We start from the raw sequence: 288,358 nt of genomic DNA on the forward strand, positions 1-288,358 counted from the left end.
TTTTTTTTTTAATTTTTGCACCAAAAGGACTGAAGTATTATTTAAAAAAAATTGACGATAGTATTGAATTTGACATATTCTGAAAAAAAAAAAGTAAACAATAATCGTCAGTTCAGCAAAATCGAGGAAGTGTTGACTCGATGGAGTCAACGTTGAGCAAAATCGAGGATATTTCACGTAACAAATCAGTGTTACCTAAAAGTACGCAGTCTTCAGAAGCATAGGGACGCATCCAAATCTAGTTGGGTCGTTTCTAAAAAGGCTAATTGAATTTACACGGCTCTACTAGATGCTAATGATTTTATTTTCAATTATTTTTTTGTTTAAATAAAGGCAAAATATGTTCAAATTTTAAACGATGATATTGGAATCCCTATGGCAGCCTCATCAATCATTGCTTGCCAGTTCAGGTATCTTTCATCCTCATCGAAAGGAATAAAGTTTAGGGATGGCCCAAAGCATAAGGCGTTTGTAGGACTCTGTTTTTCAGTCTTTATAGAGGGGATAGATCTTTCGTCAGCAGGTATATTACAAACGATCTCTTCCTTTATTAATTTTGCTCAAAAAATGTTTACCCAAGCTTAGGATATAACCCAGAGAAATAAGGACTTTGAAGATAAAAAGTAGGGCTGGTCTACAAACTGTGAAGGAGGACAAGACTCTAAAATAAGTGAAAATACAGAATTCAACTTTGAGGGTCGGACCTTAGGATTAGAGCCACTCAACAAGCGTTCTCTTGGGGATGACTTTTAATATGCTGCGATTGGGTTAAACTCCATGGGATGAGCGTCACCTGTCCCCGAAAAAACTGAAAACTTTGCACCTGAGCTTTTTTTTAACCACAGCAATGATGCCGAATTCTAGAAGTTGAAAGAATTCCTAAACTAGGAATTTTGAAATCCAGAAATGTCGAGAGTAGGGAAGTAATATAAATCCGAAAAATAAAACAACCTACTTGATTTATTAAAAGCATCGTAAATTGTAGATCTACGACATGGACTGGACTTTTCATCTTGACTTTCCACATCGCTTCCAAAAGAAAACGATGGGATCCTGATCCGAAACGTTATTTCTCTGCTTTTTCTCAAACTCATATTAGAAAATAATGGGTGCTTATTAACTGAACATAAAAGGTTTCAACTGAAGCTCCATAAGGAAATTGCTAGTGCGCAGGATTATTTATTTCAAAAGACAATTAACGAAGCATGACAAGTGTAAGGAGCATCAAGAGTATTAAAAATATTAAAGTTTAATTCCCAAGTTTTAAACAATAGACGCGGATTTTGTTCCTCAAATAGAAGTGGTGTATATTTCAACTTCTTAAGAGAAGCAGACGACAAATAAGGCGGTGTAGGAGTGTGATCCATGGACTACGGAATCTAGAAGAGAATATAAAAGAAGGCGCTGGACAGTCAACCGAAAATGACTACAAAGAGCTTAATTTTTGTTACTTATCTAAACACAACCACGCTATAATTTACCACCACACTCACTCTCAACACTACGCGGGAGTGGAGGGGCATCTTTCTTCTCATACATTTACCAATATATTGATTTAGACTAGTGAAAATAACAAGACAGTGGGTAAAATCGATTACCCTCTTCATAAGAGAAAAATCTATGGTGCTTCTTGCCTGCTCGCTGAATCCGCCCGGAAATTTCAATTTAGCACTCGAAGAAATATAAAAACGCTTTTTATATTTTAATAATTAAATTTGCAAGAAAATATCTGATTTTCCTGCTGATTCTGGACATATTATTAGCTTGAGTTTTACCAAATTCAAATCAATCCGTATTAGAAAACATCTTTGGAATAGAAGGACCTTCGAAAAATCTTTATTATGTATAAACTACATTTTATCCCAAAAATAACAGGTCTTAGAGTAGATTTCGAAAATATACCCTTACAAAACATAGTAATTACAAAGAATATTATATACTATTCGACTTGTCTACAAAGGTGATCTTATGGTCTGGTTTTTAGCATTCAACATTTTTCTACGAATGTACAATATTACATGTAAGCCACTGAGCATGCTAGTAAGTCACACTTGATCAATTCTGTGTATTTTTTTTTAAAGAAATACTTAGAAATGACAAAATTTTACGAATAATATCTGAATACGGATATTTTGTGTATGGGTTCAGAAGAGTAACGCGTCATTGCAAAGTCCTCGCAAGCAGGAGTGGAGCTCTAGCATTTTTGCTGGGGGGGGGCAAGAGGGGTCCACATCCAGGGGGTCAATGGGCATGGGCTGTATAATAAGTTTTTATCGAAGTTATTGGGGGGGGGTAACTGATTCCCCCTCCAAACGATGCCACTAATTGCAAAGTAAATTCTGAACATAAGATTAATCGATATTAGGCACGCAAAAAATAATTTATTTAGGGGAGACACAAACAAGAGGACAGGGAAGAATTTTGGCAAAACTTCAACCTGGACTTTGTTTTATATTTTTAGATTAAAATACAATTTGAAAACTAAAACAAAATCAATTTAAACACGAAATCTTCTCTTTTTATTAAGGAAAATTGGATTTTGCGGAGGTTCATATTACCATAAAAGAGAAGCGACCAAATTCCAAAAACCTCTAACTGTTCTTCCTGGAAAAAACACCTTTTCTGCATTTCAGCGCTACAGAAATGTATAGTTTCCATTAAGAACAAAAACCAACAAACATGAATTGGCTTTTGTTTGACTTGCTCTCATTCATAACATTCCCAATTGACCTTGGAATAATTTACTACCATTAAAAAATTACAACCAAAGAAAAAATTCAATTTTAATATCCTGAGTTCGGAAGCCTATATCACAAGTTACCTTTTCTGGATTTAGTTTCCTTTAATATGAAATAATTTCAATACCAAATGAATACTTTCCTGTTATGATTTGAATCTAATAAATGTAACAAAGCAGTGCACAATTGTTAGCAAATTAAAGACAACTTTTTTGAATTTCTACAATTTCTAGAATGGTACAAAATTTGTTTATATCTATTTTTGTTACGTTTTTACGAGTCAAACAAACATTTCGGGGGGAAGGGGGTCAACCCCCCCTAACCCCTCCCCCCTCTGGGTACGGCCTTGGCTACGATGCAATTTTTGATGCATTTTTGTTTTCGACTTCTATGTTGCAATTAGACCCCGGCGCCGCGCCGGCGGATCGACCGAACGCCGCCGACGAGAGGCCCAATCGAACGCCGCCAAAGTGTCGTGACGCCGCCGGCGCGCCAAAGGCGCGCCGCCGCCGACAGAGATGACGGCGTTCGGTCGACTTTCAGTTAATTTTGCGGTAATTCTTTATTGCGTCAACCGCAAAGTCGGAGCTTTTCCTTCTCGTGTAGTTTGATATTTTGATTCTTCTGATTTAAAATCAAGTAGGGCTTGCAATGTCCCCAAATTTTTGGGTACTTTCCCGAGAACCTACGCTTCAAACCGAAAAAAAATTTGGTTCCCCGAATCCCCGAAGATCACGCAATCACGGTGCCACCCCTTGCGATTTATCACCAGTGAATTTCCCTGCCAAATATTACTTTGCATGCCATAATTCTTCACTACTCTCTTGTTCTTTAATTTTCGTCTCTCTTTTTACTTTGCATAAAAACCAGACAGATACAATATGCAATTGCAAATATTGCAATATACACAGATCTTCATACATTGACAAAAAACACTATCCTCTTTATGAAATATGTTCAAATCATTTTGAATGTAGTTTCCCAATCGCTATTTCTAACATCGTTCGTAGTCAAGAATTTTATTTTCAAGTTGAACAGAATTATAGAACGAATTCACTACTATACAGCTTCAGCTGGATTCTGAAATAGACAGCCGACAGATTGTTTCTACACCTGAATTGTAAGTTTGCAGATTTTTTTTCTTTTTTTTTTGCTGTTTTTAGACAAGATTTTCTTAATGTTTAATACTCAATTGTTGAACGCCTGAATGTTTAATATTTAATTGTTCGGAAGCTACCCCAAAAATATGACTCATAAATAAATTGTAAAGTATTGCCTTTAGGGGGGGGATAGGGGGTTATCCTTTTAAACTGATAATACCTTATTTTTTTTACTGAAAGCAGGGTTACCAAAAGGATAAATATTTTGTTCATTTAAAGTGGAGACAGAACAAAATAATATCAAAGTCCCTGGGAAACCATTGAAATATTTTGATAGACCGAGGGCCCCCCATTAAGACTTCTTCATTGTCTTGGATATTTTGTGATTTCTCATTGGCTACTGGCCTAATTTGGATTTTGTGTGCGCTCCCTTTTAGTTAGATTCTTTGGATCCTATTGAATGCCACGGCGAATCTATGACTCAGTTTTCCCATAACTTGAGCTATATCTGAATAAGTTCAAGATATTTGTTGTTTTATTTGTACCCCTTTACTCGTACCCTCAATTTTGTCAAGGACCACTAAGCTGTAAAAAGTTATTTTGCGTGTTTGTTTGAGCCATATAGTAACCTAGTTAATTATTAAGTAACTTCTTTTTCTAATAAAAGCTAAGACGGTATCCTATCAATGTGGTATCCAGAGGGGGGGGGGTAGGGGGTATTACATTTAAAGTATAATATCTCGAATTTTTTTTATTGAAAGCAGGGATCCCAAAAAGTTTTTTTTTTTTTAATTTAAAGCAGAGACGGCATTTTATAAAGGTGGTATCCAGAGGGGGGGGATGAGCTATCATATTTAAATGATACTAACTCGAATTTTTTTTGAAAGCTGGGGTGCCAATAAGTTAATTATTATTTTTTTTATTTAAAGCAGAGACGGTGTCCTATCAAGATAGTATCCATAGGGGGGGGGGGGGGCATAGGGAGTTATTATATTTAAGTTATAGTACCTTGATTTTTTTTTATTGAAAACAGGGATGCCAAAAAATTGACAAAAATTAACAGGATTTTCGTGATTTGTCCTTGATACAGCACTTGCATGGTTTTATCGTCCAAACGGAAAGGGACATATGTATCTAACCTGTTTTTTTTCTTATTGATGAAGCGGATTTAATTTAAAAACATTCATTCATAAAGACCTGGTAAATTCAAACTAAAATAAACTGGTATTAAGAAAGTGGTATCGGCATGCCCACCTAACATTGCGCTCGAGTGACAATGGCGCCCTTGGTCCAGTGCCCAAGTCACATTAAAAGGCCTGGTCATAATAAAAGCTTTCAATTTGGGAGGTTCAAGGAGGAGTCTTTGACAGTCTTATGACCTCAGGGTACTAGATGTTGCAACGTTCTTACGTATCTAGAGTGGTTTGAAAAATTCGATCACCCCACAAATGATTGCCAAAAATATACACAAATATAACATTTGGAATATAATAACACTTTTTTCAAAGCTTTGAAGAAAAGCAAAAAAGGCTAAATACCCCTAACTACGCTTGAAAGCTATTTTAAAAAGAATCTGTTTGGAGATTTCCATGGAAATGACCATAGCACAAGCTTTGAGCCTGGGTGGGAATCTAAGAGGAGTCTTTGAGTATTTTGACCACAGGTGACTTATTGTTGCGACTTTCTTAAATTTGTTAATTTTTGTGAGCATTTGGAAATCAAAGCTTGCACTCAATAACTGATACTAAGTGTCCTAACATTTTGCTTGGATTAAAAGTGACGAACTAGGATGAAAATCTAAACATCTTCCTGGAGCTACTTCAGTCTGCATATTATTTCATTAATGACATTTAGAACGGATGAGCTTTTCATTTTTTACCAGAAAATAGCTGGCATTTAATTTTTCTTCATACCGAATAAACCATTAAGTGTTTTTTGTTTCATTGTAATTGAAGTGTTCTCATGTGAAGTGTTCATCATGTATTTTTCAATCTGATAAATTTACTCCTTTTAGATGCAGTTTATAATTTGACTGATATTAGGTATTTAATTAATTTATAATTTGAAATTAATCCCAAAAGGAAAAAAAAACGAATGATATCCAAAAGAGTAGCCAAAAGCAAAAGAAAAGCGGCAGTTCAGCCTTAGCCTACATGACATATATTCTATAAAGAAGCCAAAAAACTTTAAAGTGAATTTTTTTTAAATTGTAATTAAAAACTAGTTTTTAATACAAGAAGTCTTTTTAAGAATCCAAAAGAGCAAAAAAAAAAAAAAAACAATCAATTTCAAAGTCGCCCATTTCAACTGTTTTAAATGGGACAAAACAGATATAGTAAAAGGGCATTATGAAAAAACTTAAGCTTCCAAGTTCAAAATTACATTCAAACTTTTTACCCAGGTAAATGACGAATTTTTTAATACAGTATTTGGAGTTGTATATGCAGTAATACTCGGTGGAGAAAATTACTAATTTGGAAAATTACTGATGCTAAGAATACATAAATAATAGATAATTCAACTACTCGTATTATGCAAGGGTTCTGAAACGCCACAGTCATTTCGTTTCTACCACATTTCTACTTCTCTTGATGAATAACGAAGAAGACCAGTTTCCAGCCAGCGACTTGTGAATTTTTGAACTCATGAAAAGGCTCGAATCTGTTCTAAATTTAAGCTGTTATTTGAGAAAGATTTATGAAAATATTAATGTTTGCGGTCAACATTGATCACGCCGGCGGCGCGCCGCCGACATCTTACGGCGGCGCGGCGCGCTGTTTTTGGCCCCGCCATCACCGGTCTTCCCTCATCGGCACGGCGCCGGGGTCTAGTTGCAATAGTAGTATCAGGTTTATATCAACAACCTCAAAGACCCTGAAATGCAAACTTTGTTTGAAATAAAACGCGTTTTGTGAAGTATTTTATTGGCGCAAATTAGGCAGAAAATATGCCCCTGAACTATGGGGCCATCAACAGCATAGCCAAGCTCAAAGTACCGCCGATCCATTTTATCATTCAAGCTGTTTTTTTTTGGCAGCAGACAACTTGATTCCACATATTACAAACCTGTCAATTTGAGAACATATTTGTTTATCTTTAGGAAAGGAAAAATTAATGAAAAATGTCAGCATTCAGTTTGGTCTCGCTTTAAGATCTATTTAACAGACAAGCTAAGGAGTAGTGTACTGATTCAAAAAGAGGGTGGTAAAGGGAAAAAAGGAAAGAGCCCTAAGAATAGAATGAAAGTAATGAAGTGAGCTAGGTCGTATCCGGATTTTTTGTTCAGGGGGGGGGGGGTTTACAAAAAAATAATTTATAAATCGCTACAAAAATGGTCAAAATGCAAATTAGGACCTTCCGTTACACCTTTGTAGCATGAAACGTACTACAGTTTTTCTTTCCATCCAAAACGTGCACTTTTGCGAGAGGTTATAACTTACATTGAAAGGAAAGGCTACTTATACCAATGGATTCGTTAGTCTCAGATCTATCCGTTCATCGAACCACAATTATGATATTACTTAGACCTTATCTAAACTACCTTAGAAATAGGAAAAGCTTGCCATGTTTCCGACGCATTCTTAAATCTAAAAAAAAAAAGCAAATTCCAAAAACTTAATTTGGTAGACAGATGAAGCAGAATATCAGCTATCGAATGATAGCAAAATTGACGACTTTACTTTGAAGGATTAAAGTCGCAAACTAAAAACTTGCAGATGGAATAGAAATCTCAAAAATCATCTTTAAATATGTACAACAATCATTGTGGCCCGCGGTGGGATTTTCCACAGGGGTGAATTTTCTAAAAAAGGGGGAAGGGGAAATTCCTGGCTCAATTTGTGAAACGATCAGGAATTTGATTAAAAAAACAAGTTTTTTCGACTGGAAGTAAGGAGCAACATCAAAACTTAAAATAAACAGCAATTATTCTGTATATGAGGGTGGCTGCCCCTTCCTTAATCTAAAAAACGGCACTCTCAGTGGCACTGCACATTTACACCAGGTACAGATAGCTCTGCCCAGCTCTGTGGTGTAATGCAGGTTCAAGTTCACTAGAATGAAGATGGGAAATGTGCAATTAGTCTGTGCAAAGGAAATCTTGTCGTTACCGTAAATAGGATGGCATTGGATGGGAATTTACTCTTTTTTTCTTACCTCCGGCACCGAAGAAAGAAAATTATAATTGGGAATTAGGGAATGATCAAACGAAAGTCTTATTTACACTAAAACTTCTCTTTTACTCTTTACACTAAAGTCTTAAAGTTCTTTATAAAAACTTCTCATTCAGCCCTTGTGTTTGAGTAGTCTTTCTTAAACAATCGTGACAAAACGTCAAACTTAAGCGTAAAGAGCGAGGGTCAAGGAAGGGGCATCCCCCTCATATACAAAATAATTTCTGTTACATGCTACATGTTTTGATGTTACTCCTTAATTTCAATTGAAAAAACATGTTTTTTAAAGTTTAATCAAAAATGTGTAGTTCGGTAGGTGGATAAAGCTGAATCTCAGCTATCAAATGATAGCAAAATTGACGTCTTAACTTTGATGGATTAAAATCGTAGGACTGCAGAAGAATAATATACTAAAAACTTGCAGAGGGAACATGAATCATAAATAACCTTCTTCAATCATGTACAATAATCATTCTGCTCAAAGAATGCCATTCTGGCATAGTATTAATTTAGATTTTTTTAGGTCAATATGGTTGACTTTTTGCCAAGCCAAATTTAAATTTATAAAAAAAGCGTCTAAATATTCGATCAAGTTTATCTGTGATTGCCTAATTTGAAAAAAATTTTTGATTACTTAAAGACTTTTAGAATATATTATGTTACCAAATAGTCATTTTTACCTCCTTATGTTCTAACTTAGAATATTTAAGTTTCTCACTAAAATTTGGTCCTCGGTATCCGAGTCGGTGCTCTTTGGGATCTAAAATAAGCGGCTGGGAGGTTTATTCGTCCCAAAACATTGTCACACAACAAATTCGTCACACAACAACTTGTCAACGGAAAAAAAAATCCGAATCTGAGCTAGGACTAGTTATTGATTGCATTTATTTATCTTAAAGCATTCTTTTTCAAGTAAAAAAAGCACAAATATTTAAAAAAGAAGAAGAACGAGACATTTTGTTAACAACAAATCAAAAATACTTTTTATCAAGTCCACTTTATAGTCCCCTCTCTAGTCTAATCAGAGGTATTTTTCAAGCGAGCAAGAAGAGGTCCTGATTTGTGAAAATGAGCTATACAAAAACTTGCCATTAGTATCAGTTGAACCCAACCCCCTGTTGAATGGGCAGGCAGCTTTGACACAAAACGGCCATTGAATGCATCATATGACATGATCATTACAGTTTTCAACATAGCATTACTGTACTCCGGATTTCGATATCCCTATTTAGAAGTAAATTAATCTTCTTCTTCCAATATAAACCGCGAATCTATTATTTATAAACATTGTAATCACCATAGAGGACTACCGGTCCTCTCTAACTAAAACTTGAATGTGCACCTCAGATAAAATTAAGGACATACAAAATAAAAAGCAACAACACATTTCCTTGAAATGAAACCACAGGCAATAACAGTTCACATAAATTTCTTGCTTATTGACTCTTCAATTCCTTGCCAATGCTATAAGAAACGATTTTTCCCCAGTCAATTTTGGTCCTAGTGACAGGCAATTGGCGCCTCAACGCTTTAAAGGTTGTATCGGACATTGTCTGGTAATTTTCACAGATTGCAAGTTGATATTCTTTTTCAGCGTCTTGAACAGCCTGGACGAATTCTTTGGCAGTTTGTATCTCACTCTGAAACAAATCAAAAAGCATTGTGTAACCATATCTGTACAGACAGAGGGTAAGTGGAAGAGAGAAAGAAAGAAAGAAAGAAAGAAAAAGAGAGAGAGAGGAATTTCCAAAACACGTAGGCTTTGTTGCTTGACATCCTGATCTAAATTCTTTAACTCAGAGAACTCACAGAAAAGAGATTTATTAAATATCATACAGATGCAGTTATATCGGTAGATCCCATCGAAAATTGAGGAAACGTCCATAATAGGACAAGAAGAGGTTGGTGCCTTCCTTTATTTCCACTGAGTCTATAATTAACTCGAATTTGATCTCCCTTTGTTTCTTACTAATAATTTAACTGTCAGAGCCTAGCTAAAGTGGTAATCAATCATCTTTTTTTATTTTCAACACTTGTTTTAGGTTAAAATGTAGTCTGCACAGAGGCCTATTTTAGCTTGAGCAAATCTTGGTAGATTTGGTAGGCTAGTTGACATAAAGCTAGCAGGCTTACTGACGACAACATTTTGTTTTCTTTCTCCCCCCCCCACTTACATTTAAATTTACCCTAAGAGACAATCGTGCAGCAGGTTAGGCGGGCTAAAAAAAAATACCGAAATTCACGAACGCCTGATGACAAACGTGATTTTCCTTTTTGACACTAGTACCTACTACTTCTACTTTTATAGATTGCTATAGATATTTTATAATCTTTTGTATATCTTATAGATTGCCAGTCTATAGATATATTACAGATTGCCAGCTTCTACTTTTATAGATTCCCTATACCAAAACGAAAATCGAGACCACTGTCCCTATAATTCCGTTATAAGAATCTTTTGGGATTCTATAATGCTTTCGGGTTTGATCATTCTCTAATCCTAAATAATAATTTTCTTTCTTCGACGACGGAAGTAATAAAAAAAAAAAAAAACTAAATTCAAATAGAATACCAGCTATGATCTTACTTACGGTAACGACAAGGTTTCCTAAATACGGTAACGACAAATAATCCTAAATAATAATTTTCTTTCTTCGACGACGGAGGTAAAAAAAAAAAAAAAACTAAATTCCCATAGAATACCAGCTCTGATCTTACTTACGGTAACGACAAGGTTTCCTTTGGCCTCCTTCGCACAGACTAATTGCACATTTCCATCTTCATAGTAGTGAACTTGAACCTTCATGACACCACAGAGCTCGGTAGAGCCACCTATACCTGGTGTAAATGTGCAATGCCACTGAGAGCGCCATCGCCCATTCCTGCGAAGAAAAATAATAACCTTTATATTCAAGGAGGAGAAGACGGCAGAAGTATGTAGGACCTGGTTAAAAGGTAAATTTACCAAACCAACAATTATTCTCCATTTGGCAGTTAAACTGTGTATTTACAAAGAAACAAAAAACGAAAAAAAAAACAACAAAAAAACAAAAACGAACCCTTTTATTTAGAATAAGCACAACTGAGTGTGTAGGTTTATGAAATTCAAGGATTTTGCACCATTTACAATTTCAGGATCTTCAGATATTGAAAATGCACAATTTTGACCCCAAGTGGATTGCCAAGTAATTCCAAAGTTCCAGAAATCTGAACGCTAAACTGCATTCAATTTACCACTAAATATTGTCTGGACAACTGATCTGACGATCGGGCAGTGTTGACCCATGAAACATAAAATAAGTTTAGAAAAGCCAGTTACATTAAAGACAGAGAATACTTTATGGTGAGTTGAAAATTCACTACAGACGTTCAAATATTTTCAGATAGATCACAGCTATTTTAATCTGAAAAGTCTATTCCAGTTTCCGGAAACAGCGTGTTTACACTGGTAGATTTTTGGAAAAAAAGTTGCTAGTTGTGACTCTTCTAAGTAATGAAAGATGTTCTTGCGTTTGGCAGATCAGTGTAACCTCATCCTCTAAGATCCATGAACGATAAATATTGACTGCAACATGTTCTTTATAACTTCATTTTGGATAGAAAACGTTTTTGAAAAGAAAACTTGTTTAAAATTGTTATTCAACCAAAGGTGCAGAAATGATTTTTATGCAACTACTGGATATGATATGATGTTTATTAACACTAAAAGCCTTTATAGGGCAAGGTTAATAGAAGATGATGGATAAATAAAGTACCACTGCGTTTCAGCAGAAAACTATGACACATGTTATAAAGTGGATACGAGATCGTGTATAAAGAGTCAAAAGGGTGCAAAACTGAAGTAGGTTGGGAGTACCCTTCGAGGGTCGTAAATCATTATAGACTTAGTAAGCTGAACTTTAAATTCTCGAATCCAAAAGGTTTAGCCCTATTACTACTACTACTAACAACTCACCACAGCACCGAGCCGCCAAAGGCCAAAACAATTTACGCACGGTCCTTCTCCACCCCAGTCTATTCAAAGCCTCCCTCTTTACACTCTCCCAGGAAGACCCCATTTCCCTTAAATATTTCCTTACGCCCTCACGCCCCAACCGAGGACCACCTACTTTTCGTTTAACCCTAGACGGTTGGCCAAAAAGGACAGCCTTTGGCTATCTGTCTTCCTTCTCCACAAAACATGCCCTAGCCATCTCAAGCTTTCTTTCATTACAGCCCTAGAGACCGGGATTGAACCACACCTTTCGTAGAGCCTACTGTTTGAAATATGGTCAGTCAGTCGGGTACCTAAAACAATCCGTAGGCGATTTTTTCGGAAAACCTCTAGCAAATCTTCCTCCGTTTTTCGGAGCGCCCATGGTTCAGAACCATAGTTGACCACTGTCATCACCGTAGCTTCTAATATTCTAATCTTGGTTCGCAGACTTATCTTCCTGTTCTTCCAAAGTTTTTTTTTTCCACTGTGGAAAAACACCCTGGGTATTGGCTATTCTACTTTTAACATCTTCACTGCACCCACCGTCTTTACTACTAATTATACTACCTAGGTAAGTGAAGCTATTTACTTGATCAATCTTTTCGTTACCCAACGACAACGTTTTATCTTCACTTATTCATAGCCTAACCAACTTAGTCTTCTTAATATTAATTTTCCAACCTATTTTAGCACTCTGGACTCCCAAAACTTCATTCACTTTGCGCACACTTTCATCTAGGATGCTGAAATCTTCAGCACAATCTAAGTACAGGAAAGTTTTACTTCCCTGTTTGATTCTATGTTCTCCCATTGGCTTTGCTGTGCTCCTTCAAAGGCTGTTCATTGTGGAAAAAGAAACTGCATTTTTGCAAATCTTTAGATTCCAAAATCTTATATCATCCACATCTAATTTGCCGCTAGTCTTTTACATCGCTCCTTCACGAGGTTTTAGCTGTTGAAACTCCTTTTGAAGGGAAAATAGCAACGAAGACCACACTGCCTTTCGATCACAAACAACAAAAACACAAAGAACAATAGAGAAATCTTTTTGTAAAACAGTGAAGATAATTTGAATCAATATTTCGGCCCTATATCCAAGAGTCATCCTCACCAAGACAAAAATGAATAAAAGAAGAAAGACTCACGACAACATGCGACCAATCAAACCAAAAAGCAAAATTTTTGAAAGTAGTCCCATCATCCTTACTTCAGCGAAGTTTTTTATATCTTTTTGTCTTGCTGAGGACGGCCCTTGGATACATGGCCGAAATATTCATTCAAGTTATCTTCACTTTCTTACAAAAAGAATTCCCTATTGTTCTTCCTATTTTTGTTGTTTGTCCTTTTGAAGGGGTCGACAGAGAAACTTTAAGGGATAATGACCCCAGGAAGATCGTTCCAAATCGAAGTGCAACGTCAAATTAAGCTGCTCTTAAAGTGTTCTGTTCTCAACGCATCAACCTTAAGATAGCTTGACCCACCTATACGCCTTCATATCTTTCTTGTCGGCCGGAAAGTGGGGAGGATGGGTCTGCAATATGGGAAAGCTCTAGAGAAGGACGTGGATTTATGTACTTGTAATAAAACAGCCATCAACACTACATAAAACCTTTGACTAACACACTGGAAAGAGTCATGGGGAACAACGGAACCTGCCCTATTACCTTATTCTCGTTCTTTCGAAGAGCTGCTAACAACGTTTTCGGAGCACCAGCATATAGCGGGTATCCACACTCGGCGATGGGTCATGATGCAAGACTTGAAAAGTGGGATGAGCCAGCTGGGCGGTAGAAGGTTTTTGCAGCTAAGAATCATCCCAAGCTTCCAGAGGAGATTCTTATCCGATCCAGGTAGGTTTTCCAAGTGGATTCCAATTTACTAGTTTAAGCATCTTCAAAGATGCTCTCTGTTGACTGTTTTGTTTTCTTTAGGTTCGTTTGCCCATTCTTTGGAATATTTTATATTTTGTTTCTGTATTTGTGTTTGCTGCAAGGTTTTTTTCTTCTACTCCATTAGACGTATTTTTATATTTATGATGGGTATTAAAGTTATACATACATAGCTGCTAAGACCCAAGCTATGTTCATTGGAAGTGAAGACTATTTTTTTTTATAGATTTTGCAATCATGCAGCTAACACCGACTAGGAAAAAATTGTTTCTCTGTTAAATTGGATTCGTCAACGATTTCCTAAAGTCGATTGCGTGTTTTCCTTTTATTATTGATCACTAAGCGTAATAAAGAGCATTCATTCAGTAAATATAAGCTAACCAATCTTAACTTTTGTAGCTTTAAAGGCGACCAAGAATTCATAATTCTCCATGAAGAATATCAAAAAATAATTTCACATATTAACCCCTCCCTCGCCTCTCCTAGAACATAAAAAATGTATCCATAAAATCTTATAATTTTCTAAATACATTAAATTTTTTGAAAATATTTAACCTTCACACAATCTTCGACAAATTTCTGTGAGATCTTTTGTATTTTACTTTTACACGCGCTGAGAGTCAAATGCTAAGAGAGTTGAACATTTTCACTCGTTAACTGGCTTAGTAAATATACGAGACCATACCATTTTCGTTTGTGTGTTAATAACTAACTTAAGATTTTGCATGTATCAATGTGTGATGTTATTTACTTAGCATTTAATAATTGATTCAAAATTTTAATTAATTAGATTAGGAAAAGAAAAGCAACCTTTCAATTTTAAAGTCAAAAATTGAATTTTTATTCAAGTACATACTTAATTAAAAGGTCGTGATTTTTTTTATTTATTCCTTATTATTTTGACATATAGGCTATAAAACAAGAAATGTTTGGCTTCTTACAAAAACTAGATGATTTATTCAAGTCAGGATTACATTTTCCTTATTTGTGAACCGAAAAAAAAGAAGGTCATTTTGGAACCCAAAGGAGTGGACAATTTTGCAGAATGCGAGTCAAATTTCACTTCAACAGCCACATTTCACGTCACGTAATAAGCAAATTTCTTTGTGTGAGCAAATATTCGACACGTTTTTGTTCCGAAAAATTTAGGCTGAGGAGCCAAACCCATCAAAACGGGACGCAAAGAAGGGCCGCAATATGTTCTTTCTGTCCACTTCAAACTAAAGTCGTCCAGTGCTTGTGCCAAGAGAAGCCAAATGCACAATTAGAAGAATAATAATAATGGCTTGCCCGAAAATGGGCGATTTTTTTTTTTTACAAAAGTCAAGAAATTTGCATCCTTAAGTACCTGAGCCAAGGAAACCTAACGTTAAAAAGTGTTTGTTCAGTTACAAAAATTGTCCTTCAGGCCGAACAAAATTTGCTTAATAATACAAAACTTCCTATTTATGAATAGCTAAAAGTATAAAACCAATTTTCTTATAGGAAACAAGAAGGTCAAAACTACCGAAAACCTCATTCTTACACACAAAAAAAGTTCGTTGTATAAAAATGGTTTGCTTTAGGGAGATCTGGCTTCACAAGAGTTGTCCCAAAAAAGCTTCTCTTACAGCATTTAAGACTTAGCAAAAGCATGCCCAGTTCCCCCGATGATATCCACATCACTTGAAGCGGTCATTTACTCACATATTTAATAAACGTTAAATTTTCAGAAAATATATCAATAACACCATCAATCTATATTTTTTTCCGCACTATCAAATCGAACGTCAACATCGTTGATCCTTGTCAAAATAGATATACGCACATTTTTTAAGCATTCACAACCATTCTTATCGGAAACAAATACGAAATTTTGATATTTTTTTTTCATAGGGACATAAAAATGTTTCTCAATTAAATTTAAAATTGACGATACATTTTTCATCAAGATCCTACCAGTTTCGGGGATTGTCCTGGAAGGACAGTCTAATTAATCACAAGAAAAATATGCACAAGGAACAATGCCAAACCCCTATAATCAAACGACTTAACCTTGGGTTATATCGAGCTATATCGTGTGGGTTATCGAGCTATATCGAAGGGGTAGGACTCTACGGTAAATTTGCAACTGTAGCGAGGAGCACATTTGGAAAGAGGTCAAGGAATGGTATATTCATCTTCTGGAATGATGGCATATTGATATATTAATTATGGTATGGCTAATTGAGTTAGTGAATTAATATTCAAACCCTAAAACATGCAATCCTAACATGGTTGCTGGTTACCCAAATAGATATTCATCCTTTTTTTTTTCATAAACTTACCAATAGTTCTTTGGTTGAAATTGATGGTCTTCAATACAAGCGACCATGGTAACTGTGTCATCACGAACATGAGCAAACACGCTTGAAGTACCGTGTTTATAATGATTGAAAGTATATTCAGTGAACTCCTTTTCTAGAGCAGCACGCCATGGCTCACCACTGTTGCCGATCTCATGCGGCTAGAAAAAAAATTTGTTAAATACACTAATTTTGAGATGTAGAAAATAATTAAAAAGAAAATATGTACCATCACTACCATGAAAAATACAACTGGTACTTAAGCAGAACCTCATTAACTTGCTGATTTCTATGCGTATCTGATTTACTTTTATAATTATTAAATACCAAAAAGAAGAAAAGCAATTAATTTTGGTGTATAAATCGAAAATATACCCCTTTCTGCAAAATATTTTTATTATATTCTTCTGATTAACAATTTAATTTCCCTTCTTTTTTTTTTACAGAAATAAATCTTTATTTTGAAAGGGAAACAAAATAAAACAAAAACCAATAAGCCTAAAGGCGTGCTCAGTACGTTACAATAAATCTTTTTAGTGCGTTATAATAAATCATAAACTATTGAATGGAAAATATTAAATCCTTGATTGAAACTAAATTTACTGATTTTCCCTTGAGAGATTTTGCATCCTTAAAAACAAACCCTAAATATTCAGTCAATCACCATGTTTTTTGGTAGTGAATCCCGAAAATTGATTCCCAAATTATAACCGAATACTGAACTAATGATTTAACTTTAATAGAAAAAACACAACCTTAATGATTATGATTCTTAGAATGATTAAGTTTTAATGATTCTTAAAATAACAAAAATAACGCTTTATTTTTGATTTCAATGGAATTGCATTTTAAGTCTAATTACAATTCCATTAAGCAATCCTGATTCAACTACAATGTACATTTTATAAATGCTTCCTGTAAACAGAATACCTTCGAGAGCAAGCTTCAAGAGGTTGTATCTCTTCTTCAAAACAAGAATCTATCAAAAAATTAAAAATACTCTTCGATTCGCTAATAATCTTTGTTACCACGTACGCCTGCAAAACATGGACGCTAAACGTCGAGGAAAAATGCAGAAAATGCGCCTTCGAGACGTATTTGTTTTTGCCTTATAACTGGAATAAAGAATAAAGACAGAGTCTCACAAAAGACCTTAAAAGTAACTAAAGCAACAGAGAGAAAGAGAGAGAGAGAGAGAGAGAGAGAGAGAGAGAGAGAGAGAGAGAGAGAAAGAGAGAGATTGTAAAAAGGTTTTGCATTTTTTGTTTAAGAAGCAACTTATTACTGCATAACTTGCACTTAGACGTACCTACAACAACAAATGATGGAATCACATCTCCCCCTCCTCGCTTATCTTAATCTAAAGCATTTTTAGTGCATTATGTTTCGTAGACTGGAACATTTTATTTTTCTTTCCTTTGAATTTGAAGTGATGAACTGCAGGTCTTGGTTAATTTTTTCTTTAACATTATGCATTTACTTGCATTTCTTTTCTTCTTTTTTTTATCAGCTTTTACAGGCTCTATCTCTTCTTCGCTGCAACGCACAAAATAAAAACTGAAGTTTACCTGGAATTCTGATGGTTCCCGTCTATAGTGGTCATATTTGAAAGATTGCTTGGTTCTGGGATCAAAGAATCGCCCTGGTCCAAGACTGTTATGCTCAGTGACTAGTGCTTGATATTCTGAATTTGGAACCCGAACCGATGTAAACTGATCCTTGTTATACTGCTCAACAGCAGCGCTAACACCATCTTTCAATAAACTATCATTATCAAGCAGGACTCTTACATCTAAAAAGTTTAAGCAGATCATTAGGGATGTTAATAACAGTGGGAGTTTATTAGTTTTAGGTTGGAGATAGTGAGGTCAATTCACGAAAATTTAGGTGAGGAGGGGGGGCTAAAGGTCACCAATTGACGCCACTGGTTGGAGAAGCAAGGAAACCTATTGCTGTTTTGGTTACTTTAATTAATCATTTACTTGGCTTTTATTTACAACTACTTTTTATTTCAAAGGACAAACCGATGTTTTCAGCCACTTTTCAGTGACATGATTCTATTTGTTTTCAGCTTTACCAACAGTCAGTTAAAATGAAATTCCAAATTCGCAAATACAAAAAATGCTTTCCTCATCAACAGCTGATGCACCAATGGGTATCTCACTGCTTAAATGAATAGTCGGGATTTCATAAATGATCTTCAAAATGGAGATTAAATTCAGCCAAATGGACACACAAAAATTTCTAAGGTAGAATAAGATACAGCGAGGAATAGCGAAGATAGACAGTATCAGAACATTGATGTTGTGCTTTAAACCAAACTTCAAAAGTAAAGTTGGCATAACTTACTAGTTCAATAAGACAGGCTTCCAAAGGCGTAATTCCACTTCAAAACACTTACTACACTAAGAAAATACTTTCTTAATCATATACCAGATAATTTATTCTTGAACAATATACATCAAACATTAAATTAACCATAAGACTAGGCTAAAATGGTATAATTCAGCCTTTACCAAGTATCAACTAGCAACAAACCCTTTCCGAGGAGCGGCAAAAAATCTATAAGGAAAACGAAGTGTTTACTCTTTTGTGAGGATTGAAGAAAATTTGTTACCCTACCATAGCACAATCTGAAGTAGCCCCCCCCCAAAAAAAAAACTGTCCTTGACAGTTTCAATTTGAACTCTCAGTCATAAGACAAAACAGGGTAGATTTACCAAACTAAAGCCTTGAAAATGATAACTTACACCCCCCCCCCCTATTGAATTCTTTATCCATCTGCATGCATAAAACAGTTTAATATCAGCCTTTTCTCTACAAGTGCAACATTAACCCAAATATGAATTTATTCTAAAGAAAAAGGGCCACTTTTAATTAACCTTTGCTGGATTGATGCACACAAATAATGTTTTATCTTACCAACAGTCAATTTTACGCAGAAGATACATCAATACAAGCATATGCAAACAGCTAATAATGACTAACGAAAAATAGTTCATCAAATAGTTCGTGGTAATGAACTGTAAGTAAGGAGCGACCTGGCTCAATAGTAGGCGAACCGAAACTCTAAAAAACGCAATTATGATATTAATAGATACATTCAAAAATCAGATTTTTATTTTTATTTCAAATATGTAAGTTTTATCAAGTCTTAGCCATCAAAGTTACGCGCCTGAAAAAATTTGCCTTATTTTCGAAAAAAGGGGGAAACACCCAGTAAACGTCACAGAACCTTAATGCAAATCACACCATCAGATTCAACGTATCAGAGAAACCTACTGTAGAGGTTCCAAGCTCCTATCTGCAAAAATGTGGAATTTTGTATGTTTTGCCAGAAGAAACATCACGGATGTGTGTTTATTTGTTGTTTTTTTCCCAGGGGTGATCGTATCGACCCAGTGGTCCTTGAATATCGCGGGAGGGCTCATTCGAACGGAAAGTAAAAGTTCTAGTGTCCCTTTTAAGTGACCAAAAAATGAAGGGCAACTAGGCCCCCTCCCACGCTCATTTTTTCACAGTCACCCGATCAAAACTTTGAGGTCGCCATTTTGTTCAGCATGGTCGACAAATATGATAACTATGTCCATGAGGATGACTTAATTCTCCACAGTCCCCGGGGGATGGTCTGCAAGTTATGAACTTTGCCTAATGTTTACATATGGTTTTGGTTATTTGGAAATATACAGTAGTTTTCAGGGGGAATTTGTTTCTGGTAGTGGGGTGTGGGGGTGGGTCGGAGTTAGGTGGGAGGATCTTTCCATGGAGGAAGTTTTCATGGGGGAAGGGACAATGCTTTGAATGGGGCGCAGGATTTCCCAGTATTAAAAAAAAACGATCAGAATTCAATCAAAAAACAAGTTTTTCAACTGAAAGTAAGGAATAACATCAAACTTAAAACGAACAGAAATTTTTATGTAAATGATTGGGCTCGCCCCCTAGTCAATACCTCGCTCTTTACGCTGACGTTTTTTTAGTACTTTCATAAGAGTTATCTATTCTAATTAACGGCCTTTGTCATTGAGGGGTCATTCTTAAATAATCGGAACAAAATTCGAACTTTAGCGTAAAGGCGAGGCATTGACTAGGGAACAAACCCCCTAATATACGTAATAAAAATATACGAATATAGAAGTTCGCTACGTAAGTTAATTCGTAAGTTACGTATATTTATTACCAATTAAAACAATCGTAAACAAAATTAAAAGTTCTAGTGGCCTTTTTAACCCTTTGATGCCAGAATATTGGAAGAAGAGAGGAAAAAATTCCGCGGCTGTTTCTGTGCTTTATTTAAGGTAATTCCGCGACAAAATGTCAAGAAAGAAAAATATAGATGAAAGTGAAGAAAATACAGAATGGTTCCCACAGGCAACATCTGGCAGTAACAGCATATAGTCACACATTGCCTAGCTAGTGTGATAAGACAGGAAACAGTTCCTGTTTGGCGTGAAACATAAAGCCACTTCTCTCTTCATGCACTGCACCTTGGAGAGTGGAGTGTACTGGTCTACCTCTCATAGGTGGTTGCTGAGGATGCGCCAGACAGCAAGGTGCGTGCAACGTCCATTTTGAACTGCAGTAAGCTCATGGGTTTTATTCCAGTAGGAAGACACTTGCGATACAGGATCCACCCATTTACAATGGGAATTTGCATGTACCACTTGTTTCGAGACTTGAAGTCAATTCTGTACAGCTCTGTCAGCCCATCGGCAAGATCAACGCCGCCCGTAAAGCAATTGTATTCCTTCACACAGTGTGGTCTCTTCACTTCTATATTCTCTTTTTGCTTGCCATCCCACCTTTCATAGGTATCTTCAGGATCCACACCTGCATATGTTGATATCAAGTGAACCGGCTTAATATCATACCACTCTACCGCTACAACATTCAACTGCGTTTCCACCCACCAGTCAATACGAGTCTCTTCTTTGGGGTTTCATTTCACAGTCTAGTTCTAAAGTACAGCCTTTTAACCTGTTTATCCTAACTGTAGCCAGTGTAAATATACACTTGTCATTTAGGGTCTGGACCAAGTCTAGTGACGAAAACCAGTTGTCATAAAAGAGCTTGTAGTTCTTGTGGTTTGGGATAACCCTCGCAAGTTAGAGGACAAAATCAGCACCAACCCCCAAATCGCTTGCATCAACCGATCCCTTATCAGTATACATTTCTAAATCATACACAAATCCACTTATTCCTGCTCTATAGATGAACTTGTGTCCCCATTTATGTGGTTCATTCGGATTGTACTGCTTCATTGATATTCGTTGCTTTGTCAGAACTATTTGCTCATCAATGACCGGGTGTTCTTCCGGTGCATCTTCATGAAGTTGGCTCGAACCATTCTCTATCAAGGGATGAACCATATAAATCTTGTCGTAATCAGGTTCTCTGGGAGGCTTCTGTGATATATTGTCACTGAAATGCAAATACCTCTTTATCGGTTCAAATCTGTCTCGTGATATAGCATCGGCTATCACGGAGTATCAAGTTTTGTTTGACCAGTAGCTGCAATAGCAGGGCATTTTCACTATTTATGTAAACGAAAGGACTCCCAGGAAACGCTTAATGTCGGCCAAAGAAACGCCTAACTGCTCGCCATCTTTCTGAAGTGTATATATGAAGGGATTGCCATCTTTTTGAAGGGATATCTTAGCATATTACACTATATACGCTCAGTAGACTGCAAAGTTCCCATTTCTGGGGGATGGTTCCTCTAGGAACCATGATTTTTAGGGCCCCTCCCTTCCCTTGTTTTTCACTCTGTCGATGCAAATGACACTTCTTTAGAAGTTTCAGACCTTCTTCTCTGCCAGGCCAGGAAAACAAAAACTCTAGAACAAGTCATTACGTTGTCAGTTACAAAAACACATGCCCACCTATCAGTAAAATGCAAGGAGCCAAAATGTACTTACTTTTACTGTGATTATATCACCCAAGGGTGGACGATCGTAAATCGAAAAAAAATACCAGAAATAGAGCTTGTTGATTTTTACACAACGATACAAACCCCGAGGGGTTAGCTTGTGTAGTTTTGATAATAAAAATTTCTGAATTTTATGGTTCCTGAGTAAGCATGGGCACTGTTTCTGTTCTGTTTTTAAAGTACCTGTTTCTGTTCTGTTAATTCAAAAAAACAGAAATAGATGACGTTTTTTATTTACCTGTTCTATTCTGTTTTTATAATAGCTATTTCGTCCTGTTTCTGTTTTTTTTCTACCTGTTTTTCTTCTGTTTCTGATTTTATTTTAGTGATACGAGAATGAAATATTCGTGACTTTCGAACTTACAAAACAGTGTTTTAAATCATAATTTCAAAATGTGAAAAATCGTGGTTTCGTCTCATACAATTTTAAACTTGGAATGTAAGTAAAATGATGGAACTCGGTGTGTCTAATCTACCCAATAGTGCTAATATGTTGTTTCAGCTAGGCAGAATTAGGGCTTAGGTGTTAGGTGAGAGTAGGTACGTGTGTAAATAGGAGGACATTAAATGGGTACTTGAGTTCCAATAAAACAACTTGTTTCTTACTGTACATTATTCAGTAAATTGAGCAGCAAAGTTGCACAGATACTGTCCAGGAGACAAGCGACCATTCTTTATTTCCGATCGATCAAAACAAGCTGCTCTACCGAAACTCTGCTGCAAAGCCCTGTTTAAGGACAAATTGCAACTTTCTGTTCTTGATAAGCCAGATATGACACAGCTTATTTAAAAAAACAACAGGGGACTTGAAAGCACCATCCTGGGAAGCCATCTATCATCAAATAAATGTTGCTGCCAGAAAAAAATTTAAACAGAAGGCTACTTTACGGTCTGCCACTAAAGCTAGGTTGACTTGTCACTGCTGAGCTGCAAAAGAATCTGGTTTTATAAGTATCACTGCCCATTACCCAAGGAAGATAAAAAATGAGCAGAGGTTGCACCAGAGTGTTTCACATTTCAAGAGGCTTAATCATTCTCATACAACTACTAACATACTTCCAACAATTTAAGTTGCAATCAGGAAGTTTTCACTGACAGGTAAGATGTTCTGCATTATGATTCTAGGCTATGAGCACTTTCCTGAACTTCATGTTTTGAACATTGCCTTCATTCATCTTTTACGCACGCACTTGGATTTTGGTCCACTCGAAACTCAGCCAATGACATCACTGGCAGCGCAATAGCGCTGCCTAAGTAAAGAACGATGTTGGCACAATATGTTATTTTTTTTGGTTCTTGGTCTTGGACCAGGGCACTTCGTAAGGAAGGAGTTGTCGTAAAAACTTCGAAAAGGGCTCATTCGATTGGAAATTAGAGTGGCTTGTGCCCTTTTTAATAGTTGAAAGTGATTGGACGGCAACTAACACACCTTCCACACCCACCATTTCCCCAAACACATCCAATCAAAATTTTGAGATAGCCATTTTGTTCAGCGTAATTGATTTCCAGGTAGAAATTATATTTTTGAGGAGGACACTCCCGCAAAGCCCTCAGGGCAAGGGTTTTAAGTTATGCCCTGGGGGCATATAAGGCTTTTATAGAGTGTTGTCGTAGAAACTTCAAAAAGGGCTCATTCGATTGGAAATAGTCGAAAGTGATTGGAGGACAACTAACCCCCCTCTCACGCCCACCTTTTCCCCAAACATATCCAATCTAAATTTTAAGATAGCCATTTTGTACAACGTAGTTGAATGTTCTGGAAATTATATCTTTGAGGATAACAACTCCCCCTCCCCCACAGCCCTCAGGGCAAGGGTTGTAAGTTATGCCCTGGGGGCATACAAGATTTTTTATAGAAAGCATTGTCGTAGAAACTTCAAAAAAGGCTCATTTGATTGGAAATTGAAATGGCTAGTGCCCTTTTAAATAGTCAAAAGTGATTTTAGGGCAACTAACCCCCCGTCTCATGCCCACCTTTTCCCCAAACACATCCAATCAAAATTTTTAGATAGCCATTTTGTTCAACGTAGTTAAAAGTTTTAGAAATTGGGTCTTTGAGGATGATAACCCCCCCAGAGCCCTCGGGGCAAGGGTTGTAAGTTATGTCCTGGGGGCATAGAAGGTTTTTATAGACAATGATGTTGTAGAAAACTTCAAAAAGGGCTCATTCGATTGGAAATTAGAAGGGCTTGTGCCCTTTTTGAAAGTCAAAAGTGATTGGAGAATAACTAACACCCACCATTTCCCCAAACACATCGAATCAAAATTTTGAGATAGCCATTTTGTTCGACGCAGTTAAAAAGTCTGGAAATTATGTTTTTGAGGATGACAATCCCCCCACAGCCCTCAGGAAAAGGGTTGTAAGTTATGCCCTTGGGGTATATAAGGTTTTTTTTATTATAGAAAGCGTTATCGTAGAAACTTCAAAAAGGAATCATTCGACTGGAAATTAAAACGGCTAGTGCCCTTTTTAAGCCTCCTCTCACGCCCACCATTTCCCCAAAAGTTTCTTCAACGTAGTTGAAAGCTCTGGAAATTAGATCTTTGAGGATGACAACCCTCCCCTGGCTACCCCTCTGGTCAAGGGCTGTAAGTTATGTCCTGGGGGTATATAAGGCTTTTATTGAAAGCGTTGTCGTAGAAACTTCAAAAGGGCTCATTCAATTAGAAATTAAAAGGGCTAGTGCCTTTTTTAATAGTTGAAAGTGATTGGAGAGCAATTAACTCGCCTCCCACGCCCACCATTTCCCCGAACACATTCAATCAAGATTTTGAGATAGCCATTTTGTTTAGCGTAGTTGGAAGTTCTGGAATTTAGGTCTTTGAGGATGACCACCCCCTCACAGCCCGCAGGGCAAGGGTTGTAATTTATGCCCTTGGGATATATAAGGTGTTTATAGAAAGGGTTGTCGTAGAAACTCAAAAAGGGCTCATTCGATTGGAAATTGAAAGGCATAGTGCCCTTTTTAATAGTCGAAAGTTATTGGAAGGCTTGACTTTTTTTATAGTAAACATCGATGTGGGTACAATGTATTATTTTTTCTTTTTTTTTTGGTTAGAGCAGGGCACTTCGTACTGAAAGAGTTGTCTTAGGAACTTCGAAAAGGGCTCATTCGATTGAAAATAGAAAGGGCTAAAAAAGGGCTAATAGTCGAAATTGATTGAAGGGAAACTAATCCCCCTACCACGCCATCCCTCCCATTTGCCTATTATGTTTGAAAACTAAATGTTGCCTTAAGATTAAATCATAGTGCACAGTTTTAATGCTAATTCCCAATAAGGCATCTCAGCACTATCCCAAGAACGACTGAGGGTATCATGTTCAAACTCTCGGGGCTACTTCTGCTCTTAAAATTTAACAAAATCAAAATAGCGTAAGTGTATCCAAGCTATCAAAAAAAGTAAACAGATTTTTTTTTGCGAATGGTATCCTGAAAATTTTTCTCCAGCATACAAATAGCAGGCCAAACTAGTCTGAAAAAAAAAGATTTAAAGAATTATTTTATTTTTCCCTGAAAAGACTATATAAATATAAAAAAAACAGAAATTAATTAAAAAAAACTTATTCCACAAAATAGGTCTTTCAAAGAGAAGTAAAGAATCCCATTAACCAATAAATAAGCGAAAATATAATAAAACAATCTACCAAGCGTGAAACTACCACAAATTAGCATCAATAAATAAATGAAACCCAGAACAAACAGAAATTACAATAAATAACCAAGTCAAACACAAAACAAGCAGAACTTAACGTGAGTAGGGATCAAAACCCCTATGCCACCCCAAGGTTGGAACATAATTTGCACTTTACTAACAACATTCTGGAAAGAGGGATTCTTCAAATCAATTATGGTGTGAAGAAACGAAGACGGAAAAACACAGTACTGAGAAAAATTCAAACCACATTCGTTTTGAACAAGACAGTCAAGTTTTTCACATATTTTACAACACCCTGTCGTTCTATATTCAATATAAAACAGCGCAGTAGAAGTCCCCTCTCGCCTCTACAGTGTGTGCAGGTGTAGTATTGAGGCTAATTATCTAAAATAAAGGTGTCATGTGTGCAGTGTATATTCACCATACAACACCAAACTCATAGTTTTAAGGTAAAATTTTAAAGAAACAAAATGAAATACTGAGAAAACGTAACATACCACACCATTTCAAACAACACAGCAATTTTTTTTTCATATTTTGCAACCACCTTGTCAAAATTAAATGAAAAAAACAATTTTTTTTTACTGAAAGTAAGGAGCGACATTAAAACTTAAAACGAACAGAAATTATTCTGCATATGAAAGGGCCTGTCCCCTCCTCACCTCCTCGCTCTTTACGCTAAAGGTCTTTTTTATTGTTTTAAAAATTAGAGTTTGTGAGAAAGAGTCAAACTTTAGCGTAAAGAGCGAAGCGTTGAGGAGGGGACAGCCCCTTTCATATACGGAATAATTTATGTTGGTTTTAAGTTTTAATGTTGCCCCTTACTTTCAGTTAAAAAAAACTTGTTTTTTTCATTTAATTTCTGAACGTTTTTGAATTAATGCAGGTCTTGATTTTGGCTCTCCGTACATGAATAATTAAAATGAAATTTGCATATTAAGTTTACCTTTTTTTGGCTAAGTGGCTTTCTCGAAAATTGTTTAATTTTATTGACGAACGTTTTTATTAGTAATAAATATACGTAACTTACGAATTAACTTACGTAACGAGCTTCTATATTCGTCTATTTTTATAACGTACATTAGGGCGTTCGCCCCCAAGTCAATACCTCGCCCTTTACGCTAAAGTTCAAATTTTTTGCGAATTATTTAAGAATGACCCCTTAATCACAAAGGCCCTTAATTAGAATAAATGGCTCCTATGAAAGTACTAAAAAAAAACTGTAGCGTAAAGAGCGAGAACTAGGGAACGAACCCAATCATACACGTAATATTTTCTGTTCGTTTTAAGTTTTGATGTTAAAAAGTTTTCAGTTGAAAACTTGTTTTTTTTTATTTAATTTCGGATTTTTTTTTTAAATAATGCTGGGAAATCCGGCGTCCCCTTCATAACAATGTCCCTTCCCCCATGAAAACTTTCTCCGTGGAAAGATCCTCCCACGTAACCCCTGACCCCCCCCCCCCCAAGTAGCAGAAAAAATCCCCCTGAAAACGGCTGTATACTTCCCAATAACCAATACTATATATAAACATTGGGCAAAGTTCGTAACTTGCAGCCCTTCCCCCAGGTACTGTGGGGTGTTAATCATCCTCAAAGACATAGTTATTATATTTTTCGACCATACTGAACAAAATGGCTATCTCAAAATTTTCATTGGTGACTTTGGGAAAAAATGAGCATGGGAGGGGGTCTAGTTGCCCTCATTTTTTTGGTCACTAAAAGAGGGCACTATAACTTTTAATTTCAATTCCAATGATCCCTCCCGCGATTTTCTAGGACCACTGGGTCGATACGATCACCTCTGAAAAAAAAAATAAACATAAAAAAAAATAAACACGCATCTGTGATCTTTCTTCTTGCAAAAAATACAGAATTCCAAATTTTTGAAGATAGGAGCTTGAAACCCATACAGTAGGGTTCTCTGATACGCTGAACCTGATGGTGTGATTTTCACTAAGGTTCTTTGACTTTTAGAGGGTGTTTCCCCCTTTTTTTCAAAAATAAGGCAAATTTTCTCAGGCGTGTAACTTTTGATGGGTAAGACTAGACTTCATGAAACTTACATATTTAAAATCAGCATAAAAATCTGATTCTTTTGAGGTATGTATTGGTATCAAAATTCAGATTTTTAGAGTTAAGGTTACTATTGAGCCAGGTCACTCCTTACTTACAGTTTGTTACCACAAACTGTTTGAAAAAAAACCATCAACAATTTTTTTTTAATTTGACACTGGTCACCGTCAAATATAACCCACAATCATCAGACAAGCAGTAGTAACTGGTTGGCTTGTTATAATGTGGTGTTACAGCTTATACAATTACTTTAATCAAGATTACTTAATTTAACTTGATATTGCCACTAAAGTAAAAATAGTGGCGTCAATTCGGACTTGGGGGTTAGGTCTGGAGGTATGGGTCTTTGCCCCCCCTCCAAAAATGAAAATGTTTTTTTTTTATTTTCATTGAAAATACCACTTTCTGGAATTTTAATTAAAAAAAACCTGCCCCTCTCCCTAGATTTGTAAAATATATTTATGCTCACAATCCTAATTTTCATGAACACCACTAGGAGAAATGCAGCTCACATGTAATACCAAACTAATTCGTTTATTTTATAAGCAAAGACAAAAGGTAATAAAAGTTTAGATCTGACAGCAGTATTCAACTAGCGACAGAAAATCACCCTAGGATGAACTAAAACCCAAATGAGTGTAATTTTTTTTTTTTTTTTTAATTGGTGTATCTTCAGTGTTCTATTTTCAAATTTCAACACGTTTGGTTATCAGAAACACCATCAGCCTATATAAAGCCCTTCCCCCTCCCCTAAAAAGAAGAAGATATTACCTGAAAATACTTCATTAAATTCTCCAGGTGGTGCATGTTGTAAAAAATCTGACACAATTTTAATCTGGAAATATAAATATTTTTATCAAACACTTTGTAATTTGGAGCCAGCGGAATTACAAGCATACCATCAATCTAACAACTGAAGCTTTCATTAATATACCAAATTCTTATGAAAAAAGACAGACCCCCTTGCCCCTCTTTCCCTTGCCAACACTCCAACAACTGAAGCTTTGAATTAAAATATAAAATTCTGAAAAAAAAAAATACAGACTCCCTCCCCCTCTTTCCCTTGCCAAGACTCCAGCAATTGAAGATTTCAATTAAAATACCAATTTCTTATGGAAAGACACCCCCCCCCTCTTTCCCTTGCCAACACCTGAAAGTTTCAACTAAAATACCAAATTTGTATTTAAAAAACAGTATGTTTAATATAAATGAAAGATCTAAGGCCAAATTGGCATACCAAAATAAGACAGAGAGAGAAATCTTGAAAATAAACAATGGATCTGCTCCTAGTAAGACAAAAAGAAGAGAGTCACAATGAATATTTTGCCTGTACAAAACTAGGCGTCTTCAGTGTTAATACAGAAATAATCTAAAACATAACAATTTAGAAAAGAAAATGGATAACATCTAAATTAAAAAAGAATAGAAATAACAAAATCAAACCAATATACATACAGTTGCTACTTCATGATATAAAAAAGCAGAAGGAAATATACAACTAGCAATATGCCTCTATGAAAACACAAAAGCAACTGACACAAGTTGCTTTTTTGTTCAATCAAAAAAAATAAAAAAAAAAAAAAAAAAAAAAAAAAAAAAAAAAAGAAGAAGAAGAAGCAAGGACCAGCATTAAAACATAAAAGAACAGAAATTATTCCACATATGAGGGGGAATGCCTCTTTCTCAAGCCTCACTCTTCATGCTAAAGTCTTAAAAGTTCTTTACAGATACTCTTCATCAAAATTCAATTAGCCTTGGGTCTGAGCAGTCTTTGTTAAAGAATTGTAACAAAAAGTAAACTTTAGCATAAAGAGGGGGGGAGGGGGAAGGGAATTTGATTTCTAAAGTTAACAGTGATTTCACCTCTAAGCAGGAGGAAGGAGGGTAACCCTAATTTCTTGTCAGCAAGTTATCTTTCAGAAGGTACTGCTGGATCTCTGTCCAATTCAGAGGCAAAGAACAGCAAATTTCATAATTGGGCCTTTTGGGAGTCAGGGCCCATTCAACAGCTATGGGGACAGGTTAAGGAGGAGGGGTCTCTAAATTCTTATCATCAGCATGTCAATAAGAAAGGGACGTAATAATTAGTGTCTTAATTGGATTTTTTGCATCTGGACCAGGGTATGCTATTTTTTTTAATATAACAAATAATAATTTATGGTAGTTGTTTTGCAAATAAAATTTCAAAAATAGACCTACAGCTCAAATTATACCCCAGGGAGACATTTCCAAGTTCCTACCTCTACTTCTTCTCTACTCATAAACTTCAAAGATTTCAAGTTGAGTGGGCTTAGTCTACTTTACCTGGACTGTTCCCAGGATATTAGCTGGGATTCCAAATTGAATTTGAGTCCTTATTCACAGCAGGACTCATTTTCATAGTTTTTTTTTTTTTTTTTTTACCCATAACATACATTTAAACTGTAGGTTATGTTTTGGAAATCCCTTCTCATCTCCTAATTTGGATTGTAGATTAATGGGATACTCACCAGATTGCCAATCTTTAAATACATCTTCTATGCACAAATAACATTCCATTAGCCAATCATTAGATAGTGAAATTTTTAAAAATAGGTGGCAAACATGTTTGACTGTAATTCCAATTTTCTTTCAACAAACAAGTTCATGAAACAAAGATGTTCCATATATACACATATTCGAATTAGCTAGCTAGTCACCTGTCAAAAGCTGTCCTATATACACTGTAAACTTAGCTAACTAGTTGGCTATAAACATCTCATTTATATTTAGCCTATACAGGAGCTTAAATTAGACAACTGGTTGGGTAAAATCAACACACTTCCTATGACAAAATCAGTGGTAGGCTACTTATTCACAAAAATGTATGGGGGGGGGGCAAATGTATTTTTAGATTTTAGGGGTGGGTCTTGTTTTTTTTTTCAACGGGACTACCAAAAAAAGAGTATTTTGGATTGAAAAATACAAAAAAGGTATTTTTTGGAATCTAGGGAGAATGGGGTGGTGGGAAAAATCTAGAAGGGAAATACCCCACTCCTCCCAATTCAAACCACTGGTAGACATTATCATTTCAGCATTTTAAATGATATATCTATCCAGTGGCACCATTTCATAAAACCTCAGGAGGGGGGGGGGGGCAAAGATCAATTTTGGGCAATGTAATGTAACAAAATTGAATAATGTAAGCAATGTAATTTATTTAGATATTGCTTTTGCAACCTTGTTAGGGACCAAAAAATCATTACAAGATGGAACATTTACCACACAAATTAAAACTGAAAGTTACATGCAGTTACTTAAGCAATGGATATCTCCTTGGCTTCATTTTTGCAAAGTTGCAAACAAGCTTTTCAAAATCAAGCGCCTTCACTGCAGCCTTTTCAGTGAACATAAGGAGCAAATGTGAAAGTTGCTTATTGTCCATTGTTGTCTGAAGGTAATCCTTCACAAATGTCAACACAGACAAAAATCGTTCATTTGAGCATGTTGCAAGCAGGAATATGAGGACTACCCTCACAACCTCAAGAGCCTCAGAATAAACTTCTTTCAATCCTCCTAGGCTTTGAAGCGATTTAAAGTGTTTGCCAGTTTCTGTGGAATCTGCAACATATATGCACAAGCTATCAAGCTTGACTCTTCAGCTCTATAACATTGATGCCAGCCTTATCAAAGTATGTTGCAATCTCGAGAAGTGTTCATGAAGTCTTTGGATTTGGGGTTAAACCATTGTGTGAAAAACGCTCTTCAAACTTATTTGCCACTCTGTCCAAAACCTCATAGAACTCTCTTTGCATTTTCTCCTCTGTTCTTGTGCCCTCAGATTCAGTGCTGTGCTTTCCAAGTGTTGATGTCATCCAATAGTCCGTGAGTCTCCTGGATATCTTCTGAACTCGTTTTGATTTTGCTGGTAAAGTTGAAGCAAGAGCGCTCATTTCCAACAGATCAGCTCCAACATTAATATCCATCTCCTTAGACTTACCATATAGGACTTAAGAAATACTCAACATCATGCATTGTCTTCAGTTATTTTTGTTGTTGTGGTGATTAAAGTGCAGGTGTCTGAAATAATCAGATCTGGGACCTGCAGTTGTTCAGAAAGAGGGTTGATCATTGCAAGAACTTCATGAATGACATGCAAACTGAATATGAATGGAAATAACTCTAGTTTATTCTCAGGACCTGTAGCTTCTGCTGCTTCCTCCCTGTCAGAAGATTCTTGAACAACAGACTGAACTACAAGTATGCAGTCATATCTTACCAAAATTTTAGCCACTGATCTATACCAGTAAGACCAACGTGTCACAACTGTCCTTTCAAGCATTAGCATGGACATGTTGGCAGTTTTCTGGGCATTGGCAAACAACTGGTATTGAGTGTTGCTGTTAGAGACAAAACCATAAACTGTTTGCAAAACTGAAAATACTGACAAAATTCCTTGTTTTTTCTGCATACAATTGCCAATCACAAGCTTAAATATATGGGAATGACAGTGAGTGAACACCACTTGCACTGCTTTTTCCCGGAGAGCCTGTACTTCTGAAAAACATCCACTCAATACACTTTCCCCATTGTAGCACTGTCCAACGCATTTTGACCAGTCAAGGCCAAAACCCTTTATTTTGTTGTAAATAAAGTCAGCCAAACTCTCAGCATCAACCTTGCGCATGTGGTAGCAACCTTTGGCTCTTTTTTTGATTTTCATATCCTGAACACATCACACTATGATTGCAAGTTGTTCCTTATTCGAGAGGTCTTTTGTTTTGTCAGCAAGAATGGCAAAATATTTTGCTTTTCTGACTTCTTTTGCAATAGAGCTATTAATTTTATTTCCTATGAGCTCAATGTATTTGTTTTGGTAATCATGTGACAAGTAATGACCATAGGCATTGCAAGACTTGTCCATCAGGTCTGGGTGGATTTCTGTTATAAGACCTACCATCTCAAAGAAATTCCCTTGATTAGCACTGGACTCTCCTTCATCATGACCACAAAACACAAGACCTTGTGTTTTGGCTGTCTCCATCTGAATAGCTTTAAATTTGGTCCAGGAAATGGTACATACTTTGTGCAGGTCACTGCTTTCATGCTGCTTTACCAGCTCTGAAATGTCTTTCCACTTTCTCAATCCTATATTGATGAATGCTCTTGTGCCATATGTTTTGCCTGATCTTAGTGATGATCCACTGAATTGTCAGCAATAGAAGCAGAATACAAAATCCTGTTCTTTTAATTATTCAAGCCATGGATGTGCCAAGAAATAGGAGCTGTTGAATTTTCTTGTGTAATTCCTGATGGTAGTGACAGGGTAGTCAGTCAGAACTGGTTGACAGGGGTTATCATATGGGTTCATGGAAGCCATTGCCTTTGTTTGTGGTTGGCACAGATATGTCTCCCCTATGTCTCTAAAAAGAAGGCACTACAGTATACAGTGTACTACATACAAAATGAGAAACAACACTCCAAGACCCTAGTCTGGATACCCCCTTTTCCCAGATGTTGCACAAGACTTTACAGGCTGACCAAGTACATAAATTATTGGAGACAGTATAATGTGACAGGCCAAATCCACAAAACCATGCCAAAGGAGATATTCTTCAAATGGGTGACTTTTTGCTGTTTTCTAATGATCTGGTTTTTGGTTTTTCAGTAATAAATCAAAAGCAAAAAAAATTGGAAAAGAAAGAATACACCAAGAGCTTCAGAGTTGAAAATTGGGCCCCTGATTTCAGAGTTGAAATCAGGGGGGCCATTCCCCACCCCCCAAATGGTGCCATTGTATCTATCCAATCTGTTTCAGCAGAAGCAATAATTCAAGCAATGAAACAGGCTAAAGTATGTCCTGGGAAGGTATTTTGAAGTACCTGCCTCTACTCCTTCCCCTTCAGAGGGTCCTGAAATTTGCCTATATGACAGGTCTATACCTGTTTGAATTTTGATAAAACAACATTTTACCTCAATTTTCATGATATCAGTTTCTTTTCCTTTGGCTTTAGTTCTGAAAATGTAACTCTAGTTATTTGAGTCAAATTTTAAGCCACATCAATGTTTTCTTTTTTTTTTTAATTTAGGAAACATATTTGCATATCTTTAAAACCTTATAAATTGGGATTGGGCAAAGTTGTGAAGCTGAAAACAATTTTGTTGTACTTCATTTAAGCAGAATGTCTATTTTGTAAGATTTTGTTTTTATAACACAATATGTTTAAAGGTCATCAAAGGTCAGGACCCAGTAAATTTCTACCAAATCATATTATTGACTTACACATAAGGTGAATATACCAATCGGTGCATTTTTTATGCTGATTGCAAATATAGTAATCATTTCTATTGGAAATGAATTTCAGCCCCCCCCCTATATATGCAAATTCAGGGTATGTATTTCTACAACCTAACCTAACCCTGAATTGGCATATATAGGTGGGGCTGAAATTCATTTCTGATAGAAATGATTATTATATTTGTAATCAGCATAAAAAAAGGCATTGAATAGTATATTCACTTTATACATAAGTAAATAATATGACTTGGTAGAAGTTCACCCAGGACCCACTAGAGGGAGAAGAAGTGGAGGTAGGTACTTCAAAATACCTTCCTGGGACATACTTTAGCCTGTAGACCCATCCCTGAAAGTTTCATTTTCCTAACACAACCCCTTAATAAGATAGCCAAAAGTAGCTAATGTAGAATTTTACCATACTTCGCCTGTGGACCCATCCCTGAAAGTTTTATTTTCCTAACCTAAACCTATTCCAAGATAGCCAAAAGTAGCTAAAGTAGAATTTTACCATTTTTTTTAGTTTCCTTTGAAAAGTCCTAATATCAATAGGCTATGGTATTTAGAAAAAGCTTCAAAAGGTGAACCAAGGAAACCACAAATTACTGAATTTAATTTAAATTTTCCTTTTTTATAACTTGAAATTCTTTGTTATAGGCTACTCACAAGATAGCCTACTAACTAGCCTAGCCTAATTGACCATGCTCTCTTGATTTGAGGGGCATGTTTGAGAAGCAAGCATAAGTCAGCACCAGGAACAGATAGAAGCAGCCTAGATAGACATTAAGTCAATAATATGATTTGGTAGAAATTTACCACAGCCTATCCTATTGCAAACACCTGTATTTTAAGTTAATTTGCAGTGACTTCACCTAACCTAAACAGTTTATATAGGCACGACTTGAGAAAAGGAAGAGTGCAAGTAATAAAGTAAAAGAGAAGCCAGAAATAAGTACCTTTTCTGAATCAGAAATCACATCCTCACTTATACTAGCCATGGCAAATAGGCAGAATGTTTTAAAGGGAGGATTAAGGTGCGTCTACATGAGACATGTTTTCAAAAGGACTTTCTGCAGTTAATTTCGGACGATAGCTTTTTTCGGCACTGGTCGTTCGAAAGAGATGGTAGACTATGCGCAAATTTAAAACTTGGGTGAAGCTAGGTATTAAAGGGCATTCTCGATAAGGACATTTTCATCTTTTTAAGTAAGTTTTAAACACTGATGTGTCATTATTTTAGTCATGCCCAGCCACATCTTATTCATACATATTGACAAAAAAGCTAAGGTCTATGCATTATGCCTTGGGTACATTGTAGTTATGCTTGTGGATAAAATAAAAATCACACGCGGCTACAAATCCAACCCCTCCATTATTTATTGATTTGAACCATGTTTGGTTTTCCCTGTTTAAGTATTTATCACTGACTAATCAAAGTGATGATCTAATTCTTTTTTTTAGATTAAACAAGATGGAAGCTTAGAACATTGGTTTTCTTATCAGTATGATGAAATCATAAACGATGTGACAGGTGGTTTCTTCTGACACTCGGAGGAGGTGGCTGTACAATTTCAGTGTACACTGTGCAACCTGCAAGGAAAAAGGAATCTGCATCGCACGGGGCAGGAAGTTGGAGTTGCTCATTAAAATCATACCAGCAAAGTCCCTTTATCTTTCTGATTCTTTTGCTTCGAATTGCATCCAACTTCCTCAAAGTAATGGTGGTTTCTGGCTAAGCTTCTGTGCCATAAAGTAGGACTAAGTCTATGGATGCATTAAGTATCCACGGCTTTGCAAGACGGCTCACCAGAAAGGTGGCACCAAAGGTTATTGAGTCTCCTTAGGATAAAAGCTGCCTTGGCAATTCGTGCTTTGATTTCGCTCTCGACTGATTAATGGAGCCAAGGTATGTGAAATCATTCACGACTGCAACTGGATGTCGGTTCACTTTGACAGTAGGAAGGGTCAATGAGATGATTGTGGATCAATGAAGATGATTTAGTTTTGCTCCAGCTGATATTGAGACCAACGTTGCTATCTTTTTTCTCATAACTGTCAGGAAGACAACGAGGTCTTTAAAGGTGTTCGACATGAGTGCCAAGTCGTCGGTGAAGTCAGCATCACTAAAAAGTCTATCACTGAAGTTCAGACAAAAGTCAATTGGGTAGTGGTCCTCCTCACCACTTAGTCAATGACGCAATTAAATAGTTCAGGAGCCACGGCACATCCCTGCCAAACTTATGTGCAAATACAGAATGGCTGACTACGTTTCCCGTTGAATTGCACACAGCTTGAAGTTTGTTCATACAGTCTCTCAAAGGGGGATCAGCACTTTTGGGGCAGATCTATTGTTCTTAGTATGAGCCACAGCGACTTCCCATCTACAGAGTCGAAAGTGGTTTTAAAGTTGACGAAGCCTATATACACCTTCTTTCGAAACTCCCGTGTCTTTACTGTCAATTGCCGCAGAGTGGATATGTGTTTGTATGTGGAATGGTCAAGCATGAATCCTATTTATTTGATTCTTTAGTGTCTTCAAAGTGTACTGGAGCATATTTTACGGAGGGTCATTACAAACAGTTTAGCATGAACAATACTCTGTGGTTAGAGTATTGGCTCCTGGATCATTTTCATTTCCCTACTAGCAGAATTCTTCGATTCTGCCAATCCTTTGGAATCTTCGTGGGCCGCACTATGCAGAACAGTGTTTAGAGCCAAAGTGGTAAGGCAGGGCCCCCATACTTCAAAAGCTCAGCAGCTAATCCACAGCAACCAAGCGTGTGGCTATTTTTCAGCTTCTTCATGGATTTATTGATTTTTTCGAGGGAAAATGACTCTTTATTATTACTGCCAAGTGGAAGCGTAGGCACAAGCATTGGAGCTCCAAATTTAGAATCCCCTGAGGATTCTAATTTTTTTTTCAGTTATGATTTTCAGGATGTTGAATATCGGCATGGTGGATCGGAAAATTCTGGGATTTTTCATTTGAATTGTCAGGGCCTAAATACGACATTTGATTTTTTAGCGAATCTAGGTAAACTTAATCTTTTCCATGTGTTTGCTTTGACGGAGACCTGGTTGAAGGACCACAATTCTGCTGTTTTAGATATACCTGGATATAATTTGTTTAGTCGGAACCGGGAGTTACGTCAACACGGGGGTCTTGCGGCTGTTCGTAAAGATCTCCATGCTAGAGTCCGAGACGATCTAAGTGAATATAAGGAAATGGTGTTTGAAACACTAGTAATGCAAGCTAAATTGAATAATGTTGATACACATTTAGTAATTGTATATAGGCCACCTTCTGGTTCTATTAAAGAATTTTTTGAGAATCTTCATGAACAGCTGGCAAAAGTACAAATTAGTAATAACCCTTGTTTTTTTCTAGGTGACTTTGATATTAACATGCTGGATATGGAGTCTTTAGTGACTTCTCAGTTATTAAATTTGTGTATGTCTTATGGGCTGTTCCCAACGATTAACATTCCAACTAGAGTTTCTAGGACGCCTGCAGAACTTTTGGATAATATTTTTTCCAATTCACCTTTTAGATCACCAAGAGTTTTTGTAAATGTGGAATCTGACCACTTTGGTGTTTTTGCAGATTTTGAGGTATCTATCCCTAAGCGGGAAACTCCTGAACAGAGTAAACGAGTTGTAGTTTTCGATCGTAGTGCCCTGTTGATACTAAAAAATAATATGGTTCATATTGATTGAGTATCTCTGTTTGGAAATGAGAGTGATGTAAATACTAAATTTTCACTCTTTTATAGTAAGCTTTTCGAAATGGTTAAGGAAGTGGGAGCAGTGAAGAATTCGAAAGGTCGAAAACATAATGGAAGGAAGCCATGGATAACCCATGAACTTCTTCGAAAAATAAATGTAAGAGATAGACTGTTTAAGTCACAAGCTTTAAGACCGACGGATGAGAATAAAGAGCGATACTGTGCTCTTAAAGATAAGATATTCATTTCAAAAAAATCGCTATCACAAGCCCACAAAGGGCCGAATTCGGACTTTGCAGTCGACAATATAAATGGTTACACTAAAAATGCAAAGAACAACAACAAAATAGAGATCACCATAATGAACAATCATTTAAAAGTCAATAATTAAAACTGTAAAAAGTCAATTAAAAAATTAAAAAGATAAAAACTGGTCAAACTAAACTTAGAACGAGACATAAAAACATTAAAAACTAGTCAAACTAAACTTAGAGCGAGAAATAAATGCCTTTAAATTAAAAGTTATAATAAGAATATTAAAATAATTCAACTAAATTAAATAAATAAGAGTTCAAAACAATAAAACTGTTCAAAAAAAGGGGAGGAGGGCAAGAATATGATTGAAAGAACCTGGGCAGTATCATCAGCTAATAAAAAAAAGAGGGGGGGGAAGAAACTATTGAGACATTTTATATATTTTTTCTGTAATGAAGGGGATAAAAGTTCTTTTGTATCTGGAAGTAACACAGCGAATGGGGGACAAAGCAGGGATGGGCTCAGAAACAGCTCGAGGCGGCCGTAATCTGGATGGGGAGTGACGTTTGGGGAAAATACTTGCCGTCTGAGGGTTTGTTATGGCATTTTTTGCAAAACGGAGGCACAACGGAATCCTCCTTTGCTCCAGGGTTTTCAGACTAGCTTTTCTTAGGAGCAGAGAGTATGGCACCTTGCCTTCTTTGAAAATTATTTGCAAGGCCCTTTTTTGGATTGATTCGATTTTTTCCAATTCTTCGCGAGAGATACCAGGGTGCCAAACTGGACAAGCATATTCTAGATGCGGGAGGACAAAAGACATGTAAATTCGTAAGGAGTGGGAAGGGGGGACGCTGAATTTATTTAGGAGCTTAAGGAGGGCGATAGACACATTAGCTCTATGGATGATGTCTTTAACGTGGATATCTCACTTTAAATTTGAAGAAATTGTGACGCCAAGTAGTTTAAATGAGGGACGCCAAGTAGTTTAAATGAGGACACAGAAATTTCAGGAGGGATAGGATTAAGAAAATAGGGCGAGGATTTGAGGAAACAAATGGGCATTATCATGGACTTAGAGACGTTTACTGTCATGTCTAAGTCTAAGGCCTCGTCTCCAATGTCATTGAGGATACTCATAGGGTCACTTATTAAATTTCTGAAGTAAGTTTCAACAACCGTTAGGTCATCAACAAATTTCCATCGGTCAGGAAATTCCTTCGCGAGGCTGTTGATCATTACTGAAAAAAGGAGTGGACCTAGAAGAGTACCTTGGGGTATGCCGTCGTGGACAGGGAGAGGATTTGAATAATGGTTTTGGTATTTGACAACTTGCGATCTATTTGTTAAGAAGGAGGCAACTAATTTCACCTGTAAGGGATCAATATTGAACTCGTTGACAAGTTTCTCAATTAAAATATTGTGGTTAATAAGGTCGAATGCTTTCTGAAGGTCAATGGAAATTAAATTTAGCCAGGAATTAGGCTTTTCAAGGGTTTTCCCGATGTGATCAATAAGAGAAACGAGGTAATGGGAAGTAGAGGTGGATTTTAGGTTCCCAAATCGTTTCAAGTCAGTAAGAGGTAGGATTTTTTCCTTTAGCCAATCTGCAAGTAATCCTTCATAAAGTTTCTGAGAAAATAGGAGTAAGAGTTATAGGCCGAACGCCTTCAAAACCAGGCTTTCCATTTTTCTTTTTCAAAGGGGTTATGAAACCCTGCTTCAAAATTGTAGGAATTTGCCCAGACTCGGTAATTGTGTTAAAAAGGAAAGACAAGGGCTTAGACAAGAAATCACCGAAGGCACTAATAAGAGGAAAGGGGATATTCAAAGGACAAATACTTGTCTTTCATAGTTTTTGAATTCTTCTTTCTATCTCAGACGGGGAAACAGTGGGTAAGGAAGGGGAAAGGGCTCCTGATGGTAATTGGTCGGACAGTGGTGGAAGGCTCTGGACAATGGAAGCGAGGAATTTATTGAGATTATTGGCAGTAATATCAGGGGACTCGGGTAGATTGAAATTAAGCTGTTCAAAACTTCTGCCACATAGCTTTTTAACCTCAGAATACCAATTTTTTGGTTTATTAGTGAACAATACTTCGACCTTATTTTTGTAGTACGATCGTGCCAATTTGCGAATTTCTCTTTTAATTGATTTTCTTAGCTTATTGGCTTAATCTTGTTTACTATTTTTGAAAAGCTTCAATTTGGCTCTAATTAGTGTTTTTATAGTTTGGTTAATAAAGGATTTATCACTGGAGCACTTTTTAAATTTTTTTTCAGGGAAACAAATTTGATGTTTGTCGATTAGCTTTTTGTGGAACAAAGTCATTGTCTCATCAAGATTTTTTAAATTATAAACATCGGACCAATCTTTAGTATTCAGCCACATACGAAAATAAGGAAGACAAGAATTTTGAAGAGGGCAATAACTGTCATGAGTTATTGAGAAAGAACGCTTAAAATTTGAGGTGGGGGATAAAAGAATTAAAAGATGATAACTCCCACCTAATGGAGGCAAAGCCGTGGAAGGGTTGTAAAAATTATACATATTAGTTAAAATAACATCAAGAGAGGTGTTTCCCCAAGTTGTGGGGATTTTAAAAAATTGGTTAAATTTAAGTGAGGAACAAAAACAATACAATTTAATGTCATTTGCATCGCCAACTAAAAATAGACCAACATTGGTGTATTTAGAAATAACAAAATCAGCACTTGTCTGCAATTGCAGAATGAATTTATGTTTTGACTCGACATTTTGATTTGAGGAGTAACACAAAACAGCTATTGCACTAATATTAAATAGATGAGAAAGAACTTTTGGTCTAATACTTAGCCAGAGGATTCCATCCTACTCGGATAAACTAGAGACTCGAATAAGCTTTGGGTAAAGGTTACTTTTAGTAAAGAACAAAACACCGCCACCTTTTTTTGCAAGTGGGTGGTCTAAAGGACGGAGTTTAATAAACTCCGTATAATTTGTCAGGCGCAGAGACCCTGGGTCATGGGACTGTACTTCCGTAATAGCTATAATATCGATTAGATTTGATTCTGAAACCACCTCGAGTTCGGTAAGCTTTTCAAAATTAAGACTTTCAGCATTAGTAAATAAAAGTTTAGGAAAAACAAACCGATTGGGGAATCTCGACAGAAATTCTTGGTGTGTTTGAGAATTTCCTGGGTGGGGTTTCAATTTAATATTATGATGCTGCAGAGAAGTAGGGTAAGAGAAGGATTTACCTTGGGGATTTGGGGGTGGAAGGAAGGGCGAGGATACAGACGAAGCATATTGAGGAAGGTGTGACTTGTTTTCAGTTGTCGGGAAGTGCGAACAATTAGGATTTAATACAAGACAATTATTAAATGCAAAAGGACTCAGACCTGAGTCACACTGATAGGGGGTGCACGCGGGGTATAACGAATGGGTCGGAGGTGGGGTTTCGTGGATATAGGGTAAGAAGTAGTTGAATCGGGAGGATTTTTGGTAGGGAAGAAAGGGGGAGATGGGAAGGTAAGAAGCTGCGGGGAAATGGAAGTGGGGGGGGAACTGACTGGGAGGAGGGAGGATAGATTTACTTTGGCAATTGATAGATGGAGGCCAGAACCAATCAACAACATCTAGGGCACATGGAGCGGGTAGGGCATGCAAGGGGACTTGTGACTGGGAGGGATATGATTAAGAGGGGATTGTTGGAGTGTTTTAGTGCAGTACCGTCTGTGATGATGATTTGACTGGTCGTGAGTAAAATTTCGGGTTGGAGGGGCCTTTCGGGTGGAGGATGCCTGGGGCATGTTGCTTTGTAAAGGATTGGGAGGTAGGTAATGAGGGGTAATTAATGAGGGAGGAAGGGGGTCCGTAGTGCTGCCTAAACAAAAAGGGGCTTTCCAGTGTTGAATCCTTGACTGGTAACAACTGGGACTGCCCAAGTAAGTGCACTTGTTTTTTATTTGCAACTCGATTTATTTCGTAAACAGGAAGGGGGGACATAAATATGCAGGCTATCACACCCGAAACAAAGCCCTCTGGATGCTAACTTACATAAAGGAACGTGGTCAAAATTACACTTTGTTTTAGTACACTTGCCAGTGAGGTAAAAACGACAAAAGTGCAATAACGAACACATCCTTTGGTCGCTCTTCCTATATAAAAATTGAGAACAAACGCTTGGACTAGCTTCATTGTGTTTTTTGAAGTTAGAAGTAATAGATCCATGATTATTGGTGCACTTTGGACCTAATTTACAATTTTCTTGCTTAAAAAACTTTCAATTTTTTATAGCACTATTATCAGGAATACTTTTTTCCTTCAGCTTGCTTAGAGCACGATCATGTCCAAAATGACATTTATGACCTAATTTGCAAATACCTGCCAAAATTATATTAGCACATTTGCGATTATTTGCAGAGAAGTCTTTTTTATTAGTCAGAATCACTTCAGTACTTTCAATACAAATTTGGTAATCTCTGATTTGAGTTCTCAAGGTCAGGATTAAATTAGATTGAATGGAGGTGATATTGGGCTCAGGTACAGTTTCTGAACTTGGGTTTATACCGCTGGTAGTGGCTAAAATTAATGAACTTAATCCTCTGCTTCCTTTATTAATATTCATTGAGCTTGGAGACAATGCACTGTTTTGATGATGAGAATCTAAGGTGTTATTTACCTCGTTTGTGATGGAATAATTTGTAAGTTGACTGCTTGAATCATTTTCATAAATTGACAAAAAATCTCTAATTAGCATTAACACATCCGTTAGCTTTTCTTTTAAAGTCAAATTTTTTTTAAAAATCTGCTTGTGATGAGGGGGATGTCGTGATGCTGTCCGTTTGAACATATTTACCCATGCTGCATTCAGTGGTTTCGCATGATACATGCATTGGGCCTTCGGGAAGAACTTCAAGAACTTGGCACTGGGGTGGGGCAAGGACAATTGTAGGATCAACTGAACTAGCCTCCTGGGGCTTGTTTGATTTTTCTGTTGAAACAGAAAGCTGGCTGTATGGATGGTCATGATAAGGAGTAGGACTGCTTAGGTCATTTAGGATGCTAAGAATTCTTTTTCTTTCAACTGGGGTACGGGGTGTTCGGGGGAAGCCAGAACTGGGTACAGAAAGACCCGGAGAAGAAGTAAGGTTTACCTTTGATTTAGTGGAGCAGTCAAGGCACATCCAGGAGTTACTCCAATTAGTAATGTCTATCCTGGCACACTTTTCGACCCCTACATGGAACCAAGAGTCACAATTGGCATATTTGATTGAGTTAGAAGTAACTCGTAGTCTGCATTCTGGACAGTATTGTTTTTAAGTATTGCTCTTCGTAATTGTTTGAATAATCTCCTCTGGGAGGCTAAACAAAAATATTTTAGTATGAAGTTTAAGGATGTTAAAGGTAACCCGTTGAAAACTTGGCAAATAATCCGTAATGTTATAGGTCAGCGGTCTAATATTCTACCAACTGAAATGACTGTTAATGAGGTTATTATTGCAGATGGTACTGGGATATGTAGTGAGTTTCTAAATTATTTTTGTTCAGTAGGCCTACAAATAGCCGAGATGATTTCCTCGTCTCCAGATGACCCACCCTTTGGATCTACTCTACCATCTCCTGCAAATATATCACTACATCTAAAGATGATTGCATTAGATGAGTTAAGGGATATTATCTATAGTATGAAAAATAGTTCGTCCGGTAGTGACCTAGTGAACCTAATGTATCACTACATCTAAAGATGATTACATTAGATGAGTTAAGGGATATTATCTATAGTATGAAAAATAGTTCGTCCGGTAGTGACCTAGTGAACCTAAAAATTCTAAAATGCATTTTCCCTTGTATATCTGGTGCTTTGACATCACTGATTAATGATTGCTTCCGTCAAGGAAGGTTTCCAGATTGTTTAAAAAAAAGCAAGAGTGACACCGATTTATAAAGATGGTGATAGCAATGATTTGGGTAATAATCGCCCAATATCAGTCTTGCCAGTTATTTCTCGTCTTATTGAAAAATGTTTTAGCAATCGGTTGACCTACACTGTATAAATGATTTTTAGTGGATGTAATCCCGGAGTACCATATTTCTACTCCTATTGAAACGGGGAATGGAGATTTAATAGGAACGTTGAATAGGAAAGTGGGCTTTAAAAACTCAAGTTGTATTCGGTTCATGTTTAATCCTGTACATTGCATTTTCCAGTTCGTCAAATACAGTCAAGTTCATTTAATTGTTTCTTAAGTCTGAAACTAAATTGGTGGCTCGATTCAAGAAAGAAATATCAATTTTCTGGAAAGTGGAACTGTAGAACATTCCAGTTTTTTGTGCCATTCTGATCTCTGTCATGCCTCCTGATATCCCAGACCATTAAGCACATAACAATTTCCTTCTTAGTTCTTTCCTGAGTAAGCTCTACCGAAATATCAAATTCCTGTCTTAAATGGATTTCATCTTAAGCTTGATAAGTGATCAAGTACAGAAAGAGGAGATATCTTTGGCACGAGATCCAAATGCCCGAAACTGGACTTCTCAACGTCGTCTTTAGATTGCAGCAGTTGGACTCCAATAATAATGGACATCCCGAAAACCTAATGAAAAGAAACTACCAACCTGATATGATAAATATCAAGTTCTCTTCTCAACTCGATCAGGAAGACATCTGGGTGGTCACATCGATGAAAGAAGATTGGCAGCTCTCCTTATAGGTTCCAAGTGACGCTTGGAATCACTTAAGTTCCCCAAGTTTAAGTTAAGGTTAAATCCTTGTAAGGCATCCCTCATCCCAGCTGTATTTCCTCAGTATATAGAGTAGACTCAGAAATTTAATCTTATATTTTACAATTATCAAAAAGCCACTCAGATTAAAACCCTGTCACCACTTACATAAATAGTTCAAACTGTTGTTCTCCCATATTTAGACATTTTATACAGACCAAGGTGACAGATGTAACATTTTACAGCCGCATTGCTTGTATCTAGCCCCTTTTCATATGCCTTGTGCTTTTCTATGTCCTTTTGTAAGGGAATTTCAAGGTTTTTAGTTGAATGGTTTGCCCAATGAAACGGTCTTCAGGGGTCACTTTGTAAACTAGTACTACATTGTTTTCAATTATAATTTTGGCTGCACTAGAGTCAGTGGGAAAACTAGAAAGCAAACCTATTCTGCCGTCAAGCAATAATGCATCTCCGGTCGAACCTCCACTACAGCAGAATCTGCTCAGTCTATTCTTTAGCCATATTATTGATAAAAAGACAAATTCTATGAAATTCACAGATTTTCCTTGATTGTGACGTCGAATAGGTATTACAGAAGCTAAAAGTTCAAATGAATTAAAATTGGCTTGAAAAATTTGCGTCAACGTCATTTTCCCCGAGTTATATAAAACTCTGTCTTGGTATCTTTTGTCTGATTGAAGCCAGAGAAAAAATAAATTGTTTTCCAAACCTTCAATCCTCTTGTTTAAAAAATCATGCCTTAAAGTTTACATCTGATTGGTCAATCCTTAATTTTATGCTTACAACTGAATCATTGTTCAAATGAAGGAATTAAGAGCGTTTTCTTGAGTAAGCTCTACCAAAATATTAAATTCGTGTCTTAAAGGGATTTTAACTTAAGCTTGATAAGTTATCAAGTACAGGAATAGGGTACACATCTTGGGCACATGATCCAAATGCCTGAAACTGGACTTCCCAACGTCGTTCTTGGATTGTAGCCGTTGAACTCCAATAATAATGAACACCCAAACAGCCTATTGGAAACAAACTACCACCCTGATCTAATAATTATCAAATTCTCATTTCGATTGGATCAGGATAACATCTGAGTGGTCACATCGATGAAAGAAGGCTGGCAACTCTCCTTATAGGCTCCAAGTGCGTTTGTAGTCACTTAAGTGCCAAAATTGTAAGGTAAGGTTAAATCCTTGTAAAGCATCCCTCATCCTAACTTTATTTCCTCATTATATATTTTAAAACAATCAAAAAGCCACTTAGATTAAAATCGTCTCACTACTTACATCCGTCGTCCAAACTGTGGTTCTTTCATATATAGACATTTGATACAGACCAAGGCAGACAAATGCAACATTTTGCAACCGCATTGCTTGTATCTAGCCCCTTTTCATATGCCTTGTGCTTTTCTATGTACTTTTGTAAGGAATTGCAAGGTCTTTAGTTGAATGGATTGCTCAATAAAACGGTCTTCAGGGGGTAACTTTGTAAACTAGTAATAAATTGTTATCCATTATAGCTTTGGGTGCACTAGAGTTAGTGGGAAAACCAGGAGGCAAATCTATTCTGCCTTCAAGCAATAATGCATCTTTAGTCGAACCTCCACTGCAGCAGAACCTGCTCAGTTTATTCTTTAGAAGTATTATTAATAAAAGTACAACTCTATGAAATTCACGGATTTTATTTGATTTTGACGTCAAATAGGTATTACAGAAGCTAAAAATTCAAATGAAATGAAATTGGCTTGAAAAATTTGTGTCAACGTGATTTTTCCCGAGTTATATAAAACTTTGTCTTTGTATCATTTGCCTGATTCAAGCCAGATATAAAAATAAACTGTTTTTCAAACCTTCTATCTTCTTGTTTTAAAAATCATGCCTTAAATCAGGGGCGGATCCAGGATTTTCTTAGGGGGAGGGGGGGCGCAAAATAGGCTGATCCGATAAACTGTTGTTAGGAGCAAGTTTAATTAACGAAATCTTGCGTTAATTAAGTAAATTACACTACTTTAGACTACGTTAGGAGGGGGGGCACCCCTCGCCCCATGGATCCGCCACAGCCTTAAATTTTACATCTGATTGGTCAACCATTAATTTTATTCTTGCAACTGAATCATTGTTCAAATGAAGGAATTACGAGCGTGGTATTTTTTTGACGATATAGTTGTCTATAATACAGATATTACTGACAAGGGTGACTGTGGTCCGGTCTGGACATTAATCTTAAACCAAGTGTCTTCTCTTTGTCCATTAAAGCCTTCTTCACGTATCTTAAATTACTAAAGAGTTACCGTATATTTTAAGGTAAATTTAATTTAAGGTATTCTTAATTTTGGTCAATTCAGGCAAAAACAGGCGTGGTTTCGACTTATGACAGTTTTGGAGTAATTCACGACTTAGCACATTGTAAACTGCGTTAAAAAAATATGCAGGTCGTCCTTGGCCCGTTTTTCCTCGTTTCGGTCAACTTTTCTCTTTTTTCCAATAAATTTTGCCCTTTTTTCTACCAGTCTTCAGTTTTTTCTCTCTTAAAATTTATATTAAATTTGTAGATAGTTCCGTTTAAACAAAAAACAACACGCCCATTTTTCTGTCTTAAATTGAATTTATGCTGCCCTTTGTGCTTATTGTTGCTCTCCAATGAATGCTTGAAAATGACTTGACTTACTTGACTTATGTCCCATCCGTCCTTGAAGGTCGTTTTGGGGCCTCTTCTTTAACCAGTTCATTGATGTGCCTCCTGTAGGTACTTCTGTTGTCGGCCAGGCGGCAGAGTTGTGGCAGGTTGTAAGGTGAAAAGTTTTCTTTTCATCTCTTCGGAGGGTGATCTCTGGGTCGAGAACCCTGTACTCGTCCATCAAAGGTTATCTTTGGGAGAGGAGTGCTGGCCAGGCGTCGTGTATGTCCAAGCCATTTGAGTTGCTGTAGTTTTATTTTGACCAGTATTGCAAATTTGACTTTCAGATTATGGAGAAGGTTGAAGTTGGAGCTTCTGTCATGAAAGTTGATACCAGCGATGCATTGTAGGGATTTAGTTTCAAAGGCAGCTAAGCGGCGTTGATCGTCTGTTTTAAGCGTCCAAGATTCACAGGCATAGACGGCGATCGGAATAATGAGGGAGTAGAAGAGTCTCGTTTTGAGAGTTGTTGTTAAGTTCTTATTCCTCCAAATGGGCATCAGAGCTTTAAAACTGGAGTTTGCAAGTGTCAGGCGTCTCTTGATGTCTTTGAGTTGGTTGTTATCATAAGTAAGTAAGCTCCCAAGGTAGGCGAAGCCTTCCATCCACTCAATGGTACCTTCACCAAGCTGAAGGCTGAGATTTACATGTGATTCGAATTTGCGTGAACAGCGCATGACTTTCGTTTTTGAGGTGTTGATTGCCATCCCGAAGAGGTTAGTGGACGAGTGAACGCTGTTAGCCTGAGATTGTAGATCTTGAAGAGACTCGGCTATTAGGACTATGTCATCAGCATATGCCAGTTTTTCTATCACCACTCCTCCGACAAGGGCGCCGGGTGGGTTGTCTGTGAGTGAAAGGGCTGCAGTTAGGAAGAGATTAAACAGCTCCGATGATATTAGGCAACCTTGTAGTACTCCGGTAGAAGTTTTGAAGCTCTCGGTAAGTCCCTCTCCAGTCATGGGGTGGCTATTGAACTTCTTATACATGTGTTTGATCAGCGAGATCAGGTTGGATGGGATACCAAAGTGAAGAAGGATGTGTCATAGACCTTCTCTCCATATCCGATCAAAAGCTTGTTTAAAGTCTATGAAAAGGTGGTAGATGCTGCGGCCAAGTTCGCTATACTTTTCTATGATCTTCCAGACAGTGAATATCTGATCAATTTTTGATTTATTAGGTCGGAAGCCGGCTTGGTATTCCGGAATGACCAGTGAGGAAATGGCTCGTATACACCTGAGCACGACTCTGTTGAGAATTTTTGCTGCGTGGCTGGTAAGACGTACTGGGTAATAGGTGTCTCAGATAGCTTTTGAGACATCTTGTTTCAAAAAGTTTATCTCGGTCTTATACCAGGTTGAAGGGAAGTGAAAAATATTACATACAGATGTTGTACTTCCGTGGTAACGGAGGCGTACGCAGTTTACTTTCAGTATTTTGGATTTGATATAATTAGGGCCGGAAGATGTGTATGTTCTTAAGTATCTGATAGCTGAAAATGCTATCATATGATAGCTTGAAAATGTGGATCGATCGAATAACAAACAAGTAACAAAACCTGTTCTTAAAATGGCACGATCTTATTTGCACACCATTGAAAGATCTTAAGCCGAACTGGCCAGCCATGACAAAAAACCAACAAAGAGAAAAAACTCAATAAAAAAACAACAACAAACGAGACTGCGGCCAGTGGAGAGAAAAGACAAGAATGTAAAACAACGTGGATATTTCGTCTGTATCAAAACAAGGCGTCTTTAGCACGAGAGAAACACGAGAAGAGAGAAAAGACGAAAAATGTAAAACAGCGCAGATATTTCACCTGTATCAAAATAAGGCATTTTCAGCACGAGAGAAGCACAAGAAGAACAAGATAAAAAAACAGACTAAAAACAAATAAAACCAACACCAAAAAAATATACAATTGGCGCAACTAATCCACGAAGGGAAAAGAAGCTATTAGAGTTACTTCAGTGAGAACACCAGAGCAGTTGCTCTGGCATTTTCACTTGTTATTCTTGTGTTTCTGTCGTGCTGAAGACGCCTTGTTTTGATACAGGCGAAATATCCGCGTTGTTTTACATTTTTCGTCTTTTCTCTCCACTGGCCGCAGTCTCGTTTTTTTTTTTTGAGATTTTTTTCTCTATTGTTTTTTTGCACACGATTTGAAGAATATGAAAAAATTAATTTATTTTGATTGAAAATCCGTCTATTAAACTACTAGAAAGAGATAGCAAAGTTTGAAAATACAGAAAAAAAAACACTTAAAGAAACGCCCGCAAGGAATTGACAAAAGTGATAAATTGTAACTTCAAATCGAAAGTAAATCAATTCAGAACTAGAGACATGGCTGACGTACAATAATTTTCGTGTGATTCACATTCAGTGTTGTCAGGTATAGCATACTTATGCTAAACGTAGCATAATTAGGAAACAAAACCATCCAAGCATAATCTTTCTTAATATAGCATAATCGTAGCATAGTCTAGAAAAACGTAGAACAACTTAAAAAATCACATCTAAAAATATAAGAAACTTGATTCTTTTGAAATATATCTGCCGTTCGGTCCGTCTATGTGCTGCTGCTACAGCTGAGAAACCAAAGATTGTCGAAGAATTTGCAAGGATGGTTGCGAGGACGGTGATCCTTTTTGAAGTCTCTTTAGTTTTGTAAATGCTAAGATGGCTCTGGAACCAAGAGAAAAAGGAAGGTATTCCATCACTAAGTGTATCAGTGAACAGATATCCAAGTCTCATGTAAAAACTAAACAGATTCTAACTCCCGATGGTGAAATCTGCCATATATTTTAGTGACTCTAGAAAGGAGGACTCGAGCAAAATGACTACACATTTGATGTAGATAAAAATACATGAAACGAGAAACTTCACCGACAAAAAGGCTTTTTCAGATATCGTAGAATTAGCCAAGAGGGTTCTGTCCCTACTGCAGTTTAACGCAGACTCAGAAAGAATTTTGTCATGGATGAGTAATGTTAAGACTGAAAAGCAAAATAGATTGAAGAAAGTAAGGACTGAAGCCGTCCTTGTCATGAAATCCCAACTAAGAACGAAATATACAGTTTGCTGCAGATAAGTCCTTACACACAATCAGATAAGGTTTCAGGATTCTGAAAACCATTATGCAGCCCCTCCGAAAGCAATCTTTGCTCCGAAAGCAACGATTGCATTTTTTCCCCTTCTTTTGCGTATATGAAGTAAAATTTTGATGATAATGTAAGACACTATATCGTATTTTTCCAAAGTCGACCACTTCTGGAAGAAAGAAAACTCAAGACAAAAACATTTTTATCCTGTATTTAGTTATTTTGTTCGTAGTCTTGCTTTCAGTGGTTTATACCGTGCTTTTGCTTCCTCAAAGCAGTGTGGCCAAATGGTGCGCATTTCCGCAATTTGGGTGCTTTTTTGAGGTGGTTGCGCATTGAATTTTTCAAATTGGCGCACTGTGCCGATATAGTGTGTGTCAAAATAATTCGGTGCAAATTAGGCGCATACTGCTTTTACAATAAGAACGACAAAACTCTATAATCTGTAAATTTTAGTCTTTATTGACAACCTCCATTGCCAGATTCAGGAACATGTTAATGAAGACAGATGGAATTTTCAAAACTTGATAGCAAGGGCGGATCCAGGATTCCTTTTCGGGGGGGGGGGGGTTACTAATTTTTGACCTTTTCGGGGGGGGGGGTTACTAATTTTTGACTCACTTTTCGACTAATTTTACTGATTTTTACCTAGGTTTTACTAATTTTCGACTTATTTTCGACTCGGTCAAAAATTTCGGGGGGGGGGGGGTTCAAACCGGGTAACATCCCCCCTCCTTGGATACGGCCTTGCTTGATAGGGATTTCCCTATCGTGTTCCAGGTTCCACGGTGAATATGAAGATACTAATTTTAAATTATCGAAGCTTCTATTATCGTTAATGGGAAAAACCAGATACGGGAAAGTGGGCAAATTTTGATAACAATACAGAAAAGAGTGGGAAAAGCTGAATGAACTAAAATACTGGCTGAAACCTATTAATTGTGACACCAATTCAGCATACTGCACAATATGTAAATCCACTTTAAGGGCTCACTTGGCTGATGTTAAGTACCGAAGGAATGAAGCACAAAACAGAGATGAGAAGAATATTGCCACCAGATAGAACACCAACACTAGAGGGTAATGGAATGTATATTTATAGGGTTAAAACATGTCTATATATCATTTTTTTAAGAAACTCCGGTTGAATACAATTGACTTAGAACAGGCTTAGGATTACTGCCCACGTATTTTATTCTTTACAAGGAGTTATTTACATTTGCCATTTATATTATTATTTTTGTTTATCTATATTTGTTATTTATGTTAATTATCAGTCATTAAAGCTGAAAATGGATCAACACTGCTTTTTGGGGACTCATTGAAGTTTTGAGTGCTACTGCAGTAGCTTTGATTAGTGTACTTTGTGATTTCTTTGAGGAAATAGGGATCCAAGCAAAGAAATGCGTTGGGTTAAGCCAGGATGGAGCGAACGATATGGTTGGCATCCACAATTCCTTATATCCACGACTCCGTTAAAAAACGAGAAACCCAGATATTGTGCTACTTAAATGTATTTGCAATTATCTTCATCTTTGCACATCAAAAGCTGGATTAGAGCTATCGTCATCAATTGACGACATGCTTCTGCAAACTGATTCCTTGTATTTCGATGAGGCCAATGCCTGAGCCCACTGCTTACCAGCAATTTTACGCCCTACTAAATGAGGGAGCTAAAGATTGGAACATGGTACAGCTTTCGTCCACTCAGTGGCTTTCACGATATAGAGCAGTAGAAAACGTGCTTGGCTCTTATTTTGAACTATCCTCACATTTTGAGCGAGCAATCATCACTTAGCGATTTTACGCGGCTAGAGTCCTCAACTACATATACAAAGATGAAGCAAATAAACCATAATTGCTATTTTTGCCCTGATTTAATATACCTGCCTATTGCTGAAAATGATTTTGGATTTGAATTCCAAATTGCCTTTAACAATTTATAAAAGTCGAGTTTGGGAAAAGACGAAATTCTAAGATGGCGAATTCTACGACATTCTACGAACTTTTCGAAAGTAGTTGCTTCTGAGACACTAAAAAAGCTGCCCCATAACCTCACGCTTTTAAAAAAGATCAAAGTCTTCTTTCCTCAAATTTTTCTGAACGCTGCTGTGAGGCCACGCTTCCAAAAGCTGCCATTTTCTCTTCTTACAGGACGTGACCTGGATGAACTGGAAAATCAGTGTCGAAACTTGCTTCAGGTTGACTGGGTGGATGTATTTCAAGACGAGGTCCCAGTGAACACAGAATCATTCTTGTTTGGCGTTAGCAATTACAAAGACATGCTGAATCTCAGGCCTTTTTTCGACATTGCTGAAGCAGCTCTTTAAGTCTTAAGCTTACCAATCAACAATGTCATCGTCGAGATAATGTTTTCTGTTATTAATTAAAAAAACTTTTTCCACAAAATATTTTTTTCAAAGAAAATTAAAGAACTCCATTAAGCAAAAAATGAGCAAAACTAAAACCAAATAATCTACCAAGCGTGAAACTACCACAAATCAGCATCGATAAATAAATGAAACCTAAAACGAACAGAAATTACAGTAAATAACCGAGTCAAACACAGAACTAGCAGAAATTAAGATAAGTTGAGCACCAAACCTCTATGCCTTCCTAAGGCCTGAAAAAAATTTGCACTTTACTGAAAAAAATATAAATGTTTTTACTTTTATAACTTTAATCAAATAATATTAAGATTTTGATTACTAAATATCAGTATATGTATATTAAACTGACAATGCACATTCATTTGTAATTTTTTTCATTAAAGTGCAAATTATGTTCTGGCTTTGGGAAGGAATAGGGGTTTTGAGCCCAACTTATGTTAATTTCTGCTCGTTTTGAGTTTGACTCGGTTATTTATGGTAGTTTCTGTTCGTTTTGGGTTTGACTCAGTTATTTATTGTAGTTTCTGTTCGTTTTGGGTTTCATTTATTTATCGATGCTGATTTGTGGTAGTTTCACGCTTGGTAGATTATTTGATTTTATTTTTGCTAATTTTTTGTTTAATGGAGTTCTTTACTTTTACTTGAAAAACTTATTTTGTGGAAAAAGTTTTTTTAGTGTCTCAGAAGCAACTACTTTCGAAAAGTTCGTAGAATGTCGTAGAATTCACCATCGTAGAATTTCGTCAAGACTTACAATCACTTTTGACTATTAAAAAGGGCACTAGGCCTTTCAATTTCTAATCAAATGAGCCCTTTTCGAAACGACAACACTTTCTATAAACACCTTATATGCCCCCAGGGCATAAATTACAACCCTTAACCTAAGGGCTGCTAGGGTGGCTGTGATCCTCTAAAACCTAATTTCCAGAACTTTCAACTAGCCTACGTTAAACAAAATGGCTATCTCAAAATTTTGACTGGACGTGTTTGGGGAAATGGTGGGCGTGAGAGGGGCGGTAGTCGCTCTCCAATAACTTTCAACTATTATAAAGGCACTAGCCCTTTCAATTTCCAATCAAATGAGCCCTTTCTATAGCACATTCAATAAAAATCTTATATGCCCCCAGGGCATAACTTACAACCCTTGCCCTGAGGGCTGAGGGGGTGTCATTCACAAAGACATAATTTCTAGAACTTTCTACTACGTTGAACAAAATGGCTATCTGAAAATTTTGAGGGGATATGTTTGGGGGAATGGTGGATTTGAGACGGGGGTTAGTTACCTACCAATCACTTTCGACTATTAAAAAGGGCACTAGCCCTCTCAATTTCCAATTGAATGAGCCCTATTTAAGTTTTATGACAACTCTATCTATAAAAACCTTACATGCCCCCAGGGCATAACTTACAACCTTTGCCCTGGGGGCTCTGGGGAGTTTGTTATTTTTAAATACATAATTTCCAGAACTTGCAACTACGTTGAACAAAATGGCTATCTCTAAACTTTGATTGAATGTTTTTGGGGAAATGGTGGGCGTGAGAGGGGGGTTAATTACTGTCCACTCACTTTCGACTATTAAAAAGGGTAATTTCAATTTCCAATCAAATGAGCCCTTTTTGAAATTTTTACAACAACTTTCTATATAAACCATATATGCCCCCAGGGCTTAACTTACAACCCTTGAACTAAGGGCTCTGAGGGGGCTATCATCCTAAAATACCAGATTTCTAGAACTTTCAACGTCGTTGAACAAAATGGATATATCAAAATTTTGATTGGATGTGTTTGGGAAAATGGTGGGCGTGAGAGGGGCGTTAGTCGCAATCAAATCACTTTCAACTATTAAAAAAGGCAATAGCCCTTTCAATTTCCAATTGAATGAGCTCTTTTGAAGTTTCTACGACAACACTTTCAATATAATCTGTATATGCCCCCAGGGCATAACTTACAACCCTTGTCCTGAAGACTGGGGGGGATTGTAATCCTCAATGACCTAATTCTTAAAGACATAATTTCCGAAACTTTCAACTAAGTTGAATAAAATGGCTATCTAAAAATTTTGATTGGATGTGTTTGGGGAAAAGGTGGGCGAGAGAGGGGGGTTAGTTGCCCTCAAATCACTGTCGACTATTAAAAAGGGCACTAGCTCTTTGAATTTCAAACCGAATGAGCCCTTTTTCAAGTTTCTACGAGAAAGATTTCAATAAGAACCTTATATATCCCCAGGGCATAACTTATAACCCTTGCCATGAAGACTGTGGGGGGAGTGCCCTGCTCAAAGGTATAATTTCCTGAACTCTGAACGTCGTGGGACAAATTGGCTATCTCAAAATTTTTATTGGATGTTTTTTGGGATATGGTGGGCGTGGAAGGGATGTTAGTTGCCTTCCAACCACTTTCGACTATTAAAAAGGGCACTAGCCATTTTAATTTCCAATCGAATGAGCCCTTTTTGAAGTTTCTACGACAACGCAATCTATAAAAACCTTATATGCCCCCAGGGTATAATTTACAATCCTTGCCCTGAGGGCTGTGGGGGGGGGGTTGTCATTCTCGAAGACCTAATTCCAGAACTTAAGACTACGTTGAATAAAATGGCTATCTCAAAATTTTGATTGGATGTGTTTGAGGTAAAGGTGGGCGTGGAAGGAGTGTAAGTTACTACTACTACTACTACTAAGAACTCACCGTAGCACCAAGCCGCCTGAGGCCAACACAGCTACGCACGCTCCTCCTCCACCCCAATCTATTCAAAGCCTCCCGTTTTACACCCGCCACGAAGTTCCCATTTCCTTTAAATCCTTCTTTATGACGTCCCACCCCAGACAGGGGCGACCTGCTTTCCGTCTAGCCCTAGATGGTTGGCCGAAAAGAACAATCTTCGGCAATCTGTCATCCTTCATCCGCACAACGTGCCCTAGCCACCTCAACCTTTCTTTCATTATAACCCTAGAGAGCGGTATTGAACCACATTTTTCGTATAGCCTATTGTTTGAAATACGGTCAGCCAGCCCGGTACCCAAAACAATCCTTAAGCAATTTCTCTGGAAAACATCTAGCAAATCTTCATCCGCTTTTTGTAGCGTCTATACTTCAGAGCCATATTTGACCACTGTCATCACTGTAGCTTCTAATATTCTAATCTTGGTTTGCAGACTTATCTTCCTATTCTTCTAGACTTTTTTTTTAACTGTGAAAAAACACCCTGAGCCTTGGCTATTCTTTGTTTAACATCTTCACTGCTCCCACCATCTTTACTAATAATACTACCAAGGTAAGTGAAGCTGCCCACCTGATCAATCTTTTCATTACCCAACATCACCTTTTCATCTTCACTTAGTCCTAGCCTTAGTGACTTAGTCTTCCGAACATTAATTTTCAAACCAATTCTAGCACCCTGAACTCACAAAACCTTTAAAACTTCATTCATTTTGCTCACACTTTCATCTAGGATGCTTAAATCATCAGCATAATCGAAGTCCAGGAGACTTTCTCCCCATTTGATTCCGTGGTCTCCCATTGCCTTTCTTGGGCTCCTCAAGACAAAGTCTATAAAAAAATCCATACAAAGGGGGATAGAGCACAACCCTGCTTAACTCCTGATTTAATACAAAACCAACTGCTAACCTCATTTCCTACCTTAACCGCAGCAGTGTTATACTCGTACATAGCACTAATCACTTTAATGTATTTGTCTGGTAAAGAATACAAGGATAAAACCTTTACGAAAGCTCTTATATTAACAGAATCAAACGCTTGCTTATACTCTATGAAACTGAGGACCAAAGGTGTTTGAAAACTCAGGCACTTCTAAATTTTTAGCCTAAGAGTGAAAATTTGATCGACTCATCCTCTACCTTTTCTATAACCGCACTGCTCTTCTCTTAAAGCTTTGTCTACGGCATCTCTCAGTCTAAAAAGTATCATATTACTAAGTAATTTACTACCTACAGAGACCAGACTAATGCCTCGATGATTACCACACTTTCTACGATAACACCTTCTACAAAAACCTTATATGCCCCCAGTGCATAACTTACAACACTTGCCCCGACGGCTGTTGTGGGAGTGTCCTCCTCAAAAACATAATTTCTATCTGGAAATCAACTACGCTGAACAAAATGGCTATCTCAAAGTTTTAATTGAATGTGTTTCGGGAAATTGTTGTTATGGAAGGGGTGTTAGTTGCTTTCCAGTCACTTTTAACTATCAAAAAGGGTACGAGCCACTCCAATGTCCAATTGAATGGGCCGTTTTCGAAATTTCTACGACAACTTCTTTGATAAGAAGTCACGTGGTTAAAAGGGGAAAAAAAAATAAATATTACATTATGCCGACATCGTTCTTATATGCACCCAGGGCATACCTTAAAACCCTTGCCTTGAGGGTTGTGGGGGAGTGTCCTCCTCAAAAGTATATTTTCTATCTGGAAATCAACCACGCTGAACAGAATGGCTATCTCAAGATTTTGATTGGATGTGTTTGGGGGAATTATGGGCGGGGGGGGGGGGGGGCTAGTTGCCCTCCAATCACTTTCGACTGTTAAAAAGGACACTAGCCACTCCAATTTCGAATTGAATGAGTCCTTTTCGAAGTTTCTACGACAACTCCTTTGATAAGAAGGGCCCTGGTATGGAAAAAACAAAAAAAAATAATACCTTGTGTCAACATCGTTCTTTTCTTAGGCAGCGCGATTGCGCTGCCTATGATGAATTTTGTCAAACACTAAATTCGAAACAGGATACAGTTGAAAATGTTCAACTCTATTGTGAACATCTGACTTTGACTAAATTGACAGGGAAAGGGCTGTTGCGACTTATCCTACACCCGTTATTCTGAATAGATTTACGAATGACATGTATAATGACATCAAAAAACCGACGGACTAGAATGAAAATGAAGGCGAGATTCTCGAGGAAATTTTGGGTGATATGAAAGGAGGGTTCGCTTTTTCTGAAAGTTAAACTTATATTTTATTTCTTTGTTGCCTAACTTTGATAAGGATCTTGAATACTAGTCGAAGATAAGTACTCGTATCATAGTTGATTAAAAATTAAAAAAACTGATTCGACGCTCATTAAAAGTGAAAAACAATTAAAATAACAACGCGTACTTTTAAGGGCCTTTCCCAGTAGACTTTGTCTCATGTGTATGTCTATGGCTTTTGTTTTGTGACCCCGAAAAAAAACTCAGAACATTGTTATTCGCCTGCAATTTTAAAGATAGTTGCATTAATAGCAAACGGTCTAATTTCTTATCTTTAACTCGGCTTTTCTTGGCGTTCTAACTTACATTCTTGAAAACTGAAAACATTTCGTTCTCGTAACACAGTTCAAGAATTTACACTTTCTTGAAGCTTAGAATTGCGCATTGCGTAAGGAAGAAGAATTTTATGTCACTTATCTAAATGACATCTTGGAGAGACATTTTGGATGGGTAACATTACAATAGTTATCTTTGTGAAATGCTTCTTCAACTTCCTCATTTTTATATAACTTAATTTATGCTTTAAGACCAGTATACAGAGTGCCTACTTTTGTTTTTAGTTCTTTAATTACAAGTTTCATTTTTGAATTAAGCATTGAGAAATATTATTTTGTTAGATCTTCTTTAGATATCGGTTTTATTTAATTCTCTGGCGAGCCAGAGAACTGAGAAAAATATGTTTTTTTTTCAATCTAACGACTCATAACAGAAAATTTTGACCACAAAAAGTCATGCAAGATGTCGAAAAATGCTTTACTGTACCAAATTCCGGAATCTGGTGTGGGAACCTGTCAGTGAAGACTAAATTCTACCAATTTTCAGTTCTAGCCTTCTAAAACACAAAATGCACACTGTTAACCCTCATCTGGTAGCTTCGTCTTTGACACCCTCAGTTTTTTTTTGTTTGCACTCATGCTTGCACTATTTAATTTCCCTTAAATTTGGAACTCCACCAAAAAATATGTAAATATTTAGCAAAATGCAGCGGTGGTGCATTCTCGCGTCCTTTGCTGTGCTGTTTTGTGTCAGGCACCTGGCCACACTACCTTAGTAAGTTAGAAATAGATTAATATTATTATTAGATTATATTCTGTTCACAGATTTTATGAAGATAAAAGAGAGTCGGACGTGTCTTTCATCACAAAAAAAACAACATACAACTGATTAACTTCTTCATAAATTGAGGGAAATGAACAAAAGGCGTAGCATAATTCTGTCTAGAAAATCCTGATTTTGGATTCAAGAAAGCACAATCCTCTCTTTAAGATCTGGCAACACTGTTCACATCTCCACATGTAAAATCTGGCAAAGAGAATGTAAAGCAATTAAAGAAAATATCGTATAGTAATTATTATCAAATGCCCCCCCCCCCCCGCGTAAAACTTCCCTGGGAAATTTATCCCCTGGAAATTTCCATCTCAAAGAAGATTCTCCCTATAGAAATTCACCCCAAACACACACCTCCACCAAAAACTGTCTGTATGCTTCCCAAAAACAAATACTATACGCAAAACAATGGGTAAATTTCATAAGTTACAGGCCTCTTCCCACGGTCTATGGGGGTTCATTATATACCTAAAGACATAGTTGTTTGCTCTTTCAACTATACTAAGCAAAATGGCTATCTCAAAATTTTGATCCGATAACTTTGGGAAAAAATGTGCTTGGGAGGCAATTGCCCTCCAATATTTTTGGTCATTTAAAAGGGCACTAGAAATTTTAATTTCCGTTAGAAAGTACCCCCTCCCGATCTTCTAGGACCATTATTTCAATGCAATCACCCCTAGGGGGAAAAAAACAAAGCAAATAAACACACATCCGTGATCTGTCTTCTGGTAAAATTGGCTAAATTCCACATTTTTTAATATATGAGCTTGAGTTTTTTACAGCAGGGTTCTAAGGTACGCAAAATATGATGGTGTAATTTCCATTAAGATAGCTTGTATTTTAGAGGGTGTCTTCTCCCTATTTCAAAATCAGGCAAATTTTCTCAGGTTCGTAACTTTTGATGAGTAGCACATAAACTTTATAAGTCTTATATATTTGGAATCAACACAATAAGTTCATTCTTTTGATGTATCTACTGATATTAAACTTCCGTTTTTTAGAGTTTCGGTTACAATTGAACCGAGTGAATTGTCTGATTTGAAATTTCGACGCCAAATCCCAATTAAATTTAAAATCGCTCAATGGGTTTATTTTCTGAGAAAAAGGCTTTTGTGCCTTGTCTTGCTTTGAAATACGAAAATGAGTGTCTGTATTATGGTGAGCAAAAAGAAACAAATAATTAAATTATTTGGTAAGGTTTTAGATTAGGTGTTTTTTATCTTTGCAAGTAGGCCAATTATTGTTGAGTTAGGTGAATGCAAATTTTGACAGTGGTTAGAAAGCCTCAACTATGTTCTTCGAAATATCTTTTGAAGTATACTTTTTGATGATATTATAAATATTCACATAATCTGGTAAAAGCCAAGGGTTTCACCAGTTCATAAGGAAATATGTTAAGAAAACAATTCTTACTTCATAGCCTAGTATGCAGTACAATCCTAGTTAACATAGCCTATTAGCAAAGGGAGAACCCTTATCTCAACTATATTCCTTGCATTTCCAGTTTTTCCATCACATTTTCAAATATTTGTGTCTCTTCTCTAAGTCTTGAAAATTATTTATAAACAAACACCAAATTGACATCTAACTAGCCTAGCCTTATTTACCAGTATTTGTCTATTAATAGCCTATGTTTTGATGCAAAATTATTAGATGGTATTGATGGTGTCTAATTACATGTATAGATTATTTGAAATTGGAAAAATATAGTTGAATCCATGTTTATTTTTCAGAATGTTGTTAAAAAAAATTGTACAACAGTGAAAGAAGTGAAGATAAAGGCCCCCCCCTGCAAATTTTTTTGGTAAATTTCTACCAAATCATATTATTGACTTACACTTAAAGTGAATATACCACTTGATGCCTTTTTTATGCTGATTCCAAATATAGTAGGCTAATCATTTCTAACAGAAATGAATTTCAGCCCCCCCCCCTATATATGCCAATTCAGCTTATATTTTTCTACAAACTAACCAAACCCTGAATTGGCATATATAGGGGGGGGGGGCTGAAATTCATTTCCAATAGAAATGATTATTATATTCATAATCAGCATAAAAAAAGGCATCAAATGGTGTATTCACTTTATTCCTAACTCAATAATATGATTTGGTAGAAATTTACCAATGTTTTAACTAGGATTATTCTGCATATTCTGAAGTAAGAATCCTTTTGCTAACATATTTCCTTATGTACTTGTAAAACCCTAGGCTTATAGCCAAAATCTAGTTAGGAAAGAAGTAATTACATCATTTGATCCCTTTTTTATGCTCTTCCAAATTCAATAGGCTAATTGCCCTTGGGCTAAATTCTATTTTGAGCCCAGTGACTAATTTTTGAAAATAAGTTTCTCAAAAAACTGTCCAATGATAAAAATTGCCATTTGTAGCTGATTCAGGGATGGTAATTGCTATTTTTATTATTTTCTGTAGAAAAATGTTATTTGGAAGAAATTTTAGAAAGAGCCTGACACCCATGAAAAAAAAAACATTACATCAAAAAGAATTTTTACTACATTGGAATCTTACTTTACTTACTTAGGTCCCAGCCATCTGTGTTGGGCTTTTTTGGGGGCAACACCTGCTGCTACTCATGCATACAGGCTTGGTACAATGTTCTTTCAAGTGCAGTATGTAATAACTGGGCTAACTTGGCATTGTTGAAGTTAAAGCTCTCTATCCATCATTTTTATGGATAAAAAATTAAGCAACAAAAATGGGTTTTAATTTTATTAAAGCAGTGAATAAATAACAACAAAATAAACACTTAATTAAAAAACACTCCAAATATTTTGGCCCCATGTCAGGGAGCCTTTCTCAACAGAAAAAAGAGAGAGAGAAAAAAAAGTTCTTTAAAAATAATATACATCAAAATACAACAAAACTAACACACAAAGAGAGGGAAAAAACAAAACAAAAGAAAAGAAATATAAATAAATAGGAATTAAACTCACATCTTAAATAACGCTTCCATTCACTACCGTATCAAAAACAAATGTCTATAAGGATACTATTTTTCTCCTCACAAATCAATGGAAATCTACCAAAAAATGAAGAATATATTTATACTTGAGCAAAACAATTAAGGCCACCTAACCCTCAGCCCATAACCCCTAATTAAATCTAACAAGTTCATCAACCAATTTATTATTTATAAATTGAATAGATTCTTTTGGATGCAAGCCTAGCTGCAGTTTGTTTACTTTTCCCAGCATTTAAACCATTCTGACCTTTGTTTGTAAGGTCATCATTTGTTTCAGAACAATTATTAAAATCAGTACTGGTTTAATATTTTACCTGCTTTTTAATTAAACTCTTATAAAAAAATGGTAGACATGTCAATAGGACTTTTACAAAGTTTCAGAGAAATTATAGAAATAAAAAAGATAATCTATGGGGGTATTAGTATCAATAGAGATGAAGGGGAATTTAGGATCAATTCAATTTATATATATTTTAATTAAAAAGCAGGTAAAATATTCAACCAGTAGGCCTACTGATTTTAATAATTGTTCTGAAACAAATGATGACCTTATAAACAAAGGCCAGAACAGTTTAAATGCTAGGTAAAGTAAAAAATCTGCAGCTAGGCTTGCAACCAAAAGAATATTCAATTTATAATTCATAAATTGGTTGATGACCTGGTGAGATTTAATTAGGGGTTATGGGCTGGGGGTTAGGTGGCCTTTATTGTTTTGCTGTATAAATATATTCTTAATTTTTTGGTAGATTTTCATTGATTTGTGAGGAGACAAATAGTACCCTTATAGACATTCGTTTTTGTCAGTGAATGGAAGAGTTATTTAAGACATGGGTTTAATTCCTATTTATTTATTTATATTTCTTTTCTTTTGTTTTTTCTCTTTTCGTGTGTTAGTTTTGTTGTATTTTGATGTATATTATTTTTTAAAGAACATTTTTTTTTTGATTTTCTCTTTTTTATTCTGTTGAGAAAGGCTCCCAAACCTAGGGCCAAAATATTCAGAGTGTTTTCTTGCTTAATTTTTCGTAAACGGAAAAGCAGCATGGTCTAAGAAATTGTTTTTGTGGATCAAAAATTAAGTGGTATGTTCAGCTTTTAGATAGTAAATTTATCAAAAGTTAGAAAAATTTGTCCCAAGTTCATCAAAGATCAGTGCCCTTTTTAGGGGGAGAGGGTATAGATAGATGCTTCAAAAAGCCTTGCTGGGGCATAGTTTAGACTCTTGGCCTGCTTCTGAAAGTTTCATTCACCTAACTTACTCACCCCTCATCTAGCACTCAACCACAAAATTCAGATCAAGCAAACTGGTTAGTTTTAAAAACTATTCTTAAAAGCCTTTGAGTGAGTGAGTGCCATAAACAAAACATTTACAGATCAGTTTTAAAATGTTTGGTAGAATTCTAGATAAGAGGCTTTGTTATTTTAGAAAGCAGTTGAGTCAGGGGAATGAAACTTTCAGGAATTAAATCAGAGGCTAAGTTATGTCTGGGCAAGATGTATTTCAAGCTCCTATCTTTACTCCTTCCCAATTTCCATGGTCTAAAAAATTGTATAGAAGACAGCTCACTTGTCTTCACTTTGAAAAAAAAATATACGAATTTTGGTTTGAGTTTACTTTTTTTATTCTAAGTTTAAAAAAAAGATGAACATAGGTGCACTATAACTCCCTTTTCAAATGTACTAATTGCTACTGTCACAAATTGATTTTGAGCTTGTGAGGGGTCATTAAAGTGACTTCAAATAATGACTGTATGACTTACAATCTACTAAAATTCTAAAAGTATAGGTACTTGATAATTTTAATTAAAACACACTCAAGAATTGCTCTGCATAAGATCTGTTGAAAAACTGGTTTGCCCAATGGCTACTAGTGACATAATGCATTATATAATTTGGGCTATATATTTGCACATTATAAGTCCAATGTATTCTTTCACTCATAACCATTAGGCAAATTGATTTTTCAACAGATCTTATGTAGTATAAATCTTGACTGTTTTGTTTAAATAACAAGTACCAAAGTATACTATCTAGGCCTACCAATGTAAGGTGTCCAAACTAAAGAATGTACAAATTTACAACTTGTGCAGAGTCAATATCATTGTGTGACTTTAAATTGCCCTAAAGTAGATGTCATCATTGAAATTATGCAATCCCTCAAAACTTAACAAAGTGCACCTAAAGCACCCTAAAAACTAAAATATATAAACAGTAAAATATCAGCACACTCGTTTGAAAATCATGTTCAGGGAAGATCGCACCAACACCATGTTGAACTATATACTCATAAAAAAGCAACACAAACAATCCTAATTAAGTACTATATTTACTTTACTACTACTACCACTAATAATAGCACAGCAAACGAGTTATTTAGTTGTGATCATTAGTAGCCATATTTGAGGCTGCAGGCACTCCCAAATGTAAGGTCACTGTTTTTTTGTTTTTTTTTGAGAAAATGTATTTGGTTTTATTTCATTCAGCTTTGTAAGAAAATAGAATAGCTTTCCCTCTTTTATTTTTTTCAGATTAATGCATAAATATATGAAGTAAATGCGGAGAATGGTAAAAGAGGTGCTTTTTGTCTTTGAAAATCTATGCTATTGGCTATTTCTTCAAATTTGGATAAAAGAAGGTTTACACACCTAAAAAGCTTGGTAGCCTAAGTATAGCATAAGTCAAACAAATTGTTTCTAATTTTTTTTTGGTGGAAACTCAGAAAACAGTTGCAGCTAAATTTGGAACTTCAAATAGTACCCTCTACAAAAAACCACATGTTTGGAATCTGTAAAGGAGAAGAAACATATTTGCTCTGAAATATTCCTTTGTATTTTTTTTTCAACTCAAATTTTGCCATAAGGTCAAAATCTTTTTATTTGACCCCTTGAATCTTTATGAATATCTATTGGAACCTTTGCCTGAAAAGGATTCAAACAAATTATTCTTATTTTTCCTTACAGATCCCAAAGCTTGGTATATTTCTTGGGATTATAATTTGAAGTTTAGCCTACTTATTGCTCATTGATACCTTGATGGGAATGCTCAGCCCTAAAAATGATTTCTTAGCAGCTAGTCAACATTTACTGTACCATAGAAGACTTCCACCAAATGTTTGCAAAAATTCAAGACATTTTAGCGTGTTAAGATAAAAGAAATTATACAGTCAAGGAAAAAAACAACAAAACTTACATTTCTGAACTGACTAGGCTGTATTTACTATCATGCTTTAAACAGGCTTTGAAAGCATATCTATTACTGGTAAATTCTAGGAAGTGGTACCAAGCTCTTCTCTCAGAATGTTGACTGTCAAAATTGCTTGCTGAAGCTATTGTGTGGGAACACCATTCATAGTATCTCATTTAATGAAGACAAAACTGTAGTTGCTGTGTCAGGAGGCAAGTCTGTTGCTGTGTCTCACCTGAAAAGTAGTATGAAGTAATTGCATTCTCTTCCTTTACCTTCTCTCTGTCTCTCTCTCTCTATAGTGGAGCTTGAATAAAACAAAAAACTCAATGTGGAAAATATGTTTGGTTCCTTTATAAAACCTTTAAATTTCTTTATTTATTGCAGAATACCTGTCTAATGTAGAAACAGAAAGTTAAGGCAGGCCAAACTAACATTTCTGGCTTGCAGAATGGAGAAAGCCCTTCAGCAAATGAAAAGCAGAAGTTATTGATGGGGAAAAAAAACCCAAAGAAAACTGACTAGCTGAATACAAATCTTGAAAATGAAATGAAGCAACAAACCATAATGTAGTATTTTTGGAAAAAAGTGAATAATTCTTGAAGGTTGCTACATGCACAAACTAGCACTCACATAAATAAAGGCATTTATATACATTTTTGAATTTTATCTTGTACATATTTGTTTCTTTTCTGTGGCTGAATTACTCTGTTTTAATCCTCAAAGATCACTATAAAACTAATTAAAAGCCATTCAGGGCTGTATTCATGGGGGTTTACCTGGTCTATCCCCCTCCCCCCCAAAAAAACTCCAACTTGTAAATCAGTCTAAAAAATGCATGTAAAAAACTAGGCCTCTAACAGGAATCACTAAACTATTGCGTTCTATAGTTCATGTGTTGCAACACAAATTATGAGATAAATGCATCAAGTTGATGCCTATGAACAAAGAGTTTCCATGTTTGGATTTGATGTTCAGTGAATACTATTTATGACTTTGTGAAGTTAAGAGATATTATTGAAATGAAGAAGTATTGTGAAGTTACCTTCTTTTTTCTCATGGCTAAGCAAACAATGATGACTATATCTTACTTTCTTACTTAATCCTCATGATGGGGTGGCGTTGAGAGCGTCGTCAGCCTTCTCCGCGTGGGGCAGACTGCAGCTAGGGCTTCTGCATCAGCCAGCAAATTCCTGCTTGATCCTGGAAAATCCCAAGACTATAACTTCACCGAAACTTGGATCTTCCTCTTGGACGCTTCTAGTCCCTACTGGTTGGTTCAAAGTTGTAAAGAATCTGAGCTGGAGTGTCTGCAGGCAATCACAAAAGATGTCCAAACCAACGAAGTGTCCGCTCAGCAACCAGGTGTGACCAATATGACTGGGAAGTCATACTTCATAGGCAGTCATTACTGACAAAGTTTGTCTGTCGGATTCCCTGGATTGTGCGAAACCACTTAGATTGAAGAGTGTCGAGACGGCGCTGGACAGCTGCAGTTGTAGGCCAAGTTTCAGCTCCATATAGCAGGATCAAATAGACTGACCCTCCAAGGGTCTTCATTTTGGTGGCTTGTTTGATCATTGGCTTCTTCCAAGCATGGCTCAGTCTACCAAAGGCGGCAGAGGCCAAGGCCTCGCGGGCAGCAACTTCATAGTCGATACAGCCATCCAATGATGACAGACTTGGTGATGATGATGATGATGAAGCTATCCAATGATGATGAGTATATATGATGGTTAATTAAAATTTTTTTTTCACAAAATTAGCTTTTCAACGAAAAGTAAAGAGCTGCATTAAATGAAAAATGAGCAGATATAATGTCAAATAATTATACAAGTGTAAATTTACCACAACACACCTTCAATAAATAAATGAAAACCAAAACAAACGGAAATTACAACAAATAATTAAGTCAAATTCAAAACGAGCAGAAACTAAGATGATTAGGGCTGATGCACTTGTGCCTTCTGAAGACCAGAACATAATTTACATTTTACTTAAATAAAATTGTATTTTAAATGTTTTCATTGTTTTAACTTTATCCAATCCAAAATTATTAAGACTTTAAGAAATAAATATCATTATATGTACATTAAACTGTCAATCCACATACATTTGTGTTTTTTTCTTTAATTTTGGTTTTGACAGTGTTGTTTAGATTTTTTTTTTTATATTATGGAAATACATGCATTTAGCTTGAAATAAGGATTGTTTTCAGTAAAGTGCAAATTATGCCTTGGTCTTCAGAAGGCGTCAGGGGAGGGGGGGGGAGGGTGCTCAGTCCTGCTCAACTTAGTTTCTGCTAGTTTTGAGTTTAACTTGATTATTTATTGTAATTTCTGTTCTGTTTGGGTTTCTGTTATTTATTGATGATGTTTTGTGGTAGTTTTATGCTTGAAAAATCATTTGACTATATTTCTGCTAAGTTTCGGTTTAATATAGCTCTTTACTTTTCTTTGAAAAACTTACCGTGAAGCCATTTTCTGCATAAACATATTGGTATTTGGGGCAAGAGCTTTTTAACCCACTTTTTAAGGAAAATTTAAGGGTGGTATATACTTTTTTATTTTTCACTATAAAACAACAAAACGATAGTTTTTGCCTCTGGACATAAGTCTGTTGCTGAGTCTTGCCTGAAAAGTACTACATATCATTCTAGAATTCTAGAATGTAGAATTCTAAAAACTAGTACTTTACTGAAAACACAAAGCCCACTCCAAAACACAAGATTTTCCCTTAGGAGGAGGAAATTTCATAATTAGTTTAGAGTAAATGAAAGAATAATTTATAAAAGTCTCAATAGTCTTTCACCAGTCATGGTATTGGACGCAATCATTTTTTTGCTGTTTTGTTCGAGTGTTTCGTAACTTTGTTTACTTATCTTTTTTACTACTTGATTTTGACAAAAGAAAAAAAATGAATATAAAGCCCGCTGAAGCTACCAATTTATTTAAAAAAATCAAGGGTTTAAACTGAATTCTATTAAAATTGAGGACTGAAACGCAAAGAACATCCAAGCAGATTAAAATTGTAGTAACAAAACAAAGTGAGAATCAACCGGAGATCTCGTTTTTTTCTTACTCTTCAGCTATGTTCAACTATACTTACCTGTAAATCCTGTTTCTTCTTATGATGTTTACTGTTAACGTTTACTAAATATGTTCACTGTTTATAGACAAGATTCTTATTCGTCATTAGAAGATTGGGTCCAAGCAATCAAATGGAGCAGAGATGGTACTCTGTTTTGCCTGTTGGCTCACAACTATGCCATGTCCCTGGCTCACAAAGATTTGTCAGTTATCAACACATTTGTTTGCGAAGAAAAATGTTTATTGTATCCTTTGAGTTTTATTTCCATAGATGAGTTTTCAATCATTTCCGACTAGGATCATTTTTTTGTGTGTAAAAAATGATCTATTCTCTCGCTTTAATTCCTCTAATTCTTATTCATTTTGCAATCTATGATCTAAAGCTTAAAAGATTTGATCCATTATGTGGAGTACTATAATTTTGGCAACTATACAAACAGAAGAGCCAATGTATATCCCTGTATATCTCTTGGAAGTATTTTCTTTGGAAAACTTTTTTATATCCGGCAACTTCTTTTTTTCATTCAAATTGGAGCACTAATGGGTGGAATGTGCTTTTTGAAGATAATATTTCTACAAATAATGATCTGTAATTCAAAAGGGAATTTTAGAGGTGACCTTTTTTGGATCTAAAGCTCCTGATTACCCCTTTAGTACTTATATAAACCCCTTTAAACTATCTACCTGGGAACTAATAGCTCGGTCAATAAAACTATGATACTTTCGAGTCAATTAGGCTTCCTACAAACTTATATCTTCAAAACTTATCAGTTTGTGAAAGCTCTTCAAAACTTGTAGTTTGTAATATAATCTAGCTTTGGGATTTAAATCCCCATGTATATCTATTTGAAGCATATAAACAACTCTTCTAAATATCATTTCGACAATGCGTTTGAGAAATAATGAGTTATTCCTTAAAACTAGGCTATTTTCTGGTGGAATATTCTTCTGGAGAATGAAATTTCAATTTTAAGTTGAACCTGAAAATTATCTTCAAGATGAAGCTCAAAAACAATAATCTTCGATAATTGTTTGGCTTCTAGTTGTATTTTTTTTTTATGTTAGTCCTTTTTAAAGTTTACACATTTTGTTTTATTTCTATTGTTTATAAATCTTCGTTTTTCCTACTGTTCTGTTGTTTTTTTACTCTGGTCATTCTGTTTAATCTTATGAAGATTTTTATTTCCTGATGGAGTCTAGTTAGAGGTTGTAAGCAAGTTATGTTGGTTTTCCCGAGTTGCTCGCATGCCCTCCTTTTGCTATCCTTCTTACTTTCTCTTTTACCAGTTCTTACGTAGGCTCTGTATTAGTTTTCAAGGAGCCGTTTGTAGGCTGTTAAGATCATATTACCTACAGACCTTCTTTCAGCTATAGACTTCCCCGTGTTTCCTTAACCCCATCTGTATTACTTCTAGTGTTTTTTTTTATCAGTTCCAATTTAGGCTCATCTTCTTTTAAGTTTTATCTAGAACGATTTGTAAAATATTAAAGTACCAAAGACATCAAAATGAAAACACCTTTTGCCCCCTGGCTCCGTCCTAAGTCTATACATACCTGGAAACTGGGATTTTCTATGACATTTATTTTAGTTGTTGTCCGGATATTTAGATAAAAAGCTTTGAGCATAGTTTTTGTGGACAGTATTGCCATGCTGAACTGTGGAAAGAAGCAAAAATAAGCGGGAACCAATTCCGTAAATTTCACGATGCTTTTCGTTTGGGGAAATTCAAATATAGACAATCCTTTGATCCCATTACATGCTATTGCTTGTTATTGCTTGTTGCTCTCTTTACCGATTCAATTTCACGCGTGGAGATGTTAAGGGTAATTGTCCGGGGTAAGTTTCCGCCAGGTTTGAACTTTCCAGAGGATATATCCATGCGAGGGGGATTTTTCCGTGGAGATGGAGCCAGGTATCCTGGCGTTATTTAAAAAACGAACAGAAATTACATAAAAAACAAGTTTTTCAACTGAAAGTAGCCTAAGGAGCAACATTAAAACTGAAAACGAACAGAAATTATTACGTATATGACGGGCGTTGCCACCTCCTCGACACCTCCCTCTATACGCTAAATTTTAAATGTTGTTCCAATTCTTTAGAAACGACTCCTGAAATACAAGGGTCGTTCAACTAGAACAATAAGTAACTATTTTTAAAGTGCCGAAAAGCTTTAGGGTGAGGAGGGGGCAACCTCCCTCATATACGTAATAATTTCTGTTCGTTTTAAGTTTTAATGTTGCTCCTAACTTTCAGTTGGAAAAACTTTTTTTATTTATTTAATTAATACCTAAAGAACGAGTTATGGAATATTAACTTTAATTCTTTTATAAACTACTGTAGGCCTATTACATGTTGACTGTCCTATATCGCCAGCGCCACCTGTTTCACACTTCGTCTAGTTTTCATCAGTTCCAATTTAGGTTTTTTATTAGTTTTTAGAGAACACTTTTTAAGATTTTAACTTTTAACTGTATCTTCTCTGCATACTTTTTTTTACTTCTAGACACCCCCTCTTACCCATGTCCCCATGGATCAATCTGTTTTAGTTCTTGTTTTCATTTTTACTAATTCCAATTTGGGTTCTCAGTTTGGTTTTAAAGAACGCATAATAAGATTTAAGCTCTATCTTCCTTGTAGACTTCTTTTCTCTTATGGACTTCCCCTATCTCCTCCGTACTCCTTCTGTTTATCCTTCTAGTTTTCTCTTTCACCAGTTCCTATTTAGATTCGACATTGGGTTTTGCAGAATAGGCATTATGAAGCTTTTAACTCTGTCTCTCCAAGGCCAGGGCCGTAGAGTCGGTCCACTTTATCACCGACTCTAACTCTGACAATGAAATTTTAAACATAATTAATTCCCCCGACTCCAGCTCCAACTCCTAAATTTTTTTTTCAAAAAGTAAGACCTCTGACTCGAACATTCCTGCTAATTTTACAGCAGAAATTTAATTTATAGTTTCTCCTTAAATACATTTTTTAATTTAAAAAATGATATGCGCAATAATTAGCCTACAATATTAATTTCGTTTATTATTGCCACTTTTTAGTAATATTTAAGAGTATTTGGTTTGAATCAAGCCTGTTTGTGTTTCCATAATCCCAGCTCTGACTCCAAAGGATCTTACATTATTTCTGTTACTCCGACTTCGTTCGGGAAAAATTTGCTAAAACTCCGACTCCACGAATCCGAGTCCACAGCCCTGGTCTAGGCCATAGACTTTAGTTACCAATAAACTTCCCCTATCTCTCTATTTATCTGTTTGTTTCAATTCTGGCGTACTCTCTTACCAGTTCCCCCTTAGGCACTTGAATTTTTAAAGAACAGGCTGTAAGCTTTAAACTGAAAGAATAGTATTACCTGAGATTTATGAGAGATCATCACCCAAATTCTTGTTTGGTATTGAAACGGACAACATACCTAAAGAAGAAGCAGAAGATGGTGAATCATTTTAGAATCTGATATAAGAAGATTAACAATGATGCTAAATAGACTATATCTATTTATAATTAAGAAAAATTCTATAAAGAATACGAAAAAGAAATAGTCCCCTTATTGTTTGTTGAGGAATACTTCATAATTAATCAAATGCAGTTGAACCAGTTTTTATAATTGACTGAAAATGCATTAAAAAAAAAAAAAAACGAGAATAACAAGAGCCCAGGTCCAGACTCATGTGCAATTTTCACACAATAGTTTAAAGCGTTGCATAAAAACCTGGCTTTTTTTCTGTTATTTATTGGTTTTAAGCAACCTTTCCATGACTTACCTCTATCCTTGGGTGATCTCATTTGCGACTCTTTTGCCTCTGGGGTATTTCACATTTTGTTCTTACGTGTTTCCTTTTTATAAGAAATCCAGGCTAAATGAGAATTTTTGAAATAGAATATTAGAGAAATGAACATATAGAATCAAATTGGAGACTCAGTTTCTTTTAAAGACTAGTGGAACCATGATAGATACTATTTTAGCTACTTCACACTGTTTGTTATTTTCCCATTTTCGAAGCAAGATTTGAGTGTAGCCCTGGCTTAGGCTACCCGTAATTTATCGGTCTTTGATACGTTCTTCCATGATAGCAGAAGGAAAAAAGTCTAAATTTTGAATGTTAGGACAATTAATTTCCACCCAAGGAAAAGGGTTAAGATTGAAGATGAAAAAAATTAACTTCAGGGATTAAGATAAGATAGGTATAGACGAAGAATACATAAACTGGGGTTGGGCTGTTTGCATTGAGTTAAAACTTTCTTTATATCTCGGTTTCAAAAATTGAGAACAAAAATGCTATAGATTTTTTAAATTTGATATTTAGGGTGATGTATAATAGACTTAATCCAGTATCCTCAGGATTTCTGAGGCTACAATGGGAGAAATGTCTGTATAATTCCAGTTTCCAGCAACTCTGGTTTTTCTCTATTCTTTCTCCAAATTAACTCCTAGTTGTTTGGAAAAAAAATCACACGAATTCTGTCGTCTCTCCATTCCTTTTTTCTCCTTAACAGCATGACTTCAGATATTCTGGTCACATTGAAGGAGAAGACATTTCTAATGTGGTTGTATTTGCTGGCACAGTATTTCAAGAAATACTAATTTGGAGTCCCACTTTACAGAATTCTTCAGGTGCCTGTCGGGTCTTGCATAGGCTACAAGGCCACCAGGTAAGAAATGACTAGCTGACCTTATAAAATTCTTTAATTTCACTGTTAAAGTCTGTTCATCCTGTGTTAGCAAAGTGTACAAAGTAATTCGTAATTTTTCCTGTTAACTTAAGGCTCTCAGGAAGAATTTGAAAGGCCGCACAGATGCAGTATTTTCAAGCTAAGAACGGCCGTATTTATCTAATATGGGGTGTGTTTTACGCTAGTTATAGATCTAGGAATGGTTTCTAGGTTAACGCTCACTTTCACTGCTTTTCTAACATGCGTTAAAGTTCGAAAGCTTGGATCAATATGTCTAATATGAGATCTGTGTAAATTATTTTTACAGATGTCTAGGCTCATTTAGTATCTCAAGTATGCTCCTTGGTGGATTGGCCAAATAGTTGTTCTTCTTTGAGTATCCGTATTTTAAAGATCTAAAATATTTGGCTAGAAAAAATGGTCTAATATAACATATACTTGTATTACTGTTATTTTTATTTCTATTGACGTTGATACTACCGTCTCTATTAGTGTTTTGAGCTATGTGTTTTTCCCTTTAGTTTTGTTTTTCTTTTTGTCAATGCTCTGTCTTTTTTTGTTTTAGATATAAATATAAGTTTAAAGGAAAAGTAAATAGTGACATTAAAACTAAAAACAGACAGAAATTATGTACTCCCCCCTCTTTACGCTGAGGTCTTAATAGTGCTTTACAGAAAGAACCGAACATTCTTATTGTTTTTGGCATTTGCTTTTCAAGTTGCAATTGAGAACCGAACATTCTTATTGTTTAGCATTTGTTTTTCAAGTTGCAATTGAGATAACAGGCCTTATGATGACCGGTATGTAATTTCAATTCTTCTACATACCTATTGCCTTTCAAAACATAAGAACCGAACATTCTTATTGTTTTAACATTTGTTTTTCAAGTCGCAATTGAGATAACAGGCCTTTTGATGACCGGTCGATAATTTCAATTCTTCTGCATATCTATTGTCTTTCAAAACATAAGAACCGAACATTCTTATTGTTTTAGCATTTGTTTTTCAAGTCGCAATTGAGATAAGAGGTCTTATGATGACCGGTCGATAATTTCAATTCTTCTGCATATCTATTGCCTTTCAAAACGTAAGAACCAAACATTCTTATTGTTTCAGCATTTGTTTTTCAAGTTGCAATTGAGATAACAGGCCTTATGATGACTGGTATATAATTTCAATTCTTCTACATACCTATTGCCTTTCAAAACCTAAGAACCGAACATTCTTATTGTTTTAGCATTTGTTTTTCAAGTCGCAATTGAGAAAACAGGCCTTATGATGACCGGTCTTGAGAGCCAGCTTTCGATTTCCATCGGATATTCGCAACTAGTGCTTTTTCTTTTTAAGACGTGGCTTGTCACAACTAACTCCGTTGTGTGTTCAACGCCAGGCAAAAGTGGAGGGAGAAAGGGTTACTAACTACGATAAAACTAAATTTATCAAGTATGTGACTTATTCTGATAATATACGTTCATTTTTCAGGGAGTCATATTTTCACTTGCCTATTGTCAAAAGCGCCAATTGATTTGCTCGACATCAGATGATCGAAGCATACGAACATGGATAGTCAATTTCTCTATGTTTAATTCTTCATTCAAGTGGGAAGAAGCCAATATTGTGCCCCATCTTGCATTGCATGGTCATTCAGCTCGAGTTTGGAGGTCGCTTCTTCTGAAGGATGTCATTGTTAGTGCGGGAGAGGTAATTTTTCATTAGCTATTTCAATTGGTTTGGTCCTATTTAAGACAACATGAGACGTAATGTTCTATTTTGTTGAAATTGAAGCTTTTTATTTTATTATTGTAATTCGACTGTCCTCTGAGAAAACCTAGTACCTCAATTTTTTAAGTTTTAGAGAAAATAACAAAATAATGTTTTTTACATTTGTTTGAACGAGATAAAGAGACAAAAATAAAGACTTTCATCAGGTGGCTTTTCGAAGTCCTTTTCTTCCTGTCCTTGCCACCCCTTTTTATGTTGGGCATTGAAACTAAATTTTGTGATTGTAGTATGTTCGTTCTTGGTTTTGGATGTCCGGTGTATGCTAGTGCTCCGGAAACGTTGTTGGCACCATTCCTAAAGTTCCAGAATAGGGCAGGTTCAGTCGTTCCCCACGAATTGTCCTATTGACAAGACTGACACAAAGACACACAGCTCGGTTCAATTATCTTAAGGTTTGCACGCCGAGAACAGGGTTTGAAGGACAGCTTCATTCGACGTTGCACTTTGATCTGGAATGATCTTCCCGGGAAAGGTATCCCTAAAAGTTTCTATTGACTGTTTAAAAAGGAGGTTCAACTGTCATCTAAACCTCGATAAAAGATTAGCGGCAAATCAGATATTTAATTGCAAATTAAGGAATGAAAAAAACTTTTTGACTCTGCCATTGGACTTGCCTTGTCGAGATTGGGGGATTTCCACACTTAACTAAAATATTTTTGCATAAATACTATTTGTTGGCTGAAGATAGCCGAATTATATACGACAGTGATTTTACTCATATGTGTGAAGTGTTCTGAATCGTTACCGAGGGATTTTAAAGAGAGAAGAAGGGAGGGGTAGCGTTTAACTGGGTGATAATTACCGGGTAATAGGAAAGGAAATAGTTGTATACGAATATACAAGTAGAAGTAGACAATATTCTGACTACGCCATTGGACATGCCGTGTCCAGATTTGGAAGGTTCATCTCTAGCTCAAACATTTTTGCCGAGATTCTAGGTTTGGACTGAGGGCAGCCAAATTGTGTATGGCAATTGATTTGAATTGGGTTTGTTTATGACCCCTTGTAAACATAAAAAAAACAACTATAGAGAGATAGAAAAAATAATCAAATGAAATTGAAAACATGATACTGCTACTACTACTACTATCAACTCACTGCAGGATCAAGCCGTCAGAGGCTAACACAGCTTCGCACGTTCCTCCTCCATCCCAATCTATCCAAACCTCCATGTTTACATCCTCCTAAGAAGCTTCCATTTCCCTTAAATCTTTCCTTATGACATCCTCCCACCCCATTCGGGGACAATCTGCTTTTCGTTTGGCCCTAGACGGCTTGCTGACAAGGACGATCTTTGGCAATCTGTTATCCTTCATCTGTAGAAAATGTCCTAGCCATCTTAAACTTTCTCTCATTGTAGCCTAAAAAGCAGGAGTGAAACATATTTTTCATTCAGCTAGGTGTTTAAGACACGGTCCAATAATGCAGTGTCTTCTATTGGCCAAAGAATTACTCGCCCAAGGTGGAAGGCAGAGGAGATACTTTGCAGACCAGTAATAAATTCGCTTTAGGGAAGCATGTAAATGTTACACAGTTTAACAAGTAGCCGGAAACTAAAATGAAGTTTGTTTGATACTATGCTGCCCTAGGCACCGGACGTCCGGCACTAGAAATGACGATGAGGAGCTTTCTATTAGAGTCGCCGAATGAAAGGTCTAGATGATTCGTTCTTGGTTTAGGAGTAATCGACACTTTGTCAAGACTAAGGAATCCTTCGGGAACTGGGCCCCAGTGGAATTATACCACATCTGACTTTTCAGAGTTAAAAAGGATTTATCTTTGAATATTTTCGACTCAAAATAGCAAAATTTTTCTCAAACGCTAGTACCGTTTGGCTGGAGTTCAAGATATCATCCGCATAAACAATAAGAGATAGGTCTATACTTTAGAGATACATTTAAGAGATACAATTCTTTTACTCATATGTGTACAATATTATTATCAAGGTTGTGATTGTTGGATTTTAAAGAGAGAATAGGAGAGGGGTAATGTTTAAAAAGGGCACATTTTGGCTCAGGTATGAAAATTTTCGTCAACTTCGCATATTCTGTGAGGTGTCCTCCGCGTCCTTTAAACATTATTAATGGGAAGACTCCCAAATGCTGGTTCTATTTGGATGAGATAATGACATTAAGGGCCTATTTTCGGGAGGACGAGAGTTGGACTTGTGCTCACCTCCCCTCCTCGTGAAAACAATAATTTGTTCAACAAAAATGTGGATTTGTGCATCCAGTTCTGCTCTGGTCGGGAGGCAGGGTTGAACTAAGGCTCTTTGTCAGTTTCAACAAGAGATGCATTTGAGGAGGATGAATGCACAAACTTACTTTCATGGAATAAATCCAGTGCGAAAACACCAGTTCACCGAAATCAAGACCTGCTAACAAGGTAGAACAATCTAACCTCCGCTTCGGTTAAATCTTTGGTGTAAACACACAGTAAGAAGGAAATACAGAGATATAAAGTATAATAAAGGGTCAATGCTCGTCCTGTAAGATTAAAAGCCTTAGCAGAGGAGAAACCCGCTGCAGTTGCCTTTTTAGGAAAGTTCACACTTGTAGTTTTAGCTTAAGATGGATTCGGAGTGACGATATTGGTTAATAATAGATAAACTAAGTAAACATACACTTATGGATAATCTTGATTTACAGAGTAAATCAATATACTGAAGTGAAGCAAATGCACAGATCTAATCTTGTTCTAGGCCATCAGAGATTCTAAAAATATATAAAATTGTATTAGGTTTAATTTAATACATTTGGTACTATACACTTCGAAGGTATTGTTTTTATCAAACCTGTATAATGACTGGCCAGGTTTTCCGTCAGAATCCTTACACCTTGTAACCCAATAGTATTTCGACATTTATGCATATGTGAAATGATAGCAAAAAATATAAGCCTTGCGTGATGATCACCTTTAAATATTCTGGCCTTTTAAAAAAAGGGCATTGTGTATAAAAAAGTCACGTGATCGACACTTTCGTTTATTTATAAAGTTCTGGAAATTATGTCTTTGAGGATGACAACCCCCCCCCCCACCACCCTCAGGGAAAGAGTTGTAAATTATGCCCTGGGGGCATATAAGGTTTTTATAGAAAGTGTTTTAGTAAAACTTGACAAACCCCCCACACCCTGACAAACCCCCCACACCCCTCAGGACCAGGGTTGTAAGTTAAGCCCCGGGGGCATATAAGGTTCTTATAGAAACGGTTATCGTAGAAACTTCAAGAAGGGCTCATTTGATTGGTAATTGAAAGGGCTAGTGTCCTTTTTAATAGTAGAAAGTGATTGGAGGGCTACTAACGCCCCTCTCAAGCTCATCATTTCCCGAAACTCATCCAATTAAAGTTTTAAGATAGCCATTTTGTTTAACGTAGTTGAAAGTTATGGAAATTAGGTCTTAGAGGATGATAATCCCTTCTGAGCCCCCTGGGTTGCAAGTTATGCTCTGGGGGCATATAAGGTTCTTCTAGAAAGCTTTGTTGTAGAAACTTCGAAAAGGGCTAATTTGATTGGAAATTGAAAGGGCCAGTGCCCTTTTTAATAGTCGAAAGTAATTGGAGGGCAACTAATCCTCCTCTCAGGCCCACCATTTCCCCGAACACATCAAATAAACTTTTTGAAATAGTCATTTTTAGCAATGTCTTTTATAGTTCTGGAAATTAGGTCTTTGAGGATGAAAGCCCCCTTCACAACCCTCGGACCAAGGGTTGTAAATTATGCCCTGGGGTCATATAAGGTTTTGATTGAAAGTTTTGTGGTAGGAGCTTCAAAAAGTGCTCTTTCGATTGGAAATTCAAAGGGCTAGTGCCTCTTTTAATACTCAAAAGCGATGGGAGGGCAACTAACCCTCCTCTAACGCACACCATTTCCCCAAACACATCCAATCAAAATTTTTAGTTAGATATTTTGTTCAACGTAGTTGAAACTTCCGTAACTTATGTCTTTGAGGATGACAAAACTCCCAAACCCCTCAGGGCAAGGGTCGTAAGTTATGCCCTGGGGGCATATAAGGTTTTTGTAGATAGCGTTGTCGTAGAAACATCAAAAAGGGCAATTCAGTTGAAAATTGAATGGGTTAGTGCCCTAATTAAAAGTCGAAAGTGATTGGAGGAGAAGTAACCCTCCTGTGACACCCGCCATTTCCCCAAACACATCCAATTAAAATTTTGAGGTAGCAATTTTGTTGAACGTAGTTGAAAGTTCTGGAAATCACGTCTTTGAGTATGACAAACCCCCACCACCCTCAGGGCAAGAGTTGTAAATTATGCCCTGGGGACATATAAGGTTTTTGTAGAAAGTGTTTTAGCAAAACTTCAAAAAGGGCTCATTCGATTGGAAATTGAAAGGGCAAGTGCCCTTTTTAATAGTCGAAAGGGATTGGAGGGCAACTAAACCCCCTTTCACCCCCACCATTTCCCCCAAACACATTCAATCAAAATTTTGAGATAGCCATTTTGTTCAACGTGGTTGAAAGGTCCAGAAATTATGTCTTTGACGATGACAAACCCCCTACAACTCCCAGGGAATAGGTTGTAAGTTATGCCCTGGGGGAATATAATGTTTTTATATAAAGTGTTGTCGTATAAACTTCAAAAACGGCCATTTGAGTAGAAATTCAAAGGGCTAGTGCCCTTTCTAATAGTCGAAAATTATTGGGAGGCAACTAACCCTCTCTCACGCCCACCATTTCCCCAAACAGATGAAATTAAAATTTCGAGATAGCCTTTTTGTTCAACATAGTTGAAAGTTCTGGAAATTAGGTCTGTGAGGATGACAACCCCCCATCCCTCAGGGTACGGGTTGTAAGCTATGCCCTGGGGGAATATAAGGTTTTTATAGAAATTGTTGTCGTAGAAACTTCAAAAAGGGTTCATTCAATTGGAAACTGAAAGGGATAGTGCTCTTTTTAATATTAGAAAGTGATTGGAGGGTACCTAACCCCCTTCTCATGCTCAACAATACGACAAACATATCCAATCAAAACTCTGAGACAGCCATTTTTTCAACGTAGTTTAAAGTTCAGGACCTTAGGACTTTGAGGATGACACCCCCCCCCCCCACCACCCTCAGGGCAAGAGTTGTAAATTATGCCCTGGGGGCATATAAGGTTTTTATAGAAAGTGTTTTAGTAAAACTTGACAAACCCCCCATACTTTGACAAACCCCCCACGCCCCTCAGGACAAGGATTGAAAGTTATGCCCCGGGGGCATTTAAAAGGTTTTAATAGAAACCGTTGTCGCAAAAACTTTAAAAAGGGCTCATTCGATTGGAAATTGAAAGGGCTAGTGCCCTTTTTAATAGTTGAAAGTGATCGGAGAGCAACTAACGGCCCTTTCACGCCCATCATTTTCCAAAACACATCCAATCAAAATTTTGAGATAGCCATTTTGTTTAACGTAGTTGAAAGTTCTGGAAATTAGGTCTTTGAGGATGATAATCTCCTCTGAGCCCCCTGGGTTGCAAGTTATGCTCTGGGGGCATATAAGGTTCTTCTAGAAAGCTTTGTTGTAGAAACTTCGAAAAGGGCTAATTTGATTGGAAATTGAAAGGGCCAGTGCCCTTTTTAATAGTCGAAAGTAATTGGAGAGCAACTAACCCCCCTCTCACGTCCACCATATCCCCAAACACGTCCAATCAAAATTTTGAGATAGCCATTTTGTTCAACGTAGTTGAAAGTTCTGGAAATTAGGTCTTTAAGGATGAAAGCCCCCTTCACAACCCTCGGACCAAGGGTTGTAAATTATGCCCTGGGGGCATATAAGGTTTTGATTGAAAGTTTTGTGGTAGGAACTTCAAAAAGTGCTCTTTCGATTGGAAATTGAAAGGGCTAGTGCCTCTTTTAATACTCGAAAGCGATTGGAGGGCAACTAACCATGCTCTCACGCCCACCATTTCCCCAAACACATCCAATCAAAATTTTGAGATAGACATTTTGTTCAACGTAGTTGAAAGTTCCGGAACTTATGTCTTTGAGGATGACAAAACTCCCAAACCCCTCAGGGCAAGGGTCGTAAGTTATGCCCTGGGGGCATATAAGGTTTTTGTAGATACCGTTGTCGTAGAAACCTCAAAAAGAGCAATTCAGTTGAAAATTGAAAGGGCTAGTGCCCTGATTAAAAGTTGAAAGGGATTGGAGGGGAACTAACCCCCCCCCCCTCTCACACCCGCCCTTTCCCCAAACACATCCCATTAAAATTTGGGATAGCCATTTTGTTCAACGTAGTTGAAAGTTTTGGAAATTAGGTCTTTGAGGACGACAAACCCCCACCCTCAGGGTAAGGGTTGTAAGTTATGCCCTGGGGGTATATAAGGTTTTTATAGAAAGGGTTGTCGTAGAAAGTCAAAAAGGGCTCATTCGATTGGAAATGGAAAGGGATAGTGCCCTTTGTAATAGTCGAAAGTGATTTGAGGAAAACTAACACCCCTCTCACTCCCACCATTTCCCAAAACACATCCAATCAAAAATTTGAGATAGCCATTTTTTAAACGTTGTTTAAAGTTCTGGAAATTATGTCTTTGAGGTTGACAACCCCCCCCCCCCCCACCACCCTCAGGGCAAGGGTTGTAAATTATGCCCTGGGGGCATATAAGGTTTTTATAGAAAGTGTTTTAGCAAAACTTCAAATGGGCTCATTCGATTGGAAATTGAAAGGGCTAGTGCCCTTTTTAATAGTCGACAGAGATTGGAGGGCAACTAAACCCCCTCTCACGCCCACCGTTGTCGTAGAAACTTCAAAAAGGGCAGATTCAGTTAAAAATTGAAAGGGCTAGTGCCCTAATTAAATGTCGAAAGTGATTGGAGGGGAACTAACCCCCCTCTCACACCCGCCATTTCCCCGAACACATCCAATCAAAATTTCGAGATAGCCATTTTGTTCAACGTAGTTGAAAGGTCCAGAAATCATATCTTTGACGATGACAAACTCCCTACAAACCCCAGGGAATAGGTTGTAAGTTATGCCCCGGGAGAATATAAGGTTGTTATAGAAAGTGTTGTTGTATAAACTTAAAAAAGGGCTCATTCGATTGAAAATTGAAAGGGCTAGTGCCCTTTTTAATAGTCGAAAGTGATTGGAGGGCAACTAACCCCCCTCTCACGCCCACCATTTCCCCAAATACATCCAATCAAAATTTGAGATAGATATTTTGTTCAACGGAATTGAAAGTTCTGGGAATTATGTCTCTGAGGAGGACAAACCCCTCAGGGCAAGGGTTGTAAATTATGCCATGGGGGCATATAAAGTCTTTATAGAAAGTATTTTAGTAAAACTTCAAAAAGGGCTTATTCGATTCGAAGTTTTAAGGGCTAGAGCCCTTTTCAATATTCTTAAGTGATTTGAGGGCAGGTAACCCCCTTCTCACGCCCACCATTTCCCCAAACATATCCAATCAAAATTTTGAGATAATCAATTTGTTCAACGTAGTTAAAAGGTCCAGAAATTATGTCTTTGACGATAAAAAACCTCCTACAACCCCCAGGGAATAAGTTGTAAGTTATGGCCTGGGGGTATATAAGGTTTTTATTGAAAGTTTTTTTGTAGAAACTTAAAAAGGGGCTCATTCGATTGAAAATTGAAAGGGCTAGTGCCCTTTTTAATAGTCGAAAGTGATTGGAGAGAAACTTACCCCCTCTCACAACGACCATTTCCCCAAACACATCCCATCAAAATTTTGAGATAGATATTTTGTTCAACTGAATTGAAAGTTCTGTAAATTATGTCTCTGAGGATGACAAACCCCCCAAACCCCTCAGGGCAAGGTTTGTCAGTTTTGCCCTAGGGACATATAAGGTTTTTATCGATAGCTTTGTCGTAGAAACCTCAAAAAGGGCAAATTCAGTTGGAAATTTGTAAGGGCTAGTGCCCTAATTAAAAGTCGAAAGTGTTAGTTGGTTAGTTGAAGGGCAACTAACCCTCCTCAAACCCGCCATTTCTCCTAACACATCCAATCAAAGTTTTGAGATAGGAATTTTGTTCAACGTAGTTGAAAGTTCTGGAAATTAGGTTTATGAGGATGACACCCCTCTTCCCCCCCCCCAACCCTCAGGGTAAGGGTTGTAAGTTATGCCCTGGGGTCATATAAGGTTTTCATAGAAAGGGTCGTCGTAGAAGCTTCAAACAGGGCTCATTCTATTGGAATTTGAAAAGGCTAGTGCCCCTTAACCCCCCTCTCACCCCCACAATTTCCCAAACACATCCAATAAAAATTTTGAGATAGGCATTTTGTTCAACGTAGTTGAAAGTTTTGGAAATCAGGTCTTTGCGGATGACAACCCTCGCCACAGCCCTCAGGGTAAGGGTTCTAAGTTATGCTCTGGGGCCATATAAAGTTTTATAGAAATTATCAAATTCAAAATCGGCTCATTCGATTGGAAATTGAAAGGGCTAGTGCCCTTAATAGTCGAAAGTTATGGAAGGGCAACTAATCCCCCTCTCGCGCCGAACATTTTCCCAAACACATCCAACCAAAATTTTGAGAATGCCATTTTGTTCAGGGTAGTTTAAAGTTCTGGAAATTATATCTTTGAGGATGACAATCCCCCCCACAATCCTCAGGACAAGGGTTGTAAGCTATGCCCTGGGGGAACATAAGGTTTTTATAAAGTTTTAGTAAAAACTTCAAAATGGGTTTATTTGATTGGAAATTGAAAGGGCTAGTGCCCTTTTTAATAGTCGAAAATGATTGGAATGCTACTAACCCCCCTCTCACGCCCACCATTTCCCCAAACAGATGAAATTAAAATTTCGAGATAGCCTTTTTGTTCAACATAGTTGAAAGTTCTGGAAATTAGGTCTGTGAGGATGACAACCCCCCATCCCTCAGGGTACGGGTTGTAAGCTATGCCCTGGGGGCATATAAGGTTTTTTTAGAAAGTGTTGTCGTAGAAACTTCAAAAAGGCCTAATTCGTTTGAAAACTGAAAGGGCTAGTGCCCTTTTTTATAGTTAAAAGTGATTGGAGGGCACCTAATCCCCTTCTCACGCCCACCATTTCCCCACTCACATCCAATCAAAACTTTGAGATAGCCATTTTTTCAACGTAGTTTAATGTTCTGGAAATTATGTCTTTGAGGATGACAACCCCCCCCCCCACCACCCTCAGGGCAAGAGTTGTAAATTATGCCCTGGGGGCATAAAAGGTATTTATAGAAAGTGTTTTAGTAAAACTTGACAAACCCCCCATACCCTGACAAACCCCCCACACCCCTCAGGACGAGGGTTGCAAGTTATGTCCTGGGGATATATGAGGTTTTTATAGAAAGGGTTGTCATAGAACTTTAAAAATGGCTCATTCGATTGGAAATTGAAAGGGCTAGTGTCCTTTTTAATAGTAGAAAGTGATTGGAGAGCAACTAACCCCCCTCTCACGCCCATCATTTCCCCAAACACATCCAATCAAAATTTTGAGATAGCCATTTTGTTTAACGTAGTTGAAGGTTCTGGAAATTAGGTCTTAGAGGATGATAATCTCCTCTGAGCCCCCTGGGTTGCAAGTTATGCTCTGGGAGCATATAAGGTTCTTCTAGAAAGCTTTGTCGTTGAAACTTCGAAAAGGGCTAATTTGATTGGAAATTGAAAGGGCCAGTGCCCTTTTTAATAGTCGAAAGTAATTGGAGAGCAACTAACCCTCCTCTCACGCCCACCATTTCCCCAAACACATCCAATCAAAATTTTGAGATAGCCATTTTGTTCAACGTAGTTGAAAGTTCTGGAAATTAGGTCTTTAAGGATGAAAGCCCCCTTCACAACCCTCGGACCACGGGTTGTAAATTATGCCCTGGGGGCATATAAGGTTTTTATAGAAAGTTTTATCGTAGGAACTTCAAAAAGTGCTCTTTCGATTGGAAATTGAAAGGGCTAGAGCCTCTTTTAATACTCGAAAGCGATTGGAGGGCAACTAACCATGCTCTCACGCCCACCATTTCCCCAAACACATCCAATCAAAATTTTGAGATAACCATTTTGTTCAACGTTGTTGAAAGTTCCGGAACTTATGTCTTTGAGGATGACAAAACTCCCAAACCCCTCAGGGCAAGGGTCGTAAGTTATGCCCTGGGGGCATATAAGGTTTTTATAGATAGCGTTGTCGTAGAAACCTCAAAAAGAGCAATTCAGTTGAAAATTGAAAGGGCTAGTGCCCTGATTAAAAGTTGAAAGTGATTGGAGGGGAACTAACCCCCCCCCTCTCACACCCGCCATTTCCCCAAACACATCCCATTAAAATTTTAGATAGCAATTTTTTTCAACGTAGTTGAAAGGTCTGGAAATTAGGTCTTTGAGGATGACAACCCCCCAGCCCTCAGAGTAAGGGTTGTAAGTTATGCCCTGGGGGAATATAAGGTTTTTATAGAAAGCTTTGTCGTAGAAACGTCAAAAAGGGCTCATTCGATTGGAAATGGAAAGGGATAGTGCCCTTTTTAATATTTGAAAGTGATTGGAAAGCAGGCAGACCCCCTCTCATACCCACCCTTTCCCCAAAAACATCCAATCAAAATTTGAGTTAACCATTTTTTCAACGTAGTTGAGAGTTATGGACATTATGTCTTTGAGGATGACAACCCCCCCCCCCCACCACCCTCAGGGCAAGAGTTGTAAATTATGCCCTGGGGGCATATAAGGTTCTTTTTATAGAAAGTGTTGTAGTAGAAACTTCAAATGGGCTCATTCGATTGGACATTGAAGGGCTAGTGCCCTTTTTAATAGTCGAAAGTGATCGGAGGGCAACTGAACCCCCTCTCACACCCACCGTTTTCGTAGAAACCTCAAAAAGGGCAATTCAGTTGAAAATTGAAAGGGCTAGTGCCCTAATTAAAAGTCGAAAGTGATTGGAGGGGAACTAACCCCCCTCTGACACCCGCCATTTCCCCGAACACATTCAATCAAAATTTCGAGATAGCCATTTTGTTCAACGTAGTTGAAAGGTCCAGAAATCATATCTTTGACGATGACAAACTCCCTACAAACCCCAGGGAATAGGTTGTAAGTTATGCCCCGGGAGAATATAAGGTTGTTATAGAAAGCGATGTCGTAGAAACTTCAAAAAGAGCTCATATTAATGGAAATTGTAAGAGCTATTGCTCTCTTCATTAATCAAAAGGGATTGGAGGGCGACTAAACATACTCTAACGCCCACCATTTCCCCAAATATATCCAATCAAAATTTGAGATAGATATTTTGTTCAACGGAATTGAAAGTTCTGGGAATTATGTCTCTGAGGAGGACAAACCCCTCAGGGCAAGGGTTGTAAATTATGCCATGGGGGCATATAAAGTCTTTATAGAAAGTATTTTAGTAAAACTCCAAAATGGGCTCATTCGATTGTAAATTGTAAGGGCTAGTGCCCTTTTTAATAGTCGAAAGGGATTGGAGGGCAACTAACCTCCCTCTCACGCCCACCATTTCCTCCGACCACATTCAATCAAAATTTTGAGATAGCCATTTTGTTCAACGTAGTTAAAAGGTCCAGAAATTATGTCTTTGACGATAAAAAACCTCCTACAACCCCCAGGGAATAAGTTGTAAGTTATGCCCCGGGGGTATATAAGGTTTTTATTGAAAGTGTTGTCGTATAAACTTCAAAAAGGGCTCATTCGATTGAAAATTGAAAGGGCTAGTGCCCTTTTTAATAGTCGAAAGTGATTGGAGGGCAACTAACCCCCTCTCACAACCACCATTTCCCCAACCACATCCAATCAAAATTTTGAGATAGATATTTTGTTCAACTGAATTGAAAGTTCTGTAAATTATGTCTCTGAGGATGACAATCCCCCCAAACCCCTCAGGGCAAGGTTTGTCAGTTATGCCCTAGGGACATATAAGGTTTTTATCGATAGCTTTGTCGTAGAAACCTCAAAAAGGGCAAATTCAGTTGGAAATTTGTAAGGGCTAGTGCCCTAATTAAAAGTCGAAAGTGTTAGTTGGTTAGTTGGAGGGCAACTAACCCTCCTCACACCCGCCATTTCTCCTAACACATCCAATCAAAATTTTGATATAGGAATTTTGTTGAACGTAGTTGAAAGTTCTGGAAATTAGGTTTATGAGGATGACACCCCTCTCCCCCCCCCAACCCTCAGGGTAAGGGTTGTAAGTTATGCCCTGGGGTCATATAAGGTTTTCATAGAAAGGGTCGTCGTAGAAGCTTCAAACAGGGCTCATTCTATTGGAATTTGAAAAGGCTAGTGCCCCTTTACCCCCCTCTCACGCCCACAATTTCCCAAACACATCCAATCAAAATTTTGAGATAGGCATTTTGTTCAACGTAGTTGAAAGTTCTGGAAATCAGGTCTTTGCGGATGACAACCCTCGCCACAGCCCTCAGGGTAAGGGTTCTAAGTTATGCTCTGGGGCCATATAAAGTTTTATAGAAATTATCAAATTCAAAATGGGCTCATTCGATTGGAAATTGAAAGGGCTAGTGCCCTTAATAGTCGAAAGTTATGGAAGGGCAACTAATCCCCCTCTCGCGCCGAACATTTTCCCAAATACATCCAACCAAAATCTTGAGAATGGCATTTTGTTCAGGGTAGTTTAAAGTTCTGGAAATTATATCTTTGAGGATGACAATCTCCCCAACAATCCTCAGGACAAGGGTTGTAAGCTATGCCCTGGGGGAACATAAGGTTTTTATAAAGTTTTAGTAAAAACTTCAAAATGGGTTTATTTGATTGGAAATTGAAAGGGCTAGTGCCCTTTTTAATAGTCGAAAATGATTGGAATGCAACTACGCCCCCCTCTCTCTCACGCCCACCATTTCCCCGCACACATTCCATCAAAATTTTGAGATAGCTATTGTGTTCAACGTAGTTGAAAGGTCCAGAAATTATGTCTTTGAGGATGACAAACCCCTACAACCCCCAGGGCAAAGGCTGTAAGTTATGACTGTAAGTTTTTTTTTATAGAAAGCGTTGTTGTAGAGACTTCAAAAAGGATTCACTCTTTTGGGAATTGAGAGGGCTAGTGACCTTATTAATAGTCAAAAGCAATCGGAGGGCAAATAACCCCCCCCCCACGCCCATCATATCCCCTAACATTTTTAATCATCATTTTGATATAATAATTTTGTTGAACGTAGTTGACGGGTCTCGAAACTATGTCTTTGAGTAAGAAAATCCCCCCCTCCCCCCACAGCAGTCACGACTAAGGTTGTAAGTTATGCCCTGGGGGCATATAGGTTTCTTATCGAAAGTGGTGTCGTAAAAACTTCAAAAAGGGCTCATTCGATTGGAAATTGAGAGGGCTATTGCCTTTTTTAATAGCGAAAGTAATTGGAGGGAGAATCATCCCACACCCCACCCCACCCCCACGTCCATCATTTCCCCAAACATTTGCGATTAACATTTTGATATGGCCATTTTGTTCCACATAGTTGAATAGTCTGGAAATGACAACCCTTCCCCATGAGGATGACAACCCTCCCCCATAGCCCTCAGGACAAGGGTCGTTGCCCTTGGGGCGTTTAAGGTTTTTATAGAAAGTTTTGGCGTAGAAGCTTCAAAAAGGGCTTATTCGATTGGAAATTGAGAGGACTAGTGCCTTTTTATTAGTCGAAAGTGATCAGGGAATCCAAACACTTCCAATCAAAATTTTGAGATAGCAATTTTGTTTTACGTATTTTAAAGGTCTGGAAATTATGTCCTTTAGGATGATAAATCCCTCAGCCCCCTGAGTAAGGGCTGTAATTTACACTCTGAGGACATCAAAGGTTTCTGTGGTAAGCGTTATCCTATAACTTCGGAGGGGGCTATTCACATTTGAAATTAGGAATTTTAGTGTTCTTTTTAAGAGTTAAATCGATCGTAGGGCAACTACCTCCCTCCCCCACACACACGTGTCTTATTGTCCCGAAATACATCTAATGGAAATTTTGAGGTAGCCATTCTATTCAAAATAGTCTAAATATCATATAACAAGGCTTTTGGGGTTGAAACAAACCCCAAAGATTAGAGGCAAGGGTTGTAAGTTATACTCAGGGGGTATTTAAGGTATTTATGGAAGGAATGGTTGTTTAACTTTAGAAGAGGCTCAGTCTTTTTCCCTGAAAAAGACTATCAAACAGATCGTGGTAACGAACTGTAAGTAAGGACCGACCCGGCTCAATGGTAACCGAAACCCTAGAAAACGGTTTTTTGATACCAATAGCTACATCAAAAGAATCAGAATTTAATGCTGAATTCAAATATATAACTTTCATCAAGTTTAGTCCTACCCATCAAAAGTTACGCGCCTGGGAAAATTTGGCTGGTTTTCGAGAAAAGGAGGAAAGACCCCCTAAAAGTTATAGAACCTTAATGAAAATCACACCATCATATTCAGCGTATCAGAGAACCTTACTTTAGTGGTTTCAGGCTCCTATCTACAAAAATGTGGAATTTTGCATTTTTTGCCAGAAGAAAGATCACGGATGCATGTTCATTTGTGATTTTTTTTTTTTTTTTTTTTTTTTCCCAGGGGTGATCGTATCGACCCAGTGGTACTAGAATATCGTGGGAGGACTAATTGGAACGGAAATTAAAATCTCTAGTGCCCTTTTTAAGTCACCAAAAAAAAATGGAGGGCAACTAGGCCCCCTCCCTCGCTCATTTTTTTCCCAAAGTCGCCCGATCAAAATTTTCAGATAGCCATTTTGTTCAGCATGGTTGAGAATATGATAACGATGTCCTTTAGGATGACTTAATCCCCCGAAGTCCCCGGGGAGACGGCGGAAAGTTATATAGTATTGGTTATTTGGAAGTATACAGACGTTCTGAGGTGGGATTTTTTCTGGTAGTTGGGAGTTGGGTGGGTCAGGGGCTATTTGGGAGGATCTTTCCATGAAGGAAGTTTTCATGTGGGAAGGAACCGTGCTATGAAGGGGGCACCGGATTTCCCAGCATTATTTAAAAAAAAGATCAGAAATTAAATATAAGAAAAGCAAGTTTTCCAACTGAAAATAAGGAGTAACATCGAAACTTAAAACGAACAGAAAATATTACGTGTATGATTGGGTTCACCCCCTAGTCAATACCTCGCTCTTTAAGCCAGAGATTTTTTAGTACTTTCATAAGAGCTATTTATTCTAAATAACGTTCTTTGTGATTACGGGGTCATTTAAAAAAAAAAGGAACAAAATTCGAACTTTAGCTTAAAGAGCGAGGTATTAACTAGGGGGCGAGCCCCCTAATATATGTATTAAAAATATATGAATCTAGAAGTTCGTTTCGTAAGTTAATTCGTAAGCTACGTATTTTTATTACTAATAAAAAATTTCGTAAATAAAATTAAACATTTTTCGATAAAGCCCTTAAACCAAATAAAACTACAATTAATATTCAAACTCTTTTTTAACATTTTATGTGGAGGGAGCCGGAAAAATTCCATATATCAAATTAAACATTCTAAGACAATAAATAAATAAAAAACAAGTTTTCTTAACTGGAAGTAAGGTATGACAGTTAAGATTAAACCAAAAAGAAATTATTCCGTATATGAAAGGGGCTGTCCCCTTTTCAAGGCCTCGCTCTTTACGCTAAACTTTTAATTTTCTCACAACTCTTATTTTTTTTAAACAATAAAAAACTTTAGCGTAAAGAGCGAGCGTAAAGAGTAAAAAAACTTTTTTTTTTATTTAATGTCAATATAAAACGAACAGAAGTTAAATAAAAAAAGCCTCCCTCTTTAAACCCCTCCGAGAAGTTCCCGTTTCGTTTAAATCTTTCTTTATGACATCTTCCCACCCCCACCGCGGATGACCAGCCTTCCCTTTAGCCATCGACACTTGGCTGAAAATGACTCTTCGGCAATATGTCATACTTCACAAGCAGAACGTGCCCTAGCCATCTCAATCTTTCTCTCATTATAGCCCTTGTAAGCAGGATTGAACAACACTTTTCGTGCAGCCGACTGTTTGAATTACGGTGAGTAAGCCGGGTACCCTGAACAATCCGTATGCAATTTCCCTGGAAAACATCTAGCAAATCTTCATCCGCTTTTCGGAGCGCCCTCGCTTCAGAACCATATTTGACCGCTGTCATTACTGTAGCTTCCATTATTCTAATCTTGGTTTGCAGAACTATCTTCCTATTCTTCCAAACTTTTTTTAACTGTGAAAAAAAAACACCCTGGGCCCTGGCTATTCTACTTTTAACATCTTCATTGCTCCCACCGTCTTTACTAATAATACTACCAAGGTAAGTGAAGCTGTCCACCTTATCAATCTTTTCGTTAACCAACATCACCTTTTCATCTTCACTTACCCAACGTCACCTTTTTATCATCACTTATTCCTAGCCTTAGTGACTTAAGTCTTCTTAACATTAATTTTCAAACCTATTCTAGCACCCTGAACTCGCAAAACCTCTAAAAGTTCATTCGCAAGACCCCTAGCACTAGCAGGTAATGACTGTAAGAGTAGGATTTACGTGAAATGTAAATAAAGGGTGGGAAAACGATTGTTATCCTTTTTTCAACTTACAAGTTAGCAGCAGTGTATTTCCCAGGGTAAATAACGAATTTTGTTTGCCGGGGGTGCCGTTTTTTCAGTGCCTCTAAACTTACTGTGGCATGCCTTTTTTTTATTGACAAAGTAGTATGGAGTCCTATTCTATCAAACATCAGGTATAGAATATGCCACTAGGCATTGGTCCTGTCTGTCAAGCTTGTATGTATATATTTAGGTTCAAATAAAAATTTTCTATTCTAAAAAAATATTCTATTATCAAATAATTTAATTCTGCTGCGAAATATTCTGCTATCTACTTCAATACCTATTGTATACTATCTTCTGTCCTACCTCTCATATATTTTGTAATAGTTCCGCTATTATATTGTACTGTCAAATAATTCTACTAGTATATATTACACTGTTAAATGCCAAATAAATTGTTGAACATCAAATATTCGACGGATATTTGTTAAAAGCAACTATTTACGGGTGAATCCTGACTAATTGTTCTTTTTTCCTCATATTCTGTATATGATTTCGCAATTTTTTCGTTCCGGATTTTCGATGGAATTATATTACTATTTCTTAAGACACTTTGCTGTAAAAGAAATATCCATTCAAATAGAAAGTTTGACGATAACTTGCAGCCTCTTTTATGAAGTACTAAGTTACGCACCCCCTTTTATATAGTACCAAGTTACGCACCCCCTTCTACATAGTACAAAGTTACGCAACCCTTTTATATAGTACCAAGTTACGCGCTCCCTCTTGTTGCATGTTTCTGAATTATTGCATTTTTTTTATTTCGCAATAATTTCCTGTATTTTTGATATAATTCATCTATTTCTGGTGTTTTTTCTCGAAATCGTACTCCCGTACCCCCCCCCCCCTCCCCCAATCTTAGGATGCATTCTTTTATTATTTCTTTTATTATTATACTTTTTATATCATTTTCCTAGTTTTGTGCTTGTTTATGTGAGTCTTGGGAATCTTCAATACTCTTCGGTATAGAGTCTTGGGCTCCATTTTAGCAGGTAAAGTAGTAACAAATTAATTGTTATGATTAATGATGGAACACACCCTCTGTACTCAGTGTTTTTTTTTTTTTTTAATATTGTACACTCATTCCCCAAATAACTCTCCTCTTCTCTGCCCCATAAATGTGTATACACATATCTGATCAGTACCATCTATAATAGTGACTTATACAATATTTTGCAAAGGATATTATTTTTTCAGGATTCATTTATCTGCCTATGGTCATATGAGGGAGAGCTTCTTGACAAATGGCAAAGTCATGACGGGGCCAGTGTTCGATGCATTGACTATTCTGAAGATACAAAACTTTTGGTAAAATTTATCTTTATGATGTTTCTTTTGTATATTTTCTTCAGAATAGTATCGAAATCAAAACCTTTTTATTAAAAAAAGGACGCCGAATTTTTTTTTTCATCGCCAAACTTAACTATACAAAGAACAAAAACAAAAAAAGTAGAAATCTTTTAGTTTATTTGATATATGACGTATTATATGACATAAATACGCTGCTGCTTCAGTATTATAACATTCCTGTATGCACATATTCTAATAGCATAGCTATTCTAAATGAAACACGACTAAAAATGAAGATATTCCTATGGTGCCGCAGTGGGTTTGACCTCAGCCTGGTAATACGGGACCCAAATTTTGAAGCCAATTATAGCAAAGCACTGCAGGGCTCAAAATTTGATTCCGGTAATGAGATCATGCGAAAGTGTCTCCAGATTAATCCAAACAACAAGAAGAAAGAAGATGAAAGGGACGACTTTTCAAGAAAACGATAAATCATTCCAGAGCAGAGAAATTAACTACGGATTGTCTTGGATACCCGACTGACTGACAGTATTTCAAACAGTCGGCTGTACAAAAAGTGTGGTTCAATCCCGCTTTCTAGGGCTATAATGAGAGAAAGGTTGAAATGGCTAGGGCACATTCTGCGGATAAAGGATGACAGATTGCCAAAGATTGTCCTTTCCAGTCAACAGTCTAGGGTTAAACGGAAAGCAGGTCGTCTGCGGTTGGGGTGGAAGGTTTTCTTACAGAAAGATTTGAGGGAAATGGGAACTTCTTGGAAGGGTCTAAAGGGGGAGGCTTTGAACAGATTGGGATGGAGGGAGAGCATGCGTAGCTGTGTTGGCCTCAGGCTGCTTGGTGCTGCGGTGAGTTGTTAGTAGTAGTAGTAATGATTTATATTATCCAAATTACTTCGGATTAAACTTATTTGCTGCATTTTACGAATTACTGTATTACGGACTGCGGCCATTTATTTCATTTTCCAAGTTATTTTGGAGTGTATTAATTTAATACCGTTTCTGAACCATTAGAATAATGCAGATTCTTAACCAATTTATATTAGCATGAAGAACGAGTCAGATTTATTGTCAAAGGTTGGTTTTTGCTTTTGGGTACCAAAAACATTCGGAACCATTACTAGACAATTTTTACTGAGGTATTATTGTTCCGTCATAGGACTAAATTAAATGTATATTTAGCTTTTGACCACCACTGGTCCACCTTAATGAGAAGCACTTATTTCTTAAGAAGAAAAAAAAAATCTCTCAACAGTCAGATGTAGTGAGATTAAGAAGCTTAACCAGATAAAATGCTTTCGACCACAATTTTCATTTAATATATGAATTATATTAATATAAGAATTATAATATGTAAATTATAATTTAATTTAATATATGAATTATATCCTGATACACCCATCGGCTGTGCCCGAATACCACCTGTACCTGAAAGGCCAACGGGCCTAATTTATCCTACCTATCCTTGGTCACCAACTGATTCTGATGGACCTTCTTCACCAGACTACACGACTTTGTAGGCGAAAATTAAAATGTATATCAAAAGTGTCCTGCTCACCATCATTTAGAAAAAAGAGCGTTAATAGCTTCTCCATTGAAATGTTTTGTAGGTAAAAGTAAATAAGTAGTAAATAAATGTGTTTTGCCAACTATATTTTAATTTTAACAGATAATAGAATAGATCCTAAACTGTGGATTAATGAGTGACTAGTTACATAGACATGATGAGCAGCAATAATCTATATGAAAGTTATGATGACCGAGTGTAAGCGTGAATTTGAGCCAGTTGTAATTTTAAAGATAAGAAGATGAATTTAGAGCCCAGATTAAAAAGAAAACTCGCAAAAAAGATGATTTTTCATTTATTATATCATAAATTTTTCGACAGACTATTTAGTTTTATTAACAAGGATATGCCTGCACTCGATAAATAATTTCTGTAATTTCTGGGTAATTTGAAAATTTTGCTTTGTAAAAATCATTACGGTTATTATATGGGATAATCGCTCGTTTGATATTAAAGACAAAATTAGAAGGTAATTAAGGCTTAAAATTGTCTGAAAATAAAATATTAAAGATTATAACTAAGAATTTTTCAAGCTCGCTATTATATTCATATCATATATTAATCGCTATTACCATATGGCGATCTGCAAATGCTCGTATCTTACACATTGATATTATAGAAAATACCGCAAAATGTTTTAGGGCAAGAGCTCTCAATTTAGGCCCCCTCCCTAACTGTCTTACGTTATCCCCCTCTCTCTCTCTTTCTCTCTCTCTATCATATCTTTCTCTGTATTTATTCTCTCTCTTCTCTGGTTCTCTGCATCATTGTATATCAATTTTGTAGTATTCCAGTGGTGATGATGGAGGAATATTTGCTTGGCAAATAGAAGAAAGAAAACCTTTTGTTACAGAAAAACTTGATTTCCCCTCAATTGATGCAGGAAATCCAAGTAACGTGGTCATCTTACCCTCAGGAGAACTGTTGGTCATTGATAGCAATGGAGTCATTTTTAAGAAAGCCCAAAACAAGTGGACTCAAATATTAAATGATTTTAAAGTTCAAAACGTAACACTCGTAAAGGCTGAAGAGAAATATCTCTGTCTTGGAAAGATGGCGGGAGACATTCTTTTTTATTTTTTAGGTAAGTTTATCTCTGCTTAAGATTATGTTTTTGTGCCTTCTTATTTCTAGGGTTGGTAGAATATAACTGCATTAGTGAGGATAAGTGACGTCATATTTTATAAAAGACACAGTGTTCTTAAAATTTGGAAAAACATACAAAATTGCAGAAAACAAAGGGAAAATAATTGTAAAATGTGGCAAACCTTGAGGGATTTGTAACAAGCTACGTTTACAGTGAAGCAAACATGAGTAATGTTGTTGTTCGCCTATACCGGGTAATGTGTTGTATTTCAGATACTGGGTCTGTATATTTTAAACACCATCTATGAATAGTTTTTAAGCGAAATGTAGATGACATCAATAAGTTTCGTATATTATTCCTGTATTATCCAATACAGTTGAGCATTCCTAGTGCGTTCGAGCATACCAAGATTACTTATCGGACAAGCCCAACACTTATCCTTAGCTCGTTTCAATTAGATGTAAATAACGTCAGAGTCTAAGACCATTACTACTTGAGAGGGTCTGGATTAGTTGTCAAATAAGTTACTCCTGCTAACCCGGAAAGTGCAGGATAAGTGATGTCGTATTTAAATAAAAGACTCAGTGTTCTCAAAATTTGAAAAAATATACAAAATTGCAGAAAACAAAGAGAAATTAATTGCAAACTGTGGCAAACCTTGAGGGATTTGTAACAAGCTACGTTTACAGTGAATTGCACATGAGTAATGTTGTTGTTCGCCTTGCTGTCCATTATTTCAGGTAACAAGTTGCCAGATAAGTATTTGTTGTTATCTTTTATAGATTACGTCCGGAGAGGTTGGTGTTAAACCATTATGTCGGACAAGGGATGCTCGAACGCACTATCCAAGATTACTTATTCAACAAGCTTGATTACTTATCCTTAGCGTTTCACAAGACATAAATGACGTCAGAGGTTGTTACTATTGAAAGTGTCTGGATTGGTTGTCAGATAAATTACACATGCTAACTTTGGAAAATTCAGGACAAGGGACGTCATTTGAAAGCAAAAAATCAAATCTTTTCAAAAATGTAAAATATACGAAATGTTCAGAGAACAAGAAGGGACAGTAATTGTTAAATTTGGCTTTCCTCTTGGGATTTGTAAATAAGCCATGTTTACTGGGGAGTCCACGTGATTGATGATGTTATTCGCCTAGTTAACCATTGTGTTAACAAGTCCCAGGATAATTATTTGTTGTTATCTTTTACAGATTACATCCGGGGAAGCTAGTGTTAGGCCGACAGGTCGGATAAGAAATACTCCAGTAATTAATGTAATTGGGGAAGAAAGCATCCGGCATTTTCACACTTTGCAGACAATTGCCGAAAATTGTTTGTTAAGGTGTTCCCAAAGAGAGGATCTGTGGGACAGTGTAGATAAGCAGGATCAAATTTTGATTTCAGCACACATTACCCTGCTGATATTCCTTTTGGGGACAGCTAAGAAAGGGATTTTTGGCTTTTATTTAGAAGTAGGAAAATATCAGATACAAAATTTATAGCGACGAAATAGTTTCCTTTTAATTGTTTCTTTATAAAATAGTTTGCTGAAAATTTAACAATTTTGCCAAACTTCACTAAATTTATAAAATATTTTTTTTATATCAATATAAATTCTTACATATCCACTTATTTCGTCAAGTTTTACCTAATTTTGTTTTTGCTATATTAATCTCTTCCATATTCTGCTTATATTAGAAGTTACTCACGGCATGTGCCTGATCATTGCTATCAATCAACCGCAAATTCAATCCTATGGAATCGAAAATTTGTCCCAGCACCGACTCATCTAAGGAAACACAGTTACAGATGCTTCTTCCCCATCCCACTCACTTTAAAGTAGGTGGACATACTCTATTCATACTTTTGCTCCCTCCCATAAGAACCTACTTTCTTGACATCTCTAGCTTTCCAACGCGCTTTCTTGCTTTCTACTTTTTCTGTTTCTTTCTTTTTTTACTTTTCCCTTTTTTACTTTCTTACTTACTTTCCTACTTTCTTGAACCTGTTCCATTAGTGATTAGAGCACATTTGGCACTTTGTTTGGCCCCAGCAGGACTACCAATTTTTGGCAGCAAATTATTCTTTTAAAACTTCATATAATTATATGAACCAAATCATATTTTTGTACAGTCTATTAATTGGTATACAGTTGCTCAAACGACTACGAAAAACTAGCTGTAGGCCATTTTTTTTTAAAATATCTGATGATTCTTCTTCAGGGTTTTGAAGTACCCAAATTTTCAAAGTTGTACGATGAATCTCTGGTTGAGAAAGGGCGTAAGGTTGTTCAAATTCAGTGTTTGTTTTCTTCGAATTTTTTTTTATCTTCTGATAACGACTATTATTGAATATATGACAACAATATTTTATGCCCATTTCGAATGCCATATTTGCGTTTTTACACTGCACCCCAGTTTTTACACCCCTGCATCCCATCAAAAATTGTTTGCACCGCAATGTAGTAGTATTAGGTTCCTTATTTTATACTATTCCCGAATATCTTGGTCGCTTTTCTGACAATTCCCCCTCCCCCCTGATGATCTTGTGTAGTGCTAATAATTTATCGTGCTTATTATTATTTGAAGCAAAGGGATAAAACTTGAAAATATGCGAAATAGGATGTCCTCCCATATTGTAAGGTAAGAATTTCAGTGTTTGTCGATTTTTAGTTAGGGCATGTCAAGGGTGCAAAAGTTTGGGTGAAATGTAGAAAAAAAACGTGCGAAAATAATATTCGAAAAGAGCATAAAATATATAATCTATTGGTACTACTTTCGTAAAATTAAGATGTTTTCTTCTGACGAGCCCCTAATTTGGAATGGTACCAATTTAAAATAATACAACCAACTAATAAAATCGCGGTGAAAGCAGTATTTTGTTAACTCTTTGTATGTATTTAATTTAAGGTTAAATGGAAAAGTTTAAATTGGAATTTCTTCAGCATCTTATTTAAACCTGATAATCTTAATGTATTTGTAGATGATCTCGAATCGGGTAAGCTTCTCTCGAGCATATATTTGAAAGAAGGAGTCGTTTCTTTACACTGGATTGACAAGCAGTCTATCGTTGTCTGCGGAAAATATGGAATCCTGAATCTTATCATGCTTGGTGAGTGGATATGTTTATTGACTTTGCCTCCAAAATCCTATCTTTTATCAGAGAAAATTGTTTAAGTAAGTACTTGTTAAGTGATTTTTAGTTAAAAGTTTAAGTACTGTAATCCGAAGCAAGAGTGTACTGTGGGCTACCGCATAGCCCATAGCCCACAGAGTGATTTAAATCTGGTATGGCGCCAGAATCTATAACGGCTGGATTTCACAACTCAGGAAACAAGATATTCTTAGCGCGTTGTAATATAATATTATATTTATTAACTCTAAAAGCCTTTTGGGGTCATGGTTAATGCAAAACTATAGCACTATACAAATCATAAGCGAGTAAACACCCTTAAATCCAGATTGAATTACAAATAAATTGCAGGAAATACAAGAAGATAAGAAAGCATAACTATGCTATCCAATATGAAAATAAAATCAATAAGGAATAAGCTACGTAATGAAAATATAAAACGAATACTGATAGAAAGAAAATAATCACTTTTTTTTTAAATTTGTCCAATGGAAACCCAAAGCTTTCATTGTCTACTACTATTTGGAGCAGAAGACGGAAATAAAAAAAAAAATCTTTATAAAACGCCTCGTTATAAGGTACCCAAGCGAGTACTTAAACCACCAATCCTATGCGTTCAACCCTCCCTCTACTGGAAGCTGCAGGAAGAGGTCACATTAAACCTTTGTATACAGAGGCTAAGAAAGATTTTCAGATTTTTGGGCAGTTTATCGTTCTATCGATTATTGGAACACAGAAAGCTAATTTCTAATAAACCAGTGCTAGGCTTATTTTATATGTTACTTCCGTTGTCTAAAACTTTCTGGCAAATTATGCAAAGAAAATAAAAAAAAAACAATAGAAAAACAGAGTTATAAAAAAAGTGGCAATGCTTCTAACATTACCTATTGTAAAAAGCCATAAGATTTCTATGTTTTATGTTTTAGCTACTTATTTATTTTCCCCCAGAGCCACCAAGGATGATTGAATAAACCTCGGAGGGGGCTCATTTGATTGGAAATTGAAAGTTCTAGTGCCCCTTTAAGAGTCAAAAGTGATTGGAGAGCAACCAGTCCCCCTCCCCCGACCTTTTTTCCCCAAAGACATCCCTCCAAAATTTTGAGATGGATATCTTTTTAAAATGCTCCAAAGGTAAAATACCTATGCCTCTGGGGTTGAAATACCCCTGACAGCCTCCGGGGCGGACATACCTCTCACAGCCTCCGGAGAAAGGACCATAAGTTATGCAAGTTGCCTGTTGTCAAGTATAAGGTTTTTATTGGGAAAAGGGAGCACATTTGATCCTGGGTCTAAAAAAAAGGGCAAGGATATTCAGGTGAAACTTCAAGGAAATATTGAGAGGGATGTCAAACAAATATAACACGCTATGTGCATGCTGGTTGTCAATAGGGCATATCAGAAATATCTAAGGAACGGCCTGAGGGTGTTCAGTTGAAAATTTCAGGGTATATTAAGAGGGGTGTTGAAGAAGGATTTATGGGGAAGCAGCCCCCTCTCCTTTCCTTTTTTAAATGCACCCTCCCCTCAACTGATTAAAATTTTGAAAAAAAAACATTTTGTTCAAACTAATTGAAAGGTCTAATAACTGTGCCTCCGAGGATGCCTTGCTATTACTATTTTATAATAGTAATTACTGGTCATTCTGAATTTGACTTATTATTGGACTTTATTTCTGCTCGTCCTAAGCTTAATACGGGTCTTTAATTTTTTTGAAAAACTTCTTTTTCGGAAAGTTTCGTTTTAATCAATGAAAAAAAGATCCATGTCTGCCAATGGGAAGAAATGTACATGGTATTGCTGTCGTTCAGGGATTTCCCACGAATAAAAAAGGAAGAACTAAAAAAATGAAATAGAAAAAGAGCGACAATGAAGAACGAAGAAACAAATTCAGGTAATAATTCCCATACAAAATAACGAGTAACCTCTTTCGGTTTCTAAAGCGTCGATTATGACTAAACCTAATTGCTTTTCAAAATCGTCTATCATATGTTTTAGGCATTGGTCACCATAATTTTGAAAATTTTCCGTCTGATTTGATCCATTAGAACTGGGCTTATAACTACGATAAATAGTCGTAAAACATATCTAAAACAAACGTATGATCATAATTTTTTTTAGAAAGCAGGGGTGAGAGTTTTGAGGCTCAAAGGAGTGAAAAAGAGTATGAAAACTTTAATAGTAAAAAAGGACTAAAAGTTAGACAATGAGTTTATGGATTCTGCAACAAATATGCACTTGAATGAGGTCATATGTTGGTATGTTGGAGAGTCCGCGGGGCCCACTTTGTCCCATTCTTATTTAAGTAAGGTGCTACCTGTCTGCATTTCTTCTAAAGAGTTAGCAGAGGGGGGGGGGATAAATGCATACTGGAACTAGCTCGTTTTTACTCCGATTCAGGACTTAAACTATTTTTCACGTATTCATTATCAGTTTGATCCGTCCTAGCCGAGTGGATTGGTGTGCTGGATTTAGGATTCTTTGTCCGAGAAGGCGAGGGTTCAAATCCTAGTGTATCCAATTATTTGGTTTGGGAGGGGGGTCAGTGGCGTGAATCTGTAGGCTCAGCCGGAGTTAATCCAGCTCTAACTGTGTACCCGGAGAAATCTGGGGTAGGTAAATAGGACGGGTGTGCGAAAGCACAGAATGGTTGGCCCCCAACCCCCATCGCACATCATGGCTGAAGGACCGAGAAACGGAGATCGGCACCGCCAGTAGGGACTTTAAAGTCCAATACCATATTCTTTACCTTTACCTTTACATTATCAGTTTTCCCCTATATTTGTCACAACATGGAAATTGTTAATCCTTCTAAATTTTCAAAATGTTCTTTTTATAACGAACTTCACATTTGTACGAAAAACTGATTTCACATTCTTTTGTCAGCTCATCAAGGACTATTGATCAAGATAAAGAAAAGAAGTCTATTTGTTTTTGGTCAAAAGCTGATTTTCTTGCTGCGTGCCAACTTTCTAATGCACTACTAAAAAAGAGCAAAGGTTAAGGGTCTTTACTAACGAGAGGAATATTAAAGCTTAGCAGGATTTGATGTGTTTATTATGCCCGAGTCCCAAACGTAGGAAATAGGAAGATCGAAACGCCTAATAGTTGTAGATGGCATCACTTTGGTTCCCGAGGGAAAATGATCCTTTATTTTATGTTTGTATTTTTCTGTTTGTTATTATTAGAAAAAAAAACTTTGGTGATTGGGCAATGGAACCAATTTTCAGCACTTTTAGGCTTTAGTCCAAATCCAGTTTAAAACTATTGCCTACCCAATTGCCTACTAGAACGGATTTTTCCATTCGAAACCTTAAACATGGCTGAGGGAAGCAAAAGCTCGGTGGAAAAACTTCCGATGAGGTCTCTTTGAGACCATCAAAATTCACTTCAACTCCCACACTGTTGGTTCTTGCTCAAGCACAAAGGATTGTGCTTGCACAAGGATTGACCTTCCTTTTGTTCTGAGACAAAAATTATACGCAGTTTTCCAAAATATAATGTCATAATCATCAATCTGGCCTGAGATCCATACCTTCCATAAAACCACAGTGATTCGACTCTAACCATTTTCTCTCAAGAAATCCAGACCGATCGTGTAGAGAAAAAAGACATATGACCTTTTATGTTATGAATGACTCTTGAGCAAAAGCCATGTTGGAATAACCCAGGGGCGTAATTTCGTCAAAATCCTGGGGGGGGGAGAGGGCAAAGTTGGAGCCAATTTTCCCAAATAAAGTGAAAATGACAGTGAAAACTGAGTTCTGGGAGGGGCGGTTGCCCCCCCCCCCCCTGTTCCATAGCAAATTACGCCCTGCAATAACCCCTTACCATTCATTTTATGAAGCAACACTGGGGCAAACTAGGGTATGGGGGGGGGGTAAACTGAGTTCTGGGAGGGGCGGTTGGCCCCCCTGTTCCATAGAAAATTACGCCCCTGCAATAACCCCTTACCATTCTTTTTCTGAAGCAACATTTTCCTTAAGATGAAACATTTTCTTAATATCTTGTAGAGTACATTAGTAAAATATTAATTAATATTTAGTCATACATTAATATTAAATTCAATTTTAACATTTGATATCAAACTTTAAAATTCATTAATATTATGGATACGTATTTCTTCTGATGATCAATATTTTTAATATTAATAGATATTCTGTATTAAGGTTTACTATTAATCAACATAAAAATATTAAGTTTTACTTAATATTTAGTAAAGATTCTGAGTATTTCGTTAATGATTACTTTTAGATGAAATCACCGGTACAGCTAACGTAGTAGCAAAGTTGGAGCTTCCTAATAGCAAAGAGCGCGTTTCTACGGTTGCTGCTTGGATTGCTGACACATCAAATCTAATTATTGGTGACCGAGATGGTAATATATCTCTGTACGTCGATGTTCTGAAACAGATAAATTCTCTGCTGGTAATTGAATTTTTTACGACTTCAACACATTTTTAGATTGAAATCAAGAGATGGATCATATCTTAGTAGCCATAATACGACAAACGTATGTGGATATTCTGAAATAGTCTTTTGTGCTGACCAGACAGAAATGAGGCCCTCCTCCTTCCCTTAAACGCAAAAAATGACTTATTAACTTACATAATTCCAACTATGTTCTTATAGCAGTAAAGAGTGCGTTTCTAAGTTTGCTGTCTGGGTCACCAGACACAATATCGGCAGTCACAATATCGAATCACACTATCGACGATCGGGATTGAATTACATCTCTGCACGTCAACATCCTGGAACCATCCGTCAACATCCTAGAACCGGCAAATACTCAGCTGGCAATTGAATTATCTTGTTTGTTTTTTTTGCATTTCTAGAGTGACGTCACGAAAATGCATATCTTTCAATAGCCATAATGATCTATACGTTTGTGGACATTTTGAAATATTTGTAGGGTGAAGTGCCCAAAAAAATATCTCAAAAAAATATTTAAAACATGTCTTTTGTTTCTAAAATATCCAATTTTGATGTATTCTAGCTTACTCTCCCTAAAACGGTCGTCTTTGAACAAATATCGGGGAAATTTTTTCTTTGCAGAAATTTGTCTGCAAAGAAAAATTTCTTTGCACGCACATGGTCTTCAAGGAGTATCACTATCTAGTGGCAAATTTTATTTCATTTTCGCCGGGAGCTTCTTTTTATGTATTTTATTGCAGTAATTGGTAAGGTTAGTTTAGGTAAGGCAAAGTAAAGACAATAATAAGTCATATTCAACCCTAGATATGTTTAATCGAATTGCCAAATAAAAAGAAAAATGTAAAAGACTAAAGAGTCCAATTCTATTTTCCTGGATGAGTTGCTCTTATTACGTACACTAATGTGCCAATGTCAATTGGGGAATTTGCAAAATTAAGATTATTCTGGATAACAAATCAAATTGAAATCTGTCAATATTAACGAGCTATTTTTAATGAGAATGCCATTCAGCTTGTTAAGATATCAAATCAATTTAATATTAACTTGATTAAATATCAAGGTTTATGTTCCTTGTGAACCATGCGATTTTGCGACGAGCTACAAGTGTTGCACGGAAAGAACGAGATACTCATATCATCAGATTCATTAGTTTGAGATCCATCCAATCACTGAGTCGCATATTACGTAGGCTCTTTCATAAAGAACCATCTAAACTTGCTCAAAAAATAGGAAATCTTTCTATTTTCTTCAGTTATTCACGCCTTTTCAATGCAATATTTAGTCTAAAAGAAAAACAAGAGAAATAAATTTTGAGAAATAATTCGGAGGCTGAAAAAATCTGAATTTCAGCTACCAAGTGGCAGGACATTTGGCGTCTCACGTTGAAACATTAAAACCGTAATACCGCAGAAAAATAGCATACCAACAATTTGCAAAAGGGACATGAAGCTTATTGTGTTCATACTACTGCAAAATTTTTGCAGCCTCAGGCCAAAAGTTTTATTAACATTCATTATTCCCCCCTGTTTAAAGTTTTGCTTTTTAAAGGGTTAGGATTGTTTCTTCATCCTCATTCCAGTCCTTATTTAAAGATCTTACTTTTTACTCACCCCTTTGATTCTTTAGTAATGCTTAAATGGAGATACCGTCTTTGTGTGTAGACGTGTTCAAAACACCTAAGTCACTCTTGATAGACGTACTGACTAGGGTCAAACCACTTTTTTTTTTTTTTTCAATCTAGTTAGGATATGTAGTAAGTTAAAATTTAATCTAAAGTTTCTAGAGATTCTATTGCGCTTAGGAGCCACAATTTAACTCTAGACAATTCAGCTCCTCCTGAGACTAGTAATGTACTGAATGTGGAGTATCAAGGAAACCCAATGTCTACACAAAAGATCTAAAGCAGCCTTTTTTTTACAACGTAAGTGCTATAAGAAGGGATCGGAAGAAACATTTATAGTCGTAATTTAACGCAGAAATTATTTTAAAGTTGGCCTTACTTTTTTAATTTCTAAAAACCGTACTGTAAGTTCTGATGTTGTTCCTCCCCTTCTCTCTCTTCATCCTTGGTATACCACTGCTTGTTATTTAACATGCTACTTCACCACTGTCAGTAATCCTAACCTTAATTTAGCCATGTATTGTACCAAAAAAAAGACATATGGTTTTATATAATGAGAAAGTACATATATTTTGTTGAAATTCTCACATGTCTTCTCTCTAATATTCTAGAATATTATTTCCCACCGTAATGATATAAGCAAATGCCTTTACATTTTCAGTATTTTTTTTGTATATACCTCTTTTGAGGGTAGGGAGGGGGGGGGGGGGCTGTGGCATTCTTTTTACTGTTACATATATGTGTTATGCCTATTTTTGTTTTTTTTCTATGAGTATATATTATTTCGATTTTTTTATCGATTTTAATGAACTCATTTTCTTGTAATTGCACGAAATCGCTTGTTTACATTTTATAAGAAACCTGTGGTTGCTCTTTCTTCTTCCTTTCTTTTTCTATTACCCTTATTAGGGCCGTTTAAAATTTAGTTATTTTTATGTTTGCTATTAATAATTCTCAATTTCATTATTTTACGGATCTTGGTGTACCGATCTAGTTGTAATTTCAAGAAACCCTTTATTTATTTGTTTGTATTTATTGCTTATGAATTTAGATTTTATAAATCCCTTGTTGATTTTTTATGCGAATCACTTGGTTACTCTTCCTTCTTTCGTTTCTTTTTCTAATACCCTTTTTTGAACCGTTCAAAATGTTGTTTTATTCTGTATTATTTTTACCGCTGGCCTTTTAAAATACTAATTCCATTTTTTTTTATTTTGTATGCCGAGCTCTTCTTTTATCCCTCTCCCCCTTTTCAACGGATCTTCATGCAGTGATCTATGCTTAATAGGACAAAATTGCTTGATTATTTCATTAAATAACTCTTTTCTTATTCTTTATTTATTGCCGCTAGATCATGCATGGACCTCGGGAAAGGTCAAGGATTTGACGGCTCCCCTCAAATTGGTAAAGTTACGTACTGTGTCGTTGTATTCGTCCTTTCTTATTGAGTGTAAAACGGAAACTGGTGTAGAACCCTTTTAGAATAGAATCATGGCTAAACCGCTGATAAGTTCTCTTTTCAATATGTCCAATTTTGTTCTCCGCAGTTTTCCATGCATCAAAATTTTCATTTCGAATTTTAGGCACCCCTATGTTTCTTTAAACACGCGCATGGGAAACAAGGGGTCAGCGACTTGATGTACACAGATAGTGGCACAGTGGTTTCTGCTGGTAGAGACAGCTCAGTAAAAAAATTCCATTTTGATAAAGAGACCAATACTTTGGTTCTACTCTCTGAAGTGCATGAGAAAAATGGATGGATTTCAAGATTTGTGCAAGATGATATTCAACTTGGTTTTTATGGAGTGAGTACAATTCTGTGTTTTTTCCAATAAATATATTATATATAATAAACATGTAATAAATATATTATTATAAAAAAATGCAGTCATACAACAGCTAAAGTCAATCCCTAAAAGGAGAAAAAGATGAAAAAATATAAAAATATTATAGGGAAACGTATCAAAGGCGACGTACTACCGTTGCCTTAGTAAAGAGCCGAGTGTCTTCACTGTATTATATATTCATTTTTTAATGACCACTTTGTATGGAAAGCATTCTTAAAGAAACTTAGGATGCTTCAGTAGGAAGCAGAAAATTCTAATGCTCTTATTAAGTGTCAAAAGTAGTTGCTGGGCAACTACTTTTGCCTTCGCCTGTTTTGTCTTTGGCCAACACCTGTAACCCCCCTTCTATGGAGGGGGGGGAGTTACGGGGACCGTCCCCTCCTCATGTTCCCAGCAGAAGTTAAATTTTGTCCGGGTTGTCCATGGGAAGATATATGATACTGGCCTTTACTTTCTATCAAGTAAGGCTGAGGTACAGTAACAACTTCTAGTAAATTTGCAGATAATAAGATTCTGTAAACTCCCCCTTCCCTTCAGCCAATTTTGAGTAGGACCGCAGCTAGACTTGTTTTATTCTGCTTATGGTTCAAAGCCTCTCTTTTCTTACGACCTTTTCGTATGCTGACCTATGGTCTGTGTAGGGCAGGTACCCATCTCCTGATTCGCTGCCTAAGCCCGGGAGTGCAATGCGTGGTGGGAGGCAAATAACCCTGTAATGTTTGGCTGGGTTTCCCAGCCTCATATGTATGAAATTCTTTAGGAAATTCGATCAGAATCGAAAGTCTCATGAAAGACTGAAATTCGGAATTTAGGATACCGACATTGATATTTCCAAAATTATGTCCTAAAAATAAAAAGGAAATTTATGACCTCAGGACTCAAAGATACAATTTCATACTCTATAGGAGTCTGGCATTAAATAATCACTAACACGTTTACTTTCTGAGTTCGGATATTTAAATTGTTATTATTGTTTATATTATTTGGAAGGCTGGAAAAAGGAGATTTGTATTTTATTCCTGAAAATTGCTGCAGATTTAGCCAAATTCAGAAACACAGTAGTGTTGCTCTGCAACAGTGCTAGATATACATATATGTTTTAGTAGGCGTAATAAGTCAGTTTCATAGTAAAAAATCGTAATAAAGGAGAAGATAGAAAAAGTTTTGGTACACATTTCCGTGAAAGTGTTGAATTCAGCTCTCATTTGTGTTTGTTGAGGGTTTGGCAGTTGGGGCTACGTTTTCATGCTGAAAATTGGCTAGTGTTGTATCTTTAGGTTTTCATAAGCGATTTTGTCAGCAAGAAGCAAAACTGTTCCAAACTTTCAAAGCCAATTTTATTTCAAGATCGTCAAGAACTTGAGGATTGTTAAGACGAATGAGGTTGTGTGACTTGAAAGGATCGCTAATGTTGTATCTTCAGGTTTTCATTAGCAATTTTGTCAGCAAGAAGCAACGGTTGCAAACCCAAAATGTTGAAGAAGGGCAAGTTAGGGGACTTCCTGAAACTTTGAACTATTCTAAAATGTCATAACAGATTTTATTTCAAGATCATCAAGAACTTGAGGGCTGTTAAGACGAAATACCATGCTTAGATGACAGTGTGAAGATAGAAGAGATACATTTGAAAAAAAAACGTGAAGTATATATTCAAGGCTAAGAGAATACATGGTTGCAAAAAAAAAAAAAAAATACCATAGTAAATTATGTTTATATCAAGGTGATTACTCTTAAAATATTTTATACCCTAGTCCAGCCTATTTATTTGTTAAGATATATCCTTTTATTAATTTTTTTTATTGAGGTCACAAATATAATTGTTTAAAATCGATGTTGATTATTAATTTGTACATTTTTTAGTTTATGTTTGATATCTGTTTAGGGTTTCGTAGAAATTACTTAACATTCACAAGTGACAAAACAAAATCAGATTGAAGGGAGAAAGTGAGAGAGAGAGAGAGAGAGAGAGAAATTTATTAAAACAAATAGACAACAACCACAGTTTAAAGGCCACGCAAAGAAGTAAAAAACTTGTCCAAGAGGGTAGCAAAATATACACTAAAATCAAAATTAGAAAAAAAACAACACAAAAAAACTAACAGTTTAATGCATAATTCCTAATCGACACCATAAACCGTTTAACAAACAATTTCATCAAATGGTTCATGCCCTGAGAAGTCATAGTTATTTATTATCCATTTACATCCCTACCTCCAAAAAACACATATTAAACTCTTAAAAAGCGTTTTCTTAATTACACTCTTAAACGTAGAAACATCAATCGCATTTTTTATGTTCTGATCAATGCGTTTCCAACTCCAACGTAGATTGTTGCGTAATTATTGTACTGTTATATTGACTCCTTTACTTCTGCGCTTTGTCTCCCACCTCTTAGTTGCATGCATGCATCAGGAATCTTTTATTTTGTCTGGTTTTTATTTGTATATTTTGCGAATTGTCCTATTATTTCTGATAATTGCCATATGATTTGATTAAAAAAGCATATATCCGAAGATGTGGGTTTTATTGGTTAGATTCTCGGAAGACCTCTTGACTTCCCAATAATGTGAACAGAAAAAACAAGACATGAGCAAGAGTTCCAGCAAATGCATTGTCTCAAACTCACCCCCCCCCCCGCCCAAGACACCCCCGAAAAGGGGTTCATTCTTGATGAAAGTCACATTATCAAATTAAACAATTCTGGAAACCAACTAACATCTGCTATATGTGGCAGGGATGTAGAATTGATTTATTTTGGTATATAATAGGAAATGTTAATTGTACTGTTACCTAGTGGAGGAAACAGCTAGAGAAAGCAGGAAGAGTTGTATTGATACCAGCCGGCCTGTAAGCCTTAACTTGTTGAGAACGGGCAATTCGAATGCTCGTACTTTCCACAAGCCAAGCAATTTTGCATTTTCTCTTGATTTCTTGTCAAGGCCGTATCCAGGGGGGGGGGAGGGTACAGAGTTTAAATCGCTCTTGCCGACATTTTTTTCCGGCTCGTAAAAACGTAACGAAAATGCTTTTTCTAAGCATTTTTTTTTCAATGTATTTTTTTAAGTTAAAAAAATGTTTTTTTAAACTACAAATAAAAATGGTTTTTCTTTGTAGTTTTTTAATGAAAAGGGTGTTTACAAGAGTACGGGGAATGTTTTTAGACTCAAAGAAGCCATGATGAATATGAAGAAAGATATTCATAAGTCGTTTTATTCAGAACTATGCTACCGAAGTCTACGGATTGTTTTTGGTACTCGACTGACTGACCGTATCTTATACAGTATGCTGTACGAAAAATGTGGTTCAATCCAGCTTTCGAGGGCTATAAAGAGACAAAGGTTGAGATGACTAAGACACGTTTTGTGGACGAAGGATGACAAATTGCAAATCATTGTCCTTGTTGGTCAGCCGTCTAGGGCCAAATGAAAAGGAAGTTGTCCCCGATTTGGATGGGTGGATGTCGCAAGAAAAGATTCAAGGGAAATAGGAACTTCTTGGGAGGGCGTAAAGAGAGAAGCTTTGACTAGATTAGGATCGATGAGGAGCGTGCGTAGCTCTATTGGCCTCAGGCAGTAATTTTGTGAGAAAGCAACGGATAAATTTTGTGTATGCCTGAAGAAAGAAAAGGAGCTAAATTGGGGCTATCTCCTACATCTGCTTTAGAACGAAGAAACGAAATCTTAAAAGTCTCGAATTTTCAAATTAGGCTATCATTTAAACTGTTTACTGTTTACTGTTTATTTAATTAATTCAACATAACAAAAAACATATACCCCCAACAGAGAGCAAAGCTCGTAAAATTGGTTAAAAAACAAAAAAAACAAAACAAAAAAACATTTTCTCATCATAACAAAAGAGATAAAGAAAAAAAACCTGGTTAAAGAAAAAAAAACAAAAAACATAACAAACATAAAGAAAACAAACGCTGGACAAGTGAGGCACGGAAGGCTATCCCAACATGGGTAACAAATATAAAAAAAAAAAAAAATAATAATAATAAAAAAATTTCTATTCCACCATCACAGGTCAATACATAATTTTAATATTTTCTTCCTTAGAACTGATATTTGCCGAAATGATGCCTCAATTTGAATTCTATCTTTCAGCCTATATTTATTTGAAATAAATGGTATTTGGTATCTAATTGAAAATCTAGATCTTTCACAATTAACAAAGGGAATTCGATATGTTCCAGAACACCTAAGAGCCGAAGGAGGGGGCAGAATCAACAGAGATTTTTCATAAAAATAACTACTAGGATCTTGTATTTTAAAATGCCATATTGATATATTAAGTTCTCTTATATGTTTCAGATCTAATAAATTCAAGAAAAGAAATAATGTTTGATTTTCCGATGCATCTCTAAGTTTTGATGGACGATGTAAAAAATTTCCAAGTATTCTCACTGCTTTATTTTGAAGGATCTGTAGGGGTTTTATATGCGTCCAAAAAGTATTTAAATAAATAATTTTGCAATAATTTAAATAAGGAGCAATCAAAGAATGATGAATTATTTTTAAAATTTAAAATGGAAAAATATGTTGCAAACGATACATAGACCCAATATTTTGCGAAAGTTTCACCCTTAAATGATCAATATGAGTTTGAAATGACAAAAGGGGATCAATAAAAACTCCTAAATAACGATACGATTGAACTCTACGTATTTTATGCTCACCAACTTGAAGCTCCTGACATGAAATTTTTTTAGTAGCACGTTTTGAATGACCAAAAACCATAAATTCAGTCTTCTTAAAATTCGGTACTAAATAATTAGAAACAAACCATCGATTAACTGAACTAACAGTGTTAAACAAATTTTGAATTAATGTAGATGAATCCTTCGCTTTAACAGAAACAGCTGTGTCATCTGCAAATAAAATTGCAAGACCATTATTTCCCTGCAAATATCGTGGAAGATCATTAATATACATCAAAAATAAAAGCGGACCTAATACCGATCCTTGTGGGACACCAATATCTTCAAGATCATTTAAACTAGACAAATGTCCATCAACATCTACCACGATTTTACGTCCATAAAGGTATGATCTTATTATATCTAGTCCTTTCCCTCTTATACCGGAATTTTCCATTTTATCAAAAAGAATTTCATGGTTTAAAGTGTCAAATGCTTTTTTAACATCATAAAAAACAGTAGATACATGAGAATTACTATCTAAGCAGTCATTTATTTCTAATACAAGAGCTGCAACTGCTTGTTCCGTCGAATGGCCTGCCCTAAATCCAAACTGATATTTGGTAAAAAAATTTATTTTATCTAGATAATTAGTAATCCTTCCTTTTAAAATTTTGTCCAATACTTTAGACAATGGTGATAAAATTGCAATAGGACGATAATTATTTGTATCAGATTTATCTCCTTTTTTATGCAATGGTATTACACGTGCAATTTTCCATCTTTTAGGAAATGTACCTGAGAAAATACATAAATTTAAAATATGAAGCAATGGTTCAAAAATTACACCTGCAATATTTTTTAGCAAATTAGTTGAAAGTTCATCATATCCCAATGAATTACCATTTTTTAAATTCTTAATGACCTTTTGAAATTCTGCAAAAGTAACCGGGGCCATAAATATGCTCGTATCTTCAGTGGGCGGTAGATATTTTTTATGCGACCTTGGGGAAGAAAGGTCAACTTCTCCTGAAACAACAGATGATCCAATACTAGCAAAATATTCACTAAACTTCTTAGCAACAGCTTGTGGTCCTCTAAATTCTTTACCATTAATATCAAATAACACTTCAGGGTGTAACAACTTTTTATTTCTTCCAATTTTATCTTTAATCAAACTCCAAGTTTTTCTAGGGGAATCTGAATTTCGAAAAGATTTTTCATAATAAAGTCTTTCACTTACTCTCAGGATCCTGACCAGCATATTCTTATAATTTTTAAAACGCGGGATATTTATTTCCGTGGGATATTTTATTCTAATTTTATATAAACGATTTTTCTCATTAATAGATCTCAAAAGTGATTCATTTATCCAAGGTTTTTTTGGGGTAAGTTTCTTTCCTCTCGGGCTCTTATATGGGCAAAAAAGATCAAGCTTTTCATTCATAATATAATAAAATTTATCTAATGATTGGTTCACAATTTGAAAATTCCTTCAATTATGACTCGTAACTATTAAATAATATGTATCAAAATCCTAAGCACCAGTGGGGGAAGGATCACCTTGTATTGACCAGTCTAAAACAGGTTTCAGCTTTCTTACCCCCCCCCCCAGTTAGGCTAAAAATCAAGTTAGTTGTCTTAATATCCTCCTCTGTTGACTAGTAATTTGAGTCTGACCTAGTTGTTTCCTTTTGTTGGTAGAGCTTAATTTTATTACTTGTTATTCGGATTTTTGTATAAATAAATAAAACATTCTTCATACAAACGTTTAATATTTTCTAAACTACTGCCCCCCCCCCCCCCGCCCTAGCTTGCGAAATCATGGTCAAGAATAGTCTCCATCTAACTTAGTTTTCCTAATTGCCTCTTCTTTTCCCGTCTGTTGATACAAAGATAATATGTGTGTTTTATTTATATTATTTTTTTATTTTATATTGTTATTCTTATTTGCTCTCAGAATCATTTCTTCATAAGAACTGAAGGCGGAGAGCGAACAATGACATCTATTGTTTGTGGAGGAGCACAGAGATCTTGGGACTACCACCACACTGATGGCCAGTTAATTGACACTTTCTGTTTTATTAAGGAAAGAACCCTGTTCAAATGTACTATAAATAGAGATGTTTTCAAGAAAGTCATGATAAAGGTAAGAAGGAATTTTTGTTTTTAATAAATCAGTCTTATATTTGGTAAACTCACGTTGTCAAATTTCTTATAAAGATACTCAATTAGTAGCTGAAAATGATCCCAATGCCACGAACGTTGACAAAAGGCCTGTTGCCGTATTACCAAAAAGCCGCCTAACAATGTTTTGTCAGTTTAATTTTTAATGAGCCGAATTACAGATAGACCCAAATGTTAAAAGGAGGAATAAGAATTTCTTATTCAATTGCGGTAATGAAATAATGCCTCTAAAGATGTACATGGTGATGTTAATAATTTTTATTTCGGTCATAGAAGGACTCAGCATTGTTCACTTTGTCGTAATTGCTTCTTAGCTGGTGACGCCAGCCATTATAGGCTTTGCCAAGGCTTTTAAGGCTTTTTAAAGACAATCAAAAAGGTTTTTCTTATATGTTGTTGTTTTAATTTCAATCATCAATCAATCATTTTATTAATACTAAAGCACTATTACAAACATAAAAACGTTATTTGGCTCAAGAAGCTTGGCTTGTTTTGGGCCCTACAACACAATAATAAAGCACTAAAAGAACCACTAATAATACCCTAAATAAAACAATAAATAGGAAATAAAGATGAAGGAGAATAAACACTAGCATACAGTAAAAAAAGAAAAGAAAAGAAGAAAAAAAACATTAAAGGAAATTTTAAAAGATTGAGGTAGATAAATTCTTTTAAAGTACCTAGGACAGTGAATGTGAAAATTGATTGGTCTAATTTATTAAGGGGAAAATTACACAACTATATATATACATTTTTAAAAGTCTTTTTGGTAGTAGCTGGTGCCAAATAGAAAAAAAAGAAGAAAAATGAAAAATAAGTAAAAAGCAAGCTAAAAATACATGGCACGACACTGCTTAAGAAGGTGTAGCTTTTCTTTGAAGTTATAGTTATCTTTGGTAATCAACAAATTATTAATTCTTGAATTTTTATGGACGAAAAGCCTAGTCAGATTTAACTAATCAGTTTTGGCCATTTTCATGGTTCAGCATGGCAACACTGACGAGGATGTGGTACTACCCTGAAAGCTTCATAATTTTCAAACGACGAAAAAAACAAAATAAATAAGAAAATGAATAGAATTAAGATGGCTCCAGAGGGCATTTCTTTCTTTTTTTTTTATTTTGGCGTTATTTGTACTCCATAAAAAAAAGAAAGTGAAGTTGCTATATAATTTTGTGTTGGCAAAATTTTGGCAAAATGAACAAAATTCTCATAGATTCTCCTGGAAAAATTTCTATATAAAAAGGCTCCTTTAAACATTTATTTAAAAATGTATACCAACGTTTACCGGGACATTGGGCAGTACTATAGATTTCACATTTGTGGAAAAATGTATTGTTGAAAAATTTCGAAAAAATGTATTGTTGACGTATTTTTGAACAATTTGGGGTTAAAGACACGAATTTATAACTGTTCTTAAACAGTAGGAACCATTTTTTTTTTTGGGAGGGGGGCTGTTAAATTCGATTGATAAATCTAATGCCCATGCTGTTGTAACCTATCCTAGTGATCTTTTTTTATAGTAAGTTCATATTACAATCAATGAGCTAAATTATAAATTGCTTTGCTCACAAGATTGGCCTAAAACTTAGCAAAGTAAATTTTTTTTTTAGCAAAAAATCTGCAACATAGTTTGTTACATCTGAGTGGAAAGTCCTTGGGATCTTATTAACTAGCAGGTGTAATGCTTGCACCGTGCACAGTGAACATAATTTTTTTTTTTTATATAAGAAGTATAGTTACACCGCTCTGTAAGCATGTGGAAAAAGATAAGGACCAGGTACGTTACCAGGTACGTGAAAAAAGTGCCTCATAGGACCAGGTACATGGACTTCCTGCAAATCTTGGCACACATCTTCCAATATCAATATATTCATGAGTTGTATATAAATTATTTAACCAATCTTTGACAGTCGGTACTATTTTAGCTAAGGCGACATGACTCATAGTTATGCCAGGAACATCCATGCAATGGTTCTCATCATATTCAAGGCTAAGTAAACCAAATTTCTCCTGATAATTAAACCATATTTTGTAGATTAATAAAAAAGAAAAATAATATAGGGAATATTCAAGAGATTGCGATAATATTCTAGTAATGTGTTATTCTAATAATGGAATATTCAAGAGACGAAAGGAAATTATTTGAAGACATGTTAAGGATATGCTCAGTGTGAATTGCCCAAACCGGAAAGAGTGAAATATGAAAAAGAAATATGGAAAACGCCAGAGTTGTAAACAAAATGCAAAGCTGTAAGCACAAAGCGGTAAACAATATTTAGATCCACATAATGATATAAGAAAACTCAAAGAAAGGAAAGAGAAATAGATAAGAGAAAAAAAATGAATTTTTGCGAAGAAGAATTTTTTCACCCAGGGTTTGAATGCAACAATGTGGGTAGCCTCATGAACGTTTCTCAGGATTAATTAAAAAAAAACTTTCCGAAAAAGTGCTCTGGGGGCATATATGGTTCTTATGGAAGGCATACTCGTATAAACTTCAGAGAGGATTCATTTGAATGGAAATTAAACGTTGTAGTTCATTTTCTCAGAGTGAAAAAAGATCGGAGGGCAACTAACCCTTCCCGCCCTCCACGCCTTTGGGTGTATCGGATGGATAAACCCATCTGATAAAAATTTCAGGTGATCATTTTGTTAAAAATAGTTCGATCATCAGATATTAAAACTACAGGGTCGACACAATTCCCCAGAGCCCAGGGACAGGCGTTGTAAGTTATACTCAGGGGATATATATGGTTTTTATAGAAGGATACTCATATAAAATTCAGAGAGGGATCATTTGATTGAAAATAGAAAGTTCTAGTTCACTTTTAAAGAGTGAAAACAGACCGAAGCTAAAGCTAGTCCCCCACGCCCCTTTTCCCCAAACCCATCCGATAAAAATTTCGAGATAGCAATTTTGTGAAAAGTAGTTCAAACATCAGATAATAAAAAGTCCGAGGTTGACACAAACCCATTTTTTCCCTTTGATATTGTTACTTTAATATCAGTTTTGATACTTTGATGAATATTTGATTTTTTTTTAAGTTTGATTTTGAAATAAAGAATATTTAAAAACTTGAAATTTTTTGCAATCAAAAACGAACAAAAATTAATCAAAACAAACTTTCCGAAAAATAAGTTTTTCAAAGAAAGTAAAGGCCATTTTAAACTTAAGCTCAGCAGATACAAATACCTTTTAAAATTCAAACTCAAAACGACCAGAAATTACTATTAAAGAATAAATGAAACCCAAAACGAACAGAAATTAAATAAACAACCATAGCAAAAACATACAACAAGTAATAATACGTATAAATGAATAAATAAATCTTAATGCGATTAATGCTTAGATTGAATATGAAAATCAAGCTTAAAACGAAAAAAAATATTTTCCTATGGAAGCATAAATGAAAATCAGAACGAACAGAAATTAAATAAACAATCAATGTAAACAAACATACAATAGATACTAATGTAAATCAATCAATAAATCTTAAAACGACTGAAACTTAAATTGAATATGCAAATCAAGCTTGAAACGAACAAAATCACCACAAATAAGAGTTTGGGTATGCCCTCCTTCTCTCACTGTAAAAGTCTAAAACCTACTGCGTCATTGGCGCTTTACTGAAAACAATATGCGTCTTGAACAATCTTGGAAAGTATAAACAACATCAAATTGAATATTTGATGTATATCCACTGAGTATAACTTACAACGCCTGTCCCTGGGCCCTGGGGAATTGTGTCGACCCTGGAGTTTTAATATCTGATGATTGAACTATTTTTAACAAAATGATCACCTGAAGTTTTTATCAGATGGGTTTGTCCATCCGATACACCCAAAGGCGTGGAGGGCGGGAAGGATTAGTTGCCCTCCGATCTTTTTTCATTCTGAGAAAATGAACTACAACGTTTAATTTCCATTCAAATCAACCCTCTCTGAAGTTTATACGAGTATACCTTCCATAAGAACCATATATGCCCCCAGAGCAATACTTACAACGCCTCCCCGGCCCTGGGGGGGACTGTGTTGACAGGAGTTTTTCTTATCTGACCTTTGAACTATTTTTAACGAAATGACCATGCGTAAAGGAGTTTTTGTTATATGATCTTTGAACTATTTTTAACAAAATGGCTACATCAAATTGGGGGGGGGCAGTTTCCCTCTGATCACTTTTGACTGTTAAAAAGGGCACTAGAACTCTCGATTTCTAATCGAATGAGCCCCTTTTGAATTTTATATGACGACCCCTTCTATATGAAGTGCCTCTGGGAAAAAAATAAATGGAGTGGGGGGAGGCAAGCTGCCCTCCAATCACTTTTTTCCCTTAAAAAGTGAATTACAACTTTCAATTTTCAATCAAATGAGCCCTCTAGGAAGTTTATACGAGCATCCCTTCCATAACGACCATATATGTCCCCAGGGCATAATTTACAACGCCTACCCCCGGGCCCTCGGGGGGCTGTGTCGACACCGGAGTTATTTCTTATCAAAACTTTGAACTATTTTTAACAAAATGTCTATCTCATAATTTTTATCTGATGCATTTAGGGCGTGGAGAAGGGGGGCTAGCTGCCATCTGATCTCTTTTGACTCTTAAAAAGTGAACAAGAACTTTCAATTTCCAATGAAATGAGCCCTCTCCGAAGTTTATATGAGCATTCCTTCCATAAGAACTATATGTGTCCCTAGAGTGTTACTCATGATGCCTGCCTCTGGGTCCTAGCGGGTTCCGTCGACACAGGAATTTTTCTTATCTGACCTTTGAACTATTTTTATTGAAATGGGTATTATAATATTTTATCGGATGGGCTTGGGGGAAAAAGGGTGTGTGGGGGGGGGGGCTAGTTGCCCTCGCATATCTTTTGACTCTTAAAAATTGAACTAGAACTTTATATTTCCAATCAAATGAGCCCCCTCTAAAGTTTATACGAGCATCCCTTTCATAAGAACGATATACGCCCCCAGGACAACACTTACAACGTCTATCCCCCGGGCTCTGGGGGGCGGTTTTGTTATCTAATTTTTGAACAATTTCCAAAACACTGGCTATCTCAAAATTTGTAGCAGACAGGTTTGGGGAAAAAAGAGCGTGGGGGGGATAGTTTAACTCTCTTCACTCTTAAAAAGTAAGCTAGAAATTTCAATTTCCAATCAAATGAGCCCTCTAGGACGTTTGTACGAGCATCCCTTCCATAAAAACCATATATGTCCCCGGGGCATGATTTACAACGCCTACCCCCGGGCCCTGGGGGGGCTGTGTCGACACCGGAGTTTTTTGTTATCAGAGCTTTGAACTATTTTTAACAAAATGTCTATCTCAAAATTTTTATTTGATGCATTTAGGGCGTGGAGAAGGGGGGCTAGCTGCCATCTGATCTCTTTTGACTCTTAAAAAGTGAACAAGAACTTTCAATTTCCAATGAAATGAGCCCTCTCCGAAGTTTATATGAGCATTCCCTCCATAAGAACTATATGTGTCCCTAGAGTGTTACTCATGATGCCTGCCTCTGGGTCCTAGCGGGTTCCGTCAACACAGAAATTTTTCTTATCTGACCTTTGAACTATTTTTAATGAAATGGGTATTATAATAATTTTATCGGATGGGCTGGGGGAAAAAAGGGGGTGTGGGGGGGGGGGCTAGTTGCCCTCGCATATCTTTTGACACTTGAAGAGTTAAATATAACTTTCAATTTCCAATCAATAGATCCCTCACTAAAGCTTATAAAAGCATCCCTTTTATAGGAACGAGATAAGCCCCCAGGACAACAATTACAACGCCTATCCCGCGGGCGCTGGGGGGCGTTTTTGTTATATAATTTTTGAAAAATTTCCAAAACAATGGCTATCTCAAAATTTTTAGCGGACAGGTTTGGGGAAAAAAGAACGTGGGGGGGAATAGTTTAACTCTCTTCACTCTTAAAAAGTAAGCTAGAAATTTGAATTTCCAATCAAATGAGCCCTCTAGGAAGTTTATACGAGCATCCCTTCCATAACAACCATATATGTCCCCAGGGCATAATTTACAACGCCTACCCCCGGGCCCTCGGGGGGCTGTGTCGACACCGGAAATATTTGTTATCAGAACTTTGAACTATTTTTAACAAAATGTCTATCTCATAATTTTTATCTGATGCATTTAGGGCGTGGAGAAGGGGGGCTAGCTGCCATCTGATCTCTTTTGACTCTTAAAAAGTGAACAAGAACTTTCAATTTCCAATGAAATGAGCCCTCTCCGAAGTTTATATGAGCATTCCTTCCATAAGAACTATATGTGTCCCTAGAGTGTTACTCATGATGCCTGCCTCTGGGTCCTAGCGGGTTCCGTCGACACAGGAATTTTTCTTATCTGACCTTTGAACTATTTTTATTGAAATGGGTATTATAATATTTTATCGGATGGGCTTGGGGGAAAAAGGGTGTGGGGGGGGCTAGTTGTCCTGGGACCTCTATTGACTCTTAAAAATGGAACTAAAACTTTCAGTTTCTGATCACATGATCCTTCTTTAAAGTTTATACGAACATCTCTTTCATAAGAACGATCGTCACCCCCGGGACAACACTTGAACCGCTCAGAACCCGGGCTATGGGGGGCGGTTGTGTTTTCCAATTTTTGAAAAAACTAAAAAACACTGGGGTTCTAAGAATTATAAGCGGACGGTTTTTGGGAAAAAGAGCGTGGGGGGGGGATAGCTTAACTCTCTTGACTCTTAAAAAGTAAGCTAGAAATTTCAATTTCCAATCAAATGAGCCCTCTATGAAGTTTATACGAGCATCCCTTTCATAAAAACCATACATGCCCTTACGGCATAACTTAGAACGCCTTCCCCTGTGCCCTGGGGGGTTCTATTGACACCATATTTTTTCTTATCCGACCTTTGAGCTATTTTTTAACAAAATGTCGATCTCAAAATTTTTAGCAGAAGAGTTTTGAAAAACAAGACATGGGGGGGGGGGGCTAACTGCCCTTATATCTCTTTTTACTATTTAAAAGTTAGCTCGAACTTTCAATATACAATCAAATGAGCCCTCTCTTAAGTTAATACGAGCATTTCTTTCATACGAACAATATATGCCCCAGGGTATAACTTACAACGCCTGCCCCCGGGCCCTTGGGGATTGTAACGACAGCTGAGTTTTTGTTATCTGACTTTTGAGCAATTTTTAACTTAATGGTTATCTCAAAATATTATTGGATGCATTTGTGGAAAAAGGGGCGTGGGGGGGCCTCCAATCTCTTTTTACTTAAAAAACTGAACTAGAACTTTAACTTTCCAATCAAATGAGCCATCTCTGAATTTTTACGAGCATCCCTTCAATATGAACCCCCAAAAGCCAACACCTGCCCTCGGGCCCTGGGGGGCTGTTTTGACCCCTGAGTTTCTTTATATGGTCTTTGAACTATTTAAAAAAAAGCTATCTCAAAGGTCTTATCGGATGGGTTTGAGGAAAAAAGAGCCTGGAGGGGGGGGGGGCTAGATGCCCTCCAATATCTTCTCGCTCTTTAAAAGTGAACTAGAACTTTCAATTCCCAATCAAATTATCCCTCTTTGAAGTTATTACAAGCATCCCTTCCATAAGAACCAAATATCCCCCTAGGACATAACTTAAAACGCCTTCCCCTGGGCCCTGGTGAGTTGTGTCGACACCGTAATTTTTATTATATGATCTTTGAACTATTTTTAACAAAATAACTATCTTAAAATTTTTATTGGATGCATTTGGGAGAAAGGGTTTGGGGGTGGGGGAGCTGCTTACCCTCCAATATCTTTTAACACTTAAAAAGAGAACTAGAACTTTCAATTTCCAATCAAATGAGTCCTCTCTGAAGTTTATACGAGCATTCCTTCCATAAGAACCATATATGCCCCCAGGGCATAATTTGTAACCCTTGCCCAATGGAGACTCTGGGGGGAGTGTCCTGCTCAAACATATATTTTTCAGAACTTTCAACTACGTAGAAGAAAATGGCTATACCAAAATTTTGATTGGATGTGTTTGGGGAAATGGTGGGCGTGGAAGGGGTGTCAGTTGCCTTAGAATCACTTTTGACTATTAAAAAGGGAACTAGCTATTTAAATATCCAATCGAATGAGCCCTTTCTGAAGTCTCTACGACAACGTTGTCTATACAAAACTTTATATGCCCCAGTGCATAACTTACAACCCTCGTCCTGAAGGCCGTGGGGCAGTTGTCATCCTCAAAGACCTAATTTCCAGAACTTAAAACTATGTTTAATAAAATGGCTATCTCAAAATTTTGATTGTATGTGTTTGGGGGAATAATGGGCGTAGGGGGGGGGCTAGTTGCCCTCCAATCACTTTCGACTATTGAAAACGGCACTAGCCCTGTGAATTTCCAATCGAATGAGCCTTTTTTGAAGTTTCTACGACAATGGTTTCTATATAAACCTCACATTTCCCCAGGGCATAACTTAAAACCCTTGCCCCAAGGGTTTTAGGGAAGTCTCCTCGTCAAAACATATTTTCTATCTGGAAATCAACTACGATGAACAAAATGGCTATCTCAAAATTTTGATTGGATGTGTTTAGGGGAATGATTGGCGTGGAGGGGAGGGCTAGTTTCCCTCCAATCACTTTCGATTATTAAAAAGGGCACTAGCCCTTTAAATTTCTAATCGAATGAGCCTTTTTTGAAGTTTATACCACAACGCCTTCTATACAAACCTTATATGCCCTCAGGGCATAACTTAAAACCCTTGCCCTGAGGGTTGTTGGAGAGTCTCCTCCTCAAAAACATAATTTCTGTCTGGAAATCAACTACTTTGAACAAAATCTCAAAATTTTGATTGGATAAGTTTGGGGAAATGATGGGCGTTGGGGGGGGGGGGGGGCTAGGTGCCCTCCAATCACTTTCGACTATTAAAAAGGGCACTAGCCCTTTGAATTTCCAATCGAATGAGCCTGTTTTGAAGTTTCTACGACAATGCCTTCTAAAAAAAACTTATATGCCCCCAGGGCGTAACTTAAAACCCTTGTCCTGAGGGTTGTGGGGGAGTTTCCTCCTCAAAAATATATTTTCTGTTTGGAAATCCACTACGTTGAACAAAATGGCTATCTCAAAATTTTGATTGGATGTGTTTGGGGGAATGATGGGCGTGGGGGGGGGCTAGTTTCCCTCCAATCATTTTCGACTATTAAAAAGGGCACTAGAACTCTCGATTTCCAATCGAATGAGCACCCTTTGAAGTTTCTGCGACAAAGCCTTCTATAAAAGCCTTATATGCCCCCAGGGCGTAACTTAAAACCCTTGCCCTGAGGGTTGTGGGGAGTCTCCTCCTCAAAAACATAATTTCTATCTGGAAATCAACTACGCTGAACAAAATGGCTATCTCAAAATTTTGATTGGATAAGTTTGGGGAAATGATGGGCGTGGGGGGCTACTTGCCCTCCAATCACTTTGGACTATTAAAAAGGGGACTAGCCCTTTGAATTTCCATTCGAATGAGCCTGTTTTGAAGTTTCTACTACAATGCCTTCTAAAAAAACCTTATATGCCCCCAGGGCATAACTTACAACCCTTGCCCTGAGGGTTGTGGGGGAGTTTCCTCCTCAAAAATATATTTTCTATCTGGAAAACAACTCCGCTGAACAAAATGGCTATCTCAAAATTTTGATTGGATGTGTTTGGGGGAATAATGGGCGTGGGGGGGGGCTAGTTGCCCTCCAATCACTTTCGACTATTAAAAAGGGCACTAGAACTACGATTTCCAATCGAATGAGCCCCCTTTGAAGTTTCTACGACAAACCCTTCCATATGAAGTGCCTCTAGAAAAAAACAAACAAATAATAAATAAATAATAAAACATTGGAGCCGTATGGCCTTTACTATAGGCAACGCTACAGCGTTGCCTCTGATTACATTGCAAACACGCGGTGCAGAAACTTTAATAATACATGATGTACAAGCTGTTCTGCTGGATTTCCTGCATATGTCTCCAGAACACCTAGCTCCATAACTGTGAAATTCACTATTTGTTGAAGAAAGATTTTCAAATCAAGAAGACAGCATATTATTCAAATATTAATTGACAAAAAACCTTATTTGGTAATATCTTATTTTTGCAAAATACACAGAGAGAAATACAATTTTAATTAAAGACAATTTTATAAATAAATAAAAAATAAACTTCGTGGGAACCGCGGACCAATACTTGGAGAAGACAGCCCCCCCCCCCCGTCACCCATCCCTACTCATCAAGAAATTCCTTATCTTATTTATAAAAGAGGACACACTCTCAGCCATCCTAGTGCTTTCCGGAAATCTGTTCCAAACCGAAACACCCACATGCCTAAATACAAAACTGAAATTTTAATGCTGAAACATAATACTGAAATTTAAACTATTTTGCGTGCAGACAATGATCCGCATAGGGCAGGTACAGATCTCCTGATTCTCTGCCTTCGGCCGGGAGTGCAATGCCTGGTTGGGAGCATTTCATCCGACGCTTTCAATATTTTCCCTCAGATTTCTCCAAGTACTCGTTTGGAGATGTGTCGACTCTGGCTGAGCTTACAGAGTCATACCGCTAACCGCTGCAAACCAAATGATCTTTCACACCAGGATCCTAACCCTTGCCCTTACGAACACAATATTGCAATTCCAGCGCGCCAACCACTCGGGTGGCTACGGCACCAACTTTAAGTCTTTACCAATTTTAAAGTTTTGGGTTTTTTTCAGATGTTCGTTTTATTTTCGACTAGTTATATTTTTAGTCTAGTTGGACTAGTCGGTACTATTTTAGACTAGTTTCGTTATATTTGGCTTCTGCCGAGAAAGATGAGTTACTCTCACTGTGTTTTTTGTTTTTTAAAGTTTGATTTTAAAACCATTTCTGAAATTGACACTTTATTAACATTCTTATAAAATAAGTTTTGTATTTTTTTTTTCCAAGTTCTTTTATAGCATGTTATAAAGTTACTTGCCCAGAGCGAACAATCATTAAACACATATGGATAAACTGGTGTAAAATAAACCATTTTAGCTAGATAAGTCGTGAAAGGAAGAAGATGAAATTTTAATTAGAGTGGCGTGGGTTAGTAAAATTTCCTAAAAGTGTACGTGGCGGTCCTTATTATCTCTAATTTGGGTCATTACTTGGTGATTGAGAAAAATTCCAAAAATAAAAAGAAAAAACTGAAAAAAGAAGAATTCAATTTTATCAGCCCAAGCACAAATTATATAGTGTAAAATAGAATAAAGAACTGGAAATAGAACAACGAAAATATAAAATCTGGGGAGACTTAAATTTAATATTCTATATTTATATGAGTCACAGCTTTTTATTTGTGTTCCGGAAGCAATCTTCTGGAAATTTTCCTTTTTTCTTATGAAAAAAAAAATTTAAGACGAAAATAAGATAATGAAAGCCTTATTTTAAAGCTTTTTTTCGCCCCAAAAGCTTTTGGATGGGAAGCAATATGCATAAAATAGAATGCAGGTCAGAGCCTTTAGCTTTAAAGTATGGTGCCAGGGTCCTGTCCCGAGGAAAGGAAGAATTTAAAAATATTCCTTCATATTCCTTCAATAAACAAAAAAAAAATATTCCTTCAATAAACAGAAAAGATCTTATCTCAAATGAACTAATATCCAGAAGTTAAATTTAAACTAATCGCCAAACTAATACTTTTCCAAAAGAGCTCACTGGTGCTTGCCGCAATTTGGATTACTTGAAACTTCATTTTTTGTAGTAAAGCCATTAGAGAAAGATAGTTTTAGGTAGAATCCGGTCTGGAAACAAATCTATTTGTAACTTAACAATGAAACCGCCAGCCAATTCCAATTGTTTTATACTTTATACGTATAACAGTAGATGCCGTTAAGGATAAGAATCGTGACATTTCAATGAACATAAACAAAAATATATATTAATATCGCCATAATAATAGTGACAACGGAAAACCACCTTTGCTGAGGTCAAGTGTGAGGTCTTATGACCGTTCCTTATCTGATGAGGCAAAGTCTGTCTTAGGAGTTCTTTTGCCCGCTGTTTGGGCCAATCCATCCAGCCGGTATTTACCAAGTTTCCAAACGGAAAAAACAGCCTCGGATCGGACTTCCTTCCAGTAGACGACCAAATGCGCGCCCCAAGATAATTCTTACGGACACGTTTACTGTTATCCACTGCAATGTACTTGGTCTCCTATTCAAGTTGGATCATCTACAGCACTTGATGAATAAGGTCTCTCCTTCTTTCATTTGTGTATCTGAGACCAATCTGTATTCTGGTGTCATTAATAGTGAGGTCAGCATTCCTGGTTACACCCTGCTAAGGCTGGATCGCAAAAACCCGAGAAGCTCGACTTTTGGTGGAGGTGGTGTTGCTATGTACCTTAAAAATAAGATCCCTTTTTTGGCACTTTTGATTCCTACCAACAAGGAGGTCCTTTGGGTTAAAGTAACCTATCAAACAAATTGTTTGTTATTGGTACAGTCTATAGCCCACCAGAGATGAAAATCAACGAACATCTGGAAAATTGCTTGGAATTTGTGAAACAAAAGTTCCCTAAATCAGGTATAATAATCCAAGGAGACTTCAACATTCATCATGGCCACTGGCTGAAAAGTCGTACGACTGATTCGGAAGGCTTAGCTCTGCTAGACCTGAGTCTTACTTATGGCCTAGAACAACTTGTTGAATTCGACACTTACATCGGCCTCATGGATCATCCCGGCTTGATCTCTTTTTAACTGATCATTCGGATTCCTTTAGTGTTGAAAGCTACCCTTTTGCCAGCGGCCTTGTGGCAGTTATAGTTCGTGGAAATCTCAAAATACCTCCACCATTAAAGCACGAGTGGATCATCAGGCAGTATCACCGCACCGACTGGGATGGTCTGCGAAACTTTTATCGGCAAAGCCATGGAGTAAATTTTCAAAAGAAGCTCCACATAAAGCAGCGGCACTGAACGAAAAAGCGATTACAGAGGCTATTGAGCAGTTCGCTCCATAAAAAACAGTAAAAGTCTCATCTCGAGATGAGCCATGGTTAAATTCTGGTTGTAGAAAGGCAATCAGGGCTAGAAAGAAGGCTCACAAGAAATGGCGTTCAACTGAATCTGACGAGGACCGGGCTGCTGTTATTAGAGCTCAAAACGAATCTGTTGAAGCTGCACGTCAAGCTAGAGCCGACTACAAGCACAAGTTTGTAGACAAACTGAAAAGTGCCCCTGCAAAGCGGTGGTGGAGGGTCATCAAAGAAGCCATACCGTCATCGAAATTAACATCAATTCTTCCTCGCTTCATGTTGAAGGGACGATGATCCAGTCAGGCCAGGAAAAGGCAGATGTTCTTGCACAAGCCTTTTCAAAGGTCTCTCAACTTGATGACGACGGAGTCTCCCCTCCCCCCTTTCCACCACGAACAGATGCAAAAATCACCAGCCCTATAATAACTACTAGGAAGGTGCTCAGAACGCTAAGCCAGCTGGATGTCACCAAAGCTTCAGGACCTGACAAGATTCCCAATCTTATTCTTAAAAGATGTGCCCCTGAACTTGCTGGTCCTCTCGCCTCTCTCTATAGAAAATGCTTTGCAGCGGGATTATTCCCTAAAGCCTAGAAAACTGCTTTGGTAGTCCCTGTTTTAAAGGCAGAGTCTGACCTTACTAATGTAGGATCATATCGTCCGATAAGTCTGCTGTCCTGCGTTGGTAAAGTTTATGAAAGCATCATTAATAAGACCCTTTACCAATACCTTGAGTCACATCTGTTGTTGGCAGACACGCAATACGGTTTTCGCAGAGAACGGTCTACGTTAGACTGTCTGATTGCACAGTATCAAGAGTGGACTGAGCTCCTTTCCTAGGGACACGATATTCGCCTTCTTTCCTTTGACATTGCAAAAGCTTTTGATCGTGTATGGCACTAGGGACTTTTTGTAAACTGAAAGTCTGTGGAATTTATGGTCGACTATTTGACGTGCTTGCTGAGTTTCTTTGTCAACGATCGTTGCAAGTTGTCCTCGATGGCTTCATATCAAAAGAACACCCATTTTTATCAGGAGTACCACAAGGAAGTATTCTTGGGCCAACTCTTTTCTTGGTGTTCATAAATGACCTAGGGGACAACCTTGTAAAAAAACCTCACCACTTTGCGGATGACACAACAACAAAAACATCAATCGCAAAATACGAAGATCCCAGTGAACCCCACAAGAAGCTTCAGGCTGACCTGGTGAAAATTGAGGGATGGGCAGATGCATGGCTTCTAAGTTTTAACACATCGAAAACGAAAGTGCTCCTAATTTCTAAGGCCTGTAATATGAAGGCTCATCCTGATGTCGTCTTCAAAGGAAAGGTAATAACGCGAGTTGATACACTGTGCCTACTTGGAGTTAATTTCTCTTCGGATCTCCCATGGACTGAGCATCTCAGTAAAATTAGATCCTCTTGCTACAAGAAATTAGGAGTTATCCTAAGATGCAAAAGTATTCTCCCTGATAATTCTATTCTGCCACTTAACAATTCGTGGATCAGACCTGTCATGGAATATGCATGTCCTCTCTTTGGTAGTGCACCAAAAAGCCACATCGCTCCACTCCAACATATTCAAAATAGAGCAGTGCGTGCAGCAACCTCTGGCAACGCGAATGCTAAAACCCCACAGCTGGTCCAGGAACGTTTCGATGTGTCGTCCATATCGGTTTTCTAAAAGTAATTGTATAACTCTCCATCGGAGGAGCTATCAAAGCTCGTTCTTGATAAAGCAAACCCTTTGCGATCAACTCGCCGAAGTGCAGCTTGTCAGCACTACCTTAAGCAGGGTACTCCCCGCCAAGAATATCTGAAAACGAGTTTCGCCCGGCGACCGGTCGCCACATGGAATAGATTGCCGGCAGAGGTAATCCGGATAAATCCTTACCTTGACGCTTTCAAGAGAAGGTTTAACAAGTACCTCAGTGTTAGAAAATCAGGTAACTACCAGGACTAGCGGCAAATCATCATTTGTGATGGAGCCGTGAAGCCTGTAATAAAAAAAGAAAAAAGAAACAGTTCTCGTTTTTTAGTAACATTATTTAGTGACAATAAGAGAATATATTGAAAACCATATAACCATAAACCATATATCACCAAATGAAAATGAGGAAAATAAATTAAGTTTCTAGGGAAGAATTGGTTGCGCTGATACTGACCGATCTTTGGCTAAAAGTTTAAACGATTTTATTGAATTTTTGGACCCATCAAAGGATCTGAAGCTATTGACCTATCAAAGGCGTTTGACAGTGCTTTGTACACCCAAGCCTTTATATTTGCTACATTCTAACGGTGTGAATTTTTCAGTTATTTTTGTTTTAAAATATTGGCCTGAATATGCACATTTGTGGCTGAAAGTTACCCGCGTAGAGTGCACCCATGTTTGTCGCGGTACACATTAAGGTGAAAATACACTCTTTTTTTTCACCGAGTGTAGCTCGGCCCCTTTTTTAGTATGCGGACCTTTTTAGACACCCCCAACCCCCTTAGAAAAAACATAAAAACAGGCTGGTTACTGGAAAACAGAAAAAAAGCAAAAAGAAGAGATTTTAGAAAGAGCACTAGCAGATATCTATAATGCGAAGTTTACTTATTGCATACTGAATTATTTTAGCTTACCCCCTTTTTTTACGAAAACGGATATCGTAGGATTCAGTCTTAACAGTTAAAGAGTTGATACAGGTTTCCGCCTTTTTTTTATTCCAAGTGCCCTACCAGTCTTTTCGAATGGGTCATTTTTCCGAATTCTGATTCCGAATTTTCATTACAGACTTGCCAAGTTTACGAATTTTCATTACCTAAATCTTCGAATTTTGCCACCATCTTTCTCAATACCTATGTTTTTATTGCAAATTTTAATTTAGCCTCCTTTGTTCCTGAATTGAGTCTCATTAATGATGAGTTTTTTTTTTTTAGCCAGGTTTCCATACAAGGGTGATCAATACTGCCACAGTTCTTAAGATGACCAACGACGATTTTCTTCTGATAACTGGCAGTGATGATACTACAATTCGACTTTCTCTCTTTAGTCACTCGATATTGAACTGGTCCAAAAAATTTAAATTCCATCGAAGCAGTGTGAGAACCGTCGCCATATGCTCTCTAGGAGGCAGCTTCCAATTTCTTGCTTCTGGAGGTGGAAGAGCCGAACTTTGTATATCTAAAATACTTGACAGAGGTAATAATAATTCATTTCTAACTAGTACAGGGTTCAGTTTACTGGCTAGACCAAATGAGCCTTAAAAACTGAAGGGGTATATTTTGCAATCTATAGGCTGTTGTTATAGAGTTACAAAAGTAGGCTATAAAATATATTTCCTAAAACGTCATAAAACTCGGAGACTTAGAACACTGATTGCACTGGTGTTGACCTCAGGGTAAAAACAAACCTCAGGGAGTGGTGCCGTTATCCAGATTAACCTTTTGGGGCAGCCTTAGAATCTCAGAAACTGAGGGTACGAAATTTTTGCCAGCTACCGCTGTTGAACTTTTAAACCCCTCGTTGCCACCACTGTTGGTAGTGTAGAATTGTTTTATACCGAAGTGTTGAAAGCTGCCAAAAGGGGGAATTAATCCATAAAAAGCTAAGACTTTGATGAGGAATATTGGTACTTATAGGGAGGAGAAGGATGACCGCCACATCAAAAATAAGAAAAATTAAAGTAGTAACAGGAAATCGAATGGAAAAAGGAGTACGAGAAGCCGCAAACAGGTCTGACTCCTGGGGGGAGGGAAGAGTGGGTATCAGAACATTTTCTGAAGAGGGGGATTAGAATAAAAAACAGGTTATTTTTAAACCACTATTTTTTCAGGTGGATCTCCACACCAATCTCAGGGGTTACTTCTTCCCATCCCCTGTGTGAGAAAGAAGTTTATAGATGGAGGCGGGGGATCACACACCTTTCTTGCTTTAGACCTGCTATGGTCTTCGTCAATCTTACCCAAGTAAAAGCATTTTTATCGATGCTTTACAATAAAATGTAGTTGAAGTGTTTTTTAGTGACTCATTCAGTCTCCAACTTATAAATATCAATTCTCAATATTGGGCAAATTGGGATGATTCAGATGCAAATATTTAATCTTCAAGGGCTTAAATTTTTCCACTAATGAGAGTTTTTTTTTCTTTGAAGGAATAATGGTGAATAGGTCTTTTTTCTATAACCAAATTATTTACTGTGCTGATTTTACTTGTTGTTGCTTTGAACAGTCTGAAGATAATTATCGGGTTTGCCCTAGATTACGATGCTCTTATTTTGATTATTTTATGTATCGTAAAGTTATGCTAAATATTTTCCAGAGGAATTTTCTAAGATGGTTTCGATATTCGTTTAGTTGACCGTCTATTAAGGATGAAGTTGTTCAAAAAATGGAATTTTATCCCAGTTTCTAAGGCTGGCTCATGTTATAGGGATGAATTATAATAAATTGCCAAAGATCGTGCTGTTGGGCCATGCAACTTTGACCAAACGATAAGCAGCTTTTCCACGAAGGGGCTGATAATAGGTCGTCGGTAAGAATTTAAAGGAAGTAGAGAGTTTAAAGGAAGTAAAATATTAAAGGGGTAAAGAGTAAAAAGGAAGTAAACTTCAGGGAAGAGAGCAAAAAGTGAAGCCTTCTACAGATTGACGCGAAGAAGAAGCTTGCGCAGTTGTGTGGACCTCAGGCAGCTTGAAACCGCAATGAATTATTAATAGTAGTAGTAATGGTAGTAGTAGTAGTAGTAGTAGTAGTAAAATGTCTTTCTCAAAAGTGTTCTGGTAAATTTTTCACCGCTAAGTTTAGGGATAACTTAACTTTTAGTGTGTACTGTAGGTGAAGAGATTGACTAGTAGCTTCTTCTTGTTATTTCTCAGTACGATAGGCCGATCCTATATCATTTGCTAAAATACTCAATTTCCTTACTGTCGAAACAAGGCCACATAGAGGGGTGGGTTGCTTAGGATCAATCCTGCTTTGGGGTTTAAAATCAGGAAACGAGCTGTTTATATCAGTTTGAATAATCATTAGAGTAAACCTGTCCAAGAACGTTCCGTTCTCCTGGATGATCACTTAAGTTGCATTTTTGTGACGCTATTTTCATATTCTGGGTGCTGTAGGAGTTTCTCTTGCTCCAGAAACATGGATTCAGTTGAATTTAAAGCTTTATTCAATTACTTTTAAGCAATTTTCAAACAGTAAAAACATGCTAAGCCCCAAATCACCTTCAGATTTTTTAGCTTAAAACTGGACTCAGCCCTTGTTTTTTTTCTTAATCGTTATTCGATCTTTACTTTCCAAAATAAACAAAATATGACAAAATGCTTTTGCTTTAACGTTCTGTCTCACGTCTTCAACTAATTACAGAATAGGCAACGCTCCGATTTTTCAACTTTTAGTTGTCAATTTATTTATTTATGTCAGCTTTACCTGCCGTTGATTTTTGAATTAAAATCAGGTTCGTGGACTGTGATGAAAAAGTTCAGACCCATTGCAAATTGGAGAAAAATCCAAGACAGATAGTCTGAGTGAGTAACAGCTGGCATAACCAAAAGCTGTCAGTTACATTGTGTTTTATTTTATTGTATTTTATTATGTTACATCATATAATTATATTGTATTTTATGTTGTATTGCCCCAATTTATCGTTTTATAACACTAATATAAAGCTTAGTTCACTATTGTTCAGAAACAGGGGTTTAGTTCATCTTTCTTTATTTATATATGCTCCCTTTTGTAATTAATCTCGTTCCGGACTTTCTACGCAAAATATTAAACGTTAAGACGTCTGGTATGACTAATGGATGGGCTTCCAAGAGTGAAAAAAAGAAACAAAGTGAAAAATGTTTTCTTCAGCCTTCATTTATGGCTTACATTCAGTCCATGTAGAATTGTTTATGCAGTTGCTTTAAACCTAGAGTTTAAAATTTTAATAGAGGATATACCAATTTATCCTCAGAAAGCACCAAGATACAACTTCGTTTAATAATGTTCAATAGCTGGTGCTTAATTCCTTCTCTTCTTTTTATCTTGATTTTTGTTTCGTAAAACTATAATTTCTTTGCGAAGTCTTCAAGTGTATTTCAACTATTATACTTCTTCTCTGGAACGCAGACAAGAGTAATTATTTTCACAGTAGTTTGATGTGAAGACGGTTTAGTCTATATCAGTGACATCTTTTTTTTTATTTCCATTATATTTTGGTGAAAATTCATTGCTAAAGATTTTTGAAGGAAGAGTTTTAGAGCTCTTCTTTTTTGGGAAGATTAAAATACAAAAAATTGAAACTAGCCTTATAGGTTTTATTTAATGAAAATTTTGATGGATTTTGGTTTAGGCCAATTTTCTGCGTGTTTGAACTTCTTTAAAATTGAAGCCTTTTTATATTGCGCAATGGATTTTATTGTCAGTACATATCACCATTCTAAAACCTGATTTCGTCCAGGTTATAAATTGGATCCGTACCATTTCTCTCCTTCTTTATCTGTCTCCTCTCCCTCCCTCTTTTTATTGAGAGGTGGGGGGTCGGTGGGAAGAAGGCTTATGAGCTGTAATCGACTTTACACTTTAATATCTAAAAGCACAGTAACTATATTCTTTTTGAGGTTCGGACATTGAACTAATGCAGACTTGTTCTCATATGCTCCGAGGATTGGTGGCGCAAGGCTTCGATCCAGAAACTCGTTACAATGACCTCAAAATCACTGATGCTCTTAAAGATTCCTTTGTCATGTATTGTTCCTGTTCTGATGGAGAAATCAGGTAAATATAGCTTATAAAAAAGGATGGAGAAAGGTTACGGAGATTATATCCATAATCTGTTAATTTGTTTCCGGAAAGTTTATTAAAAATGAAAAACTTCGATTTTCTAATTATCATCAGCTTTATACAAAAGAAACTCAAGAATAGCACCTGTCACTTCTCTTATTTGTTCTCTCATTTTGTCTAAATTGTATTAGGGGGTATTTGAAGCTTTCATTCAATTAATTTAGCAAAAAGAACTTGGAATTAAGTCATTAGAACTGATAACCGTTTTCATAATGGATATTTTCATTTTGCCGATTATAAGATGGGGTCTTGTTTCACGATGACAGGGGAGGGAACGGTGAGTCCAAGATGTATGCTATGGTTATAATTTATCGCTAGGCTGTAATTTTGCTCGGCTTGCCTGCTATTCAAAATTCAGTTATTCAAACTCAACCCAGGCCCTAGAGCCAAAAAACTAATGTTGAGTAAACGAAATTTGTGAATATGAGGGAATCGATGACAATTGATAGTGAACAGTTTTTTTAGAACAAATATTAATTATGAGGAGGATATCTAGCCATATCGTAGACTTCGTCAATTGATGCACTAGAGCTGGCAACCCTGTATGATGCATCAAAATCAGTTCTTGTTTCGTCGGTAGTCTCCTGATTTTGGATGGCTGCATTGGGAAAATAAGGGCTGCCAATTAAATACCCACTCTTGCTTGTGAAGACGATGTCGGAATTAAATGTATTGCCACTCAAGGTTGGCTAATTTATTGCTATAGGATCACCACCCCCGCATACTTTTAAGTTTTCTTGAAATCGTATCTCTGGCTAGAAGTCTTTTTGAAACGAGGATTGGTGTATATTGTTGTGTATATGTATGATGTTTATTTTGTATATTTGTGATTAAGGAAAATATTCGACGAGTGTGTCGCACATTGTAGAGGCTCCTCTACTGAAGTAACTGGAATGTATGACGAGAGCACTAAATTCTGTCGTCCAAAATGTTCTTACCTAGAATAGGAAAAAGCTGACAGGCTTTGACCCTTCAATATGATTTTAAAATAAAAATAAATTCATTTTAATTATATATCTGCTCACTAATTTAGTAATGAAAGCACTAAATGTTGTATACCTAAACAAATGTTCATACCTAAATCTTAAACGAAACTAATAAAATAGTAAGATTCATCCCATCAGTGTTGGTTTAACAATTACTTATTTCTAATTAATCAATTCAAGTTTTTGTGTAGTGATACTCTGAATAATTAAATAATTAAAATTAAACTAAATTAATGGATTAAACAGTTGATTAAAAATTACTAGCAACTGACATTGCAGCATTATCAAATCGAACTAAAAAACTCCAAACTTGACTCCTATTTATTAAAGTTTGGATTTCCGTTGAGGATACGATCTGTTTTCGTTTCAACTTAAGACTTTATGAGAGTATACAGAATGTTATGGGTCTATTTTTATGAATTTTAAAAATTTCAGGGTAAGTATGCACAATATAAGCTATTTATAAAAAAAATGTGGACACTTATAGAGGCTGTACCTTTACTTAGCAAAGTTCTTTCTTATGTTTCTCCCAGTGCTATGCGAAAGTAAAAAAAGCTTTATAATTATCTTTGTAATTGATATGGGGACCTTGTGGACCACGTCCTCAAGGATTGGTGATTTTCAAGGTATAAATAGCCCCGAAATTGAGTGCTTGTGCTGTTGTGTTGACCTCAGGCAGCTTTGTCCCTCCCGTTATTATTTCCATTTGCTGTGACGGACGTGAGGGGGTATCGGTACGCACTACATTCATGCTGTAAACATTTAGGATCTCTCTATTTAATAAAATATTGGCCGTATTCCGAAGTGTTCTCCAGTTGAAGCTAAAAACTGGATAAAGTAGGAATCTGCATCCTTCATTCGATTAAGTCAATTCGTGGATACATTTTAAGTGACCACAATTTATAAGGAGAGCAACAAATTTGGTAAGCACCATAGTCACGCTAATCATAATCATTATAAAGGTGACGACGTTTGAAAATCCTCTGTAAAAGAAAAATGGTGAAAATTGCCATCCTCGCAAACAAGGTGCTTTTTCATCGCGGAAAAAAAAGAGGAAAATGGACCCAAGCACAGTATGGCAGCATTGGCTTTTACTGAAACCCGTGTTAAGTACCATTCTGCATCTGTTATTCAATCAGTGGACGCCGTTTAAGAGACTATAATTTGTGGGACATGCTCTAAATTCGGCATGGCACCATTGTCCCACCAGTCAAAAATCTTAAGGAAGTACCACGTTTGAAATGGCTCCATCAAGTAAAATACCGGCTAATTTTTTCCTTGCAAAGCACTCTTTCGCGCGAAGGAAAGGAATGAGTCACAGTTTTGCGGCATCGCTTTATACAAAAACGTGCGTTAAGTAACGAAAGGGTGATCAAATCTTTTCCTCGTCAAGAGCACCAACTTTGGTATGTACGGTTATCACATCAATCAAAAGTGTTTCTGAAGCGACAGTGACGTGTGAAAACTAAAAGCCCTTATAAGTAGCATTTCTGATATGTCTTTTTATAAAGTCAATATGGGAACAGGGTTCAAGAGACTGCACTTCGTGATCAGGGCATTAAATTTGACATCCATCATTATCGTGTCAATCAAAAGTGTTGAAGAAGGGGTGGTGCCTGAAATGTTTCAGTAAAGTAAAATGGCGGCTAAATCTTCTCCTTGCAAAGCACTGCAAGAAAAGAAAAAAGTATAACGCAATATATTAATCCTACACTGACCTAAGGCGTTTTCCGCTGACAAACCAGATTCTAAAAACATGATTGACAGTTATCAGTGGAACAAAGAAGTTTATAAAATTAGTTTATGAAACTGGATTGTCGAATCGCAGCCTAAGGAACAACAGAGTTTATAACTCAACTCAAGACTAAGCAAAATCAACAATCCAAATCCACAATTTTCCATTCGAGCGTAGTGGTCGAATTCACAATCTAGAGTTTTCGTACTGAAAACAGTGACCTGAGTGATGAAAACAGAGTTTGCATAGTCTGGATTATCAGCGGAACAGTAAATTTAAATTTACAATTCAGATTGTCATTTTACGATTCGGTTTTGTCAACGGGAAAGGCCTCTAATTGACTTTATTTTCTAGGAAGTTTTTCTATTCGGTCCCAGATCAAAAATTGTCACTCATTTCCCAGATTAACTGGCACAATCATTGCTTACTCAAGACTGCTATCGCACAAAAATTTGTTTTTTCCACAGCCACCGACGGAAAAATTGCCACTTGGGACATAGACTCGTTCTCTAGAAGAACTCCTCAACAAGTGTATTTTAGTCACCAATCTGGTGTGAATGACATAGATGTATTCACAGTGAATAATGACTTAGTTGTAGCTACTGGTGGTGATGATGGGAAGATCTATGCAAAGATTGTGGGAAGTGGAGAAGAGTGGACTCGTGAATTAGCTCACTCTTCGCAGATTACTGGTTAGTTTGTTGATATGCTTTATTGTTTTGTTCTTTGATGGATTTACCAGATCTCTTCACTCATTGTCCCAGTTGCTTATCAGTGATTAAGATATGTCTATACTGTTATACCCAACATAATTAAACCTTGAAAAAATATACAATGAAAAGCATTAAATTTGGAATATTTTCTTCTAAAAACTGCACTATCTTTAAATACCAGACCCACTCCTTCTCCACAGTTTAGATGTTTCTTTTGTATCTTAACCTTTAGCTATAGTTACATTTGGAAAAAGTGATGTATTTTTTTTTTGTTTTTTTTACCTGTGTTTTGTTCCCATCAAGTTTGTGTTATCAGATACTTTTCAATAAGGGCAAGTGAGTCAAAACACAAAATACGAATTGGTATCTCCAAAATATTCACATTCTCTTGACTGATTTGATGGATCTTCCAGTGGGACCTCCGCCCCCATCCCCCGATTATGTCACTGCATGTTGGCTTGTGTATTTAAGCTGGGGTATCAAAGGCGTAACTTTTAAATCAGCTTTGTAAATAAGCAGGGGTAACTTTTGGTATCAAAGGCGCGATTCTTTTTTTCATGAGCTGCTGAATAGATTTAGCTTTTGATAATCACGCAATTTTTAAATATAAATTTCAAAATTACTATGTAATTAAAAATGAAATAAAAATGATAAGATACGCTAGATAGGAGAATAAAGCTGCACTGTATTAATCCTTTTTTATCAGAACAATTCAGTAAACTGCAGATCAAATCTAAATCAAACCGTTCATGGTAGTGAAGGTAAGCACAAGAACGACGCTTGTCAATTGAAACCAAATGTCGATAAAATGGAGTTTAGCTAACAATGTATATATCACATTAACCTTCTTCTTGTGTTGTTTCCAGTGTGTAAAATTCATAATTTTTAGCCTAGGCTCTTAAAAAAGCAAACATTATTAGCTAAAATTAGACAAAAAATATTATCAGAAGTTATTACCTTAGAATTAGCATAATCTTAGAAAAGGGGATAAAAGCCCACAAGGTTTGCGATCCTGGTGAAAACTGTACTATGGTAAACATCAAATTTTATGAGTCGCCAGCAGATTTGTCAAGATTGCCCATCTCATAATATTTCTCTGTTGGCAATTTCGCCCCATTTGGGCTTGTATTGTAAATTTATGACCCACAATGATTAAAAACAATGATTTTGTCCTGCGACATCTCTTTTATTATTTAAAAAGGCACTAAAATTTATATTTAATTAATTAACTTTGAATTCTCTCCTAAAATTCTCAAATTTTTAAGACCTATTAGAAGTAACTGAAGAGAAAAGGAAGAAGATGGCATTTTTGTTTACTTCTTTTTTAATGTATTCCCATTCCTCCTTTATATTTCAATTCATGTATTGCGCTTTTTCGAGGTAATTCCTTTCCAAATCAGGATGCATTTAGATTAATCTAATTGGTAAGCCATACTCTTGGGTAATTGAAGTTGATATCAAATAGTTGATATTTGATTCATAAGAAGGCTTCCATTTCGTGTATAGCTCAAACGAAATACGGAAAGTAGTCAGAAGGAACTCGGAGAATAATAAGATATAATTGGAATAATAATATATTAAAAATGGGTAAAATTTTTAAATAAGATAGTAAAAAATTAGAACAAAAATTTTTTAAAGAAAAATAATAATAAATTCTGAATATTTCGGCCACAAATCCGGAAGCCTTTATCAACGGAAAGAAAACTAGCCTAGACAAAACTTTTAAAGTAAACAAGGCTAAATAGGGCCATGGCTAAATAGAGTAAATCCAAGACAGATGGTCTCTGTGAGAGGCAAAGCTGGCATAACTTTTTCCGATTTGTATACAAATGATCCATTTCACTTTTTGATAGATAGACTATCATCCATCTTAGGGCAAAACTTAGGTAGATAGTCATAGAGTAACAATAATTAAAATAGTCTATCAGTTCTGTGAGCCATTTGAAGGCAATTGGAGATCCCAAAAATGATCCAAAGCCTTATGACTGATCATGTTCACAGGACATACAGGCAATGTGGCAACTGACAAAAAAATAATCAACAAAAAAAGGGAAAAAACTCATAATTAAATAAAATTCTATATAACAGAAGCCAAAGCGTAAAACAGTAAGGTATCATAGCATGCTATATGGATAAGTCCAAAATATCTTCCAATATCGAACTCCATTAAAAGGAAACAGTGTCTTTATATTGAGAAAATATTACGGATGATCTAGGTCAAACTTTAGCCTATCTGAAGGTAAAAAATCTTTAAATAGAATTCCGTTTCAGAAGATGTTTTGGACATGTAGCCTACACATAGTATACATGTACCATACATCTTTCTTTGATACCTTATTGTTTTTTGTTTTGCTTTTCTGCCATATCGGATTTTGTTTAATTTTGAGGTTTATTTTGTAAAGTGTTCCATTGTTACTTTTTTTTTCTTTTTCTTTTCTTTACAAGTTTCGTTTAGGCTTTAGTTGTTTTCTGTTGATAAAGGCTTGCGGATGCGACGCGGAAATATTTGGATTTTTGCTATTATTTTTATTTTGAAGTCTTTCTTTAATCTCTCACTGTCTTATTAAAAACTGTACCCGTTTTTAATGTATTGTCGTCTCAACTATAAATGGAAAGGCTGTGTGGTCTAAAAAATTATTTGGAGAATAACATGAAGAAGGGGCTGGTTCTCATCACTTCTTATTCTCTCTTTCTCTTTCCATTCCTCTCTAATACATTTCAAATGTTTGTGTATTTTAGGAGTTAGGTGGCTTTCTGCATCATTGCTAGTTTCGGTTTCTTCAGATCAACGAATATCCGTCTGGAGAATCAACAACGATAATGCTCAACTTGAACATGTTCAGACAATGTGTACAACAGTCTCTGACATCCATGGGGTCTATGTATTAGACTCACAAATTCTGGTTTATGGAAATGGATTTGAGTTTTTTAATTTTGAAGTTCAATAAAGAAGTTTTTTAATGGTGGAACTTGTATTTAAACTAGGACTTTACAGTTTTTGTTTGGTTAATGGACCCGTAGTATTTCTCATCCGAAACTGAGGTCTTGGCAAAACTCCTTGCGTAAACCGTGTCTTTCCTTTGTAAAATTAAATGGGAATGATTAATATCTAAGAACTGGTATCATTTCTGATTTTTTTTTTTTTTTGTAAAAAAGAGCTTGTACCGTGTGTTCTTCTGTCTGTGTATCTTATTGCCAAAATGGGGCTAATTTGCGCCAATTTGGGTTGTACCACTTCTGTTTCGGATACAATAGATTTTAAAAATCTGCCTGTTCAAAACTAAGCAAGGACGATACGTAGCTCTATTTTGTCGTATTTTTGGAAATTATAGGAGTCAAATATGAAGTTTCACTACCCCCATTGGTGCAAATTAGCCCATTTTTTCATCGGGATCTGAATCCAATTTTTCTGGTCTATCTTCTACCTTAAGCCGAAATCGCCTACAGTAATACAAAAGGTATTATTAAACATTTTGTGTCACATTGAGACATATAGCCCTTTCCATTTGACTCAGCGTCCTTGATTACATGTTTCAAATAGTTGAAAGTCTTATTTTTTTATATCAGAATTGTGTTTGAAGCACCTGGGATGCCTGAAACAGCCTCCATTGTTTAAACAGGTGCTCGTCAAAAATGGTTGTAAAACTTGAATTGTGTTTTTAGGTCTTACACTCCCCTGTTGTTTAGCATAGGCCTTGTAAATTGCTACAGCCGGAATGCTTGATAAGTTTCACGTGGAAGAAGACGGCCCCATACTCTTTGACCCAACCTGTCTTGGCTTTTCTCTGTCTACAATTACCCAGCCCAGTCTTGACGCAACCTATGCAACCTATTGCCCAAAATACTTGATAACTTCAATTCAAAATCAACGGACTCGGACCGTTGATTTTGAATTGAAGTTATCAAGTATTTTGGGCAATAGGTTGCATAGGTTGCGTCAAGACTGGGCTGGGTAATCGTAGACAGAGAAAAGCCAAGACAGATAGTCCAAGTAATTGAGAGGCAAATGTTTAAATGGCTGGGGCACGGGTAAATGGCAGGAGTATGAATGTTTTAACCCGCTGTCTCGTATCTTATTGGGTTCTCAAGACGCTTAGAAGTTCCTCTGTTTTTTTTTTCTTTTTTAGTCTGCTATCTAGCCTTTTTTCACTTACAGAAACAGTTGAACGTCCGATGTTTTTATAGCAGAATTGTGCTTGCCGTATCTCAGATGCCGAGAACTGCCTTTCTCATATTAAGAACTGCTTCTTAAAAATAGTCGAAAAAATCATCGCGTATTTTCTTAGTTTGTCCACTCCGATGTGGCGCCAGCCACATCGCAGCTCTTGAAATGTAGGAGGGGGGGGGGGCGTGAAATTGATTTGTCTAAATCTAAGGGGGGTGCAGTTATTTCAGCTATTTTAACGAAAATACTAAAAAAGGCGTTTTTAAACACCCTAAAAAGGGTATTTTACAAAATCAAGGGAAGGGGGCCAAAACATTCTAGGGAATAAATTTTCTGTGGGAAGGAAACTTCCCGGGGGAATCTTGTATGAGAAATTTCAAACGGAGGGGAGAAGGGAATTTCCTGGCATGATTTGAAAAAGGGTCAGAAATAAAATTAAAAACAAGTTTTTTCAACTTTAAGTAAAGAGCAACATTAAAACTTAAAGCACACAGAAATTATTCCGTGTATGAGGAGGACTGTCTCTTCCTCGGCCCTTGCCCTTTACGCAAAAGTTTGACACAATTTTTGACACAATTCTTTAAGAAAGACTGCTCAAACACAAGGGTCGTTGAATTTCAATGAGAAGTATTTTTAAAGGACTTTTAAGACTTTAGCATAAAGAGCAAGGGTTAAGGAAATTTGCAGACCCCACAAATACAGAACGATTTCTATTTGTTTTAAGTTTTAATGTTGCTTTTTACTGTCAATCGAAAATACATCTTTTTGAAAAAAAAAATTAATGTCTTCACACTGGGGTATTAGTAAAATAAAACACAAAATTTACTGGTGAAATCGGTATCAGAAATATTGAGTGGAAACTATGTCTAAATAAACGTAAAAAAAAAAAATTTACCAGAGTCGGAATTCAACGATGATTTGGTTGTCAAATTAAAGGTTGGATTGGAGAATGTCGATCTTCATTGACAATTTGATTTTCAGAATCCGGTTTTCACTAGCTATCCTACAAGATTTTCTGATCGAGAATATTGCTACAGAGCAAGATTACCACTGGCAAACTTTCCGGAAAAATTCAAATATTTTGAAGAACAGAAGCATAAAATCTTACTAATATGACCGAAAAAACAATGCATAACTTAAAATGAAAACAAAATTCATTACTGCTACTAATGACAGCGCACTACAACACCCGACCACCTGGGGTCGACACAGCTGCATACGCTTCTCTTCCACCTCTATCTGTTCATAGCTTCACTCCTTGCATCATATTGTGAAGTTACAATCTTCTTTAAATCTTTTCTACTGATCTTTTTGCACTCCATTCGGACACGACCTTCCTTCCATATGGCTACCAATGTATGACCAGAAAGGACGCTTTTAGATAAGGAAATAAGTACTTTAGGCTAGTCAACGCTAAGCAATAATGAATAAATTTCGAATTTTACTTTCAATACGTGCCAATCCCATTTGTGCCGAGAACGATGTTGTTGTAAATTTGAATATGAACGGATCTGGTTTTTGAAAGCACGTGTCTCCATTAGGGTTCCAGATTGTCAATTATAGTGCTCTTATTTCGATGTGAAATAAACTGTCGATGTGAACTTGATGTGAAGTTTGAAACCTTTCACCTAGTTTTTTCGAATGCTGATTTACTTTGAAGTTGTTTTTTTTTTTGCACAAAATCGTGTTTAGAGAATAATTATACTTATGGATTAACAAAAAAAATCTGTCTCATATATATTGATTTCGTATTAGTATATCACTTTTGTTAACTCTAGCGATTTTTTAAAACAAATTTTCGCCCAAAATAGAATAAGCCTGGTCATTTATCTCAGTTGGATAACGTTTGTATGCCGTATCCCTCAATGCTGTTCACAATCTGGCTTATGACAGCCTGATTTTCAACAGATGCACCCTTTTTTCCAAAATATATTCAAGTTTTTTTATTAAAGAATATATTAATTGAAGGTGACTAGGCTAAATTGCTTAGTTGATTCTCTAAATGTAAACCTTTTCTAATTTCTTTTTAAGTTGTGTATTGTTTATATGTCAATTTAGCAAGATTCATCTTTCAGTTCTTCAAAACTTTTGAATTTGTGTTCAATTTTTGTACAGTTGGACAACTTTGCTTCGTAGTAGGATTGTATACTTATTGAATTATTTGACAATAATGTTACTCTTGAGAATAAACTGAGAATTTTATATCGTTTATAATGAAATCGGATAGTTATAAAAAAAAACTAGCGAAGGCTGTTGATTTGGTCTCAAATCGTTAACGCTCGAAACGTAACAGGCCACGTTGGTCTATGCTTGGTATATCTGGAATGGCTAATCTTAGTTCTTCTACTTTGCAGCAATATAGATAACCTTTGGAAAACTCTCGTCTCGAGGCAATAGTTAAGGAAATATCGTTCCATGTATCATTGCAGAGCTTATATTCATCTATAAGCTCAACTACGAAAGGGTTATTAAGGCCGATGAATGCATTGGCTTGCTTTAGTATTGGGTCAGTGACCACTTTCCAAAAGAATAGTGGCGCTGGTATTACTTCGTTGCCATTAACATCCTTACCAAGGAATATATTTATTTTGTTACCATTTTCATCTGGAAGTGACAAAGTGCCATATGTGCCAGTTAATACCTAAAAAGATAAAAGACGTTATTGTATGCGAGTGGAGATAGTGAATGCAGAAAAAGAAGATGCACTAAAGTTCACTCGGTTGCTCTTTTTACTTGCATTTTTGAAGACTGTTAAAATAAGCAGTTTTATGTTAATTGGAATAGGCTACTAAGGTCAAATTTGAAGGTAAGGTAACACGGATTGTAGATAATATGATGATTTACATGTAAATAACAAGGTAGTTAGGAGATAAACCTAGCTGATAAGATAATAAGACGGATTAATAGATAGTAAATAATGTAGATGTCTATAACAAGGCAGATAAAACATATTTTTTTTTGGTAGTAATAATCAAAATTCAATTATAGATAAAAGAAGTAGAGATGATAGGAAGTTAAAATAAAGATTCGATTGGAGTTCACTCAGTTGCCCATTTTCAGCTGCAGAATCGAAAAATTTTGCAGTCTTAACTTCTCTTAATGCGCATTTTTTAGATAATAAAACGTAATTGTAGACAATAAGGTAAATAATGTATAAATGCAAATAATAAGAAATGATTATAGATAATAATATAACATTGACGATAGGAAGTTAAAACAGGAGATTCAGTTAGAGTTCAATCAGTTGCTCTTTCTCAATTGTAGAATCGGAACATCATTAGATGAAAGTTCGATTTATCTGGGTGAGCTGTTCATGCCAAATTTTGATTATACGTTTTTTGATAATAGATGATATATAGATAATAAAATAATTTACATTTAAATAATAAAACCAAATTGTACATAATATAATGTAGATAATAAGATTGAAAAGAAATGAATGGGGTAATATGATAAATAATTATTGATGCAAGATTATGCAATTGCAGATTGAAAGATAATGGGAATGTAGATAATACGATAACAAGATATAGTAGATAAACTTAGGTCCTAAGATAGATACAAGCATAGATGATGTAAATTACGTCTGAAGACGTTACTTCCTAGTTGTATTTCATTAATACAGGACAAAATAATGCTTCACAAAAAGGCTTCATAAAGGCTCACGAAGATTTAAAACAACCTCTTAATTCATTCTCTACATACTACAAAATTTGTAATTCTCTATGACAATTTTTTACTCTCTAGTGCTTTTTCTACTGATATTTCCAATGACCCGTGCGTTAACATTAAACTCAGCTTCACAGTTTGGCTTTGCAATATTATTCATTTTAATTTTTTTTGTCAAGATAAAAGCTTTAAGTTTTATTGCACACCCAATTTGCTAGTTGTTTTACCTAGCTCTAAATGTTTTTGCAAGACATTGTTCTTGAAATGTACTCCTATTAAAGATGTTGTAAGCACATGTAGAAAGTAAAATCTGATGCCACCTACACAGCTCCATCTGGATGTGCTGTCTGCCTAATGACACCGCTACTGACTGAATTCTTTTTCTTCTGAAACATAGTATCAAAGGAATCTTCGTAAGAATCTTCCCATTCCATCCCAGCTTAAGCAACCCGCTGGGTCACACCAATTGCCTCTATTATTTTTTGCCTGATATTTAAAATGATTATTTAAAATTATTTTCCAATCTATTTAAAATGATTTTCTTATAAGATAGATAAGTTATTCTATTTGATTCAGATATGAATCAGAAACACTGCGTCAACAAAGTGGGCTATTCAAAATAAATACACATTCCTTGAAAATAGCGCGCATTAAGGAAAGTCTACCCAAATTATTTATAGGTCTTGCTGCTTTGATTCGTGATACTTTTGATAATTGTTGGTCAAAAACTGAAATAAATCTTTGATGCGTTTTGGATAAAGAATTGTAATTTCTATTATTTTTCCATCCAACTTAGTAGCTTCAAAGTGCAATTTACAAAATAATTTTTCTGCGAGTTTTTTATTCTTTGCTGCAAATTAATTTGCTTAAATTCATAACAAGTCTGGTTCAAATATCTTAAATTATGCTTTAGCATTAAATCTGAAAGTTGAATTAAATTATATCTTAAAATTTCTAATCAAACTTGTAGTCCACAAAAGTATTATTTCATTGTGAAAAGTTAAACTTGATAACCAGAAAACATTCTAATAACAAAGAACTGGTCGCTTAAGTAAAATGATGCTCCTAATTCATGTTTTAGTCTTTTGGATTGGATTTTTGTTTCATAGTTTCATCTAACTGACTTTAATTTTGAGAATTGTCGACCTGGTTTTGTTCTGTATTCTTATACAAGGATGTACATTTTTGTCTTTTTTCTTAAATATGCCTAGGATTGGTAAGAAATATTTTCTAAAATACTAATTAATTTCTTCAAAGTAAAGTTCCATTCAAAAATAAACTTAAACATTAGGCTGCCCCCGTATAACTAGAACAATTTGAACAAGTTTATCCAATCTTCCGGTTTAAAGCACGAAAGACTGAAAAATTTCACAATTTATGAAATAGCAAAATTGCAAATGAAAGTTTGAAAATAAGGTTGAAGAAGTTTTCCTTTAAGTATAGGAAGCTATGACTGTATTGTTCTCTGAGTTTTGAAGTTTCATAATATCTTTGGGAGCTGCATTTTTGTCTTTTGCATTTTTGTTTTGCTTCAAGGAAGGCCACAGAATTTAGCACACAAGTTCGACCGCATCCTAGGCGTAAAAAGACTGGGACAGTGGGATTTAGAAACACACGCCCCATTAGTGAAAATATTGTACCCATTCTCTTTAGCAATTCGTCACTTATAGCCATGGGATTAAATGTTAGTTTCCATAAACCTCCTTATTACCTCAACGAGCATTCTACTACCTACCCCTCCTTTCTAGGGAATGCCCGTGTCTCGCATTATACATTTTTTCTAAATAATATCTGCTTCTAAATAAGTTACCTCAAGATCTCGATTCAGCTTAGCAGAAAACTCCCGTACTGCAATTTCCAATTGCTTCCAATTCCCATTGTTAAAGACCTGATACTGTGGAGCTGCATTGATGTGATAGAATGTTGCGTCTTGCATTGAGTCATATACGAAGTCAGCTTCCGGAGTAAGGTGACCTCTTGCAAAATATAAATTCTTTGGCACATCTATATACTTTTTGCTCAAATCAATTCCAAAAGTAAAATTAAACCAGGATTTTTGATTACTTTGACTATATAAAGTCTCTAAATCGATTCCCGGAAAGTAGCTTCCTTTTTTAAAACCAGGTCTAGCATTTCCAAGGTCCTTTGCTTCAATACCAGTTCCGTTTATGGTTGAGTGTGTGTAAGACGTTCTCATCGTATCTTTATTATGGCAGACAAGAATTTGCCTCTTAAAAACAGCACTGCTGGCCCATCCGATTAAAACTTCTGTGCCTTTTCTCGAATTTCCGCATCTATCTTCTTCCACTAACGATTCTTTAATAGGAGATCTGCATGACAACATTGAAAAAGATACATTTTCTTTTGAAGCTGTGAAGATAGTTCCATCTGTGCATGTCATTTCTGATATTTGCTTCTGAGTTTTCTCCAGGAAATTGCCAACCCCTGGACAGTAAAGTGTAATCGCCTCGTCATTAGCTAGAAAAATCCTTCGAGTCGAATTAATCTTCTTTGGCATTAGTAATAATCCGTTAGGCTCATACATTAAAGGTGGTCGGCTTGGAACATCAGAAGGGAGTAGTATCAAACATCCATTTTGAGAAACTAAAGAGAAAAAAACACTTATTATTACGGACTTACTTGGGTGTACAAATGTTTGCTTAGGGGAAAAAAACTCATCCCACAGTTTTTCCCTTGCTTTTGTATTATGCGGCCATCTATATAACCTTTTCTGAATTCATATTCTATGGTATTAATAGTACATAAGTTATGTACGTTTAAGACAGTTATTAAATAAAAAAAACAAGTTTGTTTTAACTGAAAGTAAGGAGCGACATTAAAACTTAAAACGAACAGAAATTATTCCGTATATGAAAGGGTCAGTGCCCTCCTCAACGCCTCGCTCTTTACGATAAAGTTTTTTATTGTTTAAAAAAATAAAGTTGTGAGACAGAGTCAAACTTTAGCGTAAAGAGCGAGGCGTTGAGGAGGGGACAGACCCTTTCACTTATGCAATAATTTCTGTTCGTTTTAAGTTTTAATGTCACTCCTTACTTTCAGGTAAAAAATCTTTTTTTTCATTTTAATTTCTGAAAGTTTTTTAATTAATGAAGCTTTAATTTTGGCTCACCGTACATGAATAATTAGAACGTAATTTGAATATTAATTTTCTTTTTTTGGCTAAATGGCTTTCTCGAAATTTTGTTCTGACGTAACTTACGAATTAACTTACGTAACCAACTTCTATATTCATATTTTTTTATTACGTATATGAGGGAGTTCACCCCCTTGTCAATACCTCACTCTTTACGCCAAAGTTCAAATTTTTTTCGAATCGCAAACCGCTGAATCACAAAGGCCGGTTAATTAGAATAGATAGCTCTTTTGAAAGTACTAAAAAAAATTTAGTGTAAAGAGTGAATATTGACTAGGGGGCGAATCTCCTCATATACGTAATAATTTCTGTTCGTTTTAAGTGTTAATGTTGCTCCTTACTTTCAGTTGAAAAAAACTTGTTTTTTATTTTATTTCTGATCTTTTTTTTAAATAATGCTGGGAAATATGGCGCCCCCTCATAGAAATGTCCCTTTCCCCAAGGAAACATCTTCCACGGAAATATCCTCCCCCGTAACCCCCTACTCGACGCCCCCCACCAGAAAAGAATCCTTCCTGAAAACGTCTGTAAACTTCCCAAAAAACCAAGGCTTTATGTAAACAATGGGCAAATTTTATAACTTGCAGCCCTTGCCCCGGGAACTGTAGGGGATTAAGACATCCTCAAAGACATATTTATTAGATTTTCGACTATGCTGAACAAAATGGCTGTCTCAAAATTTTGATTGGGTGACTTTGGGAAAAAATGAGCGTGGGGGGGGGCCTAGATGCTTTTTTTGGTCACTTAAAAAGGGCACTATAACTTTTAATTTCCGTTCGAATGAGCCCTCTTACGATATTCTATTCTACAGTAGGGTTCTCTGATACGCTGAATCTGATGTTGTGATTTAAAGTTCTATGACTTTTAGGGGGTGTTTCCCCCTTTCTTGAAAATATTTCTCCATTTTTTCGTTAAAATTCTATGACTTTTAGAGGGTGCTTCCCCCTTTTTTTGAAAATATGGTAAATTTTCTCAGGCGCTTAACCTTCGATGGGTAAGACTAAACCTAATGAAACTTATATATTTGAAATCAGCAAACAAATTTGATTCTTTTGATGTATCTATTCGTATCAAAGTTCCGTTTTTTAGACTTTCGGTTACTATTGAGCCGGGTCGCTCCTTACTGACAGTTCGTTACCACGAACTGTTTGAAAATGATCAATTTTAGATTCTTCACTTTCGTAAAAGTCCAATAAGTAAGTGAATAATCGTTGTTCACAAGTCCTGTACAAAGTTACTCTGTACAAAAAGTCCGTTGTGTATGAACGTCACTCAAGGCCGTACCCAGGATTTTTTTTTGGAGGGGGTTTTACTAAACAAAAAATTCGGGGGGGGGGGTGTTACACAAAAAACCACAAAAAAAACATTAATAAATTGTTTATATCCATTTTTGTTACGTTCTTAAAATTAAGAAAAACATTTAGGGGGGGGGGGGTTGGTCAAACCCCCTAACCCTCCCCCCCCTCTGGGTACGGCCTTGACGTCACTATATTTAATGATTAAAATCAAATATTGCCGTAATATCTGTTTGTCAGTTTTTTTTTGCTTTTTTGGAATTTTCTGTTTTTTTTCTATGTAACCATTTTCCTTAATTATACCAATTTTGCATATTGATGGTTTATAAAAAAAGAGTTCTTTTTCAAAATGAGATCCTTAAAAAATGCAACAAAAAAAGTATGAAAACTTTAAGAGGTTGCAATAGATAAATAACTATTAAATAACACGCATATATTTACAACTTAAATCCCTTCGCGCTTGTGCTAAAATGCAAAGTGCTAACAGTGCTAGAACCAAAACGGAATGTTCAAATTTAAAGAATTTGAAAAAAAAACGAATTTCAAACCGCTCGTGGTAACAAACTGTAAGTCAGGAGTGACCCGACTCAATATTGACCGAAACAGTAAAAAACGGAATTTTTTGCTGATTTCAAATATATAAGTTTCACCAAGTTTTGTATTGCCCATCAATAGTTACGAGCCTGAAGAATGTCCCATATTTTCTTAAAAAGGGGGAATATCCGCTAAATAGAATAAAATCTTAATGCAAATCGCACCATCAGATTCAGCGTATCAGAAAACCCTATTGAAGAGGTTTTAAGCTCCTATCTGTAAAAATTTGGAAATTTGTATTTTTTTTGCCAGAAGAAAGACCAAGGATGAGTGTTTGTTTGTTTGTTTCTCCCAGAGGTGTTTGCATTGATTCAGTGGTCCTAGAATATCACAAGATGGCTCATTCTAACGGATATTAGAAGTTTTACAGCCCTTTTTAAATGATAAGAAATTGGAAGGCAACTAGGCCCCCTCCCACACTTATTTTCTCCCAAATATCACCCGATCATAATTTTGAAATAGCCATTTTGTTCAGCATAGTCGAAAACCTAATAAATATGTCTTTGAAGATGACTTAATCCCCCACAGTCTCCGGGGAAAAAGATGCAAGTTATGAACTTTGCCCATTGCTTACATATACAATTGGTTATTGGGAAGCATACAGACGTTTTCAGGAGGGTTGTTTTCTGGTGGGGGGGGGGGTCGGGGGAAGTGGATGAAACGGGAGGGTCTCTCCTTGGAGGATGTTTTCACGAGGAAGGGACATATCTATAAAGGGGGTTGCTGGATTTCCAACATTATTTAAAACAAGTTCAGAAATTAAATAAAAAAAGACAAGTTTATTCAACTAAAAGTAAGGAGCAACATTAAAACTTAGAACGAACAGAAATTATTGCGTATATGAGGGGGTTCGCCCCCTAGTCAATACCTCACTCTTTACGCTAAAGTTTTTTTTAGTACTTTCAAAAGAGCTATCTATTCTAATTAAACAGCATTTGTAATTCAGGGGTCATTCTTATAAAATCTGAACAAAATTTGAACTTTAGCGCAAAGAGCGAGGTATTGACTAGGCGGCGAACCTCCTCAATAAAGGTAATAATTTCTGTTCGTTTTAAGTTTTAATTTTGCTCCTTACTTTCAGTTGAAAAAACTTGTTTTTTTATTTCATTTTATTGTATAAAGGAACCATAAGCCTTTATTTGAAAGGGGTCCAAATTTTTAAAATATTTATTTGTATATTATAAGACGCATAATCAAATTGAATAGTCAAAATACATAATATTCATGAGCCTCCATGAAACATTCCCAGGGGGTTGAGGGACCAGCCTGCGAAAGAATTGCCAAGAAGACGGCGTAATTCGGAAATTTTGTGTTACATTATATTTACGTGATGAAATTAAATTTTGAGGTACAGCCAGCCAATGACATAGTTATCAATTGAATATTTTTTTTTATAGCGTTTTGTACTTAAGCACAAATCTGCTTTGTGTTTAAGTTTTCAAATTTCACAAATTTCTCCTTGTGCACAAATTTCCTTTGTGCTTGATATTTCCTATAATGACATATTTCACCTGATTTAAGCTTTTGCATAAGACGAAACTTTGACGAAGGCAAGTGGTTAAAAATCAGCCTTTAAAAAATTCTCGTCTTCTTGTTACTTACTAAAAATAAATGAATTAAAGTACTAAAGATATTGAAAATGAAGTCTGATTCTTTAAATTCGCTAATATTTTCATGTAGATGTCTTGATACTTTAAGAATGTTAAAAGGGTAAACAAAAATTTTGTTTATGTTTTTTTTCAAATTTTAATTTTCAACACATGTAATGCAGTTTCAAACTCTTTTGATCGATTTCATTCAAATATCACTCAAGTTTCGAAAGTTTTGCTAAAATTTTGAATTATGTGTAACTGAATATTGAACAACTATTAGCGAATTGAAAAATAGTTATAAAAATATTTTTTCAGCAATCACTAATTCCAAAAAATAAACATAGAGGCCAAACTTGTTGTAAAGCTAGATAATAATAGTAACTCACTTACCAATGCTTTGGTCCAGATTCCTGTTAGTTAGCCTATCCTCCATACTATTTTTGACCACACTTCCAATAAAAACAGCTTTCAAATACGCTAAAATTTGCTTAAATATCAACATTTTATTTTTGTTTCTAATCTGAGCATGCTAACAAGGAATATCTCCTCAAAAGAAATGTTAGGAATATACCTCTGCTGGAAACATAAGGTTCTAATTAAAGCGAGTTTTACTTCGAAACGGAAACTGATCAAGACACCATCTATAAATTAAATAGAAAAACAAGTTTTTTCGACTGAAAGTAAGGAGCAACATTAAAACTTAAATATAACAGAAATGATTATATATATGAGGGGGTTCAACCCCTCGTCAATACCTCGCTCTTTACGCTAAAGTTCGAATTTGTTTCCAATTCCTTAAGAATGACCCCTGAATCACAAAGGCCGTTTAATTAGATTAAATAGCTCTTTTCAAAGTATTAAAAAAATCAGCGTAACGAGCGAGGTATTGACGGGGGGTCGATACCCCTCATAAACGTAATAATTTCTGTTATTTTTAAGTTCTAATGTTGCTCCTTACTTTCAGTCGAAAAAATTTGTTTTTTTTTATTTAATTTCCGATCTTTCTTAATTTTGCTGGGAAGTCTGGGGTCCCGTTCATGGAAAATTCTCTTCCCCTATTAAATTTTCCTCCATGGAAAGATCTTCCCACGTAACCCTCTTCCCCCAGCGGAAAAAAATCTCCCCTGAAAATGTCTGTATACTTTGCAATAAATAATACTATATGTAAACAGCGGGCAAAGTTCATAGCTTGCAGTCCTTTCCCCGGGGACTGTTGGGGATTAAGTCGTCCTCTAAGGCATAGTTATTAGATTTTTCGACTATGCTGAGCAAAATGGCTATCTCGAAATTTGGATCCAGTGAACTCTTAATTTCCGTTCGAATGAGCCCTCTCGCGACATTCTAGGACCACTGGATCGACATAAACATCCCTAAAAAAAAAAACACAAAAGAAACAAACAGACACGCATCCGTGATCTTTCTTCTGGAAAAAATACAAAAATCCACATTTTTATAGAAAGGAGTTTGAAACCTCTACAACAGGGTTCTCTGATACATTTAATCTGATGGTGAGGTTTTCATTAGGATTGTATGAGTTTTAGGTAGTGTTTCCTCCTTTTTTCGACAATAAGGCAAATTTTCTCAGGCTCGTAACTTTTGATGGGAGTAGTATTCCCACAGGCACTTCAAGCGCATTCCTAGTGGCTACTCCTTTCTTCCATAGGTTTGAAGGCCCAAAAAGAAGGTTTAACGGCGATTTCCTCTTTTGGCGACCAGGTGCCAAAATTCTATGGTAATTCTCACCCCTGGTAAGATTCCCAGGATTCTAGTTTTTTTTATATGATTAATTGGAGTGTGGTCGGGATAATTCCCAAGTTTTAATAATCTTGGGAGCTCATAGCCCCTCGTACGTGTTTCTGTCTGGCGAGGTTCCCACCCAGGCAAGATTTGACATGTCCAGGTAAGATTTGGCATGTCCTGGCAAGATTCCAACCTTGGTAAGATTCCCACCCTGGCCAGATTCCCATCGTTGGCAAGAGTCCAGAGATGTTTCAAATACTTGAAGTGTGGTCGGGATAATAGGGAAATTAAAAAGGGGGAGCTCCTAGCCCATCGCACCTGTACAATGTGGTCAGCTGTTCCTACCAGAGCCCTCTGACGTCACAGCAGCCATAGGGAAATAGTATTGGATTTCTAGAACAGCCCTCCGACGTAACGACAGCCATAGGTTCATAGTATTTCTACAGGAGCCCTCTGACATCACAGTACGCACCCTTTGTATTTCTGTGACAGCCCTGGCAAGGTTCCAAGCGCATGTCCTATTTCTAGGTGTAATTCCCAGGGGTTTCAAGTATCTGGAATATGGTTGGGATAATGCACAAGTTAATTTAACAAGGGGAGCCTCTAGCCCCTCGCACGTGCAGAGCGCAGTCCCCAGCTCTATTAAAATGAACACACCCTCTGGAATCCATTGATGTCACACGACTTAGCCCGTTTCAAAGGGACATGTTTAATATGCTTAATGCAATTTTATGTAACCCTGCGTCAGGAACCAATGGGGGAATCCTCGCATATAACTTAACGACAGCTTACACCTTACGTAATTATTTTGCAACTTGCTGTCACATAATAATTTTTTTTCGCCCGAAACCCCCAAAGTGTTTTTTTCATTAACTTATTGGCGGCAAACACTTTATGTAAGGTCAGCGCATCTTACGCATGGACAGCGCATCCAACACTGCCAGATAATACCATTTTGACATTTTTCGCCCTAAAAGCCTCAAGACATTTTCCTTTTTCGGCGTTTCATTTTTTGCTCGAAGCACCTTTCAAAATTTATTTTTTTTTTCTTTTTCTATAGTTCTTGACCCGAAAGGACTCGAAAGGTTTTTTCCCTCCAAAGACTTTGTGTATTAAAAGTAAGGACTAAACTGCTATTCCACGTATTTTGTATCTGAAATCTCATTCTAAAATTAATCTACTGCATGAGAGCTAAAATCTCTCATTTCCGGCAAACACTCGAATGATGTATTACTCTCCCAATTTGATACGGTCCAGGAGACAATCAGTGTCAAGACATTAATAGCAATACAGACTAAGGAGTGGTTTAATCACAGTTCATACAATTATCCAGTATGATCATTCCCTATCTCACCCATTATAAGAACCCGGACCGGGGTGCGAGTGCTCCGGAGAACGTTTTTGCAGATAGAAACATAAGCGGTATCAGATCTTTTCACGGGTAAACAAGTCAGATTTCTCTTGGACGCGAAACTTGGCTTCAACGTTGGAACACTAATTTTGAAGAAACTAATTTTAATTGATTTATTCCAATACTTACATGAAAATCGGTAGTTAGTAGTGTAATGTTATTATTAGATGTTTTTAGGAATTAAAAATAGGTTTCGAAGTCTCAAGTTGGTTTCAAAGGCATTTTGAGAAAGTTTCTGCCAAAATACGTGTTCCAGGGTAACTGGACCGCTGATGGCAGATGAAATGAGAGGAGCTGTTTCTACGCGCCGATATAAATATATATATATATATATATATATATATATATATATATATATATATATATATATATATATATATATATATATATATATATATATATATATATATATATATATATATATATATATATATATATATATATATATATATACGATAATTATATGAACTGTGGGTTTAATCAAGTAATCTCCTCAATCGTCCAAAACAATAATCTTAAGAACACAGACAATGTAAATAAAATTTTTTATTATTTCAAACAAATTGACAAGCAATAAAACATAGAAAAAAGACAGCTAAAAAACATAACAAAAAAAAGTGAAAAAGCCATATCATAATATACGCAAAAAAGAGCCGTGTGTTATAGAAAATTGGGGGTCCTAGAATACAATCCAGGCGGGGTAGGAGGGAGGGGGTGTGATATTTGAGATGGATTTCAAGTGGTTTAAGAGCTTTTAAGGAAATATCCTTTTTTCATTGAGATAAATTTATGGATATTTCGCAATATCCTAACAATAAGTTCCACCCCCTTCTAGAATTCATTTTCAGTGGGTGCCTTGATAATAAATGTAATTTTTAGGCATTATTTTGGGTTATAAAAGGATAAAATATAAACAATAACATGCGTACTTTAAGGAAAGACGAGGGGAGAGGATTCCAGGGGAGGGGGAGCGTCTGTGAAGGAAGGGGGCCTGTTTTTTCCGCGCAAGCTCAGCGCTGCCCTTTTTCGACTGTTTTATTTATAATTTTTGTTCGTTGTGCATAGTAGTAATTTTAAAGCGTATATTTATTGTTATACAGCCTCCATCCACTAAGGTACTGGCCCGCTTAATGATCGCCTCCGAGGGACTGTTAAGTCCACCAAGTGGTTTGTCGCAGTCCTTACGTAACCCAAGGTAAATTTTTCAGCACAAATATCAAAACACACAAAGAAGGGAAAATTCTAGTTCCCACCTATTCCGTGCACTGCGGCGGAGTTTGGTCAGTGTCTACTCATTTCGGGGGCAAAATCTGGATTTCCGCTAGCCTATAAAGGAGGTTAAAAAAATGGTCTTGTTCGAAATAGCTTCAAAAGTAGCAATAAAAATAGTGAATTATGATAGAATTTCTAGGATATGCTCGCCTATAACATCACATCATCTCTGTTTCTAGCGCTCAGCTAGCAGGATTCCCACCTCTGGCAACCCACCCGGGGTTCCAGGTGTTCTATTATTTCTTCTATATTGGCATGGTTCCTACCATTTTTTGGTACATTGTTTTTCTGGAAGATTCCCTGGATTTCCGTGACCAGGTCTAATATGATTGACGCCGGTGTATCTCGCATGCTAGACTAAAATGACCCAATGAGGGTCCAGCTTGGCACGAAAACACGGGTGCTGTGTAATAACGGCAGTGCCTATCTTAAGCAATGACACCTAATCGGAGAGGTTGGAAAATAACCTTGCGAGAAGAGTAGATGCCCAAACCGTTAAAAAGTATACTTATGGTCCCAAGCGGAATGGCACTGAGACACTGTTTTCACACTGACACTAACCCTCATACCTCCCCGTCATCCATATGCTACCAGCCCTCACCTCCTAGGATATTTTCAATCTTCTCACTCCGAAAATAAACTTCTGGAATCACATTAAACAATATATTTTTGAAAACAGAGAAGTCGCCCCCCTTTCTTTACTATTGTTTGATACTCTAAGCATTTCACATCACATTGCCAGACAATTACTACCTCTGTGACACACCACTTTCATTGCCCCATCCCCCCAAAAACACACACACACAAAACTCACAAAAACACACACACACAAAACACACACACACACACAAACACACACACAAAAACAAAAACACACACACAAAAACACACACACAAAACATAAACACAAACACACAAAAACAGACACACACACAAAAACACACAAACGCAAGACACATACGCTAAAACACACAAACACAAAACACACACACAAAAAAACACACACACACACACACACAAAAACGCACTGTCACAAACCCACACCCACACACACACAAACAAAAACACACAAACAAAAACAAACACAAACACACAAAAACACACACACACGAACACAAAACACAAACACACACACACACAAACATACAAACACAAAAACGCGCCATGGGAATTAATTCCTTGAACTACAAGACCTGGAATAGTTTTCTAGTGTTATGTCATGATTTACCTTGTCACTGTTACACTCTCTTGATGTTTCATAGTTCATTTTGGAATTTTATCATCGAAAAGTAAAACGTGGAATATATTTCTACTGTTATGTCGTGGGTTACCTTATCACTATTACATCCTGTCGATGTTTCAATGTTCATTTCAGGATTTATTTTTGTTGAAATGTAAGACTTGGAATATCTTTCTAGTGTTATCTCATGATTTACCTTGTCACTGTTACACTCTCTTGATGTTTCAAAGTTCATTTTGGTATTTTTTCGTTGAAATCTCAGACTTGGAATATTTTTGTACTGTTGTGTCGTGGTTTACATTGTCACTGTTACATTCTGTCGATGTTTCCAAGTTCAATTCGGGGATTTTTTAGTTTAAATGTAACACTTAGAATATTTTCGTAGCGTTGTGTCTTGTCACCGTTACATTTTGTTGATATTTCAAAGTTCAGTTTGGAACTTTTTCAAGGAACAACATCAAAAGAATGTAATAGTGACAAGGTAACCCACAACATAACAGCATAAAAATACCACGTCTTACATTTCAATGAGAAAATTCCAAAATGGACTATGAAACATCAAGAGAGTGTAACAGTGACAAGAAAAATCATGACGTAACGCTGCAAAACTATTCCAAGTCTTATAGTTCAAGGAAAAAAATTTCAATGACATGGTGTTGTGTGTTTGTTTGTGCGTGTATGTGTGCATTTGTGTGTGTGTGTTTTTTTGTGTGTGTGTGTGTGTGCGTTTTGTGTGTGTGTGTGTGTTTGTGTGTTTACGTTTTTGTTTGTGTGTGTTTTGTATGTTCGTGTTTTTGTGTTTGTTTTTTTTTTGTTTGTGTTTTTTTGTTATTTTTTCTGTTTGTTTTTGTGTGTGTGTTTTTTGTGTGTGTGGTTTTTGTTCGTATTTTGTGTGTGTGTTTCTTTGTTTTTGTATTTTTTGTGGGTGTGTATGAGTGTTTTTTGTGTGTTTTTGTGTATGAGTGTTGTACTCGTGTTTTTGTGTGTGTCTGTTTTTGCGTGTGTGTCTGCGTGTGTATGTTTTGTGTTCGTCTGTTTATGTATGTGTGTGTTTTGTGTGTGTGTTTTGTGTTCGTGTTTTTGTGTTTATGTGTGTTTTTTGGGTGTGTGTGTGTGTTTCGTGTGTTTTTGTTTGTGTGTTTTTGTTTGTTTGTGTGTGTGTGTGTGTGTTTGTCTGTGTGTGTGTGTTTTTTGTGTGTTTTTGCGTGTGTATGTTTTGTGTTCCTCTGTTTATGTATGTGTGTGTTTTGTGTGTGTGCTTTGTGTTCGTGTTTTTGTGTTTATGTGTGTTTTTTTGGGTGTGTGTGTGTGTTTCGTGTGTTTTTGTTTTTGTGTTTTTGTTTGTTTGTGTGTGTGTGTGTGTGTTTTGTGTGTGTTTTTGCGTGTGTGTGTTTTGTGTCTGTGCGTTTGTGTTTGTGTTTTTGTGTTTGTGTTTTGTGTGTGTGTGTATTTGTGTGTGTTTTTTTTTTTGTTTTTGTGTTTCTGTTTGTTTGTGTGTTTTTGTTTGTGTTCGTGTTTTTGTGTGTGTGTGTGCATGTGCGTTTGTGTGTTTGTGCGTGTTTTTTTTTGTTTGTGTATGTTTTGTGTTTGTTTGTTTTTGTGTGTTTGATTTTTTGTGTGTGTGTGTGTGTGTGTGTGTTTTGTCCATGTGTGTGTGTTTGTGTGTATGTTTTTGTGTTTGTGTGTGTGTTTTGTTTGATTTTGTTTGTGTGTGTGTTTTTTTGTGTGTGTGTGTGTGTGTGTGTGTATGTTTGCGTGTGTATGTGTGTTTTTGTGCGTGTGTTTTGTGTTCGTGTGCTTTTTTTGTGAGTGTGATTTTGTGTTTATATGTGTGTGTGCTTGGGTGTGTTTTGTTTTTTTTTTGTGTTTGTGTGTGTTTTGTGTGTTTGTGTGTGTGTGTGTGTGTTTTTGTGTGTGTGTGTTTTGTGTTCGTGTCTGTCTGTGTGTGTGTGTGTGTATGTGTGCGTGTTTGTTTGTGTGTGTGTTTTTTCCATGTGTGTGTGTTTGTGTGTTTGTTTTTGTTTTTGTGTGTGTGTGTGTTTTGTGTGTTTTTGTTTGTGTGTGTGTGTGTTTGTGTGTGTGTGTGTGTATGTGTGTTTTTGTGCGTGTGTTTTGTGTTCGTGTGCTTTTTGTGTGTGTGTGTTTTTGTGTTTATTTGTGTGTGTGTGTGTGTGTGTTTTTTTTGTGTTTCTGTTTGTGTGTGTTTTTTTTTGTGTTTTTTTGTGTGTGTGTGTTTTGTGTGTGTGTGTGTGTGTGTGTTTGTGTGTGTGTGTGTGTTGTGTTCGTGTATGTCTGTGTGTGTGTGTGTGTCTGTGTTTGCGTGTTTTTTTTGTGTCTGTGTGTGTGTGTTTTGTTTGTTTGTGTGTGTTTTGTGTTCGTGCATCTGTGTGTGTCTATGTGTGCGTGTTTTGTGTGTTTGTGTTTTGTGTGTGTGTGTTTTTTGTGTTTGTTTTTGTTTGTGTATGATTTGTGTTCGTGTGTGACTGTGTGTCTGTGTTTGTCCGTTTTTGTGTGTGTATGTGCGTGTTTTTGTGTGTGTTTGTGTTTTAAATTTTAAAAGACGCTTACACTGATGATGACTGGTGTCGTAGGGGTAGCAAAACGTGATTACTGCTTATTGTCAAGAAACGTTAAATCCAAGAATGCTTGGTGTCTCCAGAAAAACAAAAATCATATTCCCTGACGTTCTTACAAAGCATCAAGTGAGAAACCATTGGGTCTCATCGCTGCGAAATATTAAAGCCCAGAAAGGCAGTGTATTCCAAAAATCGTAAGGTACTTATCTACATGACAGAGCCGACCCTAGAACTCCAAACCAAGTCAGAAATCAAGACCATACCATCGAAATGGTGATTAAAGTGTAGAAATCATGTTCAACCTTTATGCAATCATTAGCCAAAAAATTAAACCCTGACAATTTCATAAAAAACAAGAGCAAACTATAAAAATCACGGGTAACCCTAGAAATCAAGACCACCGTATAAATCAAGGGAAAAGTGTAGAAATTGCGGCCAACCTTTAAAATCATTGACAAGACAAGGAAAGCCCGAGAAGTGTTTTAAATACTCTGTAGCGTGAACTGTTTGGGAAAACCCGAATGAATTACTTGATGTAAAACTTTTAGCAAGAAATGTTTGAAAAGTGCTTATGGAAGGGGGGGAGGGGGATGGGGAAATGACCATGGTGTTTAACAGGGGCAGTAACAGTATGGCACTGTGAGGTGAAATGCTTAGAGTATAAAACAGCAGTAAAGAAAGGGGGTGACTTCACTGTTTTCAAAAAATATTGTTTAATGTGATTCCAGAAGTTTTGTTTCGGAGTGAGAAGATTGAAAATGTCTTTTGAGGTGATGGATGATACCACATGGATGACGAGGGTTGGGGGGGGGGTATGAGGGTTAATGTCAGTGTCAAAAAAGGGTCTCATCGCCATTCCGCTCTGGACCATAAGGATAATTTTTAACGGTTTGGACATCTACTCTTCTCTCAAGGTGATTTTCCAACCTCTCCGATTAGGGGTCATTGCTTAAGATATGCACTGCCGTTATTACATAGCACCCGTGTGCGTGTGTGCCGTGCTGGACCCCCATGGTGTCCTTTTTGTCTAGCTTGCGAGATACACTGGTGTCATTTATATTAGGCCTGGTCACGGAAATCCAGGGGATTTTCCAGAAAAACAATGTACCAAAAAAATGGCAAGGAATCATGCCAATTTTGAAGAAATAACAGAACACCTGGAATCCCGGCTGGGGTGCAAGGGGTGGGAATCTTGCTAGCTGAGTGCTAGAAACAGGAATGATATGATGTCAGAGGTGGGCATGTCCTAGAAAATTCTATCATAGCTTCCCTATTATTACTACTTTTTAAGTTATCTCGAGCAAGATCGTTTTTTAACCTCCTTTATCGTCTAGTTCAAGTCCGGATTTTGCCCCCGAAATGAGTAGACACTGACCAAACTCCCCCGCAGTGCCCTGGATAGGTGGGAACAAGAATTTCTCCTCTTTTTACGTTTTTGATATTTTTGCTGAAAAATGTGCCCTAGGTTTCGTAAGGACCGAGACAAACCTCTCAGTGGACTGAACAGTCCCTCGGAGGCGACCAGCGAGCGGGCCAGTACCTTAACGGATGGAGGCTAGATAATAATAATAAATATACACTTAAAAATTACCACTTTGCGCAACAAAAAAAACTATAGATAAAACAGTAGAAAAAAGGGCAGTGCTGAGCTGGCAACGGAAAAAACAGGCCCCCTCCCCTCACAGAAGCTCCCCCTCCCCTGGAGTCCTCTTCCCTCGTCTTTTCTTAAATTACGCATATTATTGTTTAAATTTTATCATTTTATAAGCCACAATAATGACTAAAGACTGCATTTATTATCAAGACACCCTCCGAAAATGAATGCTAAGTGGGGGGTGGAACCTATTGTTAGGATATCGTGAAATATCCATAAATTTATCTTAATGAAAAAAGAGTATTTCCTTAAAAGCTCTTAAACACTTTAAATGCATCTCTAATATCGCACCTTCTCCTTCCTACCCCCCTGGGTTGCATGCTAGTACCCGCGATTTTCTATAATACACGGTTATTTTTTTTGCACATATTATGATATGGCTTTTTCACGTTTTATTTTTTGTCGTGTTTTTTTTAGCTGTCTTTTTCTATGTTTTATTGATTGTCAATTTTTTTAAATAGTAAAACCTTTAATTTACAATGCCTGTGCTTTCCAGATGTATTGTTATTGATTATCAATAACAATATGTTTTATTGATTGTCAATTTTTTTAAATAGTAAAACCTTTAATTTACAATGCCTGTGCTTTCCAGATGTATTGTTTCGGAGGATTAAGGACATTACTTAATTAAATCACTCCTTAGTCTGTATTGCTATTAACACCTTGACAGCGATTATCTCCTGGATCGTTTCAAGTTGGGAGAGCAATACGTCATTCTAGCTTTTGCCAGAAATGGGGAATCCTTGCTGTCATGCAATAGGTTAATTTTAGAATTGGGTTCCAGATACAAAATACTGTGAATAACAATTTAGTTCTTCCAGTTAAGGCACAACGCCATTGGAGGGGACCTTTCAAGTCCTGGCGGGGTCAAGAACTTTAGAAAAAGAAAAAGAAAAAAAATATGAAGGATGTTTCGAGCGAAAAATGAAATACCGAAAAAAGAAAATGTCTTGAGGCTTTTGGGCAAAAAATGTAAAAATGGTATTATCTGGCAGTGATGGATTTACCGTCCATGCGTAAAATGCGCTGAGCTTACGTAAAGTGTATGCCGCCATTAAGTTAAAGAAAAAAATCTTTGGGGGGTGAAAAAAAAGCATTACGTGACAGTGTTGCAAAATAATCCCGTAAGGTGTGAGCTGTTGTTAAATTATATGCGGGGATTCCCACATGGGTTCCTGACGCACGGTTACATAAAATTGCGTTAAGCATATTTGATCTGTCCATTTGAAACGGGCTAAGTCGTGTGACATCAATGGAGTCCAGAGGGGTGTGTTCCCTTTAATAGAACTGGTGACTGCGCTGTGCACGTGCGAGGGGCTAAGAGCTCCCCTTGTTAAATGAATATGTGTATTATCCCGACCATATTCCAGGTAATTGAAACCCCTGGGAATTTCACCTAGAAATAGGGCATGCTCTTGGAATCTTGCCAGGACTGTCACAGAAATACAAAGGGTGTGTACTTTGATGTCAGAGGGCTCCGATAGAAATACTACAAACCTATTGCTGGCGTGACGTTGGAGGGCTGTCCTAAAAATACAACACTATTTTCCTATGGCTGCCGTGACGTCAGAGGACTCCTGTAGAAACAACTGACCGCATTATACAGGTGCGAGGGGCTAGGTGCTGCCCTTTGTTAATTTTCCTATTATCCCAACCACACTTCAAGCAATTGAAACATCTTTGGACTCTTTCCAAGGAATGGGAATCTGGCCAGGGTGGGAATCTTGCCAAGATCGGAATCTTGCCAAAGATGGGAATATTGCCTGGACGTGCCAAATCTTGCCAGGACATATTAAATCTTGCATGGGCCGGAATCTTGCCAGCTAGAAACACTTGCGAGGGGCTAAGAGCTCCCCAGATTATTAAAACTTATGTTTTATCCTGACCACACTCCGATTAACCATATAAACTAAAACTGGAATCCTGGGAATCTTGCCAGGGTGGGAATTTGCATAGAATTGCGGCACCTGGTCTTCAAAAGAGGAAATCGCCGTTGAACCTTCTTCTTGCGCCGTTGAACCTCTGAAAGAAAGGAGTAGTCTCTAGGAATGCGCTTGAAGTGCCTGTGGGGATACTACTGATGGGTAAGACTAAAATTGATGATATTTGTATGTTTAAAATCACTATAAATTCCGATTCTTTTGATGTACCTCTTAATATAAAAATTGTGTTTTTTAGAGTTTCGGTTACTATTGATCCGGGTCGCTCCTTACTTGCAGTTCGTTACCACAAACTGCTTGAAAAGAGGGGGTTCGTCCAGCCTGCGAAAGAATTGCCAGGGAGATGGCAAAGTTAAAAAAAGCTCTGCCTTAAAAAAAAGCCCATATTATTTTTAATGTTACAAGAACTTGATACAATTTCTACTTTATAGTCTTTTTTAGCCTACTTTTTAGCCTTTTCAAAAAATTCATAACGATTTTGGTAGTCTTTACGTAGAAAAAAGTCAAATAAAAATCTTTATTTAGTGTTCTTTCATTTTAAGGTATTTCTTAAAAAATTAACAGAACAGTTTTCTATTCTGGGCCAGTGGAAACCCTACATCTTACGGAATTTTATTACTCGGTGTTCGGCAATTGCACATTTTATGTTATTTTAAATTTATATTCAAACATTTTATATTATCTTTTCCGACTCTTTTGATGTATCTCTTAATATAAAAATTCTGTTTTTTAGAGTTTTGGTTACTATTGATCCGGGTCGCTCCTTGCTTACAGTTACAAAGAACTGTTTGAAATGAGGAGGGTTCGTCCAGCCTGTGAAAGAATTGCCTCATTTTGAACTGCTTGAAATGCGAAGGTTTGTCCCCTCGTCAATACCTCGCTCTTTACACTTAAGTTTGAATTTTGTTCCAATTCTTTAAGAATGACCCCTGAATCACATTGGCCGTTTAATTAGAATAAATCGCTCTTTTGAAATTACTAAAAGCACTTTAGCGTAAAGAGCGAAGTATTGATGAGGGGGTGAAACCCCTCATATACGTAATAATTTCCGTTTTAAGTTTTAATGTAGCTCCTTACTTTCAGTTGAAAAAATTTGTTTTTTTATTTGATTTGTTATTATTTTTTAAATTATGCTGGGAAATCCAGCGCCCCCTTCATGGATTTTCTCCTCCCCCATTCTCCATGGAAAGGTTCTCCCACGTAAGCCCTCCAAAAACACTCTACGTAGTTGGGGCCCTCACTATCAGGCTTCAAACGCTTGTTTGCCTATCATTCCAAGCGAATTAACGGTCCCCTGTCAATTCTAAATTCTTGGTCAACCTGCCTAAGACCCTAGGCCGACTTGCCTTGTTTGCCTCTCATTCCAGACGTTCCTATGTCAGTTTTAAATTCTTGGTCAACATGCCTGAAACTCCAGGTAGGCGTGCCTTTCCAAAAGCTAACACACAAGTATTTGTCAATAAAAGAGTCATACTTACTCCCGCCGTTTATCCGTGTCATTTAACTAAACACTTAGAAAACTATAGGTTTTACCGTTCGCCTGTAAGTCCATGGAACTTGTTGTTCATGCGCCAATCCTATGACACGGCATTCCACCTTTAGACTGTAAGCAGCCAAACCTATTACGCTTAGGTTTCACTTCTTTGCCGCCTGTGAGTCAAAGCAAATTCAGTCCCAGATTTGGCAACCAAGTCCAGTGGACATTATCCGTCACGTGTCAACCCAAAATCAATCCAATCTTTCATCCATTACTTCTATGACTATCTACCAAGGGGTGGCTCGAAGGGTGGAGGTGAGGGGTGATACACCCCCTGCCTCTTGCTAAGTTGTATCAGTCGTTTATTTTGGCCTCATCCAGGTCCCGGGCGCTCATCTCAGTCAGTGACAGTCCGAGTCGTGTTTCTTCCTCCTGGAAAGACTTTCACTCAAAGACAAAGTCGTTTAAATTAAAACAGGTTTCATAACCCCGTTAGGTCTCTGGTGAAAGGATTCCCGAAGGGACTGGAATGGCAGCAACTCGCTTTGTTTCAAAACCTGTTCTTACTCGCATATAATTTGTGTCTGTCTCAGATAGGTCGTTCAGATTTAGCCTGTCAACATTATTGTAGGTTAGTTGTTAAAGTGAAGTCTGACTGGATAACATGAGAGACAAGGTTACGTGCATGGACTGTGGGTCAAACTTTGACTACGAGTGGAAAAGAAGGCATGAAATTTCTAAACACAATGGAAAAGCAATCAGAATTCAAATGACAGGAGCCCCGCAAAACCTCTTTGAAGCAAGTGTATCTAGAACAGTGAAAAAAGCTCGATTACAAAACGAGTCTGAGGTTGAGGTGGATACAGCGCTTGAAAAGGACAAGCAAGATTTGGCCATGTATCCAGAATTTGTTTCCCAGGGCAGGGGTAGTTCTGAAGACGCTGGAATAGCTCATTCAGGTCGGGACGTAAGTTTTTGGCTACGACTCTAGTGAAACATAGTTACAAACTTGGTTTGTCTGCAAAACTTTCCGTGGAGATGTCCCCATAACATAATTTCCTCTTGGCAAACGCCCTCATGGCGAAACGTCCCCAAAAATAAATTTAGTACTTCACCTTGGTCTTAAGGTGCATTGTCGTTAAATAGCAGCCGAATTTGTTTTTAAAGTGAAAAGAAGAAAAGGTAAATTTAAAAAGTGTTATCATTATAACTTTCTTCGATGTTTTTTTTTTTTTTTTGCGTATATATTATGGTGGTTTCTTGTGTTAAAGAAATTTATAATGATAGAAATCTTTCTTTAGGTGTTGTTATTGTTATTATATTTAATAGTTTGTTTTAGTTCCTTTTTTTTTGGGGGGGGGGACATGAAAGGTTACTATTTGGAAAAGTTTTATGAGTTGGTAAGAGATAGCCACCGTAAAAAGAGTTTCCTGTGGGGGAACAACACCCTTTTCTACGGTTAAGGCAAGTTTTTTATAATGGAAAAGTATTAGGTAGTGTATGGTGACTTATTGTGTGTCCAGTTTGGCTGCTAATTAATATTTAAAAAAGTGTAGGTGACACATAAAAGTTAAGAATTAGATTTGTTGCTTAAAGTAAATTTGTTGTCACTGAGAGGAGAGGAGATGGGATTAAAAAAAAAAAAAAAAAAAAAAAAAAAAAAAAAAAAAAAGGCGTATTGTCGAAGTAAAAACAAGACCAAAGATTTCGATGGGATCCCAAAAATGGAATATTAATTGGACTTCTTGGTCCAGACAATCGGGTTTGTAGATTTCCGGTCTTCGCCAGACCCGTAAGCATGTTAACATGTATCCCTAATCAACCGCTTGAAAATGTAAAAAAAAATGATACCGAAGTGGAGTTTTCGACGGATTACGACCAAACGGATATTCCGCTGAGAATACCAAGTTCAGATATGGATTCAGCAGCTATGTTTACGCCTAAATATCATCTGCAGTCGACAATCGAATTTAGAAAAATCTTTTACTTTTACTGAATTCCCGATTTTAGCAATTCCGTGCGAACTACTTGTCCGGCAGGAAAATAAAGTTCAAAAACAGATTCAGCGTGTTTCATTACCCCTGTATCGAAACTCTAATTAAGGTCAAAAAAATATTTTTACCAATTCCGGTCGGATTCCGGACAAACTAATTGTCCGGCAAAAATATAAAGTGACGGATGAGCAAGCATGGATTTATTATGCAATTTTACTCTATTTCGAATTTATAATCGACTTCTTAACAAACTTATATTTCTAGTACGCTAAATTTCCGGTTAAAAACGAATGCAGTATGTCTCCTTACCCCTTATACTTCGGATTTTGTTTTTGTTTTACCAAATTTCTGGTTTTGGCAGGATTCTGAGTGAATTACTTGTCCGGCCCAAAAAAAACTTCAGATACAGATTTAGCATGTATTTTTACCCCTGTACCGAATCTGTAATCGACTTGCAGACACATTTTTATTTCTTCCAGATTTCCAGTTTCGGACGCATTCCGGGCTAAATACTTGTCCGGGAAGAAAATAACGGTCGAAAACGAATTCAGTATGTGTCCTTACCCCTACTTCGAACCTCTAATAAACTGCAGATACAACTTTTACTGTTAATCATTTTTCCGGTTTTGGCTGGATTCCGGGCGAACTATTTGTCCAGCGAGAAAATTAGTTTCAGATATGGATTCAGCATGTATCCTTACACCTCAAAATCGACTATGTTATTTACTTTTAAAATATCTTTAACTAACCCCCACCCCTAGATATAGAGCTACATAGCCCATCTACGAAGCTGACCTGTACTTTGACCCACAGAATCCTCACAGCAAGTTTGACCAAAACATTTATAGGCCTACCCCTTCGAGAGTTATCATGCTTACAGACGGACAAATTGTACAAAGTCATAGATATCCCTTCACTTACGTTTGAGATCCCAAAATTTTAAGATTTTGCATCGAATATTTAGGAACAGTCTTATAGGCACGAAAAAGCGGATGTGGGACCAGTTGTGTAGGATATTCACCGTTTCCCTCAAAATATACAGTCTTGTCCTGGGCTGGCCTCGTACATTAGTGATCCTAGGTCGTTTAAAGCAAAGGTTGCAGTAGTAGCAGTGCTTTCTGTATTTACTGCGGAAAACTTGAAAACCCGGTATTTCTGATTAACTGTCTCCTCGTAGTCAAGCAGACCAAAGGTTTCGATGGGATCCCAAAAAGTGGAATATTTATTAGACTTCTTTGTCCAGACAATCGGGTCTTGTAGATTTCCAATCATCGCCAGACTCCGTAAACATGTTAACATTTATCCCTAATAACCACCTGAAAATTTACTTCTGCATCGCAATCCAAATCACAGCTCTATAGGACTTCAGAATTAAATTTAGCTTTTTATCAAATTTCCGGGTTGTAGGATTCCATACGAATTCCTTGTCCAGTGAAAAAAATAAAGTTTAGCTAATACGGATTCAGTATTTATTTTTACTCCGAACTCGAATCTCTAATCGACTTCAAAAGAAACTTTTACTTACAGCCAATTTCCGGTTTTGGCCGGATTCCGGGTGAACTGCTTATCCGTCAAAGAAATAAAGTTCAAAAATGAATTCAGCATTTCTTCTTATCCGTATATCGAATCTCTAATTGACTTTAGAAATAAACTTTAATTCTACCAAATTCCCGGTTTTGGCATTTACGAACTTGACCTGTACTTTGACCCAAAGGATTCTCACACCAATTTTGAACAAAATATCTCAATCCCTTGCTAGGTATCCGTCACTAACGTTTTAGGATCAGAAAAAGCGGAAGCCTAACCTGGCTCGAAAAGAGTCAAACAAGGAGAATGCAAAAATCAGTGTAATTCCGTTAGGGTGGATAAAAATGGCCTAAGAAGTTCGAGATCTCGGAGTCTGACCTAAGTAAGATAAGGCGGGTCTGATGCTTTGATAAAACCAATCAGACAGATTAAAAAAATCAATCAACTAAATATCGCAGAAAAGCCTGATCAAGGAGTTATGTCACAAACATGAAAACAAACGAGAGATCAACTGATATAGCCCACAAATAAGCCAATAAAATATAGCACAAAAAGAAGAAAGGACACACTACAAAATTTCGTGGTCTTAAATTAATCCGCTTTGAAAGAATATTATTATATTTTAACCGTGGACGTTTTTTTGGGATCCCAAAACGTAGGTGACGGATACCAATTTGTCCGTCTGTCCGTCTGTTAGTACTATAACTCTCGAAGGGGTTGAGATATTTTGTTCAAACTTGGTGCCTTTTGGTCAAAGTAAAGGTTAAGTTCGTAGATGGGCTAGCTTTATATTTGGGTGTGAGGGAGGGGGTTTCAAGTTAAGGGGCGAACAAATATTTTTTAAATGCCAATGAGATAGTCACTTTAGGGGTAAGTAGAAATGCTGAATAAAAAGCTGAAATTTATTTTGACGCCGGACAATTGGTTCGCCCAGAATCCGGCCAAAACCGGAAATTTGGAGGATGTTCCTGAAGCTGATTAGAGGGTCAACATAGGGGTAAGGAAACATTCTGAATCCGTTTTTTGGCTTCATTTTCTTACCGGACAAGCAGTTCACCCGGAATCCGGTTTGGAAGAAGGTAAAAGTTGTTCCTGAAGCTGATTAGAGGGTCGATATAGAGGTAAGGAGACATTCTGAATCTGTTTTTCAGCTTCATTTTCTTACTGGACAAGCAGTTCGCCCGGAAAGCCAAAACCAGTAATTTGACGGAAGGTAAAATTTGTTCCTGAAGCTTATTAGAGGGTCGACATAGGGGTAAGTAGACCTGCTGAATCCAAGCCTGAAATTTATTTTGACGCCAGAACATTGAGTTCGCCCGAAATCCGGTTTGGAAGAAGGTAAAAGTTGTTCCTGAAGCTGATTAGAGGGTCAATATAGGGGTAAGGAGACATTCTGAATCCGTTTTTCAGCTTCATTTTTGCAGGATAAGTAGTTCACCCAGAATCAGGCCAAAACCGGTTTTGGGGCGGTTTCTGGCGACAATGTGTTTACTGACAATTTTGTTTCAGGAAATGCATGTTACAGTTACCAAGGAAACACTTGGCGTTAGAAGACCGACCTTGACAGAACACTTAGCGACAGAAACGAGAGATAAATTTGAAACAGGAGAAGACTTCATTCCATCGGTCAACACAAATGATGAGAAGGAGTCAGATATTGGGCAAGAGGTCTCCGATCAAAGAAACAACATGAAACTCTTTTCATGTGTCGCCAAGCTGGAGCACATTATATCAGTAGTTGCTGGTTCCAATGACATAGTTAAGACCGTCCGGGAAAATTCTGCGTTGAATGCAAGAGATATCTTGGTGGAAATACAATCTACATCATCTTCTGTGTTTGAGCTGTGCAAGGAACTAACAGTCGATTGTACTGAAGAACTTCTTAACATTTCGGCAACTAGTGGAGTTGTTGTCGAAAATCACAGTGACGACTCCGAAAGTGTAGTTCACAAGGATCCTGGAATAAGGAAGCCAATCTCTAGCGAAAACCAAAGGAAATACCTCATCTCATGTGGTCCTAATCAACCAAAGCTGAGTGTGTTCCCAGCTGATCTGTCAATATAAAAAAAGAAACAGCGTCGTTTTCACCCCGGCTGGTATGAAGATTACCAGTTCTTAGAGTACAGTATCAAGAAAGATGCTGCCTTCTGCTTCGTTTGCTTGCTTTTCCCTAGTGGTCCGGGGCGAGACCAGTCCAAAAACGCTTGGGTGGAAGATGGTGTGCGGCAATGGCACAAAATGAAGAGCCAAGAAAAAGCAAAGAAAGGAAAAATGGCAAGTCACTTCTCTTCCGAGTCACAAAAAGCAGCTTTGTCGGATTATTGTCACTGTTGTAATGGTCATGTTGATTTCCTACTTGATAAAAGAACTCGAGCTAAGTTTTTGCAGCAAGCAAAAGATGAAGAGACAAACAGAAAAATTGTGACAATGCTTTTGGACGTTGCAAGAACCCTAGCGAGAAAGGGCACTGCATTTAGAAGAACGGAAGAACAAGACGGCAACTTTGTTCAATTTGTTCAACTTCTAGCGAGATATGTGCCTGCTCTTGAAGCTTGGTTAAATGATTCTTGGTATAGACCATACAAAGTTAACTATCTACATAAAATATCCCAGAACGAGTTTATTGAATTGCTTTCAGCAGAAGTCAGGGAGAAGATCCTTGACGAAGTCCTGGATTCAGAATTTTATTCTGTGATGGCGGATACGACACCCAATGCTTCACATTCTGATAAGCTTGCAGTCGTAATCCGCACCATCAGCTCGGAAGGGATGCCTAGAGAGAGACAAATAGATGTTAGCGAGGCAAATGACAAAACTGGTCAGGGTATGGCAGAAAGTATTATAGGAACACTGACAAGGAGAGGAATTCCGCTTGATAAACTAGCTTTTCAGTTGTATGACTATGCAAGTGCAATGTCTGGTCAGTTTAATGGAGCCCAGCAGAAAGTATCGGAACTTCTCAGTCGCCGTGTGCCTTATATACCCTGCCAGGTCCACAAACTAAACACCATGAAAGAGCATAGTTGCAACTCATCTCTCTTGATAGCCGAGCTTTTCAATATCCTCGAAGCAATGTATGTGTTCTTCTCTTCATCTACAAAGCGTTTTGCCGCCCTTAAAGAAAAACTCTCTTCGATTGAAAACAGCCTTAATCTCCGAAACTTATCATGGACCCGGTGGACCGCAAGGGCTTAAACCGTACAAGCAGTGGTTACTTCATTTGAAGCAATAGTATCAGCCCTTGACGAAATAAAACAGATGAAGAACGCCGATACGAAAACGAAAGCACAAGCCAGCGGCCCCCTGAAAAGGATTCTCAACTTTGATTTTATTGCCTGCCTCATGTTCATGAAAAATATCATGTACAAGGCCAGGATTGCAACAGAAAAGCTTGAAGAAGAGGATATGAACATCATCGACGAAATTGAGATGCTAGACGCTACGAAGAAACTTTTTGAAAGAATATCTTGTGAGGAAATGAACAGTTTAATTGACAGTGCAGCACAGTTTGCCAAAAGAATGGAAGTGGACCCAGAGGCTGATTTCATCAGACACCATCGTCGGAGACTTGGACCATCTCGTTATGACAGCCGAACTCAAAGTCAATCCGATATCTCAATGCATCAGTTCTATAGACAACATTTCAGAATCTTGCGAGACAAGTTGACTATAATGATGGGAGATAATCTCAGAGCTTGCCTTGCCGATTTTCTGCCATTTTGCACCTTACTCCAGCCTCCTTTGAACAAAAGTATCTCAGTTGCTGATATTGAGCAAGCAACATAGTTTTTCCCAAACCAGGAAAGAGCTCCAGACGCTACTGCTCTTCGAGTAGAGCTTGAAGTTTTGTTCCAGTTCTGCCAAGGCGCTGCTTGCTTCAGTGAAGTTCTTGGTGAAGCACATCGCCGGAACCGTCAGCTTAAGCAAGCCAGTCGTGTCTGCAAATTGGCAGCGACTGCACCTGTTGCAGTTGCAGCTGCCGAAAGAACATTCAGCAAACTCAAGTTTGTGAAGAATTGGCTGAGAACTGCCATGCGTGATTCTCGACTGGATTCCCTCATGTTGTTGGCGAGTGAGAAAGACCTCACCGATGGTGTAGACTTAAACAAGATTGTTTAGCGTTGGTCCATTTTGAAGAAGAGGCGAATCCAGATTTAAGCTTTTCTTAGTTGTATATTTGGGCATGTAGTGTTCCGTTTTTTCCTTCTTTGTTCCCGTAGGTAAGTATAAATGATAAAACACTATTGTCTATCAAATTTGTAGGTAATGACGAGTCGTAGAATATGATCTACAAGTCGTTTAAATAGGGGTTCTCACCCCCCCCTGACCTGAGTGCTTCGAGCCACCCCTGTATCTACCTTACTTCTGCCCTAAGAATGAAGTATGGACGGATGATAGATAGTCTTATCTATCAACAAATGAAATGACACCATTTTTATACAATCCTAAAACGGTCTTATCCATGGCATGCATCATGCCATGGCTAATTGTAGAAAAAGCCAAGACAGATAGTCCGAGTGAGTGAGAGGCAATTCTGCGATAAGTCCTTTTTGGGATTGTATAAAAAGATGTCATTTAGTTCTTCAATGAAATGATCCCCACCAGAAAAAATCCCCCCCCCCAACGTCTGTATATTTACCAATAACCAATAGTATGTGTGAAAAATGGGCAATGTTTATAATTTGAAGCTCTTCCCCCAGGGACTGTGGGGGATTAAGTCGTCCTCAAAGATATAGTTATTAGATTTTTCGACTATGCTGAATAAAATGGCTATGTCAAAATTTTGATCCGCTGACTTTGGGCAAAAAATGAGCGTGGGAGGGCACCTAGTTGCCCTCCAATTTGTTTTTAACCTGAAAAGGGAACTAGAACTTTTAATTTCCGTTGGAATGAGCCCTCTTGCGACATTCTAGGACCACTGGATCGATACGATCACCCCTGAAAAAAAAAAACAAAAAAAAAAAACAACACGCATCCGAGATCTTTCTTCTGGCAAAAAAAAACATAAAATTTCACATTTTTCAGATAGGAGCTTGAAACCTGTACAGTAGGGATCTCTGATACGCTGAATTTGATGGTGTGATTTTCATTAAGATTCTATGACTTTTAGGCGGTGTTTCCCCCTTTTTTGAAAATAAAGCAAATTTTCTCAGGCTCGTAACTTTTGATGGGTAAGACTAAACTTGATGAAACTTTTATATTTAAAATCAGCATAAAAATCCAATTCTTTTGATGTATTTATTGGTATCAAAATTCCATTGTTTAGAGTTCGGTCACTATTGAGCCGGGTCGCTCCTTACTTATAGGTATTACCACGAACTGTTTGATATTTGAATTTTGGTTTTGCAACAGAAGATTTACACAGAAAGACATTAGTTTCAAATTTTCCAGGGATTTGTGTATTTGATGAGTAACCTTCTGATATTTTTGGCTTGAAATACATTAATATTAGATAATATATATATTGTACAGCCAAACAAAGACAAGAAAAACACAAAAATACAAAGAGGATAATTTTCAGCCAATGAATGACGAAAACTAAGGAGAAGAACTCCGCTAATTCGTCTTCAGTTCTAAGATAGACATGTATACTGTTAAGAAAACCTTTGGAATCAACCTTAACGAAAGTGAAAAAGAGAATTTAAATCAAAACACAAACATGTTCTCTTCAAACAACAAGTTTTTAAAAATGAAAATTAAAGAGTTATCACAAAACTAAACTAAAACCGAAAAAAGGAAAGGAAGGCCAAAAATAAAAATGATATAAACACAGGACCACAGACTGCAACTTTCTTGAATATACAGATTTAAATTATATTTATTTTAGTTTTTTCTCTTTTCTGTTTAGCTAAGTCTGTGACACATTCAGATAATCATTCCAGTAACATAAAATATCCTTGTTTGTAGAATTTCAATAAAAACAAGCTTTGACTTAAATCTAACAGCTATATCTTTCTTGGGGATTTGAACACGCGATGACTTACTGGTGAAATCGATTAATTTTCCATATATGTGGATTCTTCACTAGAATTTTCCTGCTTGGTTCTAAGACTGAATGAAAAAAAGAATAAATTTATTTACTCAACCCAATAAAACACAAGATTTTAACAAATAATACACCCCTAACAGAAAGCTGAGCCTATTGTGGTTGGGTATAACAAAGATAAGAATTCAATTTTTCAACACGAACGGAAAGTAAATGAATAGATTGGATAAAAACCTCAAAATTAGAAAAAAATGAATACTGGACAAGAAAAGAAATTTTGGGGAGCCACTCCAAGGAAGGTAAATCCAATATGGACAAACGAACAATAAGAAAGAAAATAAAATTTGCCTATGCTCCTTCATAAAAGCTCATTAAATAATAGTTGATACTTTCGTTTCCAAATCATACTGATTTTGGGTAAATCACTTAGTTGGAGTTATGTCTCTCAATCTAAATTTATTTGATATCTAAATCTTATTTGCTATCTAATTGAGAACCTGGATCTTTTGGCATTAACAAAAATAGGTTAATACACTCTAGAATGCCTAAGAATTCAATAAAGGGGCTGACTGAACAGAAACATCTCGTAGAAGTAATTATTTGGCTTCTACATTTTAAAATATCATAATGCGATATTTACTTTTCTTTAGAGAAACCATATTTTCCATAGAAAAAGATTGTTTTTTTCGTATTCCTGCATTCAGGTTAGCATCATCTATGAGTGGGCCTATATCTCAGTGCGCTTCTATCTTATTCGGACTCCGCGTCATAAAAGCTCCAAAGTAGGCATGTGAACCTTCCAGAATTACCCTCAGCACCAACTTTTTAGTATAAACTTAGGCATGTAGCACCCTATTTGAACCTTATTTTAGGTTTTTCTTGATATCAGTTGTCTCGCGAGTGTTTTCTCTTATATCATCATCAAAAACGGAAAATGCTGCGAACTTGCAAATGTTTTAAAACCTCGAACTAAAATATAATTCACTAGAATTTTTTCTCTTTTCGAAATTGTCTCTTTCAATTGGTTTGGGCTGATTTGACTGTACTTACACTAGCCATTTATGCGAGGGTTTAATTTGGGCCCAGAACCCCTTTCCCTAAAATTTCTTGATTTTACTACTGTTTTGAAATTTTTCTGAGAAATTATTTATGTGTTCCACATAATTCAGCTGTTTTCAGTTGTCTTCTAAGATCTTGAAATACACTTCAATATGTTATCCCCATGAAATGAGTTCATACGCACGTCCCTGCATCAGTATTGTTGAAAGGGGATGGGAGAGGCCTTTAAAACTTTCAAAGTAGCATTAATGCTGTTACGGAACACTCCGGGTTTCCGCGAGCCTCCGTTTTAAAACCACCAGCCTAGTGTCGTAATAAAATACATTGTGGTTCTATTCCTCCAATTTTCGTCAAATACAAAACAAAATAAAAATTTGAACACATTATATTCTGTCAGAAAACAGTAGCCTACATTTGCATTAAATTTTTGCACTATGAAATCTTGGTCTTCCTCTGCCACAGTTCGTAAATCGTGGAATTGTAGCAAGCTCTAGTCTTTCGTCTGGCATTGCTTCATCTGTAGAATTCATGTCCAAATTCAAAGTATCGTCAACTCTGGATAGGACCTGACCTGATTCTTCAGTGGGATCTTCTACAAGACCTTAAAGTATGAGCTTTTTTACAGTAATGTTTGTTATTTAGTTCTAAGAATTTTTGTGAAAAAGAAAATCAGTAACCCAAAATCTATTGGGTATGATATTTAATAGAATGCAATACTGCTGTTGCTACTACTGCTAGTACTGCTACTACTACTAGTACTACTTATAGTACTTTTCTGCCACTACTACTACTACTACTGCTTCTACTTCTACTCCAGCTACTACTACTACTACTACTACTACTACTGCAGCTCCTACGACTATTACTACTACCACTACTACTACTACTGCTACTACTACTACTCCTACTGCTGCTACTATTACTACAACTACTACTACTACTGCTGCTACTGCTACTACTGCTAATACTACTACATTAACAACAACAAATACTACTACTACTACTGCTACTACTGCTGCTACTGCAACTACTATTGCTACTACTATTACTACTACTACTACTGCTGCTACTATTACTACTGCTGCTATTACTACTAGTATTCACAGCTCATTGTAGAACCAAGCCATCTGAGGCTAACACCGGCACGCAATATCCTGCTTTTCCTAGTCTATTCAAAGCTTCATTCTTTGACCTCCACCATAAGACTCATTTTTTCTTTAGATCCTTTCTGGTGACTTCTTCCTACCCCAATTTCCGACTAATGGCTTTTCGCTTGGCCCTGAAAGATGGCCAAAAAATAAAATCTTTGGCAATCTATTATTCATCATCAGTAGAATGTGACTCATCCTAACTCTTCTTTAACTATAGTCCTAGAATGTGAGGTCGAACCTCAGTTTTTGTACAGCTTATAGAAATCATTCTATTAGAAGACAACAGGGCACAGTTGACAAAATTGCCAGACTGAAGTGGCTGTGATATACATAGGAGCTGAGAACCTTTAACTCGAATAAATTCGGAAAAAATATGTCCATATTCTAGCGATAAATAGTTGTAACATTTGTTTTTCTATCAGTAATTGCAGCCCCTAGGTGACAATGACATTCGGGAAAGGACTAAGAGGGCTTTTCGTCTTTCCCTCCCCCAACTTATAAAATCACAAAATAGCTTTTATAACAGAGAAATACCCCATTGGTCACAAATTTCAGGCAATGGTGTAGATATAAAACAAAGAATAAACTTGAATCAAGGAGTTCAAAGGATTAGCTTTGGGGGTTGGAATTCTGTAATAGAATAGGTTTGAAATATTTTTTCTACTGATTTTAAACAGTGGCTCTGTTTAAAAAAAAAATAGGAGGGTTTGGGGCAAAATATATATTTTTCTAATTTATGGGGCGGGATTAATTTTTTTCCTATGAAAATTTCGACAAAGGCATTTTCAATGACAAGGCATTTTTTTCTTTACCAGACAAATAAATTTATTGTCGAATACAATATTTAGGCATTATCTTTAGAAAATCATCAGGGAAACCCATTGGGTTATATATGATTGTTGTTCTATCTTTATAATATACTACTATATATTCATACTTCATCTACAAATCAAAAATCAGAAAATTGAAAACACATAGCAAGATTGATAAAAATAAAGAAATAAAATAATTAAATCAATGAAAAGCCCTCCGATCCAATCGAAATTTTATATATATATATATATATATATATATATATATATATATATATATATATATATATATATATATATATATATATATATATATATATATATATATATATATATATATATATATATATATATATATATATATATATATATATATATATATATATATATATAATAGATTTTCATTAGATCAATAAACTTTAATGATAATACCAGTAAAAATTTTTAAAGAACCAAGGGGGGACACCCCCCGGCTTCCCCCAATTGTCATTGCTGCCAGATCGGTAAAAATAACTTGTCTTACGCTTGGTATTTGAATTCTTTTTTTTATCGTTTTGAATTTTCAGTGCTTAAGGTAAAGGACAAATTGCGAAACATCTTTCAGAATAGGGGATTGCTATCCATTTTAAGATTAATGTGGTTCCTTACTATGGTTTCAAAGTCCTCAATAAATATTTTTGTAGCATTTTATTTAAAAGTAATATTTCTCAAATGAAAGTGAGGAGCAACATTAACACTTAAAATGAACAAAAATCATACCATATAACAAGGGAGGGACTTATTCCTCCTCAAACCCCCACTCTTTACGCTAAATCTGTATAGCGCTTTAAAGATAGTTCTTATTTTGATTCAGCAGCCCATGTTTTTGAGTAGTCGTTCTTAAAGAATTTCACCAAAAGTAAAACTTTAACGTAAAGAGCTGGGAGTTGTGGAGAGGGAAGCCCCCTTCATATACTGGAAAATTATTATTTATTTTAAATTTTAATTTCGCTTTTTCCTTTCATCATCATTGAATAAATTTTTCTATATTTAATTTTTGCTCGTTTTTTTATAGTATATCCGAGTTTTTTTTTTATAGAGTTACCCTAAATGCAAGGAGGGCTACCATTCTCAATCCCAACTCTTTTTATATCAAGATTTAACCTTTGCACAGCAATGCTTCAAGAGAAAGAGCTCTTCGATTGCATTTGCTTTTCAAATACACGATCACCCCTGGTGCAAACAAAAACATATACATGACCCATATCTATATTTATCTAAAGGCTCATGGGAAGACTGATAGCGAATTAAAATGTATTTTTCGAGGCCTTTGGACCTCCCCTGCCTAAACACCGACTCAACCGCTTCTTCATGATAACTGATACTCAATTATACATTACTGCTTATAATCCTATTAAAAATAATGTTAATCAAATAGATTAAATGAAGCTTTAAAATAAATGTTGATATTAATCAATAATGCTGCATGGATTATGTGGCATTTTAGAAACGAATGCGCCACCGTACGGGATTAATTTTTCTGAAAGTGGAAAGCTCAATATACAGATTTCCCGATACTTTCAAATCTTTTGGCTATCTCAGAATTTTCAATCGATTGCAATTCGGCCCTCTTTGGGGCAAATGCTAACGTTAAGAGACGATCACGTCCCATAGTGAAAATAAAATAGCCCATAACTCCTAAAACTAGAGTCAGATCAAAAAAAGAAGGACACTATTAGAACCGTCTTGTCCAATACCCTTTTATACGAAACTAACTGTCCCTTGCCTTGAATAACAAGGGACATTCATTTGTTTGAAAAACAAGAAAATTCGCTCCAAGCATGATATTCTGCATCTACGGTATATTTATTTTATTTTTTTTTTCTTCAGCTAGCGGGGCAGTGGAAAAGCATAGAGAGCTGTTTAATGGCTCATTTGAAAGGAAATTGATTTATCTAAAAACCTTTCATAATTAATAAAAATAATTTTAAAACTTAAATCAATTTTTTACGAAAAACTGCATTTTTCTATAGCTCTGTACTAGCAAATTTGATTAACATCTTAATGCCTTCTGGCACCAAACCTTTTTGGGCTCAACTCCTAAGGTACGTATCTCTATAACGTTGTGCTATATTTCCGCAGGAAAATAATTATTTATTTTTTTTTTTTTTAAGTGCAGAATCACTAAAGTTTATATTTAAACTGCAAAAATACTTATGACGCCTGAGAAATAATTTTAATTTTTATATTCAAACTAGAAAAATACCTGAAAATTGAAAAACCAATTTTGTTTTTTATTAGGTTTTAACTACTGGATACGTGGTTTTGTGGTTCTAAATAAAAAAGGCATCTTTTTTCCGTTTTTCCTCAGCAGCTGGCAGGGCACTGGAACATCACAGAGCTGTTTAATGACTCATTTGAAAGTAAATTGCCACATCTAGTGCCTTTTGTAATAAATAATATATTCAAAATAAAATATTTTTACGAAAAAAACTACACTTTCATGTAAAGGCTTGATGAATGACATCATAAGGTCTCGAACCGTATATGCCGTAATAAGTGAATGCCACATTTATACACGCTTGTCTTACTAATTCTAAATCATGGTTGCTATATATTGTGACTTTTGTTACATGTAGTGCCTTTTAAATTGCTACAATGGAATCAATTTCTTACGAAAAGCTTCATTTTCTAATACACCGTAGTAGCAAATGTTATTAACATCATCTTGCATACAAAGATCAAAATAAGATTTTTAACATTATAAAAACCATGTAGATATAGTTGTATAAAATGCAATAACTTTTATAGGGCTTTGGCAGAAATCTCATTTGTCAATCGAAACTAGAATTACATAAAGCATTGGTAAAGTTTTATAAATGGTGTTTATTTAATCTGGGTTGCAGCGGTATCTAGCAAACTAGTAAGAGACGATCTCGTCCAATACTAAAAAATGTAATATCCCATAATTCCTAAAAATAACAAGAAAAGTTGCTTGAACTAGGATATTCTGCATGAAAGGCATCTTTTTTCCGCTTTTCCTCCTAAGCTAGCAGGGTACTGGAACATCTTAGATAGAGCTGTTTAATGGCTAATTTGAAAGAAAATTACCATATATAGTGCCTTTTGTAATGAAAATATATTCAAAATTAAATGTTTTTACAAAAATAACTAAATTCTCATGTACAAGTTTGATGAATGTCGTCATAATCGTAGGTTGTAACCATATATGACGTAATAAGTGAGTAGCATAGTTATTGCCACTTTGCCCCACCTTGATCAACCCGTCAATTAACCCCTTTTCAATTGAATTCACACGATTTTGAATGAAAATTTCCGACATTTTTACAATTTCCCATCTTGAGCCTTAGGATCAAAACAGTTCTTGTGAAATAACAATATATTATGTAATTAAAAAAAATTGTTTAATTATATTCCGTTCTTCTTATACTACTGATAAAATGTAATAATTTAATATGACTTAATACTTAATGGATAGCTTGATATCAATATCTGTTTAGACACGCTTATCTTTCGAAATTAACATCATGGCGGCAGTAAGTAACCGACATAAACCTTGCTCAAAAGCTCACTCTTCACGCCTTAGTGAACAGTGCTTTAAAGAAGATTCTTCATCTTCTTCTTCTTCTTCTTCTTCTTCTTCTTCTTCTTCTTCTTCCTCTTTTTCTGGTTCTTCTACTTTTTCTACTTCATCTTCTTCTTCTCCCTCTTCTTCTTCTTGTTGTTTCTCTGGGGTATAATGTCAGATGTCATATATCACTCAATACTTCGCTCTTCACGCTATATTCTTCAGAACTTCTAAATGCTTCATTTTCTTCTTCTTCTTGTTGCTTTTTTGGGATATAATGTCACATATAATTTGTAATGTAATAATATTGATATGTCCCAGGGTCATCAGACTGCTTTAGTACTCAGTTGTATTGATTTTACAGCAAAGAATGATTTCTAGGCGATCGTGATTGAAATATCAAAATAAAATACAAATCTGACCAAAACTCAATTATTATCTTCAATTATAACCAGCAAATAGCATAGCCATATTAGACCTTCACTTAAATTTACAGCAAATAACGAAATCTAGCACATAGATTATATAAAATATACTTTGCTCAATAGCTCGCTCTTCACGCTTTATTGTCAAGTGATTTAAATAATCTTCTTCTTTTTCTTCTTTTTTTCTTCTCCTTATCGTCTTTCTTCTTGTTCTTCTTCTTCTTGCTTCTTTGGGGTATGATGTCATATCTCATATATTATAAAACAAAATTGAACAGTGCCTGGGTCATCAGACTCCTTTAGTACTCAGTTATACTGATTTTATCTCTACTCTATGGGGCACAATGTCATATGTCATTTACAACTCAGTACTTCGCTCTTCACGCCATAGTGCTCAGTGCTTCAAAAAAGTTTTTTCTTCATCTTCTTATTCCTCTTCATCTTCTCCTTCTTATTTTTGTTACTTCTTTGGGGTAATGATGTCATACGTAATATATTGTATAATAAAATTGAAAACGCTTGGGTGCTTGGGTAAGATGAAGCTTTATAGAACCATCTCCTCCTTTTTTCTTTTTCCTCTTCTTCTTCTTTTTCTTCTTCATCTTCTTCTTCTTCTACTTCTTCTTCTTCTTCTTCTACTACTTCTTCTTCTTCTTCTTCTTCTTGTGTCTTTCCTGGAGTATGATGTATTTTATCATATAGCACTCAATACCTCGCTCTTCACGCTATTGTGTTCGGTACTTCAAAAAAGGTCCTTCTTCTCCTTGTTCTTCTTTTTCTTCTTGATGATTCTTTGGCGTAGGATATTATATTTAATATATTACACAATGAAACTAACCGGCAAATATCTTTTCCATATTAGACCTTCGTGTGTAATTTGAAGTAAAGAACGGAATCTAGCCCATAGCATCAGAAATATCCTTCGCTCAGTAGCTTGCTGTTCACGCTATAGGGTTTAATGCTCTAAAGAGGCTTCTTAATCTTTTTCTTCTTCTTCTCCTTCTGCCACTTAATTTTCTTCTTCTTCTTGTTTTTCTTATTGTTATTTGTTACTCTTCCATTTCTTGTTGCTTCTTTGGAGTATGAGTTGTATGTCATATATTATATAATAATATATGATTTTATAGCAAATCATTGATTTTATACCAATTGTATTGATTTTATAGCAAAGGATTATTTCTAGGCCATAGTGATTGAAATATTAAAATAATAAAATGTAATTTTTGACAAAAACTAAATTATCATGTCCAATTATAGCCAGAAACTGTCATTGCCATGCTAGACCTTAAGGTAGCTATATAGTAAACAATGGAATCCAGCCCATAGTGACCGACATACACCTCAATCAATAGCTCGCTCTTCATGCTATAGTGTTCAGTGCTTTAAAGAAGCTTCTGCTTCTTCTTCTTCGTCTTGTTTCTTCATTGGGGTATGATGTCTTATATCAAATAGCTTCCAATAACTCGCTCTTTACGCTATAATGTGCATTACTTCATAAAAAACTTCTTCTTCTTCTTTGGTTTCATATTTTTCTTGTTATTCTTGTTCTTCTTCCATTCCTTGTCTTTTCTTTGGGGTAGAAATCATGTGCCATATATTATATAAAAAAACTGAAAAGTTTCTGGGCCATCAGACTTCTTTAATACTAAGTTGTATCGATTGTCTAGCAAAGAATGATCTCAGGGCCAAAGTGATTTAAATATTAAAATAAAAAGCGATTTTGACAAAAACTAAATTATCATGTCCAGTTATAACCAGAAAATTCCATAGCCATGTCTTCATGTGGATTTATAGCAAAGAACGGAACCTAGCCAATAGTATCCAGAAATTATCTCACTCAGAAGTTCAAGAGCTTTTCACGCTACAGTGATCAGTGCTTTAAAGAAACTTATTCATCTTCTTCTTTTTTTTTCTCCTTATCTTCTTTTCTTACTTCTCTGGGCTATTATGTCATATGGCATATATCGCTCAATACCTTATTCTTCATAATATAGTGCTCAGTACTTAAAATAGTCTTCTTTTTCTTCCTCTTTTTATTGTTTCTCTTCTTCTTCATCATCTTTTTCTTGTTTCTTCTTTGAGGAATTATATAATATATTATATTATAAAATAGAAAGCTCGTGGGTCATAACGCCCCTTTAGCGCTCAGTTTTATTGATCTAATAGCAAAGAATGATCTCTAGGCCTTAGCAATTGAAATATTGAGATAAAAGCAACTTTTGACAAAAACTAAATAATCATTTCAAATTATAGCCAGATATACACCACTCAATAGCTCACTCTTTATGCTATAGCGTACAGGGCTGTAAAGAAACTCCTTTGTCTTTTTCTTCTGCTTCTTCTTCTTGTTTTTCTTCTTCTTCGTTTCATTTTCTTCTTTATTCTTACTGCTTCTCTAGAGTATGATGTCATATCTTACTCTATCTCTCGCTTTTCACAATATAGTGTTCAGTATTAAAAAAAGCTTCCTCTTTATATTCTTCTTCTATAGTGTTCAGTTCTTCAAGGAAGATTCTCCTTCTTCTTTTTCTAAACGTTTTTCTTCTTCTTTTTCTAAACGTTTTTCTTTTTCTTTTTCTTGTTCTTCTACTCCTTCTTCTTCTAATGCTTCCTAAAAAGACACTAGAACTTTTAACTCCCGGTCAAATGAGCCCTCTTGTGGCATTCTAGGACTATTGAATCGATACAATCAACCCCTGGAAAAGAACAAAAAAAAAAAAAAAAAAAAAAATTAACACACATCCGTGATCTTTCATTTGGGAATAAGAAAATGCGAAATTCCAAGTTTTTGTAGACAGGAGCCTGGTAAATTTGCAACAGGATTCTCTGATATATTGGATCTAATGGAATGATTTTTATCAAGATCACTCATCTTTGTTGGGGTGTTAACCCTTTTTCTAGAAATGAGGCATATTTCCACAGGCTTGTAGCTTTTAATGGGTAATTTGAAACGTAAAGACTACTATATATGGAATCAGAATAAAACTGTTTCAATCAGAATCAAACTTCTAAAGTTTGACTTTCTCACAACTCTATTTTTTTAAACAATAAAAACTTTAGCGTAAAGAGCGAGGCGTTGAGGAGGGGACAGCCCCTTTCATATACGGAATAATTTCTCTTCGTTTTAAGTTTTAACGTCGTTCCTTACTTTCAGTTAAAAGAACTTGTTTTTTTTATTTAATATATATTAAAACCTACAATAAATGGATAATAAGTATTACTATAACAAGTATAATAAGCATACATAGATAATAAATACAATAATAAGTATTCAAACGGAAAAAAATTTAGTAATAATTTGTTGATTAAGGTATTAAATAATTTCAACATACAATTTATCAACAACAATCAGCAACATATGACAAGATATAACATATCAACATGCATGAAAGTATATTATCAATTTAACTTTAACAGTGGTAAAAATTAAGTGAAAATGATACTCAATGTGGAATGATACCCTTTACCTTTTACAGAGGGACTGCCTCGTGTGCAAAACGTCTTTAATTAAAACCTAAGGTTTAGATGGCGTAAATCTGGACGGGAAAATTACGTCTGAATATTGAGATGTTTGCAAGTTATACTTGTTGCATAGCCTTATTCTGCAAACCTTATGAAACTGTCTTCATAACGCATGAAAATAGGCTTACCTGGTAAATTGTTGATCTTTATTTGCTGTTGAAGTGAACTGAAACTGCTAGTCAGGCTACGCTGCTCTGAAACTAGAGGATGCACTTCCTCATATTTTGGTGGTGGCTCCTCAGAATATCTGCTGTCAGGTAAATAAGGATAGACCGAAGGATAAAGAGACATGTTTTTCGTCACTCCACTGTAAGTTGGTAGACGTGAAACTTCATTCTGTGAATCTACAATTAAATAATTATTAATTTCCTGTTGTGTCTAGTCAAATCTATATGATTTTGTCCTATAGCATATTGTAAAGGCGTATTTTTGAATACATTTAAGGTGTCTATAGTAGCGCTTTCTTAAACTAGTAACCGACAAACGTTTAGTTCTCTTATATCAGCCGCAACATGTAAAGCAGTAGACCTGTGACTATTGGTCATATTTGGGTTTGCTTCGTTTCTAAAATATGCTTGATTACATCCAATTGATTTTTATTAGCAGCCAATGGTAAGGATTTATTAGGAGGTTTATTTGTTATGTTTGGATATGCTACATTTTCTGAAACATATCTGATAACATCTAATTGATTTGTCCTCGCAGCCAATAGTAAAAGTGTTAATAAGGCACTATCAAGTAAGGGTGTTTTCTCAAAAGTATTCGTTCTATTCGGGTTTGCTCCATTTTCTAAAATGAAGTTAATCACATTAGAATGATTTTGTTCCACAGCAAAAGGAAGCTGTATTTTTCTTTTTTTATTCCAATTTGGAGACCTACTCATTCTAATAATTTCTTTTATATCCATTTTTTGGTTTTGTTTTGATTTCTCAAATGTGTTCTCTCCAAGTCTCGTTTTTCCAAAATTATCAAACGAAACCTAGTACAGCAAGTCTCGAAAAGGCCTCAGTTGTTACATCTCACTCAAATAGATATTGGCTTTCAGTTAAAAAAAAGTTTTTGTCAAGCAAATAATGCTAAATTAAATTATATGCTATACGAGTCTTTACGTGTGATTATCTAAATCTTAGTTCTCTTCCGTATTTTAATCTGTTCTATCTCATATTTTAACGAAACACTAAGTCATTTCCAAGCCAGTTTTACCACTGAAGCTATGGGATAAAGCTAGAATTTTCTAAGGTATTGATCTCTTTCAGAGCTTTTAAGCTTTTAATGCGTGTTGAGAAGGATGTTACCCCAACCAAAAGGTACTGCATGCACACTACTGCTACTGCTTCTAATGCTACTACTACTAAGGAAATGGGTATTAAGGAGATATTTTCAGGAAATGTTGAGAGGGATTTTGAATTAAATCCAGACACGCTATATATATACAAGCTGTCAAATGGCCATATCAGCAATATCTCAGGAACAGCTTTGAGTATTAAGTTGAAACTTTCAGGGAATGTTGAGGGGTATCTTGAACTATTAGAAAGAAACTGGGAGCATACTACTACTAAGACTACTAATGCTACTGCTATGACCACTAATGGATTATCTTCGATACCGCTTAATGTTTTAAATCAAAACTGTAAGAGCATGTTGAGGGGATGTTGAACTAACCAAAAATGCACTATGCAAAGACTACTACTGCTATCACTACTACTACTCCCTGTGCTCCTACTACTGATTGTAGTGCAGCGACTAATATTATTGCCAATACTAATTGTATTAAGGTAAAGTTTTCATGAAATGGTGATGCCGTTGTTTAGCTAAATCACAATACACTATATGTATCAAGGGAACCGGCAGAAAACTTTCCGGAGGGGGGGGCAGACACCAAAATAGCAATGGGTGTTGGGTGACAGGGAATATATTTCAGTATATATTTCGTAGAATTAAGTTTATTTTTAAATACTTTTAGGAAAAAACTCTAAAATAAAAAGAGGAATTAAATTGCATGCAAAATGAAACAAAATACAGTAAATTTTAAACGACAACGATTCTTGGCAAAGGGCTCAATTATGTAATAAATCATATATTTAATTATTATGTATTTAATCTTAAAAGAAAATTAAACTCGAACCAAAATTACAGAAATATTTATTGCTTCCCTAGATTATAGCAAATATAGACTTGTCTTCGTGTAATATCCTACACCTTAGAATAGTTTACACAAGGATTAGAGATACTCAAAAATCATCCTGCCTGCATAGATACCACGTTTTGATTTTATAACGGCCATGAAAAAAGCACCTCTTTCATAACAGGACAATTCTCCACATCGAATTTAAATCCCTTACATATTCAGACATTAAAAAAAAATATAGGCGGGCGTGCCAGGTTTGCCTCTCATTTCAGGCAGTCTTACGGTCCTATGTCAGTGTTAAATTCTTGGCCAACATAACTGAGACTCTAGGCAGGCGTGCCTTTCCAAAAAACTAACAAACAAGTATGTTTCCAATAAGAGAGTCATACTTACTCTCGCCATTTACCCGTGTCACAGCCATATAAACATTTGCCTCTCAATTACTTGGACTATCTGTCTTGGCTTTTCATTGTCTACAATTAGCCATTTCTTAATGCAACCTACTGCAAAATACTTGATAACTTCAATTCAAAATCAACGTTGATTTTGAATTGAAGTTATCAAGTATTTTGCAGTAGGTTACATCAAGACATGGCTAATTGTAGAAAAAGAAAAGCCAAGACAGATAGTCCAAGTAATTGAGAGGCAAAAAAAAAAATTAAGCTTACTATCCAGCTATCAAATTGACCCTCTTTTTCTTGTTGTCCTATTCAACTGAATAAAATGAACAGGTTCAAAAACATTTCCCTCACAAGAGAGTCCTATCAAATAGTTCGTGATAAAAAAAACTGAAAGTAAAAATTGACTTGGGCCAATATTCAACAAAACTGAAAATGGGATTCTTATGACAATTGCTACATCGGGAGTATTGGCTTTTTATGCTAATTCTAAATATAAAAAATTCTTTCAGTTTATTTGGGTGGTTACCCACCCAAAACCAAATATCTGGGAAAATTTGCCGGATTTTTGAAAAGGAAGGTGAAACACCCCAAAAAAAGCAAGCGATCTTATTGAAAATCCGTTTATTAGACACATCATATCAGAGAACCCTAACGTTCAGGCTTCAAGTTCCAATCTTCAAAATGTGGAATTTCACATTTTTTTTTCAGAAGAAACATCGTCGATGCATGTTTATTTGTTTTTTTTTTCCAGGGGTGATTGTATAAAACCGAAGGTCTTAGATAATTTAGAGGGAGCTCATTCATACGTAAATTTAAAGCTTATTTTAAGTGACCATACAGATTGGGCCAAGGGAAAGTCTTGTTTTCTGCTATTTTAGGTCACGAAACTACGACTTTACCCCAGAGAGAACGAATTTGCAATCAATTTAAAATTCTGAGAAGCTAATTGCTTTAAAAGTATCAATAAACTACAATTTCGGCATCCCAGTTGCAAAAGAAGTAATGCCACACGGTGACAGCACTGGATTCAACCAAGTTGATTCACTTTTTTTATAATGGAATTACATTTGGTGATCTGTAATTGCGTATCAGATATAATGAGGGGCGGGGGGTGAGTCAATGTTTAGGTAGGGGTGGGGTAGATGTCCAAAAGAATACATTTCATGAGCCTTCAGATAAATGTTGAAACAGGTAGGGGAAGTAGGAATTAATTAAAATGTTTCTCTTTACAGCTAAAATGTTACATTTTCGTACCTACCATCACAGAGATAAAAAAGGCAAAGCAGGCCATCATCACACCCGTCAGAAAATTTTTTGGGCGACAAATATTGCTAGTAAATTGGTTTTCAGCAGTTTTAAATGGTAATATTTTCTTTTTCTATTTATATGAAGTACTTCAATGCATTTGAATAAATGTATGTAATGTATCTATCGATAAGAGAATCCTGTTGTATAGGTTATGAGGCCTTCAGCTATGTAGACGATCAAAAGCTTCACAGAATTTCCATCCATAAAAACAATAATACTCTTCTTCATCCAACCAAAATTCTTTAGAAGTAATATTAACAAGGACTTTTTACCAAAAACTCTATTCATTGCCAATTTTTTAAGTATATTCAAATTTTATCCAAAATTGAAATTGCAAATTTAAAACGTAAAACGGTACTAATGAACGTACAATTATTGATATATACATTTTAACAGCAATTAACCAGGGATTTAAGGGACCGGTACCTCAAATCATATCTTGGTTAGGCCTGGGTATGATTTGGAAAACAATCCGAAATTAAATAAAAAAATAGCTTTTCAACTGACAGCAAGGAGCAGATTTGAAACCTATTTGAAAAGATTATTCTTTTTATGAAGGGGGCTGTTTTCTCCTTGGCTCCTTACTTTTTACTGTGAAATTTGGCTTCTGTCCAAATTTTTAAAGAAACTTTTCAATTGGAAAAAAAAGATTTTTGAAAGCGCTAAAAACCTCTTGTTTAATAAGCAAGGTGTTGAGAAGTGGGCAGTTCCTCTTATATACAGAGTAATTTCAATTTGTTTTTTAAGTTTCAAACTAGCTCCTTGCTTTAGTTGAAAAAACTTTTCTATTTTTTTAATTACATTTCATGAAAATGTAAAGTTTAATGAATATATTACTTTTGGGAACGTAGAAAAAGATCAATATTTTAATGATCTCTGTTTGGCTTCTGATGGTTAATGAAGCTTAGAGAAAATTTTTTTTCTAAAGGCAATGAAAAAAGTGCGTCAATTAAAGTAAAAGTATATAAAAATGAAAAAAGTAAGTAATTAAAAAAAATACACAAAACAAAAGCCTATTTACGAAAACTAAGATATAGGCTCCCAGCGTTCAGTTCTGTTGAGCAATGTCGAAGTATTGAACGGACATGTCTTAACAGTATCAGTAGCTATTAACTTGGTTATCAAACACCAAAATATTTAATGCTTTTAGACTCAGTGTTTATGAAAAGTAACGCATATTCAAAGTAGTTTGTTCAAAGTAAAACATTAAAACTAAGATTAAGAAAATCAAATAAAATTTTTTAATTCAATACTATTAATTTAATTTTGAATACTCAAAACCAATATATTTGACACCTTTACGCTTCATAACTGTAAAATTAAATCTTTTTCAAAGTGACAACTAGATCAGTACAGTCACTCCTGCCAAAAAATTAAGTAAATGATAATAAAACACAAAAAATGTTTCCATTCAGGGGAAAATACAGAAATTCCAGCATTATGTTCAGGGGAAACATTTCATATTATAGTGGCTTCAGATATCAGCTCATGGGTACTCTTGCAATGCAAGAAATATGTTGACTGCTTATTTTTACCGAAATTGCCCCTTATTAAGTTGTTTTTCATGTGTTTTCTATAATTACACGAACTCTCTTATGTACTAATAATTGCACCCTTTACTAATAAACAAATACATATTTAGGATCACCATAAAAAGCTGATTCTTTGATTTAATGTTAGCAATAGCTGGGCTCTTATACTATCGTTATTGACAAGGATCGTTATTTATTTACCATTTATTACCATGAAGATTTTTTACTCCAACCAAATCATATAGAAAAAATGTTTGTGGGAACTGGAAAGGGGCTACTCAGTCACAAATTAGAACTTATATTTTCCTTATTATGGGTCGAAACATATTGGCAGGCAGCCAACAATGGGGCAACAGGCATTTTTTCCATGGTTTTTCCCTATTCTGCTCTCGTTCCTTTGGTTTCCTCATAATTACTTCATAGACCCCCACCCAACCCCCAGCCGACGCCCATGATATGTATGTAGGTTGTCAAAAGAGTGCATAAAAAAAAATGGCTTATAAGATTAAGTTGAATTTTTAAGAAATTTTTAAGGGGATGATGAACTAATTTGAAATACACAATGAATATGCTGGTTATCAAAGTGGTTCACCAGCTATGTTCCAGCATCGGCTTAGCGTGTAAAACTAAAATTTTCAGGACAACTAATGCTCCCACTTTTGCTGGTACTACTGTTAGTACTACTACCACTAGATTGGGATTTGAAGTACGAACTTTAAGGGAAAGATTATTTTGCTATAGAGCTAAATCAAAGGGTAGGCCTACTATGTGCATGCTGGTCATCAGTGCCAGCAATATCTTAGAAACAGCTTAGGGTAGTAAGTTGAAACTTTCAGGGCTATTACTATTACTAACTCCAGGGGCGAAGCTCAGAACAAAATTTCGGGAAAACCATAAAATTAATGTGCAAATTCCATTCTAATTATTCATGCACGGTGAGCTAAAATCAAAGCTACATTAATTCAAAAACATTCAGAAATTGAGTTAATTTTTTTTAACTGAAGGTAACGAGCGACATAAAAACTTAAAACGAACAAAATTATTCCCTATATAAAAGGGACTGTCCCCTCCTCAACGCCTCACTCTTTACGATAAAGTTTTTATTATTTTAAAAAGTAGAGTTGTGAGAAAGAGTCAAACTTCAATGTAACGAGTGATGCGTTGAAGACGCGACAGTCCCTTTCACATACAGAATAATTTCTGTTCGTTTTAATTTGAATGTCGCTCCTTACTTTCAGTTAAAAAAAACTTGTTTTTTTAATTTAATACATAAACAGCACTGATGTGTTTTCTTTTTTGCTGCTGCTTTTTTTCTTCGTCGCTAGCGGAGAACTTGAACATCCTAAAGAGCTGTTTAAGGGCTTCTTTGAAAGCTAATCTTTATGTCTAATCTATTTTAGACATTGAGTTTCATAATGACATAAAAAATTTCCCTATGGCACCCTAAAAATGCAATTTGAGTGTCATTTTCGGAATAGAAAGGATAGAAAGGCTGGGTGGGGCACTGGAACATGATATACAACTGTTTAAAATTTCATTTAATAGCAAATTTATATATATAACCCTTTTTTTTACTATCCGGAGCTAGTGAAGAGCCGGGCCCCGAATCAATTATTAAAATTAAAATCCGAGAAGGGAAGGACTTGGTATCCCACGGTATGTTTCCTGGTCCTAAGTGTATTGCGTGGAAACACACAATGAGGTTACCAAAATAGTCTGCAAGGGGGTGTCGTCGGTGTCGTTGCACTATGTAAATGAAAATTTCACCATGAGTGTTTACAGGAACTGCATAGAAAATAGTTTTGTTTCAAGAGAGAGTGTCATGGCCATTCACTCTTTAAAATATAAAAACTATACAGTTTGAGCCGAGAGAAATGCCATGTCCACCCGATCGGACAAAAGTCTATGTACGATCGGACGGTATGAGGGGACAACCAAACGGTCATTACCTGACTTCAGATCGAGTTGAATGTGTAGATGAAAGGCAACAACTTGAAACGAGAAACTCTGTAGTTGGTGGGAGGGGGAGGGAGCCGTCAGTGGAGGAGGAGGGCCGTTTTTTCGTCTCCAGCCCAGCACTGCCCATTTTCTATATGTATATATATTTTTTTTTCGTTGCGCAAAGCGGTAATTTTAAAGTGTTTATTTATATTTTTATATATTTTTATATATTTTATGTTTCTTGCTGCCGCCCCGGCGCGGTGACTCTCTCTCTCTCTCTCTCTCTCTCTCTCTCTCTCTCTCTCTCTCTCTCTCTCTCTCTCTCTCTCTCTCTCTCTCTCTCTCTCTCTCTCTCTCTCACAGAAAATAATTTGCACTTTACTAAAAACATTTTCTCACTTGTGATTTTGTTAAATTCAGATTTCTTTTTAATATTTTGGGATTAAATATCACCTTATATATTAAACGCTCAATCTGTCAAGCTTTGTTTTAGTAATCTTGGTTATGATGGTGATTTATTTTATATTATGAAAAACAAAAACACACAGTTCGAAATAAATATTGTTTTCAACACAGTGCCACAGTGAGTATCATGGGCGTAGGCAGCATCTTATGTAGAGGAGGGCAGCCGCTTCTGTGATGAAGGGGGGAGGGGTCTTACTAATTCTTCCCGAGGTCCTTTGAATATAGGTCTTTAGAAACTAGTCATTCTATATTTCGCTAAAGCTCAGCCTTTAATATTTTCCATGTTCTACTTTTCCTGCAACAGTATAATATAAAAGACCCACTATCCTACATTCAATTTCCAGATAACATAAACGCCACAAAAGCGATTTGACACAAATCACATTATGGTTAGATAGCAGCTTCTTCTAAGAATTCAATTCAAAAGTTTACAGTTGGGTAAAATTAAATATCAAAATTGTATAGGGGAGACTGGCCCACATTTAGCCACAGCAAACAGTTTCAATATAAAAACCCATGGGGCTTCTGGTGCATTATAAAAGCTCTGACAGATGGCAGTGTATGTTTTTAAAATGTCTGACCTTAATTATTACTTTTAGTAAAAATATCAGATTGGATCAGGTTTTATGGTGATTAACTCTGGAATTTTGTTCAATTTTGTCTGAAAGCCTACGCCATGGTAAATTCGGCATGCCGTACCAAGGTGTCCAAAAGTGGGCTATGCTTGTAAAAGCTGTGTAAACAGCATATTTAAAGGTTGAAGGCAAGCTTAAAACCCGAAACTGTGTTAATTCTGGCGTTGTTTAATCCTGTCAGAACAGTAAGTGAACTGAAGTTCTATTTTTTCCTGTTAAATTTCATTCAAGATAAAATGATAAAAAGTAAAACAGAAGAGAAAAGAAAGAAAGGTGGCTGTGATCCAGAAGAAAATAAAATAGCAGTTTTTTCTGTCTTATTCTACAAGAAGTCAGTTGGATTCTCTGGAAGTACCATGGGTGTCCCTAGAGGAACGCTGAAAGACTACATAAAAAAAAGTTGAGGAGCTGAATATCCCTCTAAAAAGTCTGGACCTGACTTTCTTTACACCCTGTTACAACACATGATAAATATTTACAGAGGAACAAGAAAAAAGACCAAAAACTTACTTGAAAACGACAGCTGGTATGCTTTCGACTGTATTCCCCTAGAAGTGTGCAAATTTGTATACGCTTATGCCATTATTAAAAGTATAAAAGTACCAGATAACGGAACTGCAAAGGCAGCGAAGAAAGTGGAGGAATTACAGGTAAAGATTAGTACCGTGGTTTTATGGATTGCCTTAAGACTCCATCAGTAAGAACGCCAAAAAGTACAAGCCTATGACATACAACTGCTTTAAACTGTCAGTGTAGGAGCTTTCTTTAACAACCTGGAGCGAGGCCTATATAAACACATGTTCAGACCACAAGACATTTGAAATTTTGACGAATCAGGTCTGAAAAATCCACAAGCCTGGTAAAATCATTGCACAGCAAGGCCAGAAGTAAGTAGGGAAGGTCAAGTCAGCAGAAAGAGGTCAGTTGACCACGATTTGTGCTGGTGTTAATGTGTTGGGAACATAGTCCCTCCACTACTTATTTCCCCACAAAAACAGTGTCTGGAAATTTTACTCAGGGGAGCTTTACCAGGAACCATCACAATCAGCTCAGAAAATACTTATAGCTGGATGACTGCCTCTCATTCTTTGCTTTACTTGCAGCATTTTATCAATCAAGTCAAACCCAAAAAATCAACAGGAAAAAAATATGAAAAAGTCAGTAGTGCTCACTGACACCCCCATGAAAGAATGTATTACTGCTAGGATAAAAGCTGTATCTGACAAAAAACCCTTGTCCTGGAACGGAAGAAATTCAGACAAGTGAAAAGACTAAAAAGCAAAACGTGTGTCTCTCGCAACAAGAGTTATAGCTAGAGTGACGATTCTGACGTAGATGATCCTGTATACAACAACTCTTCAGACCCTAGCATAGACATTGAAGACAATCCCCCTACCAGCAACTTCTAATTTGACACTGGGAAAGTCAAGGCTGGTGATAACATTCTGATTGAGCTGAAGAGCAAGAAAGGGAATTCTGTTCACAATATTATCATTATCAAAAAGTAGCAACTGAAGAACTTCAGGTCCACTTTTGGAAAGAGACTGGAGCAAGAGACTTTGCACTAACTGACGAGATGGATAGTGTCTTAAAGACAGAAGTTGAAATAAAACTGCCACCACTGAAAGGTAGAACACCAAGATTAGCGGAGCGGCTTACTTTTGGTGTTGATCAGTCAATGTATAGTTTGAAATTAATACTCTTTAGTTTTTTTTAAATCTTAATGAAATTCATTTTGTGGTTTTTTTTGCTGACCATATTCTTTTGTTAATTTTATAGCCGAAAAACAAGCTTTAGTGTTCCCCTTGTCACTTTTCTTTTTCTTTTGTCCGGTGGTCAAACGTAAGCCAGAGACGACCGAACCAGTGCAGGGGTGGCCCAGGTTTGGCACTCTTGACTACTTGGATAGAGAGGCATCCAGGTGGAAAAATCGTGGAGTATTTCTAATTGTCTTTTTCAAGGATGGTATTGAATGAGTTACTTTTGCTTTGGCATGCTCAGCAAATTCTTATCGCTTGAATCAATTCATGGAGAATTAAGTCAAATTAAGTCAAAATCAGTCGATCGTGGGCCAGTCTACTATCTATGTATCGGACCGAAAATCAATATTGAAGATCGAAACGTAAATGTTGATATCGTAAACGATATTTGCAAATTTCTGTTTATTTCCAGCTTTCTTAACCATCTACCAGGTAACATCCAACAAAAAATTCCAATATACAAAAAGTTCTCGCTAATATCTATCGTAAATTTGAAGTTCTAGGGGTGGGCAGCTGCTCTCCCCTGCCCCCTTCCCTACGCCCATGGTGAGTATTGTTTTCAGCAATTATGTTTTGGTCCTTAGAAAGCACAGAAGGCGTTAACTCTACGCCTCTTTTTGGTAATTACTGTTCGTTTTGAGTTTAACTTGGCTATTTATTCCAATCTTGGTTCGTTTTCCATGGCTATGAAAATGCCTTTTTCTCATTCATTTATTTGCCTTGGTAGTATAAAGTGGATTTATTTTATGGTCCAGTCATTTTAGTGGTATCACTTCAGAATTTGATATAGTCAGCTATGAACCCATATAAACCTTTATTATAGTACCCTAAGACTTTTCTTGAACTCTGCGTATTGTAGGCTGCCGCCCCATGGCCTAACTTATAACCCTTGCCCTTAGGGCTGTGGGGGGATGTCATACTTAAAGACATAATTTCCGGAACTTTCAATTACGTTAAGCAAAATGGTTATTTCATAAATTTTGATTGGATGTGTTTGGGGAAATGGTGGGCGTGGGAGGGGGATTAGTGGCCCTCCATTCACTTTTGACTATTAAAAGGGCACTAGCCCTTTCAATTTTCGATCGAATGAGATCTTTGGAAGTTTCTACGACAATAAATGACCATATCAAAATTTCTATCTGATACATTTCAGGAAAATACGAGGTATGCAAGGGGGGGGGGAGGTATCCACCCTCCGATCTCTCTGAATCTTAAAAAAGGCACTAAAACTTCTGATTTGCAATCCAATGAACCCGCTTAGAAGTTAATACGATTACTCTTTCTACATAAACCTTAAATGCACACAGGGCATAAATTAAAACCCTTGCCCTGAGGGCTGTGGGGGGGGGTATCTTCCTCAAAGGCATAATTTCTGGATCTTTCAACTACTTTGAACAAAATAACTATCTGAAAATTTTTATTGAATGTGTTTGGGGAAATGGCGGGCATGGGAGGGGGGTTAGTTGCCCTCCGATCATTTTCGACTATTAAAAAGGGCACTAGCTCTTTCAATTTCCAATCGAATGAGCCCTCTTCGAAGTTTCTGCAACAACTCCTTTGATACGAAGTGCCCTGGTCTACAAAGTAAATAAATAATACATTGTGTCACATAGCTCTTTACTAAAAGAAAAGTTTAAAATGTATTTTTTACAAAAAAACTATCTAGTTAGAAATCACTGCCGTATGTAGCTGATTCAGGAATGGTAACTCGTATTTCGATTGATCTGCATTGTAAAATGTTATTTGGAAACACTTTTACAGGAATCTACATTAAAGACCCCGACACTCCATGAAATTGACACCAAAACAAAACGTAAATTACATCCATGGAATTTTCAATGTCGAAAACCCTATAAAGAAAATATACAGTCCCCCATCTTGAACAAGAAGGAAAATTACATTTTTACATAAACAGCACTGATGTGTTTTCTTTTTTTGCTGCTGCTTTTTTCTTCGTCGCTAGCGCGGAACTTGAACATCAAAAAGAGCTGTTTAAGGGCTTCTTTGAAAGCTAATCTTTATATCTAATCGATTTTAAAAGTTGAACTTCATAATGCCATCATAAAATTCCCTATGGCACCCTAAAAGTGCAATTTGTGTGTAATTTTCGGAATGGAAAGGCTGGGCGGGCACTGGAATATGATATAGAACTGTTTAAAATTTCATTTAAAAGCAGATTTTATATATATAACCTTTTTTTACTATCCGGAGCTAGTAAAGCGCCGGGCCCCGAATCAATTATTAAAATTAAAATCTGAGACGAGGAGCGATTTGGTATCCCATGGTGTGTTTCCTGGTCCGAAGTTGTACTGCGTGGAAGCACACAATTAGTTACCAAAAAAGTCTGCAAGGGGGTGCCGTCACCCTATGTAAATTAAAATTTCACCATGAGTGTTTATAGGAACTGTATAGAAAATAATTCAATTCCAAGAGCGAGTGTCATGGCCATTCGCTCTTTAAAATATAAAAACTATAGAATTCGAGTCGAGAAAAATGCCATGTCCACCCTATCGGAAACAGTCTATGTACACTCGGACGGTGTGAGGGTACTACCACACGGTCATTACCTGACTCTATATCGATTTGAATGTGTAGATTTTAAGGCAACAACTCGAAAGGAGAAAGCCCTGTAGTTGGTGGTAGGGAGAGGGTGGCTGTCAGTGGGGGTAGGAGGGTCGTTTTTTCCGTCTCCAGCTCAGCAATGCCCATTTTTTTGATTTATTTCGTTGCGCAAAGCGGTAATTTTAAAGTGTTTATTTTTATTTTTATATATTTTATGTTTCTTGTTGCCGCCCCGCCACAGAACCTTCAGCCCGCTGGCCACCCGGACAGGCCACTGCGTCCTCCTGAGGAGCGTCCGGCCCTCCAAGTGGCATTTTTAAGTGTCTATTTTAATGTTCAAGTGTTCCACTGTCAATGTATACTTTGTTTGTGAATTAATGAAACCATATATTCTATTTTTTTAGTATTTATTCAACAGATTGAGGTTAGGTTTGTTTAGTTTCATTTTGACATTGGAGGAGTATGGAGGAGTATCAATTTAAAACATCATTCAGATCCTTTTTTTGCGGACCGTCAATGTCTGTCAAAACAACCCTATCCACAAAAATAATTCAAAATCGCGATAAAATGTTTTTAGAGAATCTAAAAAAAATGCATTATTGCTATAGGGTTTGGCCAGAATCTTGCGACAAAATAAAGAGTAAAGCATCAAGCATAAAATTCATACAAGGCCTTGACGTGTTTAATAGTATTGAGCCAAACTCGTGGCTGATTATTGACGATTTAGCTGAATCTACTGAAGAATGGTCGAAGGAAATGCTACAATTATTCACGGTCCAGTCACATCATGAAAAAATTTTTGTAACTGTCGTTCTTCATAATATTTTTCATCAGAGTAAATGTACGAGAACATTTGCTTTGAATTGTACCTTCTATATGATCTACAGAGTTGTTCGCGATTCAAGTACTCTTATAACTCTAAACAAACAAATTTATCCTGGCGAACCAAAATTTTTACTCTCGGCGCACAGCCAAGCTATTAATAAACCTTATGGATACATTTTACTGGATCTGAATTAAAGACTCGCCCGAATAGTTGCGTTTAGTCACTAACATTTTGATAATGAAATTACTGTATATCTACCCGTAAATAGTAAAAAAGGTCATTAGTCGTCATCATGACGCTGAAAAAGCTACATGCAAACACACATTCATATTTCAGTCCTAGCTAATTCCTAACCACGGCTTAGGAAAGCTATACTCAAACACGGTATTGACAAGTAACTTATTAATCTCTTATCTGAACTTTGTTTAAATTTAACGGAAGGTAATGTTCAACTGTAAGATGGTTTTAGACAGCAGACAAAGCAACGCCGTTCACTTGTATGTGCTCTAGCCAGCAAAAAGAAATGAAATTGCAAAAAAGACGACTTGTTCAAGCGGGTGGTAATTTCTTTTCATTGTTACTGTCGATAATCACCGGACTTGTAAACACTATTCTTTAAAATGGCTAAAGCCTTTAAATTGACGACACATGAACTTGCTCTTTCACCAAAAGAGCACTTTGAAGATAATCTGGATAAATTTATTAACAATGAAACAATAGCCGATGATGAAAAAATAATTTTGCTTCAAAATGCCCTTCGACGTGTCAACAAAAATAAGCCTTATCGTGAAAACCCACTCAAATTAAATGCCATTGATCAACCTTCTGAAAATACTGAAAGTTTTGAAACTTTGAAAAAGCCGAAAAAGGAAGAAGAACATGTATTAACAAGTGTTGTAGACATGTTGCTTCCATCCTATTGTGACCAAAGTAAAAGACTCTTGACTTATCTTGCTGAAAATGAACAAACTGACGAGAAAAAGAATCAAGTTATATTCCAGGGCAAGAGTTACAATTTAATTGACTTGTTATCAGATTTGAGTGCAAATCCTAAAAGACTCGAATCCTTTGATATTCATTTATATAAATGTTAAAAGTCATCAAATATTCCCAAAAGTATTATTGGGAACAAACATGTTTTAAAGTCATTAAGGGAATTTGAAGAAATATCACGAGATATATCATTGGACAGTACACTGAATGGGCCTGGTAAGGGTATTAAATGAACGCGTCTTTCCACACCATTTTGTACGCAAAAGGGTAGTGGGCGATTAGGTTCAAAATGGATCAAATCTTGAAAGGTGTTTATGAAAATATTGGAGAAACAGGAAGTTCAAGTTCTCCCAGTACACTTTCTAAAGTTACCGGAATTGAAAAGAAGCTAACAAAAGAGAATTTACAAAAGGAATCAAGTTACACTTTGTCGTGACTATCGAAAAACTAAGGCTTTTTACCCTCTGTATATATTACAAGCAGATCTTTTGACTTTATACGTGATTCAAATATACCGTACAAGTATATTCTACTTGCAATAAGTGTTTTTAATCGCTATACATATGCCATTCCACTGCGGTCAAAGAGAGGCAAAGAGGTTGCTAAGGCCCTTGAATCCATATTTGAACAAGATTCGTATAGAAAAATTCAAACAGATCGCGGGAGTGAATTTGTTAATACACAATTAAAAAGGGTTTTATTTAAATATAATACAGTACCCTATCATAATCATAGTCCTATAAAGGCGGCATTGGCTGAAGATTTGATACGAACTATTTGGCTTTTAATTTCAAGATATTGTACATTGAAAAATACTGCTGCATTTATTCAAGATTTAGATAAAACTGTGTTGATTTTTGACCAACGTCTTCATCGATCCTTGTCTAATGTTAGCCCTTTTGAAGTTCATCGTAGTAACAATACACATTTTCTTAAACAATATTCTAATGAAAAGGTAGGGAAGAAAAAAAATTAATGTTGGTGATACTGTTCGAAACAATCGAACAAGTAATATTTTGAAAAGGGGAATTACTTATGGTTCACTGACCTTTTTAAAGTGTCAAAAGTCTTGGACACTAAACCTACAACATATCGTCTTCGTGATATGAAAGATGATGAGATTTCTTGGTGGTTTTTATGATTTTGAATTGAAAAAAAATTGACACAGTGAAATCTATCAAATTGAAAAGGTATTAAACACTCGTAATTGCTGGGGTAGGTGACGTTGCTTGTTTGCTGGCAAGGATACAACTCTGACTGTGATTCATGGGTAGACGTTGAAGACGTTCATAATGTTTGACGGTTTTTATGTGACATTCATGTCCAATATTTCTGACCCTCTCTATGACAATTTGAATAAAACGAGTGATTTTTGGACAAAACTCTCCCCCACCGTTAAATTTGTGGGGAGGTATGAAGTTGATATTGATGATTGTTTTATTAGAAATACATATAATATCCTAAGAAAAGATCGTAGATATGATATAAAAATTAGACCAAATGATTGGCCACTCGTTGAAGGTCAACAGATTGAAAAGATCAATTAATATCAATATCCCTTTGTCACATTACCATACAAAGAGTTTGGGAGTATGAGTGATTTGTGTCGTGCTATCAATAAAAAATTTCCACACGTAAAAATAGTGCCTTTCTATTCAACTATTCAATGGAAGAGGGCGAAATCTGCGTTTTTTCACCCATTGACAATGAAAAGGTTGTTTTCAACGATAATCTAAGAGATGGTCTTGATTTTACACATACAGTAATCAATGGTAAAAGTGCAGGAAGCGCTAGTGGCATGGATCGTGTCATTTTCGCAAAGTATCAACCCCCCTTCTCCTCGGATAGTTGTATATTTCTTTACGTATTCTTTGTTGAGAGATCAAGGGTTGGTAATGCCAATGTCCCCTTCCTTCGTGTTCTCGAAAGAAAAACTTCTAATGACCATATTCACCACCACAATATAAATCACATTCAATACATTCCAGTCAACACTTCGTATTTGGAATTCTGTCAGTTAACATTCCGAAGTGATTTGGGCGATCCTCTGGAAATAACAAAAGGTTTGGCTGTGATTACATGTCATTTTTAACCCATTCAATGAGATGGAAAATAGAACCCATTTTTTATGTCCTAATATTGATTGCTATGTTGCTACTCTTGGACCACGAAAGTTGGGTCATGGAATGGACTATTAGAAGGGTCGTTCGTCAATGTCCGGTTACGGTCTCGGTAATTGGTTTGCTAATCTGTTACGATCTGCAGTACCCCTAGCTAAAAAAACATATTGCACCGATTACCGCGGAATTTGCGTCTTCTACACTACATTAGGGGCTCTGGCAAGGGTATTGAAGAAAGTATTTCCCAAAATCTCAGGTCCAGTGAACGATCCCTTGGCGAGCAATTAAAGTCAAGACAAAGCGCAAAAGGTTTAAAAAGGGTGCGAAAGACCTCATCACTCATCAGTCTCAACCCAGATTGGAAACGTAAAGCATCAACAAAAAGCAAAAGAGTCGAAAAAGGATTTCTTCTCCTAGAAAATGGCTTATTTACCACGTAAAGAATCTCATCCTTCGGTAAACTCATCTCTAAATCTTTTCAACGCATAAAATGTGGATGTCAGTGTAGAACACGGATACTACGAACAATTTTATCCGCAACAACCGCTATCCGAAAATAACTGCTCTATGCTCCATTTGTCACATTGATAAATGCGATCAATGGGAAAATACTTAGCCTGGCATGATTGTAAAAAACCCTAAACGTGAGTTCTGTTTATTTTTAAGAGAGTGGTATCGTCGTGGTTTTAAATTGATTTGAGTAGAAGAACCAGGTCTTCGCTTCGATTGCTAGAATAATAAAAGAGTCTGGTTCTTGCGTCATTGTCACGGTTGTCACGTCACGGCCTGGTTTTTGCCTCACGGTCAATAAATGTCTTCTAGGAGAAGTGTAGTAAAAAAACTTGTTTACACATAATTTCTTATTAAATGGCTGTCAAAGGTTTTTAATATTGAAACAAGATTGCGTCATAACACCTGGAATCGCATTGCATAGGTGCGAGTGACTAGGAGCTCCAGTTATCTGACTTCCAGAAATCCCAGGTTAATTTTCCTATCTGTGCGTTTAAAATCCCATGTTAATTTCTATTTTCTGTGCATTTAAAATCCCATGTTAATTTTTCTATCTCTGTGTTTAAAATCCCTATGTCAATTTTACTATCTGTGCGTTTAAAGTCCCATGTTAATTTCCTATCTGTGTCACATGAATCCCATTCGATTATCCTATCTGACCATTTTAAGGAGAGGGTGTGTCGCTAGCTGTGTTCCCTATATTAGAACAGAAGGGCTGCTGACCCTTATAATTTCTACTTGTGTATTAATCCGACCACACTCCAATTTATCATATGGAAATAATGGAATTCCGGGAATCTTGCCAGGGTGGGAATCTTGCCAGGGGTGTTTGTTGGAATCTTGCCAGGGCATGTCGTCGAAATCCTATGGAAAAAGGGATAGGGATGTGTTTGAAATCCTGTGTTAATTTTCCTATTTGTGCGTTTGAATGTATTATGACGATACTACTAAGTATATTGTTGGGGTTCAACCCCTGTTTCTTTTCTTTTCAGATAAATGACCTGGTTTTGTAAAAGGGTAGTACCAAACCCGATATTTTCAGAACCGGTGTGGTAGACGCGGGCATCACATTATAATTTGGGACCGGGGCTTTCCCGTAAAATAAGTGGTGACACCCGTACATTACCACGCCAATTTTGGGGCATTGTAGCTTACCATTATAATACTGGTGGCATCGTGGCCTACCGGTATAACACTGGTGGCTAAATACCCGAAAATTTGGTGTCAGTGGTGGTTATCAACCCTAACATTGGTGCCAGTGGCAAATACCCCAACATTGTGGTGGCAGCAAGAAAAGGTCCTATCAGTAAACCTGATAGTAAAAGAATTCCGCGCTTTCGAAGAGACAAATTGAGTTAGCCTAAATAGTAGCCTATTATGATTACCTATAAAGAGAAAAAATACGGAATCAATTAATAGAATTATGAAGATCTATTATGGGCTGGGCCGTGTTAGATCATAATTGAAAAATTTAGGAATGAATATATCGCGCAACTAATTAGTGTGAAAAAATATAAGACTAACTGACACGCAGCAATTCTTTGCGAGAGACCGGAAGTTACATGGATAAAAGAATTTTCATTTAGACTGTAGTGGTAATTTGAAATTAACGGAATTTTGAAATTATGTCGGACAGAGATGAGATTAACTCAAGACCGAGAAGGGCAAGTTAAGCCCAAAGAAAAAGTAGGAAAATAAAAAGAAAGGGTAATATGGAGGCCTTTGAGAGAGAGAGAGCACCGAGAATATAAGGAAAAAATACAGGCTGAGAAAGATGAAATTAGAAAGAACAGAAAAGAGGACGAAAGGGCTAGAGTAGCCTTTAAAGAAAGAGACAATACGGATAGAGAACGAACAGATTCAGAAAATTAATAAAGAATAAATAATGACAGACGGAATGACGGTGTTGAGTCGAGATCCAGCAGGAGCTCGTGAAAAAGCACTCGAATAGATATGACACAACAATTATTGAATTTCATGGAGAATGACAGATTAGCCAGAGAACGAAAAGAGGAGGAAGATAGAAAAGAAAGAGAGAAAGATAGAAAAGAAAGAGAGAAAAAGAGAATAGCTAGAGAACAAAAGGAAGAGGCAGATAGGGAGGATAGAAGAGAACTAATGCTAATAATTGCATGGAAAAATTTTCAAACGTATAAGAGAACCGCATGGGTTAGAAGCCCGGAAAAATATACAGCTTCGCTGACTACGGGGTGAGGTGGACCGGCCCATAAAAAAATTGGGAGACTGTGCCACCCTGTCGGAAAAGCAAAATACGTGATACGCGTGTTCGAAATATGGATAATCCAGAGAAACGGGATGTAAAAGTAAACAGACAACATACTATTGAAAATAAGACGTGCGAAAATGATTTTTCAGGAAAATTTGCAGAGAATAGAAATCTCGAGAACACTTTGAATGAATATGAGGCGCTAACCAGTTCAGGTCAGAATGAAACACTGATTGTGCCAAAGAAAAATATGCCGAAATTTATTGTACGTACTTTTCCTCGCAAAGTTCGGGGAAATTGTAGTACAATATGAAAAACCAAATGTCAAAATTCAGTTCCCATTTGATAACAAGATGTTTGTTCCGGTAGTAAAAGTGAAGAGAACTAAAACAGAGAAAATAGATATTAAGCGGAGCTACAAGGAAGTAATGCAGTTAAAGATGAAAGACGCTGGAGTCCAAATCAGATTTAAGGATGATTTATTATTTTGCGCGAATGAAAAAATTGAGAGAAGTGAAAAAGAACAAATAAATGCAAAAAAGAGACAAAATTTGGAGATTCATCTTGAAATGGCGAAAGATAAAAAAATTGTTGGATAGGCTGTGCCTTCATAACATAAATAATAGGGAGAAAAATAAAATGTTGGATGGGCTGTGCCTTGATAACATAAATAATAGGGGGGAAAAAATCAAAGACCCATGGGGAATAAAACAAGATGGTTACAAAATAGAGATGAATGACCTACAACGGGTTGGGGGAAATTTGGGAGATATGGAATGTCGAGTCAGATTAAAAAACTTGGAAAGAAATCTGAAATTAGTATTATCAACTCAAAAGATATGTCGATCCTTTATGAGGGGGAGGAATCCCTTGGGGAAGATCCCCTGCGGGAAGTCGCGAAAGATAGCCCTTTTCCTCAATGCACAACTGGCGGAAAAGCTGTGGTTCCTTTGCCGAGGTTTTGCCTCTCTGATCTTGAGTCCTTGGGGGATACTCTCTCCCAGTCACTTTGCATTTCACTCAAACCTTTGTCCAGTAACCCTATTCATAGTTTTTACTCTTCACGGGAACCGACAATTACTGCCGGCTAATTGTATTCAGTGGGAGATGTATCCAAATTTCATCTTCAATTAGCATCAACGCATATTTTTCATTTAATTATCCGAAGGGAGGGAACCCAGAAAAACGGCGATTCATGGTTCGCTCAAAATTTTAATTCATTCCCAGTAACCTTATCGTATTCAGATGCCTGTGTATTTTTAGCCTGAGACTAATTCAAATTATGCCAAGGGGCAATTTACTGTTTTATTGAGATGTGGGATTGTTTCCACAGATGGTAATTAAGAGGCTAGTGCAGCTAATTTTTAATGATGGCTGGCATCATCAAATGTGCCAGAAACTGATTCTTTGCTCCTCTCAAATGTAAAAACGTAAGAGCGAGAAAATTTTTGTGTTTGATTGTGCTGCGAACAATCATTTTCTACGAATCTTGGGGACTTCAACTTTCAAAACCTAATGCGGATGCTATATGATCTAGACCATGGTGGTCCTACAGTAGAGACATGTTGATGACGACCAATACAGAGCCAAGTGGTGGAAGTAGTAGCACAGACACTGGTGGAAGAGAGAAGGCTAATGGATTTTGTAAAGTTGAATTTATGTGTTTAGGTTTGTGAGGGTGGACCAAGGTAGCGCGTGGGCGTTCATTTATATTACGGGGGGAGGTGTTGGGGTTTCACCCCTGTTTCTTTTCTTTTCAGATAAATGACCTGGTTTTGTTCCGTGATTAAATTTGCTTAGATTTGCCTATAGTATAATTTTCAATGAAAATTTAAAAGTCTCGTTGCTAAGCTACAGTTGTTTTGTAATAAGTAAGCCTTGAAGTAAATTCTATTTTGGACTTCCTGGTTTGAGTCATTGAATAATAAAGCTAAGAAAGTAGAATTGGTTTTGAATGGGGATTGAGAAAATTGGCTGGGCCAAGTGAAGATTCACCGCTCTGAACAGTTTCTGTAAAGAATATTATTTGGAGTTTAGACCACATTTAGACCCCGTTCGGGGGAACACATTGTTTTTTGTTATTATAAGTGACCGTTGGAAGAATAAAAGTAAGGTATCTTCTACAAACTGTCTACTAATTTTCCCGGAACCCAGGCAGGGTAGGAATAGAGTACGAGATGCCGTCATTATTATATTGACAGTGGGGTTTGTTACCTCCAAGGAGGGAGTTAGAGATTTTCTAGTGGTAACCCAAGGCGGGTACAGTTGGCTTTAGAAAGCGTCCATTTGACCACTCGATCGTGTTATCATACCCTGGGGCAGGGTATACTGTAAATACGGTAGTACCAAACCCGATATTTGCAGAACCGGTGTGGTAGACGTGGGCATCACATTATAATTTGGTGCCGGGGCTTTCCCCTCCAATAAGTGGTGATTCCCGTACATTACAACGCCAATATTTGGGCATTGTAGCTTACCACTATAATACTGGTGGCATCGTGGCCTACCGGTATAACACTGGTGGCTAAATACCCGAACATATATGGAAACTATTCAGGGGTAGTTTACTGCGGGGGGGGGGGGGTATTTTTCGGGGTTAATTTTACACGAAGGGGGATTTCCTGGGCTGAAAAAAAATGATCAGAAATCAGATAAGAAACACGGTTTTTCAAAAGAAAATATAGAGCGTCATTTAAAATTAAAAGAAACAGAAACCTTAATTCATCGAGCGTAACAATTGAGGGATTGAGAAGGGGGCAAGCCCCTCAGAAACAGAATAATTTCTTTTTGTCGTAAGTTTTAAAGTTGTTGCTCACTTTCAGTTGAAAAAATTTGTTTTTTATTTATTTAATCAAACAGTTCGTGGTAACGAATTGTAAGTAAGAAGTGAATCGGCCCAATACACTGAAACTGTAAGGAATGGATTTTTAATAACAAAAGATAAATCAAAATGATTGGCTTTTTATGCTGATTTCCAATACATAAAAAGCATTAAGTTTAAACCTACCCATCAAAAGTTACAAGCCTGAGAAATGTTGCTTATTTTCGAAAAAAGGGACTAAGACCCCCAGGAGTCATGAATCTTATTGAGAATCACACAATCAGATTCAGCGTTCCAGATAACCCTATTATAGAGGTTTCAAGCTCTCGTCTGCAAAAACGTTGAATTTTATAATTTTTGCCTGAAAAAAATCACGGATGCTTGTTTATTCTTTGTTCTTCCAAAAGGTGATCCTACCGAAAAAAGGGTTCTAGAAGATCGAAAGAGGGCTCATTTAAAAGGTAGTGAAAAGTTCTGGAGCCGTTTTTAAGTGACCAAAAAGATTAGAGGGCCACCAACTCGTGCTTATTTTTTCCCCGAAGACGGCCGATAAAAATTTTGGGTTTGCCGTTTTGTTCAGATTTGTTGAAAGGTCTAATACCTATACTTTTAAGGGTGACATGACCCCCCACATCCCCTGGGGAAAGGGTTCCAATTTATAAAGTCTGCCCAATGTTTACATACTGTATAGCATTTGTTGTATTTGGGAAGTATACAGACAGCTTTTCTTTGGGGGGGGGGGGGGGGGAATTTTCTCCAAAGATAACGTTCTAAGGGGAGAATTTTCCATTTGAAAGTTTTTTGGGGCCAAGATTTTAACGAAAAGTTTTACACGGAGGGGGGACACTTTGCCGGAATTCCTGTACGAAATTCGATTTATTTGTATTATTTTCTTTTTGGCGACTCAATTTTACATGTTGATATCTTCTCGAGGAATTCTCTGAGGGAAATTTTCAGTGAGATTGGAATTCTCTAGGGGGTTTTGCTGTGGAGGGATATTTTCCGTGGTAGAAATTTCCCATGGGGAATTATCACCAGGATTAATTTTCCATGGGGAAATTTCCCGTGGGGAATTATCACCAGGATAATTTTCTATGGGGAAATTTTCCACGGGAGAAACTTACCATTTGCGGTGCGGTCCGGGGAAGATTTTTCACATAGGGGCAGTTCCGGTATGAATCGAAAAACGATTAGAAATTATTTTGTTTTCGAATGAGAGTATGCTAAAGAGAATTTTTCAGGCAGAGTCAGTGAGCAAGAAACTTTCTTGGGGGATTGTGCACCGAGGATGGAATTGCCGGGGGTAATTCCCCAGGGGAGATGGAGCATTTTACGCGAGAAAACTTGGCGTTAAGGGATTATTCTTGCGGGGAAATTTCCATTGAGAGGATTAGAAAGGCCTTATTGACTCCGAACCCCACACCATATATGGGCATAGAGTCCCTAGGGAGAACCCATGTGCTGCCATCTATAATTTAGTCTAACTCCGTACATACACCATATATGGGCATAGAGTCCCTAGGGAGAACACCTGTGCTGTCAGTCCCAATCTCACACCATATATGGGCATAGAGTCCCTAGGGAGAACACCTGTGCTGTCAGTTCGACGGGGCACCATATATGGGCATGGCATCCCCAGGGAGAACACGTTTCCGAGAAATGTCTCCGGGCAAAGTTTATTAATGCCTTTGATGTATTTCCAAGGAGAATTGTCTCCGGGGCGAAGTTTATTAATGTCTTTGGAGTTATTCCAGGAGAATTGTTTCCGGGCGAATGTTTTGATCTTAGAGATGAAGAGATTATCACGGGAAAGGGTTTCCTAGTATTTTAAAATGTGAAAGCGCAGGGATGCCCAAAACAAAAGGAACTCGCTGAAATTACATATAGGGGTTATTTGGGCGAAAGCGTTTTAGACATTTTAGGGAATTATTTGGGCAAAACAGTTAGAGACATTTTAAAAGATGATTTTTGAAGAGATTTTAGAAGAGGATTTGAGAGTGAAACTCTGTGGTCGTTATAATACACATGTTCCATTTGAACAGTGTCGTGAGGTCTCCTACCCCAACCCCAAAGGGCTCCGATCCCCCTACCCCAACCCCGAAGGAAGCCCCCTGTCCCCAAAGGTCTCCCGGGATCCCAAACGGCCCCCCCCGTCCCAAAGGCCCCTGAGCCCCCATTTTTAAATACATTTTTAAGGCTTAATTATATCTTTTCAGAACAAGTTATTTTCTTAATGTCCATCCTAAACCCATTTTACAAGTTGAAGTACCCATCCTTTTCACCCACAACTTTACTATACTGCTTTTTTGAATGCTCCAACACCAAGAAATACTTTTTAACGGCATTTCAGAACTAGTTCTTTTCTTAATGTCCTTCCTAAACCCATTTTACAAATTGAAGTACCCATCCTTTTTACACACAAATTTACTTTGCAGCTTTTTTAATGCTCCAACACCAAGCAATACTTTTCAAAGGGCATTTCACAATAATTTCTTTTTTTAATGTCCCTCCTAAATCTATTTTACAACTTGAAGAACCCATCCATTTCACCCACAACTTTACTTTACAGCTTTTGAATGCACCAACACCAAGCAATACTTTTCAACGGCATTTCAGAACTAGTTCTTTTCTTAATGTCATTCCTAAACCCATTTTACAAATTGAAGTACCCATCCTTTTTACACACAAATTTACTTTACAGCTTTTTGAATGCTCCAACACCAAGCAAAGGGCATTTCAGAACAAGTTCTTTTCATAATGTCCTTCCTAAACTCATTTTACAAGTTGAAGTACCCATCCTTTTCACCCACAAATTTACTTTACAGCTTTTTGAGTGCCCCAACACCAGGCAATACTTTTCAAAGGGCATTTCACAATAATTTCTTTTTTTAATGTCCTTCCTAAATCTGTTTTTACATGTTGAAGTACCTATCCTTTCCACCCACAAATTTACTTTACAGCTTTTTGAATGCCCAACACCAAGCAATACTTTTCAAATGGCATTTCAGAACAAGTTTTTTCTTAGTGACCGTCCTAAACCTATTTTACAAATTGAAGAACCCATCCATTCTACAAATTGAAGAACCCATCCATTTCACCCACAACTTTACTTTACAGCTTTTGAATGCTCCAACACCAAGCAATACTTTTCAAAGGACATTTCAGAACAAGTTCTTTACGTAATTTACTTACTAAACCCATTTTACAAGTTGAAGTACTCATCTTTTCCCCACAACTTTACTTTAAGGCTTTTTGCATAACCCAACATCAAGCAATACTTTTCAAAAGGATTTATTATATCTTTTCAGCACAAGTTCTTTACGTAATTTTCTTCCTAAACCCATTTTACAAGTTGAAGTAGTTATCTGTTCACCCACAACTTTATGACTTTTTTGTACACCCAAACATCAAGAAATACTTTCCAGAGGGATTTATTATATCTTTTCAGAACAACTTTTTTTTTATTAATGTCCTACCTAAACCAATTTTACAAGTTGAAGTAGTTATCTTTTTCACCACAACTTTACTTTACGACTTTTTTGCACACCCCTAGATCAACCAATACTTTTCAAAAGGCTTTATTATATCTTTTCAGAAAAATTTCTTTTCTTAATATCCTTCTTAAACCAATTTTACAAATTCTGAATTTTTCCTTAGTAGATAGAAAACGCTATACCATAGTTGTTAATATTTCCTCAAAAGATAAGCAGTTCTATTTCAATTTTAAATTTTCTCAATGAAGTGAAGAAACGTTCAAGTTCTCTTCTGAATTTTACCAAAGAACAAACTTCAATTCTAATTTCTCCAGAGAAAATAAAAATCTTCCACTTCAGTTTTAAGTTCACCAAAGACATAAAGAAATTTAAAGTTCTATTCTAAATTTTTCCGTAGTAAATAGAAAAAGCTACATCATAGTTGTGAATATTTTCTAGGAAGATAAGCAGTTCTATTTCAATTTTAAATTTTCCCAATGAAGTGAAGAAAAGTTCAAGTTCTCTTCTGAATTTTCTAGATGAAAAAGAAATTAGTTATTGATCATTTCAATTTTTCCAAATAATATAAAAATTTTCCACTTTAGTTCAGATCTGTCTCGAAGAGATGAAAAATTTAAAATACTGTTCCAAATTTTTCACAGAAGATAAAAAAGTTCAAGTTCTCTTCTGAATTTTACCAAAGAACACACTTCAATTGTAATTTCTCCAGAGAAAACAAAAATCTTCGACTTCAGTTCTCTATTTCACAAAGACATAAAGAAATTTAAAGTTCAATTCTAAATTTTTCGGTGGAATATAGAAAAAGCTATACCATAGTTGTGAATATTTTCCCGGAAGATAAAAAGTTCTAGTTCAATTTTTAATTTTCCCAGTGAAGTGAAGAAAAGTTCAAGTTCTATTCTGAATTTTCTCAATGAAAAAGAAATTAGTTATTGATCATTTCTATTTTTCCAAATAATATACCATACTTGTGAATATTTTCCCGGAAGATAAAAAGTTCTAGTTCAATTTAAAATTTTTCATAGAAGATAGAAAAGTTCAAGTTCTCTTCGGAATTTTACCAAAGAACACACTTCAAATCTAATTTCTCCAGAGAAAAAAAAATCTTCCACTTCAGTTTTAAGTTCACCAAAGACAAAAAGAAATTTAAAGTTCTATTCTAAATTTTTCCGTAGTAAATAGAAAAAGCTAACTAAAACAAATAATTTTTAAAATAGAATTCTTTTTCTATGAAAAAATGCATATTTCATGTTGAAGATTGATGTTACATTAAAGAACGAACTGTAGCCCATAGTAAACGAAGTATGAAAAATATAATAAAGAACAACCTCTTGCCTATTCTAAATTTTATAGGCCACCTAAATATACTATAGGTTAGTAAAGTTTACATAAAGGACCGATATAGTTCCCCATAAATGGTGTGTGTCAATACGGTTTCATTTTATATAATTATATATTATTATGTAAAATGCAATAATGTTTGGGGGGTTTCAACAAAAAATTTCTTTGACAACTGAAACTAGAATAATTCCTGAAAATTGTACATAAAACTATATTGAGAGACGATCATTAGGATGCCAAATCATTTATCAGACAGCTAGTGGTAACAAACTGTATAGTAAGAGTGACTCGTCTCAATAGTAACTTAAACTCTAAAAAACGGAATTTTAATATCAATAGATACAACAAAAAAAGTTGATTTTTAGGCTTATTTTAAATATATAAGTTTCATCAAGTTTAGTTTTACCTATCAAAAGTTACGAGCCTGGGAAAATTTGCCTTATTTTTGAAGACAGGAGAAAACACCCCTCAAAAGTCATAGAATCTTAATAAAATCACACCATCAGTTTCAGCGCATCAGAGAATTTTATTTTAGAGGTTTCAAGCTCCTATCTGCAAAAATGTTGAATTTGGTATATTTTGCCAGAGTATAATAAAGAACGAATACTTGCTCATAGTAACTGAAATATTAATTAATAGTAGTAGCCTTAGCTTTAGTGACAGTATTATCATAGGTAATTTTTCTAGGCTATGGTGCAATAATTGACTTACTTAGTCTGGGTTTAGTCTGGGTTAAAGAACATTTAATTAAAACTCTGTTTCCTACTTAATCTAAATTGAAGTTCCCAGGCTTCAGGGATATTCTATCAAATATGTATATCATCTTCTGTTAAATTTCTGTGCCATGTGAACGTTTCATTGTGTAAGGGTTGGCATCCGGGTTGAAGCGGTAAATAGCAACCTAGTAAGCGACGATCTCGTCCAATACTAAGAATTACAACAACCCATAACTCCTAAAAATAAGGTCAGATCAAAACACGATTTACACTATTAGAACCGCCTTGTCTGAAACCCCTTGTCTTGATTGTTTGAATTATATGCCTTAAGAAATCATCTTAAGTAAAAATTTCCAATACCGACAATTGAACTCGAGCCAACTGAGTGACAGCCAACTATCCCAACCACTAGACCATGTAGGATATATTAAAATGTCTGATTATTGCAGTTTATGTTAAAGAACAAATTATGGACTTAGTTAGCTGCCTGATTCCTTGAAGATCGTCTCTTACTATTCCAAAGAAAAAAAGCCGTAGGTTACTCCCTGTTTTATCCTGTTTTATCCATATATAGAAGCCTGCCACGTGCCGAGTACCGCGGCCCGGTGGCGAAGCTGCCGGGCTCCCGGAATACATGTAGTTCACCATAAATGGTGTTAGTCAAGCAGTTATTAATAGTTGAACCCTGTGGTTCATTAATAACTGAACCCTGTGGTTCATTCATCTAATCTTAATTATTTTAGCTAGGAGGTAGTTAAAACGAGATTCTTTTTTGAATTTAAAGGATATTGAATTAAATTCAATATATTAGAATTACATCAAGAGACACATTTATATGAATGAAAGTTAAACATGATACAGGAGAGACAGAGACGAGAGAGAGAGAGAGAGAGAGAGAGAGAGAGAGAGAGAGAGAGAGAGAGAGAGAGAGAGAGAGAGAGAGAGAGAGAGAGAGAGAGAGAGAGAGAGAGAGAGAGAGAGAGAGAGAGAGAGAGAGAGAGAGAGAGAGAGAGAGAGAGAGATAGAGAGAGAAAGACAGAGAGAGCGATAGAGATTGAGCGAGAGTGAGTGAGTGAGTGTGTTAATTTGTGTGGGTGTAAGACTGAGAGAGAGTGTGACTGGGAGTGGGATAGCGATTGAGAGAGAGAAAGAGAGAGAGAGAGAGAGAGAGAGAGAGAGAGAGAGAGAGAGAGAGAGAGAGAGAGAGAGAGAGAGAGAGAGAGAGAGAGAGAGAGAGAGAGAGAGAGAGAGAGAGAGAGAGAGAGAGAGAGAGAGAGAGAGAGAGAGAGAGAGAGAGAGAGAGAGAGAGAGAGAGAGAGAGAGAGAGAGAGAGAGAGAGAGAGAGAGAGAGAGAGAGAGAGAGAGAGAGAGAGAGAGAGAGAGAGAGAGAGAGAGAGAGAGAGAGAGAGAGAGAGAGAGAGAGAGAGAGAGAGAGAGAGAGAGAGAGAGAGAGAGAGAGAGAGAGAGAGAGAGAGAGAGAGAGAGAGAGAGAGAGAGAGAGAGAGAGAGAGAGAGAGAGAGAGAGAGAGAGAGAGAGAGAGAGAGAGAGAGAGAGACAGTGAGAGAGACAGTGAGAAAGGGAAATGTATTACCTTTCCTACCTGTGATAGTTGATATTTCTAATTGATCTTGCGTCGACCCTTGAGTTGATCTTAAAGCGTTCCTTGAAAGACAATAAGATTTTTTTTATTTAGAAATATTTAAAAGAATGATTATACAAAATATAAAAATTGAATTTAAACTATAAAATTGAATGTGAAAAATCTTTCAGTTTAAATCCTTATAAAATCTTTCAAAATGAAAATTGAATTTAATAACGAAGCAAAACTGATATAAAAACGATAAACAAAAGATATTAAACTGCCTGAGATAAAATAGTTACTAAATTGATGCAAATTTTTTCAGCATAATGAAATTTAAGAGCTAAACCACAATTTGATTTCCATAAAATTTCAAAACCCAAAATTAAGCTTAATACCTTCCTGATTCCTGAATATTCAATGTTTTACTCAGGTTATATTGACCTGTATTTACCAATTTATAGAGTACCTCCATGATTTAACCATCCATCATGAAATCACTAATACGGCACCAACCAATGGAGCAGAAATAATTAATAATTATACTGTAATTATACTTTATGAAATAATTACACTTTATGATTCCTATAAGTAGCACCAATTAGGAATAGGGGGAGGGCGAGAGATCAATTTCGTCCTAGATTTTATTGCCTCCTTGTTTTTGAAAAATGTATTTATGGTATTCTCATTACAAAATAAAAAAAAATAAACAAACACAAAACTGCACTACTAGCTTTGAAGAATGCATTTTATTTCATTTTCATGAAAAGCATAAGAAATCATTACGCCTCCCCTAAATTTTCATGAATTGGCATCCTCTGATGTTGGCAGTTTTCCACTGCGCTTTGCTTTTTCCTATAAAAAATTCAACGACGAGAAATCAGTTCCGTTATTACTTTTTGGTGGTTTTGAATTTTCACTAAATTTATTACTTTGGTCATATTTTGTCTCGGGAGTTTTCCATGTGTTGTATCAAAATTGGGAGAAAATATATCTTGATACTAATCTTGAAGGGTACAATAGTTGTTAAACTGTTGTTTGTGCCGTTTTCTTTTATTCAATTTCGTAAATCAAATAACAACCAACGTCAAGGTTTCTCTCAAGCGTTGACTTCATCAAGGAGGCACACTTGTGCCTCTTTAAAGAGGCGACCCACCACAATGTTAAGCGATTTCCGGTCCTAGAGGTCGCAGAGAGACGGCGGTGATCGCATTTTGTAGCCCAAGCTCAAACTAAGAAACGTGCAAAATTTCATCCTCTTCCGACTTTATCTTCATGGGGTAAACTGGGCCGTCGACCCTCCCACCACAGCCCCCCTTTAACGTTGTCTGATTGGGCTTTCCTAGAGGTTAAGCTTTCCTAGGGCCCGGGAGCTTATCCTCGAAATTTCAGCTCAATCCGATCAGCTCCTTCCCTGTTTTCCAAAAACCAGTTATAGCCACTTAATGTTCATTTCTCTTTTTTTTATTAGCCACGCCTACAGGCCACAGTTGGCAACGGATCCGGGTGAATGAGGACTCATTCGAAGCGGAATTCGACCTTTTAGGGTCTTTTGATATTTTCAGACCGAAAAACTTATCCCCCGAATTTACATTTACGAAAAACCTCGTTTTCCTATAAGAGCCCATGTTAAATTTTCCCACCACAGCGTCCCTTTAACGTTGTCCGATCGGGCTGAAATTTAGAAGATTTTCCTGGGACCTGAGAGCTTATCCTCGAAATTTCAGCTCAATCCGATCACTCCTTCCCTGTTTTCCAAAAGCCAAATATCAAGTTTTGTGGGGATTTGCTTGCGTCAAAAATAGATTCCACAGACTAAAAATACAAGAACAATTGTGTCTCTTTGGTACAGTGGTCGATACTCCTAACTGTCAGGCGGAAGAACCGGGTTCGATTCCCCGTCAGAGGAAATTTTTTATATACTGAATTTAAAGTTTAAAAAAGAAACTCAGTTTCTTTTTTAATTTATTTGAAAAAAACTACGTTTTTTAAAGAGTTAAAGATGCTGAGTTACAAGGTCGAACCTTAAAACGTACAGGGATAAGGAGGCACAGTTGGGAGGCTGTTAAAGAGGCTGAGTCACAAGTTCAAACCTTAAAACGTACAGGGATTAAAGGGGCTGTGCCCTCCTCAACGCCTCGCTCTTTACGCTAAAGTTTGACTTTCTCACAACTCTTTTTTTAAAACAATAAAAACTTTAGCGTAAAGAGCGAGGCGTTGAGTTTATATTGAATTTAAAGTTTAAAAAAGAAACTCAGTTTCTTTTTTAAATCCAATATATTAAATCCTTCGGCTCAACAGGCGTCTCCAGAAGAATATCACAGTCGGCCTTCAGGTTACAGGTAAGTCTCCACTGCAAACATTATTTGAAAAAAACTACGTTTTCTAAGAGTTAAATAAGTAATAAACTGTACAAAAACGTGCAGAAATTATTTTAAAAAAAACTACGTTTTCTAAAGAGTTAAAGAGGCTGAGTCACAAGTTCGAACCTTAAAACGTACAGGGATTAGGAGGTGCAGTTGGGGGGCTGCCGCCCCCCAAACCCCCGCTTCCGTATATGAAAGGGGCTGTGCCCTCCTCAACGCCTCGCTCTTTACGCTAAAGTTTGTATTGTTTAAAAAAAGAGTTGTGAGAAAGTCAAACTTTAGCGTAAAGAGTGAGGCGTTGAGGAGGGCACAGTCCCTTTCATATACGGAAGCGGGGGTTTGGGGGGAGGCAGCCCCCCAACTGCACCTCCTAATCCCTGTACGTTTTACGGTTCGAACTTGTGACTCTGCCTCTTTAACTCTTTAGAAAACGTAGTTTTTTTTCAAATAATACCTTATTTTAAATCAGATACACAGATTTGTTATACAAACAAACAGGGTAGCTGTTTTTGCAGCAGACGCAAGTTCGCATATGTAAAGGTTTTTAGAAACAAAACCTCTACAAAAAATAAATCTCGCCACCTTATTGCTTTGACGGAAGCATGCGTTAAAATATACCCAATTTCCATAAATAACGAGGTTTTAGATTAAGACTTGGTCGCAATTTAATATTCAAGGACTGACTGTAGCAAAAACGACGTTTTAAATATCATAGGTAGCGCAATAGCGCTGCCTAAGCAAAGAACGATGTTGGCACAATGTATTATCTATTTTTTGATCTTAGACCAGGTCACTTCGTATCGAAGGAGTTGTCGTAGAAACTTCAAAAAGGGCTCATTCAATTGGAAACTGAAGGGGCTAGTGGCCATTTTTATAGTCAAAAGTGATTGAAGGACAACTAGCCCCCCTCCCACGCCCACGATTTCCCCAAACACATCCAATAAAAATTTTGAGATAGCCATTTTGTTCAACGTAGCTGAAAGGTCCGGAAATTATGTCTTTGAGGATGACAACCCCCTACAGCCCTCAGGGCAAGGGTTGTAAGTTATACCCTGGGGGCATATAAGGTGGGCAATCCCCTTATATAGATGGGGAAGGGTTGTAAGTTATACCCTGGGGGGATATAAAGTTTTTCTTTTAGAATGCTTGGTCATCTAAACTTTGGAGGAGGCTCATTGGATTGATAATCAGAAGTTCTAGTGCCCTTTTAAAAGAGTAGTCAAAGTAATCGGAGGCAGCTACACCTACCCCCCCCCCTTACACACGTCGTATTGTCCTAAAATGTATCTAATAGAAATTTCGAGATAATTAATATATTTAAAATAGTTCAAATATCGTACAACAAGACTTTTGGGGTTGAAACAAACCCCCAGAGCCTGGGGGCAAGGGTTTCAAGTTATACCTTGGGTGTATTAAAGGCTCTTATGGAAGGAATGGTTGTAAAAACTTTAGAGGAGGCTCAATTGGTTGAAAACATGTAGTTCTACTTATCTTTAAGAGTAAAAATTGATGAAGGGCAGCTAACCCCCCCTGACTACCACTCTTTTCAAAAAATGGATCAGATTGAAATTGCGAGATAGCGATTTTGCTCAAAATAGTCCAAAAAACATAAAGCAATGCCTCTAGGGTTGACAAAAAATCCCCGTGCCCTGGGGATAGGGTGGTAAGTCATGCCCTTGGGGCTTATAAGGTTTTACGGAATGGGTGGTCTTATAAACTTAAGATGGGGCTCATTTGATTTGAAATTAGAAACTATAGTGTCATTTTTATGAGTCAAAAGTGATTTAAAAGCAACCCGCCCCCCCCCAAAGGCTCATCATTTTCCCAAAGACATCCAATCGAAATTTGGAGATAGCAACTTTGTTGATTGTAGTTGAATTGTCCGGAAATTGCCTCTTTGAGGAAGACACCCCCGCTCCCACAGCTCTCAGGACAAGGGCTGTAATCTATGCCCAGGGGGAATATAAGGTTTCTATGGAAAGGGTGGTCGTGTATACTTCGTAGGTACTCATTGGATTGGCAATCAGAATTTCCAGTGCCCTTTTTAAGAGTCAAAGTGACCAGAGGAAGCCCCCCTCCTCACACACACTCACGCCGTGTTTTCTCAAAATATATCCAATATAAATTTTGAGACAGTCTTTTTCCTTTAAAATAGTCCAAAGATCATATAACAAGGCTTTTGGTGTTGATACAAATCAACAAAGCCTGGGGGCGAGGGCTGTAAGTTACGCCGTGGGGGTAATTAAGTTTTTTATACGAGGGATGTTTGTTTAACTTTAATAGAGGCTCATCTGCCATTTGGTTGAAAATTGGAAGTTCCAGTTCCTTTCTAAGAGTCAAAAATGACGGAGGGCATTTAGCACTCCCCCCTGACAACCCCTCTTTTCATCAAATGCATATGACTGAAATTGTAAGACAGTGATTTTGTACAAAATAGTCCAAATTACAAATAATAATGTCTCTAGGGTTGACACAAACCCCCATTGCCCTGGGGATAGGGATGTAAGTTTAACCAGGAGGCCAATATGGGTGTTACGGAATAGATGGTCGCATTAATTTCAGACAGGAATCATATGATTTGAAATTGGAAGTTACTGTGCCCATTTAAGAGTCAAAATGATTTGAGAGCAACCAGCCCCCGCCCTCCACGCTCATCATTTCTCTTAACATCTCCAATTAAAATTCGGAGATAGCAATTTTTTTCATCGTAGTCGAAGGGACCGGAAATTATGTTTTGAGGAAGACACCCCCCCCCCCGCACCTACAGCTATCAGGGCGAGGGTGGTAAGTTATGCCCTGGGGGCATGTAAGGTTCTTATAGAAATTGTGGTCGTATATACTTTGTTGGGGACTCATTGGACTTTTGACGAGAAGTTCTAGTGTCCTTTTTAAGAGTCAAAGTTATCAGAGTGTAGCTACTCCCCCCCCCCCCCGCCACACGCACACTCACACGTTGTTTTCCCCCGAGATGCCTCCAATATAAATTTTGAGACAGTCCTTTTATTTAAAATAGTCAAAATATCACATGACGAGGCTTTTGGGGTTAATACAAACCACCAGAGCCTTGGGACGAGGGTTGTAAGTTATGCCCCTGGAAATTTAAGGTTCTTATGGAAGGGATGATTGTATAAACTTTAGAGATGGCTCATTTGGTTGAAATTGGAAGTTCTAATTCTCTTTTAAGAGTCAAAAGTGATGGTAGTCAAAGAGGCCCCCCACCCTAACAACCCAAACGGGTTCTTTTCCCCAAACGGATCTGATTGAACTGTGCGATCGCAATTTTGTTTAAATAGTCAGAAGAACATATAACAATGCCTCCAGGGTTAAAAAAAACCAGGGCAAGGGCTTTAAGTTATTTCCTGGGGGCATATATGGTTCTTATAGAATGGATGGTCGTATTAAATTCAGATGGGTTTCAATTGATTTTAAATTGGAAGTTAGGCTATAGTGTCCTTTTTAAGAGTCAAAGTGATTTTAGAGCGGTCACCCCCACTCCTATCATTTCCCCCCCAAAAATCAAAAAAAATTGAGACATTAATTCATTTCAGCATCGTTTAAAGGTTCACTAATTATGCGTTTGGGATCCCCCCCACCACGAGGCCTCAGAGCAAGGGCTGTAAGCTATACAATTTGTTCAGTGTTTACATGTAATATATGTTATTGAGAAAAGGTAAGCTTATTTGGCTTATGCTTTCCCGAAATACGAAGGATATTAAGATGTGTCTTTCAGGAAATGTTGAGGGGAGTGTTGAACTAAATGAAACATGTTATGTGTATATGGGTTGTGTATGACTGAATATATTAATTTGGAATTTTCAAGAAATGATAAGGCAGAAGATCAATTGACCGAAAAGGCAATATTTGTACGCTACTGCTACTACAACTACTGCTGATTCTACTTATACCATAAGTACTATTACTACTGCCACTTCTATCACTAAAACTACTACTTCTGTAGCGAATACTAATAAATCTGAGGATGGTGGCCGGCGTTTACCCCCCGGCGTTTACCCCCCCCCACACACCAAAATACCCCCACAGAAAATTCCCCCGGAAAATACCCCCCCCCGCCTGCGGGAAACCCCCCTCCCCCAGCGTAAAATACCCCTCCCTGAAAAATACCCCCCTGGAAAATAGCCGCCACGGAGAATATCCTCCTGTAAAATACCCCCCGGAAAATACCCTCCTCCCGTGGAAAATACGGCTTTCCAAATTTGAGAATTTTATTTGAGTTTAATTTTTTTTAATTCCGTAGGGGGAAGGAATTCTGGTGCTTGTGTGTTATTTTTTATTAAATTTTGTGTGCTATTTTTTATTAAATCTGGGCTATAGATTTGCATATTAGGAGGGGGGGTTAAGTATAGCGGGTCTGCATGCAAAATGTGTTTGGTACAAGTATTTTGCATATTAGATACATAGTGTTGGAACCATTGGTCCTGGTTTGTTTCAGATAAGTGCCCTTCCCTGTTTCTTTTCTTTTGGGTTTTTTAATTATTCCCTTTTCCGCTATGCGGTAATTATTAATTTTCTCTTAATTTTGGCTGCGCCATTTTTCTTTTTTTAACTGCGTAGGTTGTTCAAAAAACCACGAGGTTTTAGTTGCGCAGTTACGGATGACTCCCCATAGCTATAAGTTACTTTCTGATGACAAGTCTGGTCCGAATTGTGGGGGGGGGGGTGAAAGAAGGGGCAGAAAGCCGATTCATTTGAAGTAAGGTGGCAACTGATAAGCATTTGGAGTGACTGGAAAAATTTGCCTACCCTGAACCCGCCCGCTGCAGACATGTGGTTGAGCTGTCTAGGGGAAGACTTATTATTTTGTATATCAGTTCTGATATAAGTGTGAACGTTAATTCAGTAAGAAATTTGGTGCTTGTGAATTATATGGGTCTTTCTAAAAAGTCAAGTTTGGTTAATGTTAATGACATACAATAAAATAGAATGAATATATAATAGTTTAGAAACAAATTTGGGCTATATATTTGCACATTAGGGGGGGGGCGGTAGGTGGGTAAAGCATAGCATATATTAAATACGTAACCTAACCTGGGTACCTTATCCCTCTCTAAACCCCCAAAAACAACAGTTTAAATATCGTAAACGCAATGAAAACCACACTTAGCATTGCATTACTTTATAGCGGTCTCTTGAATTAATCAGTCTCTGGTATGTTTTTCGTGACCGTTTTCCTTGTAAAGGTACATCTAATGCACTATTACCAATAATTTTCTATATAATCTTTGACTTTTTAGCCGAGATGGAGTCCAAGGAGATAGCTACATATATTAGTGGTAACCCAGGTTGGGGTACCCTTGGCCTTAGGGTTTGGTTATCTGACCATTCAATCATGTTATTATAACGTTGAGCAGGGTGTATTGTGAATTGAGTATTTGCATACCCTATATTTACAGAACCGTTGTGGTAAGTGCGGGGATCCCATTATAATATTTGGTGCCAGCGGGGCTTTCCCCTCCAGTAAGTGGTGTAGCACCATTTTTGCACTAATTGGGGGTGACACCCGTACCTTACCGCTTGAATACTGTTGGCAGCAAAAAAGGTCCTATCGGTAAACCTGGTAGTAAAAAAATTCTGCATTTTCGAAGAGACAAGTTAATTTAGCCTGCAGAGTAGCCTATTGTGATAATATATAAAAAAAAATCGTGAAGAGAAAAAAAAATACAGAATTACGAAGATCTAAATAGGCTGTGCCTAATTAGATAATAATAAGAAATAAAATTTATGGATCAATATATCACGCGACTAATTAGCTTGTGAGACAAGGGATACTGCGCCACCCACTTAAAATCGGCAAATTAAGACGCAACAGTTTTTCGGGAAAAGACAAGAAGAGACGTTGGAAAAAGGATTTTCAGTTAGATTGAAATAATAATTAACGCTAACTAAACCATGATATAATGGTAGAAAAACGGAAGATTCACAGAAAGTCAGAAAATGAAAGAGAGTTGAAAGAATTAGATATGAATTCGAAAAAATCTACCGCGGTAAACCAAAAATCGTATTCAGACCCACAATTGTATGTGACTCCCGCAGGAAATACCCTAGGAAACACCATCAGATGGAATCATATTTCACTCAGGGGGTGAAATAGACAATTCTGACACGTATGAAGGGGGAAACTTCAAAACACGACCAAGAATAGGACGATCTGAGCTCTTGATGGCATTTGAGGCATGGCATTAAGTCTACCACCCTTGATTGAGTCGATTCCTTAATAATCTCTACGGTAACAGGACGCTCATTCAAATTACTTTTTGTTTTCAGATACTCTAGTCCATATCAGGTACTCTTTGAAGTGGATTTCCAGCCTCATAAATCAGCTCTTATAAGCCAAAGCACGTCATCATATAGCCAATCGGACCCATAAAGTTAATTAAAGTTTTGAGATCATCCATTCTAAGGACAAGGTCGTAATTTGCTGTCGGATTTTTCGTTCTCAGAGCATTTACAATTTCATATACAGCTTGGTCACATGTAACAACAGTGGAAATTCAGTCCTAGTTCTATAATAGTTCTCTTGAAAGTCTTAATGGGTTCTTCCACTACTGCGGGATAGATGGTGAAAGGGAAAGCACTGGCTGGTACCCAGTTTTAATAATAGGAATATAAGCCTTATTGTCATATGCAGCTGAGAATTAATTTTAACCAAAATATGGTCGAGATTCTGCTGATTCATTTGAAACATTCATAAGCTGCGTTGGCAACGCTCTACTAAAAAACCAAATAGCAAAAATGTCTGAAATGTAATCATTCTGATTAAATGCCAAACTCTGATTAAATGAGGTCTCTGCATTTTGCTGTCACTTGCATGTTTTGCTTTCGGCAAATCTTATCACACTTTTCTGGCAGAATAAGATTTGGAAAAGACAGGGAAGGGTTTCTATTCCATTTTCAGAATTTTTTGAAAATTCCATTTCTGAAATGTCAATTTTTCATAAGTTTCACACGTAAAACTTGCCTTCAGTAAGTATATCTCTAGCATCAGGCTCTATTCAAAGTAGCAGCAGCAAGCTCGTGTATAGGTTCTTTTGCTTTGACAGAGTTTTCCTATGCAGCTAACAGTCAAGGACCCACTATAAAGATTGATCGCTAGAAAATAGTTACCAGGCTTCAACGAGCTAAAGAAGGTTTGAATATGGAATCTAAGGCAGAAATTAGCGCTGAAAACGAATATCTGGTGGCGCATTCAAAATTATTTGCGTCAATGGCAAAAAGAGCGTGATCTGCAGAAATAGGAAAAAAAGATTGGATATATTTTTATTCTTGGGTGGTTTTTTGAGCATTTTGTCTGGTAGAATATTTCTCCATCAGTGCAATTTCAGATCCAATTCCACAAATGAGGAATTTCAAAAAGTAGAGGGGGAATATTATCTCTCCGCTCTACTTTTCACATTTACCTTGTCTTAATTTACACTTGCAAGCATTGGGAATTTATGATTTTTTCAACTGATCGACATTAGTGGGAAAAAGCTATACTCTGTACAACAATAAGTTTTTTTGCATTTTTTCAATGCAATGTTTTTTTTTGATTTTTTCAAGAAAATCGGGATCAAAAACGAATGCCGGGGGATAAAGCGTAGTTTTTTTAGAGCTTATGACAGTAAAGAGAATCCTCTGTGGAATAGATTCCAGCACTAAGAGTGTACTAAAAACAGCTTTAAAATATTTTGAGCTTTAAACTAGTCTCATATGCTCCTTCAATTTTTGATCTCAGGGACTCTATGTATTTCCTTCGAAATGGTATCAAGTCTATAGTGCTAGACTTTCTGAGAAAGGCCAATGGCTTGCGCGAATGGCCTGGAAACTCGAACTTCAAAGAGGAACGAAATTTATGCCATGCGGGAGCTTAAAGCCGTGTTAAAAGGAATACCTGAAACAGCAAGGGAAATTCATATGGTGGTTGACAGGTATGACGGACTGTTTGGTCACACTGATCCAAATGGTGGCAGTATATCTCTTAAGGACTGCAGTGTGTGTCACTAGTTACTTGGCCACTACTCGACAGTCTAATCCTTCTCGACGGGCTCAAAAATTAGAAACTGGACAAAGTGTTACAAACACAAAGAGCAAAGCCAATTTGATGAAACCAATTTATGAAATATGGGAAGCAAATATGTTTGACTATTTAAGCAGCTTAAGCACTGCTGACATCTTGCGTGTATGACTATCTGAAGGATTGGAAGACAGTTGGAGAGCTGTATGTTTAAGTCATGATGTTTGATTTACTCAGTTTTGAGAAATTTCTGTGTAGCACACATGAGGAAGCGGACACGCGGATGGCTCTGCACGCTGCTTTTCGCTTCAGAAACAGCTTTGAAAGGGTGACTGTTTGTGCTAATGATAATTATGTAGTTGTGATACTAGTGGATCAATTCCCTCGTCTCCTTAACATTTTTCCTGGGGAGAATGTTGTGCCTCAACTCCTCTTGAAGTTTCCAATTATTATGTCTCCATTGATCTTTTGTTTCAGAGAACGATGAGGCAAATGTGGAACTCCGTGGCGTTTATTCACTGCGTTTCGGGATATGACACAACGAGTTACCTTTTCTCCAAAAGAAAACGAACATTCTTAGTGTCCATCAAGAAGAGCGGTTTGCACATGGAGATTCAGTGTGCAATACCGAAGTTGAAAGATAAAACCTTTACGGAAACCAGTATGTTCTCCTTCCAAAATGTTGCAAGAAAGCTGATAATCAGCCCTTATGGAAGGGATCCTTGCCAGTTTTCCTTCAGTGATTTGCGAGTACACGTCTGCCCTCGTAAGAATGACCTGTATGCGTTGCCTCCTACAGACTGGGTTCTTGTGGAACATTTTAAGCGTTCTTACTATCCGCTTGCAATCTGGAATGCCTCATTGATGGCAGGCCCTTTAAGTTATTAATTAAAAAAGCTTTTTCCAAAAAATAAGTTTTTCAAAGAAAAGTGAAGAACTCCGATAAATAAGTGAAACCCAAAACGAACAAAAATTACAATAAATAACCGAGTAAAACTCAAAACGAGCAGAAATTAACACGAGTTGGGCTCAAATCCCCTATGCCTTCCCAAGGCCAGAACATAATTTGCACTTTACTAAAAAAATGCAAATATCTTTACTTTTATAAGTTTAATAAATCAAGTAATATTAGCATTTTGATTACTAAATATCATTATATATATATTAAACTGACAATGCACATTCATTTGTGTTTTTTTTCAGTCAAGTGCAAGTTTTTTTCTTGACTTGGGAAGGCACAGGGGTTTTGTGCCCTACTCATGTTAATTTCTGCTCTTTTTGAGTTTGACTCGGTTTTTTAATGCAATTTCTGTTCGTTTCGGGTTTCATTTATTTATCAACACTGACTTGTGGTAGTTTTATGCTTGGTAGATTATTTGACTTTTTTTTTGCTCATTTTTGGTTTAATGGAGATCTTTACTTTACTTTGAAAAACTTAATTTGTGAAAACAGTTTTTTAATTAATTTCTGTTTGTTTTATATTGACATAGTCTTTTCAGGGAAATAGAAAATAATTCTTTAAATCTTTTTGTTTTTTTAAGACTTTATAGTTTGGCCAGCTATTTGTATGCTGGAGAAAAATTTTCCGCCATTTTTAACAACATACACCCTTTTAAAAATCTGGACACAAATAGTACTGTTTAATTTAGTTTCATACCTCCTCTTGTTTACTTGAAATAGAAAACTTGATACCATTCACAAAAAAAAAAATCTGTTTACTTTCTTTAATAGCTTGGATACATTTACACTATTTCGATTTGGTTACATTTTAAGAGCAGAAGTAGCCCCGAAAGTTTGAACATTATACCCTAAGTCGTTCTTGGGATACTGCTGAAATACCTTATTGGGAATTAGCATTAACACAGTGAGTTTTGATTTAATCTTAAGCCAACATTTAGTTTTTAAACATAATGGGTATATGGGAGAGCGGGCATAGAAGGGGACTAGTTGCCCTCCAATCACTTTCGACTATTAAAAAGGGCATTAGCCCCTTCTATTTTCAATCGAATGAACCCTTTTTGAATTTTCTACAACAACTCCTTCTATACAAAGTGCCCAGGTCTAAAAAAAAAAAAAAAAAAAAAAATAATACATTGTACCCACATCGATCTTTACTATAAAAATGTTAAGCCTTCCAAACACTTTCGAATATTAAAAAGGGCATTAGCCCTTTCAATTTCCAACTGAATGAGCCCTTTTTGATTTTCTACGACAACGCTTTATATAAATACCTTATTTGCCCCCAGGGCATAAATTACAGCCCTCGCCGCGGGGGCTTTGAGGGGGTTGTTATCCTCAAAGAACTAATTTCCAGAACTTTCAACTACGTTAAACAAAACTTTGGTTGGATGTGTTCGGAGAAATGGTGGGCGTAAGAGGGGCGTTAGTTGCTCTCCAATCACTTTCAACTATTAAAATAGGCATTAGCCCTTTCAGTTTCCAATCGAATGAGCCCTTTTGAAGTTTCTACGACACAGCTTTCAATAAAAATCTTATAAGCCCCCAGGGCATAACTTACAACCCTTGTCCTGAGGGCTGCAGGGGGGGGGGGAGTTGTCATCCTCAAATACCTAATTTCAAGAACTTTCAACTACATTGAAGAAAATTGCTATCTCAAAATTTTGATTGGCTGTGTTTGGGGAAATACTGGGCGTGAGAGGGGGGTTAGTTGCCCTCCAATTACTTCCGACTATTAAAAAGGGCACTAGCCCTTTCAATTTCGAATTGAATGAGCCGTTTCTGCAGTTTCTACGACAACGCTTTCTATAAAAACCTTATATGCCCCAGGGTATAACTTACAACCCTTGCCCTGAGGGCTCTGAGGGAGTTGTCATCCTCAAAGACATAATCTCCTGACCTCTCAAAACCGCTAGAAAAAAGGGTTATCTCTACATTTTTATTGGATACGTGGGAAATTGGTGGACGTTAGAAAGAGACTACTTGCCCTTCAATCACCATCATATATACAAACGGGGTCTGCCCATTTCAGTTCCTAATTAACTTATTCATATTTGAATTTTCTACGATAAAACTTTCTATAAAAAAACCTTGTGTGCCCCCAAGCCATAACTTACAATCCTTGCCCTGAGAGCTGTGGGGGAGTGTTATCCTCAAAAACATAATTTCCAGAGTTTTTAACTACTTCGAACACAATGGCTATCTCAAAATTTTGATTGGATGTGCTTGGGGAAAAGGTGGGCGTGAGAGGGGAGTTAGTTACCCTCCAATCACTTTCGACTATTAAAAAGGGCACTAGCCCTTTGAATTTCCAATCGAATGAGCCTTTTTTGAAGTTTCCACGGCAACGCTTTCAATAAAAACCTTATATACCCCCAGGGCATAACATACTACCCTTGCCCTGAGGGCTGTGGGGGAGTGTCCTCCTCAAAACCATAATTTATATTTCGAAATCAACTACGCTGAACAAAATGGCTATCTCAAAATTTTGATTGGATGTTTTTGGCGAAATGGTGGGCGTGGAAGGGGTTTTGGCTGCCTTCCAATCACTTTCGACTGTTAACAACAGGGCACTAGCCACTCCAATGTCTAATCGAATGAGCCCTTTTCGAAGTTTCTTCGACAACTCCTTCGATACGAAGTGCCCTGGTATGGAAAACATAAAATAAATATTACATTGTTGCAACATCATTCTTTACTTAGGCAGCGCGATTGCGCTGCCTATGATGGGTTGCATTTTCTGGACAATATGCTGTTCATGTTGTTTCGAGAACTTCCTAGCTTGCGTCAGGCTATTCACAACTCTTTTGTGAGTGTAGCAAAAAGTCCATCAAGAACTGTAAATACCTTTATCTATTTTTGCTGTTTTTGTGCTTGTGCCGGAAAGTGCCCAAAGAAATTCGCCCAAAGAAGTATAACATATGCATAATTTGCCGTTATCTTGTTTAGATTCTTTTTCTTTCTCTTTTTTCATCAAGAGCTCTATTTGGGCAGCTATTTTTTTTTTTTAATTTGGACGAGGCTGGGATTCAATATCTGAGCACTTTACTTTATTTACTTTATTTTAAGTGGCTTCTGTTTTGATGTCACTAACGGAATGGAGTTGCAAAGGTGTTGTCACCTTCCTGTGCACCCTAATTGCTCTGTTTCTCCCCCTTTGAACATAACTCTAATGCAAATACAGGAAATTGGTTTCTGGTGTCACCACTCAGGTTTGTTTTAATAATGTGCGGTTTGGAAGCTCGATCTGATTGTGCTCATCATTTTTTCTTTTCTCTCTCAGTACCTTATTCTGTTTCACAGTCTAAGTTCAAACCTCTCATCTAAGTCGAAAAACAAGAAAATCTAACTGATGACGTCATCGATTATGTAAATTAAGTGATATCTCCTTTGGAACACAAAATTTTCTTTCACCCGCCTATATTCGTTTTCGGCAACCAATTCTGCCCCTGATAAATTCATCAAACATTTTTTAGCTCGTTGAAGCCTGTGATGTTAGAATTTCGTTGGCTGGGTCCCTGACTATAAGTCAGAAAGATCCATATAGATAAGCGTATTCGTGCTGGATAACTGCCTATGGTTATCCGAGCAGTAAATTGGATCACTCTGCGTCTTCACTAATAGTTCAAAAATTAAAAGGCTTATATAGTTTCTGGATCAATCATTCTGTAGATAAATCAATTTCCTACCTAGTCAATTAATTAAAATTACACCTTATAAAGGCAAATTTTCAATATGGATCGAAATTTTCCGCTAAACATTATAAATTAGTGGTATATTTTCAATCGATTTTTAAAGATTACAATTGAACTGTAAGAGATAAGGCAACTTTGAAAAAAATATAATACTTTAATAATTTTCTTGATGTTGACTAATAATTGAACAGTTTAGGAGGCGTTTGGAATATATTATTAATTTTAAGGGAATTTTTGTCAGTTGAGATCGGATTTTAGGAAATTGGAAGAAATGGGGATGCAGAACTCATTTGTCGACTATGTAACGTTGATTTTGGTAATCAGCATGATTGATTACATCAGATTGCATTCTCAGACCTTCTGCTGCTTGCAGATCACCCAAAATCTTAAATATAAACATTTCTCTCATGTAACTCTCTAGCTAATAATTCCAACAAGAAATGAGCTTTTATTTTGTTGTCCCCAGTGTGTCAAGTTGTTTAGCATAGAAAAATATTACCTTGCAAGTGTTTGTCCTCTTTGGGACTGTGGATAATGCCGTGAGCTTCTTCCATGGGTTTGCTCCTTGTCTTGACACCAGTAGCCAAAGGCTATGCAAATTCCAATCAGGGTGATTATAAAAATCCTAAGGAGAATCGGGAAGAGTAACGTTTAAAAATTATAGAAACAGTTTGTTTTAACCAAGTACACTAATTTCACTGAAATTACATTATAATTTCATTCTTATAATTCGTTTCATTTACATTTTATTTCATTGTCAAGACAGATCTGATTTTCAAGTAAATAATTTTAAGGGATTAGAACATATTGAATGACAATATTTTTAAAATAGACTTATGATTATTTTATAGATAGGTTATATAGTTGCCTAGGCTTTAGAATAATGACGCAAATAGATCATTTCATTTTAATCATGACTTGTTAAGGTTATCATATAGTTTTTTAATTTAATGCCTGCAATTGGTCTATCTGATTTTTCTACGCGGATTTTCAAGTATAAAGGGCAGACCCCTTGTAACTTTTTTCGTTACTGGTTTACTAAATTGACATCAAATTGCAAAAAAGACAGCATTCATTCAAGCTTGAAAATTTCTAGTTTTTGGTGCCTGCTTACAAAACAAAATTAAGGATATCATAGGTTTTAAGCAGTCTCAAAAAAATAGGGAATTTCATTTATTTCGAGAAGGGTGGTCATGAGTGCATCTTTATTTTTATTTATGCTTTTTTCGAGGGATTTAATCGAACCACCGCTCCCAGAACATTGGGAGAGGGCTGCCTTGAACGGGGATCAAATTTCCAGTGCTATTTTTTAAGCTCAAAAGGTAAAATGCCATTACGAAAATTCTATCATTTAGTAGAGTAAAACAACCATTTTGGCTCGAAGAGGACCAAAATACTATCAAAGGAAAATATGTATGTGGTCCGTCTATTTAGAATTATTGAATATCAATTTTTTTAGTTGTTAGCTTTCCAGCTTCCAAGCGTAAAAATACGTGATGTCTAGCCAAAGCAAACGGTATGAGTTTAATTTTAAATTTCATTTAACCGAGTCTTTTAGCCCAAAATAAGTTAAGTGGTGTATATTTGCGCGTCAGATATTGGAGAGTAGGGTCTGTGAATTTGTCTGTTTTTTGTGGGGGAGGGAGGGTTGAAGCCTCAGAAAATGCATTTTTGCTTAAAACTCTTTTATAGCTTGAAATTTTTACCTGTAAATCCTTCGACCCACTGCAATAAAAGAATTGAAAAAATAAAATATTAGATCACCTAGATATCAAGCATGAAAAGATTTTTCTAAAAAATGTTGTCTTTGACGCAAAAAAAAGAAAAAAAATCTGAACAGCTTAACAGTTATGTCTGTGCATCACCAGATCAAAACAACCCTTATTGAAACCAAATTTCATTTTCTGGGCACGGGTCACCAAAAATCGATCTAAAAGAGAACTAAAAAGGTTTCTCTCCAGTGGGCTTCAACCTTAAATCTTTAAGTCTTGGGACAAATGGATTTGAATGCATAAAATAATTTGAATAAGAAAGGAGAGCAAACATCAAGCCCCAACGGGTCCCCAAGGGTCTGAAAAGGTTAGAACTTGAATTTTTTCGAACGGTATGATACTTAATATGAAAGTTCCTGAGCCGATTTGATCCCAATGAATAAAAAGAAATTTTTATTTTGGAAATACAAGACCAATGGAAGCTCCTCTTAGGCCTCTGCTGACAAACGTTTTCATGGATAATTTTGAAGCAAAACCATAATCAAAACTAAAAAAAAATTAGTTTTGATAGCAATGTGTAATTGGAAACAATTTTGTTTTTCGATTTTGCTGATTCCTAATACATAATATTCATTGAAATAAATTTATCAATCAAAAGCCATTAGACTAGCGTTGGGGTTCCACTCCTTGTTTCTTTTCTTTTCAGATAAATGACGTATTTTCCTATTTTGTAATTATATTTACCTACAAGATAATTTTAATCGTAAATTGAACTCTGGTTACTAAGCTAGATTCTTTCGCAAAAGGTAAGCTTTGAAGTTATATTCTATTTTGGTCTTCCAGATCTGGGCCATTGAAAGACAAAATTACGCAAAAGTAGAATGGATTTTGGATGATGATTTAGAGGATTGGCCAGGGCCAAGCGAAGGCCCACCCCTATGCAAAGTTTGTGTACAGAACCAATATTATTTAGTTAGTCTACTTTGAGACCCCGTTTGGGGGAATCAGTTCTTTTCTGAGTCAATATATGTGTGATTTTTTGGAAGATTACAAGTAAGCTATTTTCTACAGCTGTGTAGACTATTTTTCCAGGAACCCAGACAGGATAGGAAAAGATTTTCGAGATACCGTCATTTATTATATCAACAGGGGGGTTCGTTTATCTTCAGAGGAGATAGCTAGAGATATTTTAGTGGTGACACGGGTTGGATACACCCTTGGATTAAAATTTTGCCCAATTGACCGTTCGATCAAGTTATCATACCCTAAGGCAGGGTATATTGTAAATTGGGTATTAAAAACTCTATATTTACAGAACTGTTGTGGTAAGCGCGGGCATCCCATTATAATAATTGGGGCCACCAGTGGCTTTGCCCTCCAGTAAGTGGTGTAGCAACATTTTTGCACCAATAAGTGGCGACACCCGTACCTTACCACACTAATAACGAGATACTGTTACAAAACTTTTGAAAAATTAGGGACACATCTAAGAAAATTAGTTCGATCATTACAAATTTTTTACTTTCTAATTCCTAAGGCAGAATTTTCAAGCCCTCGCATGCAAATGCACAGTTATTTTGCAATGTTATTACTCGAAGTATTTTTTCAAGATTAAGCAATACTAAACTATTGTCAATATAGAAACTAAGAATAAAATCTTAATTTATATCAGATCTTGTCTTATTTAGAACTAAGTTTGCTCATTGCCGCTTACCAAAAATACCAAATCTGATAAAAAGCTTTGGATTTTCGAACGCAGCATCCAATTCCACAACAGTATTCGTTTGAATCGCACCTACAAGTAGAATTAAATAAAAAAAACAAGTTTTCTTTAAACTGAAAGCAAGGAGTGACATTACAACTTGAAACGAACAGAAACTATTCCATTTATTAAAGGGGTTGGCCCCACCTCAACATCTCGCTCTTTACGCTAAATTTTGATTCTTTGTTACAACTCTACTTTTAAGAACAATAAAAACTTTTCAAAACAATAAAAATATTAATGAGCGAAACTGGCTTTAGTTAGGTGAATTAAGCTTTCTGGAATGAGTCCAGGGCCTAAAACTATGGGTGCCCATGTGTGGGGCAGAAGGGGACTCCAGCCCCCTTCCATGGCTGAATGATGCTGCCCTATATTTTACATTTTTGTTTTGAGATTTCTATCATACAGCATTGGAAGTACCAATTAGAGCTCCCCATTAAAATTCAGCTTATGGGTGCCAATTCCTTAAATATACCCTGGAGAGTTTTTTCTAGCTACTATTTCTACCCTTTTCTTATCTCTAGAGCTTAAAAGATTACATCCATAACAGACCTACACATAGACCATCTAATTCTGACAAAACATTTTATTTTGATTTTGAGTTTTCAATATCTTTTTTCATTGGCTTTATTTTTTGAAAAAGCAATACCTGTTAATTCAATAGAATTTTAAGTCATATCAAGAATTTTTTCTTAAATTTAAGAAATAGCTTATATTTACAAAACTTCCAAACCTTGTAAATTGGGCTTGCTGAAAGACATTTTGACTACCTTCTTTTTATCAAGATTCGAAATGGCGAAAATTATCTAAAATAATCAAAAAAGTATTTAGTCTATTCAATGCTGTAAGTAGAGCAAAACCCATAAGACTGGACTTGCCTGCTAGCCTCTACCTAAGAGAAATCACCTATCGCTGTGACTCAGCGACAATAACTTACAAAGTACCCAAATAAGTTAATATACACACCTTTTCTTGCTTTTCTCTTCAGTTGCTTTACAGGTTTAATTGGCGTTAGGTTAAGATGGAATGAAAGCTCGGATTACTTTAAATTCTCAAAAAGAAGATTGTACTGAATAGGAATATTTTTGGGAGAAATAATTGAATCACGCCAACTTTCCTCTCGGGAATGTACTTTTAAGTACCAGCCCACACTCTTTCTCCTCCAAAGGGTGCCAATAGTCGATGACCTTTTTTAATCTTTGTTTTATAAAAGTGAAATCTTGCAAAATAGATCTTTTGATAAAATAAGCTAAACTTATAGTAAAACCTGTAGTGTGCTTCTATGAAAAGCCGAGATTTAATTCTGTCTAAGACCCGAAACCCCGTTTAAACTACAAGGAACTTGAAAGGAAAAGTAGGAAAAGGCATGTTTATTTACCCCCTCAGAATTTCTGAATTTCAACATTTCTGAAAAAAGGACTGGTTGTTTCAATCTTTGGATGTTTGTTACAGTTTCAAAAATATTCATAGTGCACAAGCGCAATGGTCGAAAATAGTAAGACCAAGTTATTACGCAGCTAAGAGGTATGGACACGTACACTCTTAATTACATTAGCTATTATTGTTCAATCTGAGTGCTAATGTGTGGTTACCATTTCCTGAAACATAAAAGATTAAAAAAACAAAAATATAAAATATTCTTATCTAAAGCACATGTAAAACCTTAAGTCCCACAGTTAATACGAAGTTCATATTTCCTGGAAGATTTATGCATTAAATTATCCCAGGGAGTGTGTATGAGTCACGCTATCCTAGGAGATGCATATTTTTGTGTTTAGAACTTTTTGACTAAAATAGTTACACTGAAGTTTTAAAAGCACAATGTCTGGTCACAAGGGGATATAAATTGCATAAGCTGAGAGAGGATATAGCTAACGTCCGATCTCTTCCAGTTCTTACCAAAAAGCACTAGAACCGAACATTTCCATTCAAATGACACCTCTTCCGACATTATAAGACTCCTAGTTCGATACGAATGTTGCTTGTGACAGAATACAAACAGATGAACAATCCTTAGTGTCATTGAAAATATGGTATTTTTTTGTTCTTAAATTAAAAGAACAGAATAAATGAAAACCTAATCAAAAATTAGATTGTGTCAGAATTTTGCCTTAAGTGATTGACCGAGCTTGTATACTGACCTGATTTTTATTAATACGGACTAAAGGATTTCAGTTGAATATGATTCACTTTTATTTACTCTGTATTAAGTTATTGTAAAATAAGTTCATATGAATGCCCCCTGCATCGCTATTTAAAGCCAATTCTTTGTTTGTTTGTATTTAGATTCTAATTAAACTCCTAAAAGATTATCGTAAACCATTTACTTTGAAAATAAAAATTAGTTCGTTAAAAAAATAAACAAATACAAATGATGTGAAAGTCAAAAAGCGTTCAAAAGAAAATGAAAGAAAAAATAAATTGTTTTTCTTATCAAACTTTATGCATAGCCAGTATGGCCGTAGACTACATAGCCAGTATGGCTGTCCTTAGTCCTTTATAATTAGTATGGCTATACATGGAGGTTCCAAGACCCCCCTACCCCCTACCCCCCCCAAAAAAAAAGGAAGTCATATAATAGTATATAGTTTTGAATATGAATTTATCAGTTAGTGACCTTTCACATAATTTTCCCTCCTCCCACCTAAGTAATTCTGTCTATTGTTTTGACTGAAATAACTAATGATTTATAATTCAACACGAAAGTTGCCTTTCTAAGCGTTTCTCTTGTTCGTATACCCAGAAAGAAAAATAAAAGAATTGATAAGTTGAAAAATAAATAATTCAAGAAGGTATATACTATAACTAAAAGGCCACTCTTTGACTTCTTGCATCTTTGCTTAAAATCTCCAAAGGTCATCAAGCAAGGATAGAAAGGGATATGAAATACTTACTCAGAAGTAATAGGCTATTAAAAATACTTACTCAAAAGCGATTCTAGGCTTTCTTGAATCTGGGTTCAAAATATAGCAGAATTCAGATCTTACCTATAATAAGAATTCTATGAATTTTGTTAGACAAATCCTTGTGCTTTACTTGTTTATAAAACTGAAAAATGCAGATTTTTTTTATTGCTCAGACAGAGAGGAACAAAAATATGAAGTAAATACAAAGTCAACAGTAGATTAAATTCAGTATTTATTAAAGTCGCGTTCAATTAAATAAAAAAGCAAGTTTTTTGACTGTAGGTAAGCAACGACATTAAAAGTTATATCGAACAGAAAATATTCCGTATATAAATGGGGCTGTCGCCTCCTCAACGCCTTGTTATTTAGTAGAAGAAGGGGTCCCACTCCGACCGGGAGTGAGATCGCAGCCAAAAGCCCTTTGAATCCGACCGGTACAAGACCACATCCTCTTTCTAAACCAACCCCAGAGCTAGAAATACTAACGGGAGTGACATCATCAGATTCCCAGGAATTTCAGCCTTAAATTTTACGTAATCTCATTGCCATAATCAAAGTACTCTATTATGATGTCACAATTCCACCTTGAGACTTTGTTTATAATGTATGTGCTTCGAACCTGAGATAACAGTTCGTTTGAAAGCATTCAGGAACACAAATCAGATAGAATGGATGATAGTGATGTTATTGCAAGGCAAATTTATAACGTAAGTTCTGTTTATAAATAATTAATTGAGATATTTGTATGGTAAATTTTTACCAAAACATATTATTGACTTAAGTGGATATACCACTCGATGCCTTTTTTTATATTCTTTCCGAATATAATAATCATTTTTTTTGTCAGAAATGAATTTTAGCCCCCACCCCTATATATATCAATTCAGGGTATATATTTGCACATTAGGGGGATGGGGTTGCATGAAGCAAATATTAATTGTAACCCAGCTAGCATTTTTCTCTGAAGACATTAATTTATTTCTACTAGGCTGGCTTTTGAAAATGTTGTTTGGTATAAATTTCAGGCCTATATGCTGTGTCTGTGTTAATGAGCTTTTTCTATCTAATTTTGAGCCTATATGCTGGAACTGTGTTATCAAAGCATTATATCTAAATACCCCTTGTTTCTAGAGGATATAACATTTTGAAAGTTATACATAATTTTTATAATATCTACAGGATTTTATTCTATATTATGGCTTCTTTTTTTGTCTCAGAAAACATGGTACTTATGCATTATATAACACACACGAAAGAAGTAAAGTTTGATTAATGCTAGTGAAATAAAATAAAATAGTATGAAAATATAATAGTTAAGAAACAAGTTTGGGCTGTATATTTGCACATTTGGGGGTGAGGGTATAGCATAGTATATAGTTAATATATAACCAAACCTAGGTACATCCCACCCCTCTACACTTTGTATGCTTCTTTCTCTACATGAAAGAAACTATAATTTAATTTCTTGTTAAGGATAATTTTAAAAAATATGTCCCTCCCGCCATCAAAGAGGTTCGAATTGAGGATGAGAACCAAGCAAGTCCCTCAGTAATTAAATAAATTGGACTTGCGATTGTATATATACAAGAAGAAAGTAAATTGCCATTGAATATGATAGCATTGCGAGGAAAAAAATAAAGTGAGTTTAAAATTTTATTGATATTTTCACTAATGATTTTTCTCCCAATGGGAATAGTCAATTTGAAGGACAAGGATTGTATCTTTTTCAATTCTACTTTCAAGTGTGGACGTCAAGTTGCGTTATAAAGGCTTCGAAATAATTCCAGAATAATACATGTTCTAATTTACGCAATATTTGTTGTCAACTTTCAATTACGGCTCACCTGGATTTTGGGCACTCGATAAGAAATGTGATATCCATGTATCAGCATTAATGGTTCCCCTTATCGCACATTCCAAGAGTAAAAAATCATGGAAATAACCGACTTGCATTAACGGATGTGATTCTTGGCTATTCGTAAAATACAAAACAAACAGAACGACCTAAAAGGCTTGACCTACGTCAAAACCCGAGGACGCACTCGTCTTAATTTCAATCGTACTGAGTCCTTATTGTCAATTTGTTTTACATGTAGTACTCTTCATTACCATGTGGTAAGAATAGAGGCATAAGGATGTCATTGGCCCAGGGATGTTAATTTCAGGGTGGGGTCAAAAATAGGGTGGTTTTTACATATTGAAAATGAGCTATTTTTAAGAGATGGTCTGAAGGGGTTAGACTATTCCTTTCAAACCAAGTAAGACCCCGGATTTTTCCAAAACAGATAAAGAGTATTAATATGAAATTTTCAGGGGATGTTGAACAAGATCAGAACCTACTATGTGTAGATTGTAAATACGATATATCACTCATGCATATGGGGTGGCTATTAAATTGAAACTTTCAGGATATATAGTGGTTAGGGTGGGGAACAGTGAATTAACCAAATGTCACTATATGCACACAAATAGTGTTATTTCTACTGCTTCTGTTACTACTACTACTAAAAAAAGAGTGTAGTTTTGTTTTTGTTTTTTATTTATTTTAATGCTTATATTTTCGATAATTAGAAAGTAGAGTCGCTAAAAATCATATTTTCGGCTTCTTTAAAAATAGGTTGGTTTATAACCTTTAAACATGAGCTTTTTTCCGTATAAGATCTGGAGGAGTTACACTATCCCTTTTAGAACAAGTAAGACCCTGGATTTTTCCAAAACAGATAAAGAGTATTAATATGAAATTTTCAGGGAATATTGAACAAAATCAAAACCTACTATGTCCCGTTTCGATTTTAAATATGATATTTCACTAATACATATGGGGTGGCTATTAAATTGAAACTTTCAGGATATATAGAGTGGTTAGGGTAGGGAACAATGAATTAACCAAATGTCCCTATAGGCACACATATAGTGTTATTGCTACTGCTTCTGCTACAATAAGTGTGTTTTTGTTTTTGTTTTTTATTTATTTTAAAGCTTATGTTTTAAATGATTTGAAAATATAGTTTGCTATTAATACGATTTCGACTTTTTTTAAAAAAAAGGTGATTTATACACGTTGAAAATAAGTGTCTATTTTCTTTATAGGTTAGAACGGATTCATCACTACCCTCACCCCCACCTGAAGAAACAAGTCATTAATTATATGATCGGATTGACGAGACAGTTTTAATTGAAGCACCAATACAATTTCGTGACGTCGTTGAAACATCGCTACATATAAGTGAACAACGGTACGGTAAATTTTTACGGGGGTGTTACGCTGGTAGTAATAATTTATATAGTATACCTGCTGACATTATTAAGGACACGGAATGGGCAGATAATTTATTAGGAGAATATTTCAGTGTTGATAACAATTCTTTAGATATAGACACTAGTACAGTTGAACAATGTATTAAGTTAACTAAGAACAAGATTTCTAGAGAGCGATCTACCTTGGCTGAGCCCAAACGCCATACGAATTATAGACAATTTTAGTCGTGAGTTAAATGAGAACCCTTCCCCTTCAGATCTAATGAATATAGCCCCGGTTCAATCGAATTTAATTAAATAAAAAACGAATTCACTTGGATGGAGTCGCATAGTCCCAACTCATTAGAGGCAATGATAAGCGAACTGGGAGATTTCACTCCACACACCAACCCTATTGTTGAACAAAGCGGGGGAGGGGGTTTAGGTAGTTATGATATACAATTCTCACCGCTACCGAAATTTCAGCAAACAAATTCAATTCTGAATACGAAAGACATTTTCACTGCGACCTTTGGCGATCTCTTTGATACACTGATGGCTAGGAATATAATAAGCGACCCTATAAATATCATCCATGCATATGCGGAGAAAATTCGAGCACTTCTAGAACACCGAATTCAACTGTGGGGGGACGGGACAGCATTAAGGCCTAAATTGTTTTAAAAATATTTTATTTAAATAAAATCATGGTGAGGTATATGACCATTATGCACACACTGAAATGATGGTGATGTACCCTAATTTGGAGAAGTATGTGAACGTCTTCATGCAATGGGTAGAGAATGCTGTCACGCATCTGGACAATTATAATGAGAATGGTAGTGGTTCAGTGGTTTTATTTGCTGAAAATTTAAGTGTAAATATATGTAAATTTAAAAAAAATTTATTTTGAACGGGAGGAGGGTATAGTTTTAAAATATAATCCTTATTTAGAAGGTTTTCAGGATTTCCAACGAGTCTGTTTCGAAACAGGCCAAAAGTGTTTCTTGTACGCATTTCTCATATCGGCTTTCCGACCTCTACAAGATAAAGCTACAAAGAAAAATTTGGATCTGTAGGCCCAACATAGGAAGGAGGGGTCTGATTTCCCCAGAGTAGATTTCACTTGTATAACCCATAAATTTCCTGTAACACTCAAAGGTATAGATATATTTGAGCGGGCAAACGCGCATTTACAAATTGGTGTTACAGAATTTGAAACGGAATTTGAAGAGGGTGTGCGTTCCTATAAAAAGGGAGTAATATTTTCAGTAAGGGCCCTATCTATTGAATCTGTGAAACACTGGGTTTGGCTGTTGTACACACCACCTATTGAACCTAATTTAATTCGCAATTTCAATCCAATAACAGATATTAGTAGAGCTCTGGGAGGGGGTAAGAAACTAGGGGTACGTTGCTATTGCGTTACAATGTGTCTGTCCTAATTTTGTAGCAATTTAAATCTACAAAATCACATAGAACATTGCAAAAGACACGTCTTTCTATCGGTGGAAACAGTTTATGGTTTCCGGACAATTTCAAGATTTCGAAATTTTCAGAATACACTTATGCAAAGTGAAAAAATAAGTTTGGATTGTGAGGCCAAGCTCACAGATGTGGACGACCCACAATTTCAAAATCTTATCAAAGATCTTTAAGTTATTGCAGTTTCCTATGCCCATACCCAAAGAGACAGCAGTAACACTATGCGTCTCTTAAAAATAGTTGAGAGAATGGACGAGGAAGATTGCATGATCAAAGCAATGACTAAATTAATTGTCACAGCGTATGGGGCTATCTCCCACTTGAGGCACACACACTACCCAATGATACTATCAGCAGAGGATCGCCTGGCCATTAAAAATAATAAAATATGTTGGGTATGTAAGGGGGTATTTGAAGTGGAGACTAAGGGTAAAGAGACTAGGGTAAATAGACTAAGGGGGAAGGGAAAGTCCCCGACCACGATCATTTATGGCAGAAAATATCATCAGCGGGTAGTAATTTTCGTGGTGTAGCACATGAATTGTGCAATGTGAATGTGAGCCAGCAGTATTTTATACCAGTTTTCATTCACAAATCAAATTACGATCTGAAATTTATGTTCCTGGATTTGGCACGTATGCAGGGAGGGGGTTGCAGATAGCCCATGGGTAAATAACTCATTTACCTACAATTTTATACCCAAATCTGCTGAGAAGTTGTTGCTTTTAGAGTTCAAATGGAAAACACTAGATAATAGGCATACGGGCTTGAATAAAATCCGTTTTTTAGATTCTTATACTTTTTCCCCCAAAGGCTCTCAGCCAGCTAATTCAAGTGCTGAAAAGTGACAATTTTGATAGTTTCCCTCTGCTTAAACAGCGCTTTCCAGACATGAAAATAAATGACTTACTGACTTGTAAAGGCATATATGCATATGATTATTACAACTCTGGCGCAAGGTTAAGCGAGGAGAAACTCCCTTCCATTGAAGCACTCTATAATTCACTTACCGATAGTGAATGTACTGCCGATGACTACGAATTTGCCAAGAGGGTATGGGCTAAGGGGGGCTCTAAAAATGGTTGGGATTATTTTAGAATGTACTTGGCAATATGTTAACTCTTTTAGATGTTGTCAGCAAGAACACACACCAAATTTATTCAGAATTCGGGCTAGACATTGCCTATTATTTTTCAACACCAAACCTCGTGATGGACTTAATTCTAAAAATCAGTAGGGAGGAAATAGGTCTAATCACCGATGTGGATCAACACTTATTTTTAGAAAGATCTATGAGGGGGGATAAGTTTTTCACGTGAAACGCGTCTTAACAGCTGATCGAAGTGGGCAGAACTATTTTGACGGTGTAAATTCCAATGCTGTTTTTCTGGACATGAACTCACTCTATCCCTCGGCAATGTTTCACTATAGTTTACCATGTGGCAATTACAAATGGATTGAAAAATCATTGTGTCTTAGGTTTTCCCAACATTCACGCTGTCGAGGAAAATGGTCCCCTAGGATGGTTTTTCGAAATTGACGGTCACATACCAATTGAACTCCGCGACACAGTTAAAGATTTTGTTTTTACTTGTGTAAATAAACCGGTGACCAGGGTCTCTTTGAGTTCGTACAATCGGTCTTTGGTCGAGGATAAGGGCATGCATTGTACCCCCTCCAAGCAGAAACTAATTGCTGATTTGGACCCGAAACGGAATATTGTTTTTCACCAAGTGCTATTGCGGTGGATGGTGACTGATGGTTTCAGGGTCACGAAGATACACATAGCCCTGCAATTTGATCGGAACCCTGCTTGAAAACGTTTATTGACACGTTTGTCAGTAAACGTTCACAGGCAAAAAGTAAAGTTCAAAAAGAAATGAATAAACTTATTTTAAATTCAACTTCTGGAAAAATGTGTGAAAGCGTACGAAACAAATCTCGTTGTGACGTTGTAACCTGCCCCAGAAAATGTGCATGAATTGTTGCCGACCCAAATTTCACAACATTCACGGTCATAGACCCGAATGTGGTTCTCCTACTCAGAAAAAAAGAGAAATGTTGTTCTGAATAAGAATATTGCGGGGGCAGTCCAGTACTTGAAATTTCCAAAAAACTCATGTTATCATACTTTTACAATTTGTGTAAGATAAAATAGCCAAGGGAGGGGGAAGTTCAAGTGTACTATGGAGACACGGATTCTTTATTGTTAAAAGTTAAAACTGACAATTTAGTGAAAGGTTTGGAAAATAGTGTGTACATCAGCACTCGGATGGATTACACGAATTGGAATGAGAGCATCTATCCCGAGTTGGTGGAACTCCAGGCCCCCAATCAATTGTTATTGTTAAAATCTGAGACGGGGAGCGATTTAATATCCAATGGGGTGTTCCTCGGTCCAAAAGTATACTGTGTGGAAACGCACGGTAAAGATGTAAAACAAGCGTGCAAAGGGGTGCCTACACACTTTGTACAAAATAATGTCAACATGAATGGCTACAGAAACTGTGTAGAGAGTAGTCTAGTGCCAAGAGCAAAAGTAATGGCGATTCGCTCTTCACAATTTAAGAACTATACTGTTAGAATGGGAAAAAATGTCATGTCTTGCATATCCGACAAGGTCTATGTACTCAAGGACGGTGTGAAAGTACACCTCCATAGACACTACCGTATTTCAGATCGAGTTGAATGCATGGACTATCGAAAACAACTCGGTCGCGATAAATCAACTTAAATAAAAAAAATAGTAATTTATGGGTGGGGGAGGAGGATAGAAATTTTCCATATAGTCTACATTCTATTTTCATTGCCATCATCAGCATATTCGTCATTGTTGTCATTATTTAACTTTTGCCGCAGTTGCTCTTGTATACAGTTTGTTTTTCCGCTTACCGGCCCCGCGCTTTCTGGCCCCGGGGGTTGGGAGGTCCCGGCCACAGGCCGGCCTTCGGCCTTCGGCCTCCGACCCCGAGGGGGGGGGGGTACCGGGGGGATTCTCCTCTTTTAAGTGTTGTAAATAGTGTTTTATATTTTTTTCTTAGTCAGAAAATGTGTTCAACTGTGCTGCTGCTGTTCTTGCTCTAGCTGTATGCATTATTTTAAATATATTTTGTTTTTGTCATTGTTCTTGTTGTTGCCAATAAATTAAAAATATTAAATTGTTCTTTTGCTATTATTGTTGTTGTTGTTGTTTTACAAAAAGTGCTGTTAATAAAAGAGAAAATATGTTTTTGTTGTTCTTGTTGCAATTGAATGACGTACTAGGTAGATGCTGCTGCTGGTCTAAGGGAAAATTATTATTATTATTTATTCATTAGCCAAGTATGGTTTACAGTTAGCTATAGTCCAAATGCTGTCAACAGCAGTATGTATCAATTTAAAACACCATCCAGATCGTTTCTCTATTGTCCGTCAATGTTGGAGAAAATGACACTTATAGCTAAAATAATTAAAAATTGTAATAAAATTTTTTTGGAAAAACCAAAGAAAATTTACTATCGCTATAGTATTTGGCAAGAGTACTATGACCAAATAAAAGCTATTGTCACTGCTGCATCCATGACAATACAATTCATGCGAGGACTTGATATTTTTAATAGCATTGAGTCAACCTCATGGCTGATTATCGATGATTTAGCTGAGAAAGTTATGAGATTCTCGCATGAAATGTTAAAATTGTTTGCAGTTTATTCTCATTTTAAAAGCGTTTCAAAACCCGTGGCTCCGCATTTGCTATTTCACCAGAGTAAGTATATGAGAACCATTACTTTGAGCTGCACCACCCAAATTACTTACCGATTTGGTCAGAATTCAAATTCTCTAATAACTCTCAATAAGTAAATATATCCAGGTGCCCCCAAATTTCTACTTTCAGCGTACAGGAAGGCGACAAATAAGCCCTACGGGTACATTTTGCTAGATCTTAATCAGAATACACCCGAGGATTTACGTGTGGTCACAGATATTTTCGTCAAAGAAATTACTCTATATCTTCCGGTAAAAAGTAGAAAGGGCTATTAGTTACTGTCCCGACACTGAAGAAACTACACGGAAATAGAAAACTATTTTCCGTTCTAAGCAATTCAAAACCTCCACTCAGTAAGGCCATACTCAAATATGGTGTTGACAAAGAATTTATTAATATAATATCATAACTTTGTTTAAATTTAACTGAGGTCAATGTACAGTTGCCAGGAGGTGTTAGACATGAGACAAAGCAACATCGTTCCACTGTACGTGCCTTGGATTCCAAAAACAAAGGAAAACATGTTAAAAGAAAACGTCTCCTTCATCCGGGCGGTAGCGTTTTTACACTTTTACTACCAATAATCGCAGCACTTGTAAACAGTTTTCTCTAGATGCCTAAACCCTATAAATTGACTCTAATGCAACTTGTCGTTTCGCAAATTGAACACTTTGAGGACAATCTAAGCAAATTCATTAATGATGAAAATATTGCAGATGATTAAAAGCTAGTTTTACTTCAAGATGCACTTCGTCGCTTGGACAAACATAGAACGTATCGTGAGAGACCTGCCGCCACCGTCAATATCACTGATCCCCCCCCCAAAAAAAAGGAAACATCTCCTCAAGATTCTGCAGCAACAACAACAAAACAATCAAAGGAGAAGAAATTGAATTCAATAGTGGCATCAACTGGAAACCTACTGCCAAACACCTATCGGGAACAGAGTAAAAGAGTATTAACATATCTCATGTTGGAAAATGGTGATGATTATTAAGTTCAAGTTGATAGCACTGGGAAACGAATTATAATTCAGGGAAAAAGTTATAATCTACTTGATTTAATTTGCGATTTAGTTACAAATCGTAAAGGACTTTTATCATTTGACAATAATCTATAAACCTTTCTAAATACATCAAACTTCCCCAAAAGCCTTATTAGCAATAAGCAAATGTAAAAAAAAATAGGGAATATAGTATAGGTGTCAGGCCTCTAATAACGCCATTTAAAAAAGAAGAAGAAGAAGAAGAAGAAGATTTTAAATCAATCTTAGAAAATACTAGCACTCCTAGTAGTAGCAACAATGATTTGATAACACCGACGACAATGACTAGACAAAAGCGAAAAAGTATTTATATCAACTCACCGTCACAAGGACCACCCTCCAGCGTGTAAAAGGGTAGTTGGCATTACAAAATGTGTTTGCGTTCAAAATGGATGAAGTTTTAAAACATGTCTATGAAAATATTTGTGAAGTGGGAAGTCTAAGTTCCCCCAAAACACTTTCTAATGTTGCCTCTGACGTTGGTGGCAACGCAGCAGCACTTTAAAAATGCAAAAGTGTATCTAGAAAATTAACCGAGTTACACTATGCATCGGAATCACAGACTTTGTGGCAAACAATATCGACAAAATAAAGGCTTTTTCCCTCTGCATATAATGCAAACAGATCTTTTAACTCTAGATGTGATTCAAAGACGTCACAATACACCCTACAAATATATTCTAGTGGCAATCAGTGTATTTAGTCGCTATGCATATGCCATTCCATTGCGAACAAAGAGAGGTGTTGAAGTTGCTCAGGCTTTACAAGTTATTATTGAACATGATAACTATAGAAAAATTCAAAGTAATCGCGGTACCGAAGTTGTTAATCCATACGTGCAAAAGCTTCTATTGAAATATACTAAACAGCTCAATAATAGTCACAGTCCGATAAAGGCTGCATTGGCTGAACGATTGATAAGAACGGTTCGTCTATTAATTTTGAGATATTGTACACTGAAAAATACTACTGCTTTTATTCATGATTTAGATAAAATCATGCTAATATATAACCAACGACCTCACCGATCAATGTCCAGTATTCGCCCTCAGAAAGTTCATTGCAGTGAAAATACATTTAACACTTTTCTTAAACAATATTCCAGTGAAAAAAACGTGAAGAAAAAGTTGAATGTTGGCGATACTGTTCGAATTAATAGAACCACCAATTTTTTTGAAAAGGGGAATTATTTGTTGACCACTGAACTTTTAAAAGTAACCAAAAGCCTACGCATTGAACCTACGTCTCATTTGCTATAAAAAACCAAATCTAATGCCATTCTCGGCGGCTTGTCTCATTATGAACTACAAAAAGTTAGAAACAGTAGTGAAATTTATCAAATTGAAAAGATATTAAAGAGTCGTTCTGGCAAGAGACAGTTGCTTGTTTGTTGGCTAGGATACAACTCCGATTTTGATCCTTGGGTTGCAGTTGAAGATATTAACAATGCCCAATGATTTCTATGTGACATTCATGTCTAATGTCTCCGACCCTCTCTACAATGATTTGAATAAAACAAGCAATTTTTGGACGAAACTCTCTCCCACTATCAAATATGATGGCACGTATGAAGTGGCTCTTGGCGACTGTATTCTGAAAAATACCTTTGATACCCTAAGAAAAGATCGAAAATATGATATAAAAATTAGACCCTATGTTTGGCCACCACCCGTTAGCGAACAACACAAAATTCAAATGGTCAATTGGTTTTATTGTCCCTATTTTGAATTATCTTAAGATGCACTCGCTTGTGTAAATTATTTATGTCGTTCTATCAATAAAATAGTTTCCGCTCGTACGAAAGGAGGCTTTCATTTCAACTATTCAAAGGAGGAAGAAAAGATCCACATTGGTCCACCCATTGCCAGTGAAAAGGTAATTCTCAATGATAATCTAAGAGATGATCTTGGCTTTAAACCTAATATACTAACAGTCAAAGGCGTCGAGGACTCAGTTGTTATTTTTGCTTGCTGCCAGCCAGTTTCTTCCTTATGCCTGCATCTATTCCTCAAAGTTACATGTGCTTAAGCCACCTGCGTGGGCTATAACAACGCCTCCTTCCTACGATTTCTTGAAAGAAAAACCAATTAAGGTCATATTCATCATTACAATATAAAGCATCTTTAGTATATCCCCGTAAGCACTTCCTATTTGAAATTTTGCCAGTGAACACTAAGAACTGCATTAGGTAAACCTCTTGCAATATCAAAAGGTTTGGCTGTGATTACGTGACATTTTCGACCCATCGTTGTCGGTGTTCAAAACAAACAAGATTTCTAATAGAAAAGGGGTATTCATTTGTCCTGATATTGACTGCTTTGTTAGTACTTATAGCCTAAGACAACTGGGCAATGGAATGGACTATTACAAAGGTCGTTCATCAATGTCTGGCTATGGTCTTGGCAATTGATTTGTTAAGCTGTTTCGCTCTGCACTACCTCTGGCTAAAAAATACATTGTACTGGCTGTAACGGATTTTGCATCCTCTACATTATACGATAGGAGCTCTGGCAAGGATTTTAGAAAAAGTTCTTCTGAAAATTTTAGGACCAGCGCACGAACCCTTGGCGAGCAATTGAAATCTCACCAACATGGGAAACGTTTAAAAAGGTTGAGAAACAGTGCACCACTCATCAGTCTCTACTCAGGTCAGAAACGAAAGACATCACCCCTCTCATAGAAAAGAAAGAAAAAGACGAAGCGCACAAAAAACAGAAGAAGAAGGCCAAGGAAGAGAATTGTTCGATCGAAACTAGATTTCATTTCATAGACTTGACAACGGAATAACTACCGCATTAGCATTCTCATCCGTCAATTGCTTCACATTCAAATATATACAATGCAGAAAATGTCGATGTAAGTGTAAAACATGGTTATTATGGATAATTCTATCCACAACAACCGCTCTCTGATAGTATCCACTTTCAAATTTTTTCCAATGAAGACTACTTTATGGACATATCGTCAACATTTATAGGTTTACTTGTAAAAGTCAAGAAATACAACAATGGAATGTCAGTTCATCCCGATGGAATTTCCTATTAAAATTGTATAATACACAATTTATTTCATCAAATCAGTATCTACATAACTGGTATTCTGGTGAGCAATAGCAAAAGTTTTTCAAATTCTACAAACTATTTGCAGTTCATGGTGATGACACCCAAGTCATAAAAAGAATTGAAAGTCAAATCCAATGGAAATGAATATATTACAGATACTGATAGTACAGATGCACTTAAAAATGCTACAACTAGTGAATTACATCTAGTTGGAAAAATATATCATGATATATTTAATATACCCCAGTGGCTACCACCAAATATTAAAGTGGATATAAAATTTCGTTTTACGAAAGGAAATTCCTGCCAATCATGATGTAACTCTCTCCCTCCCCTCGTCAGTACAACATATACGAAGGCAGAAGGTTATCAGCCCTGTTGCTATGGCAGTGGGCAAACTGAGAGTCAGCGGAAATAATATTAAACTAATTGTTTATCAAAAGATCACTATTCAACGTCATGATGCCACAGGCTCACGCACCTTCACCGACTCATCCTTTATCAATGGTGAAATTCCATCAAAATTAGGCATTGGCATTTGTAAAAAGCACTAGCGTAATATGATCGTGGACTGGCTGTTTACATAAATTTAAGATTTTGGGGCTTTCATCTCTTGTCTGCAAAGTAAATGGAATCCCTTTCTACAATCTATCATTTGATAAATCATATAGGACATTGTATGAGATAAGAGTGCAAACCCGAGATCATGATTGACAGCTATTTGAAAATGGTATAACCGAAGAAACGTTCGCTAAGACACATGGTATCATTGTACTAGACTTGTCTGGCACTCAAGATATGAATATAGTACGAACGGGGAGTGTGCGTCTAGAGTGTACAGTCGCCGAACCATTACCTGAGAGTATCGCACTAATCTCGTTAAATGAATTTGAAACCTATTGGGAAATCACTCCCGAAAGCAGTGTTCTACCAGACCTTGCACCTTGAACACTAATCAAATAATCAGTGTATTTAATATGGACCCCTACATTTCCAAATACAGATCCTATTGTCTACCATTGGACTTCCTTGGAAAAATTCAAAGTACAAACAATACCGTAATTATTGCTAATATCAGTCTAACGATTGTGAAGACCGGCCATTTGTTCTGCATCTTTCAAACAACGAAGACTATTGAATTTTTTGATCCCCTCGGCCTATCCTATAAATTTTGCAATCCACGCATCAACAGCTATAATGAAAGCAGTGGGAAAACTATTATTCAAAACCAGAAGAGAGTGCAGGATCTGACAACTAAAAGTTGCGGTTTTCATGCGCTACTATATTTCGTCTTCAGATGTCGCGGTTAAACTTACAAGCAGTTTCTCGAAATTTACGTAGACAATCCACATCTGAACGACTTTATGGTGGAAAATATGCTCTCAGACCTGTATAATATGGAATTTAGTGCCCTACAAGTAAAGTGTTTTAAAAATTGTATGTAAATTTGTTTATTAATACAAAAATGTATATACAAAACAGCAATGTCTTTATTCTTCACTTTAGATTTCTTCTTCTGTGCATAGGCAACTGTAGAGAACCAATAATGCTGGTAGATCATTTGAATTCCGAGTATATTGATCTTGAGTGGCTGCAAAGTCAGGGTCACATTTTCTACAGTACAATGTAACTTAACTCTTATTATATCTCTTTGTATAGTCAATGATACTATTTGCATTCATATTTGACATTCACATGTTTCAATTTGTCTATTTGAAGCAATATCACATACAGTGTTTTCAAGTGGTGAATCGCATTCTGTAACAGCCAAATAACAATCACTAGGTTTATAGTCATAATAGGCAGGGTCGTCACAACGATGACGTAGAAACCAAATTGTCTTGTTACCCCAACAGTTGAATCTTAGACCTGATTCTTCCACCCAAAATAATTTAAAACCACGACAATACCAATCTTGTAGAAATAAACTAAAATCTCGTTTAGGGTTCATTCCAATCATACCTGGATAAGTATTCTCCCACTGATCATATTTGTCATAGCGGCAATTGGAGCATAGTTGCCCTCTAGGGTAAGAGTCACAAATCTGTTTGTGACTTACTGGATATCCTCTATGTAATTTACACGGATTGCTTAATTTGCACTTTTCATTATACTCATCAATAATTGTACAATTCTCACATGATGACCAACTGCCAAGGGTTTACATGCATAGTGAATATGTATAGAACATTTTTTTTGGGTTTTCAGTGTCAACTCTCTCACAGCTAAAAAGAAACTGATCCATATTCGATAAAATCAGCGGTGGATAGGAGAGAGAGAGGGGTAACTCTGTGACGTTACATGACCTGCTATGTAGGGAGAGTCATCTACAAAGAATCTACGGTAACGTATTCAAAAGTATATCCACGATGTTTCCGCTTTGTTTCAATTAATATATCAATAAACTGAGTAAAAGCATTTGAGTCACGTCGTAAAAGCTTTATACAATATTCCAATGGGGGTTAATCATTCCCCATTATATTTTCAAGTGTTCCCTGAGAAAATATCTTCCGTTGAAGAGATAACTCGAAAAAATCGTCATCAAGAATCAAATATTTTTCCATAATCACAAGATTCGACTTAATTCTCTCTTTCTCAAATTTATTAATTTTTTAATCCTAACACTCTCACTGCTGACTCTAGACTAACCACGATTCGTTTTACTTTAAGAATATTCTATAACCTACTTTAAAAAATCTAACAAAAAGCAAGGGGACATTTTCGATTTCGAAACAATTTTATTGTTTGTGTATAATTACAACAATAATATATTACACATATACAATTACCGATATAACTTATTTTCCTCAATATGCTTCACTATTGTATTTAAAGCTCTTTGAATTCTATGTATATGTACTATATTAACTTTCGCAGCGAAGCATAATTGGTCCACCAATTTAATTTGCTCAAAGATAACACGTATCTTGCATATACTTCTTCCAAGTCGAGACAAAGCCGAGATCCTCTCGTGATTTCTACCGCAATGTTTGGTGCTCTTTTATCATTACTGCTGCTACCAGCTCCACTATCAACTTCTAATAGTGTAAACATTCCACTCATTATTGCAAATATATATCTTGCCAAATAAATAAACGAGAAAAGTCAAACTGTTCTCATTCCTTGAATTCTATTCTCACACTAATAACAACTATACTGAAAATCCTGCCTTATATTAGTTACGTCATTCCCGTTAGTATGTCTAGCTCTGTGATTGGTTTAGAAGGAGAATGTGGTCTTGTACCTGTCGGATTCAAAGGGCTTTTGACTGTAATGTTACTCCCAGTCAGAGTGGGGCCTGTTCTTCTACTCTGTTTGCGCTAAAGTGTTTATTGTCTTAAAAAGTAGAGCTGTGACAAAGAGTCAAACTTTAGCGTAAAGAGCAAGGCGGTGAGGAGGGGAAAACCCCTTTCATATGTGCAATCATTTCTGTTCGTTTTAAGTTTTAATGCCACTAGTAGTATGTTAACTTATACTTTGATCACGCCCCTAGGAATCTCCACGCTATTTGCTCACGCCTCTACACCTTTTCAAAGAGAGTGAATATCACCTAAATGGAAATACCTGTCTTGGCCAACCAGACAGGTTTCTAGGCCAACCAGACAGGTTTCTGGGCTAATAGGTGTATGGAAATACTGTGGGTACACCATATACGTTAACCTGAATGGAATTTGAGGGTCGATAAAGTGAAATTATATCACTATTCTAGTTTTTCTAAACCAATATTGCCTATAACTTAATATATTCAAATATTTTTTGATAACTTGATTGGTGATTGGATTTGAAAAAAATGAATTCAAAAATTTTGTCTATGAAATAGACTGTCGTGTTGTAGCATTTCACAGTTTGAATAACTCGTTCAAGGAGTAAAATAGATTATTTACTCTGGATATTCAAATATGGAGAATTTTAAGAGTACATGTGAGTATATTTTTTTTATGTTATATTAATTTGCCTATAAAATAGACTGTCGTGTTGTAGCATTAGGTTGATGGCAGAAGGATCTCCTAGAGTAGTTATAGTGTGATAGTGGGGGGTGAGTTGCTAGCGAAAAACCCGTGTGGGTGAATAAAAGGAATTCAAATATTTTGCCTATGAAATAGACTGTCGTGTTGAAGCATTAGGTTGATGGCAGAAGGATCTCTTAGAGTAGTTATAGTGTGATAGTGGGGGGTGAGTTTGCTAGCGAATGTGCATTGACTTACCATACAGGTTTCTGGGCCAACAAGACAGGTTTCTGGGCTAATAGGTGTATGGAAATACTGCGGGTACACCTAAATGGAAATACATGTCCTGGCCAACTAGACAGGTTTCTGGGCCAACCAGACAGGTTTCCGGGCCAACCAGACAGGTTCTTGGGCTAATAAGTGTATGAACATACTGTGGGTACACCATATACGGCAACCTAAATGGAATTTGAGGGTCGATAAAGTGAAATTATGTCACTATTCTAGTTTTTCTATACCAGTATTGCCTATAACTTAATATATTCAAATATTTTTTGATAACTTGATTGGTGATTGGATTTGAATAAAAGGAGTTCAAATGTTTTGCCTATAAAATAGACTGTCGTGTTGTAGCATTTCACAGTTTGAGAATATTTACTAAAATTGAAACACATGAACTGTTTAATTAGCATAGGAAGCTTTTTAAATAATGCTGGGAAATCCAGAGCCCCCTCCATGTAAAGATCCTCCCACCTAACCCCCAACCCCCACACTGGCCTTGGGAAGGCATAGGGGTTTTGCCCCCAACTTATGTTAATTTCTGCTTGTTTTGAGTTTGACTCGATTATTTATTGTAATTTCTTTTCGGTTTGGGTTGCATTTATTTATAGATGTTGATTATTGGTAGTTTCACGCTTGGTAGATTATTTTATTTTATTTTTGCTCAATTTTTGTTGAATGGAATTCTTTACTGTTCTTTGAAAAACTTATTTTGTAGAAAAAGTTTTTTGTAATTAATTACATATAGTATTGGTTATTGGGAAGCAGGATCTGAAGGATCTAAGCCTTTTTTGGCCCTTGATGCAATAGGCAATGGGATATTATAGTGAACATAGCTATAAATTTAATAACATAAAATATTTGATTCAAGATGTGAAATGCATTAAGAACCTTACCTCTTTTCAGAGGTAAAGAGACGTATTGTTTAATTAAAATAGGAAGCTTTTTTAAAATTATAAACAGCTTTAATATAGAGAGTATCATATTAAAAATATGCTTGGTCTAGCCTCCATCTAGGATTTCTGCTCTATTATTTATGTGTTTAAGTAGCTTAAAATTTAGGCCTTTAAGCTTGCAAGCTACCTACTGAGAAAACTGAAAATAATTTTTATTTTAGGATGTTGTTGATCAAACCCCCCAGCAAAAGCGAGCAAAGTTGGATGTCACCCCTGACAGCAATGTGAGTCATAGCAAAACACACCATGAAAATACCCCCTTGCACATTTTCTAAGATTCGAGTGCTACAAAAAAACAGATAAGGATGCTTATAAAAACACAAGAAAAAGATAGACATTCATTTCTATTTAAATGAAGAGATTTGAGGCACTATGCTCAGTTAAACAATGCAAAGAAGTATCCAATAGTGTTGTTATGCTAAATTTCCAATTGGTCTGTGAATGTTCGTTTTTAAAAACTGTATTTTTATGATTTCAAATAAAATCCGTTGGCTTTTTTAATGTTCCTATTGCTCAAAGAGCCAAGAGTTTCTTTGAATGTAGTTTATATCCTATCCCCCTGCGAGGTAACCTATTCATCACTTGAAAAGCCCATATCTCAAGTAGTCACTGCTATATCTTATCAAGGAAATATCTAAATTCATATAATGTCTAGTATGAATGGAATGCAAAAAACACGAAAATAATACTAATAGAAAAAAATCACTGAACTAAAAAGCCATCTGAAGTAGTCACGGCTATTTTTTATCAAGAAAATATATGAATGCATTTAAGGTATAGTATGAATGGATTGCAAAAAACACGAAAATACTACTACTAGTAACAACTCACTGCACCACAAAACCATCTGTTGTGGTCAAAGCTATATTTTATCATGGAAATATCAGAATGCATTTAAGGTCTAGTATAAATGGCTTGCAAAAAAAAAAAACAAAAAATCTACTACTAGTAACAATTAACTGAACCAAAAAACTATCTGAGGTAGTCAACGCTATTTATTATAAAGAAAATATCTGAATACATTTAAGGTATAGTAAGAATGGCTTGCAAATAATACGAAAGTACTACTACTAATAACAAATCAATGTACTACAGATCCGTCTGAAGTAGTCACGGTTATGTTTTATCAAGAAAACACATGAATGCATTTAAGGTCTCGTATGAATGGCTTGAAAAAAATACGAAACTACTACTACTAGAAACAACTCAATGCAACACAAAAACATATTAGGTAGTCACGGCTATGTTTTATCAAGAAAATATCTGAATGCATTTAAGGTCTAGTATGAATGGCTTGCAAAAAACACGAAAGTACTACTACTAGTAACAACTCACTGCACCACAAAACCATCTGAGGTAGTCAAGGCTATGTTTTATCAAGAAAATATCTGAATTCATTTAAGGTCTAGTATGAATAACTTGCCAACAACACGAAAGTACTACTACTAGTATCAACTCACTGCACTACAAAACCATCTGATGTAGTCACGGCTATGTTTTATCAAGGAAAATTCTGAATACATTTAAGGTATAGTATGAATGGCTTGCAAAAAACACGAAAGTACTACTACTAGTAACAACTCACTGCACCACAAAACCATCTGAGGTAGTCAAGGCTATGTTTTATCAAGAAAATATCAGAATGCATTTAAGGTCTAGTATGAATGACTTGCAAAAAACACGAAAGTACTACTATTAGTAACAAATCACTGCACTACAAAACCATCTGATGTAGTCACGGCTATGTTTTATCAAGGAAACTTCTGAATGCAATTAGGTAACAGCATGAATGAGTTTCAAAAACACGACAGTATTACTTCTAGAGAAAACTAACTCCACCACGAAACCATCTGAGGCAGTCTCTGATATGTTTCATAAAGAAAATATCAGAATGCATTTAAGGTATAGTATGAATGGCTTGCAAAAACACGAAAATACTACTACTAGTAACAACTTACTGCACCACAAAACCATCTGAAGTAGTCACGGCTATGTTTTATCAAGAAAATATCTGAATGCATTTAAGGTCTAGTATGAATGACTTGCAAAAAACACGAAACTACTACGACTAGTAACAACTCACTGCACCACAAAACCATCTGAGGTAGTGGAATTTGTGAGGAAATTGCTCTGCCTTGCACACACACTGACATATTGTTACTTATTTACAATTTTTTCATAATTTCTTGAATGAAATTTCTGCTCTATGTATACAAGAGCTGACTTCAAGAAAGAGTGCCAATAGGTGAAAACAATAAAGAGTTTATTACTTACTTACGATTTTATCATGATTTCTTGAATTAAATATCTGTATTGTGTCCAGGAAGCGAATTCAAGAAAGCGATTGTTACTTACTTACAATTTATTCATAATTTAATGAAATTAATAGAACTTTTCTAAAGAATAAAGACAGGTTAAGATAAAAGATATTTATTGATTAAATGTATTAACAGATTTTTTTTTTTGAGAAAAAACAACAACACATATTTAAATAAAAATAGTACTTTACATAAAAATAGTAAGAGTTCACACTTAAACATCTAGAAACGACGGTCCCATGATATAGAATAGTTTTTACCATGTCTTATGGATTTATCACGATCAGGTATGTCATTAGGTATCCACTGCGCGAAGAACCTAACCTCGTTTTCAGGACGGTGATAAGCCCCTTCACATTTAGGACACTTAAGCTTTTCTAGATTGAAAAGTGGAATCCTAGGGTCACACTTTTGAATTAAAACTTTATCTGTAGGTACATTACTCTTTACATAGAGTGCTTCAACCCCGAAAAAGCTGCAAATTTCATTGACTTGCTCCTGAACATTTCTCAGTTCCTGACCAGTATTATTAAGTGGTGTAATCACTCTATCGTAGAATACCATTCTGTTTATACGGCGTAATGTAGTAGTCCACAAGCTTTTATCATACTCAAACATATTATAGTTTACTATCCACTGATAACAGTCAATTTCTGCGTGTTCCATAGACAATAATAAAAATGCGCATTCAAATATAACACCACAAGATGATTTGTTCAAACCGATAAATTCGGTTTCATACAGTCCTATCATCTTGGAAGCTATTAATGTTAAGTAGAGAAATACTTCATCAAACTTTTATACCTTCGCTCAAGGTTGAATGGAGTTATGGCTAGGGGGATGAGTCCTAAAGCCATCTGAATTCATCGTGGGGAGGAGTAATAAAACCCTTAGAAGTCATTGCGGGGAGGAGTCATAGAACTCTCGGTATCTATTGCGTGCAAATAAAGTATGGAAATTACAATTTTTTTTATAATATCTGTATTGTGTATCCATGAGATGAATTCAAGAAAGAGTTTGCTACTTACTTACTTACAATTTTTTCATAATCAGAAATCCGACAATGGATGATGGTAGAGAATTTATTCATTCTAATAGATTGATTTTGTCAATGTTATCCGACGTATCGTTTTTTTTTGCAAGCTATTCATTCTAGACCTTAAATGCATTCAGAAGTTTCCTTGATAAAACATAGCCTTGACTACCTCAGATGGTTTTGTAGTGCAGTGAGTTGTTACTATTAGTAGTACTTTCGTGTTGTTTGCAAGTCATTCATGCTAGACCTTAAATGCATTCAGATATTTTCATGATAAAACATAGCCTTGACTACCTCAGATGGTTTTGTGGTGCAGTGAGTTGATACTAGTAGTAGTACTTTCATGTTTTTTGCAAGTCTTTCATACTAGACCTTAAATGCATTCAGATATTTCCTTGATAAAAAATAGCCGTGACTACCTCAGATGATTTTGTGGTGCAGTGAGTTGTTACTAGTAGTAGTACTTACGTGTTTTTTGCAAGACATTCATACTAGACCTTAAATGAATTCAGATATTTTCTTGATAAAACATATCCGGTACTACTTCAGATGGTTTTGTGGTACAGTAAGTTTTTACTAGTAGTAGTATTTTCGTGTTTTTTGCAAGCCATTCATACTATACCTTAAATGTATTCTGATAGTTTATTGATAAAACATAGCCTTGACTACCTCAGATGGTTTTGTGGTGCAGTGAGCTGTTACTAGTAGTAGTAGCGCTTTCGTGTTTTTTGCAAGCCATTCATACTATACCTTAAATGTATTCAGAAGTTTCCATGATAAAACATAGCCGTGACTACATCAGATGGTTTTGTAGTGCAGTGAGTTGTTACTAGTAGTAGTAACAATTTTTTTTTATAATATCTGTATTGTGTATCCATGATTTGAATTCAAGAAAGAGTTTGCTACTTACTTACTTACAATTTTTTCATAATCAGAAATCCGACAATGTATGATGGTAGAGAATTTATTCATTCTAATAGATTGATTTTGTCAATGTTATCCGACGTATCGTTTTTTGTTTGCGAGCCATTCATACTATACCTTAAATGCATTAAGAAGTTTCCTTGATAAAACATAGCCTTGACTACCTCAGATGGTTTTGTAGTGCAGTGAGTTGTTACTAGTAGTAGTACTTTCGTGTTTTTTGCAAGTCATTCATACTAGACCTTAAATGCATTCAGATATTCTCTTGATAAAACATAGCCGTGACTACCTCAGATGGTTTTGTGGTGCAGTGAGTTGTTACTAGTAGTAGTACTTTCGTGTTTTTTGCAAGACATTCATACTATACTTTAAATGCATTCAGATATTTTCTTGATGAGACATCGCCGTGACTATTTCAGATGATTTTGTGGTACAGATAGTTGCTACTAGTAGAAGTTTTTTTGTGTTTTTTGCAAGCCATTCATACTATATCTTAAATGCATTCTGATAGTATCTTGATTAAACATAGCCTTGACTGCCTCAGATGGTTTTGTTGTGCAGTGAGCTGTTACTAGTAGTAGTAGTGCTTTCGTGTTTTTTGCAAGCCATTCATACTATACCTTAAATGTATTCAGAAGTTTCCTTGATAAAACATAGCCTTGACTACATCAGATGGTTTTGTAGTGCAGTGAGTTGTTACTAGTAGTAGTACTTTCGTGTTTTTTGCAAGCCATTCATACTAGACCTTAAATGCATTCTGATATTTTCTTGATAAAACATAGCCTTGACTACCTCAGATGGCAGGGGGCTAGTCTATTTCATTAGGCAAAATATTTGAATTCCTTTTATTCAACCACACGGGTTTTTCGCTAGCAACTCACCCCCCACTATCATACTATAACTACTCTAAGAGATCCTTCTGCCATCAACCTAATGCTACAACACGACAGTCTATTTTATAGACAAATTAATATAACATAAAAAATATACTCACATGTACTCTCTTAAAATTCTCTATATTTGAATATCCAGAGCAAATAATCTATTTTACTCCTTGAACAAGTTATTCAAACTTTGAAATGCTATAACACAACAGTCTATTTCATAGGCAAAATATTTGAATTCCTTTTATTCAAATCCAATCACCAATCAAGTTATCAAAAAATATTTGAATATATTAAGTTATAGGCAATACTGGCTTACAAAAACTAGAATAGTGACATAATTTCACTTTATCGACCCTCAAATTCCATTTAGGTTGCCGTATATGGTGTACCCACAGTATTTCCATACACTTATTAGCCCAGGAACCTGTCTGGTTGGCCCAGAAACCTGCTTGGTTGGCCAAGACAGGTATTTCCATTTAGGTGTACCCACAGTATTTCCATACACCTATTAGCCCAGAAACCTGTCTGGTTGTCCCAGAAACCTGTCTGGTTGGCCCAGAAACCTTTATGGTAAGTCAATGCACATTCGCTAGCAACTCGCCCCCCACTATCACACTATAACTACTCTAAGAGATCCTTCTGCCATCAACCTAATGCTATAACACGACAGTCTATTTCATAGGCAAATATTTGAATTCCTTTTATTCAACCACACGGGTTTTTTGCTAGCAACTCACCCCCCACTATCACACTATAACTACTCTAAGAGATCCTTCTGCCATCAACCTAATGCTACAACACGACAGTCTATTTTATAGAAAAATTAATATAACAGAAAAAAAATATACTCACATGTACTCTCTTAAAATTATCCATATTTGAATATCCTGAGCAAATAATATATTTTACTCCTTGAACGAGTTATTCAAACTGAGAAATGCTACAGCACGGCAGTCTATTTCTAGACAAAATTTTTGAATTCCTTTTATTCAAATCCAATCACTAATCAAGTTATCAAAAAATATTTGAATATATTAAGTTATAGGCGATACTGGTTTAGAAAAACTAGAATAGTGACATAATTTCACTTTGTCGACCCTCAAATTCCATTTAGGTTGCCGTATAAGGTGTACCCACAGTATTTCCATACACCTATTAGCCCAGAAACCTTTCTGGTTGGCCCAGAAACCTTTCTGGTTGGCCCAGAAACCTGTCTGGTTGGCCAAGACAGGTATTTCCATTTAGGTGATATTCACTCTATTTGAAAAGGTGTAGAGCATCCATAGAAATTTTTTCCTAGGGCATCCATAGAAGTATAAGGCCATGTGAGAGGATACTCACTCTCTTTGAAAAGGTGTAGAGCATTCACAGAAATGTTTTCCTAGAGCATCCATAGAAGTATAAGTTAACATTCTACTAACATAGCCTTGACTACCTCAGATGGTTTTGTGGTGCAGTGAGTTGTTAGTATTAGTAATAATTTTGTTTCTTTTGCAAGCCCTTCATACTAGTACTTAAGTATGTTCAGAAGTTTCCATGATAAAACATAGATTTGAATACCTAAGATGGATTTTTAGTGCAGTGAGTTGTTGCTAGTAGTAGTATTTTCGTTTTTTGCAAGTCTTTCATACTGGACCTTAAATTCATTCAGATATTTTCTTGATAAAACATAGCCGTGACTACCTTAGATGGTTTTGTGGTGCAGTGAGTTGTTACTAGTAGTAGTACTTTCGTGTTTTTTGCAAGCCATTCATACTATACCTTAAATGCATTCAGATATTTTCTTGATAAAAAATAGCCGTGACTACTTCAGATTGTTTTGTAGTGCAGTGAGTTGTTACTAGTAGTAGTACTTTCGGGTTTTTTGCGAGACATTCATACTATATCTTAAATGCATTCAGATATTTCCTTGATAATAAATAGCCTTGACTACCTCAGATGGTTTTGTGGTGCAGTGAATTGTTATTAGTAGAAGTATTTTTGTGTTTTTTTTTGCAAGCCATTTATACTAGACCCTAAATGCATTCAGATATTTCATCGATAAAAAATAGCCGTGACCTCATCAAATGGTTTTATGGTGCAGTTAGTTGTTACTACTAGTAGTACTTTCGTGTTTTTTGCAAGCCATTCATACTAGACCTTAAATGCATTCAGATATTTTCTTGATAAAACATAGCCGTGACTACTTCAGATGGTTTTGTAGTGCAGTGAGTTGTTATTATTAGTAGTACTTTCGTGTTTGCAAGCCATTCATACTATACCTTAAATGTATTCAGATATTTTCTTGATAAGAAATAACAGTGACTACCTCAGATATGGGCTTTTCAAGTGATGAATAGGTTATATCGCATGGGGCTAGTATATAAACTATATTCTAAGAATCTCTGGACCCTTTGAGTAATGGGAGTATTAAAAAAGCCAACGAATTTTATTTGAAATCATAAAAATACAGCTTTTAGAAACGAACATTCACAGACCAATTGGAAATTTAGCATAAAAACACTATAGGATACTTCCTTGCATTGTTTAACTGAGCATAGCGCCTCACATTTCTTCCTTTAAATAGAAGTGAATGTCTATCTTTTTCTTGTGTTTTTATAAGCATCCTTATCTGTTTTCTTGTAGCTCTCAAATCTTCAAAATTGTGCAAGGGGGTATTTTCATGGTGTGTTTTGCTATAACTCACATTGCTGTCATGGGTGACATCCAACTTTGCCCACTTTTGCTGGGGGGTTTGATCAACAACATCCTAAAATAAAAATTATTTTCAGTGTTCTCAATAGGTAGCTTGTAAACTTAAAGGCCTACATTTCAACCTACTTAAACACATAGAGAAAATAGCAGCAGTAGATGGAGGCTAAACCAAGCATATTTTTCATATAATATTCTTTAAATTAAAGCTGTTTATACTTTTAAAAAAGCTTCCTATTTTAATTAAACAATACGTCTCTTAACCTCTGAAAAGAGGTAAGGTTCTTAATGCATTTCACATCTTGAATCAAATATTTTATGTTATTAAATTTATAGCTATGTTCACTATAATATCCCATTGCCTATTGCATCAAGGGCCAAAAAAGGCTTAGATCCCTCACAGTGGCAGCTACTCAAGGAAGAATTTGAATACCCCCCCACACTAGAAAAAATCCCCCCTGAAAACGTCTGTATGCTTCCCAATAACCAATACTATATGTAATTAATTAAAAAAAACTTTTTCTACAAAATAAGTTTTTCAAAGAAAAGTAAAGAATTCCATTAAACAAAAATTGAGCAAAAATAAAATCAAATAATCTACCAACCGTGAAACTACCACTAATCAGCATCTATAAACAAATGAAACCCAAACCGAAAAGAAATTACAATAAATAATCGAGACAAACTCAAAACGCGCAGAAATTAACAGCCGTGGAGTGCAAAACCCCCTACGCCGGCACAAGGCCTGGGGGGAGGGTTGGTGGTTAGGTGGTAGGATCTTTCTAGAGAGGGGGCTCTGGATTTCCCAGCATTATTTAAAAAGCTTCCTATGCTAATTAAACAGTTCATGTGTTTCAATTTTAGTAAATATTCTCCACCTGTGAAATGCTACAACACGACAGTCTATTTTCTAGGCAAAATATTTGAATTCCTTTTATTCAAATCCAATCACCAATCAAGTTATCAAAAAATATTTGAATATATTAAGTTATAGGTAATACTGGTTTAGAAATCTAGAATAGTGACATAATTTCACTTTATCGACCCTCAAATTCCATTTAGGTTGCAGTATATGATGTACCCACAGTATTTCCATACAGCTATTAGCCCAGAAACCTGTCTGGTTGGCCCGGAAACCTTTCTGGTTGGCCAAGACAGGTATTTCCATTTAGGTGTACCCACAGTATTTCCATACACCTATTAGCCCAGAAACCTGTCTGGTTGGCCCAGAAACCTGTCTGGTTGGCCCAGAAACCTGTCTGGTTGGCCCAGAAACCTGTATGGTAAGTCAATGCACATTCGCTAGCAACTCACCCCCACTATCACACTATAACTACTCTAAGAGATCCTTCTGCCATCAACCTAATGCTATAACACGACAGTCTATTTCATAGGCAAAATATTTGAATTCCTTTTATTCAACCACACGGGTTTTTCGCTAGCAACTCACCCCCCACTATCACACTATAACTACTTTAAGAGATCCTTCTGCCATCAACCTAATGTTACAACACGACAGTCTATTTTATAGACAAATTAATATAACATAAAAAAAAATATACTCACATGTACTCTCTTAAATTTCTTCATATTTGAATATCCAGAGCAAATAATCTATTTTACTCCTTGAACGAGTTATTCAAACTGTGAAATGCTACAACACGACAGTCTATTTCATAGGCAAAATATTTGAATTCCTTTTATTCAAATCCAATCACCAATCAAGTTATCAAAAATATTTCAATATATTAAGTTATAGGCAATACTGGTTTAGAAAAACTAGAATAGTGACATAATTTCACTTTATCGACCCTCAAATTCCATTTAGGTTGCCGTATATGGTGTACTCCCGCTATTTCCTTACACCTATTAGCCCAGAAACCTGTCTGGTTGGCCCAGACGCCTGTCTGGTTGACCAAGAAACCTGCCTGGTTGGCCAAGACAGGTATTTCCATTTAGGTGTACCCACAGTATTTCCATACACCTATTAGCCCAGAAATCTGTCTGGTTGGCCCAGAAACCTGTCTGGTTGGCCCAGAAACCTGTATGGTAATTCAATGCACATTCGCTAGCAGCTCGCCCCCACTATCACACTATAACTACTCTAAGAGATCCTTCTGCCATCAACCTAATGCTATAACACGACAGTCTATTTAATAGGCCAAATATTTGAATTCCTTTTATTCAACCACACTGGTTTTTCGCTAGCAACTCACCCCCCGCTATCACACTATAGCTACTCTAAGAGATCCTTATGCCATCAACATAATGCTACAACACGACAGTCTATTTTATAGGCAAATTAATATAACATACAAAAAATATATACTCACATGTACTCTCTTAAAATTCTCCATATTTGAATATCCAGAGCAAATAATCTATTTTACTCCTTGAATGAGTTATTCAAACCGTGAAATGCTACAACACAACAGTCTATTTCATAGGCAAAATATTTGAATTCCTTTTATTCAAATCCAATCACCAATCAAGTTATCAAAAAATATTTGAATATATTAAGTTATAGGCAATACATTTGGAATAACTTCTGTTCGTTTTTCAAGTAATGCTGGCAAATCTGGCTCACCCTCCATGAAATATATCTCTCCCCCTCACGGAAAACTCCTCCGCGGAAGTTTTATCCAACGTAAAGTAAAACCCCCCTACGTCAAATTCCCTCCAGGCAGTCCCATCCTCGCTGAGAATCGCTCCTCCCTGTAAAATCGCTTGGGGATGATTCAACCGGAAAAATTATCCTTGGCATTCTTTCATTTGAATAAAACTTTAACCTCTAATCGGTTTTTCAGTTCCTCCAAAAATACCCGCTTCCATGGATATTAGTTCCCGTAAATCGAAAACCGCAGAAAATAACCCCCGGATAATTCCTTCAGATCATCTTCACATGAAAAGTCTGGCATAGTAACATAGTCATTTTGTACTTCAACTATACTGAACAAAATGGCTATCTCATAATTTTGATCGGATAACTTTGGGTAAGAAATGGGCGTGGGAGGGGGCCCAGTTGCCCTCCATTCTTTTTAGTCACTTAGAAAGGACAGTAGAAATTTTCATTTCCGTTCAAATGCACCTCTCCCCTGGAAAAAAAAAACAAAACCAAACAAACAAATAGACACGCATCCGTGATTCGTCGTTTGGCAAAATAGTACAATTCCACGTTTTTGCAGATAGGAGTTTGAAACTTATACAGTAGGATTATCTGGTACGCTTCTGTGATTTCATTAAGATTCCTTGAGTTTTAGGGGTTGTTTCCCTCTATTTCAAAAATCAAGCAAATTTTCTCAAGTTTGTAACATTTGATGGGTAACACTAAACTTGATGAATCATATATATTTGGAATCAGCATAATAAGCTGATTCTTTTGATGTATCTATTGATATTAAAATTCCATTCTTTAGAGTTTTTGTTACTATTGAGCCGAGTCGCTCCTTACTTACAGTTTTACGCAGAAACCTTAAAAAAACAAAAAATTAGACACAAAACTGTCCAAGCTAGTAGGTTATAAAGAATTAAAATTCCTTCTTGAAAATTTTATGCATTTTCAGGAAAATCAATTTCTAATCAAGCAGCTTAAAAAACACACCTCTTAGTTTTATCATAGCAATAATACTGATGTAATCCCCTTTTATAATGAACTATGCTAGTCAATTATTTAGTTTGTATAAAAACTGATTTTATTTTGTATGTAATTAGCTGTTAATTAGAAAAGGACGCAGATGTAACAATTTCCTTTAAAGCGAGCAATCTAGCTGCAGAGAAACTGAACCTGAAATAAAGATGCTTTCGATGCAGAATATCATTGTGGCAGCCACTTTCTTTGTTTTTCAGGTCATTGAATTTTCGTTGTTGTTCATGTCACTTTTTCGGCCATCATGATTTTAATGGTGAACATTGTGTAAATACTATTTCAGTTAATCTGAAGCGGATATTGGGCCAAAACAAAACATAGTGTCAAAATAGTATAGATGAAAAACTATACAACATTAAGTGTGTCCAGATTTTCAAAGAACGTTGTTATTAAAAAGTGTTAAAAATTTCCTAATCATATAAATAGTCAGACAAACTATGGATCATCATAGAAAAAACTGAATAGATTTTATATATTCTTTTCTTTTCCAGTGAAAAAGACCATGTCAATGAAAAACAAACATAAATTAATTTTAAAAAAGTTTTCCACGAAATAAGTTTTTAAAAGAAAGGTAAAGAGCTAAATTAAATCAAACATTAACGTCGAATGATTTTCCAGGCGTAAAACTACCGAAAAATAACCATCAATAAAAATGAAACCCAAAATGAACAAAAATTACAATAAATAGCTGAGCCAAACTCAAAACGAGCAGAAAATAGGATGAATGAGGCTTGCGGCCTTCATGCCTTCTGAAGACCAGAACCTAATATTCACTTTACTGAAAACAAAATTTATTTTAATTTTTTTTTTACGTTTTTAACTTTCGTAAATCCAAAATTATTAAGACTTTAAGGAATAAATATCATTAAATCTACATTAAACTGTCAATTCACAATAATTTGTTGTTTGTTGAATAATCTTGGTTATGATGCTTTTTTTCTGATATTATATAGGAATATTAAGCTCAAAAATAGAATTGTTTTCATTACAATACAAATTTTAACATGGTCTTCAGAAGGCATGGTGGCCAAGGCCTCACTAATTTTCCGCTTTTTCCCATTGAAAAATTTTTTCAGAATTCGTTACTATGCAAGGGCTGAACGTCGTAATCTTTTTTATTTATATCAATTTAGTCATTTTAAGTGAACTATTTATGCTGAGAAACCAACAATGGAAACAATCAGGCAAAATTTAGCAAAAGGAACATGCAACAATGGCAGGGACAAACAAATTTTTGACAAACCAGTGGAACCCTAAATTAAGGCCATAAAAGTGTGTTCAAATCTTACTTGAAACAAAACTAAACCGTATAAAACAGATAAAAAGTATTTATCTTTCATTGTTCCTAAGATACTAGTTCTTACTAGTCTTTGAGAATATGCTATGTATATCCGTGACTAAACCATTCATAAATTTTTAAATTTAATCTTAGATATCACGATATGGTATCACGTAGCCGAAAGATCAAAGTTGAGCGATTGTGACAATAGAAATACATTTCAATTCATTTTTCAGATCGGCTGGAATAATTAAAATCTCATTGAATAAATCACAAGGGTCCCTTTGGAAAATTAGACACCCAGCGGAATACTTATGATATCCAAGGCCCACCGTCCTGGGCTCACAGAAGTAAGAATCTGTAATTTTTGAAACAGTACCACAAGGGTTAAACGCAGTTCAGTTGGATGTAAAAATAAAAGCGAATCATCGCAAATTAAAATGCACAAACGAATTTATAAATCAGCTAATCTGTAATGAATCAATTTAAAAAAACCTTTTCCACAAAACAAGTTTTTCAAAGAAAAGTAAACAGGTCCATTAAGCCAAAAATAAGCAGAAGTAAAGTCAAATAATCTTTCAAGCAAAATAAACATGAGTAAGGCTGACAACCCAGTGCTTTTGCAAGACCAGAACATAATTTGTACTTTACTGAAGAAAAAACAACAAATGACCGGGGATGGTCAGTTTAACATACATACAATGACATTCATTCCTTAAAGTTCTAATAATTTCTTATTAATTGAAGTAAAAAAGTGAAAACATTTAAAATGTACTTTATCCTTAACATAGTTTTATTTTTAAGCCGGATTAAATTTAGAATTAATTACAGTGGACAGTTTCGCAATAAGTGAATTAATTCACGTTTTGTGAAAAGAAAAAGGACTTATATTACGGTAGCAATCAACAGATCGTCCTATTATTTGTGTGGCGTTCGAATTACTTTGGATTAGCTGATTAAGGATGCCAGAGTACGGTGGTGAATAACAAAGCAGGTTCCGCGGACCACCGGGCCAGCCGTCAATTGCTGATTGCCGCTGCTGCCGTGGGCCTGCCCACTGAAAGATAAGTTGATTTTTTTCTCTTTTTTGGTTTTTCTCGTAGTAGCGAAGATATGTCAAAATTTCAACAGTTCCAGCTTGCGTTAGCTAATTTCAAAAGATTCCCGCTGTGGCCCCTAATAATTATCCAAGTTTCAAAGGATAAAAAATGAATCTTTAACTACTTAGTTTTTGCGTATGGAGATCACACAGAGTCACGCCTCACCGAGAATAGTCTTATTTCGTTTGAGGACAATTACCGCGAAGCATCTGCAAAAACTGATAAAAATGTTGGAAGTGCGTTTAAAGAGGTTAACCAAAACCCGGACATTTATAAGACAGCTTCCAAAACTTTCGCATCGCTGAGAGCAGTTTCTTCTGGACCATCTACCGCGGATTTGCTAGTTAAAATAGTCGCAACTGAGGAGGAAATCTCTAAGACAAAAGAATCACTGATGAGCGCGATTGCTAAGCAAGTTCAAAATAAATGTGGAAAGGACCGAACTCTGAAAACTTCTGTTGAGGCTATCGTGAGTGAAATATCCTCGTCAGTTTCGCTTGATTTTAATATGAAGCTAGATCAATTGTTTGTATCAGTAAAGAATATTGAAAATTGAAAGGACTGATTGAAAATTTAGAGAACCGTATTGCAAAATTAGAAGTGAAAATTGATGATTATCAGCAAGAAAAACAGCTTGGAACTCTAGTTTTTCATGGTATTAAGCAGCAGCCGGGTGTTGACTTGAAGTCGACCATTCTGAATATAGCCTCGCAAAAGCTGGGGCTTCCCGGTATCTCTGATTTTGATTTTGCTATGGTTTACAGGTCGAAATTGAATAACACAGGGTCGGCAAACGATAAAGTTGCACCAGTGTTCGTGAGATTTTCTACCTGTGAGACGGCCCGTAGAGTGTTTGCGATTAAACAAAATTGGCTGGTTCGAAAATCTTTTTGTCTGAGTCTCTAACCAAGCGCCGTCGCGATATCCTGAGTGCCGCGAGAGACAAGTTTGGCGTGAAAAATGTATGGTCAGATCGGGGCCAGGTTCTCGCAATGCTCCCGGGTGAGCGAGCTGCTCGTCGAATTAACTCGCTTTCAGATTGCGTTTAGTTTGTTGTTTATGAGTAGTTTGGTAGTGTTTATCTCGTCAAGATGTTCTATATTACTCTTTATTTATATTTTTATTTTGTCGTTTATTTTTTGATTTCTTATGAGTATAAATATCACCCCGTTTGAGCGCGGAAAAGGGATGAATTATAGGATTGTTTTTTGCGTAAGTTGATATGAGTAGTAGTTTAAGTGGAAGATTGAGTGATTTGCAAAATAATCCGTTTAATGTTGATGATTATTTGTTGACGGATATTGGAAATGATGGGTGGCAAATTAGTTTTCGTCCATCTCTTGATAGTAAATATCGTCAGTTATCAACTTTGGAGGAATTAGGCCGGTCTGGATTTCATGCATGTACATGGAATTGTCATTTAACGTCTTCTTACCATGAGATTTTTGATTTTATTTCCCGATCTAATAATTTACATATAATGGCATTATGTGAAACATTTTTGGGTCATGATACTGTTCTTTCGTCGTTTAATTTTCCAGGTTATGAACTGATTGCTCGAAGTCCAACGTCAATGGGACGAGGAGGCCTGGCTTTCATTGTCCGAAAGGATTTGAATTGGAAAATTAGAAAGGATTTGGACATTTGGAAGGAGGGTAAGATAGAAACCCTTAGTATAGAAATTCAGTTTGAAAATCGAGCTTGTATTTTTACTGTTGTATATAAGGCACCAAGTGCATCATTTGAAGAGTTTGCTGAAGGATTTGAATGTCTTGCTGCAAAGGTAAACAGATCTAGTCAAGAGTTTATATGTATGGGAGACTTTAATTTTGATTTGTTAAATGTACGTGGACCAAATTTGGATTTTTTGAGCCTGATGATGTCAAATGATTTATACCCGACCGTGAGCATTCCAACGAGAATCACGGATCATTCGGAAATGCTCATCGATAATGTGTTTGTGTCTTCAGCGATACTAAGTAAAGCGTACTGCTCTGTTGTTATAAGCCCAGCCTCCGACCATCTTCCGGTTGTATTGCATTTGAATTCTGAAGTGAAGAAACATAACAGAAAGAATAAAATACCAATGCGTGAACTGAAGCCAGTTAATCTGAAAAAATTTGAAGCACAAATTAGTGTTATTAACTGGGAAACAGTACTGAATGAAGATCATCCGTCGGAAGCATTTGAAAAGTTTAACCAAATAGTGTCGAATGTTTATGATAGGACGTGTCCGCTTAAAGAAACAAACCCCAGAAAGAATAAACCATGAAAACCATGGTGTGATGATGAGCTGCTGAATCTGTTTAATATGAGAAATCAGGCGTGTGAGGAGCATCTGAATCATCCGCAGAATAATGAGCTCCATGTGATGTATAAAGAGCTAAGGAATAGGGCAAATGCCCTAAGAAGAAAAAAAGAAGGCATATTTTACAAATGTATTTGAAGAAAGTAAAGGTAACCCCAAAGCAACATGGCAAGTTGTGAATGATCTTCTAAAAGGTCCTATGAAGCCATCGGAGCCAAAAATTGTGCTAAATAATAGGACCTTGGAAGAAACTGAGGAAATCTGCAACGCATTTGGACAATATTTCTCTGAAATTGGCTGCAAGACTCAAGAAGAAGCAAGGAGCTCCCAAGTTTTCGAATCAAGCAGTTTTGTTGATGAGCGAGGAAGAGGTTTCGAAATGCATTTCCAGCCTTGTACTGAAGAGGAGGTACGCAGAATTGTTAGCACGATTAAGTCAAACAGTGCAGGAGTTGATGGAATGAACCTCAGAACGCTCAAGTCGGTTCTGGTTTATTTGCTTCCTGTCCTCGTATACCTTATCAATATTTCTTTGGAAAAGGGGATGTTCCCGAGTGCGCTTAAAATAGCTAAAGTTGTACCGTTGCACAAAGGTGGAGTCAAAACTGATATATCTAATTGGAGACCAATATCAATTCTCCCGATTTATTCAAAAGTTTATGAAAAGATTGTTCATCACCGGCTTTATGAGTATCTGATGAAAATTGGTGTTTTACACGATGGTCAATTTGGCTTCCGGAAAGGACATTCGACGACGCAGGCAGTCCAGCATCATCTGGAAAATATTAACTCAGCACTTCAGAATGGCGAGCAGTGCATGGGCGTTTTTATTGATTTTAGAAAAGCTTTCGACACTGTTGATTTTAAGATTTTATTGGAAAGGCTGTGTTATTTAGGCATAAAGGGTAGTGTTTTAAATTGGTTTGAATCGTATTTAAGTGAAAGGAAGCTACGAGTGACTTTGAGTAACAAATCTTCTCAGCCGTTTCCCATAAAGTGTGGTGTTCCACAGGGCTCAGTTCTTGGTCCTCTCCTGTACCTGATATTTGTAGACACAATGAGATTCTACATTCCCGGAGCTTCAGTTACTTCTTTTGCTGACGACACGGCTTTAGTGATTGCAGCAAAGTCGCTGCAAGAGCTCTTGTTCAAGGCTAATAAGGCGCTGGATGGCCTACATGAATTTGTTTGTGCTAGCCTACTTAGCGTCAATGCATCAAAAACTAATTTTATGATGTTTACAAGGACTGGTTCTGCTCCCACTCTCCCTGGTGTCATTATTTACAATGGCCTACCGCTATCACAAGTTGAAGAGATCCGTTATCTGGGATTCATCCTGGATCGAAACTTGAGTTGGAGAAAACACTGCGACATCATAGCATGCAAGCTGGCGAGAGGCCTTGGAGTTCTGAAGCATTTTCAAAATTTTTTACCTTTGAAAATTCTGCTTTTATTGTATTTTTCCTTAATAGCACCTTATATAAATTATGGTTGCTTGATTTGGGCGAGTAATTTTAGTTGCAATTTTAGAAGAGTTCAAGTTCTGCAGAATAAGGCTATAAGGTTGATTGGAAGGTATGATCGTGGTGTTGATAGCACTGAATCACTTTTCAGAAAGTTTAAAATTTTAAAGGTTGGTGAAACAAGGGATTATCAAATTGGAGTTTTTGTATTTCAGTGTCTGAATGGTCTTGCACCGGATTTTTTTATGAATATTTTTAAGCCTAATTCGTTTTATCACGATTATTCGACTAGGAGTGCGGATAGTCTTGCATCTGAGCCACGGAACACAACGAGAGCGAGTCAAGTGACCAGACACATGGACCCGTCAGTTTGGAATTCGTTCCCAGATTCTGTTCGTCAAGCTGAAAGTGTGCCGCAACTTAAAACCCGTATTAAAAATCATTTCTTTTCAGGAATTTGGTAGTGTTAATGGTTCGAGAGAAGGCTTTTTTTTTTTTTTTTTGTAGATATTTTATTTTTATTTTTTTTTATATTTTGTGCCATTATATATTTATCATTATTTTCTGTTATTATTATTATTTTCCCCTTTTTTCATTTTAATTGGTTTGATGATTTGGCATGCATGATATCCAACCGGCCGCTTTTTCAAGCAAATTCGTTCGTTTTTTAGCCTTTTTTTCAAATTGTTTTTTTTTTTTGTTTAAAAAAAAGTATGTACCAGAAACTGAACCTGTTTTACTCACTTTCCATTTAAATGACCAGATTTTAATTTCACTCCCCGTACTTTGTCAAACCTTATAATTTTTTTTCTTTTTAATGTGTGAATGAGGAGGATCGCTGAATTTGGGCCTCAGCTCTAAGAGTAGAAGTAGCTTTCACTCTGGTAGGAGTTAAATTTTAATAGTATGTAGTCTCTAGTCTAGAGATAAACAAAAGCTAGAGAGAATTTGAAATAATTGGGAGGTAGGCCTATTGGGGAGAAACCAAAGGTTTACAGGCTCAAAAATTTATGCTGAAAAAAAAATGTCCAACTGAATATTTTGACAGTAGCAATTATTATACTAGTAGGCTAAGTAGGTTTGAATAGTAAGCCAATCGTCTTTTTAGTTGGAAATTTCAGGTGAAGTATGCTATCAAACATAAAACGAGTCACCAGTCACCTGCGCACCTTTATGAGGTGGTGATATAAAACACCAATTCCGAGAACCTCTGTAGGTTATCCATTTTAATGCCTTGACTAGGTTAGGTTAGGTAATGATTGAAAAATAAAAGAGAAATGAGACGCGTTTGGGTATCAAGCACTTTTTATTAATTTCCAAGAATTTATTTAGTAACTAGTTTCTGTATTGAAATGAAAATAAATAGCCTCTATCATTAGCGAATCAGCTTTGTATTCGGATGAAATTTTTTTTGATCGGTAGTTTTTTTCAAAACTTTTTTTTGCTTACCACTTGTAAAAGTGACTGGGTAGAAAAGTATTCAAGAGGGGGATTTTAAACACTACAGTATGAGGATTTTCGATCAAGCAGATTTCATTCGTAAAACTTTTATAGTTTCAAGCCTTTACACTTCAGAAATGACATTAAAATTGGATTTTGGTGGCATAGGGCCTTTTATAATGGTGTTGCCATGAGAAAAAAAAGAAAAAAAAAAGACGTAATTGTTAATGCTAGATTTTGAATAACATTAAACAGCTCTCTCCGATGTTATAGAGTCCGATCAGTACTGGAGAAAAAAAAAGAAAAAAAAAGAGAGACTTATTAGTGTTTTAGGAACTATTCAAAAGTTCCCAGATTTTTTTTCAGAAATGAACTTTAACTATTAATTTAAATAATAGATATCAGTCCTGAATCAGCATTAACGGCAATTTTTATGAAATGGGTTTTTAATGTGTCTTTATGATTTTGGTTACAATGGGCTTTCCCTGCACTAGACTACAGCTATTACTGCAACCATGACCTTCAAGTGTCTTCGGGCCCTGGGCATGAAAATCACTGAATAAGGTTGAATGGGGGTTGAGTTGCTCGAGGGTCAAGTATTACGCGGTTCAGTGGCACAGGGGCTCAATTAAACAGGGTTTGAGTTGCATGAGGGTTCAGTTAAATGAAGGTTCAGTTAAATGAAGGTCCAGTTAAACGGGGTTTGAGCTTAACGTGGGTTCAGTTAAACAGGGGTTTCGTTGCAAGGGGGTTGAGTTAGATGAGGGTCCAGTTGCTCGAGGGCTTAGTTGTATGTGGGCTCAGTTACACAGAGGCTCAGCAACACAGGGGCTCATTTGTTCATGATGTCAGATACACTGAAGTTTAGTAGCATCTAAACCAACTGAACGAGGGTTCAGTTGCAGTGGAACATATACAAAGTGTTGTGTTCAGAAAAATATTCATTAATGTAATTAGATACCAAGATAATTAGGCCCAACATTAGATTCCAAGTTAATAACCTTTTAAGCTTCCTTCAGGTGAATACACATGAACTTTAATACCAAGAGGGGGGGGGGGCACCAACATTTTAGAAGTGTCTTAGTGGGGGATGGCCCGAAATCGGTTAAGGTTAAAGCAAAACTGCTTAAAAACAACATTTAGTTTTGAAGCATAATGGGCAAATTGCATAATTGTGGGTGTTTAATATACCAAATATCTCTAGAGACATAGTTGCTGGACTGCTCTACTATGCTTAACAAAATAGCCGTCTTAATATTTTGACTGGATCTGCTTGGAAAATGAATGGGCTTGGGAGGACGGCTGCTTGCCCTACAATCTCTTTTTACTCTAAAAAAAAGTGCACAAGAACTTTTATTTTTATTTGAATTGGTTACTTTAAAAGTGTCAATTATATTTCTAGCTATCATAGATTGTTGCTGCCTATGATATTTTTTTTATGCCCTTTTGTAAACTTGAATATATAGTTTTAACTTGAATATAGTTTTTTTGTTTGATTGAAAATCCCCGTAAACGTTCCCTAAAAGTTTCACCTTAATACTCCTAGCGTCATTAGTTATAGTAACTGAAGTGGTAGTATTAATAGTATAATCAAAGTGCCTTCTAGCTTGTTCAAAATCCGCAACAACTTATATAACAAGGTCTTACTTAATAATGTAAGCCGTTTTTGAGATATTACTTTGCCACCTTATTGAAAATCCACATGCTCATAGTTTGTATTGATTTATTTGAACACCCGCCTGAATATTGTTTAAGACCTTCATCTTAATACCCTTAGCTTGCGTAGTAGTGATAGTTGAAGTAGCATTTGTAGCAGTATGCACATATCCCCTTTGGTTTCTTCAACATCCCCTTCAACTCGTGCTGAAAGTTTCAACTTAATACCATCAACCGTTCCTGAAGCATTTCTGATACGTCCTCTTGACAACCTATATGGGCATAGTGCATTTTGATTTATTTCCGTATAGTTTCAATACATCCCAAGTTTTGCTTTAATATCCCTAGTTTTATTAGCTGCAACAGTAGTAGTAGCAGCAGAATTGATATTAGTAGCATTAGCTTTAGTGGCAGTAGTAGTCAAGGGCACCGGCAGAAAATTTTCCAGGGGGGGGGGGCGAACGCCGAAATATCAGTAAAAAGTGATTAGGGCCTATATTCACAAAAACTAAAAATGGAATTCTCATGACAATTGCTACACTGCCAGTATTGGCTTTTTATGTGGATTCTAAATATATACAATGCTTTCAGTTTACTGTTACCCACCCAAAACCAAAAATCTCAGAAAATTTGCCTGATTTTAAAAAAAAGGGACTCCCCCCTCAAAAAAAGCAAGCGATCATATTGAAAACCTCTTTATTAGATGCATCATTTCAGAGAACCCTTCCGTAGAGGTTTCAAGCTCCGATCTTCAAAATGTGGAATTTTATAAATTTTTTTTCAGAAGAAAGATCGTCGATGCATGTTTATTTGTTTTGTTCTTTCCCAGGGGTGATTGTATCAAACCGATGGTCCAAGATAATCATTAGAGAGCTCCTTCAAACGTAAATTTAAAGATCTTTTTTAAGTGACCTTACAGATTGGACCAGGGGAAAGCCTTGTTTTCTTGCTATTTTAGGGCACAAATCTACGAATTTACCCCGAAGAGGATGAATTTGCAATCAATTTAAAATTCTGATAAGCTAATTGATTTAAAATTATGAACAAATATAATTTTGGGTTTTCAGTTGTAAAAGAAGTAATTCCACACGGTGGCAATACTGGATTCAACCAAGTTGACTTGCTTTATTTGTAATGAAATTAGGCTACGTTTGGCGATCTATAATTGCGTATAAGATATAATGAGGGGGAAGGGGTGAGTAATTATTTAGGTCGGGCTAGGGTAGATTCCTAAAAAGGTACATTTTAATGGACAAACTGCTTACTCTTCACGAGGCTTCAGATAAATGTTGAAAGAGGTAGGGGGGGGAGTGGGAATTAATTAAATCGCTTCTCTATACAGCTAAAATGTTTCATTCCCATTTCTACCAGCACAGAGGTGGAAAAGGCAAGGCAGGTCATCATCAGCCCGCCAAGAAATTTGTTTGGGGCAGCAAATAACGCAAGGAACTTATTTTTCAGCAATTTTAAATGGTGTTCTTTTTTTTTCTATTTATATGCAGTATTTCAATGTATTTCAGCAAATGTATGTAATGTATTTATCGAGAAGAAAATCCTATTGCAGAGGTTGTGATGGCTTTAGTTATGTAGAAGATCAAAAGTTTCACAGAATTTCCATCCATACAAATAATAATACCCCTTTTCATTCAACTGAAATTCTTTTTTAGTATTATTAACAAGGACTTTATACCAAAATTACTATTCATCGCCATTTTTTTAAGTATATTCAAATTTTATCCAAAATTGAAATTGAAAATTGAAATGTAGGACGTTACTAAGACATGTACAATTATTGATTTACACATTTTAAAATCAGTTAACCAAGGATTTAAGGGACAGGTACCTCACATTATATGTCGGTTAGGCCTGGGTATGATTTGGAAAACAATCAGAAATTAAATAAAAAAAAAGTGCTTTTCATCTGAAAGCAAGAAACAGATTTGAAACCTATTTGAAAAGATTATTCTTTATATGTAGGGGGCTATATCCTCTTTAGCTCCTTAGTCTTTACTGTGAATTTTAGATTTTTTCCAAATTTTTTAAGGAAATTTGCAATTGAAAAGATTTTTCAAAGCACTAAAAATACTTTTGTTTAATGAGAAAGGTGTTGAGAAGGGGCAATCCCCCTTATGTACAGAGTAATTTATATTCGTTTTAAGTTTTAAACTTGCTCCTGAAAACCCTTTTCTATTTGTTTAATTACATTTCATGAAAGTGTAAAGTCTTATGAATGCAGTACTTTAGGTAACACAGAAAAAACGATCAATATTTCAATGATCTCTGTTTGGATTTCGACGGGTAATCAAACAGTTCGTGGTAATAAACTGTAAGCATGGAGAAATCCGGCACAATAATAACCGAATCATAGGCAGCGCGCTAGCGCTGCCTAAGTAAAGAACGATGTGGCCACAATGTGTTTTTTTTTCCTCCATACCCGGGCACATTGCACCGAAGGAGTTGTCGTAGAAACTTCGGAAATGATTCTTCCAATTGGAAATTGGGGTGGCTAGTGCCTTTTTCAGTATTTGAAAGTGATTGGAGGGCAAATAAACCCCCCCCCCCCCCCCCCACAATCCCCCAAACACATCCAAACAAAAATTTGAGATACCCATTTTGTTCAGCGTAGTTGATTTCCAGTTAGAAAATATGTTTTTGAGGAGGACCCTCCCCCACAACCCTCGGCCAAGGGTTTTAAGTTATGCCCTGAGGGCATATAAGAACGATGTTGGCACAATGTACAGTTTATTATTTTTTCCTTTAGAGCAGGGCACTTCATATGGAAGGGGTCGTCGTAGAAACTTCAAAAGGGGCTTATTCGATTGGAAATTGAGAGTTCTAGTGCCCTTTTTAATAGCCGAAAGTGTTTGGAGGGTAACTAGCCACCCCCCCTACGCCCATCATTCCCCCAAACACATCCAATCAAAATTTTGAGATACCTAATTGATTTTCAGATATAAAATATATTTTTGAGGAGGACACTCCCCCCCCCCAACCCTCAGGGCAAGGGTTTTAAGTTATGCCCTGGGGCATATAAGGTTTTTATAGAAGGCGTTGTCGTAGAAACTTCAATATGGGCTCATTCGATTGGAAATTCAAAGGGCTAGTGCCCTTTTAAATAGTCGAAAGGGATTGGAAGGCAACTAGCCCCCCCACGCCCATCATTTCCCTCAACACATCCAATCAAAATTTTGAGATAGCCATTTTGTTCAGCGTAGTTGATATCCAGATAGAAAATATGTTTTGAGGAGGAAACTCCCTCACAGCCCTCAGGGCAAGGGTTTTAAGTTATGCCCCTGGGGGCATATAAGGTTTTTAAAGAAGGCGGTGTCAAAGAAACTTCAAAAAAAGCTCATTCGATTTGAAATTCAAAGGGCTAGTGCCCTTTTTAATATTAAAAAGTGATTGGAGGGCAACTCTGCCCCCCCCCACGCATATCATTGCCCCAAACACATCCAATAAAAATTTGGAGATTGCCATTTTGTTCAGCGTAGTTGATTTCCAGATAGAAAATATATTTTTCAGGAAAACACTCCCCCATAACCCTCAGGGCAAGGATTATAAGTTATGCCCTGGGGGCATATAAGGTTTTTTATCGAAATCTTTATCGTAAAAACTTGAAAAAGGAACTGGAACTGAATTTGATTTGAAATTCAAAGGGCTTGTACCCTTTTTAATAGTCGAAAGTGATTTGAGGGCAACTAACCCCCCTCTCACACCCACCTTTTCCCCAAACACATCCAATAAAAATTTTTAGATAGCCATTTATTCAACGTAGTTGAAAGTTTTGGAAATTAGGTCTTTAAGGATGACAACCCCTTCCCGCACACCCCTCAGGGCAAGGGTTTTAAGTTATGCCCTGGGGGCATATAAAGTTTTTAATGAAAGGCAATTAGCCCCCCCCCCCCTTATGCTGATCAGTCCCCCAAACACATCCAATAAAAATTTTGAGATAACCATTTTGTTCAGCGTAGGCTAGTTGATTTCTAGATAGAAAATATGTTTTTGAGGAGGACACTCCCACACAACCCTCAGGGTAAGGGTTTTAAGTTATGCCCTGGGGGCATATAAGGTTTTTATAAGAGGTGTTGTCGTAGAAACTTCAAAACAGGCTCTTTCGATTGGAAATTCAAAGGGATAGTGCCCTTTTCAATAGTCGAAAGTGATTGGATGGCAACTAGCCCCCCCCCAAGCATTATTCCCCCAAACACATCCAATCAAAATTTTGAGTTAGACATTTTCTTCAGCGTAGTTGATTTCGAGATAGAAAATATGTTTTTGTGGAGGACACCCCCCAACAACCCTCAGGGAAAGGGTTTTAATTTATGCCCTGGGGGCATATAAGGTTTTTATAGAAGGCGTTGTCGTATAAACTTCAAAATGGGCTCCTTCAATTGGCAATTCAAAGAGATAGTGCCCTTTTTAATAGTCGAAAGAAATTGGAGGGCAACTAATCCCCCCCCTCCCCCGCGCCCATCATTCCCCCCAACACATCCAATCAAAATTTTGAGATAGCCATTTTGTTCAGCGTAGTTAATTTTCCAGATTGAAATTATATTTTTGAAGAGGATACTCCCCCACAACCCTCAGGGCAAGGGTTTTAAGTTATTCCCTGGGGACATATAAGGTTTTTACAGAAGGTGTTGTCATAGAAACTTCAAAAGAGCTCATTCAATTGGAAATTAAAAGGGCTAGTGCCCTTTTTAATAGTCGAAAGTTATTGGAGGGCAACTGTCCCCCCCCCCCCCCACGCTTATCATTCTTCCAAACACATCCAATAAAAATTTTGCGATAGCCATTTTGCTTAGCGTTGTTGATTTCCAGATAGAAAATATGTTTTTGAGGAGGATACTCCCCCACAGCCCTCAGGGCAAGGGTTTTAAGTTATGCCCTGGGGACATATACGGTTTTTATAGAAGGTGTTGTCGTAGAAAGTTCAAAAAAGGGCTCATTCGATTTGAAATTAAAAGGGCTAGTGCCCTTTTTAATAGCTAAAAGTAATAAGTGATATTTTTTGTTGTTGTTGTTGTTTAGACAAGGACAATTTGTGTTGAAGGAGTCTTCGTGGGCACTTTGAAAAGGATTTACTTAGCTGACAACAGAAAGGACTAATCTCCTTTTTAATAGTCGAAAGTGATTGGAGTGCAACTAATCCCCCTTCCACTGCCACCCACTAAATTGTCCATTATGGTTAAAAACTAAATTTTGCCTTAAGATTAAATCAAAATTCACTGTGATAATGCTAATTCCCAATAAGGCATCTCAGCAGTATCCCAAGAACGACTGAGGGTATTATGTTCAAATTTTTGGGGCTACTTCTGCTCTTGAAATTTAACCAAATCAAAATAGCGTAAGTGTATCCAAGCTTTCAAAGAAAGTAAACAGATTTTTTTGCGAATGGTATCAAGTTTTCCATTTCAGGTCAACTAGAGGAGGTATGAAACTAAATTAAACAGTACTATTTGTGTCCAGATATTTAAAACGGTGTATGTTGTTAAAAATCGCTGAAATTTTTTTCTCCAGCATACAAATAGCAAGCCAAACTATAAAGTCTTAAAAAACGAAAAGATTTAAAGTGTTATTTTCTTTTTCCCTGAAAAAACTGTCAATATAAAACGAACAGAAATTAATTAAAAACTTCTTCCACAAAATAAGTTTTTCAAAGAAAAGTAAAGAACTCCATTAAACAAAAAATTAGCAAAAATAAAATCAAATAATCTACCAAGCGTGAAACTACCACAAATGAGCATTGATAAATAAATGAAACCCAAAACGAACAGCAATTACAATAAATAACCGAGTCAAACTCAAAACGAGCAGAAATTAACATAAGTTGGGTGCAAAGCCTTCCCAAGGCCAGAACAAAATTTGCACTTTACTGAAAAAATAAAAATGAATGTGCATTGTCACTTTAATATACATATAGCCTACTAATATTTAATAATCAAAATTTTAATATTATTTAATTTATTAAAGTTATAAAAAAAACATTTATATTTTTTTCAGTAAAGTTCAAATTTTGTTCTTTACTTTTCTTTGAAAAATTTGTTTTGTGAAAAAAGTTTTTTTAAATTTATTTCTGTTCGTTTTATATTGACATAGTTTTTTCAGGGAAAAATAAAATAACACTTTAAATCTTTTCGTTTTTTAAAACTTTATAGTTTGGCTTGCTATTTGTATGCTGGAGAAAAATTTCCCACATCACCTTTTTCCCAAAATCGTCCGATCAAAATTTTGAGATAGTTTTTTTTTTCTTCAGCATAGATGAAAGGCCCAATAACTATGTTTTTAGAGGTAAAAAGACCCCTTACTGGCCCTGGGGAAAGGTGTTTAAGTTGTTAAATTGTTTTATTTATTATTGGGAATATGCTTGCATTTTTTGGTAGGGAGGGAAGGATTTTTGTTTCTTGGATGATTTTACACGGGGAGAATTTTCCATGGAGAGGGAAGTTTTCAGGGGATAAACTTTTCAGCAAATTATGAAATTATCCAAATTATTAAACGAACAGAAATTATGACGTATATGAGGTGGGGGGTGCCCTTTCCTCAACACCTTGCTCTTTACGCTAAATTTTAAATTTTGTCCCAATTCTTTAAAAACGACTCTCGAAACCCAAAGGTTGAATAATAAGAACAATAAGTAACTTTTTTAAAGTGCCAAAAAACAGTAGCGTGAAGAGCGAGGTATTGAGGAAGGGGCAGCGCCCCTAATATACTTAATAATTTCTGTTCATTTTAAGTTTTAATGTTGCTCCTTACTTTCAGTTGAAAAAACAACTTTTTTTTTCAATTTAATGAAGCCTAGAGACAAACATTTTTCTAAAGGCAATGAAAAAAGTATGCCAATCAAAGTAAAAGTATATAAAAATGGAAAAAGTAATTAATAAGAAAATACACAAAACAATAGCCTACTTACAAAAACTAAGATATAAACTCCCAGCTTTAAGTTCTGTTGAGCAATGCCGAAGCGTTTGACAGATATCAAAGGCAACGCGCTAGTGCTGCCTAAGTAAAGAACGATGTCGGCACAATGTGTGTGTGTGTATGTTTTTTTCTCCACCCGGGCACTTCGTATCGAAGGAGTTGTCTTAGAAACTTCGAAAGGGGCTCATTTGATTGGAAATTGGAGTGGCTAGTGCTCTTTTGAGATAGCCATTTTGTTCAGCGTAGTTGATTTCTAAATAGAAAATATTTTTTTGAGGAGGACACTCCCCCACAACCCTCAGGGCAAGGGTTTTAAGTTATTCCCTGAGGGTATATAAGAACGATGTGGGCACAATGTACTATTTTTTTTTTGTTTAGAGCAGGGCACTTAATATGGAAGAGGTCGTTGTAGAAGCTTCAAAAGGGGCTCATTCGATTGGAAATTGAGAGTTCTAGTGCCCTTTTTAATAGTCAAAAGTGATTGGAGGGCAGCTATCCCCCCCCTCGACGCCGATCATTTCCCCTAAACACATCCAATCAAAATTTTGAGATAACCATTTTGTTCAGCGTAGTTGATTTCCAAATAGAAAATATATTTTAGAGGAAGACCTTCCCCCACAACCCTCAGGGGAAGGGTTTTAAGTTATGCCCTGGGGGCATATAAGGCTTTCATTGAAATCTTTGTCGTAGAAACTTGAAAAAGGGCTCATTCGATTGGAAATTCAAAGGGATATTACCCTTTTTAATAGTCGAAAGTGATTTGAGGGCAACTAACCCCCCTCTCTCTTATTTTTCATAAACAATAAAAAACTTTAGCATAAAGAGCGAGGCGTTGAGGAGGGGACAGCCCCTTTCATATACGGAATAATTTCTGTTCGTTTTAAGTTTTAACGTTCCTCCTTACTTTCAGTTAAAAAAACTTGTTTTTTATTTATTTAATATACAGTTAAGGAAGGGGGCAGTATCCAAACTCTTGTTTGTAGTGAAACTGTGTTCGTCTTGAACAACTTTACAAAGAACTAATAAATTAAACTGAATATTTGATGTATAATGATATTAATTGTTGAAAGCTAATCGGTTCAAAATTTTACTATAATTTTAATGTTTATTTTCAATATTAAGTACAAAAGAAAATATTTGTAATAAAATTGGTTTTCGGTAAAGCGCCGAAGACGCAGTATGTCTTAGACTTTTACAGTGAGAAAAGAAAGCGATACCCAAACTCTTGTTTGTAGTGATTTTTGTTCGTTTCAAGGCTTGAATTGCATATTTAATTTAAGTTTCACTCGTTTTAAGATTTATTTATTCATTTACATTAATATCTATTATATGTTTGTTTGCATTGATTGTTTATTTAATTTCTGTTCGTTTTAAGTTTCATTTATACTTCAATAGAAATTTTTTTTTCGTTTTAATCTTGATTTTCATATTCAATCTAAGCATTACTCGCTTAAGACCTATTTACTCATTTATATTATTACTTGAATGTTTTTTTTGTTATGATTGTTTATTTAATTTATGTTTGTTTTGGGTTTTATTTAATCTTTAATAGTAATTTCCGGTCGTTTAAAGTTTGAATTTTAACAGGTGTTTTTATCTGCTAAGCTTAAGTTTAAAATGGCCTTTACTTTTCTTTAAAAAACTGATTTTTCGGAAAGTTTTTTTAATTAATTTTTGTTCGTTTTGATTGCAAAAAGTTTCAAGCTTTTTAAAATTCCTTATTTCAAAATCAAACTTTAAAAAAAATCAAATGTTCATCAAAGTATATAAAAGTAACAAAGTAACTGGTATCAAAGTAACAACATCAAAGTGAAAAAAGTTTGCCCCCTTTAAAATGAGTCCTCTTTGAAGTTTATACGACGATCCCTTCTATGTGAAGTGCCTCTAAGTAGAGTGGGGGGGAGAAATAACTGCCCTCCGATCACTTTTTACTCTTAAAAGGTGAATTACAACTTTCAATTTCCAATGAAATGAGCTCTGTATGAAGTTTATATGAGCATCCGTTCCATAATAACCATATATACCCCCAGGACATAACTTACAATGCCTACCCTCGGGCCTTGGGGGATGTGTCGACACCGGAGTTTTTGTTATCTGAACTTTGAACTATTTTTAACTAAATGTTTATCTCAAAATTTTAATCTGACACATTTAGGGCGTGGATTTGGGCTAGTTGCCCTCCGATCTGTTTTGACTCTAAAAAGTGAACTATAGCTTTCTATTTACAATCAAATGAACCCTCTCCGAAGTTTATACGAGCATCCCTTCCATAAAAAAGACATAAGAGATAAGATAAGATATTTATCGCACAACAAAAGCCTCTTTGGGCCATGACAAAAACAAACACAGTTGCATATAAAGTCAAAACACATGATAATATCTTATATAACAATAACTAAACATATCCCATAGCAAATAAAAATAAAATAACACAACAATTGCAACACAAAAGCACACATAATACTATAAAACTAACTCACACAATTACACACAATGTCACACACTTAATAATAATAATAATAATAATAATAATAATCGTGTATTCAAACGCCTTTATACAGGGCCATATACACTATACATCAAATATAACAGGAAAACAAAAGTAAAACTCCCTTCAGCATTCTTATTCCAAACCCTAACAAATCCTCTTCACTATAGTTCCTTTCTTATCTTTAGTGCCTGATCAACAAATCTACATAATCTACACATGAGGCTAGGTACCGTCTGAGACAACATGCCCCGAAGTGAAAAATTACAATTCCCCAAAATACCCTCCCTCAAATCAGTAAGCCCCTCGCATCGGCACGGAAAATGAGTCAGAAGTTCCTCTTCGATATTACAAAGGGAACACGTGGACCCCGACACCAAAAATCATATTCCTCTCTTAAATGCTTTACTTCTCTATCTTAAAGGCAATCAGTCGGCCCATCGTTAAAAATCACTTGGCATGCACATACTTGAAACATTAAATTTAAAGTAAATCTCCGGGCCAAACACCTTTTTCACATCCTTATAAACACTTAATGTCTCGGATCTCTCAATTTCATTCCCCCATGTCTGTATCTCCTGATCTTCTAATCTTTGTTTAACTATTCCTATTATATCAATCAGACCATTAGAGGGGCCTCTACCATCATTCCATATATATGACAATCCTAATCTGTCTAATAAGGATTTAACCCTTAACGGCCACGACCTCTTACGCCCTGAAGAAAGTAGCTCTTCATAGGCCTCTCTAACAAGTTTACCTCGTGATACCTCCACTATCTCCATCCAAAATCTAACTACCTGAACTAGCCTATGTTTACGGAGCGAAAAAAGCCCTAGCTTCCCTTTCAAAAACTGGGTATGCGTAGTCCTATGGAGGCCGAAAAGCCTTTTGTAATAACTTACCTGAAGGGTCTCCAGCTGTTCCGCCGCTTCCATCCCCCATAATTCCCCACCATAATGAATCACTGGCATAATCTTCGTTAAAAATATTCTCTGATGCATTGCTAGACTTTTAATACCCATAACTGTACCATTCCTAAAAACCGTCGATATAGCCGATTTCCCCTTTTTCCCCCTTTACAATACAGCCCTTTTCCCCCTTTTCCCCTCATATACCCCCAGAGCATTACTTACAACGCCTGCCTCCGGGCCCTGGTGGGTTGCGTCGACCCAGGAGTTTTTCTTATCTGACCTTTGAATTATTTTTAATGAAATGGGAATCTTAACATTTTTATCGGATAGGCTTGGGAAAAAATTTGTGTGGGGGGGGGGGACTAGTTGCCCTCAGATATCTTTTGACTCTTAAAAAGGGAAGTAGAACTTTCAATTTCCAATCAAATGAGCCCTCTCTGATATTTATACGAGCATTCCTTTCACAAGAATCGTACACGCCCCCAAGGCAACACTTACAGCGCCTACCCTTGGGAGATTGTGCTGACACTGGAGTTTTTGTCATCTAATTTTTGAACAATTTAAAAAAAAAACTGGCTATCTCAAAATTTTTAGAGGATGGGATGGGGAAAAAGGGCGTGGGTGGGCTAGTTGCCCTTAAATCTCTGGACTCTTAAAAAGCGAACTAGAACTTTCAATTTCCAACCAAATGAGCCCTCTATGAAGTTTACACGAGCGTCCCTTTCATAACAACCATACATACCTTTACGGCACAACTTAGAACACCTTCCCCCAGGCCCTGGGGGGTCGTATTGACACCGTAGTTTTTCTTATCCGACCTTTGAACTGTTTTTTTTTAAACAAAATATCTATCTCAAAATTTTCATCAGATGGCTTTTTAAAAAGAAAGCATGGGAGGGGGCTATTTGCCCTCGGATCTCTTTTGACTATTAAAAAGTGAGCTCAAACTTTCAGTTTCTATTTAAATGAGCCCTCTCTGAAGTTCATACGAGCATCCCTTTCATAAGAACCATATATGCCCTAGGGCATAAATTATAACGCCTGCCTCCGGGCCCTGAGGGGTTTTGTCGACAACTCAGTTTTGGTTATCTGACTTTTGAACAATTTTTACCTTAATAGCTATCTCAAAATTTTTATCGGATGCATTCAGGAAAAATGGGCGTGGAGGGGGGGGGGCTAGTTGCACTCAAAGATCTTTTTACTCTCAAAAACTGAACTAGAACTTTCAGTTTCAAATCAAATGAGTCCTCTCTGAAGTTTTTACGAGCTTCCCTTCCATAAGAACCATATATTCTTCCTGGGCTTAACTTACAACGCCTGCCCTAGGGCCCTCGGGGGCTGTGTCCACCCCGGAGTTTTTGTTATATGGTCTTTGAACTATTAAAAAAAATGGCTCTGTCAAAGTTCTTATGGGTTTGAGAAAAAAGGGCGTGGAGGATGGGGGGCTAGGTGCCCTTCAATCTCTTTTGACTCTAAAAAGTGAACTAGAACTTTCAATTTCCAATCAAATGAGCCCTCTTTGAAGTTTATGCGAGCATTCATTCCATAAGACCCATACATGTCCCCAAGGCATAACTTACAACTCCTGCCCCCAGGCCCTCGGGGTTGTGTCGACACCGGAGTTTTTATTATAAGATCTTTGAACTATTTTTAACCAAATAGCTATCTCCAAATGTTTATCGGATGCATTTGGGAAAAAAGAGCGTGGGGAAGGGCTGGGTATCTTCCGATATCTTTTGACGTTAAACAGTGAACTAGAACTTTCAATTTCCAATCGAATGAACCCTCTCTGAAGTTTATCATAGCATTCCTTCCATAAGAACCATGTATACCCCCAGGGTATAACTTATAACCCTTGCCCTGAAGACAATGGGGGGAGTGTCCTGGTTAAAGATATAATTTTCAAACTTTTCAACTACGTTTAACAAAATATCTATATCAAAATTTTTATTGGATGTGTTTGGGGAAATAGTGGGCATGAAAGGGGTGTTAGTAGCCTTCCAATCAATTTTGACTATTAAAAAGTGCATTAGCCATTTAAATTTCCAATCGAACGAGCCCTTTTTGAAGTTTCTACGACAACGCCTTCAATAAAAAAAAAACTTTATATACCTCCAGAGCATAACTTGCCACCCTTTCCCTGAGGGCTTGTGGGGGGGGGTGGGGGATGTTATCCTCAAAGACCTAATTTCCAGAACTTTCAACTACGTTGAACAAAATGACTAACTCAAAATTTTGATTGGATGTTTTTGGGGAAAAAGTGGGCTTGAGAGGGGGGTTAGTTGCCCTCCAATCACTTTTGACTTTTAAAAAGGGCACCAGTCCTTTAAATTTCCAATTGAATGAGCCCTTTCTGAAGTTTCTACGACAAAGCTTTCTATAAAAAGCTTATAAGCCTCCAGGGTATAACTTACAACCCTTGCCCTGAGGGATGTGGGGGGATTGTCCTCCTCACGTAGAACAAAATGATTATCTTAAAATTTTGATTGGAGGTGTTTAGGGAAATGGTGATCGTGGAAGGGGTGTAGTTGCCTTCCAATGCCTTTTGACTCTTAAAAAGGGCATAAGAACTCTCGATTTCCAATTGAATGAGCCCCCTTTGAAGTTTATACGACGACCCCTACCATATGATGTGCTTCTGGAAAAAAGAAAAGAAAAATAAAACATTGGAGCTGTATGGCCTTTACTATAGGCACCGCATACAGGTTATCACATACAGGTTATCAAAAGGACAAATCAGCAATGTTGTAGCAATGACTAATTGTATTAAGTTGAAACCTCCAAGACTTAATGAAATGGATGCTCTACTGACCAAAAGGCAATAAGTTGATACTAGGTTACTGCTGCTACTGATACTACCGCTGTTGCTGCTAATAGTACTACTAGTAATACCAATACTGCCACTGTGACTACTATTACAACTATGTCTAAGGGTATGAAGACGAAATTTTCAAGGAATTTTTAGGGGAGAAGGTGAACTGAATCAAATACGCCGTCCTTATGCAGGTTGTAAGAAGGATGAAACAGCAATAATAATAATAATAATTTATTGAAGCCCACTACACAAAATATATATATATATATGTATATATATATATATATATATATATATATATATATATATATATATATATATATATATATATATATATATGTTCACAGAAATAAAATATTCAACACTTAAATAGAATGTGTAGGAAGGAACTCTACTGAAGTTTTCAAACGCTTTCTTTCGCACATATAATGCCTGCGTAAGTACAGCCTCTGTAGGATCAGGGACATAAATCGCAACAAAAGTAGTGTATTTCTTTCGTATGGAGGTAAGCGCAAAATAAACTTCAGATATTTGCAAAAAAAAAACGATTAACCTTTTTGTGTATCTGTCTCAGTCAGCCAGGACCATAGGGGAGTTATGCAGTGTACTTTTGGTAAAGCAACTGCTGTACGGTATATAGTTTGGCCAGTACATACTTGTTATACCCGTATTTTAGCGTCTCTTATCTTAGGACCAATATTAGAGGCAACGCTATAGCGGTGCCTATAGTAAAGGCCATACGGCTCCAATGTTTTTTTGTTCTTTTTTTTCCAGAAGCACATCATATGATAGGGGTCGTCGTATAAACTTCAAAGGGGGCTCATTCAATTGGAAATCGAGAGTTCTTATGCCCTTTTTAAGAGTCAAAAGTGATTGGAAGGCAACTACACCCCTTCCACGATCATCATTTCCCTAAACACCTCTAATCAAAATTTTGAGATAATCATTTTGATCTACGTAGTTGATTTCCAGATAGAAACTATGTTTTTGAGGAAGACAATCCCCCCACATCCCTCAGGGCAAGGGTATGTAAGTTATACCCTGGAGGCTTATAAGCTTTTTATAGAAAGCTTTGTCGTAGAAACTTCAGAAAGGGCTCATTCAATTGGAAATTTAAAGGACTAGTGCCCTTTTTAAAAGTCGAAAGTGATTGGAGGGCAACTAACCCCCCTCTCACGCCCACTTTTGCGCCAAAAACATCCAATCAAAATTTTTAGTTAATCATTTTGTTCAACGTAGTTGAAAGTTCTGGAAATTAGGTCTTTGAGGATAAGATCCCCCCCCCCCCACAGCCCTCAGGGCAAGGGTGGCAAGTTATGCTCTGGAGGTATATAAAGCTTTTTTATTGAAGGCGTTGTCGTAGAAACTTCAAAAAGGGCTCGTTCGATTGGAAATTTTAATGGCTAGTGCACTTTTTAATAGTCAAAATTGATTGGAAGGCTAATAACACCCCTTCCATGCCCACTATTTCCCCAAACACATCCAATAAAAAATTTTGAGATAGATATTTTGTTCAACGTAGTTGAAAGTTCTGAAAATTATATCTTTAACCAGGACACTCCCCCCATTGTCTTCAGGGTAAGGGTTATAAGTTATACCCTGGGGGCATATATGGTTCTTATGGAAGGAATGCTATGATAAACTTCAGAGAGGGTTCATTCGATTGTAAATTGAAAGTTCTAATTCACTTTTTAACGTCAAAAGATATCGGAGGGTACCCAGCCCTTCCCCACGCTCTTTTTTCCCAAATGCATCCGATAAACATTTGGAGATAGCTATTTGGTTAAAAATAGTTCAAAGATCCTATAATAAAAACTCCGGTG

The 288,358-nt window shown here is 36.3% G+C and overlaps 6 protein-coding genes and 1 pseudogene across 8 annotated transcripts; 3 read left to right on the forward strand and 4 right to left on the reverse strand.

The window, feature by feature from the left end:
• Positions 1-8,878: 8,878 nt before the first annotated feature.
• cpa (F-actin-capping protein subunit alpha) lies at positions 8,879-35,147 on the reverse strand. The gene is made up of 6 exons (XM_089090916.1): positions 35,065-35,147; positions 28,627-28,690; positions 17,768-17,991; positions 16,182-16,360; positions 10,733-10,892; positions 8,879-9,650 (listed from the first exon to the last, which is right to left on the reverse strand). Exons 1-6 carry the CDS (start codon positions 35,104-35,106, stop codon positions 9,447-9,449), a joined length of 873 nt encoding a protein of 290 aa, XP_088947042.1. The 5' UTR covers positions 35,107-35,147; the 3' UTR covers positions 8,879-9,446.
• Positions 31,841-33,193, reverse strand: LOC148951499 (zinc finger MYM-type protein 1-like; annotated as a pseudogene).
• A 24,995-nt stretch (positions 35,148-60,142) lies between the features above and the next one.
• On the forward strand, positions 60,143-139,264 carry LOC148951500 (tRNA (34-2'-O)-methyltransferase regulator WDR6). 3 transcript variants are annotated; one of them, XM_089090296.1, is made up of 15 exons: positions 60,143-60,225; positions 65,319-65,484; positions 68,408-68,566; positions 72,834-72,978; positions 74,481-74,699; positions 92,442-92,552; positions 94,905-95,202; positions 98,190-98,318; positions 102,591-102,763; positions 105,974-106,195; positions 112,837-113,025; positions 128,980-129,241; positions 132,645-132,801; positions 135,943-136,280; positions 139,041-139,264. In XM_089090296.1, exons 1-15 carry the CDS (start codon positions 60,150-60,152, stop codon positions 139,247-139,249), a joined length of 2,853 nt encoding a protein of 950 aa, XP_088946422.1. In that variant the 5' UTR covers positions 60,143-60,149; the 3' UTR covers positions 139,250-139,264. The 3 variants fall into 3 exon arrangements, with proteins under 3 accessions (XP_088946422.1, XP_088946424.1, XP_088946423.1); XM_089090298.1 differs by lacking the exon at positions 135,943-136,280 and having other exon boundaries at positions 139,041-139,169; XM_089090297.1 differs by lacking the exon at positions 60,143-60,225 and having other exon boundaries at positions 65,364-65,477.
• Positions 139,265-142,657: 3,393 nt separating this feature from the next.
• On the reverse strand, positions 142,658-151,331 carry LOC148951501 (salivary endonuclease-like). The gene is made up of 3 exons (XM_089090299.1): positions 151,161-151,331; positions 145,946-146,739; positions 142,658-143,107 (listed from the first exon to the last, which is right to left on the reverse strand). The coding sequence occupies exons 1-3, from the start codon at positions 151,270-151,272 to the stop codon at positions 142,739-142,741; spliced, it is 1,275 nt and encodes a 424-aa protein (XP_088946425.1). The 5' UTR covers positions 151,273-151,331; the 3' UTR covers positions 142,658-142,738.
• Positions 151,332-169,839: 18,508 nt separating this feature from the next.
• On the forward strand, positions 169,840-170,796 carry LOC148951502 (zinc finger protein 862-like). The gene has a single exon (XM_089091129.1). The coding sequence runs from the start codon at positions 169,840-169,842 to the stop codon at positions 170,794-170,796; it is 957 nt and encodes a 318-aa protein (XP_088947255.1).
• A 63-nt stretch (positions 170,797-170,859) lies between these two features.
• LOC148951503 (uncharacterized) lies at positions 170,860-171,720 on the forward strand. The gene is made up of 2 exons (XM_089091130.1): positions 170,860-171,352; positions 171,437-171,720. The coding sequence occupies exons 1-2, from the start codon at positions 170,860-170,862 to the stop codon at positions 171,718-171,720; spliced, it is 777 nt and encodes a 258-aa protein (XP_088947256.1).
• A 3,345-nt stretch (positions 171,721-175,065) lies between these two features.
• LOC148951504 (uncharacterized) lies at positions 175,066-241,282 on the reverse strand. Its single transcript, XM_089091132.1, has 6 exons — positions 241,167-241,282; positions 231,940-232,020; positions 229,013-229,138; positions 213,497-213,567; positions 184,253-184,468; positions 175,066-175,247 (listed from the first exon to the last, which is right to left on the reverse strand). Exons 1-6 carry the CDS (start codon positions 241,280-241,282, stop codon positions 175,066-175,068), a joined length of 792 nt encoding a protein of 263 aa, XP_088947258.1.
• Between the last annotated feature and the right edge of the window lie 47,076 nt (positions 241,283-288,358).

Source organism: Artemia sp. Qi Xiang Cuo, chromosome 6, assembly GCF_049724085.1.
Source record: "Artemia sp. Qi Xiang Cuo chromosome 6, ASM4972408v1, whole genome shotgun sequence".
Taxonomy (NCBI): domain Eukaryota; kingdom Metazoa; phylum Arthropoda; class Branchiopoda; order Anostraca; family Artemiidae; genus Artemia; species Artemia sp. Qi Xiang Cuo.

What these genes read in the sequence shown, in the direction of transcription:
- cpa (XM_089090916.1), bottom strand. Translation starts at nt 35,106, where the DNA reads ATGGCTAGTATAAGTGAGGATGTGATTTCTGATTCAGAAAAG. An exon ending in TGATTTCTGATTCAGAAAAG is followed by an intron (nt 28,691 to 35,064) that starts GTACTTATTTCT and finishes TTATATTTCCAG; the next exon opens with ATTAAAATTGTGTCAGATTT. An exon ending in AAGGAAACCTTGTCGTTACC is followed by an intron (nt 9,651 to 10,732) that starts GTAAGTAAGATC and finishes GATTTGTTTCAG; the next exon opens with AGTGAGATACAAACTGCCAA.
- LOC148951500 (XM_089090296.1), top strand. Translation starts at nt 60,150, where the DNA reads ATGGGTTTATTTTCTGAGAAAAAGGCTTTTGTGCCTTGTCTTGCTTTG. An exon ending in AAATGAGTGTCTGTATTATG is followed by an intron (nt 60,226 to 65,318) that starts GTGAGCAAAAAG and finishes GGTAAATTCTAG; the next exon opens with GAAGTGGTACCAAGCTCTTC. An exon ending in CATTCTTTTTTATTTTTTAG is followed by an intron (nt 95,203 to 98,189) that starts GTAAGTTTATCT and finishes ATGTATTTGTAG; the next exon opens with ATGATCTCGAATCGGGTAAG.
- LOC148951501 (XM_089090299.1), bottom strand. Translation starts at nt 151,272, where the DNA reads ATGTTGATATTTAAGCAAATTTTAGCGTATTTGAAAGCTGTTTTTATT. An exon ending in GAATCTGGACCAAAGCATTG is followed by an intron (nt 146,740 to 151,160) that starts GTAAGTGAGTTA and finishes TTTTCTCTTTAG; the next exon opens with TTTCTCAAAATGGATGTTTG. An exon ending in AGCTGAATCGAGATCTTGAG is followed by an intron (nt 143,108 to 145,945) that starts GTAACTTATTTA and finishes TTATCTTTTTAG; the next exon opens with GTATTAACTGGCACATATGG.
- LOC148951502 (XM_089091129.1), top strand. Translation starts at nt 169,840, where the DNA reads ATGAAGAGCCAAGAAAAAGCAAAGAAAGGAAAAATGGCAAGTCACTTC.
- LOC148951503 (XM_089091130.1), top strand. Translation starts at nt 170,860, where the DNA reads ATGAAGAACGCCGATACGAAAACGAAAGCACAAGCCAGCGGCCCCCTG. An exon ending in CCAGCCTCCTTTGAACAAAA is followed by an intron (nt 171,353 to 171,436) that starts GTATCTCAGTTG and finishes CTCTTCGAGTAG; the next exon opens with AGCTTGAAGTTTTGTTCCAG.
- LOC148951504 (XM_089091132.1), bottom strand. Translation starts at nt 241,282, where the DNA reads ATGCATGCCCTTATCCTCGACCAAAGACCGATTGTACGAACTCAAAGA. An exon ending in TGTGTCGCGGAGTTCAATTG is followed by an intron (nt 232,021 to 241,166) that starts GTATGTGACCGT and finishes TTCTACTTGTAG; the next exon opens with GTGCGATTCAAACGAATACT. An exon ending in AGAGGACAAACACTTGCAAG is followed by an intron (nt 213,568 to 229,012) that starts GTAATATTTTTC and finishes TTGTCTTTCAAG; the next exon opens with GAACGCTTTAAGATCAACTC.